The sequence below is a fragment of the Hoplias malabaricus genome, chromosome 1, assembly GCF_029633855.1.
Source record: "Hoplias malabaricus isolate fHopMal1 chromosome 1, fHopMal1.hap1, whole genome shotgun sequence".
In the NCBI taxonomy this organism is placed as follows: domain Eukaryota; kingdom Metazoa; phylum Chordata; class Actinopteri; order Characiformes; family Erythrinidae; genus Hoplias; species Hoplias malabaricus.
In genome coordinates this window covers 18035877-18324234 of record NC_089800.1, presented here as the reverse complement: position 1 = coordinate 18324234, position 288358 = coordinate 18035877, and the positions used below count along the sequence as shown (strand labels likewise).

At 41.6% G+C, this 288358-nt stretch overlaps 2 protein-coding genes and 1 long non-coding RNA gene across 5 annotated transcripts; 2 read left to right on the top strand and 1 right to left on the bottom strand.

The window, feature by feature from the left end:
* The first annotated feature begins 90860 nt into the window (after positions 1–90860).
* Positions 90861–103171, top strand: LOC136710837 (uncharacterized). 3 transcript variants are annotated; one of them, XR_010804667.1, is made up of 6 exons: positions 90861–91633; positions 92717–94268; positions 94645–94746; positions 96380–96481; positions 98277–98371; positions 98476–98571. It is a non-coding gene; the product is annotated as an uncharacterized lncRNA (long non-coding RNA). The 3 variants fall into 3 exon arrangements; XR_010804668.1 differs by lacking the exons at positions 98277–98371; positions 98476–98571 and adding an exon at positions 102205–103171; XR_010804670.1 differs by lacking the exon at positions 98277–98371 and having other exon boundaries at positions 98476–98570.
* Positions 103172–140949: 37778 nt separating this feature from the next.
* Positions 140950–258179, bottom strand: LOC136708758 (golgin subfamily A member 6-like protein 22). Its single transcript, XM_066683533.1, has 26 exons — positions 257739–258179; positions 256350–256499; positions 254201–254296; positions 247660–247733; positions 240064–240199; positions 237840–237965; positions 237482–237556; positions 223701–223841; positions 220428–220619; positions 202524–202667; positions 200733–200912; positions 194829–194912; positions 194075–194242; positions 191818–191901; positions 191274–191441; positions 189757–189978; positions 187402–187632; positions 186907–187137; positions 185306–185428; positions 183234–183450; positions 174476–174593; positions 170019–170130; positions 163087–163200; positions 148955–149101; positions 144472–144581; positions 140950–141028 (listed from the first exon to the last, which is right to left on the bottom strand). The coding sequence occupies exons 1-26, from the start codon at positions 257883–257885 to the stop codon at positions 140950–140952; spliced, it is 3669 nt and encodes a 1222-aa protein (XP_066539630.1). The 5' UTR covers positions 257886–258179.
* Positions 258180–258942: 763 nt separating this feature from the next.
* Positions 258943–268269, top strand: pex2 (peroxisomal biogenesis factor 2). The gene is made up of 2 exons (XM_066685323.1): positions 258943–259019; positions 264561–268269. Exons 1-2 carry the CDS (start codon positions 259016–259018, stop codon positions 265499–265501), a joined length of 945 nt encoding a protein of 314 aa, XP_066541420.1. The 5' UTR covers positions 258943–259015; the 3' UTR covers positions 265502–268269.
* The last annotated feature ends 20089 nt before the right edge of the window (positions 268270–288358 follow it).

The window sequence follows — 288358 nt, the reverse complement described above, 5'->3', positions numbered from 1 at the left end:
AAGAACTCACAAGAACTCGTACAGCTGTTGAAACCCTCCTGCATTTTGTCTCACATCTGAAGAGCGCTGGTATTCTAGCAGTAGCGGTGAAAAAATAGGAGTTTCACGTGTAAAAATTCGAGGACACAAACCCAATGTGACTATGGCTGTGTTGGTGGCGGGCCAAAGGTTTCGCTCTTGCGGGGAACTATTGGGTTCTATTGGGGAACCCAGATGGTTTGTGATTTACTAAACAGGAGCTAATCTGGACACTCATCTGTGTAAGCAAGCAAGTAGGTCACTATTTTCTACCTCATTCTTATTGTGCTAAAATGCTAATTGTTATTCCTCCAACCCCCATCCCTCCCCCTCCTCGAGCCCCTCTCACCTTCAGCCCCTTTCACCTCTCATTGGCCCACAACAGTCCAAAATTGCAGTGTCCTACTAATCTGATGAGCCGTTAACAGGCTCTTTGAAAATATAGTTATTAAAGGTTATTATATTAAATTTAAATGTACTAAATACAATGTAATACAATATTATACATTATTACATTATTTAGAATATACAATGCAATTACTAAGTAATTTGAACTAGAGACTGATGTCATTTCCAGGTGTTGCTGGATTGTCCACTAGGGGGCAGAAAGAGGTTAAGTTTTTTTTTTTTAAATGCTAAAATGCTCCTGCTGGACTTTAGTGGACAGTCACGCTCTAGAGGGTGGAGTTCAAGCAGCGAGTGAAGGCTGAGCTGTTATTCAGGAGGAATGTGTGTGTACTGTGTATTGTGTGTGTGTGTGTGTGCAGGAAGGAGGGCTGAGGAGAGTGAAATGGAGTGAAATTGAGCTCCACTAAGACTCTACTCCACCTCCTCTCTGACACTGATGGATTCTGCCCTGATGGGACAGTGTCGTGCCATCATTTCTAATCTCTCTCTCTCTCTCTCTCTGTCTCGTCTTCCATATGCAGGCACACACTTGCACACCATATCATCATTTCTAATTTCTTTGTCCCTCACTCATTCTCTCTTTCTCTCTCTCTTCCCTCTCTCTCTCTCTCTCTCTCTCTCTCTCTCTCTCTCTCTAGCTATGACTAAGTTAACCATATTATTCCAAGAAAATTCTCAATTATAATTGTATTATAATTCAAATATTGGGCCATTTTCTTGCTACAAGAAATATATACAGTCTATATGGGCCCCTGACCTGCAACTTTGAAAGCCCCCTTTCCCCCGATTATTCAGTTATCCGGACCCCCACGGAGCTGGTTAGATTTTGTGGATCAGTCTCTGAGCTGCAGTGACACTGATGTGGTGGTGATGTGTTGGGCTGGTATGAGTGAGTGGACACAGATTTTAAAAACTCCAACTGCAACTGCTGTGTCTGATCCCTTCATACCAATGTAACACATCCCAACACACCACCACACCGTCAGTCACTGCAGCACTGAGAATGATCCACCACTCAAATCATACCTGCTCTGTGGGGTGTCCGGACCATTGAAGATACTGTTTTGATCTGAAAGCACTTATGTTGGATTTACATAGTCACTTATTTTCTATCATATTCACCTCAGAGTGGCTGCGATCCATGAGTGTGCACCGGTAAAACTCATAGAATAAACGGGGTCTGGGTCTCAATGTCAAAGTCAAAATCCTGTCACCAAGACAACCCTGTTTGTGAGTGCATTCCGGGTCCAGCTTGTACCTTTCCACTTGTTCTACCTCCGTCACATCCACCTCTCCGTCAGTCAGAAGGAAATGGTATTGGCTCTCCTGCCGCTGCTCATTAGCAGGTGGATAAATAATGACCTGGAGTGTGGTCAGTGGCGCTGGAGCTGGAGGTGTGAGCTTCCTCCTGGACCTGAGGCTGTAAACCCTCAACTGCAGAGCAGAGCCCCAGATGAAGCACAGCGGTGATTAGACTCTGACATCACACGATGATGAGGAGCCTGTAATGAAGAGCTGCAGGAGGTCCTGCTCACTGAGAGGGAGACTGAAGAGCACATATAATATCATACAGCTCTACTGGATTACACACACACACACACATACACACACACTCAATAGGAGTAAGGAGAACAGCACAAACTGAAGGAGAGAGGGACAGAGATGAGAAAAGTGTAGAGATAAGAAAGAGGAAGAAAAAGGGAGAGGAAAACAGAGAAAGAGTGTTGACAGAGAAATGCAGGGAAAGAGAAACAGAGAGGAGGAGCACATCACTCTCTTACTGTTGTGAGTGTGTCTGAAGATTTCGAAGGGGATAATGCTTTTGTCTGTGCAGGGATTTATTAAAAATGTAATATTTTTACTATTATTCAGGCAGTATTTCCAGCAGGTGTGTCCCTTAAGACAAAAAAACACACCTTAAATATACAAATGTATGTTGTTGAGCAGGTATGTTTGTGTGTGTATATATGTGTGTGTGTGTGTGTGAGTGAGAGCAGGTGCACGGCTGGGCTGAAACGGCCAGGCTTTCATCAACAGCTCCTTCAAAACCCTACGCACTCCACTCTCCTTCCTGAAATACAGCCATTCAGTCCGCCACCTCACAGATTACAATATTATTTCCCCGCAGATTGCAAAATAATTCATATTTATTACTGCTTAATACCACGCTTTTTCTTATTTATCTGTCAGCCCGAGCAAACATACATAAATCAAAAACATGTGGATGCAGACTGTAACAATATGTAATTACCATAGTGTCTGGCTCCACTCACAATAAATGCAATTACCATGAAGCATATTGCTCATATTAGGTCACAGTTTAGAAGAGCAGGAGGGTTTCACCATTTTCACACCCACTGTGTGTCCAGATAAGGGCCCGAAGCCCTTTAAAAATGCTACGCTTGGCTGCTTAGCCCTTTAGCACGGTAGCAACTGCAGGAAGCTTTCCAAATGCCCAGTGGTAGACAGTATTTTACATTATTATACACCTAATAAATCTATTTTTTAGTCAAACTAGTAAACAAGTGAAGCATTCCAGGTTCTACGCTAAAGCCATGCAAATCAAGTGATGTGTAGCACAACCTGCTGTAACCTCCTGCCTTTTCACACATTCTCAGTCTCTCTGCAGCACTCACCGTTACAAAAATATTTTATATCAGGGATTTACGCACCCATTGATTTTAGAATTCACTGGGAGATCCTGGAACCATTCCCTGTGAATACAGAAGGACCGCTGTATATTTACCCTTCTTTATAAACTGCACTGTGTAACTTTTAGGGATTTTGAGACCTGATGGAAATGTATAATTGTGGAAGTATATTTTGTAAGGTGAGAAAAGTATGAAAAATATCCCTGTTACTGTAATGATACTGTAATGAATACTGATTCTGAGACTCTTGTCAATTACTTAATTACTCCTGGTACGCCTACCTAATGTAATTCATTTTTTACAGCACTGTACTGAAATTAATGGGTGGGTGTTGTTACTTACCCTCCTCCAAAAGTTACACAGTGCAGTTTCTGCAGTGCTGAGCCCAAAGTATTAATGACAGTGGCTCTTTTCTAGAGGCCAGTGAAGTATCGTAATGATATGATATCACAGCTATAATTTAAGTTAAAAGAATTATGATGCAGCGTTCCTTTAAGCTCTGGTTAATTTAGTGTCTTTTAGAAACTTGATATTTTTTTTAATTTACACTAGATTTATTGAATACAAAACACAATCTAGAACAATAACAAAATATATAATATAAATATAAAAAAGGGACCTAAGACTATGACTGAGAACAGAGAGAGAACAAACGAGAAACTGAACTTCAAAGAAAATCAGAACAAGAGACAGGTAAAAGACTAAACACAACTGGAGACAAAGGGGGGGGGAACAAACTTGAAAACTTACGAGAAATATCACAAGGTAAACCAAAGATTAATAACCACAGACTACAACTGAACACAAAAGACTAGAAAAGATTAAAGATTAATGATCAGAGAGACAGATGACAGCATTAAAATACTGAAAGACAAAAGAGACAAACGGAGAACAAGGTAGATAATGAGGGACTGAGGACCAAAAGGGAAACAGACTACAGTAAACTAAGGAGAATGTATACAAAAAAAAACAAAAAAAACTAGACACTGAGGACTAAGAAATAGAGGTTTAGCAAGACAAAAGAAGTTACTAACCACCAAAGGCACATACGGAATACATACAGGAAAAAGGAGCTAAGCTATGAAAGATCCAAAGACTCATAAGACCTCAAACAAAAAAAAATGAAGGAATGCTAGATAGAACAAGTTCACACATTAAAGAGAGCAAAGCTCGGCACAGACTCAAGATAAACACGAGACTAACTCAAATGGCAGGTAAACAGGAAGCTAACACACAGGTTATATAAAGATCGTAAGACACACCTGGAGACTAATCAATGAAAAGAGGGCAGAATTATCACATGACAAGGGAAACACGGAAACATGCAGGAAACAAAACAAACCAGAACACAGGGAATATTACTGAGCACATGTTACCACTAGACACATTTTAAATTTACGAGGGGCATTCAATAAATTCTCTGTGTGTATATATGAAATAAAACACATATGAAATTTATTACAATTATATTTTTCTAATTAATCACATGGGTTATATATTTGACAGATCTGGGTTTTCAATTTCCTAAAAGATTACATTTCATATTTATTTGATATAGTATCATATGTCACTATCATCAGAATATATTTGGGAAAATCTTAGTCCGTGCTGTAGGGTGAAGGACTAACGTCTTGGAATCCACAGTCACAGAGATACTGAGAACTTTGTAAATGTCCCTTGTATTTTGTACGCATGTAATTTGAAGGCAAAGTAGATATTCAGAGAGGAGTACTCATTAGCAAGCTAACATTGCTAAAAGACTGAGGTAAATGCTAAAGCCTACAACACGTTTCAGTCAAAAACAAGTAGCTTCATAGCCTAGCGATCCACTCATGAATTGCAGAGTAGGCAGATGTAAAGCATATGCATTTTAAGTAGAGCACAGAACAAAAAGGTTGAACTAGCATGTCATTACAAGTTTAACTTAACCTGAAACATCATTAATCTTCCTGTAGCTTCCACCTAGCAAGCTAGTCCTGCTGTGTTGCTTTTAGCACAACTTGCTGGATATTTCTTTTAGATGTGTGCCTTTTAGCTTTGTTTTTGTAACTAACACTCCAAATGCTACTATTCTTTCATTACAGCCTAGTTTTTTTCACCAGTCGCATCTTTAGTGTAGGGTTTTGTTTGTGTTTATGGCAGCGTTTAATCTGGGAGGCCACAGCATGTTTGGACTAGTGTCATAAAAACTTAGCGCAGATTTCAGAGACTTATCATTACAAACATGTCACGCTCCACTACATTATCTTCACACACTGTGACTAATAACACGTCCACTTACAAAACGAGAGAGAGAACAATGAAAAAGATGTCCATCTCCACAGAAAAATATACAGAGAAACAGCAGGTCCTGCCGCTGCATTCTAACCAATACATTCCCATACTGAATTATGAGCAGCCTGCTCGGATAATATAAGGCAGCTGGTGACTTATGAAACAGATATATTGCCATAGTGGCGGCGCTCTCTTTCAGGAGTCTGAAGGGCATTTCATGCTATTAACCTCTGCTCTGGGAGAAAATGCAGCTCAGAGCGTGATTGAAATGCTTCTCATGGCGAAGGACCTCGTAGCAAGGTCCCCGCTTGTTTGCCTTGATCATTTCTGTAATTCTCTTCATCGCTGGGCTTATAGGGAACCTATTAAAAGCACATGGCTATACGTAGAAAAGGTTACGCTCACTTTTTTCAGTTCGCCAATCAAGCCACATGAACTCCAGATGAATAACAGCTCAGAGATTAACTTCTCGGTGATGTTGTTTCAAGGCATGGGGGGAAAAAAATGGGCAGAGGCTACTTAAGCTTAAGGTACATTTTCACATGGGCTACTTTTTCGTTTGGCAAATGTTTACTTTTCTTGGGGGGATGGAGAGGGGGCCATTTTTGAGCTCAGTTTTCTTCTCATGCTAAGGATTTGTAAGCACAGGGGTGAAACATGTTGCCGTTATTTAGAATTGTGATATTGACAAATGCATTATAATAGAAAAGCTTCAGTACATAATCTGTCCACTAGGTTGCGATGTTGCACAACAAAACCCTTCCTCTACAGGCATTGATGAAGCCTGGAAACTAACAGAGGTGAATATTTTACAGTATTTAGTCCCCATCAATTCTATAGACAGCTGGCAATGTAAATACAGTAAAACCAATCCCACTATTGATCTATTGATTAACTGATGTATTGATCTGTGTCTGATACAGCACCCTTCTATGTATATTGAATATTTACATACCGCGCTAAAATCACAACAAAGAGGTACAAAAATATGTTTAATGTATCAATTTCTGCATTAAAATGATGTAATGAGAGTTATCTTTATATGAATTAGGGCTGTAAAGAGAATCATGAAATATAGATATTTAAACAAAATATGAATATATACAAAGCAGAATACACTTGTGTAACTGAGGAGACATTGCTTTGTTTGCTTTGAAATATAAGCACTAAAAACAACATGAATGTGTACACCCTTCATGTTTGAGCTTGAGCTTGAATGTATTCTAGAACATCTGTGACATGATCTGGAGCTTTACTATGTTTTTCACATTCACACAGGTTGTTTGCAGAAACGGACCAACTGCTTCAATGTGCTGTAAAAGGGGACCTTCTTTGACAGGGATTCCAAGAATATGGGTCACTTGATTTACACATGGGGCAGGACAGTGTTTCCAGGTTGAGAGTAAGATGTGCGCGTTTGGCTGCTGCTTCTTGCCAGTGTGTATGTTGATTGAGTGTTGAATAGACTGCACTGTTGTTTTTCAAGTGCTTTTGGGCGTCTAGAAAGGCGATATATAAGTGTAAAAATAAATTTAAAATAAAATGTGACTGAGATGCTAACTGACATTGTGCAAGTCGTGCTCTCCTCCAAACGTACTGAGGTGTATGATCTAATTTTGACCTAATTTTTTATTAGTTTATTGCCAAATTTATGCGGAATATTCTCCACAGTTTTTAATTTTTTAAACGATTTCAACACTCCCAGCACATGCTCAGTGTCCCTGACAACATGCTGCATCTATCTCAGGGGCATGTGCATACTCTGAGACAAACAAAGCCAGACCAATGCTTCTTAAACTGCTGATAACACAATGCCACTGAACATCTTAACGTGTCGGAGGAGAAGGCAAACCTTCCAGATCTTCCACATCAACAAACAGATGCATGTTCCAGCTAACTACTTGAGCAGAAAGATATGGAGAGAGGGTGGGCCTCCTACACACAGAGAGCGATGCCAGTTGTGCTGTCTAGGACTCTTATTCTCGCATGGTTTAGCCATTAGCGGTGATTGAATTTGAGATGGCCTGATGATAGGGCCAGTGCTGTGCCACTGACGAGCCCATAATGTTGTGTTAGTGACACTTTGAAAAGCTGAATTCACGTCTTAGAGGAACGTACGTGCTAACATTCGGACCAGCTTGGCTATCATAGTGTCTGGAGACTAAAGCTGAGGAGTGATGGGAGGAGAGGGAGGAGCATCCAAAGAATACAAAGACAAACTAATTATTGCAGATGTTGCTATAATATCACTATGTATCCCAACTAATGTGTTCTGTTCTGTCTTTAAACGTTCAGTTCTGGGACGTCACTGGGTCAGTATTAACATTTAATTAATGACAAAATAACCGCTGCTCAGAATAACATGAGTTACTGCTGAACATTCTGTGGTCAGATGTTTGAGTGTCATATCTTCAAGAGATTCTGGTAAAAACAGGAATAAAATTTTTACAGTGTCTAATTTTGAACATTTAAACACACATATATTACATTACTCAATTAAAGCCTTGACATGTCTATAATTCTAATATTTTTACGTGGCCAAAGCTGACTGGGATTTCAATAATACCCTGGACGTGAGTTTGGACGGCCCCTGGTTAAAGTGTTTGTGTTTAGAAGGAAAATCCATCTCTTCTGGGGATTTTGTTTTCCACCGCACGCATTATGATAATTGGTTGCTTTTTAAAGCGAAACTCGATCCACTGTGTGGAGATAATTACACAGAGTTCGGTTTCCAAGAAGAATTTCCTCTCTTTTTTCCCCCTCTTTTTCATTTCTTCTGTCCTCTCAGCTTCTTTTTTAGCATGTGTATCTATACATAGAGAGAGATGGAGAGAGAGAGAGAGAGAGAGAAGTAAAATATAAATTAAGTGGGTGAAATAAATAGCAAGAAAAAAAGAAGACAGAATAAAAAAACAAGAACGAAAGGGAGTAGGGTGAGAGTGACAGACAAAAAAGAAAAGCAAGACAAAGAGAGAGAGAGAGGAAGAGATACAAACTTATTAAGCTATGAAATAGAAGAGAGAGAGAGAGAGAGAGAGAGAGCTGAGTTAACCTCTGTAAATTGATTGGTTTAGAGACACACATTAAGAGCCCAACTCCAACACACTGGAGCATGTTTTATTGGCCGACAGTGTTTAGCTTGTTTGGATAGTTACAGTGTGGGCTAACCGCTGCTAATTAGTTCCCATAAAGCTGCGGAGCTGCGAGCAGGCCTCAGAAGCAGAGCCTTGAATTAGTGCTCGCCGCGTGCTGAGGAGAACGTAAATTACATTTTAATTGCTCCTCTAATTCCAGGAGATGCATGTTTGCGGAGATCAAAACTATCATAATTAAAAATGTTCCATTTCATTTCACTTTTTCCTCTCTCTCTCTCTCTCTCTCTCTCTCTCTCTCTCTCTCTCTCTCTCTCTCTCTCTCTCTCTCTTCTCTCATGTGGAGTAAATGAGGAGAAACCTGAAATGTCCCCCTATTTATCCCTCTGCTCTTTTACACACCCTTATTAAGTGGAAGCTGTGATTAAATTGCTTTGTAGAATAAAATATATAAACAATTGTGTCCTGAGTTAATTTAGTCCTGGGCTCATTTACCCATATCGATATTAAACAGACTGTTTTTGTCACTGAGCCTATTTAATACTGTTAGACATCTCTCTGTTCTGATTGGCTGACGTGAAACACTCCTTATAGCATCAGTGTGAGTGGGTGGGGCTTCATTAATGTATGTTAAATAGATTCATTAGGAATAAGAAATACAATTATACCATTTTGAGAATGAGAATTTGATATAATTATTAGTCACTTATAAAATATTATTTTTAATAATGAACTAATCACTTATTACTAAGAACAGTGTAATTAACATGTTATCACTACAGTTATGAGAACTGCGAAAGAGAACCTGAATTTTGATCCTGTAGGTTTTAAAGGGTTCCAGTGTGGAAATGGTGTGAAAAGAGCAGGGGTAGAGAGATGTGCACATGCTTTGTTTGGACGGTGAAAGGCATGCTGGGAGGACAGAAGCTTGGGGTTGGAAACTCTGATAAACAGATGAGGTATTCCAGAAACGCTGAGTATCTGAGACAGAGAGAGAGGCAATTACAGAGCGGAGCCTCAAACCACAGGCAACCGCCAGCAGCAGGCTGGAGCCAGTTGAGTCTGAGCTCCCAGAGTCAAGCCCAGGGTCCGTGAACCACCCTCTGAGCCTTCAGTTGTGAGCAGAAGTTTGGGCACTCCTGCTCAAGTTCTAAAGTTTGGTTCATTTTTGGATCCCAACCCAGTCACAAACTTCTAGGCCCACCCAACACCACCCCCTACGCCACAGGAACATGATGCCTCCATATAGGGCGAGTGAAGACCAGCACGTGCTTCCAGACTTGTGAAACCAGCAACTCTCTGAAAAATGGTCACTGCTGTGGTACGTTTTACTGTCACTGGACGGACTGCAACATAAACATCTACCATTTAAAGTCCAGGCTCTGATTTGGTGTCTTCGTAAAGCAGAATGAAAACTGAAAATGTAACTTGAGGAAACATATTTACATTGTTTGTACCTGTAGTTTTCAATGATGTACATAAGCAGGCCGTGTTTATCTGGCAGTGTGTCACGTGATGTCTCCCTGTCTCTGTGCTGTTTTCCTGTTGTTCCTTGTGCTCTGGCTATTTTCCCCTTTGTGCTTCTTTCCTCGTGTCCATATTTCCCTAGCCACGCCCCTTCCTCTCATGTGACTAACCCTGGTTTTCCTGTCTAATCAGGAAAGGAACTTGTTATCAGCTTTATATGCCCTGTTCCTACTCTGTTTTTGTCAGTCATTTGTGGTTTGCTGGGCTTCTCGTGTGGTGCTCTGAGTACTATTATCTTAGGTGTTAACGTTGTGGTGTGTACTCTTCATGGTGTTTCTCTCCTGTCCTGTGTTTTAGCGTATTGTCTTTTGTTTTTGATCTGTGCTTTCTTCTGTGTGTTATTTTTAATGTTTGGCCTTATCCATCTTGGTTAGTGGGTCTAGGGTTTTGTTATATTTTTATATGATAATGGCTCATATATGTGGTCCTGAGTAAGATTATTATTTTTTATGTTTCTGTGTCTACTTGTTTCTAGTTCTTCTTTTCCTTTGCCCTGGGTTTTGCTTTATAGGTACATGTATTATTTCATTTAGCTGTTCTCTTTGTTTTTCCAGTATATTCTTTTGTTATTATTATTATAATTTTTTTTTTGCCCTTTGTTTGTCATACAAACTTGCTTCTCTGTATTTATTTTCTTCCTCACACTGCACAGTGTACCTCTTTTCAAACTGCTGCTAACACAACATCACTGGAACTCAACATGCTTGGAGGAGAACACTACACGCCCCGCCCTACCATGTCATTACATATACACGCAGTATCTAACACTGCTTTCTTATTAAAGAGTTTTGCTTTGACCTGCAGGGTATAGCATATCTGTAAGAGTTTTTGAGAGCTATACTGGAGCATTTGTGTTCAGCGAATGACACAGATGTGCAAAAGCAAAGCCAAGAATCAAGAGGTATTGGGAGGGGAGAGGGAGAGAGATGAAGAGGGGCTCAGCTGTGCGAGCTCAGTTCAGATGATGTTAAATTGAAGATAGCTGAATACCAGAATAAAGGCTCTTGCGCGACTTGGCTGTGTGCCTGTGAAGCCTATGCACTTCTACATTTCTCCTGACCATCACCGTGTATCATGATCATCGGCATCTGTTGCTGTACAGTTACATTCGTGACATTGGGAGATGCTCTTATCTGGAGTGGTTTACAAGTCGTAATCATGATACAGTTATAGGCTAATGTTGGGAATCCTGCCCAAACAGTTTTATCGGTATAACACTGGGTTTGTGTCAGAGCGGGGAACTGAACTCTAGTTATCCATTATGCTACACCAAACAGATCTGTCCTAATGCCTAAACTATTGACATTTCTCAATGTGTAAAACGCGTATTAATATTTAAATATAACTGCACACATTTTAAAGACCATTAACATACTTTCATAGTTTGTCCCTCTGAACCATCCATAGTTGTACGCTAAGAGGTACACAGATACATGTGCTTTTTCTCACCGTACTGCACCACATGTCATCGCTCTGCATGCTGCATTGGCCGTTTCTGTTATTATGGAAAAGTTGTGAACTGAAAATCTGGTGCACACAAACCAGGACCAGACAAGGTGCGGTTTGCTCTCTCCTGATTGGTTAAATTCAATACGGACATCACACCTTGTCTGGTTCTGGTTTGTGTGCACCAGATTGTTTGCGTAGCTTAGCGTTCACCAAGCAGCTGGATGCATAAAAAAAATTTAGCATGGAAATTTAGCAAGAAAACTGCCTTTTTAACTCTGTTAAGTGACCACCCACTTCATCCAGTGTTCTGTTGCTGTGTCTCTACAGAACAGCGCATTGGACAAGGCTTTTGCCAAATGCAGAAAAATAGAAGGGGGCTTCAAACACTGTGCGCCAAAATGTACAGAACCAGCAGCGAGATGCAAAGGGACAAAAGCAGGAGACACTGAGACAAGATGGAAATTAAATTTGGAAACGGGGAAGTGTGTCCTAAATGACCTAACGATGTTACTCACAGGACTCCATGTGTTGGAGCAATTCTGCCCCTTCAAACATGACACAAGCCAAAAATAAAGCTCCTGAATAACTCAATGTAATGCATCTATTACTTGCATAACATTCTGACTTGTAGTGAATAGCTACTTGGACTGTTATTAATAACTTTAATCATAATTGCTTGACAATCAATTATCAGAGGCCCTGCCCCTGCTCTCAGCCCCCACTTTGAAAGCTGCACTCTGCCCCAGAAAATACAGTACGACTACATTATTTGTCAAATACAGTGCAAGTAACTATCCCTACCCAGGGGATGGGTCAGTGACTGGCCTTGTGATATCTTCACACATCACGTCTAATGGTGCTGCATGCACTTAGCAACTTGTAAAATGTCTAAAGAAATGGGTTTTCATTTGGGTCGAACACTCCAGGAGAGCATTTACACACAGTTAATTAATGCAGAATGCAGATGCTGTTAATAGACTGTACTAGAAAGGAGAGGAGAAAAAAAAAAGTTCAAGTTTGGGGCTTGCGTTTCACTAATTCCCTCCTGACAGCAGCACCACACTCATCCCTAGAAACTTGGAGAAGATTATGTGCTTGCTCTTAATTATGGCAGCTGCTTTGCATATCTTTACAAATCATAATATATGGTAATGTGCATTTCCATAGCATTGTGAGAACCCGGGCTGCTAATGTGGCCTCAAAACGTCGGCAAATATTAGTTTTTCTGTCACGTCGTGAGAGGACCACCCTTAAAATGCTTCTAAATAGCAGCGTCTTTCATTATTTATTTACATTCGATGCGTTCTCAGTGCGGCGCAATTAGGGGAGGCGCTAATTAGGCGAGAGCGTAAATTCAAAGCAATGCTAATGCATTTCCATACGGTTATGGTCTAAAATTAAACATTCTTAGAAGTGAACTTTAGCATGACTCTGGGTTTGAAATGAGTGGGCGACCAGCTCCAGGTACGAGAGCAGGACCGTAATGATGAACGACTGATTGTCTCATCAGCTGGCTGAGTGCTCCATACTGGAGAGAAAAAAAAAACAAAAAAAACAAAAAACAAAGGAGAATCAGACAAAAAAGAAGAAGCTAGGGGCTTTCATCAGCTGGTTCCTCCCTTTTTGCATGAGTGAAAGTCTTCCAGTGTGGCCACTACAAGTCTCCATCACTTTCAAAGTGGAGCGGCAAGACGAACAAAAAAACACTCTTAAGCTAAACAGCGGTCTCAAGCCGATCTGAAAATATGGGTCGGATATTGACATTACTTTAGCCTTCCCATTGACAGAACCCAGTTAGCCCCAGCGCTCTCTTCAGGCCTTTGATCCTTCCCACTCGCACTGCATTATAGAACATATTCATGTCCTCATAAATGATTTCGTTCTGTAAAGGGTCTCAGAGTGGAAAGAGCTTCAGATGAAAACACGTTAAAAGGAGTGTGTGGCCCTCCGGAAGGCCCTCCTCATTATGCATATGGAGTGTGTCGGGCTCAGAAAAGGTGCTCTTCAGACGGCAGATGGCGGAGAGAAGACGCTCTGATGCCGAGGCCTACGCACCGAGACGACTCCCAAACAAAGGCAGTGATCAGACCAGGCCACTCACTCCGAGATGCCGCACCAGCCTCGAGTAAGTCTGAGAGAGGGTGGGGAGGGGGTAACCATCAAGAGGCCTTTGCGGAGAGAAAGAAACAAAAAAAACACAGAAGAAATTCTACAAATCAAACAAAGGTGTAAATGTAAGTAGTTTGGAAGTACATGGATCCTAGCACTGGAACATTAGAACAATCCCGAACATTGGAAGTATGTAAGTGTTCCTGCGTATGTCTTTAAAAATACACATTTTTTTGAAAAGAGTGATAGGGTGGCACGGTGGCACAGCAGGTAACAGCTCCAGGGACCTGGAGGTTGTGAGTTCAAGTCCCGCTTCAGGTGACTGTCTGTGAGGAGTGTGGTGTGTTCTCTCTGTGTCTGCGTGGGTTTCCTCCGGGTGACTGTCTGTGAGGAGTGTGGTGTGTTCTCCCTGTGCCTACGTGGGTTTCCTCCAGGTGACTGTCTGTGAGGAGTGTGGTGTGTTCTCCCTGTGTCTGCGTAGGTTTCCTCCGGGTGACTGTCTTTGAGGAGTGTGGTGTGTTCTCTCTGTGTCTACGTGGGTTTCCTCCGGGTGACTGTCTGTGAGGAGTGTGGTATGTTCTCCCTGTGTCTGTGTGGGTTTCCACCGGGTGGCTGTCTGTGAGGAGTGTGGTGTGTTCTCCCTGTGTCTGCGTGGGTTTCCACCGGGTGGCTGTCTGTGAGGAGTGTGCTCCAAGGTGTGTTCCTGCCTTGCGCCCAATGCTTCCGGATAGGCTTCAGACCCACTGTGACCCTGAACTGGATAAGCGCTTACAGATAATGAAGGAATTAATGAATGACAGGAATGGTAATAAAAAAAGAGACAGGGAATATGTGTGTGTGTGTGTGTGTGTGTGTGTGTGTGTGTGTGTGTGTGAGAGAGAGAGAGAGAGAGAGAGAGAGAGAGAGAGAGAGAGAGAAAACCTGAGGCAGAGAGAGGTAAAGATAAAACAGATATGAAGAGAGCAATAGAGAGAAACATTAAGCAGAAAGAGACAGAGGGCAGGAAAAAAAGGAAAAATTAAGGCAGAGAGAAAGAAAGCTGATGGAGAGAGAGAGAGAAATGAAAAAAGAGTGTGTGTGAGAGAGAGACTTTAAAAGATAAGGCAGAGAGAAAGTAAAAGATGAAACCGATGGAGAGAGCAGGAGAGAAAATGAGGCAGAGAGAGAGAAGAAGCAAACAAAAATATATAGAGAGAGAGAGATGGAGAGATGAAGAAGCAGTGTTTAATTTTCTCAGAGCATGGGCGAAGTGGGAGCACAGGGCAGAATGTGATTTTGCACTCAAGTACACACACACACACACACCACTCTTTTGTGTGTGTGTGTGTGTGTGTTACAGACCCTCTTGTTGTTTCCAGTGTGGTCTATCTGCTCTGTTTTGTAAGTAAATGCAAGGCAGGGACTGGAGTGGCCTGGTTTATTTTCTCCGTCATCAACAAAAAGCCGTGCTTAAAAACAAAGCCACTAATAAGGGTGGGCCGCATATTGCCAAGGACCCCCTCAAGTGGAGCATAAGTGGGTCCCCACATAGATGTGCAGAACCTGAAAGGATATGTTCTTTTACTTATCATTCCTTGCTTTTATCATCTGCAAAGCTCAGAGCACCTTGGCTTTAATGATCGCAGCGACCAGGCCTTCTGCATACACTCCATAAGCGCTCCCTTTTCAGCTGTTGCCTTGAGAATGTTTCCATAGTTTAACATGTAGCACATGCTGCGGACACAGGTTCTCAGTTGTTGACTCTCCATTCAGAAGCACACAACCTAAGCGGCATGCTCCGGAGCAGCTGCATATGAGCCCAAGGTCGCCATTTCCGATACCAGTCGTGGGTGAGAGGTTGTGGAACAGTGGAACGGCATTCTCTGGAGAACAATCCACTTTGTTTGCGATGTTTTGCCGATGTTCCCGTGGCTCAATGCCATCAAATACTCACTGCAACATTCCTGCAGCTAGTGTAAAGCCCATACAGACCTCTAAAACCTTATAATGCTTCATTCAAAAAGCCATGTTCGATAAGCAGAGAGAGAGAGAGAAACAGACAGAGAGTCACAGTGTCCTCCTGCCTCCCTCAGCCCTCCAGGGGCCAGTAGTCCAGTTCTGGACATTGCTGCCGGAGCTATCGATCGCACTGTCAGGGCAAAGCACACACTTCCAGCAGCGGCTGCACTGATAAAGCCAGAGGAGACAGGAGCGTTATCTGTGGCTCGGTCAGTGGCCTGGAGCAGGCCTGGACACTGCCGGACAGCTCCCTGAAAATGGCCAAACACACAGAGCACAGAGAGCAGGCCGAGCACACTGTGCTGCATGGGCTTAGAACAGTGAGCTGGTGATTTATCATATCGTCGCTGTCAGAAAAAAAAAAAAACAAACTCATATCTCCAACATTCCAGGACACTGGGTAACATATGTAGCATATTATAAAAGCTAATGTAAAAGCATTTTGTTCCGAGCATGGAGCAAGTACGGACCACTGGAGAGAGAGAGAGCGAGAGACAGAGAGAGAGAGAGAGAGAGAGAGAGAGAGAGAGAGAAAGAGAGAGAGAGAGAAATACTGTGCATGTGAACATTGTGTTTTGCTATATGTGTGAATAAGTATAGTGAGATTATATGAGAGTGCGAGAAACAGATATATATATATATATATATATATATATATAGGGAGAGAGAGAGAGAGAGAGAGAGAGAGAGAGAGAGAGAGAGAGAGAGAGAGAGAGATGGCCTGGCTCATTAGTGGTCTGCGGCGGTGTGTGTTCTGAGCAGTAAGTCACAGTTGGGCCGTGGTGGCAGTGCTGATTATCCACACACAGGGCCGCGGGGTGGACAGCACGGTTTTAAAGCGCCTCTCTTAATAAGCCGAACGCCTCATCAGCCCAGCCAAGGGTCTAATGGCGTCCCAGCACCACTGCGCTTTCATAGCGCCTTTTCATCACACGCGCTTTTCTTCATCTTCCTCTCGTCCTCCTCCTCCCACTCCTTCTTTTTCCATTCCAAACGGCACGGATAAACAAATCGCGAGACCTTTCTGGCGGACGCTCCGCTTCGCTACCGGCATCATTATAAAGCTTCTGAAAGCTCGCTTTCTGCTTACCTCGGCCTCCGGCTGAACAACAGCCAAATTCTTAACTGACCACGGGGTTAATTGCATGTCCGCCGAAAGCGCTTTTCACACACAGACTAAATGGAATATTTTTCCTTAACTGAATACAAATTCAAGCCTACTGGCTGCGGATGAAAGGCACGTCTGGACGGACACCTGAATGGACTGGAGTGCATGAAGAACCGAGATGGTTTTCTCTCAATTTTTGGGGTCAACCTCGCACCTAGTGCATGAGTACAATCACCATTCCCTCCTAAATATAACCCCCACGTACTCCTCACATGCTCCCTACCCCTGCCTTCTTCCTCAAAGGGCCACCAGCAGTGCCACCCGAACCTAATGGGAGCAACGCCAAGACCTGACCATATTGTGTTCCCATAATTGCAGTGGTTATTCCTTCCCCCACCCCCCAAAAAAATTGTAAAAACCAAAAAAAAATAAAAACAAACCCAAAACCAAACTCCAACAAGCCACCAAAGGCGCTGTCATGCTCACAGATTTCCAAAAGGCTTTTTCTCCCCCCTGCAATTAAGGTGACAAAGCAGAAATGCCACCACGTGTCAGGCACAGAGCGCTGAGCGGAGTCGTCCTTGTCCCGAAACGCCACAACAAAACACCAAGCAATTAAGTGTTAAGAAAAACCGCTCCTCGCCTCTTTATTCCCGCAGCAAAATTATGATGAAAGCACGGACAGAGAGGAGCAACTACCAAGAGCTTAACAGACAACTGTAAATGGATTCAAGGATCAACACTGTGCAAGTCAGCAAGTAGTGGTCCTGACCCTAAGGTGTGGGCAATCCCAGCAGGTGATGTATTAACTATAAATGAGAAAAATTCATTGTTATCATTAATATCATTGTCAAAGCAATATTGAAACCAACAGCAATAATTACCACCACTACCTCTCAGTAAAACAGATAGCATAGTGGATAAGGCGAGGTCAGATTCCCACTGCTGCTAAATTCACTGTATTCACTAAAACAATGATTCTCTTTAAGCCAAATGTAGTTGATCACATGTTTAGTGCCCTGTGCCTTTTCTTTCATGTGGTACTTGAGATTTAAGGTGACCACAACAAACAACGGAAGCTTCTTCCAAACCATTTGGCACTCAGTGACCTTGGCAGAGAAGAAGCATCTCGGTTTGTAAATTACAGCATGTCCACTTCGAGTCTAACAGTTTGATGACAAGTGCTACTTTAGGATGCACCCATTGAGTACACACTCTTGTATAATCTGCATTGAAACTGAAAAGCATGCAACCTGGCGCAAAGCCAAGTGTGGGCAAGAAGTTTCCTGAAGCCCTCCAGCATCAGGCTGCACAGCACGGCAGCTGCGAAGATCTGCACTGTGAAGCGGCATTTAGTATTTTTGGGATGAGCCGGAGTGGCGTGTGTGGCCCAGTACGTACAATGAAATGTGTTTTTTTCGAATTTAACCCATCCATGACACTGAACACACACACACAGTAGTGCACTAGGGACTAAGAACACACACAGAGCGGCAGGTAGCCATCCCAAGTACCTGTGGAACTGTTGGGGGTTAGGTGCCTTTCACAAGGGCACCACAGCTGTGGACTGAATGAGGAGGAAAGCACTATTCCTTCACTCCCTCCCCTAATTTTCCTTCCAGTTGTGGGGATCAAACTAGCAACCTTTCAGTCCCAAACACGCTTCTAAACATTAGGCTACAGCTGCCTTGAAACAATGTAGTTGCATAAAAATTGTCAACATTCCCTTCCATGAAAACGTTGAAAGGCTTGTAAGTGAATGAAAGTGATACACTTGGCGTTGCTACACATCTGCAGCTCAAGGCATGGCAGATAAATGGGAAAGACCAGATAAGAGAAGTGAAGCCACATTAGAGGTAGGAAAAGAAGCAGATGTGTGTTTGGAACATTATTCTGGCTACGACTGCGATTGGCAACGAGCGGCAATAAACAACATGGGCTACGCACGTGTACAGACAGGCCGTAATTAAGGCATAATTTGAACCTCCTCCACTGTGCTGAATGTTTTGAGTGGGATTGTAAAGAGTGATGATAATGTGTACTCTGGACAAGGCTTCTGCGCTCCCTACACACCACGATGCATAAATCAATGCTGCGTATTTTTTTTAATTCACAATTATGTATGCAATTATGGCCTGTCATCGCTGCACCCTTATCGAACCCAAGTCTGCTGCCTCGCTGCTAAATGGCAGTAAAACATTAACACAAGATGACTCTTTTCTTATTACATTCATCTTCGCTGTTTTAGAGAGTGGCTTTTGATGATTGGCTACAGTGAGCGGAGTGGGCCAAAAGAGTCAAATTCATGTCCACCAGTAATTAGCCTGTGTAATTAAGTCTAATTCATACTTTCCATTAAAAAGGCAATGGAGTTGTTCTAGCTAATTAACATGTGTCTGCGTGCGTGCTACTCAGTCATTCCATCCTTAGGAAAGCATCCAACAGCAATAACACCGACCTCCATGGTTTAGAGGCCTGTCTGTGTGGCCACGTTGAGCCAAATGGCACATGACAACAGTAACCAAGTTTTGTCTAATGTCACTCGGATGCACAAGCACGCCGTCCTGTTATCCAGGCCCCAGCATTAATTATTCTGACACACTCCTACAGTGTGTAATAACAGAGCCGGTGGGCCAGAAGGCTTCTAGGCCCCTTATCACTCTCTGCATCGACTTAATCATTTAAAAATGCCATATAAGTACAACAATTAAAATAATGTGGGCTCTAAACTGCCTGGTCGGGCTGGCAGACATAATGAAAGCCTCATTGCACAGAGGAGGAGTGGTGAGGGGGTTGGTGCGGGGGGTGTGGGGGGTGGTATTAGAATGGATGGCCAAATGCTATTCAAGGAGACAAGAGAATCCTCTAATGAAAAAGTGAATTGCTAAAGCTCATTAATTGCGCCTCGCTATTCTATCTAATTGAGAACAAGGCAGGCTCAGGCCCAAATGGCATGATGAAGATTTTATGAACTGGGAGAATTATTGAAATCTACAACATCGCTCTGACACTTCATTTCTGAAGTCTGTGTGGCCAAAACAAAGGACAAGAAGTCTTCTCTCTTTTTTCAGAGTGATTAATGTAGCTTTAAATTAATATTGCAGTATGTTGAACTACACAGAGAGCACATTCATACTTCACGTTGTGAAGAAGCGACAGCTCTATGCTATCAGGGTTGAACATGGGGCACAGGCACATGAAAGTGAAAGTAAAATGTCTAAAGGGACTGTTCCATGAAAAAAACCCATTTAGGGACAAATTTTGGTTCCTTAATTAGCACGGGGCTATGTTGGTAACTTAGTTTTGTGGAAGTAGTTATGGAAAGTTTGTAGCCTTAGCAGTAAACTGTGATCAACTAACATATGTAGAAAATCACATATACCTTAGATATTTCCTCCAACTACTCCTGTAACCCATTACATTCCCTACAGTGGCCTGAGTGAATGTAATTTCTGTAGAATATCTGTAAAAAAAAATAGATAATGTTTTCCCTTAAAATTACAACTTCAAAATCACAATAGAATAGAGCCTCTGTCTTTTCTACTCTGAACTCAGCACTATGCTATTATGCACTATGTAACTTTTGGAGGAGGATAGATTCCATATATGATTACTGCTGAATTAAAAAAACCTGAACTTACTGTAGTCACTGTATTTATAAAATTATTCCATCACTTTGTTAAAGATAGGATTATATTAGTGGCACCAGTAGATATTACTGTGGTAAAATCACTGTAACTCACTGCAACACTGTCACCAAATAAATAATTAGAATACTGTAGAATACTATATTATAGTATACTGAACTGTACAGTATACTGAAAAGTAGAATGCTAATATAATGTCATCAAAAAAATAAATCATTCATTCAGTTTCATTCAAATTAAAACATAGCAGGCCCCCTTTTGCTAATAACTTAGCATGTTGTTAATATTGCTATGCTGCCACATCACTACTCTTACAAAGTTATGAGGGAATGAGGAGTCTCTTCTGAAATTAGCAGAACTGCAAGACTCTCGTCAGTCTTCTGTTTGGGATGACATTATTCAACAGTCCCCATTTTGCGACAGATTAATGCACTTAGCTTACCGATTAGCAAGAAGCTGTGCTAACTCCCCCCTCTCCCTCCTTTCAAAAAATGCTGAAGCTTTGCATTCTGTTTCAGATGGAGAAGAGGGATTTAAAACTGTCTCACTTGAAGAAAATCAAGATCAAGGACTTTATAGTGAAGGAGCTTAGAGGAAAAACCCCTGAGTGCTTTATAAGCCACAGACAACTTCTGCCTGTACAGAAGGCTCTGTTAAGCCTGAATTTAAGAGCAATATTAAGAGGCAAAAGCAGATTTCTTCTTGTTAGAGGGCACCTGCCTGGTCTAAGCATATTGAAAGCTCAGTATCAGAATGTGGCAGGCTGAGTCAAATTAAATACTAAGATAGAGGATGGTTTTATTGTTGGGATTTTGAGATAAAAACAGTTCTTATCTTAAGTAGATTTGTTGGAGAATAACACAATGAAAGAAGCAATTAAGCAACAGCCAAGAGTTGCTTGTATTTCAGTGTAAGCAAAATGACTAACTAGCTTTGCATTACCTAGTTTTGTCCTTACATTTTTGTCCCTTTAGGCAACGATAACACTTGCTTGACCTAGCTTATAAATTTAACAATTGAATAAATGCTTATCAGGCAGTGATACACTGGAACACATCACACAGAAAAAAGCAGCAGCCAAGAATTCTGTTAGTATTTTTTACTCTGTTAGCTAAATGACTAGCCTAACTAGCCTTGCCTCTGTTTATCCTGAGTCCATTAAACAAGTAATCAAATTTGCGTGACCTAGCTTATTCAAAGGAACACAAATGAGACATTTCAAGGTGTTCTCCTGCCACTTGCAACAGGAAACCCTTCACATGGGTCTGTCTGTGCAAACTAATTCATTCATTAGCATGGTATGTAAAGGCCCAAAAATAATGGATTTGTTATTGAGCTAATAGGTGTAGAAGAAGCGTGAGGTCAGTGGGAGTTTAAGTGTGTCGTGCTCTCCTGAGAGCTAACGCTAGCCTCTGAGAGTCGTGAGTAAGCCTGGCATCGACTGAGGGAGCTCCCGAGGGGGAGGACTGGGGTCAGCTGTAAGCACCGGCACATGGCTACCTGCTCTAAGCCAATAACAGCCACAGTTAAGAAGCTCTGAGAGCCAGTTTCATTACAGCTTGACTCGGCCCTGTGTTTAAACGCCTCCTGCTCTTTGTCAGGTATTATTGGAGAAGGCAGGCCACAGTGCGCAGGAGACACTCAATGAATAGATCATTATTGATTTCACCTAAAAGGCGTGTTGAGTAAAATCATCCTCTCTCCAGCACCCCCCCGAGCCCACCCCAGCCCACGACCCAAGAACCAGCCGGTCTCTTCTCACACCAGCCTGTGAACATGCCAAATACCCTCGTATTGATCAGCTGCAAAGGTCAACTATTGACCGTCAGCCATGAAAGCTCCCACAATCCAGTTAGCCTTGCAATCCCTCTGTTCTTCAGCCTGGGCCGGTGAAAGGGGGGCCATTTTGTTCAAGTGTGGTCACAAATGTAGAGAGGGTGGGATACACTCAAACAAAAAATATCAACGTGGCATAAAGACTTTTCTAGAGCACTGCCATAGAAGAGCCCATTTTTTATTCCTGAGGATATTTCAATGGATGACTTTTAAGGTAGTGGTTCTCAAACCATTCCTCAGGGACCTTCAGATGGTCAACATTTTTGCTCAGGTACAAAGCTCAACACACAAGCAAACAGTTTCTGAGAATCTCTGAGGACCTGTTTGAGATTAGTTACTATTAAAAGTTACATTTATGGTTCAGAAAGAAGGTTTGTACCGGAGTCTAGTTAACCCTCTGGGGTCCACAAATGCATCTAATTCAGTGTTTAAAAACAATGTTTTTATGAATATCTTGGTGAAAATACAGCACAGAAATACAGTTCAAACATTTCCTGAATCTGTGGTGTCTGTCTTGACACTTCTGAGGTTATGAGATCACAAATAAGTGACGCCAGAAGTTATGGAGTGTGGTTGAGATAAATCTACTACACATTACTGTGATGTAATAAATAAAAATATGCACAGTTTAAAGAGTATAAAAATCTTTTCACAAGGCATAACACACTTACACATTTATGATTACACTTAAGACATTTTGCATTACTAACGTGTTTTTGGATGGCAACCCATGCAGACTCAGAGAAAACACACCAAGCTCCTTAGAGTCACCCGAGGCAGGGCTCAAACATTTAGAAACACTATATTTTCACCACTATGGCATACATAGCTAAAATTAAAAATAAATAAAATAAAATAACGTATATGGCTTGCAAGAATTTAATTATTGAATAAAAGCTTAATGTTAGAAATCAAACACTGAAGGTTGTAGGTTTTCTTATAAGCATCATGTTTTTGGTCATGGATTTGGTCTATCACTGGTATTTCTTTTGGTCCTGAGAATGCATAAAAACAAACCCGCACATACACAGACAAAGGCGCAAACACATATGCACTCAGTAAATGGTCGAACGTGGAAGGTTGGATGTCCCTCTCATTTCTCCTGACTCTCTTTTTTCGATGTGTCCATCTTTGTCCTCTCTCCGAGGGGCCTGCTTTTGCTATATTCCATGTTGCTGCGCACTTTTTCCAGACTACAAAGAGTGAATTTTGATGGGGCGGCACAGCTGGAGAATAGCAATCTAAAAATCACAGTACGCTCACAGCAGGGGGGCGCCCATCCCTGCATCCCTCGTATATTTACAGTATGCTGGTGGGTAAAAGGGACCAGAGATTCGGCCCCACGCTCTGAGGAACACGAGGCAGCCTGTGTTTGGAGGCAAAAAAAAAAGTAATGAGCTTCCCTCGTGCAAATGTAAACAAACTCAGACTGCACACACTGGCCAAAAACACACGAGGGGGACATTGTCAGTTCAGTGAGGGCTTTTCTTTGTCTATTTACATGGACATGACTGAAATCATCAAAGCAATAAAGGTGACCACATGTCTTGGGTATTGTTCTGCTGAGACGGTGACAGGGATGCGAAAAGGAAGTGGCACTTCAAGAAAAAAAAATAGAAGGAAACCCATCTGATTCTGTTCTTTTATCAAATTCTCTTGGTCTGTCAGGATGTTTGTTAAGATTTGTGTCCACTGGTGCTATCCTGCTGCTTTTGCTTGCTAGCAAGTGGCTAGGCGGGCCTAGCATTTCTCTTTGTAGCACTAGCCCACACTCTTTAAATAAACTGGCCATGTAATTTGTCATCGTTTTTCCCAGCCCAGCCTTTCTCTCTCTCTCTTTCTCTCTTCTCTCTCTCTCTCTCTCTCTCTCTCTCTCTCTCTCTCTCTCTCTTTCTCTCTTCTCTCTCTCTCTCTCTCTCTCTCTCTCTCTCTCTCTTTCTCTCTCTGCATCATGCTGTGGTTTGAAGGGAAAAAAAAAACAAGAAAACAAGCAGTCTAATTTATGCTAATACGCCGCATATATAAGCGGTAGTGGCTGGCAGCCGAAGCAGACGATGGAGAGAGCGCTTTGACTGCAGTTTAATGTGATCAAAGCCTGGATGGGGCCAGCCGCAACTCAGCCACAACCACATGGAGCGCCGCGCTGTTTGTGCCACTGTTGAGGCAGCACTGCTGTGTGGTCCTGCTTGTGTAACAGCCCTGGAGCTCCGCCTGCTTCAAGCTGTTGTCTACATTGGAGAACATGCTGGGTAAATAAAGTACAGCATGCCCTGCATAACCTTCTATGCAAATTTCTAGACCAGTGCAAACTCCTGGTCTTGAAAATAACCTCGGCCTGTGTACACTCCTAAAAATCCCTCAGCACTTTTAGGCCTGGATATACAGTTCAAGAGGAATGGTTCATGGGGCTGCATATTTTACACTGTTAAAGGAATTATTACATTTACAAAAGTAGTTCTGCCACGTATGGGTTTTCTATGGGAACCCAAAGTGATCTAACATGGCATTGATCAATACAAATGTCTATTTATAACACTTGTGACGCTTTCCTGCCTTGGCTCGTTTGGAATGGAACCACAAGCAAGCAGGTTCTCAACAAGTACCCGGATCCAGGTGTCAGGTACCAAACTGCCAAATGGAAAAGTAAAAAAAAGGAGAACCCTATAGTGTAGTGTAGGTACGATGCAATGGAAAAGCACCATTTGACATGTACTTGGGACAAAACATCAGCAAAGGTGCCGACTAAAATAGAGCCTGAAATTAGGTGTCACTTATAGCACTGAGGTCAAACTGCCATCTATTGATGGGTCTAATATCTGCTGAACGTGACATTCCAGACGTCCGCCTCACATTTATCTGGAGTCTGGCCGTTTTCTCGGAGCCAGACTCTACATATGAGAATGGCAGGCAATCAGGCCAATATTTGTTTTAAGCCTTGCGCTGAGCCACGTGGAATCACAGGCTCTAAATATGAAGGCAATATGAAGAAGGAAGCATATGCTCCCACCCCCCACTGACATTTCTCGAAGAGATCACACTGGGGCAGAATCTTCTTTATAGGCCTCTACATGGTCAGAAGCGCCCAGCGCCCACTTGCCGAGGGCCCGCTGACATTTCCTTGCAACCCCTGCCATTTGAAAACTGGATGATGTTTGGCCTTATTTCATTCTACTGCTAAAAAAAAGAAAAAGAAAAAAAAGAAAAAGAGAGAACACAAATGTATGGAGGCTTTCTCCAGCTTTCCCACCAACCGGAAAACAAAAACCTTCACGCACCTAGATGACCCCTCCACACTCCACAGACACAGGAAGTGCAATGCGGGTGGGGGAATTTTTTGGAGTCAGCAGAAATCCATCCCGTCACCTCGGCGGGGATTTTCCAGGGTTAGCGCTGTAAAACCACATCTTAGGCATTGTATTAGTGCGCTTCTCTGTGAAAGGGCACATTCTCGCGAGGCTCTAGATCCAAGACGGCTGGAGCAAGTCCATTAAATAAGGAGCCACTTTCTCAGACGCGTTTTGGCGTCCAGTCACTTGGCCGCATGCTTTTAAGCCTTGTACACACACACATTCAGCAGCAGGTCAGGTCAGAGCCCAGTCTGTAAGCGAGAGTGTATTGATTCTCCATTCTTCCAGAGCTTCGCGAATAGCATTAGTCTGGTTCTGCTTGACTGTGTCTGGGAGAAGGGGGCCAGGAACTCCTGCTCTCCTTCCCAGCCAGAGGTGGGCTCCAGCAGGGGGAGGAGGTGCTAATGAGGGCAGAGTCTGACACTATCCATGCCATAGCTCAACTCTGCCACCTTGACTTTAAGGGAATACTTGAATGTTTTTTTTTCAGCACTGCATCTTTATCACATAGCGGATTATCATGGACAATAATGAAGACAAACATCCCTGAAACCCATTGGCTTCTATTTTGTATGTGTGTGTGTGGAGAGGGGCGTGGAGTCAGCAAAACAGAGTTTTAATCTATGGCAACGGAATGTGTGTTAAAAATACAGTATGTGTTCCCTTTAACACTGCTCTGAACTCAAAATACTGCTCAGCTGATATGCAAGAGGTTTTACATCAGGTGTTAGATCACAGATCTCCAAACAGACCGTCAGATTGACCACTCTTTTCAGAACTTGGCCGTTCCCAGTTCTAAGCCAAGGCTCTGACCTCAGTGAAGTACGAACTGCAAACTCTACTGATCACAACCCTGCAAGTCACAAACAGACAAGAGAGACAATTTTCTGAGCCCAGAGCAAACATATCAAAGAAGACGGACACTTCTTTGGCAGTGGAACAAAGTGTGCAGTGTGTGACCGGTATTACTCCACACGTCACACATTTGGGTGCCACCCTGCTTAATTGCATGTCTCCACAATGGCAACACATAGTTTCCAGTGACAGCTCATGACGTTATTAACGAGCAGGGGTTATACTAAACCTTCAGGGTGTGGCTTTACCCACTTTAAACCAGGCCGCAGAAAACAGGCCCAAACAAACCTGCCAATCAACAAGGAACCTGGAGGAACACCATCATTTCACACACTCTTAATCCACTCAGTGCCACACTGGTTAGAAGAAGCAGACGGCTATAATTAATCACAACAACTCCCAGACGTCACCAGAGGTCTTCATGGAAATCTCAGCTCATATTAAAGAAGTGCTAACCACCAAAACAAATATTTCCTCAGAGGGAGTCAAGTTAAACTGATCTAAGCCCTGTATGGATAAGATTAACATTTTATTTCCGTCCAGATCTGCCAGGTCTTCAAGTATGATTACCTACTGTTTCACAAAACGCACTGGTTGTCTGATCCAAGATAAAAAATCTCTGTGATTTTCCAGGCAGAAGTCATCTTGCATTTGTGAGGAAAAAAAAAAAGAAAAAGATTTTTGACCACTGCTACTTGCCAAATGTAGTCTCCCAGCACACGGATCCATCTGAGACCATTCATTCATTCATTATCTGTAACCGCTTATCCAATTCAGGGTCACGGTGGGTCCAGAGCCTACCTGGAATCATTGGGCACAAGGCAGGAATACACCCTGGAGGGGGCACCAGTCCTTCACAGGGCAACACAGACACACACACACCTACGGGCACTTTTGAGTCGCCAATCCACCTACCAACATGTGTTTTTGGACTGTGGGAGGAAACCCACGCGGACACAGGGAGAACACACCAACTCCTCACAGACAGTCACCCGGAGCAGGAATCGAACCCACAACCTCCAGGCCCCTGGAACTGTGTGTCTGTGACACTACCTGCTGCGCCACTGTGCCGCCCACCCATCTGAGACCATTCCAATTAAAAACAAGGATGCCTCTGAAGAGTCGCTCAGTGATGTTCTTGGTCTACATGGTAAATGCGCCCCTCCATAAGCCGCCTGGAAGAGCTTTATGAAGGGGAAATTGAAACTACTTATTTTTTATTTGCCAATTTGGACAGCATACTGTGAATCATATGATCACATGAAACACAACACACTACAAAAGTTACAAATATCCCTGTAGTGATTTTAATTCCATCCAGAGCTTCATCACTGAGGAGACATGTAAAATATTTCATTACCAATGTCAGCCTGATAAACTAATCCACCAATCCCAACAGGGCTTTAGCTTCAGCAGCAAGACAGCGATTAAATCTACAGGTAATAAAAAAGAAGAGCCCTTTTCCTTAATGTTCTGATGTCAGTGCAAGTGTAATCCATGTCACGCCATGAAAAGCAATCTCTTTATCACAAGCTGGCAAACAAAACTCCAGTGCTCACAACATACAATATACCAACACATCAACACTGGAGTTTATCTTTTCACGAAACAAGCCTTAAACGAACATTTACAGATCTGTGGCCCATTCTGCCGATTGACTTATTAATTCAAATCTGACTCTGAATGCCTGCATGTAGCCGGGATAATTATTAGCAGAGGGAGATCAAAGGCTCCACATTATGGTCCCATTCCATTTTCTGCTGATGTGTGTGTGATCTGCCTCCTCTTTGATGTTGTAAGCTTTTTCAGTTAATGTACAGAGGATAAAAATACTACACCATGTAATCTGGCATTTATCCCACGGGAGCAGAATTCCAAAATGTGACACATGTCAAGAGAGAGAGAGAGAGAGAGAGAGAGAGAGAGAGAGAGAGAGAGAGAGAGCTGGGGGTGGAGGGTGTGGGGGGGGACTTGAAAGAAAGGCAGTGTTTCTTTCCTGAGCTGGCGCTCCCCCATCACGTCGCACATCATCAAAAAAAAAAAAAAAAAAAACCCAGAGGTTTTAAATGTTGGGGAAATTCAGGCTTTTCATTAAAAATGATAAATACAACCATGCTCCTGGAGAGGAGATGATAATTAGAGCACCGTGATGAGCTCACACACACACACACAGCTACCTGAGGCCTGTATCACTCTATATCACTCATACACTTTTACACAATTTACACTTTTGGACCCTAAACAGTGCCCTGCTTTTCCACAGCAATGGCAACTCCTGCATAAATGAGAGAGAGAGGGGAGAGAGAGAGAGAGAGAGAGAGAGAGAGAGAGAGAGAGAGAGAGAGAGAGAGAGAGAGAGAGAAAGAGGGGAGAGGAGAGAGAGAAAGGGGAGGAAGAGGGGAGAGAGAGAGAGAAATGTAATGTATGAAAATGAGGGCAAAAGACATTTTATGTGTGTGTATATTACATATATTTTTAAATATATGTAAAAGGTGTGTTTGTGTGTGTGTGTGTGTTTGTGGGTAGGTCTGCTTTCAATATGGACATAGAGAGAGAGAGAGAGAGAGAGAGAGAGAGAGAGAGAGAGAGAGAGAGAGAGAGAGAGAGAGTGTTAATGATATATCTTCCAACATTGGGCCTGTGATTCCAATTTGGAAGCTGTCAGTGGAGGCTGATGGAGTGTCGGAGCTGGAGGCTTGATGTGTGGATGTGTGTGTGTGTGTGTGTGTGTGTGTGTAAAGGGCAGTTTCTATAGGAGCTCAGCAATACCTCTGTCATCACACATACACACACACACACATACACACGAAATGTCACAAACATGCACTGAAGCCCCGCCACACACATATCAGACCCTCATAGCATACACAGGCCACACACAAACACACAAGCCCCAGCATCACTCCCTTTTACTCATTCATCCAACCAGAGAAATATATACATGTGTGTGTGTGTGTGTGTGTGTGTGTGTGTGTGTGTGTGTGTGCGCACAGAGGGAGAAAGAACGTCATGCATGTCCAAGTGGAGAAATGAAGAAAAAAACTATGCCCTACTCCCCTCACCTCCCCCCATCCCCTAATCCCACAAAAAACAACAACAAAAAAAAACATAAAGAGAAAAACATGCTGCTCCAAACATTACACTCTGAAAAATCTAAGGAGGCCGTGGTAAAGCTATGAAAAGAAGCTGAATTCACGAAGTGCTCCAAACGTTCATTCAGCCATCTTCCGTATTCAGCACGGACGGCATGAATTAATTCCAGTGAAGAGATGAGCCCAGCTGTCAGTGAGGATGGGGGCTTTAATTGCACTTGTCTGGGCTTTTATGTTGCTGGGGGGTACTGGGAGGTTAGTGAAATGCAGGGACTCTGGCATTGACTAATTGAAAGATTCCTCCTCACATCGCAAGTTCCGTGCCTCAGGAGACATAGAGGAGGTGGCGCTCCATTGTGAAGGCGTATAAAACCCAGAGACCTTGGCCTTCTCCAGCAACTCATCATACGGTGGCTTACATCAGGACACACAGCAGATCATTCGTACGGGTCAAACAAAATACACTTATTTTAACCAGAGAAAACACACACACACACACACACACACACACTGGCACATGATCCAAGAGCTTCAAATGCCATAGGAGATCAGTATCATATTACAACGGCTATATAATGCATTATGTACACTATAACTGTGAGCTAAATCAAAAGATAGTGAGGAAAATTGGAATGGACCACTCCGGGTAACTGTCTGTGAGGAGTGTGGTGTGTTCTCCCTGTGTCCGTGTGGGTTTCCTCCGGGTGAATGTCTGTGAGGAGTGGGGTGTGTTCTCCCTGTGTCTGTGTGGGTTTCCTCCGGGTGACTGTCTATGAGGAGCATGGTGTGTTCTCCCAGTGTCCACGTGGGTTTCCTCCAGGTGACTGTCTGTGAGCTGTGAGGAGGGTGGTGTGTTCTCCCTGTGTTTGCGTGGGTTTCCTCCGGGTGACTGTCTGTGAGGAGTGTGGTGTGTTCTCCCAGTGTCTGCATGGGTTTCCTCCGGGTGACAGTCTGTGAGGAGTGTGGTGTGTTCTCCCAGTGTCTGCATGGGTTTCCTCCGGGTGACAGTCTGTGAGGAGTGTGGTGTGTTCTCCCTGTGTCTGCGTGGGTTTCCTCCGGGTGACTGTCTGTGAGAAGTGTGGTGTGTTCTCCCAGCGTCCGCGTGGGTTTCCTCCGGGTCACTGTCTGTGAGCTGTGAGGAGTGTGGTGTGTTCTCCCTGTGTCTGTGTGGGTTTCATCCGGGTGACTGTCTGTGAGGAATTTGGTGTTTTCTCCCAGTGTCTTCATGGGTTTCCTCCAGGTGACTGTCTGTGAGGAGTGTGGTGTGTTCTCCCAGTGTCCGCGTGGGTTTCCTCCGGGTCACTGTCTGTGAGGAGTGTGGTGAGTTCTCCCTGTGTCTGCGTGGGTTTCCTCCGGGTAACTGTCTGTGAGGAGTGTGGTGTGTTCTCCCAGTGTCTGCATGGGTTTCCTCCGGGTGACAGTCTGTGAAGAGTGTGGTGTGTTCTCCCTGTGTCTGCGTGGGTTTCCTCCGGGTCACCGTCTGTGAGGAGTGTGGTGTGTTCTCCCAGTGTCCACGTGGGTTTCCTCCGGGTCACTGTCTGTGAGCTGTGAGGAGTGTGGTGTGTTCTCCCTGTGTCTGTGTGGGTTTCCTCCGGGTGACTGTCTGTGAGGAATTTGCTGTGTTCTCCCAATGTCTGCGTGGGTTTCCTCCAGGTGACTGTCTGTGAGGAGTGTGGTGTGTTCTCCCAGTGTCCTCGTGGGTTTCCTCTGGGTCACTGTCTGTGAGGAGTGTGGTGTGTTCTCCCTGTGTCTGCGTGGGTTTCCTCCGGGTCACTGTCTTTGAGGGGTGTGGTGTGTTCTCCCACTGTCTGTGTGGGTTTCCTCCAGGTGACTGTCTGTGAGGAGTGTGGTGCGTTCTCCCTGTGTCTGCGTGGGTTTCCTCTGGGTGACTGTCTGTGAGGAGTGTGGTGTGTTCTCCCAGTGTACGCGTGGGTATCCTCCGGGTCACTGTCTGTGAGGAGTGTGGTGTGTTCTCCCTGTGTCTGCGTGGATTTCCTCCGGATGACTGTCTGTGAGGAGTGTGGTGTGTTCTCCCTGTGTCTGCGTGGATTTCCTTCGGGTGACTGTCTGTGAGGAGTGTGGTGTGTTCTCCCTGTGTCTGTGTGGGTTTCCTCCGGGTGACTGTCTGTGAGGAGTGTGGTGTGTTCTCCCTGTGTCTGCGTGGATTTCCTCGGGGTGACTGTCTGTGAGGAGTGTGGTGTGTTCTCCCTGTGTCTCCGTGGATTTGCTTCGGGTGACTGTCTGTGAGGAGTGTGATGTGTTCTCCCTCTGTCTGCGTGGGTTTCCTCCAGGTGACTGTCTGTGAGGAGTGTGGTGTGTTCTCCCTGTGTCCACGTGGGTTTCCTCCAGGTGACTGTCTGTGAGGAGTGTGGTGTGCTCTCCGTGTCCGCGTGGGTTTCCTCCGGGTCACTGTCTGTGGGAAGTGTGGTGTGTTCTCCCTGTGTCCACGTGGGTTTCCTCCAGGTGACTGTCTGTGAGGAGTGTGTTCTCCCTGTGTCTGTGTGGGTTTCCTCCGGGTCACTGTCTGTGAGGAGTGTGGTGTGTTCTCCCTGTGTCCGCGTGGGTTTCCTCCGGGTGACTGTCTGTGAGGAGTTGCTCTGTTCTCCCTTTGTCTGCGTGGGTTTCCTCCGGGTGACTTTCTGTGAAGAGTGTGGTGTGTTCTCTCTGTGTCTGCGTGGGTTTCCTCCGGGTCACTGTCTGTGAGGAGTGTGGTGTGTTCTCCCTGTGTCCGCGTGGGTTTCCTCCGGGTGACTGTCTGTGAGGAGTGTGGTGTGTTCGCTCTGTGTGTGCGTGGGTTTCCTCCCAGTGACTGTCTGTGAGGAGTGTGGTGTGTTCTCCCTGTGTCTGCGTGGGTTTCCTCCGGGTGACTGTCTGTGAGGAGTGTGGTGTGTTCTCTCTGTGTCTGCGTGGATTTGCTCCGGGTGCTCCGGTTTCCTCCCATGGTCCAAAAAACACATCTTGTTAGGTGGATTGCCGACTTAAAAGTATCCGTAGGTTTGAGTGTGTGAGCCACCGCGACTCTGAACTGGATAAGAGGTCACAGATAATGAATGAATGAATGAATGTGTCTCCTTTACCTTAAATGTAGCCAGTTGATCAAGACAGTGGAGCTGCAAGTAAAATTTCTAGATATCGGACGTATATAGCAGGACAAAAAAAAAGTTTTGTTTGTAGGTGCAGTGTAACATATGAACATTAATCTGTACCAGGCTCTCCATCTCTCTTCCCTGTTTTGGATAGAAACCGTTGATTCATTCATTCATTTATCTTCTGTAAGTGCTTCATCATGTTCAGGGTCGTGGTAGATCCAGGGCCTGGTCTGAATTGTTGGAGGCAACGCAGGAACACACCCTAGACAGGGCGCCAGTCTATCACAGGACATAAACCATGCCTTGGCTAATCTAAGTTTATTTAGGTTGATAATGAGAAGGTATTTACAAATAATTTCTGCTTTCCTCCTTGCTAGCCTTTTTAGAGAAAACGGTGGCTTATGATAAAATACATTTCTCTTAAAAAAGAATGAGGCTCTATTAGTGCAAGTGCTTCCTATGGAGCCCGAGGCCAGAAACTGAAAAAAAAAACCTAAAATAAATAAATAAATAAAATTCCATTCCATCCCTTTGAACAAAGCTAATGCTAACGTTCAAGGGACAGGACTCATGCTAACAATGCTAACTTGTGTTTTGTAAAGGTCAGGGATTTCAAAGCTACCCGTAATGAGAGAAAATGAGCGTCATGATCTTCAATGAACATTAACATCATCTGAAGACTCTGTATAACACACACAAGCCTCTTGTCTGGTAATTAGCTTGAGGTAGTTAATTAGCTTGTAAAGTTTGTGGGGGATATGGGGTGAAGGGTTGAGGGATGAGGGTGGGTGGGAGGAACAGATTAGGATGAGGAAAAAGAAAGGAAGGGGAAGAGAAGGAGAGGAAACAGAGGAAGAAGGAGGTGAGATGGAGAAGGGGAAGGGAGGCTGGAGCTGGACTTGCTGCCTGTTGGGCTTGGCGGTGCCCCGAGGCAGTGGAGACAATAACTGACACATTTTCTAACCTGGCGTAGTGATGCCCCATCCCACTCTGGAGCCAGGGCCGGGCTTCCTTCTCCAGAGCCTAACACAGTCCTTTTATCCCCTATCCATCAGAAAAAGCTGACAGCCTGGCCCAGAGGGGCCTAGGACTCTTTCTCTCTCTCTCTCTCTCTCTCTCTCTCTCTCTCTCTCTCTCTCACACACACACACACACGCACACACCAATCCACCAACTCACCAGCCAACACACAAACACTTCCCTGCATATCCCTGAGCACGCAACCCAAACACCTCCATGGCTCCCTCACTAGGTGCCCCTGACATCTTTATGATAAACACAATATGCAGAAAACCATAATAAAGCATACAAATGATTATTATGTCCAGGGGGCAATGGTACAACACTAACCAATATGATAGATGATGTGCACTGTGAGGTTTTATGGGTGCCTGCTTGGGAAAAAAAAAACAAGAAACAAAAGAAGATGAAATTGCAAAGCTAGGATAATACCGGGGGGTGCGGGGGGAGGAGAAATCACTTTTGGGTTATGAAAATCATTTGGCGCTCGGCAGAGAGAGCAGAGGAAAGGAAATAAGAATGGTAATAGCATTTGCCCAGAATTATTTAATTGAAACACGTGGGACAAACCTGATAAATTCACACCCATCGTCCATATATCAAATAACTGTAATGTGCCACAATGCTGCAGACATTCCTAGCTTTTTTTTTTTTTTCTTCCTTTTGAGGGTTGGAGTATAATGGTGCTTTTCCACCACATGGGATGGGACCGGCTCTACACGGCTCGGCACGCTTAAATCTTGTTGCTTTTCCACTGGCAGGGCTCCCCTCATGAAAAGAAGCCGGTGACATTGCAAAACCCAGTCTCACCTGCTTTGAAAACCACAACAATGGCGGCTGTAAGTTAAGCTCTGTTTATTCATCATGTATTTGCATGTTGTTTTAGTTTTTTGGACTGAACGCGGCTCTACAGTTCTCCCAGATCAGTTTTATTTGTTGCACGTTCGGCTTTCACTGGAAATTTTCACCCGCCATTGGCCCAAAGAGCATATAAACCTCGAGATAAAGCTATGAGGTGTCGTTGTGATAAAAATAAAAGTGAAATCTGCTGTAATTTAAGAGATTTAACAATCTCTCTGGCCAATCAGCGCTCTGCATCTCCATTTAGTACCTACTCAGCACGGCTGGGACCCAGAGCGAACTGGGACTGAAAACCTACTCGGTTCCAGGGACCAGGCACCAGATTTGGGCAGTGGAAAAGCAAAAGTGCTGTGCTAAGTTGAGTAGAGTCATGGAAAATAACCACACTAATGGTAGCAAAGTGCTGTGAAGAAGTCACCTCTTCATTACAGCCAGGTGCTGAGGGATAAGCATTCCATGTAAACACTATGCTACATCTAAAGGAACAATTCTGAGAGAAATATTAAAAGTCACTTCTAGAAAAGCAGCAGTTCTGATATCTGTCAGCCAGTGGAGGGTACCAGATATCAACAAAAGGGCTCTAATGTTCTAATGTTCTAGAGTGTTCCAGGGGTCTAATGCTGTTGAACAGTAGAAGCTTATGTACCCTAGCAATGTTTAAAACAAATATCTTTTCAAGGAAATGTATTACACGATGTTGTAATATAAAACACATAATGGGGATATTAGATGATAAACAGATGTGAGATTATTTATTAATTGACTGTAACCGCTTATTGTATTCAGGGTCGCGGAGGGCCTGGACTGTACCTGGAATCAACAGGTGCAAGGCAGGAACACACGCTGGAGGTGGCGCCAGTCCTTCACAGGGCGACAATCACTCACACATTCACACCTAGGGACAGTCTTGAGTAGCCAATCAACCTATCAACGTGTTTTTTTTGTACCCAAGCACCTGGAGGAAATTCATGCAGACAAGCAGGTGAGAACACACCAAACTTCTCACCCAAAGTCACCTAAAGCAGGGTTCGAACCCACAATCTCAGGTCCCTGAAGATATGTGACAGCGACACTACCTGTTACGCCACTATGCCACACAGATGTAAGATTAGGTCCTGATAAATAGATAAATGATACATTTTCTAATGGTTCTGTTATGTTTTCCTATTCCAGCATCCAGTGTTATTCACATTTTTTTTTAGGATTTCTGTTATTGACTTGATTTTACAGCTATTCATGGCTAGCATTTGTTAGCTTTGTTAGCAGTAGAAAATAGGAAAGCCTGAATATATTCATTGAATATAATAAACACATTCTTCCTATTCAGTACACTATTAAAAAATATGCAAACATTAAGTACAGGACAATCGACAATAAGTATAGAGTAATAGACTTTAGATGGAGCAGTAAAATGTAGAGGGAGCTTGAGCTTGTCATTGGATCAAATGTCAGTGAATGTGGGCCAGCAGTGTCACCTTTAACAGCATTAATATCTCTCCCCTGACAGGTGCCTTTTCTTTAAAACCCCTTTACAGCCGTCACTGCTGTAGCCAGGAGGACATCGGGAAAAAAGAGCCAGGGAGCATTAACTGGGACAATTTACTAACAAAGCCATAAATTCTGTACATTCAGCTCTTGCTTATTGCCAGGCTTAACAATGTCAGCGGGGTCAGAGCTGGAGCACAGTGAAGCATCCAAAGACCTTATTTACCGCCCAGCATTGGGCTAGTGCATCGTTAGCTTGAATATTTAGACGGCCGCAGCTCTCCAGCAGACCCCCACCCCCCATTAATGATCTTAATGATGAGGAAGGTGAACATCCTCACAAAGTCAGGCCTTCGAGGCCTGCGCCGCCACACTTTATGATGATGTTCTGTGCAATTAATCAAAGTGGCATTTATTGCTTATGCCAGACATATTAAATTGTTCCCTTGTCCTTTGGACTCGGAGGCTGCCGGGTGTCATTACAGCCCCACAATCGCCAAAACTCATTTCCTGTTTGCGCTACAGGTCACAAATAATCTACAAAGGTGCGTGGGTCCCTCGCTCTGATTAAAACATAAAGGTATACATGGAAGCAAGAGGCAGTTATTGAAATCCAAGGCCTACAGTGCGTTTTTTTCCTTTTGCAATCATAACATATACAGGACCCCGCCCCCATTCCCTTCCTCAAAACACACACACTGATTGTAGATAGATGATGCCGGGATAATATGGACATGTGGAGAGCATGAAAGCGAGAGCAGTGTATTATGTTTGTTTCACGCTTGCTGGAGAACTCGGCATCTCCACTTCTGTATAAAAACAAGTGGTATTTGTATTCTTTTTTTCCAGAAGCTCCTAAGCTGGAGACATCTCTGCCATACCCACAACATGCGCCTCATTACAGGGAGGAAGCCTACTCCAGTGTGGCGTTTGGTGAAAGAAGCTGTTAGCATATAAACACCAGTGTAATATAGAGTGCTAGTACATGTGTAGACAAATGCAGCAAGTGTTAGTGTATCTGAACCTAGTGTATCTGATCAGCTGAGATATTAGTGCCTATAGTTTACTTAGAGCTACACACGGCTACAAGGCTAATGTAGCTAACAAGCACCTTAAATATTAAACAGTGCGCTTAAACCTTTACTTGATTCAGGCTCTGATGAGTTTTTACAAATTCTAAAAGAGACTTGCTTAGGTGCTTTCTGACATTGTATGACATTTTCAGCTGTTATTAGAGTAATTTAACCAGAGTTAGCTCACTAAACATGCTTGCTAACATCTAAATGATCATACAGTTAAACTCATATTCTCTCCATGAAGTGCATCTAAAGTGGGGGCAGAAGCTAATGTTTCAAGAGTCCTTGTCATTCATTACATAAATCACAGTATGCTGTATATGTAATTAAGGTTGGTGGCAGCAGGGGTGTGGAAGAGCGCTGTCTGTGAGGTGGAGATTGGTCCCAGTGAACCAGCCAACTGATTAGTGATGGCCTTCACCTGTCAATGTTTTCCTACAGCCTGCTAATACGCCAGAGAGGGGGACATGGAGATGTAGAGTCAACCTGAAAAGTCAGAGTGAGAGAGGAAAAATATTTATTTGAATTAAAGCTCTGAGTAAAGAGCTTGTGGACTCTGTTCATTCTTAAATAAAAAAGCTCCATGTCTCCCACTTCTGATTCCCATGTTCTAAACAACCAGGGTGTTACATTTATATTTTGATGCATCTCCTTTCCTATGACTTTTGATTTGGAAGCAAGAACTGGTCAAATGTTTCCAGTGGACACTTGGACAACGGACATTGAGTCCCATCACTCCAAGAAGATGTTTCCAGAAGATGTTTGGCATTTTATTGTAGCTAATTAAGGAAATTTCATCAGCTACATCTGGGATATAGGGAAGATTGTGCAGTTATGTATATTAATAAATGTGCAAATTAAAAAATTGCTTTATGGATTACCTGCTTTACCTCGTTTGTGAAGAAACCCGAGTATTTCTACAATCAACCACATTTGCAATAAGGGAAATATTATGTGCTATATGATGTGTGTTTGAGCAGGAGTGTCAACCCCAGACGGTGTCTCTCCTGATTCGTAGAGATTGGGGTGACTCTGTGGCTTCTTCAGGAGTGTAACTCTGAGCGGTCACTATGAGATAACATGCAGCTGCAGGGTTTTGGGGGATGGTGGTGGTGGATGCGGTGGTGGTGGGGTGGGGCAAGACAATTATTTCAGCGGGACAGGCAGTTAGTTAGCCCCGCCATCAGGGTGGCATCTGCCATCCTGCCGCGCGGCCGATTGTGTCTTATGATGGATGTCACAATCTGGACCATCAAAACGGGGACCCCTGCTGCTTTTAATTGCCAAAGCCGAGCACCAGCCCATTTGTTATTACGCTGAGGTTATTACCTCACACCAAGTGTATTAACAGGTGAAGATAATTGATGAGACGCAGGGCCCCCGGCCCCGTGGAGCCTTCAAAGGGGCCGGCGTAATTATGACATAATAAATGTTCTGTAAGGCAGCAGTGGGGGGCAGCATTAGACAAGCAAAAAAGCTCCGGCGTCAGCCCTCCTTGATAAATGCACCACTGCCAGGAATAATACGCTCTCATCAGTGGTCTGATAGGGGCCCCGCGTAATTAGAACTACAATGCGTGTAATTAAAAAAATGCATTTCATTTCTCTTTCTTTCTTTCTTTCTTTTTTTTTTGAGATTCATATATATTCTATGTTGCTTTAATTAAGATAATTTTAACACTGGTGTCGGTTGAGGGGTCCTGAGGGCTGCAGTGAGCTGTGGGTCACTTCGACTTAGACATTACATGGGGAGATCCCTCTGATAAGCCTGGGCTACTGCATAATCATGTGCATAATTTTGGGTATCCTTGGTCAAATGACATTTGCATCCTCAGTGCAAACACAACTCCACACATTTGCATATGTTATGATTCCATGGCTCCTGTATGGTTTTATTTTAATTCAATATGTTAAAAGGAGATTGTGTAATGAATTTGGCACAAACTTCTGGGTATGTGTCATCAGACCAGAGGTACATGAGTCTATAAAGATGGATAAATAGATGGAAGGGTGGACATATACGCAACACTTTTGGTTTTGCTCCCATTTTTATGAGCGGACCTCAAAGATCTAAGGAGGTCAGAGGGGTCAGAAAGCCAGTCAGTATCTGATGTGACCACCATTTGTCTCACGCAGTGCAGCACATCTCCTTCGCATAGAGTTGATCAGGTTGTTGATTGTGGCCTGTGGAATACTGGCGACATGATGTGATGGTCGTGGATGAATGGCACAACAATGGGCCTCAGGATCTCGTCACGGTATCTCTGTGCACTGGTGTTCGTTGTCCATAGCGTATACACAAATCATAACCCAGCCTCCACCATGGGCCACTCGATTCCCAATGCGGACATCAGGAAACGTCTCACCGACACGACACCATACACTCAGTCTGCCATCTCCCCTGTACAGTGAAAACACGGACTCATCCCTGAAGAGAACACCTCACCAACGTGCCATACGCCATTAAGTGTGAGCCTTTGCTCACTCAAGTCAGTTATGAGGACAAACCGCAGTCAGCTGGAGACCCCGATGAGGATGACGAGCATGCAGATGAGCTCCCCTTGACGTTTTTGATAGTTTGTGCAGAAATTCTTTGGTAATGGAAATTTGTTGCACACAGCTGTTTGGGTGCCCGGTCTCAGACGATCTCGGAGGTGAAGGTACTGGATGTGGAGGTCCTGTTCTGGTGTAGTTACACATGGAGCAAATACAAAAGTGTTACACTTCTATATTTGTTCATGGATACATATGAAATACAAGGCATGACACAACAAATCGTGACAATACAAAAATAAACAGGCATCAGTTGCACATTTAAACCTGAATATCAATAGATGGCTTTAATTATTGATAGAAACTTCTACGACTTCTTAGGGCCAAGCTCAACTCTGGCACTATGTTTCTGCCCAGACAGACAACATATGGGCCTTAAAACAGACAGAGAGAGACAGAAATACATTTAACCCACAAAATTCCAGGAGTCAAGGCCCATGGGCAAATATAAATAAGCTAAAAAGGGTCTAAAGCAAACAGAAAGGATTTCAAAAGATTTTAGTGAGCCGGGATAATAATTACTAGTGGTGAGGAGCAAGGGGCTGGAAGGTGCCCAAGCTCAACACAGTTCTCAGAGGATGTGGCTGAGAGTCCACTGCCGCCTCCTCCGCACAAAAAAGCTCATAATTACCAGCAAACATCTCTCTCTCTCTCACTCTCCTTCGCTTTTCACCTTTCATTCTGCAGTCATTTAGGGGAGCCAAGGTGAGGCAGGGAGCTAATTGGCTGTGTACCGTGTCGCCTTTCAGCACTCCTGAAGTGTAATAATGCATTAAAGCTGATGCGTCCGGCATGGTCACTCAGCACAGTGGAATAAATACAGTCATTAGCCCTTAGCAGAGCGGCTAACACAGGGTAGCCTTTGTATGTGTCCTTCTTTCATTCTCTATCATCCGACACGGCTCAAGTGAATAACTCGCTGTGTCTCCTGGATGAATGCTGAAGCCTCCTGCCACACAAGCACATGCCTGGCTGTCAGAACACCAAGGGGCATGTGTTTATCCACACATTACATGCTAATGAAAGAACACCTTTGGCAAAAGAGCAGCAGTTGGCAGGAAGGCCATGCTGGTCGGCACAGCCCTGTGTAATGGACTGGAAAGCATGGACATCATTTCTATCATTCGGTCTGTTCCAAAAATTGCTATTTCCTACATGCTAACAAAGTAAGACTTTCTTCAAAGGTTCTCTAGTATAAAAGCAATGGTCATTTCACCTTCGTTTGAACCTTGTATTGAAAAGCTAACTTTTTGAACCTTGTATTGAAATCTAACTTTACAACAGAAGTCCAAGCTAAAAAAAAAAAGTAGAAAGAAAGAAAGAAAGAAATACCAAAAGAAGTCGTAACTTTAAAAACATACAAAAGAAACATGATTTTCTTCAAAGGTTCTTCAGCCAATGGTTCATTCAAGATTTTTCTGAAACTTGAAGTGACTAGGTGAGTGTGTGAAAGTGTACACAGGTGTGAGTGTGTGAGTGACTGGGTGAGTTTGTGATGGACCAGTGCTTTTTCTAAACTAAATAATTTCAGGCTGATGATTTTGATATTACAGAAAATAAATCACTGTTTGTGAGGAGTGTGGTGTGTTCTCCCTGTGTCCGCGTGGGTTTCCTCTGGGTGACTGACTGTGAGGAGTGTGGTGTGTTCTCCCTGTGTCCGCGTGGGTTTCCTCTGGGTGACTGACTGTGAGGAGTGTGGTGTGTTCTCCCTGTGTCCGTGTGGGTTTCCTCCGGGTGACTGTCTGTGAGGAATTTGGTGTGTTCTCCCCGTGTCTGTGTGGGTTTCCTCCGGGTGACTGTCTGTGAGGAGTTGGTGTGTTCTCCCTGTGTCTGCGTGGGTTTCCTCCGGGTGACTGTCTGTGAGGAGTTGGTGTGTTCTCCCTGTATCTGTGTGGGTTTCCTCCGGGTGCTCCGGTTTCCTCCCACAGTCCAAATACACACGTTGGTAGGTGGATTGGCGACTCAAAAGTGTCCGTAGGTGTGAGTGTGTGTGTGTCTGTGTTGCCCTGTAAAGCGCCCAATGATTCCAGGTAGGCTCTGGACCCACCGCGACCCTGAACTGGATAAGCGGTTACAGATAATGAATGAATAATAGCACCCCCTTTGGGGGATTTAACAGTTGCTAAATTAGAGTGAGTAAGTGACAAATAGCACCCCTTGAAGTGCAATTCTTAACTGTGAGTGTGTAAGTATGTGAGTGAGTTACGTGAGGCGTTTTGCATCTAAAATAGTTCCTAAACGGTTCTTGTCCTGCATGATGGGTCTAGTGACAACTCACAGTTGATACAGAACCTTTACATTATGTGAGCTTTAGACCCTTTCACTCATTGTTCTCTAATGAACAAGGATCCATACAAAGATTCTTATGGGAAACTCTGTATTGTACCTGTATTTCTAACAGTGTAGCTACACATCAAGTCTACTTCAAGACAATGCTGGAATTAATATGCATTCCACTGAAGCAGCCCTACAGATGCTCTACTGCACATCCATGTGTAAAGTTAGTCAGACATGTATGAAAAATAGCTCAGTGTGCTGAGCCTAATCCAATGCTATTCTATACCATTTCACAATAGATGGACTTTGAAATGAAATTCCAGTTTCTGGGCCTTCCTACCATGAACTTCATTGCCCTGAAGTGAGATTGTGACACATGCAATGTCACCGGCCCCATGGCACAGATAATCACCATTCATCTGCCACGTGAATATTTAAATATTTGGGATATATCTCAACAGGACGGAGCCTCCAGGAAGAATGGCTTTAATAAGAATCCCTGTGAATACGGTTCACTAAGAGTTTCAGCGTTTACAAATTCATGATCCGGCTTTGTTTTGTGACAAGGCACATGTAATTATGAGCCATATGCGCATTTGCATATTCACACAAATGACAGGTTACATCTTATTTGAGGTGAGCAGATGTGCCTCACAGTGCTATCCTGAGAGGAATCCATGAATATGTCCTGCTAATTACACCAATCTTGCAAATGATCTGCTTAAATATTAATCCACATCACTTTACATGGATTGCTGCGAGTCATTCTGTCATAGAGAACAATGCATTTGCATTTGGGCTCGTTATGTAAGCTACAGGAGGATGGTCTCCTCCTCTTTAACAAAGCTGAGCTTGTAGGAGCTTAACAAGTGGACACAATGCTATTAGCGTGTGTTTATTCATACTAACAATAATAATAAGAAGGTATCAAAGAGACTAAACATGTTTTCTCTATGTTTCGAAAGTTGAACAATGCCCAAAACTGCCTTTTGATTCTCTCAAGCGGCAACACATTTACAGGTATCCATCTGTTCAGCCTATATCTCTACAGCTCCGCCCACTCATGATGAAGTTGTAAAGTGTGTTTCACTCCAGAATGCTTATTGTAAAAAAGGCTCAGTTTAGAGCAACTGATCAACACAGATGTCATTCGCACCTACACAGATCTGCCATTACATTAAAATGATCTCTTTTCTACACTCATTATCAAATTACAAACATTTGTCAATCTGTTGCTGTGCATACTTTGTTAACCCTCGTTCATACTGTTCTTTTATGTGCAGACCCACATGGGACAACCAGAGGTCTTATTTGGATTTGGATGGTGGGTCTTTATCAGTACTGCAGTGTCAATGACGTCCAATAGAAAGTGCATATGGTCAGTGGAGCTGATCAAATGAACAGTGATTTGAACAATAAATAGGTGGAAAACGGGAAAAGTATCATATGTTGTGCTATGACGGTGTTTGGGGCACAAACCCACACAGCTGTTGTAAATGGATGCAAAAATTTGGGCCTTTTAAAGTAAACTACTGTTTTATTTTCTAGAAACGTATGTCCAAACCAATGGCCACTGAGGACACGGTATGTTAAGCCTTTCAGTTCTGACATCAGATTCAAATCCATGGCAGTGAATGAGGTAGTGTTATGAATACTGGGTTTTGAAAGGAGATTTTTTTATGTATTCAAACATAGCAAGAGGCTGAATGGAAATGGTTCTGCTTGTCATCCTGCTCATGACTGGTAAACTCTGCGGTGCAATGAATAGAGACAATTCCAAAAGGTTTCTTTATGCTTCTATGGACACAGAGTGGACATGAAACTGGCGTCGTCTTTCTTATACTCTTAGCAAAAAAGAGTTCTATAATATAGGTGACATTAGAAGTTTTTTGGTTTTAAAGTCAATATGGTGCTCAGTAAATGAAATTTAATTTCCAGTCCAAGCAAACATTAAGTGCAGGTTATTCATTTTCTATCATCAGAACAAAGTAAGATGACACATATTTAACAGAACAGACGAAAAATAAATATCAGCTCATAACAGTGTGCTCTTTGTTTTTTTTAATTACAGCCGTTCCTTTGAGGCTGAAATGCAGTGGTCATGTGTAACTGCACACGGCTATTGCCTTTGTTTAACTCTTTCAATTGCCTTATATTTGAATAAATATTTTTATGCGTGTAGAATGTATTTATGCATTACCATAATGGGCACATGCCTTACTTGCATGCGTTTAACAATCAAAATATGCCACGAGTAATGGTTTTATCATAATTAGCTTCTATTCTGCATTTAAATAAAGTCATTTACAACATGGCGATATGCACAAGTTGTAAGGAGCCCTACTGTGTGTGTGTGTGTGTGTGTGTGTGTGTGTGGGTGGAGAGTATTGAGTGTTCATGGCAGATCATATTTGCGGTTAGTCCCTTTCACGCTTACTGGACAATGCATAAAGAAATTAAAATATTCCACATCAAACAAAAAGGCAACAAGTTCACGGCAGATGACTTTCCTCCATCTTAAGTGTCCAATATTTTTGATGTCGGGCAATTACAGGGCCTTCAAAGTGATCTGGATTGATTTGTTTCATCAGTGGTGAAGTGTGTATATGTGTGTGTGTGTGTGTGCTGGTGGCGTTCTTATTGAAACGAGGCTGTCTTAGTTGCCTTAGCTGCTTTTCAGAATCAAAAGAGAGATGCAAATGCGGTCATACATGAGTGGCTGAGACATCATCGGGTTAATGGAGGTCTGAATATGGCTGTCCAGAGTGATGTTATCCCTGAAAGACGAAATCAATCACAAACAACAAGCGAAAGGCAAAGCGCTGCCTTTAGAGCCAATTAAAACACGGGGTGACATAACACACGCACAAAAAAGTACTTCTCGCCATAAATTAAGTGGCCCGCCATTATTGTTTTCTTGTTTACTACGTGGGGGAAGGCGGTGTTTGATGTATGCGCGGGGCACAGTGGGCGATGTTTTATGATCATTATTATTCAAATGAGCTTTGGTGTTTTTGAAGGTCTCAAATCACTGCACATGAACGGCCAAGTCCAGAATTACAAATGGCTTTCCATGCAAATGAAGCGCGCTGCTCACTTGACTGCCTTCATTTGGCAACAGCAGCGTGAACACACAGTCAGCGTACCACTGTTTGGAATAACATTAATGAGACAAAAGTTTGGCTGTTTACGCCCAAAATGTTTCTGGAAACTAGACTTTGCTCTGGTCTTGTGGTCTACAGTGCGAGGAAACGATGATGACTTGTTGCTGAACGCGCCGCCGTAATGAGGCCTGCTTGTGAACCCCTGCAATGCCACAGCAGAACACACTGCAAACAAACAAGAGGTGGGCGGAGAAGCCAGAACTCCTACACAAGCAAAGTGTTGACTTAATTGGAGTAATGACTGTAGTACAAAAGGAAAATTAGCCTAGCAACATCAGCCAAGTCCAAAACTGCAATTAAACGTCTTAAACACATAGCGTTTCTCATCGCAGGAATTTTTGTTTTGTTCATGGAAAGTTCTGGTCTGAAATAAAATGTTGAAATACTAAACCTCAAAAGTCAGAGGTGCTGGCAACAGTCCAGGAGCTGAACCAAGAAAATTCAGTATTACACTTTGTCGACGTGAATACGCAGATCTAGCCTCCTGCCATTTCACAGATTCTCAGTCTCTTTCCAATTCTCGATGTTTGCACTGCACCTTACTTGTGCACTACTTGCTTCAGTAATAAACATGTACTCTTTATTTTCCTGTTATTAATCCCTAAAAAATACAGTATAAACACTATTTACATTGTCTTCGATATGAAAAGTAATTATGAGAGATGACTGGAGAATTACTAGAGATAACTTACAATATACACAAGGATGTGCGTAGGTTATATGGAAATACTATGCCATTTTATGGAAGGGATTTGATCATCTGCAGATTTTGTTATCCGCAGGGGTCCTAGATTCAGTCCCCTGTGGATAACAAAGAATAACTATATTTGCATCTTAACTGCTTAATTATGCAGTTTTTTTAATATGGTGATATTTCCTTTTAAATAAACACACATTAATCAAATTACTTAGCACTAGTTTCCACCCACTTCTGCATTTCACATTCCGTTTTACTGTAGCAGAGTTACCCGCAGTAGCCAAAAGGCCCAATGACAGCGGCAGTAAACCTCTGCTCCTGAGAGCCACCCTGAACATCACAGTGGCTCGAAAGCACCATGCACTTCAGTATAAATAGCACGTTGCAGTGGTGTTTCCATGAGTGAGAGCGGCTCCCATCAACTCCTGAAGCCCTGAGCTCTTAGAATCACTGCTGAGAGACAAAGACACTTCAGAGTACAGTACACGCTGCGATAAAAGAGCTCCACTTTAATTGAACAATAATCACTTAAAAATCAAGTAGTGAAAAAATAGTGGGGGGAAAAGCTCTTGACATTAGCCGCGGTGAGAAGGAGTGGATTAAACAGCTCGACTCGTCTGGTGCTTCAATCCAGAGAGAAGCTCCACGTTCTTTCAGTGAGTGACTTTTCATTTCTAGTGTGTTCCTGGTAGAGCAGCAACCAGCCATTATTTCTATAATCAGATCCTCTATTGGCTATTACTGATTAGTCACACGTTATTATTTTTTATTATTATTATTATCGTTACACTTATATAGCGCCTTTCTAGACACCCAAGGACGCTTTACAATCTACACTGCTCAGAACGCTCAATTCACACACACTGGCGAGAAGCAGCAGCCAAACGCGCACAGCGTACTCTCAACCAGAAACGACCGTCCACCTGGAGGACTGCATCGGGCACTAGGGTTTAACCCAGGACAGAGCGCCAATCCATATCTGGGCTCACACATACAGACATTCATTCACACACCAGGACAGTTATTAGAGAAGCCAATTCACCTACCCTCCATGTTTTTGGACTGTGGGAGGAAACCGGAGCCCCCGGAGGAAACCCACGCAGACACGGGGAGAACATGGAAACTCCACCCAGATGGGACTTGAACCCAAGATCCCAGCGCTGGGAGGCGAACGTGCTAACCACCAAGCCACCGTGCCGCCCAGCACGTTACACCTTTCTGTGTCATGCTGTCCCATCAGGGTGTTTCCATCATTGAAAACTCTACTGTGACAAACACAACAACTAATATTGGAAAGAAGCAATAGGCATCTCACCCCCCTGCGCTTCTTGTTGTGTAATGCAACTCGTCAGACTGAATCAAATGAACGTTAGACAGTTCTATACAGCTCTCTTTTACTGAACAAGCAGCTTTTGCATTAACAACATCATCAACAGTGGATCAGATGGGCCCAAGCACATCACTCATTCATTCATTCATTCATTTATTCATTCATTCATTGTCAGTCCAGTTCAGGGCGCCTGGAATCATTGGGCGCAAGGCAGAAACACACCCTGGAGCGGGTGCCAGTCCTTCACAGGCAGCATGCATTCATTCACACCTATGGACAATTTTGAGTGGCTAATCTCACACCACTCATACAAAACATAATCCTCAATAATTCATGTGTCATTCGTTAGTCCTGCAAAGGACTGGAGCCCTGATCAGTGTGTGTTCTTGTTTTGTGCCCAGTGATTATGGGTAGGATATAGACACCCCCCTCCCAACCTCGAATGAATGAATGTCCCTCTGGGATCAATAAAGTAAGTTAGTATGTATGTATCTGTCATTTTGTATCTACTGTTCTTATGTCTGAAACAAGTTTGAGGTTAAAAGGCTTCTGCTTTGTGTAGAGTTGACGGAAGCAGACTGGTGAGAGATATTATTAATTCTGAGTTATGGGTGTGCCTTTGTATCAGTATCACTATATGACAGGCCCAATAAAAATTTTAGTGCCCAATTGTGACTATATATACGATGGCATTGGCTAAAACTCTGCAGTTGATGGTCCCTTCCGGAATTTTCATTCTTTCTACTCATAGCTCCGTTGCTAGCTCTGCAATCAGTGGGAAGGGGATGAGCAATAGTCTGGGATGTCCTTGTGTTTGCATATGTAAAGTAGTAATTACAGAGCTGCTCGGATTTCCGCCGTCCAGGTAAACGAGAAATCGCTCTCACGCCGGGAGATTTACCCAGTGGACATCTCATTCCATCACATATATGTGCTCGTGTGCTGGGCATACACACACGGAGCTAATTCAGGACGTTTCTTGATTGGTTTCTCGTTGTGTGTCCTGGAAATCCTCTTTGTACGGCAGCGCTTTAATTGAGTCAGACGGCATCTGCCTCCGAATACTATGGCTATGTTAAATGGCCAATTTACATCTTAATTTAAAATTCTACAAGGATAAAAAGAAATTAATTACATTATGCAGGGGAATGAAATCCAAGCTGTTTTTTTGTCCCTCACTCGTCCTGATTTTAATTTTAACTGGAGGGCATACAACAAAGAACGGTGTTTATCAGCGCACAGGGGAAGCGTCCAGTGCATTAACTACTACAGACCACACACGCAAGCCTGGCTCCTTATTATAATCTGGAGATCACGCCACATTTGTGCTGCTTATTGCTGAAAATAGGCAAAAGAGTGCTTTCACAAGGAAAACTCCTGAGACAGCTGTGAAGGAATCAAAGACAGTGATAAAAATACATATTTAACATTAATTTTGTTGGATGTAATAAGCGACAAGTAATTCTGCACATCCACCGTGACAACACAAAACTCAGGGTCTGGAAGGATGTGTATAAGAAAAAAAATGAAGAGAAAAAACCATTTGGAAATCCAACAAATAAACTGCTGATGTTCTCAAAACAATAGACCAACTGCCCAATCAAAGAATGCATTTGGGATTAGTTGGTGGTGTAATTTAGTGGGTAATACTTCAATATAACAGATGATGGGCCAGTTCCGCACCTGGCTAAGCACACCATGCTTATACCTAGAAGAGTGCTTGGGCAAGACTTATGTTAACAGTTGTACGTGGCTCTGTTTAAGAGCATTTGCCAAATGCTGTAAATGTAAATTAATTGGAAGAAATGCAACCAACTTCTGAGACTGAAATTTGAAGCATTTTCTTTAAAGTAGAATATTTCCCCGGCAGCTGCAGTTTGGTGTAATACCATTCAAAGTACCCAAGGGAGCAAATGTGAAGAGAAAATAATTCAAAGGATTAGTCGAGAAATACATGTTCAGAAATACATTTCCATCCTTGCCTTATTTTTCGTTTGCTGTATTACGTTTTTGGACTAAGCATTTTATTAAAGATGTATCGCAGTGGCTTCAAAGTGTGTTTTAGCTATAGCTCGGCACCCACAAACAAAAGAGTATCAGTCAACATGCATCCCAGCTTTGACACGTGAACAAACAATGCGCTGTTTTTCCTTGAGATTAAAGCGATCACAGACAACAGTGACCATAAAAATGCATCGCGGTATGAACTTTACAGAGTAAAAGCAGAAAGGAGATGAGGGAGGGGGGAAAAAACCTTCAAAATATAAAGAAAAAAAATGAACGCTATCTTCGGAGATGGTGGAAAAATACAATATCATGTGATAAAAAAGTAAGAGGGAACTAGTGCGTCGTAGACTGCTCTTTCAATGAGAAATCTAAAAGGTAATTTCACGGATAAAAGGGACTCTAATGCATGGTAGTAATGTAGCGGGGGATGGAACAAAGGCAAACTTTCATCTCTTTAAGCTTGGATGGAGAAAACCTTTGATGCTTTGAAAATGATAATAAAAATCTCAGCCTCCGCCACTGAACACAATGCGGCCCCCCAGCACTTAATACAGCCGCACGGGCCATCTGAGGGGGAGAAAAAAGCCCACAAATTGTGACACTTAGGGTGCCCAAATTATACCCCGAACAAACACAAAAGTGCGGGGCATAAAGAATCTCATTATATCTGAGATTAACTGAAATCTAGGCGCACTAAGAGACTGATTTTTTTTTTATGTCCAAATGACACGCGGTGTTTCATATATATGCCATATTAAAATATAACCGCAGTGTAATGTATATAAAAATGAGAAGGAAAGTAAAGATTTAAAGATCGCTCTAAGTGCAATAAGGGAAAATGGATCAAGGTATGACTGATTCGACTGCACATGTGTGTCATTTCCTGTCACTGTGCCTTTGGGCAGCTTTTTTTTACAACAGAAAATTAGCCGTAATCATAGTGCTAGGTGGTGAATTGTCTGTATTAAAGGCCCCATAACCTACATTTATCACATGTTCTACTTCTTCCCTGAGGTCCACTTACAGCATCTGTGGGTTTATGCACCAAATAAAACCCATCAATATTCATTTGTACATGACCATTTTCCAGCCTGTCTTATACCTTAGAATAAACTGGTTTTGATGCCATGCCTCTAAGACAAATATGAAAATGACCTCTTTTGTGACTAGCCTGCCTTGTTCAAAAAGCAGTCCAGGCTCAAACACTCCTCATAAGTTCAGGGACTTCTGTAGCTTAGCTTCAAGACTGCAACATGAAAGTAACAGCACAGATAATGATAACTAGCTACTGTATGCAGACAAATAATGATCTGTAGTAAATTTACAATTGTTATCAAGCAAAAGTGTGTTAACAGTTGAGTACTGGAAGAAGAATAAAGTATTTTGTAAAGTCTTGTGTGGAAATATTATTTTAGCTCTGCTGGGGAAAGAAACTTCTGCAGCTACTGACCACTTGGAGCTTATTAGATGTTTAGGTATAGGGTAGGAGTGATTTTTCATGCTAGACACACAGGCAGAATTAGTGCTGTATATCCATAAAGTGTGTAACTATATTTTGTACACACTGTACAGATCCTGGTAGTAGTCTTTAACACCAGGCTGTCTAGTAAATGTAATCCATGATCACCAAAAAGAAAGTCAGGCTTTGATTGATCCAGGTTTAGACAGAAGTACATTAAAAAAAGAAAAAAAACCTAACATCTGAAAACATTAGTTTTAAGATGTTACTGTTTGTTCAGAACAACACCCCCCTACACCACCACATAAGGGCAGTCTTTAGGGGCTCCCTGCCTGGATGTGCCTGATTCTGACAGGACAGATGGTCTGGAAAGTCTAAGTGCATTCCCCCGTGAACCCTTGACCCATGTGTTGCATTGAAATAACCCATTAGCTGCGTAATGTGTTTAGCCAGTGTGGCAACCCAGTGACTCCTTTTTTTCTCTTCAAAATCCACCTCCTCCTTCTCAGAAACACAATCTAACTCCCCATTTCCAATTATTCAAAACATTTCCTCCAACTGCCCATGTCCCTCTGGTGCTGGATCTTCATCATCAGAGATAGAGGCTCAGGCTACAGTTGTTAGCACTTGTAGCTAACAAGAGAAACACTAAAAAGAAGAGAGAGGATCAGGTAACGACCAATCAGCACTAGTCTGATATACAGTTAAAGGTTTGACCAAAGGAAATGAGCAAGTCTAGTCGTATATGAAGAACAAAAAAGTGCTCTGAGTGCTAATAAAATGGAGCATGACACTAGTGTTCCACAGCTAGCGCTGGTATTCAGGCTGAAACTAATTGTTAACGGTTGACTTTGGAATTCGAGTGAGACAGCAGGTCCTTATCAAGAAGATAAATGAATTAATATTCCCACATTTCCGCTGAAATTGCTGGAGGAGATTTGCAGTTAAAAAGTCAGGCAAAAAGAAAAAAGCTATGTGCTTTTTAATGTTATTCAAATGTAGTGACCCATGTGGAAAAAAGAATGGATCTCCAGTCAAGGACATTATCGTGTCCTGTATTTATATATTCAGTGTAATTCTGAGGTCGAGTGATACTTTGCAGGGCTGTTGTGGACACACTTGGGAAAGACATTACAGTAAGTGCTAATGGAGTCAGACTGACAGAGAATGGTCCAAGTAGAGCAACGTGCTACAGCAGACCAGCTTACTCCAAAATACTCAGTGCTTTCTTCCTAATACCCTGAAGAACAAACCTGATTTCAGGCTGAGGTGCATGTTTACTGTGATTTAAAAACTACACAGGGTTCAGAAGCAGGTCTGTGGTGTTGATGAAGACTTTCGTTTTTCAGTTTTCCTACAGATTTTCAAAGAAAACTGCATTTTCTGCTTCTCGCCATCCAAACCACACCAAACATGTTCAGTGATGTTCAGGTCTGAGCTCTGAGGTGCCAGTCCATGTTTATGAAAACCCCAGCAGCTGCTTTGTAATCCTATAACACATTACATTTCCTTTTCTCAGTAATGATTTTTTAACGGCTACATATCCTTTCTTGTTCCAAAGTGTACACTCTGAACATGTTTAAAAGGAGCATGTTCTACCCTTTTTTACAAATGAACAGAGTTCCTAATGAAAATCCTGTGACATGCTTTGGTCAAAAGACCATAAGGATCAAACAACACAGCCCCGAACTACCCCTGTGTAAATAGCCCTGTTCAGAACAAATGGATGCAGTGCCTGTTCCTTTAAATGATGAGCCAAACACACCTCAGCTCCGAGCACACAGCAGCAACACACGAGACACGAGACACAGAATCTTTAACTTCTCCCATTTTTGCTTGTCCTCTTTTTCCTTCACTCATTTCTACATTAAAAATAAAAATACAAATAATATTTAATTACAATTACAGTTAAGCCCCCACCAGGGTGTGTTCCTGCCTTGCGCCTAATGATTCCAGGTAAGCTCCGGACCCACCGCGACCCTGAACTGGATAAGGGTTACAGACAATGAATGAATGAATGAATTACAGTTAAAACATCATAACAAGGCTTAAAAATAATATAAAGCATCATCTATAAAGGATCCCTATCCACTAAAAAATAAAAATAAACTAACATACTATACATGACAGTAGCGGCAGTGAGGGTCTGTAATATACAGGAATCAGACTCGAGAAACAAAATTAATATGGATAAAAGATAAACCTGTGAATAAATGATTATATACGCATTATTTTCTTTTAGTGATCATAGATCTCTCACAGCTGTACTTGATTAGCTTGAGCTAGCATGCCTCTAAAACCGGAGAACTGTCAACACTGAAACATGACAGGGAATTAAAATAGGCCATTTTCTCCTAATGAAAGCTGGTGTCTTTTGAAAGAAGAAAAAAGTAAGTTACTCAGCAGACTTCAGCACGTTCTGAAAGAGAAGAGAGTGGGGAAATGTTATTGCTCATCTTTTGGTTTTGGTTGAGGATATGAAACTCTCCAGACGTGTGAGCGGCCCCCTTGATAACCAGGTACCCGTCCTACACTTCACAGAGTAATTGCAGCTTTGAGGAAGAGTGTGTGTGTGTGTGAGTGTGAGAATGTGCTGCACTAACTTTGTGTGCCTTTCCTCAACTTTTTCCTGCACTATGAGCTCTGTTGCTCTCTTTTGGGGGAAGAGCTAAGCTTTAATTATTGAGGAGCTCAGCTTCAGGTTCTAACTCCTCTTTAGTCAACAGTGTTTTTACTGATACGCGACTGCGCCAAGAACAGACACATTTTATTTCGTTAAAAAGAAGCTGATTTTTTCTTTTTCCTCCTTTTGAATCCAGGATCTGAGGCTGTTTTGAAGCAGACAAAATACAAAGTTAAAGTACATCATTAACTAAAACCGAGAGGTGTTGAAATGCAGATGAAAAACACATAATATATTCATCTCTTCATTACAATCCCTCAAATTATTAAGAAGCCATCTTGTCCTAGCATGGGGTTCCTTTTGTGTGGAACAAACACTTCTTATTAAAGATCTTCAAAAATCTGTCAGTAATGGTGGCATGCAATTGAGTTTCAGCTGTGTATTAGTGCAGGTCTGAAGCTACTCTCTGATTAGCCGTTAGCATGACTAGCCTAGCTGGCAAATTCTGAAATATAATCCTGAATGATTTTATACAGTGGCACAACTGGTAGTGTCGCTGCTACACAGCTCAAGAGTCTTGGCGTGCTCGTTTGAGCACTGCCTTGGGTCACTGCCTGTGAGGGGTTTGGTGTGTTGTCCCTGTGTCTGCGTACGTTTCTTCCAGGTAAACAAATGTTGGTAAGCACACAGGCTACATAATTCTCTTTCTTCTGCTTCCTCACAGATCAGTAAGGCAGTCTCTACCATGCAGCTACTTTTCATGGCATGGTGGGGGCTTTCAAACAGAGCAACTCCATCCCCCCCGCACCACACACACACACAGGATAAACAAGTCTTTAGGCCTGCTCCGTGGCAGCGGGAGCATGCCTCTTCTTCTGTTATTAATAAGGTCTTAGTGAAGTTAAGAAAGATCACTATCACACACACACATCCTCCACTCACCCCAGATGCTCACCTGACACGTCCAAAGCCTTTTAATTGCTCCAGAGGTGCTCTAGCTACAGAGGGCCCGGCCCTGGGAAAATAATGCATTATTTATTCCAATCTGCTCGGTCCACTCCAAGTCTGCTGCCCGGGCTAATAGATTAATGAGGTCATATTAACATTCTCCTCACAGCCCGGAACAGGCCGACTGTTGATCAAAATTAGATTAGCCCTTCCTAGATTAAGCACATTTACTCCGATCCTTGCTCAGGTACTTTCCTCCTAGCACTGGTGCAAATGGCAGTGCACAATGCATAATGCATCTCCCATTACAAGCTGCATTTAAAAAATCAAATAAAACCCATGTAATTTTTGTACCAAAAAGTAAGAAACACTCACCAAATGCATTATTATGGCCCCGAACGTCCGCCGTTTAAGGCATTAAGGTAATTTAACAACGTCAAGTGGAAAGTGTAATGGCTCTGATGGATTTTCGTTGCTCTCGTGCTCCATGGCTGATAATATTTTTATAGTCTTTTTCTTGTGTACTTAAGCCATTAAAGAGTTGAAATGTAAGAAAATTGTCTGTCAATTTGTCAGTTATTTGCTCTCTAAATGTTGTAGCACTTACTGTCATTTGTGGTGATCAATGCTTAATAAATTAGGATTTTCACCTCCGTTTAAGGCACTGGACATTCACCACCTTCCCCCTGCTCCCAGAGGAGCTCGGCCTGATGGAGGCGCGCCTCTAATTCAGCTAAAGTGAGGAGCTGAGGAGCTGTGGAACTGAATCCTAGCCCCGAAAGTCCACCAGAGCCGCCTTTCCACAAATTGCTTTTTGTAAATTCACTTGGGCTGAAAGAGAACTCAGCGCCAACTTTCATTAAAAAGCCTGAGCTTTGCGTCTAAGAGGCCAAGGGAAAAGCTGAAAGAAAAAAGGGGGTGGGGCTTGGGCTGTGGGCATTGTTTACGCGTCCCCGCCGAGCATCGTAATGCAGCGATGACTGCACTGTGTCTAAAACGATCCCATTTACAATATTGAATTATCAGGCATAACGTCAATGCGCCCTGCCATCTCCTCCTCAACTGAGGAACACTGGGGCTCTGTGTCCAATCCAATTAAATACATTAGTTAAACAATTTAATGATTGCTTAACCATACTTTCACTCAGAATCCATTCATTACGAACACTAAAAATGCCATTGTACAGTACTTGGGGAAAAGGTTATGTAGATTGATGGAATTAATTGTCCTGCCGGAGAAAAATGTCACGAGAACAATTAGATTTCCATGATGACTTTTTCCCTCCCTGCTCTGTTAGTGCTATAGCATTTTAATTTGTAACCAGACATGATAATATGCTGGAAGTGGACAAAGAGCAGCAAATACATTCCACATTGATTAAATGATCTGCGCCAACTTTCCTCTATGACACAGGGGCTCTTTATGTCGCTGTACAGTACACTGCTGCTTCAGTTTAATTATTCTCAGCTCTTGCTCTGAGAAAGCATGACCACTCCAGAAGGCCAGGGAAGCTTGCGTTAATGGGGACAGTGTGGTTTTACAGAACAAAAATCTGGAGGGCTTTAAGAGCAACGAAGAACAAGGAAGAATCAAAAATGTATCGGTGCATGCTATCAGTGCTTAGCCCAAACAAGAGGTTCACCATGACTTTTGCCTGATCATTAAAATTTCACTAAATATTGGAGGTCAGATGTCACTGCCTAAGAGAAAATCAGTAACTCAAAAAACTAATGCAGTTAGATAGAATGTGAATAAAAAAGCATTCGATTCCTAAAGCTGTTTGCTAATATTTTGCTCATTGTTTATGTTTATTTACAGCTAAGGGCAAGGGTGAAATATTATAGGTCACTAAAAATGGCACTCAGTGGAAATTTTTCACAGAGAATCTGGGAAATATACACTTTAAAAGTTCAGGTGGGTGATACAGCCTAGCACATAGCAACATTGCTATTGTAACTAGCCAGTCATTGTAGATGTTTCCCTACAAACATTTATCTGGTGGTGAGAGTTGGGCATGGTTGTTAGGAGTCACATTTTTTCTGTGCGTTTTTTACTTATTTATCTTCAAATTTCTCCTTTCCCATGCAACTGATTTATACACTTTAATTAGGGTGACCAGACGTCCTCTTTTTTAGACTTAAAAAATGTCCGGGTGGAATTTCACAAATATCCGGGATTTGTTTTTCTAGAGCTTACATAGAACTTCGAGAAGCGTTTCGTTCACAAACTACTCCCGCCCTCCCCTACTCCAATTGGTTCGCTTGAGTGAGAAGGGGGCGTGGTGAAGTAGCCTAAAATCTTCGGATTGGACGGTCTGACTGTAGAGCTACCGTTATTGGTCGATAACCTTCTCTGTAAACATTTAATTGGGCAGTCTGCACGTCAGTACTGTAATAAGATGCCACCAATGCAACAAGCGTGTTTGTGAAATTTCTTCCCTCCTATATATTGCACAAGTAGTTGTGAGAGGTATTATTGAAAGGTGGAAGCATTTTGGAACCACAGCAACTCAGCAACAAAGTGGCAGTAGTGTAAAGCACACTGCCACCAGACTCTGGAGCAGTGAAAACATATTCTATGTAGTAATGAATCATGGTTTTCTATCTGGCAGTCAGATGGAATGGTCTGGGTTTGGTAAATACCAGGGGAACACGATCTGCCTGTTTGCACTGTGCCAAAACCATATTAATGCCTGTGGATTAAAAATGGGGTGTCATGTAGGTTTAAAGTGTAGTTGTCCCAATACATTTCTTTATATAGTGTATTTATATGTAAGGTCAATGTTGGTGTATACTGTTTAATTACACTAGACTAGCGTTTACTCTTGGGGTTTATTTAACACAGGTGGTTTTAACAGAACGCTGAGAGACATTCGTCTGGAGCACTAGTTCCAACAAGTCCCAGCTATGATGGCTGTGCAATGACATCTGGACAGTATCAGTGTGGAAGTGAGGAGTCAGTTTGATTGGCTGCTAGAGCCCAGACACTGTCGCCTGGAAACTGAAGCTACCAGATGTTACCCATCAGCCAGTTCAGTGGTGGCAGAGGAGGGGGGCTTACCTTTGGTGTTCTGAATGACAGAGTGCAATGCATGTTGTCAATATGCACGTGGAGGACTGAATAACAAAGTCAATTCATGTACGTACATCTCAGGTACAGTGGCACATGTGCAAAATGACTTTTATGGCTCTCCATCACAGGTTGACCAGGTCCATGCAAATAAAAATAAAAGACTTTCAGTGGACTCTGCTGCATAGTTTTTCTGTAATGGTCTGCTATGAACATATGACACCATAGTGTCCTATTTTGGCTATCACCATAGTCAGCCACAAAGTAATCAACAGGGTAGCACCATTCATTTTCAGTGTTAACACCTTCAGACAGTAAAAAAACAAAATGACAAGTGTATTCACACACAGGAAATTGGCTGCCACATCAGAATAATTAGCCTAAAGTGGATGGCCATATGTCGCAGTCTGTCAGTCCCCAGAGGTGCGAACTGTCAGTTGACAATTAAATCCCCATTAGTAAAATGTGTCCCAACACACAGCTAATCATCTGCTTATTCCTTTCATTTCTCCACACTCCCAAAATGGAACTTCATTTGCATTCCTACCACCCAGACTCATTTCTAGATGCTTTTCTTCAAGAACACAGGATTGTGTCGAATTCAAATGAGAAAATTGAAATTAAATCAGATGATAGTGGAGTGATGAGACAGGCCTAGTGACAAAAGAGGGAGTTTGAGAGTGTTATATAAAAAAAAGAATTAACAAGCCAGTCAATCATAACTTCTAGGACAGGTCAAAGGCCAAGATTTTCAGCGTAACACCATTTGGAAGTAATCAGAAAGCGATGGTGAAGCAGGGCTTGTGCAAATAACACGTCGGTGAGAGTCCTATCATGAAAAAAAAGAAGGGCTAAAAAAGTGTTGGGATTACAAAAGGAGAGGAGGGAGAAATAACTGCAATTTACACTCATTTTCACCTTTTTGTTGCGAGTGTTGCTGTGTCCTGGGATTGGTGTGGTCGAGGGGGGGTGGGGGACGGGACGGGACTATTCTCAGAGGAAGGGGCACGTGCTGCAGGACAATGGCTCAGAGCCTTGCGCCAGGGCCCTGCGCATCACACCTGCTGAGAGAACAAATGACACACTTCATTTTGCTCGGCTGTCTGCCTGGCATTTCACACACGCTCCAAATTCATCACCTTTGTCTCCAAAACAAAGGCGCGAGAGGGGAGAGAGAGGGAGAGAGAATTTTCCCGCGTCTGAGATGGACAATAACCTTTTGTGAGTCCTGTGCTATGTACACAGACTAAGAGCACAACACACACTCTCCCTTACTTTCACTTTGTACAGTAGAGAGACAGAGAGAGAGAGAGAGAGAGAGAGAGAGAGAGAGAGAGAGAGGTAAATAAAAAGCTGAAATCATACAAAAAATAGAGAGAACAGAAGGGAGAAGAGAGATAAAGAGAAGGAAAAACCAAAATAAAAAAATGAAAAACTATAGAAGAAAATGAGAGAGAACGCCTAACTGTAGGACAGAAGGAGAGATGAGAGGAAGGCAGAATGGAGAGCAGAATGTAGAATGTAGAATGCAAAGAGTTACAATGAGAGAGGAAGGAAAAACAGACAGAAGTCAAAAAAGAGAGAAACAGGTAGGAAGAAAAATACAGTAAAACTGACAGTGAATAAGAGAAAATCTAACAGCAGGGGAACGAGAGATGAAGGAAGATAGTGTGTGTGTGTGTATGAGAGAGAGAGAGAGAGAGAAGAGAGCCCACTCAGTTGTAAACCTGTTTTGCGGTTGCATTAGAAGCATTTTTTTTTCTTCTGTGAAATCATGGCAACGGCACACTTCCTGCTGATATGTCCATAAATGTGCTTTAAAGTTGTGATTGAAAATTAAGTCCGCGCGGCGCTTCCCAGAGGTCTTGTAGGCTGATTGAAAGCGCAGATAGGATCTCATGAATTCATGTAGGAATCCATCAGCTGCAATAATCAGAGAGTGGAGGAGTGGGGATTTTATGTGTGGGAGACAGTCAATTAAAACGTGAAGCCGGGCTAAAGAGGAGCGATTATGGCCTGACCTTTCGCAGCACATTGAAAAAAAAAAAAAAAAAAGAATCAAGCTGCTCTAAGCTTCTCCTCCTCTCCTCAGAGCCGTGAGATTCCGCTGATACGTCCCGGCCGCTGAATGAAATTCCCCAACAATCAGGCGTTAATATTCAAATACATACAGCCACCTGGATGTTTGTACAACAAGCTAAATGACTAACCCCAGGCAAAAGAGCGAAGCAAATGTCAGTGTTAAACCAAGCCTACGTTTATAGCATGTTGTGAATCATACATACATTAATACAGTGGGTGGGTGAGGGCTCTTGTGAATTATACCAGCACATTAAAATCAGTAGGAAAAACTCAGGGCCTTCTAAACCTTCAGAGAATGACAATCAATATTTGAATATCTGAATATTTTTCAGAATAAAAAGTGTATTTAAAATCTAAAGTTATCACAAGAATACTCCTATTACACACTCAAGATCAGGTTGGAAACAAAGATCCAATCCAATCAGGATTTCTTTCTGTGTGGTAGATACAGGTAGGTACAGGTAAATACAGTTAAGCACACTCTCACATTGGTTAGGACTTCAGGAGCTAAACTGGAGGCCTAAACAGACAGATTAACCTGGGGTAAATTTTCAGTGTATCACTTTCTATAAACTGCATTATGTTCCTGCTGAAACAACCGCCTGAATTCCATGATGGTCTCAACAGTAGGGTGACCAGGTCTGAGATGGTGAGGGGGGAGGGTAGGTAGACGACTACTGACGTGCAGACTGACCAATTAAATGTTTACAGAGAAGGTTATCGACCAATAACTCTAGCTCTACAATCAGACCGTCCAATCAGAAGATTTTAGGCTACTTCACCACGCCCCCTTCTCACTCAAGCGAACCAATCGGAGTAGGGGAGGGCGGGACTAGTTTGTGAACCAAAATTTCTCCAAATTCTATGTAAGCTCTAGAAAAACATAATCCCGGATGTTTGTGAAATTCTGCCCGGACATTTTTTAAGTCTAAAAAAGAGGACATGTCCGGGTAAAAGAGGACGTCTGGTCACCCTAGTCAACAGCTCTAAGCTGTTTATACTGGTCAGGTGGTGGTGACTTAATAACGGTCATGCTTTTTGACCAGAATGTTGATCAAAACACTAGCATGTTGGTTTAGCATGTCTGGCAAAATGGTATTTTTGAACTGGTATTACAAAGCTAATTTAGCAAATAAGCAGTGGCAGCTACCAGTAATTAGCATTGTGCAAACTAAATGCTAACACAGTGTTGACGTCTAACTGTGCTGAGTTGCAGAGAAAAACAACAGGCATCAACACAGGCTTATTTTACTGTTTTTAAGCCAGTACATATGGTGTTTGAGGCATGGCTAGGCAATCATTATTTCTTAGATACATTGGCATTGTAGCTTCAGTGCCAAACTGAAGTAGATCTGATACCACACATGTCTGGTTCACTTAATTCTTTAAATTGTTTTGCAGAAGTGGTGTGAATGTTCCAAACTTTTGCTTTAATAATTGTACAACTACATTGTTCTCCGTCACTCTCTAGGCTGGGATACCCTCCCCATGTCTGGAGCGTTCAAACCCACCATCTCCTTAAGGGGCCAGTTTAACATTAGCCCTTTGCAAATCCCCCCCAAATGGTGCTCTAATTTCATAATCCTCTCCTTTAAACGGAGAAGCAATTTAGACACGTTGCACCCTTGTTTAAGGACTGAAAAGGAATATTCAAACATAAAGATGTGGAATTAAATCTCCATATGAAGAGTATTTTTTTTCTTTCTTTCGTTATTTCTTTTTTTTTTTTTTTGGTGGGGAAATGAAGTTGCAGCAAAAAGCCTCATCAACCTCATGGGACATCCTACTCTACTCTGTAAAAGAGCTGATTAGCACAATATTGTTATGCAGATAACGACTGACTCCCATCTCCAGTAAGGTATTAAGCTGAGTGGGAGAACACTTGTCTGCGAATGTCCCTGGTGTACTGAGATGCTCAAGATCAGAGAACATGTGGAGAAATGGTGCTTAGGTTTTCCACTTTGTGAGCAGCTATTAACAGTGGTCTTTATAAGGAGGGGTGTGGCTACAAAAATATGGATATTGTCGCTGTTGAGGGAAAAACCCTTGTATCTCCGCTTTCGTTTTCCACTTTTTGACTAATTCAGCTGCCCTTTACACTGTGTTAAAATGTCATGACCAATAGAACAAAACAATATAACTGTCCAAAGTGACTTGAGAACAAAAAAATCATATTCCATTTACTCCCAGACAAGTAACTCCCATTCTCTGGAAAAGTGTTCATTTTTGGATTTACAAGGTTTGGCCTAAAAGCCTACAATGTCCAGGAGTTGGCTTTCATTTCATGATGACATTTTCTTTCTACAGTTACTGTGCGTCTGATTTTGCATCTGTTTCTTGCCATTGAGCACACCACAACTGGCCCTACATGCAGCCAATGGTCAGACTGCTTATTAGTGTGAATGTAGCTGCTTCTCAATTGGATATGACCAAAGGAGGAATTTTATCTTTTAGATTACTGTAGTGATTCTCTCAGGGTTGGACCTGGTTGTTCATAATGTCCATGGTGTCTATACTCAGGGTAGATGTGAGAAAATAGTCTGACGTATATCGGTCTGCATATACAGTACCATGTAAAAATACGACTACACTTTATTGGTTTATAAATGTTTTGCAATTTGTTTATTAATGGTTATGGATTAGAGTGTCAAAATATTAAAAATAATTTATAAATTAATAATCATTTATAAAACATAGACAGAAAGGGTAAAAGTGACCTGTTGTTTGCCAGATAGTGAACCCACATTGATCTACATTGTTAAACCGCAGATCTTGTTGAATACTGACCTCAGTCCATATCTTCTCCATCAGTCCATGTTTTCATTAAACAGGGTTCGCTGTAACAGCATACGAATACGAAAGTAAGAAAAACGACTTCTTAACTGCCAAGGTAAAGTAAAAGAGTTAAATCCAAATTAAAATCGCATTAGTTTCTTGGGCTTTGTCTTCAGATTCGCTTAAATGTTCCTAGGTTCGGACAACATGATCCCAAAATACATTCACTCAAATCTATTGTCACCACTGTGACAGCAGTGTTAACCAGCGCTAAGGTCATCTGTAAAACCATGCTAGCTCATTAGCCTCTTCGCTCCCTTAAGTCTACTTAAAGGCTTATCTGGACTTTAGTGGTAAGTATTAAAGATCATAGTCTTGAGTCCATTACAGTGCGTAGAGAGTGAAAATAAATGGTGGACATTTAGGTGAGAAAGTCTTAATTAAACAGGTCTTATCTGCTAAGTTGACTGCAGCTAAGACTATTTCTTTAGCGTAGCCTTTAAACCTATTGCATCAACCAAAGTTAGTTACCAAAGTTGGTTTTTAACCATGTTAAAAAAAAAATAAACGGGCACGTCATTAAATCACCTAAAGCAACAGAGGCTATTTTGCTAGCTTATCCTACCTGTATGCCATTAACAACTTTAGTTATTTACAACACTGTTTGTATGTGCTTTCCTGTTCTAATTTTCCAGTTTTATGGATTCAAAAAATAAATAAATAAATATTTGAACAGTACATGTGGTTACAATGCTAATCCAGTGGAATGGAGTCTCTGGAGCAGAAAACCAGGGCAGTAGGTCAATCCCTGGACTTTCATTTTCACTGTGGCTGACCACTTAAAAAAAAAAAAACACAGCAAGACACCACTGATGAGGAGCAAAAATGGAGGTGCTAGTCTCTAGAATGAAGTCTGTTCTCATTGTGCGCTAGCCAAAGGAAGGGGGGAAAAAAACCCAGAAACCTAGAAGACCTCACCGTTTTGACAAATTTCTCCCCACTTCACTGTCATTTCCAATGACAGGTAATTCATTACTCGGCTCTTCACTGCTAGTATGGGCGGGCCCTTGTCCTCCAGGCCTCCTTGTCTTTGGGTGGTGCTGTCTGGCTAACGTGTTTTGGAGCTGTCCTTGTCTGTACAGAGGTATGGAGGATATAATCAGAGGCGTAGTCGGTGGGCTTATTACCGGCTGAGCACATAATGGGCCTAAACGTCTATATTAACACATCATATCGCTCCCACCATCACGCCGGTAAATGATATATAAAAACCATGCATAATTATCCTCCCTGCAATGAACTGTCATCAGTACGTTTCAGATGGAGAAGAAATCTCATTTTCCCTCAAATCACATTCATAGGCTGGGACCGGCAGGTACCTGAAGAGCGCCTCCACAGCCAGGGGACAGGGCTGAGGTCCGGGAGACCTGGCGCTAGCAGAAGATAGCAGAAAAATATTATGCTAATGCTACCGTCCTTCCACTGTGGGCTAATCAGCATGACCCTGAATTAAAGTGAGCAGATAATTAATTCCGGAGTACTAGGTTATCGACTTTGGCTATTGTCTCCACCAGAGAAAAGAGAGAAAAGGATTCGTCCCTTTGTCGGTGTTTAACAAGACAGATAAGACAGGCCTCGGCTTGCCTGCCAAGGGCAGCTGGAAATTAGAGCACTGATGTGCAAAAAAGAACTCGCAAAGGTGAAAAAAGGCTAGCACACTGGAAAGTGTGTCCTTACACTGTCCTTCCATTTCCACACATGGAACTGTGGCTGACTTGTTTGGGCAAGCGGAGATAGAGAAGATTCTTTTGCTGGACTTGAGAAATTCATTATGTGTCTTTATGATTTGGAGGAAATGAAACTGGACAGAAACATAGGAGACTGCGAGGCAGGAGCTTTTTCGGGGAAACTGACAGTGTACTGGATTTTACAGGAAGTTGCCTAGTAAGTCTAGTCAGGAAAGTTTACCACCAAGCTGTATTTCACTGCCCTTTCTTTGGTGTTTCATGACCAGAACATTCACTGGCATATTCAAGTCATGAGCACAAAATACAAAATGGCTACCTGCCGTAAGTCCTATGTGAAAACCTTAGCGCTTCTAATGTCATCACATTCTGCATATTGCCACCCTTGATTTTTGAAAAGATCTAAAAATACCAGATTTGAAAAACTTCATGATGATTGGACCCAAACAGCTAAAAACTGCTTGAAATAAAATACTTTAATATTAAAGCTGGGCGGCAGGTAGTGTCGCTGTCACACAGCTCCAGGGACCTGGAGGTTGTGGGTTCAAGTCCCGCTCCGGGCCTTGAGGAGTTGGTGTGTTCTCCCTGTGTCTGTGTGGGTTTCCTCCGGGTGCTCCAGTTTCCTCCCACAGTCCAAAAACACACGTTGGTAGGTGGATTGGCGACTAAAAAGTGTCCGTGAGTGAATGTGTGGGGGTGTGTCACCCTGTGATTGACTGCCCCCCCCAAGGTATGTTTCTGCCTTGCGCCCAGTGATTCCCACCGAGACCCTGAACTGGATAAGCAGTTACATTCATTCATTCATTATCTGTAACCGCTTATTCAATTCAGGGTGGCGGTGGGTCCAGAGCCTACCTGGAATCATTGGGCGCAAGGCGGGAATACACCCTGGAGGGGGCGCCAGTCCTTCACAGGGCTACACAGACACACACACACACACACACACACACACACACATTCACCCACACACTCACTAAGCAGTTACAGACAATGAATAAATGAATGAATTAATTTTAAAGCTCCCTTATTTTTAGTGCATTATTTAGCACATTAATTTGTGTATCATCAGTATTTACCACCCCGTAAACCATGAAATAAAACCACCAAGTCTGTTTTTGGTGGCTGCCTATTCAGAAAACATTGGATAAACTGTTAAACCAAAATACACACAATAAGAGTGGAAAAATAGGAGAACGTCCTAAAAATGGAGAAAACTAGAGCAGATAAATAAGAGAATTGAGCAAAAACACTACAATCCGGAAGTTCATAGCCACACTTCTAGTTGCTTGGAGTAAGCCGTGTGTTCCTTATTATCATTTACTGGCCGTCCTGAACAGGGCTGTTTAGGCAGCGGGAGAATGGGGCTGTGGGGCTTGATCCTTGTGGTACCTTGACTAAAGCAGGTCAGAGATGTGTCATTAAGGCCTCAGAAGTGTTCACTTGAGAGACAGAGGTAGAATGTTACCTATAATTTGTCCTCCATTTTGGAGGTATGAGGTTTGGTCTCAGAGTAATATTATGAGGAATATTTGACCAAATCAAGTCCATAAGCTACATAGTTATTACTGTTTAGTTCATAACAAATGTCTTTGATTTGTGCCTGTAACTGGGAAATTAGTAAATATATAAATTGATCAGTTTAGTCCCGGTAGGTTAAATGGGGGCTGTGTCTGAGCTCGGTATTGTTTGTCCAACCTAGCAACAGTGACTACAAAAATGTATTTGTGGGCGGAGCCTAGGGAAGTCATTGCAAAGCAAAGCAACTGAGTTGCATCACCATAACAGCGTGCCTCCCTGGATCTGAAATTGTCTGTCTGGCTGGAATTACCTTAGCTAGACGTGCATTTCCGTATGAAAAGAGTCTGATGTTATGAATTTTCGGCAGACACGCTACGTTTGGTGCACTTTGATTGGACGCCTGTTTGCCAGACGAGTGTAAAGGCAGTAGGCATAGACCTGGAGCATTGTGTGCGTCTGCCATGGAGCTTCAAAAGGCTCATCACAGTTTTGATGTCTCCCCTTGCTCTCACTCTCTCTCCCTCTCTCACTCTGCGATGAGGTGGGAGGAGAGCACCTCCACGCAATCCCATAATCCACTGTCCACGCTCTGTCAAATGCAAAGAGCCTGCCCGCGCCCCCTTCCCCAGCTGAGAGGCCGGCGCCACGCCTGAATTATTCATCTGTGCCACGGGGTGAGGAGTCAAATAAGCCCGTTTTGTCAGCAGTGGGCAGCAGGGGCTGCTGGGAAGTGGGCCGACCGCCGCTGCCTGAGCTGTCGCTAGTTGGACAGGAGAGAAGGGGAGAGAGAGTGAGAGAGAGGGAGAGAGAGAGAGAGAGAGAGAGAGAGAGAGAGAGAGAGGTTGGATAGAGTGAAAGCAAGGAAGAAAGGATGAAACAACAATAGAACGGGAGGGGAGAAAGAAAAAAGACAGACAACTAGGGTAGAATGAGGGAATGAAGGAGAATGAGAATAAAAGTAAGAAATGAAAGAGAAGTGTGGTAGAAAGTGAGGGAACATAGAGAGTGGAAAGGAGAGAATAGAGAAGGCAAAAGAAAGGGGATAAACAAGACCAAGAATGAAAGAGAGGAAGGAACAAGATTGAGAGAGAGAGAGAGAGAGAGAGAGAGAGAGAGAGAGAGAGAGAGGGGGGGGGGGGAATGTAATGAGTGCAGCTCTCATGCATTATTCAGGCGGGGGAGGACATCTCACAAAGAAATATAGAAACACTGGGCAGATTTTTGACAAGCCAGGCCTGCAATCATGCACACCGCTCTCCCTGAGGAGCGCTGGAGAATTCTGGAGAAGGAAGGAGGAAGAGGGAAAGAAAAAAAAAAGAAAAAGAGAAGAGACAGGGATACGGATGCCGGCCCCCGAAACTAAAGCTGATGGCTTCTCAGACGGAACGAAATTTACCTGAGTGCTCGCGCCCAGCTTAGCCACAGCAAACTCTCTGTTTACACCTGTTAATGTTGCTTAGCGAGGTATTTACTTTGAAGTATGAGGGCGGTTGCGTGGCAGCCGGAGAATATCCCAGGCTCAGAGTGTTTTTAACAGCTATAGAGGAGCGCATTACGCCCGGGAAGATGTGTATTACCTGGGAAATTTACATATGTTAAGTGCGCGCCAACGTAGGCCCGCTACATCTGACCAAAACTAAAGAGGATTAGAGGCTGATGCGTTTGGCACCATAAACGCTTGCCTAAATGCAATTTGAGCGGAAGAAAGAAAAAAGCCATAATGTGCTCATTGTAAAGGTTGATTGACTTAGAGTGGGACGATGCAGGAAACCATAAGGGAGAAGGCAAAAGAAATGACACCTGAAAAAAGAGAGCAGAGGCAGACAGAAATAACACAAGAACCAAACGCAGAAGGAAAGATGAAAGGAATGCGTCGCAGGGCCTTGATAGCGTATAAATAGAAGTTTCTACAACATTAAACAAAACAGACTCAGACACACATCACATTGTCTGTAATTCACTACGAATTATGTTTAGACCTCAGTTTAAATGCCCAGTGACTAGCTATCATAGAGACACATGTATAAAGTACATCAAGCACTCGTTTAGAAACATGTTTAATTTCTCCAATCTCTCTCTCTCTCTCATACAGACCTGTTGTATTTAACCCCATGCTAAAAACAGCATCTACAGTTCCTAGATATGAAAGATAGTTCCTTATGTGGATGAAGGTGTGTGGTTTTAATGAAAACATGCAACATTTTACACATTTCTGCTCCACTCCATGGGGTAAAAAATAACCCCAGAAGAACAGGAATGCATCATAATGCAATTAGGGTGTTGAGTCTGTCTGGGTGGGCTATTTAATGCAGGCAGCAGTGTGTATATCACTCACCTTTACTGTTGTAGAGAACACAGCTATTGTGTGTTAGAATGACTGCTTATATATCTGCTTTACTTACTGCACTGATTAAACCTCTCTCTCTCTCTCTCTCTCTAGTGAAGTAAGTATAGAGATGGATCTACACAGTGACACACACTTTTTAATAAGACATAAATATAAGTAACTATTTAGAAACTATTACAAATGTTTATATTCATCACATGGAATTATTAAATACAGATATTAATTCTTCATTTACCCCTTTACCAGTCAAAGCTGCCATTCTGAGTAAGTATATCATTCTTCAGGATATACTCCCAGTGAGATTATATGTTGTCCATGATTGAGAGAGAGCCTGAAGGAGCGTGTGTGGCAGGGGGCAAACTCCACTCTCGCTTCAGGTCCGAACACATCCACAGCTGTTCCCATCCTTCCATTGTGAGAAGACACGTCTGTGTTGGGGGTCTGAAAGGATGTGGAGTTGTTATGAGAAAAGGGAATAGACACAAAAGAAGAAAACCTGCAAACCCATCTGCGAAGAACCCAGGTCTCAACACTAACCCAGGCAGACGGTGCGTGATTTCAGAAATCTAATGCTTGGATGACAACCCCGGGTGCACGTTTGAATCTTCCATTGCGTGAGACCAATGCTTCCTAAGCATCCGCCGACACTGCAGGAAAGTAAACCGTCCGAATGACATGACGTGAACCAAGTGTACTTTGCATGAAACACAACCCCATAAAAACATCTCGATTCAACAGGGGGCTCTCCGTTCAGAGCAGTATGGTGCCATGTGTTTCAGAATGCTGAGAAAGCCCTTGTTTGTATTTAAATGTACACTGCAGCAGTGTCTGAAATCGCATACTTGAACAGTACGTACTGAATTGGATCCAGTTCGCACTGCCCGACTGTTAAAACTGTACACTCTTTCAGTATGCGAGTGTGCAGCATCCACACAACCTCTTACCAATGCCCTTTGACCTATGATGTCACACCACCAACGACAATACTCCCTCTAGTCATTTTTAATTTAGCATTTTTTGCTAAACTTACTGGGGCTTTTTCCCACATGGATTCTAACTCCACACTGAAACACCATCTTGGAGAGCTTGGTAGCTTGGAAAAGACACGCTATAAGAAATGTATTGATTCTTTACCTCAGGAGAAGTGTAAGTATCACTAGCCTTCACTTAGAACAGCTTAAAAATTCGCAAGTTACATTAATACCACTTTAAACAACAAGCAAAATGGGTTTGTTGTTTTCCTCTGAGTTACTCAAAACGTTACTTAATTTTGTTCTATAATAATAATATATTTGTTTTATTTTTATTTTTGTATCATACACATGTAAAAAGCCGGCTCCCCCTTTCCGCCATTTTTCTTTCTAAGCGCTGCAGATCCAGTGGAGTCATGGGCTAGGACACTGTGCTGGGGTTGCATACTTCAAACTTACTCCAGATGAAGTACATCATATGGGGACTTCCGCATACTGTTCAATGAATACTATGTATTCCGACACCCTAGTCATTCTCGCGTACTCTTCAGTATGAAATTATGCGATTTCAGACGCAACCTGCATTTTCACTTCACTTGTCATTGACAAAACCATGTTCAGCTCTCATTGTGTGCTTGTTTTTGTGCATTTCATGGTACACAGACAGCTGTGTGTGAGACAGTGAGGTCAGTTGTCAGATGAACTTGCGTGGGTTTCCTCCGGGTGACTGTCTGTGAGGAGTGTGGTGTGTTCTCCCTGTGTCTGCGTGGGTTTCCTCCGGGTGACAGTATGTGAGGAATGTGGTGTGTTCTCCCTGTGTCTGCGTGGGTTTCCTCCGGGTGACTGTCTGTGAGGAGTGTGGTGTGTTCTCCCTGTGTCTGCGTGGGTTTCCTCCGGGTGACTGTCTGTGAGGAGTGTGGTGTGTTCTCCCTGTGTCTGCGTGGGTTTCCTCCGGGTGACAGTATGTGAGGAATGTGGTGTGTTCTCCCTGTGTCTGCGTGGGTTTCCTCCGGGTGACTGTCTGTGAGGAGTGTGGTGTGTTCTCCCTGTGTCTGCGTGGGTTTCCTCCGGGTGACTGTCTGTGAGGAGTGTGGTGTGTTCTCCCTGTGTCTGCGTGGGTTTCCTCCGGGTGACTGTCTGTGAGGAGTGTGGTGTGTTCTCCCCGTGTCCACATGGGTTTCCTCCGGGTGCTCCGGTTTCCTCCCACAGTCCAAAAACACGTTGGTAGGTGGATTGGCGACTCAAAAGTTTCCGTAGGTGTAAGTGTGGGGTGATTCCGGGTAGGCTCCGGACCCACTGCAACCCTGAACTAGATAAGCGGTTACAGATAATGAATGACTGAATGAATATTACACTGAGGCTTACTTGAGTTGTTGAGGTTTCTGTATCATTTTCATTTTCCTACATATTAAAGTCTTTATATGTAGTAAGGAAACTGTGATGCCAAACCTTAAACGTAAACCAAGCCTTAAGTTCAGTAAGTTTCAAACTGTTTTTCAGTTGAAAAAAGAATAAGCTTCTGTAAAAAGCAATTCATGCAGCGGTATGACATAGTCTCAGGAAACACACACACACACACACACCTATAGGCAAGACCTGAATAAAAGGAGGAAAAGTAAACATCAATGCAATTATAACCAGCAAATGTCCTATAGTCATATAGGCCGCTCTAATCTTCTCAGTATTAAATTCCATTTTAACATCAGGAAATTAGAATGGTAATGTAATGAAACGTATGAGACTCCACAGTGTCCTCAGGCTCTTTATCTCCTATCGTCCTTCACCTAAAGCTTCTCAAGACACATCTTTTAATCATAAGTAGAAGAACACACCCTGAACTAGTGTAACATTACAGAAAGAAAGTTCTCTACTCAGTATCACAGCTGAGAGTAGAGCTACATACAATTAGTTACAAGAGAAAAAAACATTCAGAAATATAAAATAATGCACATAAGATTATACATCACCTCTATAAGCCCTGTATGATATGGAGTGAATTCTGTGACAGAAATATATGAAATGACTACTTTATTACTCTACAGTTGATACTTGATGTTCCTTTGCATTTCGCCAGTTTTTGCTTCATATTTTTTTCGTTTTGTTGATATCCTGATTAATTCTTTTGCTTCTAGAATCTGAGAGGGTCTTAGAAATGCGTTCAGCTTGAATCTCCATTGGTCGATTGAGTTTGGCCAGACAGGTGCCCTCACACCTCAAAATCGAATCAAATCAAATTTATTTGTATAGCGCTTTTTACAACGGATGATGTCCCAAAGCAGCTTCATAGAAATCCAGTAAAGACAGAAGTGTTAACATGAAACGTAACCCCCACCCCCCCAGGTGAGCAAGCCTGTGGCAAGCACAAACTCACTTAGAGCGTGGGTAGCTGGTCTGAAGCGGGAATCAGGAGAGCACGACACTCAGTCATCCATCAGTGTCGGGCCAGACAGATAGGCAGTCATTTACTCAGAAAAAAGTAAAGTAGATGGATTTATTTCTGTCTAGTTATAACTCATCTTACTAATGTGCTCTAGTCCACTGGATTTGGTGGAATGTGAAATGAGTATCCACAATATCTGCCAACCATTCAGCATTTATTCATTCATTAATAGTCTGTAGCGCTTAGCCAGTTCAGGGTCACGGTTGTTCCTGGACTCACTGAGCGCAAGGCCACACCCTGGAGGAGGCTCCAGTCCTTCGCAGGGCAACACACAATCACACATTCACTCACACTCACACCTATGGACATTTTGGAGTAGTCAGTCCACATACCAACGTGTGCTTTTGGATCGTTGGAGGAAACCCACGCAGACACAGGGAGAACCCACCAGACTCTTCACAGACAGTCAACTGGAGCAGGGCTTGAACCCACAACCCTAGGACACTGTAGCTGTGTAACAGTGACACTACCTGCCCCACCAACAATTCAGCAATTAATAATATTATTTGTATACATTTTTCGCTGCTGTGAACCACTTCTCGCCGCCATGTCGGGGAACGCTTCAGCATTGGCGAGGGAGGGCGTGGCTCGGTTTCAGAGCACCTATCAGTCCAAATGAATATTCAAGGTGAGCGCCTTGAACTCAGGTGAACTGCCAAGACTCAGAAAAACTGTGAAGCTGCAAAGGAAAGTTAAACAGAAGCAAATGGCTTTATCAGCTAAAGCCACAAAAGAAAAAAGTAAATGAAAGCAAGGACTGGGAAAATGCAATGGAAAATATGTATCAAACAACTGCAAAGAGTAATAACTGCAACATTTATGGTTTCCTTTTGAATCTTAGAATGCTGTTTGCAGATTCTGCTTGTTTTGGCTCAAAACATACTCCATATTATGAAAGCAGATATAACACTGCATGATATACATCTAAGAAAGATATTGTCCAACAAGCCTCAGTTGTCTTAGGAGCCGCATTTGAGACACCCCTTGATATCCACAGAAGATTGGATACAGAACCCGCTGTTGATGCTGAAGTCCTGTATTTAAAGTGGCATAGTATTTGCATGTAGACTACACTTTTTCTTACATATACTTTAAAACACCTCTAGCTTACCTATATCCCCTGATACAATCGATAATAATATAAATAACTATAATACTGTAGTGTTTAGAGAATGACAAGAAACAGAGTCTGTACAGGTTCAGTACAGACACAACCATCATAGGCCTAACTACACAGAACACTTCCAACGAACCAACAAATGAGACGCAAGGCAAACACTGCTCAAACAGCGAGTGCTGGAGAGAGACTGAGGATGTGTGAAATGATGAGAGGCTCCAGATGCAGAACCCATGAATACAGAGGGCTGACCACATTAGGTTTTGTTCCGACAGCATGGAGTGAAGTAGCTAAAGTGGCATATTTATGTTTCATAAAAAAGCATAATTCCTCTACAGGATAGTCAAGGTTTCTTATCATTATGAAGACACATGGTCCTCACAAAGTGCTTTAAACAATCACATTTCAACAACGAGGAGCACGGGTGAGAGGCGGGCGAGAGATGTATTTATAGAGAAAGACAGAGATAGAGAGAGAGAGCGTTTCTCATAGATAGCAGAGATGATATGGCTAACATGAAACAGATTCCTGCTGGATCTCATTTAGCCGCTCCAGAAATCAGACGGAAGAATGTCTACTTTTCACAAATATTATCGAAAGCGCAGAAAAACTGGGGCAGGACAAAAGCCAGAAAGGAAAGGGCCCTGCTCGAAGAACCTCTTTCAGTTCATAATTAGCAATCATAACACTGTACATGAGATAGTGCTTCCAGCCCAGAGGGTCAGCAGTGCTCCACCAGTTCGGTTCCAGGACGCTACTTAGTAGCGAGAGTAAGAAGCTAAAAAAGCTAATTAGTCCGGATTGAATAAATGATGAGTTAAAAGTGGGTCAAGTAAACCCTCAACAAACACCAAACTTCAGTGAAGTTTTACATGTAGAAGTGCTTGGGCCCTGTATACAATTTATGTCCAAAAATTTGTGGCAAAATGAGTTAAGATATATCAAGATACATTAAGACCTGTAAACTTCCTCCGGTATACTCCCACAGTCCTTGGTAGGTGGATTGGTGACTCAAACATGTCCATGGGTTTGAGTGTGTGTCGCCCTGCGAAGGACAGGCGCCCCCTTCGGGGTGTGTTCCCGCCTTGCACCCAGTGATTCTGGGTATTCACATCACGACCCTGAACTGGATAAGCGGCTACAGACAATGAATGAATGAATGAAGACCTGTGCACACATCTTCAACAATCTCCATAGAAAACCATTAGTACAGTAGTACAGGGTCCTCTAGAGCAGCTAATAATATCCATTCATTCATTCATTATTTGTAACCGCTTATCGAGTTCAGGGTCGCGGTGGATCCAGAGCCTGGAGGCTACACCCTGGCACCAGTCCTTCACAGGGCAACACACACACTCACACACATTCACTCACACCTACGGACACTTTTGAGTCGCCAATCCACCTACCTACGTGTGTTTTTGGACTGTGGGAGGAAACCGGAGCACCCAGAGGAAACCCACGCGGACACGGGGAGAACACACCCCGTCACAGACAGTCACCCGGAGCGGGACTCGAACCCACAACCTCCAGGCCCCTGGAGCTGTGTGACTGCGACACTACCTGCTGCACCACTGTGCCGCCTAGTCAATAATATAATAAGGATAATAATTTTATGTATAAGCACCGTGAAACTACAATCTCTGCCACAGTTTTTGAAGCAGTGTTTGTGATCCAGAACTGATCATCCAAAACCAGCACCTGACCTCACTGAAGTCCTTGTAAGTGAATGGCTTCAAAAGCTCAGACAGGTCGAGGCTGTTCCTGCAGCGAAGCATAGGTGTCCACAAACTTTCGGCCACACAGAAGAAGAAGGCCCCTGAGGAGATGAAATCACAGGCAGGTCAGGCTGTGTACATGTTTACTGAGGAGATGACAAAAGACGCAGCCACAACACAAGGCGGCTTTCAAAGAGGCCTAGCTTTGCCTGGTGAGAGCGACAACTCCACGAGAAAGAGAAACAATTAAATATTAAAAAAAAAGTTCACCACTTAAAACTTTCTTCTCCCTCTTCTTCTCTGAGTTCTCTCTTTCTCTCGTGCTTTTGAGTGAAGGCAGTGTAGTCTTAATGAAATGACCCTTTAAAGTGAAAGCGTGCCCTCACCTGATAAGTTATTCTTGACTCGCTTTAAGGCTGCTGTCAAACAATTTCCCTTGAAACCGTGCTTTGTTTTCTGGGAGGGGGGGGGGTGGGTGGAGGGATTGAGTTGAGTGTAGGGGGGGGGGGGGTTTGGGTTGAGGGGGAATTTTTGAGTGAACTCCCACCGGGGGAGGAGAGGAGCATGCCTGCGAAGGAACAGGAGGTGCAGGAGACGTCAGAAAAGCTGACAGTGCTCTAATTGAAATGACAGATTATTTTAATGTGCGGGAAAGTCATTAAAACTCAGCGCGCCGCCGCAGCATCTATTATCCGTGCTGAAAATAGCTCGGCGTCTCAAACGGATATGCTAAAAGACACCGTTCCCTCACTCACATGCTCCTTTCCCTCATTCTCAGGTGTCTCTGAGAAACCTGGGAGGAAGAGGGAGGGGTCCAGGGTGGTCAGAACGCAGTAAAGCCGGACCCCTCGGAAGATTAGACTCATGACATCACCTTTGTTTTTTTATAAGTGGGTCCAGTTGTCAAAACCTCACTCTTTACATAGTGGGTGTATATTATATCATATTCAAAGCACTATTCTACCATTTAACGAGAAATTACTTGTGAACTTAATACGACATCTAGTTCTTTGAAAAGTGGGTTTAGGAATGATTCTATGTCCACGAATACTATTTTGGCTTTACAGAGCTTTTCATTCAGCCTAAAATATGAAGTTCTTCTGCTCCACAGCACAATGCTAGGGAGCTTTATGATCCTCTCGCCAACTCTGGGCATTGGGCATGGTGATTCTGTTGGCTGTGCTTCACTACGGAGATTGTACAAACTGCTGTATACACACCTGTGTCAGCAGAGGGTGCAACATAAAATTGCTGAAATGACTCTTTAGAAAAGGTGTCATCAAACTGTATAGTGCATATAATCAGTCTTCAGGATCCAGGTTCCAGGCCAGGATTTTAAAATGGCTGGCTGATATGGCCATCTACTATAACAGGAAAAGAAATATGACTGACCCACAGAAGACCAATCACAAGTCTGCTATTTGGGCAAGACACAGTCTTTATGATTCATGTCAAAAGGATACACGGAAGTGCATATACGCGGATATAGAGATAACCAATCAGAGGGCAACTGGCAGAATCCTAACAGTGAGGCCAGATTAACTCACTAAATCTATCAGACTCTCCCTCTACTTGTAGGCGGAGCATCTGTGGCTGAGACTACAGCTGTAGTGTCATTCCGGCCAGCCATTTTAAAATCCCATCCTGGAACCTGGATCGCATCTGGATTTGAAGAGCTCTGGTGTACAGAGTTTCTCTAACCTAGCAACAGTTGCTATAAAATGAGACAGCTGTGGGCGGAGCATGGCTAAGTCAATTCCAATAAATAGACTGGAAATGTGTTGAGTATCTGAGGAGAGCCCTAGTCTCTAACAGTGCAGAATGGGGGAGCTGTTAAACACCATATGTTCCTGTGCAACTGAGGGGGGGAAAACCCCAATGGAAAGCAGACCTCTGCTAGCCACGGAATCATATTTGTCTGCTCGCCATGTGAAAAGTGCTCCTGAAAGATGTCCAAATAATGCATTTAGAGATCTTTCAAATGTGAACTGACTGCTCTTGATTGCTTTAATATGGAGCTAATCACGGCAAGCATACACCAAGCACAACTTTGGAAGTGCCATCGGTGGCCATTAGACGAGCAGCGGATAGTGAGCCATGTATTTACCACAAAACACTCTGATAAATGAAGGCTGCATTAGAATTCAGAGGAGGCCTCCAAATCCTTGGTGCATTTAAATGACCTACTGGGACACATTAAGCACCATGATTGGGACAACAATGGATCTAACGAGCAAGGAAATGTGTTCGATTCATTTCGGTCATTAGTCCATTATAAGGCCTGGAGCTATCATTTTTGTTTATTTGTTCCGCATGCGTCTTGTGCGAGCTGTGTGCTTGGTGAGGAGTTGTTGGTTTTGTCTTCCGTTATCTGACCCCTGCCACACAAAAACCTCTCGCTATAACAGTTGACCCACCATGACCAGCTGGTTGCTCCTGGCTTGATTTCTGATGGCAGAATTCTTTTTCTAAACCGCCTCTCCGCCTCTTAATTTGAGCTCCCTTAAACAATCCCATTGTGTGGTCGAGGAATTACGGACACCGGCATGTCTGCATTCTGACGGCAGCCGATAGGAAATTCCATTTTCGGTCTGGAGAGCCGCTAAGCTCGCCACACACGCGGCTGGAAGCGGTGGCAGGGAATCAGGAGTTTGGACTTATTCTCCACAGCTCTTATTGTCATTCAGCTGAGGTAAATATTTAAAGATGGTATTGAGCGGCACACTCTCCAGGACATGGCAGAAATGTATATGGAGGAAGGCAGTTTATTAAGAGCAGCAGCAGCCGTATTAAAGCAAAGTAGCCCCCGCATCTGACATGGCCAGGAAATTGCAAGTATATGACACAATCCCTCAATATATATGGCCGTCAAGTGTACTGTAATTTTCCAGGACGGATGACAGTGGGAGAAAGATCTATCTAAAACACGGCTGATTATAGCCTGCTAGCACATTCGCCTTCGTAATTACGCCCCAGCTTGCGGGACTCCAGGGAGAGGAATATCCGTTTGGCTTCCCAAATTGCACAATATTTGCAGGGAAATTTACAGAAAACTGAGGAGAAAGGGCATCATTTGAAACTGACGTTGAAAGAGGGGCAGTTGCAAAAGCAGATGCTCTTATTAACTCTCAGAAGTCAGTTATCGCCAGTGATAAGCAAAGCATGGTGTGATCTTATGTTGTGTACTCATGGCTCAGTGGGTATTTTGAAATCTATGAATCCTCACTTTCAATCCCGCAATTTCTGTGAAGATTTGATGGCATTCAACCTTGGGAGCATTTTTGATCTTGGGCCATTAGTTCTGGACCACAAACACCACTCCAACGATTCCCAAAGGTACAGAATGGTGCTCCATCACACCAGAGAAAACAGCTGCACTGCACCATAGTATAATGCTGGTAAGGGGCTTTAGTACCCCTTTTTCAGACACATGGAATTGAGGATGGTGACCTTAGGGCAAGTGAAAATCTTACAAACCTGTTGAATATGAAACAATATAACTGTGATTATTTATATTAAAATAACATCACTAATTACTGAACATTTACACTACAGTATTCAAACCACACTGAACAGACAGTTCAGTGTCAGCAGACAGCCTTGTGTCAGCCTTGTTTGTGAAGTGTATATGAAGCCGCAGTCCAATCAACACGTCACTTTTTTCCCTCTACCTCGGTGGAGGCAGCGCTACTGGTGCTATGAGTCACATCTTTGCAAGATAGATCATTACTGCTAAGCTCTTCTACTCTTCCTCCGCTCCCTCCCTCGTTCTCTTGCTCTCACTCACCCGCCGCTGCTCTTTGACTTCTCTGACAGAGCCGCTGACAGAGCTACCATTAATACCTCATCCCATCACTGCGGCTAAACTACACTGTTTCTGCTAATGAACACACTGCAACTTTTACCTTTCGCTTATTCTCAGCTCCACACACAGAGGCTGGGATCACTACCAGATAAGAGTTAAGGCATAGAACCCACACTGACCCTGGTCATGATTTCCACTGTGGTCTGCTTCCCTTTCCCTTTTTAGCCGTAGTATTTCTAATATTTGGCTTACTATCTCAAACTAATTATAAAACTGACTTATGTGCGGATACTAACTTATTTTCCTGGAATTTTGACGGTACCTCAAGTATAAATAAGTTTAACCAATGGGATTAAGAGTGATTTCAACATGTTGACAATAACACTATACACATTATACATGACAATAACACATTATAATTCATTATTTTGAGAAACTAAGCCAAAATGATAAGACAATGAAAGGTTATGATAATATAATTTGTTATTTTAAAGAAGTAATTAGTCATTTTGAGACCAAAACAGTAACATCAAAAGCTTGGCCAAAAAAGATAAAACTGTTTGGAACAGACCAGAAAACAGAAGAAAACAAACTCATGATTTTCTCCCCCGTAACTGACGTGAATGGCCTATCTCATTAATGCGCCGACTGTGTTGAAAGAATTCTGAAAATGCGGTTCACATTGCTATTGTTTCTCGGTGTTACTTCTGTTCTGGAACTGATCCAGGGGAGAGATTACAGCTCCACTTTGTTCGTGCAATACTTTCTGCGGAGCACTCAAACTTCACTGAGGACATTTCCCACAGTTCCACACTCGGGCCCCAGTTTGACAAAATGAAAGCCCGATAAAAATGTGTAATTGAAGAATAAGTTATTTTCTGGTGTAAATGAATGAAGTGATGAGGCCCAGCATGTGCTGCGATAAAAAGCAGCAGAATGCAGAGTCTTTAATTAATGTAAGTGCTGAGATAAACACATGGCTATGAAGTCTTAATGACCAGAACCGTAATGTTCTCTGAAACAGAGATACAATTACCAGCACTTATGACACTTCACTTAGGCTCCTCAACTTGAAGGCCCCTGAATGAAGCCTGATGAATATCCCAGCTTTGTACGGACGCTGTGATTGGGTTTGATTGATGACGGAACACTAAATACCGGTATGCATTAGATTTCATGAATAAACCATGTCAGTTTGGAAAGGCAACGCCAAATTGTTTGAGTGAATATTGGTTAAAGGTGTGTACTTCTAACAGAGAGAGAGAGGGAAAGAGAGAGGGAGGGAGAGGCCCATGCTGAACATTGGCTCTTATTATCCTCCATTATCCGCCTCTAATATGACGGCTGTCAAAGCTTTCATCAAGATCTGCCGCATAGGCGCCGTCCCTCAGCACATAATCCATTTACAGTAATGTGCTTTTTATCTGCATGTTTAATGTTTACCATTTCTCTGCCTCCATTTGATCTGGAAAGTAATGAAGAAAAAAACAAAGCTTTCAATCAAAGAGATGAGATGTGCTTAATTCAGACACTGGAGGCTCCTGGGTTCATTGGAGCAAAAGGCCACAGAGTTTAAAGGAGCAGAAGCCCTCCTTAGTGACCAACAGAGGGCAGCAGATGAATGAGAGTGAGGGAAGGGACGAGGGACTAGGGTGAGTGAGTGGGGGGGAGAGAGAGAGAGAGAGAGAGAGAGAGAGGGAGAGGGGTGATGCACTCTGACAGCTGACAGAGAAATGTGTTCTTCACATTTGGGGCCTGACACAAAACGAGCCATTGTTAGAATGAGATTATACGTCCCAACATGCAAATCCTTTATATTAAACAGCAATAAAAAATGTCAGATTGGGATATTTTTTGCAGCAAATCTGCAGCGCCTCTCCCTCTCTCCATGTCTTTACCTCCACAAAGCTGTCACCCTGTTTATCTTCACTGGAGCCAGTAGCCAAAGAAAAGCATCATCTCTCTTTCTGAGTGTGTGACTCAGGTTGGGGGCTGGCGGGACGTCAGGGGCAAATATGAATTAAAATAATATGTAAATGTAAATGTAGTGGATTTTAAATCTGAAAAAGAGGTCAAAGAGAGTTCTTTGGAGTCCATAAAAGAACTACCTTTTGCTCTGTACACTTTCAGAAAAAAGGTATTCTACAGGTACATTATTGTCATTAAAGATACAAACGTGATTAGAATGTTATGATTATGTATATATATATATATATATATATATATATATATATATATATATATATATATATATATATATGTATACACACACAATCAATAAAGAATATCACAGTGATAGCAATGATGCCTACTTAACCCCTACATAACCCTGTCATAAATGCTACATAAACATTTATAAACCCATATTTCAACAACTGTCAGAACCTATTTTGGGTAAATCGAACAAAAGCAGCTTTTGACAACTGGCATGAAGCCATGAACATACATGGCTTCCTACAACGCATACCTTTGCGTTCCTGTTTCTTTAAAGAAGTATTGTTGTGAAGTGCTGAGGTCCATCATCTAAATTTGTCTTGCATTTTTTATTTTTATGATCTTAGGTTCAAAAATAGGCCTAATTCAATTTACACTGCCATTTCTAAACCTCTGTTTCTCCTTAGAATGTGATACTGAATCTTTCAGATTGATATGGAAGTCAGCGCAGCTATAGTTCAATACACTGATCAGTCATACTATTAAAGCCAGCTCCTTATTTCTACACTCACTATCCATTTTATCAGCTCCACTGACTATATAGGCATACATTATTAAGCCTCTTTCATGCTGTCCTTCAATAGTAAGGACACCCGCAGGACCACTAACAAGCAGGTATTCGGTGGTGGATTATTCTCAGTGCTGCGATGACACAGACCTGGTGGAGACGGTGGTGTGTTAGCATGTTTTGCCTTGGTATTTGTGGATCACACACATGCAACTCACTGTCCAATCCATTAGACACACCTACCTCATTGGTCCACCATGTAGATGTAAAGTCAGAGACAGTGGGTCGTCTGTTGCCGCACACTTTGTTTTGATCATTTCTAGCCCTTCATCAAGTGTCATACCAGATGCTGCCCACAGAATGCTGTTGGCTGGATATTTTTAAATCTTGGACTACTGCGAGGATTGCAGTGTCTGATCCATTTGAACCAGCACAACACACACTACACATTACACATTACAACCATGTTAGTGTCTTTGCAGAGCTGAGAATGATCCGCCACCCAAACCATACCTGCTCCGTAGTGGCCCTATGGGGGTCTTGACTCTAGAACAGGGCGAAAGGGGCAAGCAAAGTGTACAGAGTAACAGATGGACTGCAGTCTGTATTTGTTAGCACTGATTAACTTTCTGGAGTGGCCATAAGTGTGAGTGGATGTGTGAGTGTGTGTCGCCTTGTGAAGGACTGGCTCCCCATCCAGGGTGTATTCCCGCCTTGCGCCCAGTGATTCCGTGTAGTCTCTGGACCCACCGCGACCCTGAACTGGATAAGTGGTTACAGATAATGAATGAATGAATGAATGATTAAGTTTCATTTCTGTCATTCACTTGTCATTTCTGTCCAAGCAGATAACTAAATTTTGGAGGTTTTGATCCTCTCTGGGTCCATTCAGTATGATATTTTCAAAAATGGGAAATTGTTGCATTCAAAAACATCGAAAAAAAAAAAAAATGGATAAAAACAGCTCATGCTGCCATTTGTCAAAAGGTAGTGCAGTGTCCATTCTGGATTGATGTGAAGCACACAGACTACTCCAGCGTTAAGATTCCAACTTAATCTTTAATCTGCAGCTTGGAGAGAAATGATAAAGTAAGCAAACAGGAAATTACATGCTGTGACTATTTTAGCTGAAGAGCAGAATCACAAGCTGATAGCCATCACACATACAACGGTAAAGCAGCCCCTTCTCCATCACAAAACATCTACAAGTTCAAGAATGAAGAAAATGGTTAATTGGCTACTCCATTTTACACTCATAACTGACACTATATTAATGTCGATAGGAAATCACAGAATTGTATGATCTGGAGCAGTTCATGAGGTCACTATGCAATCAAATCTTCACAGTAATGTTCCACCATCTCCCTCGTGTCTCCCTTTTGAAGAGGGTAGATTTTATTCATCCAAGTCTATGCGGCTTCGATTTGAAAACTGGCAATCCTTCAGAAAAGCCAGCAGACAAGTATAGCTGGAAGTCTTTTTCCACCACATTTGCATAATTTCATGCATATTTTATACCCGTGCATTACATCTTTTAGTGGTGGTCACATTTAATTTGAGGACTTTGTAAAAATGTAGCATTTGTTTTAATAAATTATTCTGTTGCTACACAACTGCAGAGAGGATTTCGGAGTGCATATTAAACAAATGCTACATCCAAGAATTATTACCAGTAAAAAAAAAAGTCAGCACATCATGTTCCTGATTAAAAATTCAATATTACATGCATGTGTTGCCATTATCATAATTACTATTTCATAAAGCGCAGTAATTAAAAGGAGTCTATCAGGCTGAGGCTTGAGGAGATAGAGCTGCTGCTGCTTGGTTAGCTTTACCTGCAGTTGCTCAGGGGTAAAGCTGTGTACCTGCTGCTGGGATCTACAGAACACACACACACACACACCTTTTGCATACTTCACTCACACTACAAAGCCCCCATCGCTAATCCCCAATGGGAAATGAAAACGCCTCCTGCAGAGCCAATCAAAATTAGCACAACGCCACGTGTGTCACAAAAATTAGCCGAAGCGGCAGGCGCACTTTCCACAAGTTTTTGGAAAGAAAAAGAAAGAGAGAGAGAGAAACATTTGAAAATGATATTAAAAAAAGAAGATGAAGTCGAGGCCTGGGGCTAGCAAACTTTTCGTTAGCCCCCCTCTTTTCATTGCTCTTATGTTCTGCTTTGTTTAAAAGGAAGCATCACTCTTTCCCAGGCATTCAGTATTTTAACTTTAGGAATACCACAGGTTTTTGACTAAATCTCTAGCTTTCTATTTGCTGCACTATTGGTATACAACTGATTAACTCAGACAATAGCTAAGCATCTTCCTGTACCTAGTAAACGTGCAGACAATATAATATATAATGCCTTTATAATAGAAGGAAAAGGGCAGATGCAGGAGAGCTGATTACAGTAGCATCATCAACAGTCCAAACACACATGGGTAAGTCAACTGGCTGTGTGAAATTGCACACAGGTGTGACTGAATGTGTGACTGGATGAATGTGTGATATTGTCCACAGGTGTGAGTATATGTGTGACTGGGTGAATGTGTGGATATGCACACAGGTGTGACTGAATGTGTGACTGGATGAATGTGTGATATTGTCCACAGGTATAAATGTATGTGTGAATGGGTGAATGTGTGAAATTGCCCACAGGTGTGAATGTATGTGTGACTGGGTGAATGTGTGATATTGTCCACAGGTATGAGTGTATGTGTGAATGGGTGAATGTGTGATATTGTCCACAGGTGTGAATGTATGTGTGACTAGGTGAATGTGTGATATTGTCCACAGGTGTGAATGTGTGTGTGACTGGGTGAATGTGTGATATTGTCCACAGGTATTAGTGTATGTGTGAATGGGTGAATGTGTGAAATTGTCCACAGGTGTGAATGTATGTGTGACTAGGTGAATGTGTGATATTGTCCACAGGTGTGAGTGTATGTGTGACTGGGCGTGTGAGTGAAATTGCGCACAGGTGTGAGTGTATGTGTGACTAGGTGAATGTGTGATATTGTCCACAGGTGTGAGTCTATGTGTGACTGGGTGAATGTGTGATATTGTCCACAGGTGTGAGTCTATGTGTGATTGGGTGAATGTGTGATATTGTCCACAGGTGTGAGTCTATGTGTGATATTGTCCACAGGTGTGAGTGTGTGACTGGGCGTGTGAGTGAAATTGCGCACAGGTGTGAGTGTATGTGTGACTAGGTGAATGTGTGATATTGTCCACAGGTGTGAGTGTACGTGTTACTGGGTGAATGTGTGAAATTGCGCGTATGTGTGACTGGGTGAATGTGTGAAATTGCGCGTATATGTGACTGGGTGAATGTGTGATAATGTCCACAGGTGTGAGTCTATGTGTGATTGGGTGAATGTGTGATATTGTCCACAGGTGTGAGTGCATGTGTGACTGGGTGAATGTGTGATATTGTCCACAGGTGTGAGTCTATGTGTGATTGGGTGAATGTGTGATATTGTTCACAGGTGTGAGTGTATGTGTGATTGGGTGAATGTGTGATATTGTCCACAGGTGTGAGTGTATGTGTGACTAGGTGAATGTGTGATATTGTCCACAGGTGTGAGTGTATGTGTGACTAGGTGAATGTGTGATATTGTCCACAGGTGTGAGTGTATGTGTGACTAGGTGAATGTGTGAAATTGCGCGTATGTGTGACTGGGTGAATGTGTGATATTGTCCACAGGTGTGAGTGTATGTGTGATTGGGTGAATGTGTGATATTGTCCACAGGTGTGAGTGTATGTGTGACTGGGTGAATGTGTGATATTGTCCACAGGTGTGAATCTATGTGTGATTGGGTGAATGTGTGATATTGTCCACAGGTGTGAATGTATGTGTGACTGGGTGAATGTGTGATATTGTCCACAGGTATGAGTGTATGTGTGAATGGGTGAATGTGTGAAATTGTCCACAGGTGTGAATGTATGTGTGACTAGGTGAATGTGTGATATTGTCCACAGGTGTGAATGTGTGTGTGACTGGGTGAATGTGTGATATTGTCCACAGGTATTAGTGTATGTGTGAATGGGTGAATGTGTGAAATTGTCCACAGGTGTGAATGTATGTGTGACTAGGTGAATGTGTGATATTGTCCACAGGTGTGAGTGTATGTGTGACTGGGTGAATGTGTTATATTGTCCACAGGTGTGAGTCTATGTGTGATTGGGTGAATGTGTGATAATGTCCACAGGTGTGAGTGTATGTGTGACTGGGCGTGTGAGTGAAATTGCGCACAGGTGTGAGTGTATGTGTGACTAGGTGAATGTGTGATATTGTCCACAGGTGTGAGTCTATGTGTGACTGGGTGAATGTGTGATATTGTCCACAGGTGTGAGTCTATGTGTGATTGGGTGAATGTGTGATATTGTCCACAGGTGTGAGTCTATGTGTGATATTGTCCACAGGTGTGAGTGTGTGACTGGGCGTGTGAGTGAAATTGCGCAGAGGTGTGAGTGTATGTGTGACTAGGTGAATGTGTGATATTGTCCACAGGTGTGAGTGTACGTGTTACTGGGTGAATGTGTGAAATTGCGCGTATGTGTGACTGGGTGAATGTGTGAAATTGCGCGTATATGTGACTGGGTGAATGTGTGATAATGTCCACAGGTGTGAGTCTATGTGTGATTGGGTGAATGTGTGATATTGTCCACAGGTGTGAGTGCATGTGTGACTGGGTGAATGTGTGATATTGTCCACAGGTGTGAGTCTATGTGTGATTGGGTGAGTGTGTGATATTGTTCACAGGTGTGAGTGTATGTGTGATTGGGTGAATGTGTGATATTGTCCACAGGTGTGAGTCTATGTGTGATTGGGTGAATGTGTGATATTGTCCACAGGTGTGAGTGTATGTGTGACTGGGCGTGTGAGTGAAATTGCGCACAGGTGTGAGTGTATGTGTGACTAGGTGAATGTGTGATATTGTCCACAGGTGTGAGTCTATGTGTGACTGGGTGAATGTGTGATATTGTCCACAGGTGTGAGTCTATGTGTGATTGGGTGAATGTGTGATATTGTCCACAGGTGTGAGTCTATGTGTGATATTGTCCACAGGTGTGAGTGTGTGACTGGGCGTGTGAGTGAAATTGCGCACAGGTGTGAGTGTATGTGTGACTAGGTGAATGTGTGATATTGTCCACAGGTGTGAGTGTACGTGTTACTGGGTGAATGTGTGAAATTGCGCGTATGTGTGACTGGGTGAATGTGTGAAATTGCGCGTATATGTGACTGGGTGATTGTGTGATAATGTCCACAGGTGTGAGTCTATGTGTGATTGGGTGAATGTGTGATATTGTCCACAGGTGTGAGTGTATGTGTGATTGGGTGAATGTGTGATATTGTCCACAGGTGTGAGTGTATGTGTGACTAGGTGAATGTGTGATATTGTCCACAGGTGTGAGTGTATGTGTGACTAGGTGAATGTGTGATATTGTCCACAGGTGTGAGTGTATGTGTGACTAGGTGAATGTGTGAAATTGCGCGTATGTGTGACTGGGTGAATGTGTGATATTGTCTACAGGTGTGAGTGCATGTGTGACTGGGTGAATGTGTGATATTGTCCACAGGTGTGAGTCTATGTGTGAATGGGTGAATGTGTGATATTGTCCACAGGTGTGAGTGTATGTGTGACTGGGTGAATGTGTGATATTTTCCACAGGTGTGAGTGTATGTGTGACTGGGTGAATGTGTGATATTGTCCACAGGTGTGAGTGTATGTGTGACTGGGTGAATGTGTGATATTGTCCACAGGTGTGAGTGTATGTGTGACTGGGTGAATGTGTGAAATTGTCCACAGGTGTGAGTGTATGTGTGATTGGGTGAATGTGTGATATTGTCCACAGGTGTGAGTGTATGTGTGACTGGGTGAATGTGTGATATTGTCCACAGGTGTGAGTGCATGTGTGACTGGGTGAAAGTGTGATATTGTCCACAGGTGTGAGTGTATGTGTGATTGGGTGAATGTGTGATATTGTCCACAGGTGTGAGTGTATGTGTGACTGGGTGAATGTGTGATATTGTCCACAGGTGTGAATCTATGTGTGATTGGGTGAATGTGTGATATTGTCCACAGGTGTGAGTGTATGTGTGACTGGGTGAATGTGTGATATTGTCCACAGGTGTGAGTGTATGTGTGACTGGGTGAATGTGTGATATTTTCCACAGGTGTGAGTGTATGTGTGACTGGGTGAATGTGTGATATTGTCCACAGGTGTGAGTGTATGTGTGACTGGGTGAATGTGTGATATTGTCCACAGGTGTGAGTGTATGTGTGACTGGGTGAATGTGTGATATTGTCCACAGGTGTGAGTGTATGTGTGATTGGGTGAATGTGTGATATTGTCCACAGGTGTGAGTGTATGTGTGACTGGGTGAATGTGTGATATTGTCCACAGGTGTGAGTGTATGTGTGACTGGGTGAATGTGTGATATTGTCCACAGGTGTGAGTCTATGTGTGATTGGGTGAATGTGTGATATTGTCCACAGGTGTGAGTGTATGTGTGACTGGGCGTGTGAGTGAAATTGCGCACAGGTGTGAGTGTATGTGTGACTAGGTGAATGTGTGATATTGTCCACAGGTGTGAGTCTATGTGTGACTGGGTGAATGTGTGATATTGTCCACAGGTGTGAGTCTATGTGTGATTGGGTGAATGTGTGATATTGTCCACAGGTGTGAGTCTATGTGTGATATTGTCCACAGGTGTGAGTGTGTGACTGGGCGTGTGAGTGAAATTGCGCACAGGTGTGAGTGTATGTGTGACTAGGTGAATGTGTGATATTGTCCACAGGTGTGAGTGTACGTGTTACTGGGTGAATGTGTGAAATTGCGCGTATGTGTGACTGGGTGAATGTGTGAAATTGCGCGTATATGTGACTGGGTGATTGTGTGATAATGTCCACAGGTGTGAGTCTATGTGTGATTGGGTGAATGTGTGATATTGTCCACAGGTGTGAGTGTATGTGTGATTGGGTGAATGTGTGATATTGTCCACAGGTGTGAGTGTATGTGTGACTAGGTGAATGTGTGATATTGTCCACAGGTGTGAGTGTATGTGTGACTAGGTGAATGTGTGATATTGTCCACAGGTGTGAGTGTATGTGTGACTAGGTGAATGTGTGAAATTGCGCGTATGTGTGACTGGGTGAATGTGTGATATTGTCCACAGGTGTGAGTGCATGTGTGACTGGGTGAATGTGTGATATTGTCCACAGGTGTGAGTGTATGTGTGATTGGGTGAATGTGTGATATTGTCCACAGGTGTGAGTGTATGTGTGACTGGGTGAATGTGTGATATTGTCCACAGGTGTGAGTGTATGTGTGACTGGGTGAATGTGTGATATTTTCCACAGGTGTGAGTGTATGTGTGACTGGGTGAATGTGTGATATTGTCCACAGGTGTGAGTGTATGTGTGACTGGGTGAATGTGTGATATTGTCCACAGGTGTGAGTGTATGTGTGACTGGGTGAATGTGTGATATTGTCCACAGGTGTGAGTGTATGTGTGATTGGGTGAATGTGTGATATTGTCCACAGGTGTGAGTGTATGTGTGACTGGGTGAATGTGTGATATTGTCCACAGGTGTGAGTGTATGTGTGATTGGGTGAATGTGTGATATTGTCCACAGGTGTGAGTCTATGTATGATTGGGTGAATGTGTGATATTGTCCACAGGTGTGAGTGTATGTGTGACTGGGTGAATGTGTGATATTGTCCACAGGTGTGAGTGTATGTGTGACTGGATGAATGTGTGATATTGTCCACAGGTGTGAGTGTATGTGTGATTGGGTGAATGTGTGATATTGTCCACAGGTGTGAGTGTATGTGTGACTGGGTGTGTGAGTAACAGGGTCTATTGGTGTGAGTATATGTGTGAAATTGCTCACAGGTGTTAATGAATGTGTGACTGGGTGAGTGTGTGAAATTTCCAACAGGTGTGAGTGTATGAAATTGTGCACAGGTGGGAATATATGTGTGACTGGATGAGTGTATGAAATTGTGCACAGGTGTGAGTGTGAGAATTATCGTGTGAGAGCAAAACTGTAAAATTACCCACTGCTGTGAATGTGAAAGTGACACCTTGTGAGTGGCGCCCTCTCTGGTTCTGGGCCCACTTCAACCTTGATCAGGATGAAGCAGTAGCAGAAAATGAGACGGTGAAAGGCAGATGCTGGTCATTAATACTGATGTCATAAGGGGTGCTTAAACAGAACGTTTACATATAATCAACCTCACATGAAATGCATTAACACATTGCAACAAAACACACTTTTAATTCTAACCCTAGCCTCATACAAACAGTCATACAGAGAGGGCTAGACAAGAGTATCTGTTTGTGGGGTGGTGTTGGAGGGGGCCTGGCAGTCAGGAGGGGGAGACAATCGCAGCGTCTGTGGTCAGGGCATCCTGCCAGCGCTGACCACGGGTCCCCCCACTACCCGCTCTCCTGGCGGCGCAAGTGCACCTTATTCATAACCTACATATCCCTGGCTATTAAGGCCTGGGCCCCTGCCAAGCCAAACTCCTCAAGCGTGCCAGAATCTAATGCCCTTTTTGATATGTGGTGAAGAAACCACCGAGGGCTTTGCAGGGTCCACTAAACTCCTATCATTCACCCAGCTATCTGCGGCCCTGTGCCCCTCCTGGCCTCATTCATATGGAGATGTCTACACCACTGCACCCACGCTATACCTCCACCAAGCCTTAAACATGCACAGAGATACAGCATGAAAAAAAAGGGAAAAAAAAGCAGGCCAAAGTAGCACAAGGGGAAACAGGCAGAGCGGCGTGGCGAGGCCGAAAAATTGGGAATGGTTGAGGGATCAGATTGGGACGCTGATAACTTTCTCTGGGCCCCTGATGGAGTTCTCTGTTAGGGTCTGTCATTTCTCCGCCTGAGAGCGATGGTCAAAAACGCCTGTGCGCTGTTTTGATGGAGCTGTCCAAATGAACTTGCGATCATTTATTTTTTCTGCTCCACGCCGCCGAGGAGCCTTCGGAGAGGTCATAGTCAATTTGGCCCGTAGACCGCTCTAATAGCCCGTACCGCTGAAGTTAACCATCTTTAAAGGTGGGGCTTTCTGTGCATGTGAGCACGCTGGGGGAAAAGTCCATTTGCTATTCGCTCGGGCTCAGGCCGAGAAAGGGCTCACAGCGCCCCGGCTATCATCGCTCGAGAGCACCAGATACAGAGATGGTCCAGATGAGATAGTTATCGCTCCCGTTTTTTTCCTACCCGCTTCTCTTTCCGAGCCAAACGCTGCTGGTTGGCGGCCAATTCTGGACGAGATTAGCTGAGACAGGATATAGAGAAACTGCTTCAGCAGCATCGCGAGCAAACGGTGAATTAATTTGTTTAATACTAAAGTACTTTTACTAAATGCATGCATAATTAATGAGGATGTTTATGAATAATGAAATCGTGCTGGGATCATGGACGCAGCACTTCTGCAAAATATGATAAAGAGGGCCCTGCCAGGTAGCATGAATTGATATAAGGCTATTTTGCTGTTGTTTCTGTTGTTGTTTTTGTTTTGAGACAATACGAAAGTGGCAGCAAAATGAAAAGAGGTGGAGAGTCTTAGGGAAAGGATTTGTGGACATGGTTAGTTTCTTTTCATAATCTTCCTATTAGCACTAAACTACTTGCAATTCACAAACCCATGACAGGGACACTATTAGTGGCAAACTCACAGAGCTGTGGCTTACTTCCCTGGAGACTTCTTTGCTCTCTTTCTCCCTCTCTCACTATAAATCCATTTGAACACCCCCAGGCACATCACAAAGACAGAGGGACTGTAAGCAGAGATACAGCGTTAATAGGTGTGAAATTCTCATCGTGAGGCAAGAGACGGCTTTATTGGTGCAAACTTTCAAAGATGCACATTTCATTTGAATTCTGCACACTGTCAAACCGGATTGCTTTGATTGTCACTTAATGAAGTGGAGACGTCGGGCCGTAATTGCATTTGTAAATACACGGCACCTTTTCAGAACAGAGACAGCTTTTTTTTTTCTTTTTTTACCGATATTTTACCATTCTGATTTGGACTGGGCTTTATTTTTAGACCCTCATCTCTCACTGTCATCAGAACCAACAGAGCGAGTTTGGGTTTAACACAATCAAAAGAAGGGTTTCCAGATGATGGAACAAGCCTCAGACCCCATTGGTGTATCAAAGAGTACTCCTTCTCTTATTAACTGCAATAATGCTCTCTAAATGGCTCTGGGTTTGAACTGGGAAAAGACCCTGACATCCTGTGGAGGTTTAAAAAGGGTTCTTCATTCTCACATATGACTATAATATATAATATATATAATATAATATATGAACTATATTGTTCTTCAGAGAAAATAAATAAACCTCGTATTAATGATTGGTCTGATTTTATAATTATAACTAGAAGCATAAGGTGCAGCCAACTTCTAAAACCAAACTTTAGATTGTGTGTGTGTGTGTGTGTGTGTGTTTGTTTATATTACATGGTGGGGTCCGCAACCTGTTAGCACACTCACGGTGTGGGGACCAAAAACATGGTGGGGACCGGTTTGCTGGTCCCCACAATGTTTTCAGCCAAAATGGGTCAGCTGACTCAGGAGGCCATGCTGATATGGGTGGTGCAGTTTTTTTTTTGGCCCCCATGCTTCACACAAACCTGACAGCCGTGTGTCTCATCTGTGTGTGACTCTGCTCACCACGCCCCCGGTGGCACTCGGTGGTATTGCATGAACACACAGATCGTGGGGGTCCGTACACACTTCACTACTGCGTCTACGCAACACTGATAGTGACTCATATTAAATGAACTAGGGTCCTTTAAACACTGCATTAATGGCTCCTTCTCCAAGGTAAACACAAATAAAACACCGTACACAACTAGTTAGTCTTTTAAACATAGAAAATAATCTTAACAAGAAATGTACATGGACATACATTTAGTTACAAAATATTAATCCTGGTGTAGTATATTGTAAGTTAGTGAGGAGGCGAATTAAATTGTTTAAATTAAAACTTTTAGTTCAAACATCAGCGTTATAAAGTCTTTAATGGTGACACGTTCAAGAGTAAAATTCATATACGTGTAAATATAGTCCACTCTTTATGTATTAAAATAGCTCAGCCGAACATTTGGTTGAAGATAATGGCTCTGTGTAATGGAAGCGAATATAAAATGGCGGTTTGTAGTTTTCACCGTTCTACATTGAATGAAGGAAAAGCAACTCGGAACTACAAAGGAACTACACTTCCCATAATCCCTCTGTTCCACGAAGAGTCTGCGGGGTCGTGCACAGGACGAGCTGAAAGGTAATAAACAACGGCTTAAATATATGGCTTTACTCGGTAATGTAACGCTTATTTTAGTCGTATTTATGTGTGTATATAGAGAGAATGGGAGTTATTAAGCTGTTTTAAATGTTTTAAAGGGCTATATTTCCGTGCGAGAGTAGTGCAGAGAGAAAGAGGCCCGTGAAATGTGACGTTAACAAGAGCTTTCGTGCTTTAGCTAACGCTATACTGGATATAGAGAGAATATTCGGCTGGTTTTGTAAAATTAAGTTTTTAAAGGACTCTGTTTCCATGAATGCGTGTTGGAGACGGAGAGAAAGTTAGAGAGTTTTATTAAAACTGTATTTTCAGTGCATTCACTTGAGAGAGAAAGACAGACGGGAAAGTTAAATTAAAGTGCCAATATGTGGGTTTTTGTAATGACTTTAAATCACGTAAAATTGCTTAAATATATGGCTTTACTCGGTAATGTGACGCTTATTTTAGTCGTATTTATGTGTGTATATAGAGAGAATGGGAGTTATTAATCTGTTTCAAATGGTTTAAAGGGCTATATTTCCGTGTGTGAGTAGTGCAGAGAGAAAGAGGCTCTTAACTGTGATGTTAACAACAGCTTTCGTGCTTTAGCTAACGTTATACTGGTTATAGAGAGAATATTCGGCTGGTTTTGTAAAATTAAGTTTTTAAAGGACTCTGTTTCCATGAATGCGTGTTGGAGACAGAGAGACAGTTACTTCAGCTGTTTACATTATAGAGGCCAGTTAGAGGCAAGTGTTTAAGGCGACGCTTCATTTGTAAATGTTTAATATTGAGAGTAAACGTGATATTTTATTAGAATCATATAATCAGAGTTTTATTAAAACTGTATTTTCAGTGCATTCACTTGAGAAAGTGCCAATATGTGGGTTTTTGTAATTAGTTTAAATCACGTAAAATTGCTTTGAGATGTTAAAAATCTGCAAATCTAAAACAATGTGTTTGACATTGTAGCCTATGATTATATTTGCAACTCCTTCATTTGAAAATCAGTGAGCATTTGGTGTGTACTATAAGCCTGACTTGCTTGTAACATTTGGTTGGTTTGTATTCGTTTACTTTTAGGGAGAGAGAGATTTTGGAGAGGGAGACAGCAGAAGCCGTTCCTGGGCAGGTGGAAAGAGGAAAAGGGAAAGATCTGGGAGGAGAAAAAGGAGAGTAATGCACTGACCCCTCGACTGATCTGCATCTAAGCTCAGAATACGAGAACTGTTTATTCACATTTAGATGTGTACTTACAGTAAGTGAGTGAATGAATTACTGTGTTCCTCCATAACTCCAGACTAACCTTAACATGCTCCCTATTCTCCTCACAAACATTCATCAGTTCCTCAAAGTACTCCTTCCACCCTTCAAATATCATCTCTTCATTAGTCTGCACAATACCTTCTGCATTCATTATCATCCTAACATGCTGTACATCCTCACATCCTGTTCCTCTCTCATCTCGCCAGTCGATACATGTCTTTTATTCTAACCTCACTATCCATATTCTCATACAACTTTTCACGTGCATTTTCCCTAGCCTTTGTCACTTCTCCGTTTGCTTGATGCTGCATTTTTTTGTATTTCTTTAGACATCTCTCTTGAGATTCCAATTCTATTTTGTCGACCACTTCCTTCTTAAGATTTCCTGCATGATCTCCTCATTCCAGCACAAAGTCTCCTCCCTTCCTTCCTCTGTCCATACGACAAACACAGTACCTGTAGCCGATTCCCTCACTGCTTTTGCAGTCTCTGCCCATCTGTCCATCACCTCGTCCACCCCACCTAGCATCTGCCTCACCTCCTCCCTGAATCACACACCGTACTGTTCTTACTTTAACGTCCACCATCTGATCTGTGATTTAGCCCTCACCCACTTCCTTTTCTTCACCTCCAAATACATCCTACCTACCACCACCGTCTGATGCTGCCTTGCTATACTTCACCCCTGCCACCGCCTTACAGTCACTAAATTACTTCAGGTTGCTTCGCCTGCATAAAACATAGTCCACATGTGTAGACCTTCCTCCACTCTTAAATGTCACCCTATGCTCTTCCTTCTTCTGAAAATAAGTATTTACTACTGCCATTTGCATTTTTTGGGGCAAATTCTACCACCATATCAGCTACCTCTCTCCTTTTACCAGTCATAGTGCTAACGTTCAGTGTTTCCACTCTCACCTCCACCTTCCTCACCCTCTTCTTTATTTTGTCTCTCAACTCTTGTTCCCCCTCTCCTTCTCCTCCTGTGACCAACAGTATCCCAATTTCCACTGGTACACTGGCAGGAAACAATCCCAATGGTGGACGTTGTTAACCCGAGCCTTCTCTGATCCGATATGGAACTCTTGTTAGTGATCTGCATTGTTAATTTCACATAGTTTATACAAAAGATAATCTTTCTGACACAACCCTCCCTATGTATACACGCTTGGGACCAGCATTACAATGCAATGTATTTCAGTGGCTAGGTTATGATTTGTCTGCCTACATTTACGCATATTGTGAGTTCCAGGAGGACAGTACAATTGAGACGGAGGAGAGTGAAAGCACTTGATGAAGCAGCACAGAATGTCATCAGTGCCACTATCAACACCAATGTATTGGAAGGTATCTCTAAACTCCTATAAAGGTAAATCTAGTATAATCTTTTCTTCAAGATTAAATTGTGCATTATGTTTTTTTTTTTTTTTTTTTTGCCTGTATAGTTCACTTAATGTTTTAAATTAGCAGCCTTTAAGCAGTTGTAGAGTAGTTATTTGTAATATAAGGAGTACTGGTAAAATTCAGCTTTTTATTTTTATTTTCTGCTAAATGCTAATGTGTTTTTAAAACTTTTCAATTTTTGAACTGAAGCTAGGTTATGCATAATATGTAGATTAAAATAAAAGATTGTGTATTCATTAAATTACACTGATGGTCTCATTTGTGGTTACCAAATGTTTAATATTAAATTGTGATATTTTATTAACTGTAGGCTGTTTTACTGTTGTTTGAAATCTCTGTAGAAGGCATGAGAGGACACCGCTGACATGATGGACATGGTAGAACAAACCCACTGAGCTTCCGGTCCTGTGCTCAGCGCTGGAGCGCCGTCCTCTGACTTGGAGGTATTTAAAAAGGTTTTATGTCCATATAGTCACTGAAATAGGTTTTAGTGAGGCAGGTCACTGTGGTCAGTTGAAGTTAATTTCTCTGGTACAAAATTATGATAGTTCATTGCTTTTGGGTGAGGCCTTAGGGATGGTACTGGTTACACATACTCTCAGGTCGTACGTTGTGGGGACCCTCTCAGGACGGAACTATTGAAAAGGTTTTGGTCAAATGTGCACACACACACTGTCAGGTCTTGCATAGTGGGGTCCCCGTTTAGGGAGAAACACCTACTAAAGCAGTACACGCACAGGTCAATATACAGACAGTTTATCTGAACTACAGTGTACATTACCCCATGACTGATGTCACTGAGGGTCTAGTTTGAATTTGTTATTATTTTCTTTTCTGACACGGCTCTTTAAGCTTATATTAGTTACACACACTGTCAGGTCTTGCATAGTGGGGTCTCCGTTTAGGGAGACACACCTACTAAAGCAGTACACTCACAGGTCAATATACAGACAGTTTATCTGAACTACAGTGTACATTACCCCATGACTGATGTCACTGAGGGTCTAGTTTGAATTTGTTATTATTTTCTTTTCTGACACAGCTCTTTAAGCTTATATTAATGACACACACTGTCAGGTCTAGCATAGAGGGGTCCCCTTCTAGGGAGACACTCCTACTATAGCAGTACACGCACAGGTCAATATACAGACAGCGTTTCTGAACTACACTGTACATTACCTCATGACTGATGTCACTGAGAGTTTAGTTTGAATTTTTTATTATTTTCTTTTCTGACACAGCGCTTTAAGCTTATATTAGTGACACACACTGTCAGGTCTAGCCTAGTGGGGTCCCCGTTTAGGGAGACACACCTACTAAAGCAGTACACTCACAGGTCAATATACAGACAGTTTATCTGAACTACAGTGTACATTACCTCATGACTGATGTCACTGAGGGTCTAGTTTGAATTTGTTATTATTTTCTTTTCTGACATAGCTCTTTAAGCTTATATTAATGACACACACTGTCAGGTCTGGCATAGAGGGGTCCCTTTCTAGGGAGAAACTCCTACTATAGCAGTACACTCACATCTCAATATACAGACAGCTTTTCCGAACTACAGTGTACGTTACCTCATGACTGATGTCACTGAGGGTCTAGTTTGAATTTGTTATTATTTTCTTTTCTGACACAGCTCTTTCAGGTTATATTAGTGACACACACTGTCAGGTCTAGCATAGAGGGGTCCCCTTCTAGGGAGACACTCCTACTATAGCAGTACACTCACAGGTCAATATACAGGCAGCGTTTCTGAACTACAGTGTACGTTACCTTATGACTGATGTCACTGAGGGTCTAGTTTAAATTGGTTATTTACTTTTCTGATTCAGCTCTTTCAGGTTGTATTGGCGGTTGTATTGGTGGTATAATCTGAAATTGTTACTTGTGTCAGGACAAATGTGTCTTAAGTTTTTTAATACCATGGTGTATCCATGTCAAGTCAATTTGACTCAGCAATTGTTTAACTGATGAGAGATTAAACATGTTGTAACATGTATTGCACTTTAAATACTAATGTATTTGTGTGTGGTGTTCGCCGAAATGTTTTACTGTTGTTTGAAATCTCTGTAGAAGGCATGAGAGGACACCGCTGACACGATGGACATGGTAGAACAAACCCACTGAGCTTCCGGTCCTGTGCTCAGCGCTGGAGCGCCGTCCTCTGACTTGGAGGTATTTAAAAAGGTTTCATGTCCATATAGTCACTGAAATAGGTTTTAGTGAGGCAGGTCACTGTGGTCAGTTGAAGTTAATTTCTCTGGTACAAAATTGTGATAGTTCATTGCTTTTGGGTGAGGCCTTAGGGATGGTACTGGTTACACACACTCTCAGGCCTTACGTTGTGGGGACCCTCTCAGGACGGAACTATTGAAAAGGTTTTGGTCAAATGTGCACACACACACACTGTCAGGTCTAGCATAGTGGGGTCCCCGTTTAGGGAGAAACACCTACTAAAGCAGTACACTCACAGGTCAATATACAGACAGCGTTTCTGAACTACAGTGTACATTACCCCATGACTGATGTCACTGAGGGTCTAGTTTGAATTTGTTATTATTTTCTTTTCTGACACAGCTCTTTAAGCTTATATTAATGACACACACTGTCAGGTCTAGCATAGAGGGGTCCCATTCTAGGGAGACACTCCTACTATAGCAGTACACTCACAGGTCAATATAAAGACAGCGTTTCTGAACTACAGTGTACATTACCTCATGATTGATGTCACTGAGGGTCTAGTTTGAATTTGGTATTATTTTCTTTTCTGACACAGCGCTTTAAGCTTATATTAGTGACACACACTGTCAGGTCTAGCATAGTGGGGTCCCCGTTTAGGTAGAAACACCTACTAAAGCAGTACACTCACAGGTCAATATACAGACAGTTTATCTGAACTACAGTGTACATTACCCCATGACTGATGTCACTGAGGGTCTAGTTTGAATTTGTTATTATTTTCTTTTCTGACACAGCTCTTTAAGCTTATATTAGTGACACACACTGTCAGGTCTAGCATAGTGGGGTCCCCTTCTAGGGAGACACTCCTACTAAAGCAGTACACTCACATGTAAATATACAGACAGTTTATCTGAATTACAGTGTTCATTACCTCATGACTGATGTCACTGAGGTTCTAGTTTGAATTTGTTATTATTTTCTTTTCTGACACAGCTCTTTAAGCTTATATTAATTACACACACTGTCAGGTCTAGCATAGTGGGGTCCCCTTCTAGGGAGACACTCCTACTAAAGCAGTACACTCACAGGTCAATATAAAGACAGTTTATCTGAACTACAGTGTACATTACCTCATGACTGATGTCACTGAGGTTCTAGTTTGAATTTGTTATTATTTTCTTTTCTGATAAAGCTCTTTAAGATTATATTAGTTACACACACTGTCAGGTCTAGCATAGTGGGGTCCCCTTCTAGGGAGACACTCCTACTAAAGCAGTACACTCACAGGTCAATATACAGACAGTTTATCTGAACTACAGTGTACATTACCTCATGACTGATGTCACTGAGGTTCTAATTTGAATTTGTTATTATTTTCTTTTCTGATACAGCTCTTTAAGGTTGTATTGGTGACACACACTGTCAGGTCTAGCATAGAAGGGTCCCCTTCTAGGGAGACACTCCTACTATAGCAGTACACTCACAGGTCAATATATAGACAGCGTTTCTGAACTACACTGTACATTACCTTATGACTGATGTCACTGAGGGTCTAGTTTGAATTCGTTATTATTTTCTTTTCTGACACAGCGCTTTAAGGTTGTATTGGTGACACACACTGTCAGGTCTAGCGTCGTAGGGACCACTTCTAGGAAGACACTCCTACTATAGCAGTACACTCACAGGTCAATATACAGACAGCTTTCCTGAACTACAGTGTATGTTACCTCATGACTGGTGTCACTGAGGGTCTAGTTTGAATTTGTTATTATTTTCTTTTCTGATACAGCTCTTTAAGGTTTTATTGGTGACACACACTGTCAGGTCTTGCGTCGTAGGGACCACTTCTAGGAAGACACTCCTACTACAGCAGCACACTCACAGGTCAATATACAGACAGCTTTTCTGAACTACAGTGTATGTTACCTCATGACTGGTGTCACTGAGGGTCTAGTTTGAATTTGTTATTATTTTCTTTTCTGACACAGCTCTTTCAGTTTGTATTGGTGACACACACTGTCAGGTCTAGCATCGTAGGGACCACTTCTAGGGAGACACTCCTACTATAGCAGTACACTCACAGGTCAGTATACAGACAACATTTTCTGAACTACAGTTTACGTTACAGTGTATTTCTCTAAGTAATATGCATTTTCCCCAAGTATTTTTTTTCTTTTCCACAACTGCTGACTAGATTTTCAGCTGGTTCTGATAACTCCTCCACATATCGAAGATATCGAAGTTCACATGCATGGATGCAGCAAACTTGGCTACAAATCCCATAACACCTATCTCTACTGGTCTTGCCTGTGCCTGCCACCCACGTTCTGTACAGTTCCCAAACTTTGTTCGATATTTGGACACTGAAAGCCGTGTTTGGTATTGAACCAACACAGGACACCATTTATTATATTGTTTTGAGGTTAGACTGTAAAAACTTATAGTTTGAAACAGACAGAAGCTCTGCAGGTCTCCCTTAGCCAGAGGGAGGGGCAGGTACTCCACAGAACATGCTTCTCATTGGTCCTCACTTGTATTAACTGTCCATGATTTATTTATATAAATTGTAATTAGTGAAGTATTTAAAATAGTAAAGCTATAAATGTGTCCCTAAATTTGGTTTCAGAAAGTTGGCAGCCTACAATTTCATAAATCACACTGCTTATTATTATAGAAAGAATAATTGTGCCCACACAATTTTACACAGGCCCACCCAAAGATCAATTTGTGGCTATGCCACTGATGTAGTTAACGTTTAGTCATAGTTCCTAGTTTGAATAAATGTAATAATATAAACTGGACTTGCTGCCACATCAGGCCATTGGTCTCGTTACACATACAAGGCTGGGGTTTGCATTCTTGCAATTTGCTGCTGATACAATTTAAATACAAAAATTCAGGTATCTCGTTTCTACCTGCCACTATCACTTCTCTCATTGAAGTGTTTGTAAAATAAAATAACTGTAGTTAGTAAGGCCTACCGATTTACATAGACTTAATATATTAACCGAAATAATAAATCTTGTAAAGTACTGTATGAAAAAATATGAGAATGACACCCTGCCTTTACGATGTTTGTTTGATGTGGCCCTTGAATTAAAGTAATTGGGGACCCCTACTCTATTGTATCTCTGATAGTGCATTTCCTCCAAAAAGGAACCAGAACGGTTCCAGTTCACAAGGTGAATTTGGAACCGTTTGGTATGTTTCCATCTACACAAACTGGTTCGCGACCTAGAAAAATTTGTTCCCAGCTGAGTTTCAAATGCAGCGTTATTGCACTGCGGAGCTTGACAGGGTAATTTACAACGTTTCAAATAAATAAATAAAAAGAAATAAAACAGGAACACGCCCTGTTTTTTTGTTTCTGGTGCTGTTTGTGTACGATTCCATTTGTGTTGGTCAGAGCCACAGCTCTCGGTTACGTTTCTCTGCTGTTCACAAGCTCAGCAGGACGGCTCTGAACTCGGCAACATTTACACAGTACTATATCTGACTCGGGTCTGACTTCATGGTAAACAAAGAATAAACAATGACTCTAACAATGAGTCTAACGGTCTTTGGTGCTGGCGCTGTATTCAGGCACAGCGACTCCCCCGCTAATGACGTATATGACGTTTCCCCTTTAAACGTGTAGAAACGCAGCAGTTCATTGGAAAGAACCAAGGTTCCAAGAATCAGGAATGGAACCGGTTTAGGAGCCAGAGTTCTTTTGGTGAAATAGCGCTGTGATTGACAGCAACAAATCAATGTTCTGATCGGTTAAATAAACCTCACTATATGATTGGTACAGCTAAAGCTTTCCTATTGGTACATCAGTTGGCCAATCAGGGTCAAAAATTCACAACTGTGAAAAGAGATTTACACAAGCAGCAGAGAAGGTGAATGTGTGCATTTTTTGTCACATTTGGAACATAAAGGTTTGCTCTGGTGCATTTTAAAACAATACTCACAAATGTAATGGACTTTGTAACTGCTTTTGAGCAATTAAATTAAATTCACAAATGTGCAAAAAAGATTTGCATTTGTAAATGAAATGTTGTGAATGTGTGAATCAGTAACTTCTCAACGGTTTAAAATGTGCAAGAGCAAACCGCCGCGTTTCTACGGACAGCAGAGAAACGTAAACAAGAGCCGCGGCTTTGATCAACGCACATGCAATTGCGCCTAACTTCACCAGAAACGCATAAAAATGGGGCATGTTCCTGTTTTTTCCTATTATTTATTTATATGAAATGTTGTGAATGACCCTGTCAAGCTCCACTGGGCGATGATGCTGTATTTGACGCTGTATTTGTTCACAAGGTCAGCAGGATGCCTCTGAACTCAGCCATAGTGTCTCCGTTCATGACGTATTCCTGGTTCCCCTCAAAATGTGTAGAAATGCGGTGGTTCACTGGAAAGAACCAATGTTCCTAGAATCAGGAACAGAACTGGTTCAAGAACCAGAGTTCTTTTGGTGGAAAAGCGCTATGGTTGACAGCAACAAATCCGATTGGTTAAACAAACCTTGCGATCTGATTGGTCCAGCTAAAGCTTTCCTATTGGTCCATCAATTGGCCGTCAAAACAGGGTCTTTAATTCGCAACTGCAAAAAGAGATTCGAATGAAGGCGAATGTGTGTTTTTTTCCATCTCATTCAAAAACTCCCACTGTCACATTTGGAACCTTTAAAAAAGGTTTGCTCTTGCACATTTTAAGTATTTTACTAATTCACACATTCACAACATTTCATTTACAAATGCAAATCTTTTTTACACATCTGTGAATTTAAGTTATTATTATTGTAGTTGTTGTTTTAAATTTGACGTATACATTTGTGGATTTTAACGTGTATGTAGTTGCTCAAACACAGTTACAAAGTCTGTTACATTTGTGAGTATTGTTTTACAAACTCAAAATTTTTTACCCTTTTTTGACTCCGTATTTGACTCCAGAACATTAGTGCAGAGAGTACAATGCAGTAATACAAAGATCTTAAAATACATACAGAACAGGACCAGTAGACACAACACAGACAACAGTGTAGTTCTTCTTCTCATCAGCCTATGCCTCAAATTCTCATTGATGGGAGCTTGTCTCTTCGCTCACTGTCAGTCACAAGTCTCATACTACTGGATATTTATTGGATATCGAGATCGAGATAGTGTTGATTTGCCTCTGACCTAAGGGTTGTTCCCGTGATCCCCTAAAACAGTCTTTGACAAGAAAATCGGGGCTACAATCGTGCAGTGTGATCATATATCAGGAATCCATCAAGAAACATGTAATTGAATGATATTTATGAACGTACTTGTTTTATGAATGAGATGGATTCACTCAAGTATAAAGAAATGGTAAAAAGGTACTCTACTAAGTATTAATTACACCTGTCACAAAGGGTTTTAAAAGGTGTTTAATAATTCTGAGGCAGTAGTTATTTTGGGCATTTTTGTTGGATTGGGAGAAAACAATTTTATCTATTTAAATTGTTATTTTAATCACTTTTTGCCAAAAAAAAAATAGCTAATAATCCTAATTTGGGGCTTGATACCATTTTGAGTGCCAATGTAGGTCTGTTTTCTCTTTTGCATGTTGTAAGAAAAACAGCCTTATTAAATCATGCAATTTGTGCCAAAAAAGCTGTTGGTAAAAGAGAAATTTTTATTAAAATTTAGGCATAGGAAAATTTCCTTTGAGAGATATATATATATATATATTTTTTTTTTGTTCCCTAGGTCCAGTGAATTCCATGGAGTGGAGAAGCTCATGTTGATAGAAAGTTCCTGGAAAGCTGTTTGTTCACTGTATACATCTGAACAGTGGGCTCTTAAACCTGTCTCTGCAATGTTGTGATGTGATTTATATTGTTTTAAAGTTTCTGCTTTCAGACTTGATGAAAGCACTCTCGAACCAGGCACTTTTTTTACGAACACCTTGTGTCTATACTCACTGTTCATTTCATCAGCTCCATTTACAATGTAGGAGCATTTTGTAGTTCAGCATTTACAGAATAGTGTCCATTTCTTGCGCTGCATGCTTTGTTTACCAGATTTCACCCTGTTCTTCAATGGACAGTACTCCTAGAGGACCCCCACCTAGCGCGATTTGTTTTGATTCCAGATACATTTCTTGGGGTGAGGTTGTGGTAGTGAAAAGCCAACCAGGGACCAAACAGTCCAGTAGTGTAGGTCCCATGCATTGCACAAGCACACTGAATGTGTTGCTCTGGTATGAGTGGATCAGACATGGCAGTGCTCCTACATGGTAAGAGTAACTAATATAATGGACAGCGAGTGTAAGTACAGTGTTCGTAATGGAGTTCTTGGTTAATATCATAGATGGACTGTCTCATGTCAATTATTCTGAGTTTATATTGTGTGTGTTCATATTGATTTTTAATTTTCTTTAGCCTAGCTAAGCTCATCAGTTATTCAAGGTATTATTTATTTATATTGTGTTTATTCTCTCAGTTTTTGGCTAACTTCATTGCTTCTACAGTATGTACACATCTGTGCCTATCTTTTTCAGAGTTTAATAAAAGAACAAATTAGTTCAAATAACGTTAAAGGTTAATAAATTAATCTTTAAACGAATGCATCGGCCTGGATTAGTTGTTTTTCTGCATTAATTATAGATTACACATTGTTCTCTCTCAAAATGAAATTGGTCCCCACAAAGAATGAGAACAGGTGATTTGTGTAATATTTGGTCCCCAAATATACTCCAAACCTGAAATGTCCCCACAAGTCATGAGGACGTCTGGTCAGAATCAATTTTGGTGAGATATTTGTAATTTGAAGTGATATTAAGATTCACAAGTGCATTTTGACAAAGCATGATTTTTTTCAAGTCTCTAGCACCTTGGGAAAGGGTGGACCCCACAATGTGAGTATTCCTCCAGGTGACCCCCACAATGCACAGAAACATGTGTGTGTGTGTGTGTAAAAACTGAAACCGCACCTCTTAAAAAGCATTGCAGCTGTAATAAAAGCAAAGGGTGAACACAGTCAATGCTGAAAATGTTCAAAGCATTTTCGTTGTGGAAGCTTCAGTTTAACTGTTTGCTAAATACATTGTTTCCTGCTTTTTGTCTGACACCGAAAAATGAATAACATGTTTTTTTTCCAGAGTGGTCTCTCATTTGCAGAGTGTATGGAATATAAATGCTATTTTTATACAATTACTACCAGCAGCAGCAATCATAAATAATTTTGCCCCTATCCAGAAGAATAGCCAATTCTAAGGTAATCGAAATATAATATTATCGCAGACAAATAACCTATACATTTAGGATCTGTAGAGTCTGAAATGAGTTGCGACACCTGCCAAGCTCCTTTTACATTTGAGCGTCTTGTTGTTATTGTGAGGCTGTCAGATGGCGTTTTAGTGTTTTGCTTGGATGTGTCATCCCCGATTACAAATCTGCTGCATTCACTCTATGCCAAATACTCCAAATACGCCTATATGCCAAAGCTCTTCTCAGCATTGTCAAATCCTGACATCAGAGGCATCAGGCAGCCATCAGCAGCTCCTGACCTCGCGTGACACCTTTATTTTGTCATCCGCCGCAGGGAGATTACATCGGCGGCGATTTTCGCACACTATGTATGCTAATGAAGGCGGTGCTTTCACTGAGAGAATGGCTGAAACAATGACTCTCAATAGCTACATGTGCAGTGGTATGAAAAGTGAGGCGTGGAAAAGAGGGAGGTGATGGGAAAGCCATTTTAAGGGAGACCTGCAGTGTTTTACATTTCAAATCAGGGCCCAACACACTCGTGAAAACAGTCAGGGCCAAATATACAGAGCCTTCTGCGTCAGGTTTCACGCGTAAATGGGACGTATTTTCCATTAAAAAAAAAAAAAAGTATGCGTTATATATGGGTTGGTCATAGAAGCAGCAACATGGAGGTACATAGAAAAAAAACACACACACACACAAAAAATTATTCTGTTCCTCATGTGTACTGAGGTTGTAAAAGGACCCAGGGAGAGTCATTAGCTATAGCGCTATTCATTTCAATGGGATTTGCTCAGTGGTGTATCTACTCTAAGATACACACATCACAGACCCCCACAATCTTTATTTCTAGAGCCTTTTTTTCCCTGATATTTGACTATGCTGGAAATGAATAGAAATAACAACGCTGCTAACAATATAACTGGCTGTTTTGGTAGTCATGACAACAAAGAAACTTGGGTCCAAGAGCATGTGCCAGAGACAAGGACAAAATAAACAGTCGTGATTCAAACATAAAACACTTAACAATAAATAAATAAAGAAACAGAAACATCATTTGGAAAATCAGTTCATCACAATGTAAAAGAGGTCTTTTTTAATGGAAGTCTATGGAGACGTCTGCTTTTGGCACATGGCAGTGTTTATATCATTTGTCCACTAGGGCTAGCAGGGCACCCTCTGTGTGTTAAACACAGCTAGAATCTTGCACAGGCCTAAACATGATTTAAAAGCGGCACCCAGTGACTCTAATGGCTTTCCATATTCTAAATTCAGCTTGAGATTAGAAACAGATCTACGTCCCAAGCTTGTTGACGGCGCCACTATTTCACTTTAGAGTTATTAAGCAGTCAAACGAACGGATTGCATGAGAGTAAATTCCAGACGCAGCAACATACTTAGCACATCTGGCCCACAGTGTCCTTATCATGCACAACTGCAATCAGGCCAACGGGCCACGGTGAGCAAGCAGACACGAGGCCTAGATAAATTTCTCCATCATCGATAACGAACCAATCCTGATCCAAGCCGTCATTAGTGCAGAAATTGAATTTTATGATTTTGCTCTAATGCGGAGAAGGGAGCGCTGCGTTTGGGCCATCCGCTCTGAATGGACTCGCGGGAGATTTCCTTATTCAGAGCCAATCTTTCAAGGTTGAATAAAAGAAATGGCGGTGTGGTCCCCGAGCGGAGGGAAGTGATCATCGCGTTCACCTTCAACTCCTCTTTGATGTGGCAGAGTCAATTTTTAATCAGCCGCCATCAGGCCGGGGCTTCATTTCTCCTTACAAAGTCCTATTACTCGGCCACTTTCTGCAAGGAGGTGATAAGGACAATGCGCTCCTTTCCCTGTTCATAGAGCCCCACGTATGATGAGTCCCTTTGGAGAGGCTTGATAAAAAAAGGAGAAAAAAAAAAAAAAAAAGGAGGTGGGTGTGAGCAGGGAGGAAGAAAGGTCACCTCTCCTTCAGGATTAACCCCTTCTGTCCAGTTCAGACTGCCATTCTTATGGGAGTCCTCACTCAAAGTCAAGCCTGGAAAGGGTTAACTCAGGCTTAATGGCTATCACCTGCTTTTGTTTCGGGGTGTGTTGATCAAACATGCTGATTTCCATCTCCGCTCTCTGAATGAACTTGATCTTTGCACGTGATCGCCACAAAGGCTCAAGTTCAACAGCAAAGGGGAGGGGGCACACATTTCTCCACTTCGGAAAAGGGCAACACTGACCCGGACTGGCCTCTGCGGGGGCTACTCATCGTTCCTCCAGTCTCGCCTTCCACTGATCACACCCAGCCAATCTTGCCTTGCTTGAGCTTTTGATTTAACCTTATATTGGACTCATAGTGAAAAAATGGACTTCAGTTGAAAGTGGAGATATTAATGAGCTATGATTAAAGTGTATTGCCAGTTTTTAAAGATTTATTATATAACCTGAAATATACACAATTAAATCTTAAACATACAAAATAATAATAATAATAATAATAATAATAATGACAAGTCTGTCAAAATACCACAAGGATCAAACACCACAGCAACCTTCTCCCTCTGTCCTGTATAGAACAACTGGTATCAGCGCCTGTTCCTTTAGATGAAAATGAGCCACAGCTCAGTTCCGTGTGAGAACTCATGAGTGAGGAACAAGGAGCAGAAGCTAACATCTGAGCATCTCTTAGTGAAAGCACTGTGAAACATCAAAACTAGCAATCTGGGTGCATCCTGGAAAAGGGGCGTGGCTTATGATATGAAAGCACCCCACTTCAGTGACAGTGCTATTTTTCTTAGTGGAATATAAGATCAACATAAGGGCACAAAACCACACAACAGATATGATAAAAAATTGGGTTGCATTGGGGCCATAGTCACAGAAGCAGGACACTGAAGACTTCTTCAGCACACAGAAGCATGTTGGAACAACTGTGCTGCTCATGGAGACGTGGAGTATGTCCCTTAAAACAATCTGGCACTTGGTGGGCACATATCCTGAGCAGGTATACTGCCGGGTCCACAGCCATGCAGGGGGTTCACTGTGTGTGGGATTCTCCTCACATCAGCTGAGGCCGAGTAGCTAGTGATTGGGAGGAGAAGTGGTCATCCTCAATGTCCCATTGTTCCAAGCTTCAAACTGTGAGTACACTCAATGTGGTGGACTCCTCAAGTGTACATTTCTGCACCTTCAGTCAGGGAACATAACTATACCTTATTCTATTATAACTGTAGATTTACATATTGTGTTGAATTCATGCGCCCCACTTCATCTCCAGGACTTATATTATGTTCTTGTATTTTACACAGTTCCATAATGAAAGACTGCAAATATTCACCTCTCCTTCTGGAGAAGGAAATGTAATGTACACCTTTAGGAAACACAACTGCATTTTATCAGCACTGTTGTACCTTTAAAGGTACTTTTACACTCTTTGTGCCTTTAGTGACCAATAATGTACCTCCACTGTACCTTTTTTTCTGACAGTGCAGAAGTCATTGTGGACATCTATGAGGGAGGAATCACTATCACAGCTAGAGGATGATGGCCTGTAGTTTGTAATGGCCTCGATGCTCTGCCATATGCTCTTTGTCTGTGTCCTGGAAGTGGCCAGGGGTCTGAAGTGCTAGAGGTTGTGATGTTTGAGGGCTCTTTGTTCATTTGTTTGTTTATTCAGAGGGCAGCATGGTTCATTTTCATTCTGTATTTTTACAGAAATACAGAAAACATCATCTTGTTCCTAGAATCTAAGATCATAAAAGAACAGAAAATATATCATAATATCTCTAATAAAAACGTACTGAGATACCAAAAAATCAAAGAGAACTCAGCCCTTACCTCTCTGCCATGCTTCAACTGACTCATCTCTCAGTCCTTGGAGCATGGAGAACAGAAGAGGTTAACATGAGGTCATGCTTTATACTCAGAATAAAGAATCCTAAATGGGTTTTAAGATTTTTGGTTTGTTCTAAGAAAAAACCTTGGAAAGGCCCACCTTCTGCAGTTTTCCTTTTTCTGTTGTTCTCTGAGATCCAGCATATGAACTCAAAAACAGCCGTGATTCATTTTCCTTATATTTTTTAAGGGGCATACTATGAAAAATATCACTTGAATAAATGAATTGGTCTTATTTTCTGGTCTAAGTCTGAAAACACTGGATAAAATGTGTCATTTTGATGGTCTTTGTTGCTGATTCTTACATAGAGCTCAGGCATCTAAGTCTCTCTACTCACAGCGCTGGATCAGTGTTCAAGAGTTCATGTGAAGGAAATAAATGGACTAATTACATATGGAAAAAACAAGAATGGAGAATAAAAAGAGAGAAAAAAAGACCATAAAACACAATCTGCTCCTCACTTCTCACTGCTGTGTGCTCAGTTAGAGGGTGAACCACGGCTCATTCTCATTTAAAGGAACAGGCGCTGAAACAGGGCTGTGTAGACAGGGCGAGACTGCTGCTGTTGTGTTTGATCCTAGTGGTATTTTGACCAAAGTTTGTCACAAACATTTCATTAGGACCCCAGAACTGTGTTCACTTCTGAAAAAGGGGACTGAATATGTTCACTTTAAAATTAAACAGGCTTTTTCAGTTCCTGTATTTCAAGTCAAATCGATGGTTAAGCAGGGCATTAAAGAGTTAAGAATGAGTGGAGCCCATGACCCTGCCCACAGAGGTCACCTCAAAAAAAAAAAAAAAAAGCTGCAGGGATGTGGGCAGTAATCATGACGAGGGGTAGAGGGCGGTTAGGCATCCCCCAGTCCTCATTTACAGTCCAATCAGGTGCATATGCTTCCCATCTATACCCCTCCACTCCCCACAAACCCCCTCAAAACCCCCCTTTTCCAATCTTAAAAAGCCAATTTAAGAAGTGTACTGATGGATTACGAGAAATGCGTTGCGGCTGCGACTCGCCAGTGGCTAATGCTCATAATGTTCCTTTAAAAAAAGGACAGGACTTTTATTAACATTCATTTTCGTTTCTCTGACAATTTAACACAAGATATTATGTATTCAAATAACGAGAAATATCTGCAATGAGGCTTATTGCCTCCAGTTCTTCCACTATAATATTTAAATGCATGCCATGAAGTAGAAATTTACATTTCCTTTCTCCAAAAGAGCCTCAGAAACTTGAAAGCGCTGCAAGGCACACCACTGCAAAAATAAGCCCAAAGTACTGCTTTATTATATATATATATATATATAAAATTGTTATATAAATATAAATACATATATATAATTTGTTTATATATATGTCTATATATAAACAAAGACCAATTACAGATTGTATTCAAGTTAACAGCATTGTGGAACTGCATGTGAGAGAGAGAGAGAGAGAGAGAGAGAGAGAGAGATTTACTAGCAGTGTCCTCAAACAGTACTTTTACTTTATACCCTTAAAAACAAAACCCAAGGTGCTCAATGTCAAGCGTTGGCTGGAGGTGTATGAAGCTTCCCAGCTCTGGACTGTGGAGCAGGGGAAGAATAAGATGTGTTACTTTTTAATCCGCTTGGGGAACTCTCCATCCACTACCTTTGGGAAGAGTTGGAATGGTGTTTATGATCCTGAACTAATCCTCCAACATCCGTACCTGACCTCACTAATGTTTATGTGGCTGAGTGCCATCAAATCCTCAGAGAAATGTTCAAACATTTAGTGTAAAGCCTTCCTAGAAGAGTAAAAGCTCTTACTGCAGCACAGGGGCACCAGCTACCGATTAATAACATTGATTTGAAATAATTAATGGCCAATTATTTGGATAATTAATTGTGCTGGTGAAAAGACTATTAAACAAATGATAACAGATCATACGCGGGCTTCCACTGGAGAAATATATGTAAGAAGCCTTTAAAAAGATTGAAATACACTCAATTAAGGGACAAAGTTAACACTTCAGCAGCGGGACATTGTGCAGTCATTAATAATGCTTTCTTCATCTGTTACTACTTTGTAAAGCAGTAGCTTGGGATTAAGTATATTGCTGAGTAGATATATGTGTGTATAATATATCTAAATCTTTGCACATCATCTACTGATATAAAGACCCAGTTAGTGCTTTGCAAATACAATCAGATGAGATTCCAACCATTACAACAGTAATGATGTAAGTTCATAAAAATCCTTATGCTCAAATCAGGTTTACACACCTGAAATTCACACTATTTTAGCACATGCAGAGGGCCAAACAGTCTCTATTTAGAGCTAACTGCTGATTACTGATGCTTTGGTAAAGGTTGTGAATAAAACTGTGCTGTATAATACCTAATACAATCTATTTGGAAAGGGTTAGTACAATCTAGTTATGCTTAAGAAGGCCGTGATGAGCAGCCAGTAAATTAGCAGCTAAAAAGTTAGTTAACTGAGAACAAGTCCACAACACAAAGTTACCAACTGGTCGCTGATTAATAGTAATATAAAACCCCCAGCAGTAAAATGTTACTAATACATTAAAACATTGTCTATCTGTAACCGCTTATCCAGTTCAGGGTCGCAGTGGGTCCGGAGCCTACCCGGAATCACAGGGAGCAAGTCAGGAACACACCCTGGAGGGGGCGCCAGTCCATCACAGGGTGTGACACCTGCGGACACTTTTGAGTTGCCAATCCACCTATCAACATGTGTTTTTGGACTGTGGGAGGAAACCCACACAGACACAGGGAGAACACACCACACTCCTCACAGACAATCACCCGGAGGAAACCCACGCAGACACAGAGAGAACACACCACACTCCTCACAGACAGCCACCCGGAGGAAACCCACGCAGACACAGGGAGAACACACCACACTCCTCACAGACAGTCACCCGGAGGAAACCCACACAGACACAGGGAGAACACACCACACTCCTCACAGACAGCCACCCGGAGGAAACCCACGCAGACACAGGGAGAACACACCACACTCCTCACAGACAGTCATCCGGAGGAAACCCACGCAGACACAGGAAGAACACACCACACTCCTCACAGACAGTCACCTGGAGCGGGACTTGAACCCACAACCTCCGGGTTCCTGGAGCTGTGTGACTGTGTGCGCTAAATTAATACATGAAAAAAATAATAAAAAAACCTCTATGACCATCCGGAGACCATAAGGATGACATAAAATACTGCTAAAACCAACAGAACTGAAAGGAACGGTTGGGCCAAACGGTGGCAACCCGTCTGTGCACTGTTCCTGTCTTAATCTCGTTAGGAAAGCAGCTCAGTCAAGGTGAGAAAAGCAGCAGACGTAATGGGTTTTGTTCCAGAGCACATGCCTTGCAGTTATTTTCATTTCTCAACATGGAAATAAACTAATGCGGCATAATCACTGGGGTAATTGTGAAGCCTGGCTGGTGAAGGCCCGAGCTCATTTTGGAAGAAGGGATTCGCAATATTTCGAGGGTAGCATCATTTTTTCTGGGAGAAGACCACACACACGCCCCAAAACCACATGTTCATTAACTCGAATTATGGCAGGAAGTCGGGCAGGAGAACAGTCGCAGTCTGGGTTTCTTTTTTGTATGAACAGTGCTCACCGCGTCGAAAATTAGAATCTTTGCTCAAGAAGAGGGGTGGAGTGGAGGGGGAGGGAAAGGGGGTCTCGAATTAATCCCTGTACCGAGCTAAAAATGAGTTAAAAACACATCAAAAGCCAGCTTAACCTTCCCCAAACCTCCACCAGGGTTTTCAACAACAACAAATGGTGATGATTCCTCATCATTGTTTCCAAGGGGAGCCTTTCTTTCTTCGCGGTGCTTCTGGCTTTGGGCTCGGAGTATTAAAAGCCTGTGGTTTTATTTTTAATGACTGCACCGCGGATGTGAGGGGCTAAGATGTGTGCGTGCGCACGTGCGCGCATTAAAAAGGGAGTATTTTTAACTGTGACAGTGCAAATGACTAATACCACTAACAAGCCCTGCCTTCCCTCATTAAAATGTATAATCCCGGGATGAAGAAAAAAGCGTCAGTTGCTTCATGTCGCTGGGTGTATTGCGGATAAGAGAACGCTGTGCTTTTCTGACTCGCCGCATCTACTAACAGTCTCTCATTAACACACCCAAACAGGGGCTCTTTCTTCAGAGAAGAGCCGTTTCAAAGAGCGGCCTTAGAGGTCTCCTTGTTTAGCCAACACTGCCTGGTCTTTCTGTTTTTAACTTAAAGAAACCCACAGCCACACACACACACACACACACACACACACATTCATCTGCACTATGTAAAATATGTGTTGGGGGGAGAAGTTCATTGAGAGATCAAATGGCAGCAAGAGCAATCACTTGTTTTCATGAGGCAGAAAAAGCTCATTATGTCAGCGGCCTGCCGTGTTCGATTATTCACGCCTGCTGTAAACCCTGCACATTCCTAAACAATTCCACACTCATCTAGCTCTGTTTATTCATCCCTCTTTCACTCTCATAATAAAACAAAAGGTACAGGAGAAAAGAGAAGACACTTTCAAAACACAGACGTCCAAGGACACAGCAAACAGAGAGTGTGTGTCTGTGTGTGTGAGAGAGACAGAGAGAGAGAGAGAGAGAGAGAGAGGAGAGATAGAAAGGGTGAACTTCACCTGTCTGAGTTCTATTGCAGACTGAATTCGCTTTCCAAATAGGACACAGGTGACTAAAAATACAGCGCGTGGATTTGAGATGCACAAGGAAAAATGATCACATCCGCAAACATCGACAAGTCCCATCAGAGGCTTCATTAGAGAAAAGAGAGAGCGCTTTAGTGAAGGCTGAGGGATGGAGTGCTGTGGCAGCTCCGTACAAATGGAGCCAAAATAACAATGTATTATCAACATGCACCGCACAGACAGCAGGTGATTCATCCCCTCACTTATTTATGAGCACAATCACTGGGCACAGATGAGAGCTCATTTTCTGTGTAAAATATATGGCCCCAGGCCTCTCACTGTGCTCCCTGTGTCTTACACACACACACACACACACACACACACACACACAAACACATCTGGAAAGCACACTTTGCAGACCACTAACAACTAATAAATTAAAATTGCTTTTGTGTCTGTGCTCAGGGTTTTCCCAGCAAAACACTATTTGGCACGTGCACAAACAACAGGGATAAACAACATGAGTTTAAAAATCAATAACAGTATAATTACTGTGATAATAATAATAATAATAATAATAATCTGCAGTTATATGCTTTTTAAGCATGTTACAGATAGCATTAGATACTGTAACATTGAGAGACCTGCCCAAGGATTATTAACACAGTGTTGTTTTCCTGCCCGAGCTGAGACTCAAACCCTCGTCTGCCACAACGAAGGTGCCAGTGTTATCAACTACACCACAACAACATCTTCATGGACCAGGTGATTTGACAGCAGAGATACAGATATTATTTACACTTCTTCACAATGCAAGGTGGGGGCCTTTTGATATGTTGTTTTCGTCCATTCGTTCGTCCATCTATCCAATCCATTCATTCATTCGTCATTTGTAAAAACACCCGGAACAGAGCAGGGACACACCCTGGTCAGGGCACCAGTCAATCACTACCTGAATATCCCTCCTATTCCATTAACAATTTAATAATCTCGTCTCCTTCAAATCTGTGAACTTCATTTATAGAACATTGGCATTTCTTACACTGACTGCTCTCCAGGACACAACGGGCCAGCCAAGTAGAGGTAACATTCAATAGCTCGAAGTAAACCCAATTAGACCGCTGTTTATTTGATTGCCCTCATTATAAAGTGCTGTGTTTATTTACACTGTACCTGCTGATCTCATATGGCTCCAAAAGTATAAAAGTGATGAGGAGTTGACTCTTTTTTGACTCTGACGTGTCTGGAGTCGGGGTCAACTCTAGACAAAACGACTCTGGGAGTTCATTCATTCATTATCAGTAACCGCTTATCCAGTTCAGGGTCGCGGTGGGTCCGGAGCCTACCCAGAATCACAGGGCGCAAGGCAGGAATACAACCTGGATGGAAGGGGCGCCAGTCCTTCACAGGGCGACACACACTCACACATTCACTCACACCTACAGGCACTTATGAGAACACCACACTCCTCACAGACAGTCACCCAGAAGATACCCACGCAGACACAGGGAGAACACACCACACTCCTCACAGACAGTCACCCGGAGGAAACCCATGCAGACACAGGGAGAACACACCACACTCCTCACAGACAGTCACCCGGAGGAAACCCACACAGACACAGGGAGAACACACCACACTCCTCACAGACAGTCACCCGGAGGAAACCCACGCAGACACAGGGAGAACACACCACACTCCTCACAGACAGTCACCCGGAGGAAACCCACGCAGACACAGGGAGAACACACCACACTCCTCACAGACAGTCACCCGGAGGAAATCCACACAGACACAGGGAGAACACACCACACACCTCACAGACAGTCACCCGGAGCGGACCGTCTACTGGACCGTCATGTGGTGTGGTGAGCCCACTCTTATTAACGTAGGGCCCTGTTAATAACAAACTTGAATAATTATAAGCTATTTTATTTTATGATATATAGTGTATATCCAAGTAAACTTTTCAGTGAAATTGTTTTTCCTTTTGACATAAATACCATATTTTACTCATGCCTTTTGAAGATCACGATGTTACCCTTTTGCTTCATTGCCCAAACTTAGTCTGAGGGCTAGAGAGGGAGTGGTCCAGCAGCAGTTTCAGCTTTTGTTGCACTTTCTGCTTGTTCCCAATCAGCTTCCTGTTCCTTTCACTCACTTCACTCATGCGGTTCAGCTCTGGGAGCACACACACACACACACACACACACACACACACACACACACACACACACACACACACAAAGACTCCTCATTAATAACACCCTCTGCACAATTAAGCCACATTTGGCCTAATTAAGCAGGCTGTGTTTGCGTATGTTGAGCCAGCCGAGGTCCTCCGAGGGGAAACAAAGCAATATTTACCCAGGCCTGGGTCCACATGGAGTACAGTACCTCCGCCTGTGGACATACAGGGCACATGTGGATCATGTTACACTGAGTTGCGTGGGGTCTTTAATGAAGATTGCAGCAGTGTTGCTGTGCCTCATCGGTTTGTTGATCAACGCCTGACAACATTCTCCATCCACAACGCCTTCCGCACCAGGGGGTGTGGTGATGTGTGTGCTGGGGTTTTGGGGACCTACTCCAAACATGTCTAAGTAAACACGCATGACATTTAAAAAGCATTAATCGCCAGCTCTGCACTGCGGAAGCCTTTCTTACACATGGGTTCACGCATATGTCTTGGAAATGCAAATGTGCCACAAATTCTCTTTCCTACAAAGTTAAAAACAAAAGGTCTGGGGGCTCCCAAGTGGTGCAACTATCTAAACATCAGCCTTGTTGTTGGGAGATTGTGAGTTAGAGTCCCTTGGCAATGCCACAGCCATCAGTAGCCAGAACTTCATTAAAGGCATAATTGGCCTCGGTTACTCAGGGGTGGGTAAGATGGCTCTCCCTCCTCTGTGAAGATTACAGATGGTTAGTGCTCTCCTCTAAGGGTGCTGACAGTTTGAAAATATGCAGCAGCTTTTAACCTGTGAAAGTGAGCAGCATTTAACCTGTGAAAGTCTGTGAAAGCACTTATAAGGAAAGGGCTGATGAAAATGTTAATCATGTGCTTTATAAACAAACAAAAAGAATAATAATAATAATAATAATAATATAATAATTAAATTATCTGGAAAAACATGTCAAAAATGTCTTATACAGGCCTCAGATATTAAAATATTTTTGTAAAAGAAAGAATTCTACTTTATATGCAAACAAAAAACAAAACAAAACAAAAAACTATATTTTTATTTATTGTAAATTCATAAAATATTTACTCCCAATAATTTGCTCAGAACATTTCCACAAATACTGAGAATGTGCAAAAAATAAAACCCATAAGGCTAACATGCTCGCTAGCAGTTTTCCTTTTTGGCCTTCAGCCCACCACAAACATTACACTTTGGCCCCCCAAAGACACAAAGTCTGGGAACTGCTGTTCTATGGCATCTCTCCCAAGAACCCTTTCTTGACCCACATGTTTTGCAAAGATGTGGGATCTACACAAGCAATCATATAACAGCACAATTGGCACATGAAAACAACCAATTTGGAGGATTACAGCAGTTCATTTAGCATCAATTTCCACAGTAAACCATGAAACAAAGCAAAACAGCTTCAAAATGTGATTAGAAACTGAGGACAATCAGCTCAGAGAGCACCCTGATGAGGCTCTGACACGCTACTTTATGTATTATTACCATTGCAACAGAACAAGTAAACCGTTTCCAAAAACTAGGCAGTTTGTCGAGGTTTGTAACTGCTACAGAGAATGCCAATTTACTGCTTCGCTCTGTCTGAGGACTTTGGATTTAGGGTCAATGATGCAAGCTTTTAATGAGTAGCCAACACCATAAGCATTCAGGACATATTCTCACCAACAAGAAGACTTATAGAACCGAGTGTTGTAAGTGTGAATTAGTGAGTACAAAGCAAGAGTACACTGCATGCCCTAAGGTTTGAAAAAAAACTCTTTATATTTAGTGAATGACTCTCTTTTAAAGAATAGGTAACTGTGGGGCAGTGGCGATTGCTCTAAGACTGCAAGGGAAGCGCAGCTTCCCCTAAAATGTCAAAAAAGAAGTGATCAAATATATACTGTTGTGTGTACATGTCATTGAATAAATATGCACTACAACACACTCAACTTTTGTTCAGAATCAGCTTCTTATCACCGGTAAAGACGCGGCTTTCCTCTCAATCATTCGCGCAGCTTCACAGTGCTTTAAACAGTGTAGATGCTGAGCGTCCACAGAGTTCAATAGCGAAGCAGCGAAATGAGGCGAGTCATTGGATAAATGCTGGGCTTTGTCCCGCCCATCGGACGCTCAGCGTCTCTGGGGGTCTATGGGGCAGTGGGCTGGCCTCGGCTGGCCCGGACGCTCAGCTTCTGCATGATGATTGGATGAGCTGTCTGCGGCTGAATCCCTTTTTGATTGACAGCGAAATGAGCGAAACAGCGATATTTTGGTGTAAAGATCTGTGGGAGCACAGGCAGACACACTTCACATGGGCCAGGGCCGTTTAAGCAGCCTAGCTCTGCTGGCCATTGAGAGGACACTAGTCAAGTCCCTGGAAAAGACGCCTTGTTGGTACGACAGGGTCACAGATCATTTTCTTGAAAAGGAACGGAGGGTAGAATTTACGTATAAATAAACCGACACATTTTATGATGTAGGCCGAAATTGAGCTTCCCCTCTTTGAAAGACCAGCATCCGCCACTGCTGTGGGGTGCAGAGTAAAGTTGCAGAGTGCAGTTCATTTATACAGCACTGTCCTGAAAAGGAGGGGGGATTCCTACCCTCTTCCAAAAGTTTCTGCAGTGTTGAGCCCAGAGCAGCAACAACAGAGGCCTTATTCTCCTTATTACAAGTGAGTGAAGCCCCACAATGACTTTGATGCTGTCATTTTAAGGATATAACACAACCTGGTCTTGCTTTAAGGCGTACCGATTGTAGATTGTAGAATATTTATTGTATATAAAGAAATACATATGCGGTAAATTTGAGTAAAGAACAAAGCAAGCTGTTTTCCATTGCAACAGGGTAACTAGGCTTCGTTGAAAAAGTGTAGTGTATGTGTGAGACACTTTAGGGGACTCACCGACCACGGTGACCGTCTGCTCACACCGTGAGCTTCGTGAGAAGCACTCGCCAGCCAAAACCCTTTAAAAAAAACCCACCAACCACACCCTTCTCTGTGTGGAACCGAGGAAAACTCCCCACCACACATGTGCTCCTCATCCTTGTGGAAGCGACACTTCATACAGAGCCGAGTGTGGGAGAGGAAGATGAGGTTAGTGTAGTGTACAGCGCGGGGACATGTGGAACACACTGCAGGAGGAGTGAGGAGCAGCTGAGCCTTCTTCCAAACCAGGGTCACAGCAAGTTTACTGACAGCTAAACAGCCCCTGGCTCTCATCCACAGGTTCCTGGAGAATTACAGCACATTGTGTACAGCTGCATTAACCCTTTAAGGGTTCGGCGTGTGGCTGCTACATAAACGTAATTACATTTTAGGGACATAATTGATTATATTTACATAGTGTATTAGCAGGTCACTCCTTGTATTCATTCAGCAAAACAACCCCAGGCTCTCATCCACTGTTACTGAAGAATTACAGCACACTGAGCTGCAAAAGCCCTTTAAGAGTTAGAGGATGGCTGCTGTTTCTCTATAATATGTAAATGTAAATATGTCTTTTCTTTGGAATCAGCAGTGTACCTCACCAGCAGTGTGGTTAGATCTCCCCATACGGACCACAGTGGTGAGTACATGGTTACGTTTTAGATTTGCACAGAGTATCCCTTTAAGATGTAAAGGTAGACACTGACATGTACAACAGACAATAAACGGCAGGCTCTTTCTCATGTTTGTCATGCTTAATGTCTTATTTTAAAGGGGAAAAAAAGCTTCTTTACACATTTTCCCCTCCATATTCCTTCAAATATTTGCAATTTGCTTTAGGCCTACCCGTCTGAGATCTGCGCTGTTATACAAGGACTCCTGTCTCATGAAATTTCTAATTAACTTTGCATTCCGGAGGACAATTTAATGTTCTCCAGCTTAAGAGGGATCATGGCCATCATTTAATTATGAAGAGGCTAATGACATTCTCAAATATTAACCTGGCTCTTTAAAAAGCCTCTGACTAACTAACCTCAGTGAGTCTGCGTGAAGAGGAGAGGGTGTGGGAAAAATGAGAAGGATTTTTTTAAATGTAAGAAAAAAAAAAAAACACATCTAATCAAATCAAATCAAATAATGTGTTTAATCAAAAGAAAGAGCTTGAAGACTTCAGTGGCTTCACATTTACCTGCAAAAACACCACAGCGGTGTCGAAAGGTTTAAATATTTAAATACCTCTTTAGAATACCGAATAAAGTCAGTACTGTATCTGCCATAGAGTCCTGCCACAGCTCAAGTAGGGGTTCAAATCTGAATTCCAGCTCTAATAGAGGCAGAATCAACATATAATAACAAAAAAAAAAAAAAATGATCAATGGATCAAGGCAAAGAAACATTGTGGCACTGTTAGCGCTAAGTGCATTCAATCGAGCTCACTTCATTCATAAAAGGATGTGAATTATAGCCTTTTATGAATAGTGAGAGTAGAAATTAGAAATCAAATCCTGTCTGACTTTATTTGAGCCCGGCAATCTATGCAGATTAGACAGGGGCAATTTAGCCTCTGCTGCCATGCTCATTTTCTCACCATTACGCTGAAATGAAGTAAGACGTTCCATTATTATTTAGACCCGGGAATGATGGTGGGGGGAAGTTGCTGAAAATTACCTTGAGTATTTTTTTTAAACCCCCCTCCCCCTTCTTTTTTTTCCCTCATGCCTGTCTCGGTGCAGTCATTATTTCAAACATCTTAGTTTGAATCAATATCAGTAATGATTCATTCGTTTGATTAAGAGGGGACTCCATCTGTAGGTGTCAGGTAATTATTGTCATGGCCCATAATGAGAATATTTTGCAAGTCTCTGGCTGCTGCTTTCTCTCCCTCTCTCTCTCTCTCTCTAATCATGTCTGGCCACCTCCATCAGTCATGTATGGAGGTGCTGCACTCGTTTTCCCGTCGCAGGTCGAGTCCGCTCCGTCCCACATGACCCCGCTCCTCCTGACTCGCCCCATCAGCTCCCCTCAGGCCAAATCTCATTTCTACATCAAACCGACGGTCAGAGGCTGATTAAAGACATCTCACACTGGTTTTCAATCTTTCCTAACAATTTAGCCATGGCCTGATGACATACATATTCAGCAGCGTGAAACAGGGCCAATATGGACCAAACGCCATATGGCTTCTACACTGCTGCCTACTGCAATTGTGATGCAGTGCTGTGTAAAAGTCTGAAACCAGTCTTCGTCTTAAGCTTAAATTATTCATATTTCTGAAGGAGATGTGAAAAGAAAATGAAAACAGGAGTTTGAAAATGATTAAACGTTGTAGAATCGTCATAGAAAAAACAAAACGACTCCTAACAAACATGTAACATCCATGGAACATCTGCAACTTCACCAGGTTAATAAACTTAATCCCATGTCGTTGCAGTCACACAGCTCCAGGGACCTGGAGGTTGTGGGTTCAAGTCCGGCTCCGGGTGACTGTCTGTGAGGAGTGTGGTGTGTTCTCCCTGTGTCTGCGTGGGTTTCCTCCGGGTGACTGTCTGTGAGGAGTGTGGTGTGTTCTCCCTGTGTCTGCGTGGGTTTCCTCCGGGTGACTGTGAGGACTGTGGTGTGTTCTCCCCGTGTCTGCGTGGGTTTCCTCCGGGTGACTGTCTGTGAGGTGTTAGGTGTGTTCTCCCTGTGTCTGTGTGTGTTTCCTCCGGGTGACTGTCTGTGAGGAGTGTGGTGTGTTCTCCCTGTGTCTGCGTGGGTTTCCTCCGGGTGACTGTCTGTGAGGAGTTTGGTGTGTTCTCCCGGTGTCTGCATGGGTTTCCTCCGGGTGACTGTCTGTAAGGAGTTTGGTGTGTTCTCCTTGTGTCCGCGTGGGTTTGTGTCAGGGTGCTCCGGTTTCCCCCACGATCCGAAAAACAAACATTGGTAGGTCGATTGGCTACTCAAAAGTGTCTGTAGATCTGAGTGAATGTGTGTGTGTGTGTGTCGCCCTGTGAAGGACTTCCGCCCCCTCCAGGGTGTGTTCCTGACTTGCGCCCAGTGATTGTGGGTAGGTTCCTGACCCATTGTGACCCTGAACTGGTTAAGTGGTTACAGACAATGAATGAATGAATGTATAATCCCATGTCATTGCAACGTGTCAATTTGCACTGTTTTCTATTCATTGTAATATAGGCCTCGCCTGTAAATAAATAGATGGGCATTTTTTTTTATATATTAGATGTTTGAGCTTTCATTTTCTTGTAGTGTGCCATTTGTCTCGTACGCTGTCACAAACACTGAACATGCCACATATATGCTTATCAATTTTGCAAAAGAAAAAGAAGGTTGAATGCTAAAATATCACACTTTTTGTCTCTTCTGATAAGATTTGTTCTCATGTTTGCTTTCATCCAGGGAAGTGAACTGGTCTTTTTTTTTTTTTGAGGGATCTGTTTGAAGTGTGAAGATTTGAAGCCTTCAGTGGGCTTTTTGGAATCAGACAGTAGCCAGATCATCAGAGAGGGGGCTCTCTTAAGCTGGACAGGGAGATGGACTCATGGAGAGCAGGGTGGGTTTACCTGCTGCTGGAGACAGACGCATCTTGTGAGCGCTGTCAGGAACACAGAGGAAGCTTCTTTTAAAAGAGCGAAGAGTCTTTTCACTTTCTCTTTTGAAGCTTCCTGACTGGCATTGCAAGATTAAAGGGCGCATATCACGGAAACCAAACCGTTCACATTTTGTTGTGTATCTTAAAAATAAGGAGGAAAAAAATTGGATACGCATGTTGCCTGTTCTCTAAAATGAACTCAAAGAACAAAATTGTAGAATACTGCATTGTAATTACATGTATTTTAAATGTGCACTGATCCCATACAACACTGATTCGTTATTTAGTTCAGGAAAAGATGCAAATAAGCCTCTGTACACTGAAGAAAGCGTAATGTAGCTTTAAGAACCTTGGTAAAATAAAAAAGCACCCGTACTTTCTGACAGTATAGAGTGGCGATTCATACACATTTCCTTGTGTCTTACCTGATGATTTAACAGCTCGATGAGTTCCATGTTGGATCTCAACCTTGACTGGATGTCTTCCATTCTGCTGCAGTTATTGGTGAGCAGGTTCCTGTGTACATTCCTGCACATAAAAGACAGAAGGGACAAAGAAGGAGGACTGAGAGGAGAGAGACACAAGTCGCTTTGATGAGTGCTTTCAAATAGCAGAGCGGCGATTCATCGTCTTCTGAAAGGGACGCTGTGGCACATTATGCCGTGACCTTGTTTATGAAAAAGAAAAAAAAATTCATCGCAGTCAAATTGGCATTTTCTTCTTTTAATTCAAAGGGCAGCAAGGTTATTAACAAATGTGGATGAGGCAAAACTTCAATACCCCAAATAACATTAACACAGGAGCAGACAAGGACTAAGAAGAAAAATAACGAGGAGAAGACCAAGAACGTACTGTCTAGTTATTAAAAAGGCTTCATGAATGATGTCCTACTCCCCATAAGATCTCTTAAAAAGAGATGGCCATCTAATTAATGATCTATAGTCCACACCGCATAATGTAGGCTTTTCTTCCAGTTCTCCAAACAGCCCATTTTATGCCTAGATGAACTCGCCCAGTTAAAAGCTGCATTCTTGTGCAACTTTGGAAATACTTTTCGCTGTTTTATGAGCGACATCATCAGCTCTTGACTTTATCGCTTATTAAACTATTCAGAATGCTAATTTGCCTGTAAAGAAACCCCTAAGTCTTTTATAAAATGTATATAAAAAGCAATGGATGGGTAGAGGTCCATCATGCTTGAATTGCATATTCATCTTTAATGAATTGTACCCCCCCCCCCCTCACCGCATTCCAACTTTGTACCCTATTAGTGATGACAACTTACAAAAAAGAGAAGAAGAGGAAACTAAACTAAACCAAGACGCTATTGGCCATTATGAAGATTTACATATAAAAGATCTCATCTGACAATCCTAACAGTCCACTTCTGGGATAATAATAATGCTTGTTGGCTAATTTTCATCCCAAACCGCTTCTTATCAATCAGTATTAAAGAACGCAGTCCAGCGGAGCACATGGCCATAAACCAGATGCCAAGGAAAATAAATAAAACCCAATATCAGCGCAAGATCAACAAAAGCTTTTCTTAATAAAGAAAGCCAGACTAACCCAGGCCTATATAACCCAGTAATCCACAGCACACAGTAATGAGGCCTCATTTCCCAGCATACAAATGGTACATCCAGAGTACAAGAGCTCCGAATTAAAAGAAAAGAAAGGGGGGGACATGGAGGGTGGGTTTCAGTACTTGAGTTTCTGACGAGATTTAGAAGATCAGAAAGAGCGCGTTCCGTTCCAAGTCCTCATCAGCCAAATATTTAATATCTGCCGTGTTTCTGCCAGACGTCATTTTAAAATATGAACTTGCGCCATATACCCTATACTAATTGCACCTTCTCTGCTTTCCCTCTGTCTGGTTCTGGAGAAGAAAGAAGTCTTTGCTGATTCAAATATAACCTTCATCCATCTATTAGGACAGCAACACATCCCGCCAACCAGCATAATCATTTATCTCTGTTCTTTGTGTCCCAGGCATTAATAAACAAGGCCCGGCATAATAAATCCTTCATCGCTGAAAGTAGCCTTTTCATTCAAACTATTTTCCTCCATTTTGGAGAGAGTCTACAATTCTAGGATGGAAAAGGATCTGGAATAAACACAGATCATGTAAACTCATAACCAAATAAATAATATGGATTTATAACAGAAATGATACTATGGCCAAGTTTGTAGATACCCACTCATCCAGCATTGTTTCTGAGATGAACAGTATTAATGGTGGTTCATCCCCCCTTCGGGGTGGCAGTAAAAGTCCTAACTTCTCTGGAAACGCTTTACACAGCAGATTGGACAAATTGCTGTGAGGATTTGATCACATCCAGTCACAAGAACATTTATACTGACATTGGATGATTAGTTTTGCTTCACCAATGACATTCAGACTCATCCCAATGGTACTGGATTGAGCTCTGTCACTCTGGAGAACACAATTCCACACCTCCATAGCCCCATGCTGTTTTTGAAATAACCAGCACTGCTCTTTTTTTAGCACTCATAGACCCATGCAGAATCCTGTAGTTAACCATCTGAAAGTCAGGCAATAAGCTCCTATAAACACACAAAATTATTCACACAGTGCTGAACGAAGATGGAAAAAAAATGCTACCAATTGTTCAAAACCTCAAAACACACTCAACACAGTCGCAGCACCAGCAAAGCTGTGAGCTAGGGCAACTAATGTTCGTTGAAGATGTGATTTAGTGAAAATATACAGTGCGGCAGAGATCACTTACAAGACTCTGGAATGTGGCCACATGCCTCAGTCTCCAAATTCCAATCAGCAGCCCTGTAATTTCGCTAATTAGCTGGGGATTTGATGACAACTTGACTGGATTATGGGGTGGCTGATGCCTTCTGGTGTCTGAGCGCTTCTCGCCTCATGTTTACAGTAATCCGCAGTTGTAATCGCTTGCCGTTTGCTAATTAAGAGCAGATAATTGTGGCTTGATTTAACGACCTTATGGTGACTGCTGACAAATTGTTGCAGGCCGAGCAGCTGTTGAGAGAGAGAGAGAGAGAGAGAAGCACAGGGGTACTACTCTGAAGTGAAGAGATGAGCAGCAGACAGTTTGCTTTGCACATGGCCCTTTCCCCGTACTCACTTAGCGCCAGCTCTGCCAAATACACTTGCTGACATAAAAATAAACTCATATGCACTAGCATGTGTACCATAATAACATCTGTAAGGCAGATACAATAAACATTTGTGGTTGGCTTAAATCAGAGATGATAAATGCATAAATGCATACTCAAGTAAAAGCTCTACTGCTGCCATCATTCAATGACTCAAGCAGAGTTTAAAGCCAAAGTGAAGCTTAACTCTCACTTCTGATCGGAAAGATCCACAGCTGTTTCTGTCCATCCTTCCAACTCTACACTATGGGCCTGAAACAATGTGCTTCACTTGATGCACATTCATCATCTGAGATTTGGAGTGAAGTTTATGGATTGATCAGTTTAGTTTGTAATTTGGATTATTTACCACTAACATTTGGACTTTCAATGTTTGGTCTCATTTTATAGTATGTGTCACACCCTCGTCTTGTCATGCCTGTTTTCCTCGCCATGTGCTCTCTCTGCACATGGCTCTGTCTGTTGTTGTCCTTGTCTCCGCCCATGTCCCACCTTTGTTCCGCCTCCTCGTCTGTGTCTCATTTGTTACCCTGCACCCTCATTATCTGTCTCAGGTGCGTCTCGTCTGTGTTTTGTATTTAAGTCCCATTCTCTCAGTTCCTCTGGTTGGACATTTCACCTTTGTTTTGTGCTCTCTGGTCTGTCTGTCTTGCCTATTTCTCATGCCCTCCAAGTCAGTCTTTGTATCTCAGTTGTCTCTTTGTCTATTTGTGTGTTTACTCTGTTTATGTCTAGGTTCAAGTTTAGTCTGTTTAGCTTTCTTTGTCTGTTTAGTTCTAGCTGTTCAAGTGTCTATTTAGCTCTGTCTGAGATTAGTCTGTTTCTCTCTCTGTATGTTTAGCCCCCTCTACCTAGGTGTTTCTGTCCAGTTCCCTGTCAGTCCAGTTCCCTTTCTCTATCCAAGTCATTGTTTCCAAGTTTCTCTGTCTTGGTCTTTCTTTGTTTAAGTTTTCTCTCTTATTATCTTAGTCTGTCTTTGTATGGTTATCTTGTCTTGTAAATAAAAGTTACTGTGTTTTAGCAAGTGCGTCCGCCTCCGTCAGTCCGCCCCATGATACGTGACAGTATGTGTGTCTGTAATTACAGCTTAATAACGCAATTCACTGTTACAGATGGACTGCAGTAATACAGCTTATGTAAATACACAAGTGTACAAACTTTAGTTATTATTCCTGAAATGTCATGAATAAACACTGATGTGGGTGTATTACAGAGGCTGTACTACTGTAATTCATCTGTAAAAGTAGACATCACCAGTGGTCACACTGTTAATGCATGCATTGCTAACTACACGGTTATTAGAAACACAATAGGTAGTGGGACAAACTGATCTCTGTAAAACCGGGCTCCGTTATACATGCAGAAAGAAGATAATTTGTGGAAATGTTGATATCATAGTTTTGTTGCTGAGGTGTCTGTGTAATGCTTTATTTAAAAAAAAAATAAATGAAAGAACAGCTTCTGATTTTGCATAGCACTGTATAAATCAATCCAAAATCCATGTAATTGAATAAGTGTACCTTGTTACTACCAAGCAGAGTGAGGCGGAGATTTGGTTGACCACATAAATGACCAGGGCTGGATGCCCTCAAGTCTTTCATACATTATGCATTCGTTTCCAATAAGGGGCAGATTAGCAGCTAATTTTAGCAGCTAATTCAGGTTATACTCAAATTTAGCAACTCTCATCTGCATAGAAATCTAAAATATGAATGAACACCTGGATGTATAGCCTGACAACAGGCTCCTTATAGAAGCAGCTCATAAGGAACGTTTAATAAAGCTTTCTCATCGCGCTGATTGCCACCATATCACTCTCCTGGAAGGGACTGAATTGAGATTTTAAAATTGCATAATGATATTATGCTGATATATGAGCTCCAATCTGACAGCCGTGCAAATAATATAACTTATCTGCCTATATACAAACCACAGGGCAAAAAAAAAAAAAAAAAAAGCAGCTATGAAAATGAGACATAATTATAAAAGCAAAAGGATCATAAATTTCAAAATGGAAGTAGCAGCGGTGGAATAAACGCAGAAGGCTTCCTCTACCTTCCTTATCAACTCAATTTAGATGATTATATTCGCTTCTATCAGAATCTAATCGACAGATCTATATGAATAGCATTTTCTCAATTATTAAAATAGACAAAGGGAGCGATTCATCTTGCTGTCAGCCCTCTAATGCTATCATTAAAATGACTGACAGCCCGGGAGCAGCATTTGAAACCAATAGGAGTCAAAACAAATGAGCAGACTATGAACACAAACCCTGGTTGGTCATTAAGAATGCACAGAGGCCGACACACAGCACTTAATGAGGGTTAGGCCCTGGGAGGGTCAGCAGATAGAGGCAGGTACTCAGGCCAGTCCCATTCCCTTTTTAATCTTTTATTCCTCTAATGAAACTAATAGAGAACTCACCGCTGATGATTATCGTTTAGCAGTGACTGGGAAGTATTTGTTTGGAGTTTCATCATTTTTGCTGTAACGTGGCATTCATTATTTATAACTGTGATGTCACCCAGCGTAGACAGACGGATGGACGGGTGATCTGCTTTTTTTTTTTTAAATCTGTATTCATTAAAGTCACACCACTAGAAGGCGAGGGGAGAAAACTCCTCATTAAACTACACTCAGGGCCTACAAATGTACCTTCACATATATGCACTAATAATCAGATTATCACTTTCTGTAATATTTCTGTATCATTACAAACATAATATAAGACCTACAACAATAATATTGTAGTTTACACACTGAATTTGTTTATTAAATCCAACTCTATGTATTATATATGCAAAAAATAAAAGCCCATGGTGAGATATGTGTCACAAACGCTTTATACAGTGTGGAAAATTCCCTACACTGATTTATTCTATATTTTAAATCATGATGTCCCTAAGTGACACGTACTGAACATCCTAGAGGCAGTTTGTGAATTTGTGTACGTGTGACCTCGGGTATAGAACTTGAAACTGTGAGTTAGGGCTATGGGCAGGAAGAGCTCCCATCATGCATTGTGGGCCCACCATTTTCACTTTATTGAGGTTTTATTTTTAATTGTTGTGTGCTGTGAGGGTGGGAGTAATATATATGATGCTTTTAGGTTGTTTATTGGTGTTTGGACCTATTAGGTCTTTCTTTGTAGCGAGAACTGTGTTTTGTCAGAGCCCTCACCCTCAGAGTGAAACACTGCAGCTTTGGTGAAGTCCCGGCTCTATTTACAAGCCACGCCCATATGCTGCCAGTCGCTTTATTAAAACTCTTTTCATAGAGTTTTAATAAATCATTAAAAGTAACGATGGACGTTCTTCTTGACACCGGCCGTCACAAAGAGTTAAATTTAAGACCGTAACATCAATACTTCTTTTAAATTAAGTATGTAGTTACGTTGAAACAACAAGCCGTTTACAGACAAATCAACTTGTAGAAAGTAATTCAAAGCCAAACTTGACTTAAAGTCATGAGTTGAAATAAATAGGAATTCTAATTGGATTTAACTTCAAATTTTAAGGCAGCTTTTGAACTCACGTTTTTGAGTTACAGCTGGTGAAATGTTTTACATTGTACAAATAAAAAAAGTTTCAAAACTGTTGTTGTGAGGTTGATGTTACACTGGTGTTTTAACCAAATAATAATAATAGAATATGGCTAGAAATATGGAAAAAAGTGTTCTTCAGTCAGTTTTATTTTTCTCATTATTTAGCTTTATGGTGAACTGCATCTAGACTCGTATGGGTTAATTGTGCACCAACTTGTATAATTGGCAGCTGTCATAAATGGGCCTAAGGCCACCATGTCCATGGCCAATTGTCTGCTAGATGAAGACCACCACAGCTTTGTACTTTGTTGGGAAGCTGTGTTTTCCTTATAATGTAATTCAGATTGTGTATGGTGAAGTATATCATGATGTTTTACACTTTCAGTATCGCCCACGCCACCCGTAACTCAACACCTTTACGGATGTCTTACATAACAAACCAGACGTCATCTATCTTTATCACCATACCTCTCCCTCGACACATGTCCTTTTGGTTTGGCATATACTCACTCGTCCGGGTCCAGATGACCTTGCAGCTGATTAACAAGGGCTTGCTGATTAGCCGAGTGACTGTGGACAGCCTGAGATGTGTGGGGTGAGAGAGAGAGAGAGAGAGAGAGAGAGAGAGAGAGAGAGAGAAATAGAAAGAGAGAGAGAGAGAGAAAGGGAGAGAAGTTCATTAAGTCTCAGTGCATAAACAGTGATGAATTGCGATGCAAGCCTCAGTCATCAGGGTAAGAATGATGGTCTTATAGAGGTGAGGACATGCTCTTTAACGTTAACCCACACACTCACACACACACACACGCTCAGAGACACGTACACAACCTGTCTGCACCTTACAGCACTGGAAAGCATAATCATATCTTTGATCTATAAGGGAAGGATCGTCTGGCTTTGCACTCTCAAGTTCTGTGCTATCTCTGTGTTAACCTTTTCCATTCACTCACTAGTTATCGCCTGATGTTAGAAACTCACTTTCTTTATACAGTGACAGAGTGCTGTGTGGAAACACTTTTATATTAAAGAACTCGTATCAACTCCATCACTTCTTTGAAATAAAACAGTTTGATGGAGTGTGGCAGCTGTTAAAGTTTCACGTTTTATGCTGTAGATGGATGGATGGATGGACTGAGTACAGACACAGCATTCTGTTAAATTCTAAGGAATGAACATACAGCATCGTAATCTCCGCACTGGTATATTATCTTTGTCATGGAGTCAGAGACAGAGAAGATGTAAACTGCCAATTAGAGCAAAAACAAACCAAGCAAAGTTCAAATTCCCAGTATACATCATTAATGGGGATAAATGCAGCACTGCAGATGTGATCTCATTTGACCGATTCATCGCTTTACCTTCAGCTGCTGGAGCTCTCTCTCTCTCTCCTCCACCTGGATTCGCAACCTCTTCAGCTCCTCCTCTGAAGAGTCTCTACCCTCCAGGAGATGCCTGTTCACACACACACAGACATACACACAGTGTACTGCTTCACTGAACTGCAGCATGCTAACGATGTCATTTAAATGGCAAGACACTTCTTCATGATGTCTAATGAGAAGCTGAAGAATGACCCACTGCATCTGAGTCCTAGTAAACATCTCGTGTTGTAGAGCATATCGCGCAGAACTCGGCAAAATGGTCAATTCTGCTTCTTCCATTTTAAAACAAGTGCAAGAACTAGGGATGCACTGATTTTGAATTTTTTGGGCCGATATGATAACTGACAATTAGCACCTAAGAGTAGCCGATAACGATATTAATAACTGATAATTTTATCTTTTTGAAATTAAAGCAAATTCACATTCGATTAAAGCAAACAATTTATCTTTTTATCATAGGACATGACTTTTGTTATCTTTTATGTATATTAATTGTAGTTTATTTATATTTTTATCAAAGATTTACAGCTGGTTCCACGTAAATGGTTTCTAGAGGGTCGATAATTAGTGCAGTACCAGGTTTGTTTTAGAGAGTGAGGGTAAGAGAGAGTGTGTGTTTGAGTGAGTGTTTTTTTCATGTGTTTGATATAAGAAGGGCTCTTGCACTGTTGTGGTTGGGAGTATCTTTCTTTTAAACTGATGTGTGTGTGTGTGTGTGTGTGTGTGTGTGTATTTACACTGCTATCTGTGTGTGTGTGTGTGTGTGTGTGTGTGTGTGTGTGTGTGTATTTACACTGCTATCTGTGTGTGCGTGTACTGAGCGTCACTGATATTTTAAATTACATTTCACCACTGAGAAATTTAATCCCAGAAACTGTTCTCTGCAGAAACTGTGAAAAACATCCACAGAGAGATAGTTGTGTATTTACAGGTGTCAGTGCATATCTGCAAGCACAAAAAATTATCGATTGTATTATCAGCTAAAATTCCCGACATAATTGCAAATTTCAATAGTAATTACAGCATTATACAATCATACATTAGACATGTCAAATATCTTTCCACCTCCGGTTTCCTCCCATGGTCCAAAAACCACACGTTGGTAGGTGGATTGGCAACGCAGAATTGTCCATAGGCGTGAGTGTTTAAGTGAATGTGTGAGTGTGTGTCGGCCTGCGAAGGACTGGCAGAGTGTGTTCCCACCTTGTTCCCAGTGATTCCGGGTGGGCATTGGCCCCACCGCGACCTTGAACTCCAGTTCACCATACACTAAAGTTAATTAAGAAATAATACAAACACAAACTCTGGCTCTTTAACTTGCGCAATGTTAAACCCATCTAAGATTTTTGAACTTTGGTTCTCTCCAGCGAGCCGGTCTGTGTTCACACCAGATTTGTTGGGAAACAAGGCAGCATTATTCAAAGCTGCTCTCTGTCTAAATCAGGATAAAAGCAGAGATAAATGCATCAAGTCAATAAAATGTCATGGTTTAGTCAGTGGATTCAGATCGTAGTGATATATACACAGCACTATTAGTGTTAAATTAACACTGTTAGTGTAATAATTTAGCACTCGTCAACACTCGCAGTGTTAACTGTAATAGTGTTGATTTTACACGGGAGAATTTGCTGTGAATCATACACTAAACGAAACGTATTTCTTAAAGTTCTCTCTGTTTAAGTTAAAAGTGACTATTATGGAGTATCGCGCCAAAGCCATGCTGCAGAACTGGCGAACGAGAGCAGCGGAGAAAAAAGACGCACCTCGACTCAATCACAGAAACCACATAGATATAGCAATTTACAGTTTTTTTTACTTTTAATTTATATATGATTTTCTTTTGTTTACAAATCAGAAAGCAGATAACGGTCCACTGTACCATAACTCTTTACTCTATTCAAATTAAGGTGCTTGAATGGAAAATGAACTGGTTCCCCGTTGGCTGTTGCTACATGTACTTTACGGAGTGATACCTGAAGAGCTTCATTATTGTGTAACATAGGCACTCTGGGAGCGTCTCTCAGCCAATCACATTGCAGGGTCGGAACTAACTGTAGTATAATAGACAAGAATCCATAAATTAAAATTCAAAATGGCATGCTTTCATACAAAATGTTTTGAGGTTTATGATTTACAAACAGTTGAAATCCTGAAAATTGACTCAAATTTATTTGTTCATTCACATTTATTTATTTGTTCGTTCAGGTTCGGGCGGTGAATGAACGAGAGTATCATTCTAGTTGATCATTCGCTAAAGTTAGGTAAGCCATAATACACGAGAGGGAGTGCTATAATGTGAGATAGTGGCACTGGTGTGCAGAGTGCTGAAGATCAGTACACCAGTGCCAATAGCTCACGTTATAACATGAACCTCGAGTTTGTTATCGCAGTTTGTGGGCCAGAAACCGACAAAGACACGAGGAGAAAACATCAAAACCCTCACAGTCAGTGACCCGAGGCGGGACCTGAACCCACAACCCCAGAACCCAGCAACACTACCTGTTGCACCACTGTTCCAGTTTCAGAACACTCCTTAATCATTCACACTAGTGTTGTTATACAATGTTGAGTTTTGTAATAAAACGTGACACTACCTCCCAGGCCGAGCCTGTATTACATGATATTAGGCAGATTTTGAAACGTCAGTTTTCAGACTCAGGAGCTTGATCAGAGCCAACAAACGTCATGGATGATCTTTAGCCTTCCGATCTAGCCGAAGCAATCTGAAATCATCAGAGACTTGTGCATTTTCAAACATGTTTAGCATCTCCATATCCCATACCCCTTCAACATGAATGACCTTCAGTTGAATCCTGACACCGATGTGTTTCACAGTACACAGACTGAGAGTAGCGCTGAGTGAGTGTAAGGCTTTGTTGCAGGTGTTTTTCCTGATGATCTGAAGTGACAGCCTCATGTTTGCAGGAGCTGTTAATGGAAGGTGATTCCTCTCTGCAGTGAAGCCGGTTCCACTACTCCCCGATCCCGTCTCCCACCAACATGGCCCTCTGCGAGCCCCCGACTGCCACACTCAATAAAACATCACTGGCAGGAAGCATATTCCGTGACGGGCCGGTCGGGGGGCTCAGATGGAGCGCCGTGTGACTCCCAGGCTCCGAGACCCCACACCCGTCCCGCTGCAGAGGGTCCGAGACACCACATACTGACACGAATGCTTTGATCATGAGGAGAGACGAGCAGGACGAGCTGCAGCTGTGCGACGAGACACCACCGCTGTGTTACAGAAATGCAGATACACCAGAAAAACTTCTCCCTACCTCACTATGACACAAACAACTATATAAAAAAACTAGAGCACTGAACTCTCCACATGAATTCAGTATGTTTATCGTGATTTCAATTCGCCGTGCAATCAGTGGACATAATGCTGTCAGTACTTCTGTAAGTCAGGACTATTGAGTTATAAAACCGACATATTCAGCCCCTTTTCCTGAAGTGAACTCAGTTCTGGGGTCTTTATGAAATATCTGTGACCTGCTTTGGTCAAAATACCACAAGGATCAATCATCACAGCAGCGTTCTCCCCCTGTCTAAACAGCCCTGTTCAGAACAGTTCAGCGCGAGAGCCCAGGAGTGAGGAGTGAGGAGTGAGGAGCGAGGAGCAGGATCTCTGGATTTTAGCCGTTTTCACTCAGTTCTCTTTCTTCTCCATTCTTGATTTCTGCATATTCAATCAATACGAATTTATCTGCACTCTTTGTGTGTGTTTTGCTCCATTTAACCTTGTTAAACTATGGCATAAAAACCTGTTTATTACATGTTTACTTATTAGGTTGTAAACACTTTAAAAGTCATTAATAGTTGTTTGTAACACAGAGACAGAAAGGGCAACAGTGACTTCTTTTTTTATCTAATACTGAAAGAGTCATACAACTTACAGAAAATGTCAAGATAAAGAATAAGAATGTGACCTAAGAATGTGAATTTAGTCATTTCACGTGTTAAGGTAAACCACATTATCATTAATGTATAAAAAAAGGCACTCTATTGGTGGTTATTTTATTAAACTTTTTGAATGGTTAAACATGTTAAACAAAGCTAACAGGCTTAATGTTAACCGAGGGGAAGACAAATAAAGTCAGTATCTGGCAAGATCTGAGGTTCAACATTGTAGATGAATGTGGGTTCACTATTTGGCAAACTAACAGGTCACTGTTGCCCTTTCTCTCTATGTGTTTTAACTGGTTATTAATTATTTATTGTAAAGTGCTACTGCTGCGGTTTGAAAATAAATTCACTCAAAGATGAAGCAAATGTGTTTTTTCTATGACATTACATGAGAATTCTTTCTGGTGTTTTTGATCATTTTTATGTAGAACAAAATGTTTAAGCCAGAAAGCGATTTCACTTTTAGGCGTTGCTTTGTTTTGAGGCCTTAGGTGTGGCATAGCTGTTGTCAAAACGCACCACCATTGTCATGTGATGTCACCAGTATCCTCTTTCTAATACGCACTCACACTTTTCCAGGCACAAACTAATCTCCCTCAGAGTTGAGATGAAGATGAACGCACTCTCGCTGAGAGGAAGGTGACCTAGTTTGTAGTCGGTGGTATTAACGTAGCAGCGTTTTAGCACGGAGCAAGAACAAAGTAGCACTTTTAATAAATAAGTAGGCCATTCAGGGCCGTGTCAGCACTCCCGAGTTTGCATTCAAAGGCTCACATTTGCACCCTGAATCTTTCACTCCTCATCAGTGGTCGCCTGCTCCTAGAAATCTACTTTTCTGAGAGTTTAGCTCCAAGCCTTATCAACCACACAATCCAACAGATGGCTGACCTTGATTATCTGGATCATGTGTTAGAGGAGATTTAAAGGTGAAACCTACAGGAAGTTAGAGATTTTGGAAGTTGGATTGGAGTTTGAGATCCAGGACTAAATTTCCAACACCAGTGTGTGACCTTAGATCCCTGGATGAATGCAACTGTATGAACACACTCGTATATTCACACAATAATACATATCTACTGCTTAACACTGCTAGAAAAAGGGACAGAAATGCGGGATAAACTTTAACAGACCACTGTCCAGTTTATACAACCACCATGTCAACAGGCCAAAAAGCAAACCCCAATCACTTATAGCCAAATATCTTTGTTAGCACTAACCAGATGAAAACCAATCTGTAATAAAGGAAAATGGCTCTCCAAGGACATCCATGACAAAAACATTCTCTGACCTTTCAGGATAACTAATAGCTCTTAGAGCCTAGAGCCAGTCTTGGTAGCTGTTGACTGCAGACATTAGGGGGATTTCACCCAGAAACCAGAAACGACTAAATTACTTTGAGTGCTACATCTGCCTGTAAGCAGTGTTTGAGACCCATCTGCAAGCAATTAATGGCATTTGATGATGAAGGGAGACAAAAAAAAGGGAAAAAGTGCATCAAACACATCAGAGAGAAGATTGTCATTACTGCAGGCCAGAGTGCGTACTCCCCGAACCCTTTGAACTTCAATATGTACATTGTCTACCATGACAACACGCAAACTGCCATTTCTTCCAATGCTCTTAATGGAAAACAAGAGCTATTCATTTCCTTACAAACACATCCATTAGGGATGAGAGGGCTGGCTGGGCTCCGTGTTGGTGTGGAGCATTTGAAAGCTGAGGGAAGGAGCCCAGAGCCGCAGCGATTGACAGGCCATGAGCACACGCACACACACACATGCACGCACTCTACCTCCTGTCTCTTGGGTATAATTATCTTTTGGTGCTCTGCCAGAGATAGTTCTCCTTGCTGGAGTCGAGGAGAAAAGTGGACAAGTTCTTGTCTCAAATCAGCTCCAGATAAAGTGATTATGTTCTACATTGCGCCGCACTGGGATTTCTTCATCATGCAAAGTAACAGGCTTGACACTGCGATAGAGAGAGGCAAGGAAAGGATGATAGAACAGCACAGGCCCTGTCTCAGTGTAAGTTATAGCTTGAAATATTTGTCGGAACCTGCTCACATCAGGTTCAGACGCCATTTCTCAAATGCAGCCGTATGCAGTATTGACCTGGTTGTGAAGTGAAAAAAAGTTGACCACATGGTCTACAGGGAAATGGATGCTAATTTATCACCCAGTTTCTGTTTACTTGTTGCATTTAGCATATAGGAAAAATAAACCAAAGTTTTGTATCAAGTACAAAGCATGGTCGATGTGCAGTTAAAAACCAAGAGCAAAGAGAAACTAGGCAAGCCTAGTTTTGCTGCACTGCCATTAGCCATATAGCCACTGTCACAGAGGTGTTTCTGGCATTTCTAAAACAGGAAAGCCCAAAATACATACCCTTGTCATAAGCTCCGGAGAAGCTTTGTATAATGTCTGTATAATGGATACGCTTCATATCAATGTCTTTGTTTACATGTGTTTTTTATTATCTGATTGTGTTGTACAGAAAACATGGAGGGCAGTTTTGTCCATAATATATAAAACCGGCATCAGTGTTTTTCTTGTTAATTTTATTTAAAAATAAATACTAGATGTTCTACCACCAGTGAACAAAGAAGACCAAGAACATTTTGTTTATTTAAAGAATCACAATTACTTATTTATTCGATGTAACAAGTTAAAGCATGTGAAGTTTTAAGAGGCTGTGTGCAGCTATATGGAGTTTTATAAACACACTGACACCACAAAATGTCTCCCCACCACTTTCCTTTACAAGATTTCAGGCAAAGACACACAACTCATGCGAAATAAGACAAATTCAAAAGGTTTCCTCTCTCTGTGAGACATAATACGTGTCTAAATGTTGCAGAGTTCAGTTGCCATCCCGCTGAGCTTGTGAACTTACCAACGCCGAACCGAGGCTCTGGCCAACGTGCATGTTATCGCGCCAAACACAGCCCAAGAAACCTACACAAACGTTCCTGACTTATTTCCTATTATTCTGCCATGGTTTGGGCTGAGGAAACTGCTGTTTTTTGGTTCCAGCTGGCTCCAAATTTAGTTCACAAACTGGAATCTGAAATATGGCTGAAGTATCAACAGACGTTGTAGTAGTGCCACCTTAAGTTCTCTCTGTGAAATATGGCTGAATTAACAGTTCAACATTAGAAGTCAGTCAGTCAGTGAAAATGCCTCTTCTAGGCCGGCCCAGTAAGCGGTCCGGCAAACATTTATTTCCCAAAACAGTAACTTTACAGGAGATGGGTAAAACCTTCTCAACTTTCAAGGAAATTGAATGTAAAAAGATTTTATTCAAAGTAATTTTGAAGCACTTCTATTGATTGATTGATTCATTCATTCATTATTTGTAACCGCTTATCCAGTTCAGGGTCGCGGTGAGTCCAGAGCCTACCTGGAATCATTGGGCGCAAGGCAGGAATACACCCTGGAGGGGGCGCCAGTCCTTCACAGGGCAACGCACACACTCACACATTCACTCACACACTCACACCTACGGACACTTTTTGAGTCGCCAATCCACCTACCAACTTGTGTTTTTGGACTGTGGGAGGAAACCGGAGCACCCGGAGGAAACCCACGCGGACACAGGGAGAACACACCAACTCCTCACAGACAGTCACCTGGAACGGGAATCAAATCCACAACCTCCAGGTCCCTGGAGCTGTGTGACTGCGACACTACACATTATGTTGTAGTGTGCAAATTTTTGACTAAATTAAGTAAAAAAACTAAGTTTTTTATTGGACAGCTACAATATGTTAGCCTAAGACCATGTTATGTATATGTTATGTTTTTTTGGTTCCCGTATTTAACCCATATGTTTGTTTGTTTGTTTTTATAGATGTTTGTGGCCTAAGATCCTGGAACGCAGATGGAGGGATTTACTAAACCTTGGGGCTGGCCATGTCATGGAAATATTGATAAACTTGACCAGGGACATGGAGCACTATGGACTGAAGCAGGGCTTTTCCCACGACTCTCCTTGCATGGTTTTTTAAGTACAAACGGGTGTACTTTCAATGAGAAACCCCACGCAAAGGCATGCTAATGGGTATAATGGGTCAAAGAGAGTTGAAGAGAAGACACAAAAGAAAGTGAATTAGTTAGTTTATGAGTGTTATTTTCTTCAGTTTTAGTGTGAGAAAGATTGTATTCACAAAAGGCAATCCATTCAATGCTCACGTTTGACCCCCAAAATCCAGTTAATTTGACTTGGACTTTGATCGGATGATCGGATGATCATAGTTCCCAAGCACAGAACATGTGCATGATGTCAATGATGAGAATTCACTACCAAAAGTATTCACTCACTCATCCAAATCATTCAATTCAGGTGTTTCCATCACGGCCACAGGTATCTAGGAAAGAAACTGCTTCTACAAACATTAGTGTAAGAATGGGTTTGCTCTCAGGAGCTCAGTGAATTCCAGCATGGTACTGAGATAGGTTAGGACTGTGCAACATGTCCAGTTGTGAAATGTCCTCGCTACTAGATATTCCACAGTCAGCTGTCAGTGGTATTATAACAAAGTGGAAGTAATTGGGAACGACAGCGACTCAGCCACAAAGTGGTATTCCACATAAAATGACAGAGCGGGGTCAGCGAATGCTGAGGCACACAGTCCGCAAAGGTTGCCAACTTTCTGCAGAGTAAAATGCTACAGAACTCCAAACTTCATGTGACCTTCAGATTAGCTCAAGGACAGTATGTAGAGAGCTTCATGAAATGGGTTTCCATGGCCGAGCAGCTGTATCCAAGCCTTACATCACCAAGCACAATGCAAAGCGTCAGATGCAGTGGTGTAAAGCACGCTGCCACTGGACTCTAGAGCAGTGGAGACGTGTTCTCTGGAGTGAGGAATCACGCTTCTCCATCTTCCAGCCCAATGAATGAGTCTGGGTTTGGCGGTTGCTAGGAGAACAATACTCATCTGACTGTATTGTGCCAAGTGTAAAGTATGCTGTACGGATGTTTTTCAGGATTTGGGCTCAACCCCTCAGTTCCATTGAAAGATATTTTGGACAATTTCATGCTCCCAACTTTGCAGGAACAGTTTGGGGATGGCCCCTTCCTGTTCCAACATGACTGCGCACCAGTGCACAATGTAAGGTCTATAAAGACATGTACGAGTGAGTTTGGTGTTGCAGAACCTGCACTGGCCGGCACAGAGCCGTTGACCTCAACCCAATAGAATACTTCTGGGGTGAATTAAAGCGGAGACTGCGAAGGCCAGGCCTTCTCATCAACATAAGTGTCTGACCTCACAAATGCGTTTCTGGAAAGAATGGTCAAAAACTCCCATAAACACACACCTAAACCTTGTGAAATGCCTTCCAAGAAGATTTGAAGCTGTTATAGCTGCGAAGCATGGGCCGACATCATATTAAACCATATGGATTAAGAATGGGATGTCACTCAAGTTCGTATGGTACAGGCATGGGACAAAGCAACTGGACCAAGTGTCAGGACAAACACCTCCTGCCTCAAGGGTCCTCCTTCCATGAGGTGGAAGGTCTTGCCAAAACGCATTTGTACATTCTCTTACAAAATCAACAAAACGTGTTTTTAGACCAGTATCTGCATGTGCTCAGCTCTACATGCTTTGTCTTCTTTCGCTCTTTTTAAAACTACTCTTTATGTTATGTGAAAATTTCACAATATATAGACCAATACAAATGGTCCAAAATGACTGGAAAATAATCGTTTTGCATTCATTTGCATTCAAATTAAGAACATTGATGTTTTAAGTTGCAGAGTGATGTTCTAGTACAAAGGCCTGGTAGATGTGGCCCTCACTCTTTGCATTGCAGATAAGGCCGGATCAAAAGCTAATAATGGTTCCATTTCAGAGACCAAAACCCCTCAAGCAGACTCAGTGTGGGTAGTAAACGCTAACAGATCACTGTGAATAGGGCCAGAATGTTTCTGCTGCCATCACTGACACTCCACTTTGCTTTAGGAGGCCAATAATGACAGTACAGCACCTCACAACTAGCACATGGACATGGTCAAAACCTGATCATGTGGCAAAAGTATCAAGCTAAAATAAAAAAGAAGCCAATATCTGCTGCTAGCTACATAAGCACATCACTGTAGCACAGACGCAGTGTTAGCATTAGCACTGTCACTAATTTGATGAATCTATATCTTTTGCTTCGGGAGCTGCTGAACATGGTTCAGAAAGATCTATATGTCTAGCCTCCTAATGTGTACTTTTTTCACTTAGGGAAGCAAATAAAATGTACCATACGACATGGGGGTTCCAAAAATAAATCGGATGTGAAAAAAATGCTACATTACCAAAGGTTAAAAGACAAAAAATAATGGAAAACTGGAGCATTGTTTGTGCTAACTCGACTACTAACTCTAAAGACTAGCCTCTCTAATGTACGTCTCTTTCTGCCTCTCTCTTTGTCTCTCTCTCTCTCTCTCTCTCTCTCTCTCACTCATTCCCTAGCCCTTCAGTCTTCTAATGGGCCTTCTGCATCTCTCAATTTCTCAGCCAACAGCTCAGATCACAGGAGGGCCCTCCATTCATTTTGAGCCCTGCGAGGAGAGCTATGGGCGCGAGGAGCCTGACCGCTAAGCGCTAAGCAATAGGCGCTAACACAGGCCCTGCGTAAAGCTTTGTGTCAAATTCCTTGACCAGCTAAATGAGGAGCGCAGGGCAGCGGCATGGCTCCAAGATACGGCTAACAAACCACTCGCCCTTTCCAGGGCTTTTTGATTCCTTCTGAAAGCTGGAGACAATCCACTGCTAAATTGACAAGAGGATGCGAAGCCCTGAGAGAGGCATGTGAACAGCCTGCTGTACACGCCATTAGCCCACAGAGAGAGAGAGAGAGAGAGAGAGAGAGAGAGAGAGAGAGAGTAAAGCAGAGCTGAGATCTTTACTCACAGCTCTGCAGCTTGATTAAGAGCATGTTCTAAACCGAACGCAGAAACAAAATACTGCTGTCCAGCTCCAGACTAAAGGTGATGAAGCCCAGGAGATGAGAAGACCCGGAGAGATGAGATAAAGAGCTAGTAAGAGTAATGGGGCAAAACACAGAGCAGCAAATCGAACAGAGATCATTTACATATATCAAACTTAAAAGGCACAGTCTGTTTAAAGGAATGTAAGTTCCACGTTTTTTTGCTCCTGGGCTCCCCTACAGTTGCAGAGTGTAGGTCACGTTTACAGCATTGCCCTGGAATCAAGGGGAAGTGTGTAGGAAGGGGCAGGGAGGTTTCCTACCAGACTTTAAATATAGGTCAGTGAAGCATCACAACTGAAGCTGTCATTTTAAGGTACAATTATTACGTATTATTACTTTAATTCTAAGGAATAGAGTTCCAAAACAACTTTGGATATATATAGCTAGACATATTTCATAAGTGGACCTACAGGACACAGGACTTGACCCCTTACAAATCCTCAGAAGTAAGTGACGTCTCTAATACGGGAGTAGTGTGTCACTGATGTATCAAGGTCATTCTCACCAATATGTTTCAATGAGCAAAAGCGGAGCTGAGAATAATTGAGAAAGTGATTATTTAACATCTTGTACGTGTTTAACATTTCTGTTTATGTATTAATGTTTTGTAGAAACCAAAACTAGATGTCTTTGTAATCCTGAACCATTTTCTACTCCACAGTGCGGGTGTCCCACAACGGGGCAGCCCTGCTCAGGACCCCCACATGAATGAACATTATATAGAGCAGCAGAGGTGTTTTCTTTCACAGAAGCCTGGAGAGGTATGAGAACAGTTTGCGCTAAAGACCATTAGCCCTCAGAGCGATACTCACCGAGCTGAGCCAAAATCTCTCTACTCACGGCTTTGTGGCTTGATTAGCAGCACGTTCTCAACCGAGCGAAAGAACACAATGCTGCCGTCCGGCTCCAGCCTCAAGGTGATGAAGCCCAGGAGATGAGAAGAGTCAGAGAGATGAGAAGAAGAGCTGGAAAGCGGATGTAAAAGGCAGGAGACAGGTGATTAAACTTACTCTCTCTCGACGCTGATGGCAGCCAAAAGCCCGTTCTGTTCTTTGATCCGTCTGGCCAGTCCCTCACTTGCAGCCCTGATAAAAGAAAAGACCCCCATGAATTCTTCAGAGGGGACAAGTGTGTGGTCAAACACATAATACACTTGATGTAACAACTAGTGTGGACTGTTGAGGATTAAAGAGAGTGTGAATGCATACAGAGTTTCTAAGAAGCAGAGCAGATACCAGGCCTTAGGAGTACCAGGTATCACTGGCTCTATTCTTAACATTTGATGCCAGACAGAGGAGTAGATATTATTATTTGTTTAAAATGAATGATGGGTCTGTTCTGTGTAGAGTTTTGCACTGCAGAAAACAGAAAAAAAAGAATGGGTTTATTACAGAATTTCCAAGATATCCAAGCCATAAGCAGACGAATGATCACCTGAGAGTATTCCTTTAAATATTACACTGTGACACTGTTCTACACTGCTCTCTTACAATGCTACACTGCTGTTGAGACTCAACTCAGGTGTCCCGCTGTGTCAGATAAAGCTCAGTGAACATTATGTAGAGCAGCAGAGGTATTTTTTTTTATTCAGAACTGGAGCTCTATCATTATACTTTGAAGCACTGGGCACAAACAGGGCCAGATAAGTGCACGTAAATGTTGTCCAGGTCGGACTAGAGTCCCCGGAACAATAATGGGAGGTGATAAAGCATTACTAAAGAGCATGTAACAACAGTGATCACACACTCAATGGCTTTCATTAGAACTGATTGTGTCATGATTGGGCTTAAATTGCAAATCAAACGCTGCAACTGTAATCAGGCTCAGAGAGAAAAAGGGAAAGCAAAGCAAGCACGCAGCTCTGTGTGTGTTTAGAAGACCAGAAGACTAAAAGAATAAAAGAGAGTGGAGAGGAAAGAAAAAAAAGTCAGCCTCTAAAGATAGCTTTGCCTTTTTACGCAGAGGTTCACTGAGAGACTTGTGGTGGCTCGGACTACTTCTTTTGACATTTCTTAATTAACCAAAATTAATGTAATCTTTTATTATTCCACCAAACTGGAAGATGTGGGTGGCCTCGATCGTTTATGGAGCTGACTTGCAAATGGCTGGGAAATGTGCCTTCATTAAGTATTACCTCAGAGCTCACCATAAAAAAGAATATATATATATATACTTTCAGAAAAACAGATGAATTACAGACTGTTTTCATGAGAGCCATTTGCTGTGGGGGTCTTGATGATGTGCATGGTGGGCAGAAGTGTTTAATATCGATGGTAATAATAACCAGGAGGGGAGAGAAAGTGAGAGAAGAAGAAATATGAGAAAACTGTGTAGTAGACTTTACGTTAGATGAAAAGTCTGAGTGTATAGTGTTTAAAAGGGGGGCTGCATTTCATTAGTACACTGAGCGTAACCTTCCACTGAAACCCATGACAAACGCAGCACTACTAATATTAATTTTACAAGCTCATACACGCTGAGGTGGAGAAGTAAAGATGTTTTTGTTTCGGATAGTAAGGAATATAATTAGACAATAATAAAGCATATAACAGAGTAACAAATCTAGAAATAAATTAAAAAGTAAAAACATATTGGTCACTTAAATTAGGTTAGGTTTACATTCAGATACAAACTCATTATAAAGTCCTGTGGAGGTGTGGGATATTTCAGGCAGCAATCAGTAAGCTGTTGAAGTTGATGTTGGAAGCAGGAAAAGGAGCTGAGCCACTGGCACATACAGAATGTCTTGTGGGGTATTACTGGTATTTAGCGGCCAGTACCTACCAAAAGTAGTCCAAAGAACGACAAACACGGAACCAGAGACAGAATCATGGACAACCAAAGCCCATTATTTTCTTGCTTCCAGCAAATCAATGTCAAGAACTGACTGTTCACTTACTGCATAATATATGCCACTGTGATGAGATAATCTATGTTATGTACTCCACCTGTCAGTGTTTTTAATCTTGTGGCTAATCAATGTACATTTAATATACACTGGGACTTTATTTTTATAAACAGATATGCTTTAACACACTGTAAAAAGCAGTAGATGTTTTCAATTTAGATTTTATTATTCTATGATGGAGTTTTAGGGCCATGGCATATAAATAAATAAATAAATAAATAAATAAATAAATAAATAAATAAATAAATAAAAAATAAGATTCCAAGAATAAAGTCACAATTCTGAGAATAATCTCAGAATAATTTTGAGAATAATGTTGGAATAAATTATAATAATTTCGGAATAATTCTGAGATCATTTGCTGCTTTTATAAAGGCTCAGACACAACCACAGTGTAATTGAGGAATGCAGTGTGTTTCTGAAGTCATACTACGGCATAGATTTCAAAATTAAATATAGTGGAACCTCTACTAATGAACGCCTATACTAACAAACTTTCCTAGATACAAACCGGGCATTTGAATATTTTTTGCCTCCACCAACAAACCACGACTCTAGAAATGAACCCCAGACTCCGCTGAGCCGGCGGCTGGAAATGGGCTCTGACCCCAATAGGCGAGTCTCCCAGCGCACCCAGACTTGAGTGAGCTTTTAAGATTAGCAAATTGTAGTTTTAGCAATTTAGCATTAGTGTAAATAGCAGACATCAAAATTCATGCTAAGTTAAGCTGTATCTACGCTTCGTCTCCCCACATTCACCCACCTACTCTCCGTTATTCCTCCCCACCTCCCGTCATACAGCCAGTGCCTGTGTTACTCCTCCAGCCAGTCGTCACGTCTTCAAGGTAGCGATGTGTAACCACTTAAAACTTTTTTATTTCTTTTTTATTACTGTTACCACTGTATTTCTTTTTTTATTTTTAGTAACGCTACATTTATTTTTTTTTTTACTAATTTGAGAGTTTTGTAAACATATAGGAGTGCAAAAAGGGTGACTTTCGGGGTGGGCTGGAACACATCAATTGCTTTTCCATTATTTTAAAAGGGGAAAATTGAAGGGGGAAGAGGGCATGTAGTTTCAAAGCATAAAATAAATGATCACGAAAATGATCAATCTAGAGCGAGTGGAACTACGGCGTGCCCACGAGGCTCCATCGCTTTACAGTTCATGGACACGTACAATAAACTTAAGGCGTATGCATCGCAGTTGGGGCTGCACTGATGGGGTTTAGTTGACATGTCGTGTGGATGCATTTAATAAATAATTCTGTTCACTTCACTGACTGCTTCTTTCACAACTCACTCTATAGCGCAGAGACTGTGAGTCTGTTTGTGCACGTATTATAACAAATGATAAACCAAACAGTGTTTCTTTAAATATTCTGAGATTATTCTCAGAATTATTCCAACATTATTCTCTGAATTATTCAGAGATTATTCTCAGAATTCTGACTTTATACTCTGAATCTTTTTTGTTTGTTTGTTTGTTTGTTTTCAATGCCATTGCCCTGAAACTCCGTCGTACAAATCTTGTTGTTAACAGTGATGATATTTATATGTGTAACCCTGCACTGAACAGTGTCGAAATAAACACGTGGGTGTGTGAGTGTATTTATGCACCTGTGCTCTTTGATCCAGTGGCTGATGATTGTCACTAGTTTCTTCGTCTCCTGCTGGAGGTGTGTGTTATCAGTGAGGGCCTCCTCCAAGGTCTGACGTGACTGCTGCAGCTGTGTGTGAGAATGATTAATCAAAATAAGACCGCCAAAACTGATAATCAATACTACGCAGGTGTTTCTGTCCGTCCTTCCAGTGTGAGAAGATGGATATGCAGCGACACTAATTATGGGTCTGAAAGGACGTGAAGTTGTCAAGGAAGCATTACTCGGAAAAAAAAAACAGAGGTAAAGGATGGACACAATAAATATTTATAAATGTATAGAGTTTATGTTTTGCTGGGGTCAGAGATAGAAAAGTGAAGTGTGGTCTCTGATATAATGGGTTTTCGAGAAAATTAACAGTGTCAACGTTCATATTTTCCTGTCATTTCGTAGTACAAGTACACACACACACACACAAACACACACACACACTTGGCCACTAATAACAACCACCTCAGCCAGGACTTTAGTCTCGTCTTTCTCTCCCTTTGCTCCCCCTCACAATCAGCCTTTCCTTCTACATGCTATTAATTGATTCAATATGCTGTGAGGAATGCCTGCAGCTTTCCCAGGTCTTACATTCAGAAGTTTATTATGCTAACCATATACTCTTGTGGCAGCGCACTCCTAATCAGGTGAGTTCTATTAGAGCAGGCTTGGCGATCTTATTTGTCTGGATCCGAAAAGACAGGACATACGAAAGAAAAGGGAGAATACACACTTCAGTTCATTTTCTGTCTCTCTCTCTCTCTCTCTCTCTCTCTCTCTCTCTCTCTCTCTCTCTCTCTCACACACACACACACACACACACACACACACACACAGACCATGAAACAAAATATATGTATTTCCTTCCTTTTTTTTTTTTTTGGGGTAAAATGGCTCCAAGTCGAGGACTGGTTTGAATCAAAGTGAGGGAGACCCCACCTAAAACAAAAGCATAGTGGCCAGCCATGCTAATGCGTAACAAATGCGTGTGCTCTGGCTCCAGCACCGCAGCTAGTGTTTATTAGCGGCTGAGCAGCCGAAATAAATATAGGCATAAAAAGCAACATGAGCGCTGGATTTAGCATGCAGAGCAGCTGATGGATGAATGCAAACACCTCAGTGAGGGGGGTAAACTGTGAGAGAGTTCAGCAAGGAATACACATTTTTTACATTGTACCTATACTCACTGGTCATTTGATCAAATATGGTCATTATTTGTGGTATATGTTTACGGACTCTACCACATACATAACTGTACACATGGTCAAGCCTCCTTTACTACATCCTCCAATGGAACGGGAGCACCAAAAGACCACCACTGGCTATTGTAGTAAGAACTATGTAAAAACTAACCCCTGATCTCATACAGGACACTCGTCATATTGCTGTCTAAGCGCAGCACAGCGCCACCAGTGGAGGGTTAAGTATCTTCTCCAAAGACAAAACCCCGGGACACCTAGACAGTGATGGGATGCGAATACATTTCTTTCTCTACCAGGTACTACATTGTCGGAACGACTCTGTACAAAACGAGACCTCTGACATGGGTGGGCAGCCAAAGTTGCATTCATTAGTTCAGAACAGGTCTGGACCAATTAAAATCTAACATCCAGTGCATAAGGAGATGGAGGGGAAAGAGTGATGGAGTGATGGGAAGACAGAAGTGGCGAGTAAAAGAGAGAGAGAGAGAGTGAAAGAGAAAGAAGGCATGAAAATGGTGTCAGCGACAGTTCTCAGTCCTCGGGTTGGTTTCACTGAGGACCATCTGCTCTGCATATTAGCCCCGCTGTGTGCCGAGGTGATTCATTACTCCAATAGGCCGTCCTAATATTTCTCCAGCAGCCTCCAGAACAAAGTCCCAGCCCTCTATGTCTTGACACACAGGCACTGAACACTCTGTCTAGACACCACTTGTCAGAATTACCCTGTTCCAACACTAAAAGACAGACAGAGAGATAGCGATAGAGAGAGAGAGAGAGAGAGAGAGAGAGAGAGACTTCAGATGATGGCTCAATTCCACTGCCAATTCGTTCCTTTCCCTTTTCTTCCTTTCCCCCCCCCCCTTCTTCTACCCAGTTCTCATAATATGGTCGTTCTTGAGCTCCGTGTCCAATGTTTTCACATGATCTTCAGCCTAACGGCCACAGGCTGTCGGAACATTCTGGCCCTTTCACAAATGAAGCTAATGGGGATGGCTCTATGCATGGCTGCACTGGGGAAGGTTGACTATTGCTATAGCACTTTCAGGAGGGGGCGAGAAAGAAGAAAGAGAGCGAGAGAGAGCAAGCGAGAGAGCGAGAAAGAGAGAGAGAGAGAGAGAGAGAGATGCTGGCTCTGGCTGATCAAAATGGAGATTGAGTAATTTCAGCTATCAGTGTGTGCATACAGCACAGTCAGTTATCTCCTCTCCTCAAGACACATCTGCTCGGTCTCCACAGAAACCAGCTCCAGCTCTGATAGTGCGCACACACGCGCGCACACACACACACACACACACACACACACACACACACACACACAGGCACACAAAATGGTATGATCTGCCATTCGAATCTACAATAAGCACCGCAATACATTTGTTAACTCTTGGCCATCTCTGCCTGAACCCATTTGAATAAAATATAAAATATTTTAAAGTATAATATTGCATATTAAACCACATTATCCTGCTGAGTCTACGCTGAAACAATCCTCAAGTTTATCCTGTCCTGCCTGACACTGCTCAGCTTTCACACATTCAGTCGATTTTTCAAGCAGTGTGTGAAAAGGAATAGAATAACCATTTAATGGCCATGTGTGTTTTTCTTCTGCCCTCAGACTGTAATTCCCTAAGTCTGCCGTAATACAAATCAGAAGCAAGTTTTCAAATCAATCAAGCTGTATGGGTTACAACATAAGACACTGTGGCAGGTGTTGGGTGTAGGGCTGCACGACATTGGGAAAAATATTAAACAGAGATATTTTGTTTTTCTGCGATATATATTTAGATATTAAAGAAGTGCAGGACTTTTCCGCCGAAGTCCATGATGGAACATGCCATGTTATTAATGATGCATACTTTGTAGCCTAAGTAAGGGGCTAATCTGTGAATAATGAAGGTGGTGTCTAGAAGACATACAGGAGCTTCAGAATCACATTATAGAATTAAAAGTGTTGACATAATTGTTCATAGCACGGTGGCGCAGCAGGTAGTGTCGCAGTCACACAGCTCCAAGGACCTGGAGGTTGTGGATTTGAGTCCTGCTCCGGTTGACTGTCTGTGAGGAGTGTGGTGTGTTCTGCCTGTGTACGCGTGGGTTTCCTCCGGGTGACTGTATGTGAGGAGTGTGGTGTGTTCTCCCTGTGTCCGCGTGGGTTTCCTCTGGGTGACTGTCTGTGAGGAGTGTGGTGTGTTCTCCCAGTGTCCGCGCGGGGGTTCCTCCGGGTGACTGTCTGTGAGAAGTGTGGTGTGTTCTCCCTGTGTCTGTGTGGGTTTCCTCCAGGTGACTGTCTGTGAGGAGTGTGGTGTGTTCTCCCTGTGTCCGCGTGGGTTTCCTTCGGGTGACTGTCTGTGAGGAGTGTGGTGTGTTCTCCCTGTGTCTGTATGGGTTTCCTCCAGGTGACTGTCTGTGAGGAGTGTGGTGTGTTCTCCCTGTGTCTGTGTGGGTTTCCTCCAGGTGACTGTCTGTGAGGAGTGTGGTGTGTTCTCCCTGTGTCCGCGTGGGTTTCCTCCGGGTGACTGTCTGTGAGGAGTGTGGTGTGTTCTCCCTGTGTCCGCGTGGGTTTCCTCCGGGTGACTGTCTGTGAGGAGTGTGGTGTGTTCTCCCTGTGTCCGCGTGGGTTTCCTCCGGGTGACTGTCTGTGAGGAGTGTAGTGTGTTCTCCCTGTTTCCATGTGGGTTTCCTCCGGGTGACTGTCTGTGAGGAGTGTGGTGTGTTCTCCCTGTGTCCGTGTGGGTTTCCTCCTGGTGACTGTCTGTGAGGAGTGTGGTGTGTTCTCCCTGTGTCCGCATGGATTTTCTCCGGGTGCTCCAGTTTCCTCCCAAAGTCCAAAAACACACATTGGTAGGTGGATTGGCGACTCAAAAAGTGTCTGTAGTTGTGAATGTGTGAGTGAATGTGTGAGGGTGTGTGTCACCCTGTGGCATCCGTATTCACGGATGCAGTAAAATAAATGATACTGAGCAGATATAGTCTGCTCTTTCATGGAGAATGAGAACGGTGCAAATTTGCCTTTTGTGTCAGGCAGCAAAAAAGTTGTAAATTAAGCTGTATACAACTGTTTAATTAGAAAACATGTGTGGTCTTAGCTTTTTAACACTGCAGCTTCAGAACTGTGTGTTTACACAGTTAATCACGTGGTGTACCCTCTCTCTCTCTCTCCTTGCAATGTAACTATTGTGTAGGCGCACAATCGCAATGACAATGCAAAAACGAAAAATCGCACAGCCCTAGTTGGGTGTGTTGTGCTCAGACCTCATGTAGACTCTGGTCATATTTGTACTGCAGGGCTGCATGCTCCCTCTTCAGCAAGAGTAGATTGTCGTCTGGATTCTGCTGACCCTCTCTTTGGCCTTGTAGCTGCTGGTTCCGCTCTGAAACCCTCTCCTCATACCTTCTCACCTATGAAACAGCAAAAAAGAAGGCTTGACGTTCACATTTTGGAGAAAACAAGAATAATATACTTGTTTCTGTAAGCAATATAGTTCGGGTTTGATCACAGCGATGCAGAAAAAAAAAACCTGCCAAGCAGTTACACTCAGTTTAGCAAAGGAAAAACAAACTAACCTGGAAAAACAACTAGCATTTCTCACACTGCCACCACAATACACCACTTAGTGTGGGGCCTGCTCTGCTGTTTGCCTTTATACTGTATGTGTGTGCGTATGAGTGTGTGTCTCAGGTGTAACACAACAGCCACGCAACCCGGCCGCCTCTCAGAACTGTTAAGGACCTTCGTTTCGTCTAAGTAAGGCATTAATTCAGCATTAATTATAGAACACGTCAAACTGCATTTCAGTCAGCGCTCCCCTGGACCCTCTGGGGCGTTCTTAATGACAGTAATTACCAGTCATAAAAAGACTCATCTAAAATTAACATTTCTCCTTGGCCTTGATAGGGAAAATGTAAATAGGGGAGAAGTACAGATGTTATGATTAGGCCCAAATTGCACATCGTTCCTTTGTTTCCATGTACGTCAGGCCGAACAATGGGTGCTTGACAAAAGCACCGCGGGCCTAATTTCTCCAAGCAGTGGCACACGGGCCTCTTCAGGAGGCGGGAGACTGCTTAACATTTAGATAGTTTCTCCTAATGGGGGTGGAGTAACTTAGGTATGTGTATGTGGGCAATATGTGACAGTGTAAGGACTGATGTTAAGGTCAACAAAGTGGTATCAGGTGAGCGTCAGGCTGAACGTAGGGTGCAAAAAACCAGAATGCAAGGTAAATCAAACAAGCTGCTCCTGAGTGAGAACAGTAGCACATGGGCTATTAGGTTTCTACAACTCTGCAAATGCCAAAAGTGAAGTATATACAAAGTGAAGGCCAACACTCTGTTCTGAAATAGTGTTAAGATTATATGGGGTGTCTTGGTTTTGGACATCAGCATCAACATAGAGGTGTTTTTTAGGGTGGTTCCGAATACGATTTTTTAGGGATTCTGAACTTCGGCCATACTATTTGGCGAATGTTTGAACATACTCCCAGCACAGCTCCTCTCACTAACTCACTCGCTAACTCATGCATATATGGTGCCACTAAGGGCAGTAAAGCTTCAAGGAGGTGTTCTAATTTGAGATATAACTCTGACTAAATGAACTGTAGCTTTCGCCACGTCTTATTGTTGTAGCAGGCTAATTTAGGCTTTTTGTGATGAGAATATGGATGGAGTGGAGTGTTGCATTTATTGATAGCCACATGTATTAAAAAATAAACAAATAAAAAATCAAAATCAAAATCTGAATACCTACCTAACGAAGAAATAAAAGAATAGCTGAATATTCAGGGCCAGCCCTATGTTCCTATGTTTTTCCTTCATTTTCTGAATGAATTTCTGAAATTTTTTTGGCTCAAATTCTAAGCGTACTTTCAGAAACGAGGATTCGCCATTTGCTACTCATAGACGTTACGTTCTGATTTTATAGCAGTTGTACAAAGACTCGCTCACATTTGACGAAACCTTTGCATAAAGCAAAGATAACAGACCAAAAAATATAAAAGTCCAAACACAAAATGACAACTAAAATCACAGTTAATCCTGTAATGACCTGCCCTGCCCATGTAATACTAATCCTGACTGAGGAGAACTACAGAGAGACAATGACTCAGAGCCTGCTACTCAGTGCATGCCAAATTCCCTGGCATGATAACATAATAACAGACTTTTTTTTTTTTTTTTGTTAAGTGGGCTTTGTGCAGGGGGTGGGGAGTGGGGTGTTGTGTGTGTGTTAATAATGATGTGCATGCCCTCCTCTCACTGTGCTCTTTCCTCCATACAGAGATATTTAATAAAGGCAGGGTTAGTAATCTAGGCTGACTGCTCACGTCCTGCCAGCGTCCCTCATCATACACTCACCTGCACCAATGTCTGACAGCTTATTCTACTGCTGCAACAAAATGCCACCCCCCCCCAAACCCCCACACGGCTACAAGCCCCCCAAATCCATTCCTGTTAATAAACAAAAGCAATAACTGGACTTCTGTGGGCACCACTACAGAAACACACACACAGAACAACCAAACAGTGAGAGATTAAAGAGAGGCGATTATGAGGAAGAGATGCATCAACAAACACACACACACACACACACACACGGTTGGCTCCGATGTTTCAATTATAACCACATGCAGAGTGTATTACAGAAAGCTCTAGAGAAGCCTGTCTTCTACATGTCATAGATGTAGGGGGAGGAGGCCTTGGCGTTTTGTTTATACATGTCGTTTATTACAGAACGGCCATCATGTTAGACACACACACAACACACACACACACACACACACGCCATGTTTCCCTGACCCCCTGCTGAGATCTAGAGAGAGACACATGCCTCTGTGGCCACATTCTAATGAGATTTCCTCTCATTTCTCTTCCACACACACAGTAATCAATCGATCTGTTCATCGCTGTGTTTCTCCGCTCTGTAGTCACACTGTATAGAGTCTCCGAGGCACAATCAATCACACATATATCCACACAGGCATCATCACAAACTCCACTTGGAACGGCTGCCTAGGAAAACATGGCTTACACATAATGATTCTTGTGAAATCAAGGACTTAAACAAGCAGTTTGTCTCCCTTTGCCGCAGTAACAGCTCCGGCCCTTCTGAATTTTGCCCATTGCTGTGAGGATTTGATTGCAGTCCACCATATTCACATTAGCACCGTGGGGTGCTGATGCTGGATGTTTGGCTTTGCACCACAAATGCCAATCCAAATCATCTCGAGTGTATTGGATGGAGCTCCGGAGAACACCGTTTCACTGCTCCACTGCCCAGTGCTGGGGTCTTTATATCCCTCTAGCCCAAGCCCTTGATGTTGGGAATGGTGACCTGTGGCGCGGGTAGATAGGGAGAAAAATCAATACAGAGAAACAAGCACGATGAATTGTGAACATGAACTAACAGTGTTCAAAAATGTCCATTATAATTTCAGGTTGACTTCAACCACATGCCATTATTGTTTCCATTGTGCGTTTAAATGTTTTTAAAGGTGCATCTGTGCTGGGAAACTGGGGCGGAAGATAAGGTGGAGAGCCGCCACTCTGTTTGCTTGCATCTTAATGGTAGGACTATTAGAGCATCACTCAGAGGGAGGCTTACGCTTGCCCCACAAAGCAGACGGTGCTGGAAGATGACAGGCTCTTTTAACATGGCCTCTGCTAAGCACATTGGCATTGGCTCTGAGCTGAATGCTGCTGGAAAGCTCTGGAAAGTTAAGAACTTTGAGATGACTCTTTACTCTTAGCCTCAGAGTAATACACACGCACACATCATCGGTGCCTATCAGTGACTTTCTGTAGGCTAAAGCCTCGGGTGTGTTATGGGAATTGGATGTACAATACAGTGCTAGCTGTCATGTAATCTGGAAACCCCCTAAATACACACACACACGCACACACACACACATAAACACACGTTTATACAAACTTCTCAAAGCGATTTGTGTCTATTCCTTTAAATCAGATTACAATAAGGGCTGATGCAAATGGTAGAGAGGGGGATATATCATAGACAACCATGGAAATGCTGAAATAAAGCATGCCTCTTGTAGGATGTGTCATATTTCGGTACCCAGCGATCAAGGATTAGCCAGCAGGGATGGCAGGGTTACGGGGAAAAGAATGGGAGCTAACACACGCAAGGTGCTGGCTGTTGCAGTTTTATAATCCGAGTACAGCCGACAGACATTGGTGAGATCAGGGGAAAGAGACAGCAGATGGATATGAGGCAGAGCTGCACAATGTACTGTTTGTTAAAGGGCCCTTATCATGGAAAACCAACGTTTCCACATGTACCTTCACCTTCCAGTCCATGCAATTTACAGATCGGTCATAACATTAAAGCCACCTCCTTGTTCCTACACTCATTATCAGAGATGCTACACTCCTTACCTACACTCATTACCACAGAGATGCTCAAAACTCGAAACAAGCCTATAGAACAGCAACAAATTTATTTTGAGACTATATCTGACCTGGATGCAGCATTGGTCTCTGGCTCATTTTTGAAGGGCAAGCTATGAAAAGTTTAGTGCTGCGTCCAAAACTGTGCCCCAGCCAATACGAATAAATTTCCCTATAATGGTGCACTATATAGTGAGTAATGTAGGGAACAGTGAGTAGGGAGCCATTTGTGGGCAACACACTGTAGGTATTAACACAGAGACTCATTTCCTAATCATTTAAACTGAGACAATATAGGAGAGCCTAGGTCAAATGTAAACGCATGCCTCATCCAACAAGCTGCTTTAATCACTGTAATAACGGAAATGCAGACATATATTGCTAAAGATGCCATTAAATGTTCATTATTTTTGTTAATTAAATGCCTGCTGGATGATAAATAGGTCTATTTATCTCTGCAAGGCCTGGGATTAAATACATGGGTTTGACAGGTAGAAACTGATGGAGCCTTGGCCCATCCCACTGTGTGTATGAGTGTGTATTGGTCTCATCATAATAGTGGCACGGCCACATATTAAACTGCTGTCCACCGGTGCACACGTGATTCCTTATTAATAATACTAATGGACTCTTTAATTGCACCGGTAGCAGCAACAATTTTCCAAGCAGCCACAATGAGTCTTCTAATGCCTTAATAACGGCACTCTTCTGATGAATGATAGCTCGTGTGGCGACAGAGGATGGAGGGACGCCTCGGACCCGTGCTGGGGGGAAAGTAATTAAGTGGCCCCTACACAAAGTCCAGCTTGCCCTTCATAACCGGCCGCTGCCGAGTGCTCTCCATGGCGGAGGCAATCAGTCTAGCACACAGGCCCGGCCTCTTTGATATGTGTGGCCTTTTTCAATCAGACCAGATGAGTGTTTTCAATCAGGCCAGTGCGGTAAACAGACTATAGTAAAAGCTGATTTGTGATTGCTGAAGGATGCCCAGAGCACATATCACGCTCCATCCTGAGTCCTATCCTGTTTGTCCTGTTACACAGGGGTTGGTCAATGGCAGACACATAGTGCAGACTTTCATATCCAAATGATATGACTACGAGCATGGCCTCAAAGTCTGGAGACAGCTGTATAGGGATATATATGGGATGAATACGGAGTATAGAGCCATTAGGAAATAGAGTTTGAAATTTGTGAACGAATTCAAAGCCTCATGAGGGAAGAGCTAAGAGTAGGGGCTTTTCAACAATACCTGCTCACTTTAACAATGCCCAGACTGCTTTTAGTACCATGTATGAAAGCTAGCATGCACGGTCCCTTTATAATACCCCCAAATAAGCACATTCTGTTTGCGAAGTATTGTGTATACATAGACACGAGTCAAAGGTCATTGAGTCCCATGCCAAGTAGGAGCTGGAGGGGTATCGTGTCTCCCAGCACTGGGCTTATGGACCTATGTTCTCTGGAGAGATGGAGTACCATCCGGTACCTTTAGGATGAGTTGGAGTGGCACTTGTGAACCAGAACTAATCATCCAACATCATAACCTGACTTTGCAAATGAATGCTATCTCATCCTCACAGTAATATTCCAACAACTCATCTAAAGACTTCTCAGAAGAGTGGAGGCGTTTACGGCAGCACAGAGGGATAAACTCCGTATTAACTGCCCTGTGTTCACAAGAAACACTGGAATGGAAGATTACACCAGCTAATGGGTCTCTGTGCAAGTTTTAGCATCAGCCTTGTTTACTGAAAGTATTTCCTTGCGTGTAGTTCACTGGGTAGTGAAGAGCAAGGCTGCAACAAAAACAACAATGAAAAAATACATGTGGGCACACTTCAAAATTGGTAAAGACCATTCGAAGATGGAAGGTGAACTTTTTAAACCGTATTTTCTTTCCAGTACAATACAACTAAGAGTACCATTTAAAAGCAGTATAACTAATATGAGCACCATGTAAAATCAGGCCTTTTCACTGGCTAAAATACCCTTCAGTTTGGATCTGCTCTGCTAATAGCACACGCTGGCACAGACCAAACTGGCAGAGATTGATTTCTGTACACGAGTTTCACTGTGGTGCCGGATCCAGAGGCTCAAAATGTCGGAGGAAAAAAAAAAGCTGGAGAATATTTTATCGAGAACTTGACCCATAGACCTGGGCAGAGAAAAGGACAAGATGCTACGTTCACTTACTTGAGCCATGACCTTCGAGTTCAGAAAAAGTGTTGCAGACCTTTAAATGAAGCTGAGGAAGTGAGATTGAATGTGAGTGTGAACGTGTGTAGGAGTGTGTGGAGGTCAGGGGTGAAGAGGAGGAGACAGAGGAGGAGATAAAAGGTGTTCAGTCTTACGGCACCTTCATCAGAGGAATGAGCAGTTCCCTCAGCTCTGCTTCCAACCTCCTATCAACACACTCACAGAAGGCTTGGGCAATAAAGCAATAGCAGTAGTGACTAAAATTATGTGTTTTGGGTTTTTTTTCCCCTCCAAATAATGATAGCATGTGTCTTGGATCATTTTAATAACATATCAGTGCATATTTAATAATATTGTATGTGTTGATTTGGCAGGAAGGAAGGATGAACGTATGGCACTAATAATAATAGCTGTTACAGAACCCGACTCGTCAGGCATAGTCACACTGGCCGGCCATTTTAAAATCCTGGCCTTGAATCTGAATCCAAAGTCTGGATTTGAAAACTAGATTTTATTTATTTGTTTGTGACACAACCAATTCATTGGAATGTGAGCCTTTCTGAGTTGTCTGATGTGAAATATGGCACTATATTTAAATAAACCTAACAGGACAACTGGAGGTTTATTTAAAGGAACTGCATTCTCTGGAGTGATGGAGCACCACTGAATGCCACTGGGTGGGGTTGGAGTGGTGTATGTGACCCTGTGCTAAAGAGGTGTTCACAGACTTCTGGGCAGCATAGCTTTCAGAGGTGTACTTAAATGTCTGTATTCTATCACCATAGTTAATTTCTTAAAAACAAACAAACAAACAAACAAACAAACAAAAGTCTAATAAATGTAGCAAGATAGTAAGTTTTATATATTAATCCGGAAAAGAATAATGCAAAGTCTAAACAGGGAGAAACAAGTTCATGGGACAAATCCCAACCTAAAATTTGTGTTTAAGAGTTACACAAAAAGCATTATATTTCAGGTTTAAACTGGATCGTAGCATTGTCAGAGAGAGGAAAGACGGCGTTTAACGCATTACACTAAAGCCTGGGAAACAACTGCACTTTTTGGCAGGCATTGTGTAACTATGATAGAAAGAAAAGTACTACACAAGGTAGTAATAAAAGAAATCTTACAGACATCTGAATCCAATCACAGCAGTTAGTCATTTCTGTGTTGTCATGTTGAAATACAGTCAGGGGAGCCGGAATGGCTGTAGCAGACATTGTCTGACTTAGAAGGCATTTTTGAAGTGGAAGGTCATTCTGTGAGAAGTCTAGTCTAGCCACTGAGAGATGATTGTTTAAACCTGATGATTCAAAATCATCCCAATTAGAGTGATACCACGGGTGGAAACACGTCTCCGCTAGATGGTCATCAGACAATGATTAGCAATCATAGAGAACACAGCTAAATGAGGTTTGTGTGGAGTGATTACTGTAGAAGCACAGCTCTTGCTGGATGCTTGGCTGTAGTGTTAAACATGATTAAAAACATAGTTTTAAACATCAATGTCCTTTGTATTTGATCAGTTAAGAATATACGGTTTCTACAGTTTCTGAGTAGGAGCTATGGCACATACTCACTGACACGTACGAGAAGATTATACTTTCCTAATAAGCACCGTGTCAATGCCTGAAACCTCATCCACATGTATCTGGGTATTTTTAAAAACCATGTATTTCATCTGTTTCTGAAAAAATTCTGTACACCGACAGCGTTTTGAAAATCTCACCATCCACATGAGAAGAAAAAACAAACGCAGTAGGCTTTGACTTGCTGGCCGTCAGAGCTCTAATTCGATATTTCACATAGATTCAAAGTCCAATATCTAAGAGAAAAATAAAAGTTTGAAAAATGAAAGAAAGCCTACCACCTGCGGCTGTGGTGTTGTTTACATTGCCATGGCTACCCCCGCTGCCTTTAAAGTCTCTAAAAAATCTCGATCAGGCCGTTTTTAATGTGTCAATATGATTTTTATACCAAAGCCTTTAAGGTGAGCAACTAGCTCAGATATGGGTCTCTTCTGGCTTCAGCCTTAGACTACTACACTTTTCCTGAAGTGTGCGGACCACTCTGTCCACACACACACACACACACAAAAAAAAAAAAAAATAAAAAAAAAAATAAACCCACAAAGTCTAAGAAGCCTTTCCCCTTAGCTTCTCTCGCCTGGACACCTCATTCAGAGCCCTGGAGGGGGGATAATGAGCTCTGTGTGTGTGTGTGTGTGTGTGGCAGGACTGCTCAGTGTTGTAGAAACAGCAGGGGGCCACTGTAGGACAAAACAAGGCAAAGATGATGGAGCTGGGGCCTATTTTATCCTCCTTTAAAGCAGGTATGAACAAAGCAATCTCGCATGCAACTGCGCCTCTTTTTCATCCGCCATTTTCCACTGAGCGAGACACAAAAGCCAAAGTTTGCTTCCTGAATGAGTGGCAACGTTTTTATCCCATACTGAATCTGGAATTGATATTGATTTGATGTCTAGAGCAACACCTTGATATAATTAACTCAACGAATCAGAAACTGAATATTAATGTCCCCAGTAACAAGGACAACATGTATGAGTTTTAATAACGCATAAAACTTTTAGCAAACACATTATCCAAGAGCGCTGCTTGCAGAATGAGTAAGAGACAAAATGTTTCAAAAAGGCTTCTGTTTGTTTACAAATTTGCATTCGTTCCATAATTCATTAATTCCAAGGCCACAAAGTTCTCCCTGTCAAACTGAACTCCTTTTTTGGTGTTTGTTTAGGTACAGATCCCTGTGCTCTGTGTACAGAGGAAAAGGCATTTATTTCATTCTAAGCACACCTGCTTTAAAGGGCTCGTACCAGAGAAAAACATGTTTTCTTTAATGAAATAGTTTGATACAGAGTGTAAACACTGCTAGATTTGCAAAACAAATCCAGCCTATACTGTCCATATATCAAACAGGGCAGCAAAAAGAGTGTGTTTTCAATTCTTTAATTTTGTAAACAGCTATTCAGCCTACAGCAGTTTAGTACACTCGGTCACAGTCTGAGTTTTTAGCCTTGCACTGTGAAAATAAAGAAAGCTCTACACACTAAAGAACATTTTACAGAGTCGTTGACAGTCGTGTGGAACTGCTATACTCTCGTTTGTTTATGTTCAGTATCTCCACGTCTTTCAAGGTGGAACGCTATGTTTGAGGAAAAAACGGCTATAGCTTTGTAAGTGGTGGAAGTTAAACTTGTCTGTAAGTTTTAATTCGCTGTTTGAATTACCACAGAAACTGGTTTGTAACTCAAGTTTATTTGGTCTGAGTTTACATTCATGCAGTTAGTGATGTCCCAAATATAGAGTCACTCCCACCTTAAGAATTCTGAAAGCAAAAATAAGCCAATGTTACCCAGGAACAGAGCAATCCTCATTGTTTTCATGATTATCAATGTTTGAGGTCTCTTAGCCGTCTAAACAACTCCAGATGCTTTTTCTCTGCCATGAGCACAAAGAGAGAAAGCCTAGCACATCAGACTGAGAGCCTTTGTTTTTTTTTATTATTTATTATTATTATTTTTTAACGTTTTCTGACACTTGGCCTTTGTAAACACATCAGACCTGTTTTCAGCACACAAACCTATTGGAGAGCAGCAAATAGTGAGGAATTATTATTATTTTATTATTATAAAATGTATTTATTTATTTTTTTAAATCATGAACATTACCTTTTAAACACCATGATTATTTCTGGAATTTAACACAGTGGACAAAAAATGTAATTTGTCCTTTACAAGATAGAAAATACTGATTTTAAAGCATATGCTAAAATGTGCAGCAGCACCAACAGCCTGTTTAATTCCAAGATCCATTATAAACCAAAATCTCTGCTTTGCCATAAGCAGTCCTCAAGAAAACAAAGATATTGATACTTTCAACTATGCAGACAAAACACAATGTGTTACCACCACCAAATGCATGCTAATGCATCCTGATAATTAAAATATCACTGCTACAATTACTGAGAAATGGCTTTCATTTTGATTCTGCCTCACAATAGACAGGCGGCCAAATGTCTATCCAGCAGAGGTAATTCTAAAATAATTTAGCCACACTCAAAATCCACTTATAAGATATATCAAGTAATGGCTTTGACCTGAGCAGATGAGGCCATTTCAAAGCCAATTTCCTTTGGATTCATCAAGCTTGACCATTTCTGCAGCTATAATAATCCATCGGCAGGTCAGTACCATCTTCACTGGCTGAAGTAGAAAGAGAAGAGCTAATGTCCCATAGAAACACCCACCCCGAAGAACAAAGAGAGCAGCCATTACTGTTGCGGCCATCTCACACTCACTGCCATTAAAAATAATTCAGCAGTAAGATCTATGCACAGGGCTGTACGATACAATGTTGATTAAGTGATATTTCTAATACAGTGTAATGCTAATGTAATTATCTTCACACTACCCATAATGTATGTTTAAAAATGTGAATAATTTGACCAATAAACTGCAACTGACTGACCAACAAACTACGTTTATGTGCTGAGAGCATATTCATTATGTACATAACAATGGCTACAAAATACTTCTGGTATTTTCAAAGACTATACAATAGGTATTATAATATGCATTAAATAAATACATGACTTTAATTACAAAAGGAGATGTTAGATGGATAATAATTTGCTTTCAGAGCACTAAAATGTATAAAATACTTTTTGGGATGTATATGGAATACCGAACCTCTATTTCTGCTAGTGTGAAACTTTCTCAATTTGCCTTAATAATATCAATATATAATCAGAGAAAACAGACTAGTTGGGGAAATGCACTGTAGAGATGCTGTTGTGGTGGTTGGTGATGTAGCATGTAAAAATCACACGGAACTGGTGGCATTGAGCATGCATTAACGGTGCCAGTGTGGCTAGGTACAGCTTAAGTCACCAGGGAGGCCAGTGTGGATTTACAGTTGTTGATACTTAAGGGTAAGGTAGGACTGTAAAAGATAGCTTGGAGGGGGGTGGGTCTGGGACGCCAGACTTCACAGTTAAGCCTTCTAGAGGTGTCGTGGGCTTAATTCAGCAACGCACTGACAAGGGGAGCTGCCTACCTGATGACCCCTGTGAAGAGCTAGTGATGCAGTGGGTGGTTTGAGTACTCGTGATGGACCGTAGATGTTAAGGGTAGCTGGTTAGGGTGTAGCTGTAGGATTGGAACAACAGAAATGATGTGACTGATGTGGAAGAAAGTGGGGTGGGCCCTATGTGAAGCTCTAATGGATTGGCATAGGATATGTTACATCTTGTCTTGTGTATGATTATAATTAGAGGGCGGCACAGTGGCGCAACAGGCAGTGGCGCTGTCACACAGCTCTTGGGTCCTGGGGTTGTGAGTTTGAGCCTCACTCTGGGTGACTGTTTGTGAGGAGTTCTCCCTGTGTCTATATGGGTTTCCTACTACTGTCGAAATACACATGTTGGTAGGTGAACTGGCTACTCAAAAGTGTCCATAGGTGTGATTGCGTGAATGTGTGTCGCCCTGTGAAAAGCTGGCGCCCCCTCTAGGGTATGTTCCCACGTTGTGCCCAATCATTCCGGATAGGCTCCGGATGCATTTCAATCCTGATCTGGATAAGCGTCACAGACAATGAAGGAATTAATTAATATATAATCAGAGACAGAAAAACATAAAGCCTTATGTACATTCCACCAGTCTGTTGTTGCTAGTGCTAGTATTGTCCTGGGGCAACGGTATCAGCAAAAGTGCTCTGAACAAAACGGACTGATCAGGAAAGCTGGCTCTGTCTTAAAAGTCAAGCTAGACTCTCTGGGGTTTATCACAGTATGACAGACTCTTAATACGTTTCTTGCCATTATGGACAAAACATTACATTTCCTGCAAAAAGCAGTGGAAAAACAGACAAGCTCAATCAGCAGCTTCTACAGACTACTACAGCTGGGCTGTGCTAAACACTGCCCTCCTTATTTCAGACTAAAACATGCTCTTTCAATATGCATGCTATGGTTATGCTGTGATTTCCTTTCTTATATTATCATGTATCTACCTATACACACAATACCCTTAAACTAAGATACACTAGATAAAGGAGTAAGTGCTGATACCTAGAAGGTTAGGAATATAAAATAAACATATAATAAGTGCAACACCAAAAAGTCTAAGGGCAGATACCTGGATAAAGAAAAGTAGAAATTTCAAGACCCATCACAATATTTCAGTAATGAGAATGCACCTTAGCATTCAGGTGCATTATTACAATTTTACTCTAGGATTTGTGTGAGCTCACTGGCTTCTGTCAGGCAACAGCAAAAACTAGTCTCGTCAATACAACACAAACATGTGCCCAGTAACAGGCAAAGTCCATCAATAAAACTAGCACTGGTCAAAATCATCAAACTCTAATCCTGATGGGCAGTGAGCAAACAAACGTGTGTGTGTGTGTGTGTGTGTGTGTGTGTGTGTGCTCTCCGCGGCATGTGTAATCATTCTGTTTCTCAGCTGCTGGCGAAGAGGGGTCCGGCTCAGCGTTTAGCAGAGGTCTGGAGTTTGACTGGAGCGGCCCTCATGCAGCGCACTAGAGGGGTCCGAGGAATCCCCTAACACTTCTGCTCCAGCGCACATAAACAAACAAACCTCGAATCCTCCACAGCCAGGCGAGCGCTCGACCATCCTCACACACCAGCCGCAGAGTATGGACTGAATAAACGATGAAGCCAAGGCCTGTTTTTCTGTCTGATTGGCTTGACCTCTGCTGACCCGCTCGGACCTCTGTGGGGGATTTGGAGCTGTGTGACACATCACTAACAGCATTCCCTATGGATATTTTTTTATGGATGAGGAAAAACAGGCTGTAAGTCATCAGCAAGTTTGACAGTGGCTTGTATGTTGGCCTGACTGTTACTGCCACATTTACGAAAGTCTAGTTAGTATAAAACCAATGTCAGCCTCCATTTTAGCTGTTGCTCCATCACCACTATGACCGAACAGCACATGTAACGTCAGTTTAACTAATTTGTCCGTTTATTTTGTGTCAGTATCCGCTACAAGTAACTGTAAATATTAGAAGCTGCAGTGTTAAATATGATGCTACTTGGCAACCTGTGTCAGGTGGTTTCCTGCCCACCTCCAGAAGTTACAGAGTGCAGTTTCTGCAGTGATGAGCCTGGATTAGCAACGAGGCTCTGTTCTCACTAATAGAGGACAGTGAAGCATCACAATAATTCTGAAGCTGCAATTTTAAGGTAACAATACTACCTAGCATTGCTTTAACCCTTTGGAGTCTTGAGTAATTTTGGCAACTTCTGTATACTTCTGGTTTTGCCATGACCTATGTTCACTATGGATTAGCGCATAATTTCTTTCAGCCATCTCTCTCCTTTACGCTCGTTCTCTCTCTCGTTACCGTCTGCAGAGTATGTAGATTCCCAATTTATCTTTATAAGGCATACGTCATTAAGAAAAAAAGATTTTAACATGAATCCAGTGCCTGTCCCATTCGATTTTGCACTTTTTTACTCATGTGAGAGCATGATTAGACTAATAACATTTCAAATATGATAACTCCGTTTCTACTTTGTCTATCCACATAAAACAAAAATGAACACTAAGCACACAGCCTGTGCTTTCAACTGAAATTGACAGCAGTGCTCAGCGTGACTTTGCTTTGTCATGTCTCGTCTTGAAACAGTCACAAGATTTGATCACACTGGGGTGATCGGCGACACCTCGGGGTTACGCAAACAATGTGTTTGTCAACAACTCCATCTACTAATCAATGCAGTCCTGGTGTCAAGGTACTCACCAGCACAGTCTCACTGTTAGGTTGGTTTCTAATATGCAGCTGATCTTCATAGTGGCCACGTTCTTGCTCCAGCTCCTCTCTCAGCTTATACACCAAGACGTCCTGCTGGCTCATCTGAAGATATATGGACACACAGACATGAGAGTAAGACCACAGGAGGTCAGCCCAGCAAGAAGCAACAAATAAAGGTCTTTCATATCCTCGCAGCTCTCTTCAGGGGCACCAGGCTCAACATAAGCCATCCCCCTCCCAAAAAAAAAAAGAGCAGCATGTATGTGATGTATTTTGTGCCATCTAGAAGGATATGATGCTGAAGGGCAAACGGCTTCACCCTCAAAACACGGCTAAGCCATGAAAACCCAATAGATTTCATCAATTGGGCCACATCTGTGCTATAGAAACACTTTAATTTTCTGTCTTTTTTGTCCAAATGATGGAAAGTGCACTGTGACCCAAGAGCTAACATTCCTTGACTCAGACCCAGGCTTCAAGGCCCATATCAGAACAGATAAAGGAGTGACATAAAAAAGTCGCACTGTAGATATTTCCTGTTTTATTTAATCTCAAATTGAAACACGGCTGAAAACATTTATTTAAAATTGTCCTGAAGTCTGAAATACACATGTAGCTTTAAAGTCTAAGGGGTGACATACTAGACAAACAAATAACAACTACCAGCATGGCAATAACTTCCATCACAAGCAATATAGTTACAAGCATACATGTGGTATTTAAAGTTTAGAATGATTGTTTTCTCTGCTTGTATATGTATTTTGAGTGCAAACACATTACACAATTACACTCGTTTTATTATTACTGGCGTTAACTACAATTTTAAGTGTTAAACAATGCATGTTGACTGAAAGGAATGAAGAAGCTTTTGTTGTGATCGTTTCTTTACTCCAACCCCGGAACTCATGCTTGAATTAAAGAAAGAATATACAGGTTATATCTCATAAATTTGCACAAATGTGACACTTACTCATGCTAACGGCACATTATAACAGCTAGTCGAGCAGTAAAGGTGGTGTAAGAGCGGGCGAGCGAATGAGTGAGCAGCTAAGTGTCATCCTCAGCAGCCAGAATAGGGCCTGTGGTGCTAATGAAAGCAATTAGATAAAGCTGTAGTAGAGGGAGAGGTAGTGTAATATTAACACCTAATAAAAGAGTGTTATAAAATTTTATTACAGTGAAGTCAAGCTAAATTAAAACATCAGTCCCAGGGGTGCAGGGGGTGGGTGGGCGACACCTCCCCTCATTCGGGGAGAGATTTGTGAAATTAATATAAATGAAGATGGAAACACACGGAAAGGGGGAGAAAAGGCTGTGTAAAAAGCTAGAATGTGGTGAAACACAGTGTAAAGCCTTGCTCTTCGCTGCTCGAGATTACAAACTAACCTCCAAAGCACATTCCTCCGTTGCTCATTTTTAAGCCTTTTATTTTTTGTCTGAAAAACTAATTTCCTATGATGAGAAAAATGCAATCACTGAGCACAGCAGACAAGTATTACCTTTAATATAAGTGGCTAATTAAATGAACTCAAAGAGGGAAAGTAGAGAAATATGCCCCATTCACGTTGCTATTTGCTGATTATTAAGGAGCACTCATGGCTACAGTGCATTAAAAACATGTGGCGACGTTACACTGTGTTGCACTTAAGCACGTTGTAAAACCACATGCCTTTTAATGATCACCCCAACTATAATATTACCATATGCAAAAATAATGCAAATGTGATGACCTGAGGGGAAATCTCAGGAAACTGAATAAAATGGGAAAGCATTCCATTAACAAAGTAGTAAGGAGTCAAGAAGCACCTTAGGTGCATTAATTGATCAAACCTTGCTCCGCCCACAAGCACATTCTTTCAAAACAACTCTTTGTTGCAAGCACAACACTGTTAAAATAGTAGAAATAAATTGTTGAATGAAACTAGTTCAGTTGCTAAAACTGACAACCTTGACTGATTCAGACCTGCAGCTTGCAAACAATTAATAGCCCTCCACTCAAACATGTTTTACCCACAAGATGTCACCAAGATTTTTATTGGCTGTATGGTTTTCTTTCTGCAATAGACAGTAGTTGTTACGCAAATAAAATAAATGCTTGGAATGAATTGAATGATCCAGTGAACTGCAAGAACGATGAATCCAGTTTCATACAATAACTGTGTATCTTGCATTCATAAAATGTAGTTTGCAAAAGGTGTCTAGGCGATGGAAAGTCCATGATGAGTGTCATTTCTTTCAAGCAAAAACAGACAACAGAGTTCTTTTCTTGAAAAGGAAAGCTAGCAGGCTTCATTTGTGGAGAAGCCCCCGCTATTCTTAAGAAATATAATATTGAAAGACATCACACAGACTTGTAGAATTATGCCACTCTACAAGGAGCGATATGAGGAGAGGAAATGAAGGCACTCAAGAAGAAGTTGGCTGCACGGCAAGCTACCGTTCAGTGACTTAAGGAGGAGCTAGGCAGTGTCACAGAGGAGAGTCTGTGGTGAGTGTGGGGTAAACATTTGGACTGTGGGAGGAAACCAAAGCACCTGCAAGAAACCCATGCAGACACAGGGAGAACACATCAAACTCTGCACAGACAGTGATGTGAGGCGTGAATTGTGCCCACAACCCCAGGACCCCGGAGATATAACAGCCACACTAGCTTTTGTCCCATTGGGCTGCACCCATTTTGTGATTGCTCTCGGATATTAAAAGCAGTTAATGTTTGTCTCTGTTTGATTTCACTGTGCTGTTCGCAGTCAGAGATAACTAGAAGAACAGTGACATTAACCGTTTTATTGGTCAAATGCTTTCTGATTGGACTTACTGCTGCAGCATTTCCCTGTCCTCATCCTGCACCTGCCCTTTCTTTGGCCAGAAAAAAGATAAATACTTAGTACACTCACATTAGGTATATGTATGTGCGTGTAATCATTGTGAAGGAGTAGTTGATAATAGCCTTGCTGGTGCATGGTAATTTTGCTGGTGTACGGCGGTTTTAGGATGCCCCTGAGTCATTCTAGCAACATTCTAACTAGGAAACGGTTAAAAATGTATATGTTTTGCCCATAGGCCTTTAACTCTTTTTCTTCTTCTTTCTCTCACTCACAGTCTAGGCCTCAAGCCCGCTGTGCGTTTCCAAAGGATTTTCCAAAGGCTGCCATTCCGGTGAGTGGGACCAATCAGGGTAAATGAAGATCAATAATGAGCCAATGGGCACGGTTTATTTGGCAGATGAGGTGGATCATTAAAAACACAGCATGCTAATTTGACGGCCGATGCGGTGTGTGGAGTAATGATGCCATCACAGAGACGATGAGAGAGCGAGCGAGAGAGAGAGAGAGAGAGAGAGAGAGAGAGAGAGAGAGAGAGAGAGAGAGAGGAAGAGAAAGGGAAAGAGAAGCGAGAGAATGAGAAAGAGAAGATCAGTCCACACATTCTGTCCACACTTCCTTTCAGATGGCAGGACTGAATAAGGAAAAAAAAAACACATCAAGGAATATTCCACTGAAATTATTTAATGTACATCCGATTCAGTCATTGTGTGTAATGAGGCTGCGCTAAAAAACACAATCAAACATACATCACAGCTAATGTTGATGATTCTATAGAAAATTGTACATGATGAACCAATCTATACAAACACAGAAATACAGAAATATAGCATTGTGCAAAACTCAGAGACCACCCTTCAATTATTTCCAATGAAATCAACTATTAAAAACTTGTTATTTAGGAAATATTTCCAAGGACATGAGCTATAGGATAATGTTAAGTTTTCCAAAAGTGTGCAGATTATAAAATAGCATAAAAAATGAAACAATATGGAGTTTTTACAGAAGAATGGATGTAGAAAAATATTCAGGGTTTGGACAATGAAACTGAAACACCTGGTTTTAGACCACAATAATTTATTAGTATGGTGTAGGGCCTTCTTTTGTGGCCAATACAGCGTCAGTTCATCTTGGGAATGACATATACAAGTCCTGCACAGTGGTCAGAGGGATTTTAAGCCATTCTTCTTGCAGGATAGTGGCCAGGTCACTACGTGATGCTGGTGGAAGGAAACGTTTCCTGACTCGCTCCTCCTCCAAAACACCCCAAAGTGGAAAACAGTAAAGGTGGACTCATCAGAGAACAATACATGTTTCACATTGTCCACAGCCCAACATTTGCGCTCCTTGCACCATTGAAACCGAGGTTTGGCATTGGCATGAGTGACCAAAGGTTTGGCTATAGCAGCCCGGCCGTGTATATTGACCCTGTGGAGCTCCTGACGGACAGTTCTGGTGGAAATTCTGCCGTGATTTGGGCAGCCGTGGTTTTATGTTTTTTGGATACAATCTGCGTTAGCACCCGAACATCCCTCACAGACAGCTTCCTCTTGCGTCCACAGTTAATCCTGTTGGATGTGTTTCGTCCTTCTTGGTGGTATGCTGACATTACCCTGGATACCGTGGCTCTTGATACATCACAAAGACTTGCTGTCTTGGTCACAGATGCGCCAGCAAGACATGCCCAACAATTTGCCCTCTTTTGAACTCTGGTATGTCACCCATAATGTTGTGTGCATTGCAATATTTTGAGCAAAACTGTGCTCTTACCCTCTGCTAATTGAACTTTCACACTCTGCTCTTACTGGTGCAATGTGCAGTTAATGAAGACTGGCCACCAGGCTGCTCCAATTTAACCATGAAACCTCCCACACTAAAATGACAGGTGTTTCAGTTTCATTGTCCAACCCCTATGTAAACCTGCAAATCCAATAAGGTCTGGTGTTATCAGAACCTAGACCTCGTCATCACAGAGTAGGTTCGGCATTAGATGAAATGTAAGCATAAAACGCAGTCAACTTTTAAAACTGACCTTTGAAGGTATGGGGAAAAAAATCCTGCAGAAATTCTTGGAAATTCTTAATGGAGTCTCTTGAACGGAATGGAAGCTGTAATCAAGGTAAAGTGTGGGCACACTTAAGGCAGAAATATTTGATCTTATCTTTAGTTCTTGAGGCTTCTGGGTAATTTTCAATTAAATATGAAACATACATCTGCTGCATTTTTTCATGATGCTGGAAAATTAATAACTTGTACTTAATGGTTGTTTTGACAGCACATTGAATAAGTGAAGGGTGCTCTGACTTCAGCATAGAGCTGTGTAAAGTAATAAAGGAATGACCAGAGAGGCCAAATAGCTGCACATAGAGATGCCTAGTACTCCAGCTGCCCCCTGATCCTTACAGTATGTTCAAGGTCTTCCTGTGGATATGTGTGTCTGTGGGTGTGCGTGTGGGTCTTTTTCCCTTCATAAAGCTGTAGAGCAGAGAGAGAGAGAGAGAGAGAGAGAGAGAGAGAGAGAGAGAGAGCGCTCCATGGAGTCCAGGCTCATATTGATCCTTTAGAGGATCAGTATCCTTTCCCCACTGTGGCCACTGAATGGGACGAAAGTTCAATACTAAAAAATCGGCTGCTCATCCAGATCTCACAAAAGCAATTTGTAATATGGATTTATCTTCGCTGCCTACAAAGCCTGTCGCTGTTTTTACTATTTAAAAGCTTTGATCGGCTAGCCGGAGACGCTCCATCTTTTTTAAGGCCCCGATAGTGCAATTCATTTGCAATGCAGGTGGCAATTTTGCCTAAAATAAGCACAGCTATGGATAGTGTTCCGAATAAATGAGGAGCAAATGGACGGAATACGTCTGAATCAACCATTTACTGTAGTCAAGGCTGGTGCTCTGCTGTGATGACATACTGATGTGGCTCAATCTATGAAGGTTTGACAATGCCTAAGGCTGGTGGTGGGGGGGGGGATTCTTTCAGGTGTGCAGAGAAAAGCAAATCAGTAAATATATATATATATATATATATATATATAAGCATATATATGCTTTATCCAAACTAGAATAAGTGGCAGTGTGAGGTGAAGGTGTGAGGAAGTTGATTAGCCCTCTCTCTCTGTCTCTTACTCTCTCTGGTTCTCTCTTTTCCGAGGTGACGGGGGGTTGAGGTAGATCAGAGCACTGGGTGGTCGATATGACACCGGCTCGGCCTGCTGTAATTAGCGGGCGTCAGCGAGGTCCATCACAGAGCAAACGGCACATGAAAATGATCCCAATCTCTCCCATCAGTCGTGCTTAAGCTCCCCCCAGCTTTACCTCAGTGAGGCGTACGGCATATTTAACCACCTTACAGAGCAAAGAGAGAGAGAGGGAAAGACAAGTCTGAATTATTCAGGTTCCTAACCCTTGGAAAAAAAAAAAGAGAGAGAGAGAGAGTGAGAGAGAGAGAGAGAGAGAGAGAGAGAGAGAGAGAGAGAGAGAGAGAGAGAGAGAAGTTGAGGGGAATTTAAATGATTTCAAAGAAACTTGCAGAGACCTGGATTAATTAAGTCTCAAGGCTTTGTGAAGGCCCTACCTGACAACACTTATCCAATCTGATTCCCACATGTAAGACATTATGAAATATTACAAGTTGGAATTAGGACTCCAAAGTACCTTTCCACAGTTAGTCCTCCCATATTAGAACAAGATAATCCCCGTGCTGCCACATGACGTTCTCCGCTAATCAGACGCCTGCAACCCTCCAAATCCGCCACCGCGCTTCATCCTGGAGAGATGACGGCCGCAGACAAGCGGCTCGAGGTGCACGCATAAATCGTATAAATAAATAAACAAACACGGCCAGAGTTGTGGGCCCGAGCTGAGAGCCGTTGTGTGTGTGTGTGTGTGTGTTTGTGTGTGAGCGCTGGAGTCTCGCATGTTGGGCCTTGGACAATGCTGACCTTTACAGCTGGGAGTGAAAAGCGTGAGGACAGACCCTGCCGGCCCTTATGTATGTTCGGAGAGTGAAGCGCGGTGTGAGAGGCCAGAGGGCTGCACGAGCGTGAGCGTGACTGTGTGAGGATGTGTGTATATGTGTGTTTCTGTTGGTTACCTGCTCTCTGGCCTTCTGTCTTTCTGTCGAGTTCTTGCAGCTGTGCCTCTGCTGCTCCGCTGTGCCTTCTACAGATTCGCATGAAGACTTCTGAGAACTCTGTAGAATATTCCTGTAAATACAAATGCAGATTTCACACAAACATTAACCACTTTTTCTCTGTTCTCGATCATTCTTTTGATTAAAGGAACACTGTGATATTTTCACTTTAAGATTACAGCTTCAGAATCATTGTGATGCTGCACTGGTCTGTAATAGAGAGTACAGAACCTCTGTCATTGCTTCTCCACGCTCAGCACTGCAGAAACTGCACTATGTAACTTTTGGAGGTGGGTAGGAAAGCACTCTTTCTCCTTTCCCACTGATTTCAGTACAGTGCTGTAAAAATGAATTACACTAAGGGAACCCCAGGGGCAAAAATTATATTAAATCTTACCTAGTTTTCCTTTAACCCCTCAATAATTATTACAAATATACAAACCCGTTTGTTACATATGACTCCTGACTAAGTGCTGAATTTTCTAATGACTTTCTTTGGTTCATCTCTTATTACTGCGTCCTCTGTCTTTCAAGGTGTATCTCCACAGAAGTCATATCACCAGACTATACTTCCTGTAGTGCACTGCAGGCTCTCGGTGTGACCATGTGTGTTATTTGAGCATTACAAACATTACAGGGTGTCTCTTTTTTTAAAGTAAACCATCTCTGAGCAAAAAGAAAATCACGTCGACATTTTGCGACGATCAACACTGTCAACTTCGCTTCACGGCCAACAAAAGAAAAGCAACACTACGGCTGGTTTAACGTACACAACGATGTGAGACCCACACTGAAAAATGGGTAACTGGCATATTCTTTCAGAACACTCTCGGCTTTTATATCGGTCATCGCGGCTCTGATCAATCAAAAATTACATCCGGAGTGGTAGCTGATTGTTAAACTCGATAATTCACATTCAGTGCAGGGTTTGAGTGAAAAATTCTCCAGCAGCCCAATCACTGGCATTCACACTGCATCCGCTGCACTTGGACTGTAACTCAAGAACACTAAATCAAGCATAATGACCCTCAGCACACCAGCCCGGTCAGGAAACAGGCTCTAATCCGAAAGCAGAGGGAGCAGTGACTGGGCCTGGCATCGATGCCCCTCAGGATTAAAGTGCTGTTTCATTTCTCCCTCTTTTTCAAAAGGAGGCTGTTAGTTTTTGGGGGGAATGTATTCTTCATGTTTTTTATTTTTTTTTATTCTGTCAGAGGTCATTGAAGTCTCCAGGCGTGGGAGACAATGGGCCCTGGAGCAGCAGGAAGCCCCATTCCCAGGCCTGGAAGTACGGCAGTAAAGAGGCAATCGATGAAGTGTCTATTTCTGCTTCGCCACAATGGGAACCGGCTGCCGTGGCGAAAAGATCAATACGACAAATTATTACAATTTCCACAACCTCCACTGGACATTCCGTGGGGTGCAAACACGCGCGCCTCTGCCTCTCGCCTGCATTAGTGCAGTCAAATGGAGCAAGGGGTGGGGTTTGGGGTGGGGGGGGGGTTAAGAGGAAAAAAGAGAGTTAAATACACACGTCACAAATGCCTATTCAGACACAATCAGTCAGAGCATATGATGGGGCTGGAAAGGTTGCGGCTGTTTGAATGATGGCGTATGAATAATTGCAGCCTGTGGTGGATAAGAAGCAGAAATGGCTCTAATAGAAGGTTCAGACGTTAGTCCGGTCAGCACACGTAAAAGCCAGGGAGGGGAGGGCTGAGAATATTAAGTCGTATGCCATGACATTTCCAGCAACTTCTTGAAACACTTTCATGACACGCGGTACGTGGCCTGATATTTGGTTTTGTTGAAAGCGTAAGAAAATTACTTTAAATAATAATTAAAGAATTATAATACTGTGCATAAACTGCATGATTAATACAAGTTATGGACAGCATGGTTGCGCAACAGGTCAACACAGCTCCGCCAACAACTGTGACACAGCTCAGCCGTCCTGGCATTGTGGATTCAACCATTGCCTTGGGTCACTGTGTGTGTGGTGTGTCCTCCCTGTGTCCGTGTGGGTTTCCTCCCACAAACCAAAAGCACATGCTGATAGGTGAATCTGCCATGCAAGTGTGTTCACAGGTGTGTGTGTGTGTGTCTGAGGAACTCAATGTGGGTGTGACATTTTCCACAGGTGTGAGTGTGCAAGTGACTTGGGAAACAGTGTGAGAAACAGTCCACACTGATGTTCATTCTGTTGGTGTGAATCACATTAACTGTCAGTATAATCACATTGAAGCTGACCATTTAAGGATATAACAAAGTAGGAATAAGTAAATGAGTATTTTAATGAGTATTTTTTTGTAGCACTAATAACATAACTGCAGCAGAACTTCTGCATTCTTTTGGGATTGATTTCTATAATATTATAAACCTATTTAATGTTGCAATTATATATTATATATTTTTTGGTAAATACATTTTGGTACCTTAATAACACCGTATTTTTACCCATCTATTACCAATCTGTAAAAAGCTTCTTCACATAAAATTACACAGATGCCTCAACACTTAAATAAAAATTTCATTTCATTTAATTTTTTTATTTTTTGTCCAGGACACTTGATTTCTGTTTTTCAAAGGAACTCTGAGGAATTGGTTGCATTTTCTGCTTCTCAGAATCCAAACAAAACAAACTGAATGATTTTACACATTTCTCAAACCTCTGAAAACATTAACACACAGTTAAAACCTCTGACTAAATGATGACTAAGTAATACATCCTGACAATAAACAGATTAATTTAGTTTTTTTTTAAAATGAATATTAAATAAATGAACAGTGTCTTCTGACTTAAACATGTTTGCTGTTGTTACAATAAACGTTGTGTAATCCTAGAACAGAAAGAGTACTGTGACATGAAATCACAATGAGGATAACTTTTCATTAAATTGCCCACCCCTGGCTTACGCACTAACCGGCCAGTCTGGTTTGAATTTGAGCTCAGACTTTTGCTAATGCTAACAGATTGGACTACATAAGACTGCCTTCACAGCATGCACTGTGCCAGAAAAACAGGGCCTTGTAATTGCAGTGTGGGGGAAATGGAAAGGCAGTTTGCATGAGATGACAGAGGAGGAGGGAGGGGAAAGAGAGAAAGGGGGAAACAGGGGGGTTCCCAGACACAGCTGAAAGACATTTTGCATCATGCTTAGCCTAATAATCGACATTTGTGTGCTGTGGGGAAGAATGTGGGATCCAGTCGAGCCACCTGTGGGTGCGCATGTTAACAACTTCCAAAAAAAGAAAGGGAGAGGGGGGGATAAAAAAAAGGCAATGAAATCCTAAATAAGACTGATTAAGTCAGCCGGCAAGCAAAGATCAAACTAAATACTCCAAAGGGCAAAACACTAGTTACATGAGCGCATGCTGGTTTGGAACTGACGAACACTGTACACAGATTACACACAGATGCTGTTTAAACACGCTGCCTCTCCGTACACAAGGCAAGGCAGACACACTTCTCCTGCCAGGCTACAGCCAGCGAGAGAATAACGGGAGCTTACTGTAACTGAGCAGCTGATCCTCTATAGCTAAGCATTGTTGAGACTGGCGTATTAGGGCTGTGTGGAGTTGAGAGACAGAAAGAGAGTGTGTGTAAAGGTAATGCTTCAGTACAGTTTGGGTGAGACACAGTATCTTACCTTCATGTCAGATGGCCATATGTGTTACTGTAACACACTGCGGTTGTGTGTGTATGGGGCTGGTGAATGGTGTATTGATCTGTCAGTAGCTGAGTGATGGTGGTCAATGATGTTGCTATATCTTAATATAACTGTGAGTGTTGGTGGTCAATGGTGTTACTGTATCTCACTGTAGCTGACTGCGCTGAGGGTCAAAAGTGTTTAAGTGGTCAATGGTGTTACTGTATCTTCGTAGGTTGGTGGTTTCGCTGAGCTTTAGATGATCAGGATTGATTATTACTATGTATATACCCGTAAAAATACCTTATTAATATGTATAGCAAGCCTAAATAAACAAGCTGAGGGAATACTTGATGGTACAACTGTATTCACAGTAGTTTTATGGACTGGTACTATTTCTTACTCTACCGCATTGTATTGGGGCAAATGGTGTAACTGTATCTTTTATGAATCATACGTTGTTATATGGTGTTACTGTATCTTATTGCAGCTGAGTGGTCTGTGGCGTTACTGTACTGTACGGTAGCCGGGTGAGTTGGTGGTCAGCTGGGTTACTGTATTTTACTGTTGCTGGGTAAGATAGTGCTGTCCCTGTGTGTTTTGCTTGTAAGGAGTGGTTTTATTATCTTTTACAAAATCTTTGAACTATTGTCACCTTCCACGTAATATTTTTTGGAATATTTTTAAAGCCAGGTGAGCTGGCACCAGTGATGTAGCTGTAACTTTTATATGATACATGGTGTAGTGTATTAATATGCTGTAACTTACTGTAACTGGGCAGGTTCATATTTGTCCTGCTTCTCTCTGTACTCCAGATTCTGACTCAGCTGCTCCTCTGTGCTCCTCCAGCTGGACCAAAACAACACTGCCTTCTCCTCCTGTCCTGCTACATACACACACACACACACACACACACACACAAACAAGTGAGAGAGTTAGATATATGGAGTGAGACAGACAGCACAAATTAGATTTTCTCATATAATTACTACTTAGATATATATATTTAATTTATTATTATTATTATTTTAATAACATATTTTTTCGATTATTATTAGAAAACCCAATTAAGTCCAAATCCTAATAAATCATTTGAGATTTGTGTTTTTAATGTAAAAATAAGCACAGCGCCAGAGCGCTAAATATATTATTTATACTTCACAGAAAACAAACTTGGGAAATGCTGCTGTTTTGCAATAAAATTTATATTTAAACACTGTATTTGTCCATGCCACTGCACAGTGGAGGATGAGTCTTTTGTTGTGTTTACAGGAGAGAGAGGAATATTTCCAGTCTCCAATAGATGGCACTCTTTACTTTGAACCCAAACACAAACAGTGAAGAACACAAGCCTGGCTTTTTCTTTCTTTGGGAAATCTAATATTAAAGGGAAAAAAGAACCTTGTTCTGGTCTTATGGCTAATGTATTGAGTGTGCATGCAAAACACCTACTGATTGCCGCCATGTCGCGCTGACATGGCGCCTTTAGATGTGGGCTGTAGTGAGGGACAATTTGTGGAATTGAACACAGCCTGGAGTGGAGTAAACCTCAGAGAGAACAGTGCCATTCAGTGTACAGAGGGGTGTGTTATTTTAGTACGCAGCAGCTTTAGGAAGTAGTGGATACACAAAGAGAGAATGCTAGAAGGGCTTACCTGCTGGACTGGTCTATTTTTCTTTTCTTGTGTGTGTGTGTGTGCGTGTGTGTGTGTGTTGGGCTGGCTTGAAGGAGTGAGATGAGGGCTAAAAAAAAAAGTGAATACTAAAATCTATTGCCAGGCATGATTAATTTATGGCATTGCATGGCCCAAACTGTTTAAATTGGGAGCCGCAGGAAATTGAGGAGCCATTGGAAGGAAAAAAAAAAATCGCTAAATATTTAACAATGTACAAACACAAAGCCTGTACAGCCAGCCTCAGCTAGATTACAGAACCTCAAGGTAAAATGTTTTATAATCTAAATAATCAATAGGAGAAGGTGGAGAGGAAAGTGCTTAGAAATTCAGATTTGGACACAAAAATAAAGTAAAAAAAATTAAAAAGCAGAAAAATAAATACAAAAATAAATAAATAAAGAGAACTGTGGCGCTGATTCAATATCGCCCCGTTGACATTGCCCATCCTGGGAGAGAGTGGTGGAGAGCAATTAATTGTTGATAGGGCCCGTGCTCCTGCTTGGAGAACGTAGTGCACGCAGGTAGAGGTTAGAGTGCTGGAAGTAATAGAATAATGTTTTTTTTCGCTGCAGTCCGAGCCTGAAATCTAAAAGCCAGGGGTTTTCGCCGCGAGGGGAGGGAGAGGTGGAAGGAGCATGTTTAATTCTGACAGGCTTTAGTGGAGAATAAAGCCGGAGTATGAGCATGTATGCTGCTTTCCTTTCCCATGTTTTTAATACTCAACATCTGTGGGTTTTGTACGGGTGTGTGGCGTTTCCTACAGGAAAACTGGACTACAGAAAACGGTCATCAGTGGGTCGTCCCAAGCTTCCGAGGGTGGGGGTTTAAATTTAAACACCATAGGTACCAGGCATATGCAAGCAAATGGGGTTAAAAATTGCATCAAAAAAAAGTTTACCTTTGCCTTGGGTTCGAGCTGGAGTTGATTCGAAGCCAGAGGCACTCACAGCTGCTGCCTTATTTACAATCCCTTTGGCAGACTTACAACTGCCCCAGGCTATAACACAGTGTACCTAATGTTCAAACTGGCAGGTAATCCTATGTCAAACATACGCCTTTGATATAAAGTGATCAATAGATTCTTGTAAAGAAGTAATTTCTCTGAGGTTTCTACCCAAGATTTTCTTTTATTACAATACATATATAATTCATATTTTTTTGTTCATCAGTAGAGGTGCTTCTCCAAAAAGGCAAAAGGGGGTCCACTGCAGGATAGAGAGCAATAAAGAGAGCACAGAAATTGTGTGTTTAGATGTTTCCGGAGTACAACAATTTTTCGATCGATGCTCTGTGTAACACAATTATCTGCAGTAATCTAGTTGTATTGGGAAAGAGTTTGCTCCGGCCCACTCCCCGGGTTTCAGGCCTGAGAAAGCTCGCTGATAATTCCATCATCTTTTAAAATTTATACCTCTCAGTGAAAGGGATAGAATATCCCTGCTAGCGCACAAACAGCATCGTTTAGAAACAAAGAGAGAATGAAAATATATAGCCTCCTGTAACAGACCGCATCATTACTACCAGAAGCCATTTTTTTTATCTTAATTTCTTCAAATGAGGCCGATTTTTAAAAATGGGACAAAGGCTTCCTCAAACATTCCCCTCAACTTTCAGGATCCAAAAATATGATAAATAAATAAATAAGTCTTGGCTCTCCGTGTCCGCAGCGTACGGACTGGGCTCTGAAGCATACATCACACTCACTCGGCTCGCAACAGCTCGCCTGAGCCTTCATCGCTCACACGCTGCAAAAGCGCAGATTTTTCACCTTTTCCCTCGTATTAGCAGCATTTGCATTTAAACGTTTTTACTGTAGGAAGGATGCGGCTAAGGATTCTTCAATTAGAAAGAGATGTATCATTTCCAAGAGGCTCTCGCCATGGCAACCCCCGCACCGCTGATGCGCACAACAGCCTCGTAAATCATGTCACCGCCAGCCAATCAGAGGCCGGCTTTTCTGCAGGGATAGGCGCGGGCTACTACATTAAGTTATATTCCAGCACATAATGCATTATTCCTCATCTTATTCTAGCAGAGAGTCGGCTTAATGGTACAAAATAAACACCTCCAGGAGCCGCGGTGTGGGCCACTGAGGCCAAACTGCATATGTAGACTAACAATGAGGAAAGGGGAAAAAAAAATGACAGGGCAGGAATCCTGTAAATCATATCGTTCAAGTCGGTTTAATGCAAAAAAACTATATGCATTTACAAAAAAAAAAAACAATGAAGCAAATCACAGAAATAACAAGGTGAGCTTCATTTATACAACCATCTGCAGAACCTAACAAGAATGTCCTTCATTGATTAGCTGTAGAACAGTGGTGTCGCGAAAAAGGAAAGTGTGTAAAGGGGGCAAGACAAAGCACGGCAAGGGGCTCCATTTGCTTGAGCACTCCATTCATCCATGCCAAGGGCTTGTGGCATTCTTCTAGAGTGGTTGAAGGGCAAGCCAGTCTCTTAACCCCCCGTTGTTGAAGTCTGTGAGGGTTCCTTGACAGTCCGCTCTCGTTTTATAGTTTGATTCAGTCCGGTTGCCGTCATATGGTTCAATCACCCACTTGAACCCTTATGGTTCCTGGCACATCTTCCCTTTTTCTCCCTTGGATTTTTCCCCTCGTTTCGGGGGGAAAAAGGGGAAGCAGATTTTTCAAATGCAATCCATCACTTATGGCTGGTCAACACCAATTCCAATCAAACAGCACCAATATCTTTACATTTTACATTCGAAATGGCCCTGGAAATCAATATGCCGCGCACTGTCGAGCAGCCTTTAAAGTTCCGGGCGGAGGCGAGAAAAAAATAAAGGTGGAGGAGGGGGAGGGATCTGTGGGAATCTCATCAACTGAAACTGTTGCCTTGACACCCAGGAGTGAAGACGCGGGCGAGCAGATAAAACGGCAGACTGATGCTGGGCACGGGTGACATGGTGCCGTCCTTAGCAACCTGATGAGACCCACACTGCAGCGGACACCAAAAAAAAAAAAATAAATAAATAAATAAATAATTAAAATTCTTTAGAATTAACAGACAAAGTTGAAGTTTAGTTTATGTAGCTTATGAAAAGAAACACTATTGCTCCACAGTGTCTACTGGTGTAGAGCAGAGTGGATGCCTGAGGTTGCCACACTACACACGAATAAGACGTGATAATGCTTGTACAGTTTTGTTTTACCAGTAAAATGAAATCTGAAATCACTGTGACAGCAAATATGGTTGAAATAATGGTATGATTAGTTGACCGTGATTATTTAAAATGGTCCCCGTTATTATTATAGCTACTATAAGTGCTTAGCAACCGCAGAAAACCCGATGGATTTATTTATCAATTGATCAAATATTTATCAAAGCTTGTGGCTCACAGTGTAGATTACAGAGGAACTGATTACAGAAACTATCTATAGTTCCTGCTCCAAAATGTAACAGTCCTGAAAGTATTCTGAAGTTGTGTAAGCTGGAGAAAGCATGCAGGTGTTTAGCAGGGCGGAAGCTGGAGTGTAATGAGGAGGTGAGGGTGCCAGGTGAGGCTGAGAAGCCGCCAGACAGCCGAGCTCCACATGCTTCAGAATCAGATCATAACCAGCACGCTGCGGACAAAGGGGGATAGATAACTCCTGATAATTAAAGCGCTCGGGCTGGAGGGCCGTTTGCCTGGGAGTGGGGGGAGTGGTGCGTGTGTGTGTGTGTGTGAGTGTCTGTGTGTGTCGGAGGGTGATCTCTCCCTGTCGCCACTAAGGATGCCCACGTTAATTCTTAATGAGACATTCCAGGGTGCGTAACAACACGGCCTGCGCCAAACAACAAAGGCCTCCCAGACTGCAAATGAGGAGTTCTCCACAGACAGCCCAGCCAGCCAGCGCCGCAGCGCATCATTACCCTTCACATACACACACATTCACTCACACACCCACACACACACATACACACAAAGCCATCACACAGCCATCATTAAGGTGAGATGCAGTTCCTGTGCGTGAGTACTGAACATGTACAGCCAAGCGGGGGCATGTCAGCTTTAGCTAAACCAGACACACACACACACACACACACACACAAGCAACAGTTCTGAGTTCTAATACAGGCCATAAAAGCAGAGGTAGGGCTAAATAAATAAATAATAAATAAATAAATAAATATATGTTTAAAAATCAAATCAAACGCACATCACCAAAACTGACATGAGGATTCACTCAGTTCAGTCCAAAAGGCTTTCTGTGTCACCAACGTGTAGCTACACTCGACCGCCAACCCTGTGCCCACCTGCTCTTCCGAAATCACGAGTATTAATATGGAATTTGTCCTTCATAAATACCGCACATGCTTCCAGAAAACATTTCTAATAGAAGTCAATGGGCAGGTGTTAATGCTCAAGGTCAAGGAAAGGCGAGAGGGAAATGACTGGCCATGTTAATCCTTATTCCACACACAAATCATACAGAAATTGGGCAGAAAACTGTATTACCATACCTTTAAAATGTTTTAAAAAGAGACTCAGACATTCATTCACGTAAAATGACATTTGAGAGGAATCTGAAACTACGCGATTCACTGTAATGGTCCAAATCTCATAAAGATGGCCTATTGTTCCCAACCAGCCTGTGTGTGTGTGTGTGGGTGTGTGTGTGTGTGTGTGTGTGTGTGTGAGTGTGTGTATGTGTTTATGTGTTTTGCATGTGGTGTGTCAGAGCTGGCAGCTCTTTTGTGGCTTGACTTCACAACAGGAGGCCATCACATCAGACGCAACTGTGTTACTTTATTAGCAGGCTGCTAATGAGGCATGGCTATCAGCCACATAAAGAGCCTGAGGTAGCGATCACACACCCCAGTGTCTTAATGCCAGTGTAACTCACTCATTCCCACAAACAGACACACATACACACACACACACACAGTCAGAAAATCCAGGAAACCTACAAACCTTCGTATAAAACCACAAGACAATGACCTTTACTAGTTACTAGGTTGTGGATTTAAAAGGATACTACATTTTCTCTATGTATTGGATTATAATATGTGTGCACTTAGAAAGATCAGAAAACCCATCGAATGAAAACATGCTCATAACAAGAGCCAAGATGACGAGCAGAACAACAATTGATTCAAGCCAATGGGAAGGTGTTTCGGCACCAAACTATTGACCTCTATTATAAGTGTGCTATATTCTAAGTGTGTTTTACTGTAAGAGATTCTAAAAGACTGAAAAACCTATTGACTCTTAACACACTTAAAGTAGAAGCCAGTGGGTAAATGCTGAAACACCATCCCATTGACTTCTACCATCAAGTATGTTTTGCCACAATGGGTTTTCTATTTATTTATTTATTTATGTATTTATTTATTTATTTATATGCACTGTGGCGAAGCAGGTAGTGTCGCAGTCACACAGCTCCAAGGACCTGAAGGTTGTGGGTTCAAGTCCCGCTCTGGGTGACTGTATATGAGGGGTTGGTGTGTTCTCCTTGTGTCTGCGTGGGTTTCCTCCGGGTGACTGTCTGTGAGGAGTGTGGTGTGTTCTCCCTGTGTCTGTGTGCGTTTCCTCTGGGTGACTGTCTGTGAGGAGTGTGGTGTGTTCTCCTCTAGGTATGAGTGTGTGAGCGAATGTGTGTGTGTGCTGCCCCGTGAAGGACAACAGGGTTTCCTTCCTGCCTTGCGCCCAATGATTCCAGGTGGGCTCCAGACACACCACGACCCTGAACTGGATAAGCGCTTACAGATAATGAATGAATGAAAAAGTATATGCTTCAAACTTACTATCCATGGTAATATACCGTATGCTACAAATGTAAAGCAGGTAATCTTTTTTTCTCTTACTAAATCATATTTCTTTATTACACTGTTCACACTGGACAAATGTTCACACCGACAACCACTGAACCAGCGACAGGGCAATGAGCACCCAGGGCCCACTGATGGGTAAGAGACACAGAGGCCAGCATGTCTGGTCTGACCCCACAAAAGTGGCACTGTAACACACTGCTATAAAAGGACAATGCTGGCTCTGATAGAAGAGTGTCAGAACAAACACTGCATCGCAGCTTGCTGAATATTTAACTCCATCTCCTGAATTTGGAGACATTTCCACCTTAAGCAAAATATATCAATATCACCCACCTATGGAGCAGTCATGAGCAATAACCTCATTTCGGTTCATACTTTTCAACATCTGGAGTTCTCTTCGTTGTCTGAAAACACCTCTGATGCCTCTGTCATGAGCAGAGATAGAGAGAGGGAGAGAGAGAGACTCTCAAACTGGACTGAGCCAGTCTGTTTTTTAACTCATGTACAGACACTAGGGATTCGTAAACACATCACACTGGTTCCCAGCATGCAAACAAACTGGAGAGCTAGCACATGGTGAGGAAACATCTTCTGAATTTTATTAAAAGTGTTTTTGCCGGACCACCTACCGGGCCGGCATAGAAGAGGCATTTTCGCTTACTGACTGACTTACTGACTCCTAATGTTGAAACGTGCATTTCACAGAGAGAGAACTTAGGGTGGCGCTACTACTCTGTCTGTTCTTAGTTCAGCCATATTTCAGATTCCAGTTTGTGAACTAAAATTGGAAGCATTCGACGGATTTCCACCAACATAAACTAGTTTTGCGAACCAGAAGAATTTATTCCCAGGTGGAACCAAAGAAGAATAGGTTCTTCATCACGAACTGTGGCTCAATAATAGGAAATAAGACAGGAACATACTCCATTTGTGTGTGTTTCTGGGGCTGTGTTTGGCACAACACCATCGTCGGAAGAGCCTCGGCTCTGCATTGGTTAGTTCACAAGCGGGATGGCTCGGAACGCTGCAACATTCACACACGTATTATATCTCAGAGAGAGAGGAGGACTGCCGAATTTGTGCTATTTCATGTGAGTGTGTGTCTTTGCCTGAAATATTAGTATAGTACAGGAAAGTGGTGGTGAGACATTTTGTGGCATTTGTGTGTTTATAAAACTCCATATAGCTGCACACAGCCTCCTTAAACTTCACGTGCTTTAACCTGTTACATTGAATAAATAAGTAAGTGTGATTCTTAAAATCAACAAAATGTTATTGGTCTTTTTGTTCTTTGGTGGTAGATCATCTAGTATTTATTTTTAAATAAAATGAACAAGAAAAACACTAATGTGGGTGTACAACACCATCACATATTAAAAACCACATGTAAACAAAGACGTTGATATAAAGCACTAAAGCTTCTCCAGAATAGTATTTATTTCAGGCTTTCCTGTTTTTGGAAATACCAGAATCACCTCTGCATAGACCATGGCTATATGGCTAATGGCGGTCTGGCAAACTAGGCGTGCCTAGTTTCTCTTGGCTCTTGTTGTTTTGATCACAGTCATGAACTATGCCTTTAAAGGAATGAAAGCAAGATCTATAACTTTTGCACAGTAATGTAGACTGAAGGAGAGTTATCCTTACGTTACTGTAATAAATAAAGCAACAACAAGCTTATCACAGTATTACACAACTGTATAATTGTGGTAAGTGGTAGAATGGGGGCAATCTATTAATTTAGCAAATTTAGCTTCAGAAGCACAAATATATAGCAGACCCCACCATCTACAACACATCAGCATCTGTAGAGAGCACTAATGCAAAGCATTATGGACATTTATGTGCACTTATAATGCCAATCCTCCTAGTGTAAAGCTAATGGGTTCCTATCATCCCCAGTCCTACACAAACACATCTAAACGCTCAATTTAAGGTCACAATGAGCATTTGGAGGTTAGAAATCATCAGGGAACACGAGATGCATGAAATTAAGACATAGCAGTCTAACAGCATTGCATCTCCTCTATAGCTTGTTCACTGATGGCCAGCGAAAAAAGTGGTTAGTCCTACCCTTATCTGTGTAGAGTTTGAGGAGCTGCTGAAGCTGTTGGTCCAGCAGTGTGAGCTGATCCCTCACAGCCTTGTTCTCCTCCTCATTCTGCTTTTTCTCTTCCAGAATGTTCTGCTTTTCCTCACAAATCTCCTGTGCTTCTTTACTCTTGCTGTGGAGAGCCAGGAGCGTGGCCTGCAGTTTGGCCTTTACCTGCTCCACCTCCTCCTCTTTCTGCTGTAATGCAAATGGACAACAGTAACCGGCCTTAGATACCTCCAAAACAGCAATTAAGTCCAAGTTATTCGGAAGATGTGTCTAAGAAGATGAGCAATGGGAACATTGTTATTTTCAGAACAACAGACTGAATGCCCCAGAGCCCAACACAAAAACAGCAAACAATTTTGGAATTTAAACATTTGATTAAATTTGACCTAGATTCAACTCCAAACGTAAGTCTGTGAAGACATGATGTGGTGGGTAACCACACCATGACGTGCTGCAGCACATATAATCAAGAGATCACAACTTTAGTCCTTGGTGATGCCTCAGCCTTCCCAGGATGGGAGGTCTAGAGAACACACAGCCTGGCCCTCTAGGTTTTTAAGATAGACTACTTCTGTCCCCACAGTCTTTCTTCTCACAGAATGTCTGTTGGCTAATGTGACAGATCTGGGCAGTTTGTGTTTCATTCCAGTGTGTTAAGTTGTTTCAGTGGTGTTTCATAAGCAACAGCGTGAAAGGATAAACGAAAATATAAATACCAGATTAGTTATTAAGTGAACTTCTGTGACAGAATTTCTAGTTTGAATGGGACGGAGATTTAATTAAACAAGATGTGAAAAGGAACATTTCAAGGCATAAGGGTTTGCAGGAAACCAGCAGGGTTAAGTACTTTTTATTCTGCATGTTAGTGGCTAGAAGCTCCATCTTTATATCTTTGTCCTTCACGGTGCAGTCATTGGTTTTCTGTGTTTTCCACAACTGAAATGTAAGAACTGCCTCTATGTTTTGAAATGGCCTAACAAATAGGCCCTAGAGTGTGCGCCCAGCACTATCAATCTGGAATTTTCATTTGTGTCCATTATTATTTAATTAGCCTAATTACACTCATGTATGTGGGCATCCGGCCCATTATGGAACGTGTGTATGCGTAAACCTGAACGCACTTAGCATGTATAATGTATAATGCATGTTAATTTAAGCGACTTAATGTGGCCCCGTTATTCAAAAGAGTCGAGAACGTGCCAGGGGGCATTGATGCGACCTGACAACAAAACACCAAGCCACTTGGGGCATGTTCTCGAGCTGGAACACATGTCTAGCGCTCGCAGCTATGCTACTGTGAATGAGAGGCTATTATTTCCCGTCAGGTGCCCGTGAATGGCTGGCGTTCTCCGCTGGCACCGCTCCACACCTCCATTCTGTGTCCGTCTGCCAATCATCCCCTCAGCTCATTTGAATATTTAGTGTCCTTTCATGCTGTAATTGGAGTCAATTGCATTGACTTTTTTTTTTTTCCACAGGAAATTAATCCCAGCTCTAATTTGTTTCTGTCGAGCAATCAAAGCTTGACTGAATAATGGTAAATGTTATCGTGGATCCTGCCGACTTCAAATGCTATATATTTAACTAAAGCCTTTAATTATTTGTGCAGTGCAGCAGGTGAGTAAAAGTCAAGCAAGAACTATGGCTTTAGAAAAGTGGCCAGGAGAGATAGCTGGCAGTGGTAAGATAATCTAAACACTTGAGAAGAGAACTCGCTCTTTGTTTGATAAGAACAAAGGTCCAGAACGGAGTATAATAGTGTAGAATTGCTTTAGTACTGCAGATTACACATTGGTTTTGAGAGTTACTAGTTATATATACTTACATACATATAAAATACTGATAGACTTTTCATGAGTATTTTCAAATAATAGGTTTTCGGCTTTTTTGTGGGGTTTTCTTTAATTTGTTTATTTATATATTTTGCTGGCAAAAACTGCTCTGATTGGTCAAACCTCTGACATTGAAGCTTTTAATGAATCCACTACTAAGAAAAGCAGATAAATTGCTTACATTTTTTAAAGAGGCAAAAGACACAAAGTACCTTCTTGGAGAGTTCAAGCTGTGTCTGTAGGGCTTCATATTGCTCGTTGGAATAACTGTGGACCTCCTGGTAAGATGTGAGGTCCGTCTGCAGCTGAAGACACTTCCCCTCATAATCAGACATCTGTTTCAATGGTACATCATTAGCACACATGTTAACAGGATACATAATTCACATTTAGTTAAAATAGTGAGCTTTTATCTGATCACGACTGATATCACCAGCACAAAATGGTAACTGTCAGGAAGCAACAAGATCCCATAAATACACTTAGAACCGGACAACAAAAAATAAAACATAATAAAAGGCCAATTAGTGTTCTCCCTGTGTCTGCGTGGGTTTCCTCCGGGTGCTCCGGTTTCCTCCCACAGTCCAAAAACACACGTTGGTGACTCAAAAAGTGTCCGTAGGTGTGAGTGTGTGAGTGAATGTGTGTGGGTGTCTGTGTTGCCCTGTGAAGGAGTGGCGCCCCCTCCAGGGTGTGTTCCTGCCTTGTGCCCAATGATTCCAGGTAGGCTCTGGACCCACTGTGACCCTGAACTGGATAAGCGGTTACAGATAATGAATGAATGAAAAGGCCAATTATCAGACACCTACCTGTCTTTTGTACTCGACAATAAAATGACAAATTTTCACACTACATGGGAATAAAGCTCCATAAGGCTTTATAGCAAATAACCATCACTTTATTTGAAAGGTTCCTAAAATTTTTGAAAAAGTATTTACTTCTCATTCTTACTTACTCTCCTGGCACAAGCTTTTTATAAATACAGCTGCATAAATACAATATTCAGTGCTTAGACATATGGCATACGATACTTTTTATGACTCCTTCAAATAAAGTGCTAACAAACTCTGAAAGAAAAACTGAGATGAACCCAGGTCCTTCAGTGAAAAAGGCAAACAAAAAAGGCAAAAATCTGTGGGCTGAGACCCTCTGAGGCTTCCAGTCGCTCAGATACCTATCCCTCAGTAGCAGCAAGAGAATCAAACTCATTATGGAATGTAATAAAGAACAAAATACTGCCATTCTTCAAATCGGTAACTCTTTTATAACACACAAATAAAATTTTATTTGATTAAAATTACATTCCGCCGGTCTGACCTTGTAGGCAGCAGTTAAGTTCATACAAATTAAATTTCTCTGCAATAAAAATGATTCATTTGTTGCCAGACATGGTAAATATCTTCAAAAAGATGCAAAACAAAAGTGACATCGTTGGTTCTTCATTCATTTCTTTCCTCTTTTCTTGTTTTTTTAACCTCAGGATGTCTTGTGCAGAACTGCACTGGCTAACTTATATTAATGAATCTTGATATAGACACTAAATTGCCTAGCCATCAAATGGTGTGAGTAATGCTTGCGGATATTTTCGGTACTGTTCTGAGTAGCCTTGCCTTTTCTCTTTCCCCAGGAAGATTTCAAGTGTTTACTGGACTACAAATCTAATCAAAATGGGATGTTTATGAAAAATTCCTCCCTTTTATAATCTGCCAAAAGAGGATGGTAATAAAGAAATAAAAAATAGCAAAACAGAGGTTAGACTACACCGACAAGCCCTAAGCTCAAGGTAATGCTTTCAGGTGTCAGAGAAATTGACCTGCTTTTGCTGACCAGCCACTTCTCCTTTTAATCTCTCCATCTCCTCCACACACCGAAGGTTTGTCTCTTCTCTGGTCCTTTGGTGGTCCAAGGCATTCAGAAGCTCCTCTGTTAGCTGCTCCATTGCTTCTTCCCAGCGCTCCATTTGTCCAGCTTTCGTCTCGTAGCGGCATTCCAGACTGGACACTTCATCTCTCAAACTGCTGACCTCTGCTTGGGACTCTTCTACCTGATAAACACCAGTGATAAACACAAGTATATGAAGTGTTCAAAGAAATACTTGCACCAGTGAAATGCCCAGTGTGTACATTATTTGGCCAAATGTTTGTGGACGCCTGCTCCTCGGATCACCAGAACAACTCATCTCAAACGTACATGCAGTTTCACCCCTAAGGTGGAGTCTAAGCATTGGGCACCGTAACCATATGCTCATGTGCTGTAATTTCAACAATAATCTACTAAATTTCGATCTATCATTAATTAAAAAAAACACCTGTTTCTTAAAGAGCTGTGCATCTTCCTCCAGTCTCTGGTTGTGGGCCTGCAGTTGTTGAACCTTCTCCATGGCTGCCATGTACTTCAGTTTAAAGATGTCTGCTGAGGATTGGTGGTTCTCGACTGAGGTCTTGCACTCACTCAGCTCTTTCTGAACCTCCTCCAAATGCTGCTTCATCAGCTTTATCTCACCGTCACACTTCTTCAGTAAAGTCTCATACTCTGCAACCTTAGCAAAGCAGCTCATTTAAGTGGTTCATCAGTACATTTTGTATTTACATTCATTCAAGTTAAAGACACACTAGGTAAGATTTTATATTTTTGCATCTGGGCTACTGTTGCAGAGTGAAATTCGCTTTTACAGCACTGTCCTACTCTCCTCCCGAATTTACATAGTGCTGTTTCTGAAGTGCTGAACCCAGAGTAGCAATGACAGAGGCCCTACTCTCCCGTATACAGGCCAATGGAGAATCACAATGCTTTTGAAGCTGTAATTTTAAGGTAAAAAAATGACATAGTGTGGCTTTAAACAGGTTTGTGTATTCTTTATATAACCATATTTGTTAAGATTTGTCTTTGATGCATCACCAGAAGAGAGTGTTCCTCCCTCTCAAACTGCTGACCTCTTTGGACTTTCTACATGATATACACCGGTAAAAGACACAAGAATATGAACTATTCAAAGAAACACTTGCACCTGTGAAATGTCCAGTGTGTACATTATTTGGCCAAATGTTTGTGGACGCCTGCTCCTCAGATCACCAGAACAACTCATCTCAAACGTACATGCAGTTTCACTTCTCTGCAACACAATACTGGGAGTCTTGATGCCCCTACGTGGGGAGTCTAGGCATTAGGCATAGACTCCTTGTCTTAAACAGGAAATTCACACAATTGTAGCAGTACTGTAGGAGGAAAGCAAGTATACAACCCATGCAGTAATTCTTAAATTTTTCTTATTAAGGCCAGCACGTCCCTTTAACAAAGGCATTCAATTATAAAGTTCTGAGCCATGGCTTGAGAGATTCTGATGTATTGCTTTGCAGTCACTCATCTGAAAGCAAATCAATGTTGAAAAGCCAGAGTACACAAATAAACACAACTAAAGCATATTTGAGTCAAACACAATCATCGTTATAAACATTCAACTTTTTTTTTTTTACTTATTTCATTGCGACAATTTCACATTCGAGCCAGCTTCAGTGAAAGCCCTGTTTTCATGACCTCACGAGCTGATGCCATTATAGCATTATCAGTGAAATGTTTTCATGGCTTTAAAAAGCCTTTTCTCCTTTCCACCCTTTTGATAAATGACTTAGAAAGTGCATAATGACTTTGATATGCTCCTCTTGTGACTGTAATAAAGAAGCTGTGATTAAAATGGCATTTCCATTGGCTTATTAACAGAGGGCCGACTGGCTGACCTTGGGGCTGCTATGTCAAATTTGCCGGCCTTTTTTATCTTTCTGCTGTTTGTGCCCATCACATGGTGCTGCTTTGCGCAGAATAATGAGGGTCTCGCTGCGTGCCAACGTCCCACCCTGAGCAGCAGTGATCTGCAGACAGGCAAAGCCTTCCATCCCTGAAAATGAATTATGCACTTCTCCTCTGCCAGGATCGTCTATTTAAGCCAAAGAGGTTACCCAAAGTGCCCTAAATACAGCTTCAAGGTTGTGTCCTGAACAAACTGCAGCACACTTGTTCCCAAAACAAAGTAGGTTAAAAGCATCCAGCTGTATGCCGCCTGCACTTAAACCTGAAGTTATAGTGAAGCTGAAAAATGTCAAAAAGTCGCCCAGCAGCATCCAGCACCTGCGAAATGCTCACAGCTAAGCAGTGAGGGGAAAATAAATAATGCTCAACAAACTGATCACTACCAATTAATTACAGCCATGGGCTAAAGCTTAGAGATTTTTGGCTTGGACAGAAATGTTGAACGTTTGTTTTAAGTCCAGCAGAAAAAATGGGGGCAGAGGAAGTGAAGTAACTGCGATTTATCCTCCCTCGACATCCACAGCTGAAGTACCTTTGAGCAAGGCACATAACAATAACAACAACTCCTGGGTTAAATGCAGAATCCAAATTTTGTCATACCGCTGTGCAATGACAATAAAAGCCTGTTTTTTTTGTTGTTGTTGTTGTTGTTGCATTCTGTTAGTTTTTTTTTTCATATGTCCCCCTTATTTCGTGCATCGGTAAATATTTTGCCTACATAGAGTATTCATATTAAGCATTCAATAACCTGTTTAAAAAGTAATATCTCAGTATTTTTGAACTGCTATTTTTTAAAGAGGTTAACAGAGTTGAAGTGTTTTCATGTTACGTCAAGGTACAATAAGTGAGCGTACCCTACCTTCTCTTGGCTGAGCTGCAGTGCATGCTGGGACTGGTTGAGCTTGTCTCTAAGCTCTGGGAGGATGTGGTTGTGCTGTGTGTTTTCCTGCTGGAGCTGCTGGAGCTGTTTATGAAGCAGCAGGTTCCTCTGGTTCCAGCGCTCTGTATCAGCAGCATGCCCCTGCCGTGAGGCGGTCAGTTCTCCCTCTTTTCGCTCCAGACGCTCTGCTTCACACTTTAGCTGGAATCAGGTTTGTTAAGAATCTGATTAATAACTGAGAAAAGCAAAACTACAACCCACTTTTAAGACTTCTAAAACTTTGGAGGGGTGGAAATGTATTGCTGGAGATTCTATTGAAATATTTACATTGTAAATATTGATACTATACTGATAAAATACAGAGATTTCCTCCGACAACCCAAAAGCACATCCTGATGTGGACTGACTATGCAAATATGTTAATTGGTGTGAGTGATGCCACGTGATGAATTGGCTCACTGTCCAGAGTGTGTTCCTGCTTTGTGACCAATGATTCCAGATAGACTCCAGGCCCACCGTGACCCTTAACCTCATAAAGCCGTTACAGAGAATGAATGAGTAAATACTGAAATATGGTTAAAATATTATATTTTGTTGCTGAGTTTTAAAATATATTTGTTTGGTGTCTGGGTTTTTTTCCCAAATGATTGAGAGAGAAATGTTGTTTGACTTAAAGAGTACATTCATTCATTCATTCATTATCTGTAAGCGCATATCCATCAGGGTCATGGTTGGTCCAGAGCCTACCTGGAATCATTGGGCGCAAGGCGGGAATACACCCTGGAGAGGGAGCCAGTCCTTCACAGGGCAAAACACACACACACTCACGGGCACTTTTGAGTCGCCAATCCACCTACTAACGTGTGTTTTTGGTGCGTGGGGGGAAACCAGAGCACCCGGAGGAAACCCACGCGGACACAGGGAGAACACACCACACTCCTCACAGACAGTCACCCAGAGGAAACCCACGCGGACACAGGGAGAACACACCACACTCCTCACAGAAAGTCACCCGAAGGAAACCCACGCAGACACAGGGAGAACACACCACACTCCTCACAGAAAGTCACCCGAAGGAAACCCACGCAGACACAGGGAGAACACACCACACTCCTCACAGACAGTCACCCGGAGGAAACCCACACAGACACAGGGAGAACACACCACACTCCTCACAGACAGTCACCCGGAGCGGGACTTGAACCCACAACCTCCAGGTCCCTGGAGCTATGTGACTGCGACACCACCTGCTGCGCCACCGTGCCGCCCAAAGAGTACATTATTTTCTGTAAATATATTTAATACATTCTTGAAAAGTATTATAAAGTTTGAATAGCAGTGTATATCAGAGAGTAAATATTACTATTTTACTATGCTAAAAATAAAAATTAAAGCATTAAACCAAATTTTAGAGTGCTTCAGCTAGCAGGGAGTAGAGTTGTGTGTGTGTGTGTGTGCATGTGTGTGTGTGTGTGTGACAGACAGATGCTGTAAACCTGTTGCTGTGTGAGCTGTAGTTGACTCTGTAGCTGCTGTTTGTCCTGCTCTTTTTGCTCCAGCTGGGCTTCTCCTCTGCGACACATCTCTCTCAGCTCCTGTAACTGGCCCTGCTGCCTCCTGACCCTCTCATTAAGCCTGCTGACCTCAGCCTCCTGCAGCACCAGCTTCTCAGACACACACACACACACAAACACATATAGTGCCGCAATACACCAAAGTTCAACATCATCTATATTCATAGCCTGACTAAATATTGAAAATTATTCTGCTGCTTCCAAACACACACTCATGCATTTTTCATGAGTCAGTAAACAGATGGGTGGCAATGGCTGCAGGAGGGTCAGGGAGGACACCAACCTCCTTCTCTAAACACCACCTTAGACCTACTCAGCACCTCATATGAACATATACAAGTAGTCAAAACAGTGCAGACACTGCACACTCAACCAAAAAGAGAGCCAGAAAAGCTCTGAAACTCCACACCAAATGCTTGCCATAACGTATATAGAATATACGTCTAATGAAGCAGCTCTCTCTCACCTCCTTCTGTGCCCCCTCATGCTTCTCCTCCAACACTCTGAGCTCCATCCTCAGCTGGAGAATCACCTGATCCCGACCAGCCACCTGGACATCAACAACAGCTAATGTCAAAACAACATAGATAGTAAATAGTTCTTCTAGGAAAACCTGTGATTCAAAGTGGTTGGATGATATCAGAGATTTGACAAGGAAACTTAACTACTAAATAGAAATGGGCTGATAATTGTTTTCTGAGCTGACACATGATTCATATCAGTTTTCAGTTCTGATTTAGACTGTGAGTGAATCTGATTGTTGTCCACGACTGTAGTTAAAGGCAGGTCTAAGCTCCATGTCTTTTAATGTTACAAATATAAACTGAATTACCACAATAACTCATTTGTAACTCGAGTCGTTTAGTTTTGTAGCACACTTTTGGTAGTACAGTTAACCGTACCCCGAGTTTGGAGGCATTTCCAACTTAAGTGATACACCGAATCCGAATCCACCGCTCCAGGCATGTGTGCTCACTGCCCCCTAGTGTTCACCAGTGTGTGTGTGTGTGTAAATGTGTGTTTCACTGCACGGATTTGGTGTGCAAGCACAGTGGCCAATAAAGTAATTCTAAAAAAAAGAAAAGATTCTAACAGCAAAAATAAGTCAATATTACCCACCATTAATAGAGTAATCCTCATTTTGGTTCATGCGTTTCAATTTTTGGAGTCCTCTCTGTTGTCTACAACAACTCCAGATGCCTCTGCCACAAGCAGAGAGAGAGAAAGACTAGCATACTGGACGGAGCCTGTCTGTCTTTTCATTCATTTACAGACACTGGGGGTTCGTTAATATATTAGACCGGTTCCCAGCACGCAAACAGACCGGAGAGCTAGCACATGGTGAGGAAACATCTTCTGAATTTTTAAAAAAAGTGTTATTTGTTTGTTGTTGCTGTTGGGCTTTTTGTCTGTTTTTTTTTTCTACAATCATAAACTACGCCTTTAAATAATAACAGCGATGCGCTACCAGGTGGGCAAAATTCAACATCATATCTTAATTAAATTTTCTGTTCCGACTTTAATTGAGAAATATTCGTACTATTTCTTCTACACTATTTATTTTAAATCTATTTGAAACGTACTGATCTATGATTGGCGCAGCAAGTAGTGCTGCAGTCACACAGGTCCAGGGACCTGGAGGTTGTGTGTTCAATTCCCTCTCCGGGTGACTGTCTGTGAGGACTGTGGTGTGTTCTCCCTGTGTCTGTGTGGGTTTCCTCCGGGTGACTGTCTGTGAGGAGTGTGGTGTATTCTCCCTGTGTCTGCGTGGGTTTCCTCCGGGTGACTGTCTGTGAGGACTGTGGTGTGTTCTCCCTGTGTCTGTGTGGGTATCCTCCGGGTGACTGTCTGTGAGGAGTGTGGTGTATTCTCCCTGTGTCTGCGTGGGTTTCCTCCGGGTGACTGTCTGTGAGGCGTGTGGTGTGTTCTCCCTGTGTCTGCGTGGGTTTCCTCCGGGTGACTGTCTGTGAGGCGTGTGGTGTGTTCTCCTTGTGTCTGCGTGGGTTTCCTCCGGGTGACTGTCTGTGAGGCGTGTGGTGTGTTCTCCCTGTGTCTGCGTGGGTTTCCTCCAGGTGACTGTCTGTGAGGAGTGTGGTGTGTTCTCTCTGTGTCTGCGTGGGTTTCCTCCAGGTGACTGTCTGTGAGGCGTGTGGTGTGTTCTCCCTGTGTCTGCGTGGGTTTCCTCCGGGTGCTCCGGTTTTCTCCCACGGTCCAAAAACACACGTTGGTAGGTGGATTGGCAATTCAAAAGTGTCCATAGGTGTGAGTGTGTCAGTGAATGTGTGAGTGTGTTTCACTCTGCGAAGGACAGGCGCCCCCTCCAGGGTGTGTACCCGCCTTGCGTCCAGTGATTCCGGGTAGACTCCGGGAACCCACCGTGACCCTGAACTGAATAAGCACTTACAGACAATGAATGAATTAATGATATATGATTCTTGGGTGGATACGTTGAACTGAAGCATCCACAAAATCCAATGAACAAACCTTATTTTGTTCAAAATAATGCAGTAAAATACACAACTGGATCACCGGCGGTCTTTTTTCTGTTTTTTTTTTTTTGTTTTGTTTTTTTTTTTTTGTTTGTTTTTTTTGTTGTCTTTCTTGCATAAGTGATGTGAGGTAATTTCAATCTCAGTACGTAGCTATTGAAATCCAACACACTGTTTTGATCACATGATCAACCTCATCAGATAAATATTGTCTCAGTAAACATGAATGCACACCTCCTGTTGCACGGCTCTGTGTTTTTCAGTGACTACACTAAGCTCCTGCTCCACCTTCCGCTTCTCAGTGGTCAGAGTTTGGCGATCCTGGGAATTCTCCTTCAGCTGAATGGCCAGCCCTGCATTCTCCACCTGCAGCTTCTCCAGGTCCTTCTGCATTTGCAAGCACTGGTATATTTCAGTACACATCATAAAAGTTAGCAGAGTGCAAAGTGTAGAAGCAGTTTTTTATTGCTTTTGAAGCTAAAGCAGAAACTTGTTCAATGTCAGATGTTGTTTAGTCCTCTTTACTTCAATGCTTAATTTCACTGAATGTACACATTACATTCAAATAACAGGATTATGGGAGTTTTACATAAAATATATTTTTTCAGCTCAAATAATAAAAAAATAAATATAAAAAAAATAAATGAATAAAAAAAGCTAATTGTAATCGTCATTTACTGCCAAGTTATACACAGTGATAGATTTCCTAAGTGTAATTTTTGGCACATTTAAATCAGTAAGGTGTAAAAAAAAAAGATTAAAGAGAGAAATCCAGACTATGATCAGAACATATTTTAAAAGAGTGTTTTTCGGATTAACTTTGATCAAGACAAATGTAAATGCAGATAATGCCCTTTCCATTAAATATCACTAATATTAACAAAAGAGAAAGGAGAGAGAGAGAGAGAGAGAGAGAGAGAGAGAGAGAGAGAGAGATGGGGGTGGTGTTTGAATGTATGACTGCTCAGACAATGTATACAGCACTTGCCTCTTTTTTACGGTCAGACAGTTGTTTGTTGGCCTCCTGTAATTGCTTGTGAGCCACGGACAGCTTGTTTTCCCTCTTGTGGATCTGTAAACAACAAAAGCCAAGGACAAGAGCCGCGTTTATAATTTTATGGAATCAGTCAATCCTAACAAAATAAGATTCTTTCAAATTAATATTACTTTCTGGATTTTTTTACATTCATGCATAATTCCCTTTTTTACAAATTAGGCCATTCATGTTCATTTAATGAGCACAATAAAATGTGATTACACTTTCCTTGGGAGGCTGCGGTGTGGCGTAGGAGGCATTCTGGGTTATGCGTTGTTACAAAAGGGATCTGCTATTGTTTGAGTTTCTTCGCTCGGATCTGTAATCAGGCTCTTTATATGCCGGGAGTTCATCTCTTCTCTCGGTAGCATCTTCAATCTCAGGCTTTTGGCCAAAATCGAGTCGCTTTCTTTAAATGAGATATTAGTTTTGTGCAGCACGCAGAGGGAACGGAGCATTTCCTGTGAATACGGTCCCGGTTTTCTGAGCATGACAGCTCTAAAATCGTCTGAAACACAGAAAAATGTGTCCCTCCCGTTCGGCGTACAGCGCGTCTTGTGGAAAGTGAAAGGTCATTTGTAACTGTCCGCAGGATTGATGGAGTTAAGATAGCTCCTTGCCCTTCACCCTGCACTCATGAAGAACAGTCTCAAATGACAGAGCATGGGGCAACTGCAACTTTATGCTGGACCATTCTCATCCACCCTCCCCCACTCCTGACCAGGGAGTGACCGTTCAGCCACACGAAAGCACGTCCAGATTTAATTACCTCGCTTTCTCCTTCATTAAAGGCTGACCTGTCATCCAATAGCCCTGCGCCCAGCGTCAGTGGATTGCTCTGTGTTTCTGGACGCCTGTTCGAAGCTATATTCAGAGAATAATTGCTTTTGTGGCCTATGCAAACATTGTCAGGATCAATCAGAACCAGGCTTAAATGTTTTTTGTATTGGCCATCTGTCCAGACTCGATGCCTTCAACACTGACCCTAAGCAACGGAGGCAGGGACTTCCATGCTCCATTCACAGTGGATTAGTCATTGCATATTTTTCACACACACACACACACACACACACACACACACACATATATATATATATATATATATATATATATATATATATATATATATATATATATATATATATATATATATATATATATATATATTATAATGTGCAATGGCTAATACATTGTGAATGGAGCATGGAATGATTTATATGTTATTATATCTATTATATATCATCGCTGTCCAATGAAAAACATGTATCTCCAAAAATAGCATCTTTACAGTTTAAAGAAAAAAAAAAATTTACTTTCAATGCATGTCAATGTTAAATGATTTTTCATTATGGGGCATTTCTATTGGTTCATTCATCATGGAATTTTCACACACTGTGACGGACAGTTGCTTAGTTCATATGGAGTAGTTCATTAAAAATGGACAATGGACAGCGAAGACATATACTTTATTAGTCCCCTGTTCACCAACGGTCAGGACCCTCACAGCTATTATCTGCGTGGTGGGTCATCCTCTGCACTGCAGTAACACTGATACTGTGGCATGTCACTGCGTGTTACACTGATACGTGTGGACAATTAACACCTTAAACTGAAATACCTTGGTTCATTTCTTTACAGTGTTTGTACACTTGGCGAAAAAAAGTCCACCTGTACTGTACTTGTTTTCAGACCAGGGGCAGTGTGTGTGTGTGTGTGTGTGTGTGTGTGTGTGTGTGTGGCAAATTCTGTATGTCTGTGAACACACCATCAGTGATAAAAAATAAATAAATAAATAAATAATAAAAAGAGGAGGGGGTGAATAAGCAAAACAGCATTTAAAATATTTCAGAAAGCATCAAAAAAAAGCTCTTGAGAGAAGTGTATGATATCAGCGGTGCATAATTCCATTGTGTTTGTACATTTCATGCATGCATAATACATCACGCTCCACACCTTCCAGAGTATATTTAACAGCTCACTGTGGCAGAGTCTCACAAACCTGACATCTGATGCATCGCACCATTGCACTGAGACTGACATTAACCGTGTCTGAAAACCAGATATTTGACTGAATGAGAAATTAACAGATAAATAAATCATCTTTTTATAGTGCAACTGACCAAAAAAAAATAAAAATACGATGAGCTCATCTGATGCCTCCAGGGCAGCCTCATGACAAATCAATAATAGCAAAGCAGTGTTTATAGGTCATTAGATATGCGAGCATGGTGGCATTATACTTTGGTTATACACCACATTTCCATCACAAATTTGTGATCACTTGAGCTCACGCTAAATGTCAAACCAGGGATCATTTAGACCCAGAGATAAATAGCACAAGTTCTGTGATTGATTTAGAAGTAAGCTTTTAAAAAGTAGCTATTTCTGCTTTGAATCTACTCTGCACAGTGATGTAATTAAATCTGAAAAGGCAGAAAAAGTCACCATAATTATTTCATAGTCCTTCCAACAATAAATGCATTGTGCAGCACACATATGGTGTGGAAAATCTGGTGTATTCCATCTGTAACCAAAAAAAAAAAGAAAAAAAAAAAGCCTTTAAGCCCTGTGATTTCAAAAACCCCTAAAAACACCCCCGTACTGATCTGATGTCCTACACAGCACAGCAAGTGTGGGGGAGGTTTTAAGAAGGCAAAGGCTACAAAGTCCATCTCTGAATGTAACTCCAAAAGGGGCATTAAGTAAAAATAAAATGAGAGAGAGAAGGAAACTAGGAAGAAATTATGTGAGGATGCTCGGGCTGCTGTTGTTTGGTCAGACCAACGCTGCAAAGCATTCACCTTCCATATAAAGGTCAATGATATCTGGAATCGCATTACTGTGCTTTAGTGCAGATGCATTAGGAGTATAATAGAGGGAATGTGGAATAGGTCTATAAACCGCACTCTTCATAAGCTGCGCGCCTGCCATTTTCTTCAGTGACAAGACTCCAGACTTTGTTGATTATTTACCTAAGGAATAAGGCATGAACGTCACACATAAGGAATGAATGTCACAAGCAGCACAGACACATCTCAACCACCCACCAACTGGGTCCATCACTCCCAACTTTTAGACAGGAACTCATGGGTAAAAAAAAAACGAAAGTGTGTGTGTGTGTGAGAGAGAGAGAGAGAAAGAGAGAGAGAGAGAGAGAGAGAGAGAGAGAGAGAAAAGAAAAAGACTCGCATTATGGACAGAAAGCCACTCAAATCAAGGAGGAGGAGGAGGTATTTTTAAATCAATCACTTGCGTATCTGTCTCCCTCCTCCCCTTCTCCTCCGTGTGCCCCCTCTCCCCCCACCCCTCCACACCCCACTTCAAATGCTGACAGAGAGAGAATCCCAACTGACGTGCAGTCGCTCCATAAAGAGAACAGAGAGAAAAAGATGGGGAATAAGTGTGATATGAAACCAACCAACAAACAAATCGAGCGACTGTCAAACACATTGAATATTTATGGCAAAAAAAAGAAAGAAAAAAAAAGAAGCACTCCTTTATCAAGACCTCATGGAGAGATATCAGGTGAAGCGACATTTAGTCTGAGGAGAATCTTCAGCGGCAGAGAGGGAGAGAGGGGCTGAAAAGGATCTGAGAATAAGTGCAAAGTCATTCTACAACACTCCCCCTGCCCCATCACTCTATCACTTCGGCCATGGTTCCTACAACAGTCCTAATACAAATTCAGTATCACAGTGTTTTCCAAATACAGTGATATTAAATAATGAATGAAATGATACTGTAAACGCAGTCAGATATCTGAGAAGTTACTTTAATACAGGTGATTTAATATCCATTTTCAGTGTTTCCTGTGTTCCACTGAATCACATATCTATCATTTTATTCATGACACAGCTTATATTTCTTCACGTTTTACAGTATTTTTCATATTAATTGGTAGAAAGCTAAAATATTTGGGCTATATGTTCTACACTGTAAAAAATGTCTGTGAATTTTACGGTGGAAAACTGTAAAACCATGACAGTAAATGACTGTAAATTCTAAAAAGGTTGAAAACAGTTTCTGTAACAGTCAAATACCGTAAATATATTTATCAGCCAAAATACATATTTTTATGTCTCTTTACTGTAAAAATACATTTTTATTAGTTTATTAGTTTTTTTAACAGAAACGTACTGTAAATACTTAAATGTAAAATTTATGATTGCCAAAAATGTGACCGTATATCTTTTTACAGTGTTCTCCCAGTGTCCGCGTGGGTTTCCTCCGGGTGCTCCGGTTTCCTCCCACGGTCTGAAAAAACACACGTTGGTAGGTGGATTGGTGACTCAAAAGCGTCCATAGGTGTGAGTGAATGTGTTTGTGTGTGTGTGTGAGTCACCCTGTGAAGGACTGGCGCCCCCTCCAGGGATTGTTCCTGCCTTGCGCCCAGTGATTCCAGGTAGGCTCCGGGCCCACCGCAACCCTGAACTGGATAAGCACTTACAGACAATGAATGAATGAATATGTTCAAGGTTTCATAAGCCTGGCACTCGTGATTCCAAAATTGTGTGAATATATATATGATATAATCCCCAGCTACAACGGTGGCCTTCTCTCAGCCAATGCTAACTTCAGAATAACAAATGTTTTCTACTTTTTTTTTTCCTCTGCTCTAATAGACGCCAAGGTCAAAGAAAGAAAACACTGGCTTTGGTCCACTTTGCTTTTCTTATTAATGTAGCAGCATTTCATCAGACAGCTTTTATGTAACGGTCTTCAATCAAGCAAAGAAGAAAACCATAAATAAAAGTAAAAAACTGTTATACTGGATTCTTGCATGGACAGGTTAATCCTTTCAAGTTGAATAATAAAAAAACAGTTTTCTTTGTGTGTGGAAATGAAAACTGTAGCTGTGGTCCAGCGCTGCTGAAGCAATAAATATCTGAGGGCTTGCTAAACACCAGCAAAAAGGGGTGGGGGGGGGTCTTTCAAAGCAAAGTGTTAAAGCTATTTGTTCAGCTGCACTAACGCAGGGACTTCTCTGGAACAAAAGCTATTATTGTTCACCCCTCTCTTCTTTTTTCCTTTTTCTTTTATTCCCCTCCTAACAGGAAATGGACAGTGGCAAAGTTACAGTAGTTCAACATATGAGATCAGAGAGAAGGTTTTCGCTGCAAAGCAGAAGCAGATGTGGAGCAGTAAGAGGACCCCGTCCAGAAATTAATGGCTGTGTTGTTTGCTCGGCAGATCTGAAGATAAGCAAGGGGGGATTAATTGAATGAGCTGATCCAGTACTTATGCTTGGTTTATATCCATTTATATGTTGAGTATATGTTTCTTTATACCTTTAAAGGTTAAAGAGATGGTTATTTTCATGGCGGCAGAATTAAGAGCCAAGCATGTGTGAGAAAATTAGGTTAACCCGTCTTAAGAGTCACACATGGAAATGTGCCCCCCCTCCCCCCATCTGAAATTCATTTCAAGTAAAAATAAGAGGACAGCTTTGCTCTGCAGAGAAAACACTTAAAATACCTTCCTCTTTTGCCAGTTTGGGTTTGACAGAGCCATGGCTGTTTTCTTTCTACACAAAAAGTTAGTCCTCTGTGATTTTACGGGCCTATACTGTAACGCGCTCGTCTCGGGGAATGCCAACACAAATATGCGCTGTCTCTGAATGGTGATATTTAGATAAGACACTGTGAAATTAGTGTAATAGACTCCACATTCCTCTAAACAACACGTCCTGGGAATTTGCCATCACAGGGGAGGAGAAAAGTTCAGAAACAAACGCACACTTTTCTCTTTTCCTTCCCCTTGCCAAAAAAAAAAAAAAAACGAAAAAGAAAAGAGAAGCAGGAACAAAAAAAAAAGGGTGAAAAAAAAGAAAACACCCAGGCACTCTGCTCCCTTTACCTTATTGCCAGCTGCTCTCCTGGTGTCTTTGAGACTTGCGCTTGCCCTACTTAAAGCCTCCTGCTGCTTGAGAATTTGATCTCGCAGCTGTTGAGATTGTTCCGTCTCTTCCTGTAATTTGGACTTGAGCAGGCCGACTTCTAAACCCAGACGATTAACTTTCTCCTTGCTGGTCTGCAACTGAGAAAGAGCAGAAGAAAAAAGAAGAAGCAGAAGAAGAAACACGAGTGAAAAACTGATGCTAAACACCCTTTCACATCAACAAGACAAAGCTTTCAAGTTCTCTGAAACATTTCTACTTTGTTTTAAAATGAAAAAAGAAGCGGGGCTAACAAAAAGAGAAAAAAAAACAGTCTACAGTGAAGTGCTGTGTTAAAAAAAAAAAAAACCCAGGCACCTCTCTTCATTCATTTATTAATTAATTAAATGCTCAAATTCAAATCCTTCGTATCAATTTCTCTGGAGGTAGTTGTAAGCTTGGTTACACATAAAGTAATCCATTTGTAAAAGGAAGGGGGAAGTCAGAGAAACACAAAATATATAATAATAAAAAAACAGAATCCTTAACAGTCATGAAAGACCAGTGCATGAGAAGACAACTCAATGGCATGGGTCTGAACTGATGTGCCGCTGTCAAGAAGCCGTTACTGAGAAAAGACAGGGAACAACAGTTTTCTTGAACCACGGGCTTTCCATGGAGCCCAGACCTTAAAATGTGTTTAGGGTTATTTGGAAACTGAAAGCAAAGAAGGAAGCACTAGCGAACTATTACTGAGGCTTTGATGTAAGGCTTCATCTTTGTGATGTTGATTATGAAATGGTCGTTATGACTGTAAATTAAAAACAAATTACATTCGCAGTGCTTTAAAACTACACGCAACACCCTTTACTCTGGTATCTCCCATCCGTATGTTCAAAATTGTCTGCTGGAATATATGGATTAGTACCGGAGCACATCTCTGTATCAATCAACATCATGTCCACAGAGTCCACAGAGCCTGTGTAAATAAAGATGCACCTGTACGGTGTGGGGTTTTACATGGGGAACGCACCATGAGAATAGAATAACAGAATTCGATACGGGAACAATACGGCAGTAACACACGTATCGATCCTTTCGCACTTCATCGTGGATAACTCAGCGTTCGTTCCGCTATTCATCTATTCCAACAGATATCAATTATTAAAACACGATATTATTCAATCCTGTCTGCCTGATTGTGGCTTCTATTCAGTCTTGCATTAGTGAGGCAATTAAAGCAAAGGGCTGACCACAATCTTAAGGCACTCGCAGAGGATGAAAAAAAAAAAGATATATAAACTATTCAGAACATAGCCACTGAGAAACAGAGCTTTAAAGGTTATTCTGTGATACACAATCACAGGCAGTTAGAATCAAGTGACTTTGTTTTGTCAAGGACAAAATGTTTGGCTTCTCTAAATGAGCTAGCCCTCGTCATCCCTGAGAAAAATGGCACCAAAAGGCAGGGGGTGGGGGGTGCTTAAAGGAAGAAAACCCAAACCCAATTATATTCATCATTAGTATGCTTCCTTAATGTTCGCATTTATTATTCAATGTGAGCCATAAAAAGTTAAATTCACTTTTCCACATCACGCTGCTAAATGATATTCAAATGAAGCAAAGTCCTTCATTTGCTCTGCACAAAGCCAGTCCTCTGTGGATTGCGGTGACGTTCCATCATTGAATATCGGCCCTGATAAACAGGAAGATTAAAACGAGCAGTTTTCACAATGTCTGCTATGAGGCAGGGCAGGTTCAGGGGGCTGTACCTGGCTTTGGAGAACATGGAGGGTGTGGCTGTGCTCCTCAGCCAACTGCTGCTCCTTCATGGTCAGTGTCCTTCTCCTGTCGTCCTGACCGACCCCCTCAGTAACCTGCTGCATCCACCGTACCCTCCCCTCTCGCTCCTGCAACTGGACACACAATGGTAATTTAGGTTCTGTGGAATGTCTCTACCGATGGCATTCAGTCACATTAACATTATTGTGATCAGGAGATCATGATGTGGGAAGGTTACTGAGCTTTTCCACTGCATGGTACCTCCTCTACTCTACTTGATTCTACTCATCTTTTTATCTGTGTTTCCGTTGGAAGTGGAACTGGGTACATTTTTAGCACTGAAATGGGATGTGTACAACTTGCAGAACACTGATTGACCAAAGAGACTTGTCAATCAGGACACAATGCAGACATCCATCACAAACTTGCTGTTTGTAAAATTCCCAAGCTACAGCAGAGATCACAGGTTCAAATGCTCTTTGGGTCACAAACACAGACCCAACTCATCTTTAGGATTTCGAATGGCACACCAACACTCAATAGAATGAATTTCCACCTTTTCCCCACCCTGGTGCTCGGCGATCTAAAGCTCAGCTGCTAGCAGCTTCCCATTATCCCAATGCTAGTGTAAATCCTTTGTGGTAGAGGCCATTTTGGCCTTGATATCAGAACACTTCTGGCCAAATGTAGTTCATCAAGCAAATCAAATGCTGCTCACAACTTCACGTAAAGGAGAAACAGTCAAACTTTCCGAGGCGCGAAGTCTGTGAGAGATTAAGAAAAGCTTCCGTCAGTTTATAAGACACATCAGGAAGCAAAGCTGCTCTGTATGGGGAGAGCTTGTTGACAAATAGCACGCTAGTAAATTCCACATCACTGTCAGGTCTGCAGCCCTCGTCGAAGAAACGCGAAGAAACAGCAGAACCTCTTTCAAAAGCTCGCAGGTAAACTGGGAATACTGAAGGGGGGTGAGGAGAGTGAAGAGTTTATGGAGGGGAGAGGGGGAAAAAAATCAGCTTTCAAACACCTCCCTAACTCCAAAAGCTGCTTCTTCTGATAGCTAAAGCACCAAAACATTTCTGACAACAATGGCTGATTTTGAACACCTGGCTCTTTTAAGTTGTGGAGTGCAGGCTGGCGCTGACTTAAGAGTCTGCTCCAATGACAACTGCATCTGTACCGAAGGAGAGATTAAAGTCTTCCAGCACATTCTGTCCATTAAAGCAATACTTATGGGAATGTGTTTAAGAAAAGGAGGGAGGGGGGAAAAAGAGGCGAAAGAAAAAGTCTATTACTAAAACATGGTGCAGGATTTGTCTTTGCAACACAAGCCGGCTTTAAAACCTGCGCACTGTCAGACGGCATGCAGCCATCATTCAGTCAAGACCAAGAGAGAGGGCAAAATGTCTGCTGTTTCATCAAAACTGAGAGGAGCAATTGGACGCGATGGCCATCAAACACGAGTGGGCCCACCAAACACCCTTTAGTGAGGGAAGGAGGCAGGGGGGTGTGGTAAAAAAAAAATCAAACAGAATACACACTAACCAATACGGCATGTCCTCGCTCAAAAAACACTGAGCGTTTGGGCCCATCTCAAATTTCATCAGAAAGAGAACAATAAGCTTGTGTTGCGAGCGCTGACTTATTGTAGCAGACAGATTTCGAGTAAGCACTCTCGCCCAAAAGAGAGAGAGAGAGAGAGAGAGAGAGAGAGAGAGAGAGAGTGAGAGAGAGAGAGAGAGACTAGTCGAAGGAGCAAGGTCTGAACGTTTGAGCCCCTAGAGGGAACCCAGCAAGCAGACAGAACAGTGACGCAGCGGCCACAGAGACAGTGTCTGTGAGCCTGATCTTTTAATGTCTCTGAACCCACACACACACACACACACAGTCTGAATGGGTCTAGTCAGACCAGATGGTACAGAGTGTGAGGGTCCGCTGGAACTTCAAGGCAGAATGACACACACAGAGAGAAAGAGAGAGAGAGAGAGAGAGAGAGAGAGATAGAGCAAAATTGTAATAAACCAGCATACTACTGTACCAGAGAGGCTGCCTTTGTGTGTGCACAACACACACACACACACACTTGCAGAGCCTGTATGAACTCCTGAACCCTGGGGTTCACCCCGTCCGACCCATCATCTGTCTGCCTCTGACGCTCTCTCCTAATCTAATACCAGCCAATTACAGCTGCTCTGGAGCGAGCTTCAAACACACTCTCTCCTCTACTCCACATTTCTGAGCCAGCTTCACACCAAGCCTGAAAGACACACACACACACAGTCTCAGCAGGGCTGACATCACCCCTGAATAGCACACTCCTCTGCCAGAGCAACCCTCTCCTCAGTACCTCCAGCGTCCAGTCAAATTCTGATCCTACTACTGCAACGATCAATCACTATATCCTCTGAAATAAAGAGTATCAATAGGGAGTGTGTGCCTCTTTTCCTGCAAAGTTTACATTCAAATCTGAACCATTGCTGTGAAGATCTGATTCCATTCAGACACAGGGGCAGGTACTGATGCTGAATGATTAGCTCTGGATCACAAGCACCACTCAGACTCACCCTGAAAGGTACTGGACGGAACTTCATCGCTCCAGAGACCACAGTTCCACTATTTTCCAGGTTTGTTTCCACAACTAGGCCAAGAGCTTTTCAAGATCTTTGTGGAGATTTGCAATAAAAGGCCACCCAACAGTCTCTGTTCTCATATTTGCATGCACAAAATAGCCATTTGTGACACGAGATAAGAACCTTTTCTTTTTATTAACACAGAGGAGTAGATTAAAGATCAAAAGTTGACAATGAATAACAAAGAACATGAGCAAAAAAAAAACAAAACACATCAATAAATTAAAAAACCCTGACTGTGACACCCTTACTATACAACAGACACCGCTCTCAATAGAGTACAGTGGCTCCATTATAAAGCTATAGAAAATCCCAAGCTTCCAACAACTGCGAGTGCTCTCAGCTGAAACTCTTTATACGGCAAGAAATGTGTAATTTCACACCTTTAAAAATCTGTTACATCATTAGGAAGGAAGTGATAATACCATTCAGGGTCCCACTTCCATGCGAGGCACAACTGCTGGGGCTCTAATCTTAAAAGCGATAAATCAGATGAGGGAGAACTCCACGTTATAATTTGGTGAGGTCTCAATCGACCCTGCTGAAAAGGGAGACCTCAAAATAGAATATCAAGATTGCTACATTTGAAATGGGGACTTAATCCCAAATATTATATTAGGCGGCTTCTGCTGGAGAAAGAATCTACCAGGGACATAATAGACTAATTATTTTGCCAATCAAAGTCTCCCTAGGGGTTTTTTGCTCAGGCTGTGTGGCCCACTCGCTCCTGGATTGAGTCCCTTGCTTGGGAGAGAGAGAGAAAGAGAGAGAGAGAGAGAGAGAGAGAGAGAGAGAGAGAGAGAGAGAGCTAAATGTATAAATCCACAACTGGGCAAAGCTCTCGCTCCATTCAAGTCCTCAATGCCAGGGAACAGGACAATGTGCAGGTAAGACTAGCCTTTAAAGTGACCGCCGAGGCCACAGACATGCGCATGCAAAAAATTAAACAGACTTATCAAGGACATTCCTATAAGTATGAGGTACTTTTAAAGTGAGGAGGAATGGGCCTGATTTTGAATTCCAATGAATAAGAGAGATTAAAGAAAAAAAAAAAAGAAAAATGGGGAGAGGAAAAAAAAAAAAAAAAAAAAAAAAAAACTTAGAAGGGACTTCTGAACAACCTTTACAGAATGCATTCAGGCCAGCGGCTTTTCATACAAAGTTCAAATCCGCATTATTGCCACTTACAATCATTCAGCTAGTCAAGTATATACACACTCGGAGGACGCAATCTAAAGGCAAACGCAGTTCAGCTTTGATAACGCCGGCCACTAATAACATGTCCAACCTGAGGGCAGACTGCGCTTCAGCCTTCAAAATAATTAAACCACTAAAACGTTTTCCATTCTCCCACTTCATGTGGTCACTGTGTGGGATAGAACACAGCGGCGTGGCAACAATGTCCACCACGAAGTGCAAAAATAATGCAGCTGACCCAAGGAGGCCATCAAGGACAAAACTTTCATTTCACATCTTCACTCTGAGACACTGCTGAGCTGTATAACGTCTTTACAGGTCCATCAGGGTTGATATTACACTACAATTCAGATTTGTTTCATGTTTTAGCAAGTATAAATGCATACACACATGGGTGATTAGTGCCCAGAGTGGCAGACCGTCACGTCAGCACCCAGTGAGAAGTTGAGGGAAGAGAATTCACTGTTCCTTCACTCCCTCGTCCCAAGCCCACTTCTGTAACCTTTAAAAGGCGACCACACTGTAGACAGAAAACAGCTTTATATTTCATTCATTCATTTATTATCTGTAACCCTTATCCAATTCAGGGTCGCGGTGGGTCCAGAGCCTACCTGGAATCATTGGGCGCAAGGCAGGAATACACCCTGTAGGTGGCGCCAGTCCTTCACAGGGCAACACAGACACAAACACACACACATTCACTCACACCTACGGACACTTTCGAGTCGCCAATCCACCTACCAACGTGTGTTTTTGGACTGTGGGAGGAAACTGGAGCACCCGGAGGAAACCCACGCGGACACGGAGAGAACACACCAACTCCTCACAGACAGTCACCCGGAGCAGGAATCAAACCCACAACCTCCAGGTCTCTGGAGCTGTGTGACTGCGACACCACCTGCTGCACCACCGTGCATGCTTTACAACAATGCACCAATTCTCAGATAACTCTCAGCTGCCAGTCCGATGACTATTCTGATGTTCATTGTGTTAAAGGAACACTACATAAATATTTTACCCTAAAATTACAGCTTTAAAATCATTGTGATTATTCACTGACCTGCAGTAGGGAGAACAGAGTAAATGGCATTGTTAATATGGGAACAGCACTGCAGAAACTGCACTATGGAACTTTTGAAGGAGAGTAGAATATCACCCCCCAGCACCACTAGGTGGAACCCTAGGAATAATAAAACCTAAATCATATCTAGTGCTCCTTTACCAAGGACACAGGGTCACTGATGCAAAGCACTGTTCTTATAAAGCAGTATACAACATATATTATCAATGTAGGATAAGGGTCTGTTAATATCAAGTGAGGACCATCACCAAGTCACTCGGAGAGTAGAAGAAGCTGGCTGCGAGTCCAGTAGGCGCTGACAGAGACAGAGCTATGGCAGGGGATTTTTCTAGAAAGTTTCATTGTACTGAGTGCAGTGTATTTATTACATGTTTGTGTCAAGGATGAGTAATCAGTCTCCCAGTGATACAGCGTTCCAGGCGGCCGAGGTGTACGTGGAGAGTGCGTGATTTGTCATGCTTTCTAAAGTGAACTCTGCTGCTGAGCTATGATTTATTGTGAGTGATGGGGGAGAGAGGCAGATATAAGGGAAGGAGAAAACAGTAATGGAAATTGCTCCATTGAAAACCTGCATCTGGCTTTTTTTATTTTTTATTTTTTTTGGGCATGTATGTATGTTGTTGTGTGTTCTCAGGTCTTGGGTTCCAAAAGAGGCCCTGGTTCCAACACATTCCACGTCTCCGTTGTCAATAGACAGGCCTCAATCCCCTGGCCAAAGCAACGATCACACTGAGTTTGATGATCCATTAGCTTCCCGTGTGGATGAGGATAAAAGGGGGATTATTTAGGCCAGGGCGAGTCTATAAATGACAAACTTAATGCTTTTTTCCCAGAAGCCGCGGCCAATGGCGTTGGGATGGGAGAAAAAAAAAAAAAAAAAGCTTTTTAGCTTTCAGCAGCACAAATGTAAGGTATCACTTGAATATATAACACAATCTGAGCTGACACTGGAACCGCAGCCCTCTGTATTAGACCCTATTTCTAGTTTTCCTGAACCAGGCCTAGCCCCGGACACACAGAAGCTCAATCAATTTCTATCCAATTGTCGTTCTCACTGTAACACGCCCCCACTTTTTCCCCCCTCGTCCTGTTTTTAGCAGCGGTACACAAAACAAGGCTCCTGTAGTAGTAAGTACAGTTAGCCAAATATCCTCAGGACAATAATACATCCAGCTCAATACTGTATGCTAATAACCTAAATGAGCACATAGCTGTGTATTCTCCACAGAGCAACAATGAAAAACTGTCCTCAAGCTAGAGAGCAATGCAAACAGATTAAGCATGTTAAAGTGTCCTCAGGTCCTGCATAGCACGGTTCATGAAAACAGGATATGGTTTAAATATGACATGTTTACTTGCACATTATGCTTCGCTATTCATACAAACAGGTCAAATACCAGGATGAAGACATTTTGAAACATTCTATGTTTTCTTCCAAAACATATTTGCATCTAGCTTCTGAAGCTACGTCGCTAATATACATAGCTTTCCAAAAGTCAGTGACCACCTTACATTTATTTTAGGTATTTTAAGCAGCAGACTGAAACTGGGAGGTTTGTAAGAACATCCCTGCAAGTGTCTTTGAAAAAGTGGAAGCATGTTATAGGAGCTACATTGTCTACCCACAGAAGCGAGTACAACACAGCACATTGTTAGACTGTTGTATGTGCTGCAGAGACATGGACACACCCACAGGCACAGCTTGTAAGGCAAATCTTTAATTATATGGAAAATGAAAGAGCTCTTTATTTCAGAGGAGAACATTGCTAAAAAAAAAGGCTAATTCACTCATTCTCATTGACAGACATTAATATACAGACTCTTCCTCTCTCTCTCTCACACACACACACACACATATATACTTGGTGATCTAGCAGCAGCAGGTGACTGTCTCAACAGGTAGTAGAGTGCAAACACGACCATATGGCTCCTCCATGTCGCTCATTACCCAAGCATGACTGGGAGGAATTATCACCAGCCCGAGACTTCATCAAACACGCTAAACTGCTGCCAAATGCCTGACATCAGATAATGAAGACACAGCTAAAATGGGATGCCGCCACAGACAATTAATAAAGTAATTAGGCTAATGACTTCTTTACTCAAGTCCTCATTCTTTTGGCTGAAGATATGAATTAATTAACGTGGGTAATTAAATTATGCAGGTTGTAATTCCCAGCTGCTCCAGCGCTCTTCCCGCCCCCTCCCTGCTCGGGGCTAATCATTGCAACTAGCAGGTGGGGGTGGTGGGGGGGGTGGTCTGATGCTTCTTTCATTGCAACTCTGGCACAGAACCAAAAAACACTGATATGCCATAAGGGTGTAAATCTCGAACAAAGATTTAATTCAATTACGCTTTTACAGGAAACAATTAAATGAAACCATGAATTCTTAAATCCCACCACAAATTGGTATAAATTTAAGTTAAATATGCATAACAAAATAGAAAAGAAAACTAGAATTATTATGAGCAAATAAAAATAAAAAATAAAAGCATTTCACCCTATTGTTAGCCTGAATATTTAATTTAATTTATATATTGTTTACACACAAAAAAAAAAAAAAAGTTAATCAGCCAATCCAAACTGGGATCAGCTAAAAATAAATAAATAAAAGTAATTTAAAATTTTGAAAAGAAATAAACTGTGTGTGTGTGTGTGTGTTTACTTTGCATGCCCGCTTGCATTTAGAAAAAATTAAAAATCCAGCAGAGCTTAGAGAGAGTCAGTCACTCAGAGGAAGACTTAGTACCCTTCGGTATGTTAGAAGTACCCTGTGCTCTTAAGCAAATACAGCTGATTGAGTAGATTAAATATATCATAAATCCAAATCATATCACGGAGTGTTGCATACACGCATTCGCAGCATCAGTCGGCGCATTTTCACGAACTAACTCAGCTCTCGTCCCTGGCCTGTAATAAGTATGTCTGACACTGGCATGAATGCTTATGTAGAACAAGAGGCCGTGATCAAAGGCCCTGCTTCTGGGAGGAGATGCATTTGCTCTCCTTTAGACTAAGAGAAGGATGGCTCTTCCTCCGTCTGCCCGCCACACGCTGCTCCTTTAAAGCAGCCCTGATTTCCTTCCTCTGTTTTCATCTTCCTCTGCTTTTCGCTCTCTCTCTCCCTCTCTCTCTCTCTCTCTAGCTGCAGCCTTAATGGCAGTGCCTAAAAAGTGATATGAATAGAGGTGTGCTCCAAAACCTGTGTAGAATTTCAGATAAAATACACACAGCTCACACAGACTGCATGGGCTCTTTAAAATATATCATAAAAAATAAATGACATATATGCTATATGATCCTATAAAAAAATGGGTGCCATACAGAAATGGAGAATGCTTTGTAGTCCCTGATTGAACGGGCTTATGCTCCGTAGACCTGTTCCCCGCATGGGGGGAATTACTGGAGAAAATATCTGGTTTCTCCTTTAAAGTTAAGAAAGTTTTTTTTTTTCACTGCTCTCAGATTACCATTTCTGACATACAAGGTTTTCTGACAACAGCAACAATGTACTGTACCTGAAACTCAATATTAATGTTTTACTTCTGCATGTCCATCCTGAGTAATATAATGCAAACACTATCTGTAATTGGATAGAAATCGGTGGCTGGAGGAGAAAAGGAAAATAAGACCTCCTAAAGTTTTTGGAGAAGAAAAAAAAAAAGCCAAGGTGGGAAGGTCTGGGAGCACATTAGACATACGCTGCACAGTGATCTGTACGACATCTGCTATTTATTTATCCAGGAAAGGCAGAGTCCATATCATATACAATGTTCCCAGACACATGAATGGTGATGCATGAAATTTAGGGGCTGAAGATTCTCCAGATTCTCTTTCCTGCTGCTTCCCCCTGAGAGAGAAGGCACATCTGGACTTCAGCAACTTCACAGAGCGGCAGCTTCCAAGATTTGAAAGAACAGAAAGCAGAGCCCACTGTTACCTGGCTGTTAAAGTGATAGTCTGGCGAGAAATCAAATTCACAGATTTCACTTGATTCCTTGTGCTGAAGGTAACAGGCAGAGGATGGGGGTTTGTGTCCCTGCTTGGGTAAGCACATTAATGCTACAACGATAAAAGAACTTGGGTGAGACTCGACGTTGCATTCACCAAATTCTGTAAAAGATACAAACTGTTATTTGGTTAAGAACATCTTCTAAATACTATGAATGTAAAGCAGTTAATGAGAGCAAAAAGGTTTACAGAACTTAACAGAGAGGTATATTCTGCAGTTAGCACTAAGCTAACAGCAAGCTTAAACTACCCCAGACAACCATCGTCCCACCGTTCCTACCACTGCTTGACGTAATGTTTTTTTTTAAGGTACATCCCAGAGCTAAAAGCTTTGTATCAGCCAGAATTTTACAGCATTTAATAACTATCCATTTTTATAATAAAACTCTCATTTCGATACGCACAAAGGGTTCAAAAACATTGCACAGTGATCAGCACTGTCCTCAGTAAGAGGCAGTGATGTTATAGCTTAAGCAGAGTTTCAGCGACGGGCTGAGAGAAAAGAAGAGAAGAACTGGACACAAAAGCACTTTCAGGGCACCCCACCTCCTCCTCCTCCTCCCTATCAGCTCCATCCCAGCATGCACCGGGGGCTTGGCGGGGGTCTGAGTAGGGGGAACGCATGGGCCAAATTTGGTGAAAATGAGAGAGATGAATGGAGCGGGATGGAGGGCGAGGGGGAGGGGGGGTAGTCTCTTGGCAGTGATGCAGATAGTAAATCAAGGCTAAAAAGAACCTGTATTTTTCATCAGTTTACCAGATGGAGACTGGCCTCATCTTTCATCTGATCGCACGAAAAGAGGAGCACTCCAGGAGTCAGGGCTTTTTTTTTTTAAAGCTCTCAAACCGTTAAATCTGTCAAAGGAGCAAGAAAGCTTCAAAATCTAGGTATGTGTTTGTCAGTATAAGCGCCGTCTCAGAAGTTGGTTGCACTTTTGGCTTTGTATGAATCAAATTATCCTAAAGTCACTGAGGGACCAGAAAAGTTCATCATATGTTTAAGTGCTTTCTGAAAATGCCTTATGCCTGTTGCATCCTGTGAATATTGTGGATATATTAAACTGAAAGGACCAATAGGACCAGCTAAAATTAGAAGTAATTCTGTGCATGAATTAGTGGTGTTGAAATCTACATGTCAGCAGTAAGTCATCATAGGACACATTTTCATAGTTTGTCCCTATAAGCCATCCACAGCTCTAGGCTACCAGCACATGTACATTCGCACTTCTTCTGGAGACCCTTCCCCTCCCAAGAACCTCTGCTTTTTCTTGTTACACTTCTCTGCTGTTATCTGCTCCACAGGAACCAGAACTGGACATGGTACGGTCTGCTTTCTCCTGACTGGCTAAAAGCAATACACAATTAACTCATTTAAGGTAAAAATAACATTTAAATCTTAATAATGAATGTTATTCTGGCAGCATTCTCGTGACGTGCCTCAGTTTTCTGTTTAAAACGCCAGTTAGTGTAGTAAGGCATTATCAAAAAAATGTGTGTGCTGTGTTTTCTTGACACCTGTTAGAAAAGACCCACACAGACATCCTCAGCAGTAAATCTAAAGGAAAATGTTGAGTGTTTCTAAATGGCCAGTCTATGCTGCTCTATAAGGAAAATGCTCCATGTCTTGGAGATATTCTGCTGCAACAAACACAAGACAGGTCGCATACATTTCTGAGCTACTGACAGTAACGGATTCATTCTGACGAAGCTCATTCTGTCCACTCATATCTATACAAGTGTGTCTATTTTAAACAGGAAACTCTAGACTTGTGTTATAAATGAAAAAAACAAAAATAAAAAACAATACAAATGAGATTAACTAAAGAGCTCTAGCAGATTTATTTTTTTTTTAGATTTTTAACAGATTTCTACAGATTTTTACCTTCACACATAATCACATAATTCATATTATCTCTTCATACATTTATATCGTATTTTATGCTTATTTTAAGATCTCTATTATGGATTGACACACTATATATATATATATATATATATATATATATATATATATATATATATATATATATATATATATATATATATATATATATATATATATAATATATATATAGTGTGTCAATCCATAATAGAGATCTTATATATATTTCTTTTTCATGTTAGGGGGAGTCGTCAAAGCATTTCACTGCCAGTTGTACTGTGTTTGACTGTGTATGTGACAAACTTTGATATTTGATTTTGTTTTTTTAAATGATGCAATATTAATGTTGCATACGATGAATTTAGAGAGGTATATTCACGTACTTGTTTAGAAAGCTGCTGTGCTTCCTGTATCAAAATATATAAAGGCTTTTCCTCAATACAATGACTAAAAAACATGTCTCTTCCCTTCAAACAAAAGAATAACAAGCTTGGAATAAACAAAAGCAAAGCATTTGGTTGGATGAACTAAACGGATCTTTTAAATCAATTCAAACCTCGGAAACACTTCAAATCAACATCTGCCTTATTTCATTTTATTTACAGTGTATGTGACAAGTAAATAAATTACTCTTCCAAAGTTGTTTGTAACACAAACTCTCAAACGTTCAGTGGCAACACCCACAGCTCTGTGAGTAACAGTTTTATGAATCTGACTAAAGGCCAAGCACACTAGTACTTTTGGAAAAGTAGTTTAGATACAACAGCAGCTATATCTAATGTTTACAAAAGATTTATGGTTATATATTAACAATTTATACTGAGGGTCTGCACAACGATCCTTTAATGTCTTACAGATGTGTATGAAACAAGGGCAGGCATCCCTCACAAACATGCGAGTTTAAATAAATATGGAACGGTTCAAGCCAAAAAGATTTCAGATGAATCCCTGACACAATGCATGTAATATTAATGCTGTTTCTTTTCCTCCTCCCCTCTCCACTCCTTACCCCCCTCCTCGACCAGCCATACTCCCTTCTCTCTCTCTCTCTCTCTCTCTCTCTCTCTCTCTCTCTCTCTCTCTCTCTCTCCTAAAATGTTGTTAATCAAGGTTCCGTTTCAAATGACAAAATGTGCAGAGTGGGGGAGTAAGTTGCTGTGATATGGTAATTCGCTGCAGATATATCATTTTCAGAATAAAATGCTGAAGCCCATGATTAACTGGGGGCTCGGCATAGATGGCACACTGATTAATTTTACCCTCTTCAGCCAATGCCAAGGTCTTCACTCTTCCCACCCTTTTTTTTGTGCTAAGGATGAAAATTAAATCAGTTCCTCTTTTTAATTTCTGAATAACCTTGTGCCATTTTTCCCCCTCTCCTGTCACACTGCTCTCCAGAGGAGCCAAACGGGGCTCTTAAGCTTCAATAGATTTCTTGCAGCACTCCAAAAGTGTTGAAACAGAAACAAAATACATCTTTGTTGCCTGTGGTGGTTTGTAAACTGGCTTTTTTTTTTTTTTTTTTGAGACAATTCAGTTGGTAAACTGTGAGCTCGGAGCTCATTCAAAAGAGCGCAGGGAAGAATCGCTCTATTGTTTAAACATTTCTCAACGTTTGCCTTTTCCTTCTGTTTATTCCTGAGCCATGCAATCTTGACAGACACGTAATCCTCCTAAACAAAGAATCAAAGGAAGTTTTCCAGTGTCTGCAACCCGCGCACTGTAATGATCAACAGCGAGGTAATTGGACGCTTTCGATTTGATATCTCCCATATCTCCCAGGTATACCTTTGTCAATAAACCTGCCAGTTACACCACAGCCGAGCTGAAACAAATCAAACAGACTGCCAACATTAAACAGTGCTGCTCCACTTTGCTCCAAACGCTGCGTTCGTTTGCTGCCCTATCAACAGCACTGCATTATTTCACTGTGTAGATGTGTATTATAGGCACAAAACTGTTAGCGTTCCTGCTAGAAACCAGAGAGAGACAGAGAGAGAGAGAGAGAGAGAAAGTGTGTAAGAAACAGAAAAATAAAGAGAGGTTGGAAATAGAGAAAGAGTGTGAGAAAAATATATGGAGTGTGTTAAAACTTAAATGTATTTAATAATGTAGTTCTCTTTATCCATATCTATTGTTCTGTTATTTATATTATATTTATTTATAATTACTTTGGCAATAAAACTCCATATTAACATTTAAATACAATTTGCACAATAAAACACTGCTGCACTGAACTGTGTGGATGAAATGAAGAGAGAGAGAGAGAGAGAGAGAGAGAGAGAGAGAGAGAGAGAGAGAGAGAGAGAGAGAGAGAGAGAGAGAGAGAGAGAGAGAGACGTGTCTTGGAAGTGTCGTTGCTAAATTTTACATTTGCAGGAAGATACAAAAGAATGTCCTAATAGAAAATAGGTCCCCTGCCACACACACGCACACACACAAATACACATTCTGTCTGATTTATCTCCAGTGCCTGACAAAGAATTGTGTTCCCCAGTGACATTGTGTAGAACCCTTACATGCACTCTAATCAGAAAACATGCGACCATGGCTGCATCTCTTTGCCAAAATTGGATTTTTGAGTGCTGCCCCCATTTACAAAATATCATCCATAATAAGGAAAGTGAAATAATAAGGAGAATATAACAACAAACACATAGATCATTAAGGTGGCATTTGTTTGCATGTGGAGAATAATCAGCATCTGAGCTTTATGACATTAGAGAGACATGAAAATCAAATTAGTGGCTGTGGTTAATGAAAAAAGGGGCAGGGACTACAAGCCCCTTTGGTGTATGGTGTGCTATGGTCACACACACACACATACACACACACCCACACCACATAAGCCCCCTCCTCACCACCACACACCAAGTCAAGAGGACAATAAGGGTGAGCAAATTACACATCCTCATGCAAAATCCTTGATCGCCCTTATTGATGGACAATGTCGTAAAAGCCCCTCGTCCTGTTTATAGACGTTTAATTGAAGACAGCATAAAACGATAAACTAAGAAACATGCATGGTTGACTCTGCCGATTCAGGCCATAAATCATACTGATGTTCAGACAAGTCGGCCAGACACAAATTCTGATGATAGATGACCCATTTAACTTTGATTTTTGAAAGCAATGAGCTCGCCTGCAATACCTCACTCTGACTAATACCGCGGACAGTCGCGCAAGGAAAGCGGCGAGAAAATCCCTTTCTCCTCACCGCCGAACGCTTAAAATAATCTCGCAAATAACCGTTATTACAAAGCGGGCCACGGAGATGGAGGAGAGAGCGGATTTACATTAGCAGCTCTGTAATGTGCGCATGATTTGTGATGTACAGCAGTCATCAACAAACTAATTCATCAGCCCCCTGTACGTCTAATGATACACACACACTATATCCTCTACTATAAATATTAGCCTAGGAAGACAGACAGGACTGGAGAGAGATAAATCAGAAAAGAGGGAAAGAGGGTGTGAGAGAGGGACAGAGAGAACAAGTAAATGAAATGCTGTACTGTAGGGCCTGACTGATATCTTGCTTGGCCATATCAATATCGATATCAATGATATACAGTTTAATTGGTATCGATGAGAGTTCCACAGATCCTCTACTTTTGCATTGTAACCATTAGGTTGTGTTCTAAACGGCTCCCTGCTCACTGTTCCCTACATTAATACACAATATAGTGCACTGTTATAGGTAGAGAACAGAATTCAGGAGGGTATTAAATATTTTGGACGCTACCTCATGCAGGTTTTTACCAAAGAACGCAGATTATTACGGGTACCCGCTATCTTCTATGGTACACTGGTTGTACACTATACTAATTGCAGTGCAATGTAGGATTTTCTGACTGATTGATACTCAACTACAAAATGGCAGAACCACAAAGTAGTGCACTATAGTGAACAATACATAGCCCTACATAGAAAGGTTATACCAATCCAGGCCCAACTAATCAAACACCATCAAGGCTCAAACAAAATCAGGTCTAGTGCAGTCATTCCAGTGTTTAAGGGGGATGAATATTCAATACACGTTTTGGTTAGCAATATTAGATTCACAGCTCTTGGGCTAAACTAAACATGTCTTGGCTGATATCTACCAAGAATAGGATTTTTTGAAAATATTTTTCATAAACAACAAACCATCATTAATCATTTTTTACCTTTTGACTATTTTAATAAATAATGCCTAATATCATCTAGTTCTCTTTCTTCAAATAATATCAGTATCCATCCCAAAATTGGTCCAGCCCTGTATTTAAACGCAATGCAAATTTAAACCAGAGTGGACGTTGTTAAGACAAAAGCAAGAGCCAGAGGAACAGTTTTTTTGCACAATTAGGAATATTAAAGGGTCCTAGTTAGTTTGAGCGTCATTATTTTTTCATGTCTCCTTTTCTGTCCTTTAAATGAGCAAGTGCCCTGTGTTCATTGGAGGTGGTGAATTATTCATTCTGGACATGCAAAAGCAGTTAGGGGGAAAACAGAAGAAACTGACAGTGTGCCAGTGTGCATGCGGGGAAAACTCCAGCTGGTGGCTCTCTTTGCCTGTGTGTGCAGCCGTGTGTGTGTGTGTGTGTGTGCGTGTGTGGCAACTGGGGGATTCACAGCTTAAGCATTCTAATGCAAGGCCATAGCAGAGAGAGAGAGAGCGAGAGAGAGGAAGAGAGAGAGGTTGCACTCCCCAGGGGACCTGTTTAGTCACGCGGTAATGCCAGACTTTCAGTCTTGTTAGTAAGCAGTGTGTCTGGATATGAGAGAAAAAAAAAAAGGAAGGGAGTGGAGGGTGTATCACTGGACGTTAAATTGGATTCATTAGCAAAGGCCACTGTGTGTGGATGAAGAGACCCTTCTTTCACCATAAACACCTCCACCTTTTCTAACACCTCAGTTTTCCTTTTCACCATCATGTTTGTGCTTGCAAATCCGGTTCATTGTCGAGCTGAGTGTACGCAGCCTAATTTGGCTCCTGTTGACTGGTGATCAAGGTGCTGCAGCTCCACTTAAGGGTCAACCAAGCGCTGGAGATTTAATTGTCTTGGACCCGGCTTGCCCTCCTGGTCGAGAGACCAAGCAAAAGGGAGTCTTGGGGCGGGTGGGGGGGTGGAGAACAAAAGAAGATTAGGGATAAAGCAGAAAGAAAGAGAGAGAGTGGGGGATAATCATAAAGAAAGAAGACAACAACAAAACAAATTTGTGTAGCAGTCTAGTGTTTGGTAGTTTACTTTCTATTATTTATACTATAGTGTGCTGACATTGAAGTGTAGCGTACATATATATCTTAAATACTTTGACTAAATAAAGTGTGACACTTTGCCAACTGTTTGCACTGGGACAGTGAACAATGCAAATTCTCTTGTGGTTTGGACTATGCCTGGCTCCACCCACATGGCCCAGTTTGGTACACCTGGTACACAAGTAGGACAGGTAATCAAATTCAGCAGGTACAGATCGGCTGGCACTGAGAATGATGACAAATTACATGATTTGTTTATATATATATATATATATATACATATATATAATTTTTTTCCACACTCATTGACAGTTCTACCTGCTATCTAGGTCTCACATGATGCTGCGAAGCTGGGCAGGTGCCATCATTGCTGGACAGCTCAACACACTTGAAGGAGAACACTAACTGCCAATGTTGTAATGTCAGCTACAGAAACCCCATGTTGAGTGATTCAGAGGTTACTCCAGCTCTACTCTTTTGGCTATCACTGGTAATCTCCCCACATAAGCAGCTGCAGCACTCTTGAGTGACATAAATGCACAGTATCAGCATTGCACTAACATACTGACCAAGTGTCCAGATTGAGGAAAAGGGTGAGAGAGGAGGAGACAGCAGTACAGGGAGGAGCTAATAGAGTCCCTCCAGAGTGATTTAAGGCTGGGGAGCCACACTCCATATCTGACTCTGCTCAGCCTGCTGCTGCTGCTGCTTCTGCCCCAGCTTGCGCTGAGCTCCATCCAGCCGGAAGGAAGGAAAAAGCAGTGATATTTGGATGGATGAGTCCAGTGGCAAGAAGAGAAAAGCACCAAACAGCGAGCTAAAGCGTTCCCCTGTCTTCACATGCTTGATTTCCCCCCTTAATTAGAGTCATTCATCAGCGCGTGTGAGAGATGAGGCGGCGCGCCGGCCTCTGCCACACCACACCTTGCCACCTGTCAAAATTACAGCTTTCACTTCATGCGCCATCCCTCAAATAGTTATTTTTTTACAAGCCTGGCTGCGTCTCACAATTCACTATTTACTATGGTCTTGCCCCTGCTGCAGTGCAACCTCCAGACAGGCACACACACACACACACACACAAACATGCAGACGCAGACATGCAGACACTCACCCCAGTGAGGGGGAGCGGTCGTAATGTCAGTGTCAGACAGTGCTAATGGTCATTAAGCCGCAGATCAATTCCAATTAAAGGCCATTAGCAGTGTTATTATAGAGATGATTATTGTTTTCATAATTCAGCCAAACAATCAGATGCTTGTCCTTGGCCTGTGTGTGTGGAAAAAGAGAGGAGAGCTTTAAAGCTTTACACACTGACCTGGAACATATTTACTGGGACTGGGTAAGCTAGTACAGACATTTCTAGACTATTGTTTTGAACAGAAGTGCCTATGTAAGACATATATGTTTTTGTTTTGTTTTGTTTTTTACTTTTCCCTCCTCACCAGGAACAATAAGAATTTATGAAAAATTATACACTTCATTCTCTGTCCAAGATAAGATCACCACGTTTGAAACACAAGTGGATATTAATTTATCGTAACATTTTATTGAAGTAATATCAGAAACAAAACCCAGTGTCAGACAATGTTCGAGAACAAATTCATGTAGTCTTCTGTAATGCAGATTGTAGAAGTGTCGCTGTAGATGTGTGCTCACTCACTGTAATTAGAATATAATAATAATTAGATAATAACCTGGAACTCCTATTTAAGGTTTTAAAAAGGTGAGTGCAGTTTAGTGTAGTGTTGTATTCGAGATCGAATATGGAAGTTTATAAACTGGGATAATACTGGGTTGGAAAACTTTTTTCCATCATAACCACGTGTTGAATTATGTGCTGCCTCACCTCAGGGCTGGCAGCTTTGGCCTTTTCTTCTCTCCCTTTCACCTGTTCTTGCTTCAAACCGAGCTGTTTGTGGCTCCATTGGAGGTGCTCCCGCCGCCGGCGGAAATTCCATTGACGGTCCAGCAGAACGGCCCGGTCCGCTTCACAAGGCCCGCTATTGTCCGGCCCACACGGCTTCTGTTCGCGGGGGTCCTTCATAGAAAGAGGAAGTATAACTGAGTTAACCTTTTAGTCCCTCTATCTAGCCAACAGCATTGTCTCATCCTTCCGCTGCCTGAGCTGGTATTTAACCTGCCGAGCAGCACCTCAATGCCTACGGGTTTCTAAAGAGAGGTGACTGTGGGCAAAAAAAAGGGACAGCTTTGCCTTATAATACTTCAGTGTCTTCTTTAGGCTGGGGTTCTGTGGAATTTTTGGCAGTGTGATAGTGCATTCATGTTTAGGCCAATCCAATACACATTCCAGAAATGAGCTTATTTACTGGAATAAACAGACTGCTCGTCCAGGAACGGGTCATTTCTGTGCAAGAAAAAGATCAGATGTAATCTATGATTAGCTAATCCGGGTCACACCTGCAAGCCCCCCTCAGTGACCACTATCTTATTAACTGTCTTTTGATCTTGTTCAAACTGTCCACTACATGTGAAAGCGAGGGCTACCTTCAATAAGCATTTCTGAAATGCCTGGGGTAAGTTATACACTTCAGCCAGTATTCCTGGAATCCAGGTGGCTTCCCCGGCATTGCCGCAGAATTTCACCAGCCGGTTTGTCTGTTTTACACTGCATGCCACTTTGAGAAGCCTCGGTCGGACACGAATAATGATGTACGTTTAAGCCGGCCAACTTAAGTGAGAGCCACCACCGTATTGATCATGACAGCCAACTCGTTCTCACTCTCGACTTCATCATCATTTCACATATACTTCAGCTCCCTGTCTTCCACCTTGTAGCCAGAGAGCAAATCCAGCAGTTAATGTACACAATAGTCTAGAGGTGGGGGGGAGGGCTCAATACCAGTCATAATTATAGGGGGATATTAATAACTCTACAAATATTAATCTTAAGGGTAAACATTAAGCGGCTTAAAAGAAAATTGCAAAGAAATCGGATTATCCTATAGGAAAATCCTCACAAAGGACCTGGCATGTAATAAGTAACATAGCCGTATTTTCTTTTTCCTATAGGTAGAAAATATCAGGCGATTCATAAAGCGTTTGGCTCTGGTGCGTACACATTTCACCTTCAAATTTATTTTTTCAGAACTCTCCCTGCCACAAAGGAGATTCAATTAGGTTTTCTGATTGGGGCGCTGGCATTCTGTGGGGTCATCCAAAGGTTAAAGAATTCAGTGCTACAAACACGATTATGCTACTGTAGCATTTGATCAGACCCTCTGTTTATCATGCAAGCCTGACCCCCATGTCGAGGTCTCAAAATAATGCCACTTGGAGAGATTCCCCGCAGGTAATTGCCGGAGCATTTTTAACATCCTCGATTGCTCGGCTACCACCGTTTCGCATTTAAGCACTTTCAGAAGAAGCAAAATGCAGGAGCACGGCAGGAGCGACATTACCGCTACTCAATGATGCCGAAAGCCGAGTGCACATTAAATCATTTTTATATAGTGAAGGTACAGGCAACATAATGTCATTTCCTTCCCTTCTTCTTTCTACTACACTCAATGAAAGAAAGAGAGAGAGAGAGAGAGAGAGAGAGAGAGAGAGAGAGAGAGAGAAATGAAGATAGAAATAATCAGATACTTAATTTAATATATCTAAGTTCAGGGTCCATCTGCTCCACTCTCCTTATACAAGTGACTTCATACATTACACTGTAAAGTCAAGTATTACCGAGCTCATGTAATTACTGGACATGCACAACATAACAACATAAAAGAAGAGCAAAACGTCAACTTCCACACAGCTACAGAGCATTGCTAGATATTGTCTATGTGATATACTCAGATGATAATGCTTCTGATATGTAATTTCCTAAAGTTTGCTCATTAAAATCAGCATTCTACAGAAGATTAAAATACATATGGAATTTACAGATGAGATGCTCACGTGCAATATATTCTTGCCACCTGAAATAGCTTACATGGCAGCTGAGAGAATATATATGAATATAATAAATACATATCCAAATGTAACATATTGTAATGGAGCATTCTCAAATTCTGTTGAGAAAAAAAGAAAATGAAATAAATAAACCAACGAATACGGTATACAATTATATATCTAAGTGTGTGTGTGTGTGTGTGTGTGTGTGTGTTTATTTATGGGCTCTGGTAGCACTGGAGAAATGGTGAGTGATAGGACAGTGGAATTTAGTCGTCTTCTCCTTCCAGAGAGAGCACTAGGGCCAATTTTACTTTCCTCGACTTTTGGCCACCGAAGACCTTGGCATCATCTGGAAGCGCGTTCAGGTCTCGGTGATAGGACTCAACCCCCTTAGCCACTGGAGGGCCCTTTGTTGTTATATACCATTGTTCCTATTTTCCTGTGTCTATTTTTCCCCTCTTTTCTTCCTATGCTAATATATCTCCATAAGCAATCCAGCTACCTGTCTCCTCTGTCTAATCACTGCTGGTCCCAAATGCTAGTCAGCGTTGTGTATGTCACATACACCTACGCTGGCACGACGACACACACACATACCCACAAAAAGAAACACTCCAACAACAGGGGACAGGTGAGTGTGTGAATAATGCATGGAGAGTTTTATATTGGGAGTGATGCTTGTCAATCATGTCTGCCTAAATCAAGACAGCACAGATCATTTCCATTTCAACTATCGGATATTCGGGATTTGGAGGCACAGCGCTGGTTTCTCGTGCAATCTGGCAACCGGACGTGAGGCTGTATCCCTAGCCGTGCTTTAATTAACGCTGGGGAAGCCTTAGCCTTGTCCACATGCCCATAATTCAAAGCAGTGCATTCAATATCTGTATTTACATGCCAGGATCTGAGCTGAGCAAACAAGCTCATTTAAAAGTTCATATGCTAATGTATGACATTTAAAGCAAACTTTACACGAGAAAAGGACATACAACAAAAAAGGCTCCGATTCTTTCTTTTTCTGCTTGGTGAACTTGTGGAGCTTCCATATTGATGACCTTAAAACTGTGGCACCTTTTTTTTTTTTTGAAAGACTTTTGGACAGCTTTTATTTTTCTCCTGCCTAAAATGATAGGGCCATAATCCATACAGATGAAGAGCTGTTTAGGTGTGTGTGCTTGTGTGTGGGCAGATGTGTAGGTGTGTTGATTACCTGGCTCGTGGAATGGGCGCTGGAGTTGCTGGCCTTGCCCTGATGAAGCTGGAGCCGTTCAAGTCCAGAGGTCAGTTTGAACACCTCCACCTCCTTCTGGCTCTCAGAGTTCAGGACTCTACCCATAATCCTCTCCTGCTCCTACACACATATACACATGCACACTGATAAATATACAAACGTTCAAAGGTCTGGAACCACTTTACAAATTAATAACTGTTATTTTATACAGCTTGATGCAATAAATTATATAATTCTATATTCAGAGTTTTGGAAAATAAGCCAAATAAGTTCATTCAGTTTAAATAATTCTCAATGGGACACAACTTTAATTAATAATTAATTATTATTAATTATTATTTTGTTTTTAGTTTTTTCTATAATTACATTTTTTATTTAGAAATTTCCACAGTTAATAGTATTCACAGTCATGTTTACTTCATCACAAAAAGAGTGTGTTTTATAGGTTGGTGGAAGGCACATGTGCATAAATAAAAAATTATATTATTATATTATATTATTTTATTTGGGGCACATCATGGACAAACACCATTTCTGGAAAAGCTAGTTTTTTGGGTTTTTGTAATTTAATTGTAAAATGCTATAAAAACAAGAATCTGTAATTCTCCAACATAAAAGTCTTTTGTATATAAACAAACTTAGAATTTAATGACTGCAATACACACCAAAAACATTGGGACACAGACGTATCTACCCCGTGTTACATCACCTTTCCTTTAATAGAAGTTTTTTAATCACTTGGGAAATATCTCAGCATACATCTCCAAAACAACACATCTCAATGTACACATCCACAACAATGATACTTTCACATACATGGACGTCACCCATGCTGTACCCCATATCATGACAAGTGGAGCATTTGCTGATAAAATAAAGTCTGGATGGTCCAGTTCAGCATTCGTCTTCAAAACAAATATGAAAAATACACAAGATTTTGATTAAAATTAGTTATATTTTTAAAAACCTGCTCAAATGTCAGTAATGTGAGCGACCTATTACAGAGACAGTCATTACAGTGTTATTTCAATGTGGGTGCATTGATGAATAACAGGCCCCAATAAATACATTTACGCTTTTGTATGCTCCACAAGGCTGTACATTAGTTGTGTCAGTTTTTATATGTAAGATAGCGCTGAGGCTAAGTTGGAGTGTTTGGACTTGCTCCTGCTGCCACTTTGACTCATCCTTGCTTTTGTGGAGCTGCGAGTTTTGACACAAAAGAAAACCACAATGTCAACCAATTGGACCTCACTTAAGCAACCTTGATGATCGATTGGCTGAGCAGTGGATGAACAGAAGGCCGTATCTGCAGTGTGCTGTTCAAACTACTCATTCATTAAAAGATGCTCTTCCTTATTGATTTTGGCTTAAGTAATGAGAAAGCTTATCCAAAAATCTTTAGCATTTGGGCTCAAGTTAAGGGAATCAATGCCACGATTTCCCATTCAGATGGCATATGCGAATTTCATGTACAAAAGACAAGATAAATCCAGTATCTGATAAATCCATACGCTTTGTCAATACAAAATAAAGCTGGGAAATGAAATTTTTACACAATTAATACCAGCAGTAAACAGCTTAAGGCCAATAAATTCAGCATTTTTATAATCAGTTTTACAACTCATTTGAAGCGTCCCACCTCCACCACTCAACTCTAAACGGCTGGAGGAGTCCATTATCTAGAGAAAATATTTTCATTACTCGACACAAAACAGAGTGACCAGTTTAGTCTCTTCCCTGTTGTAAAGCCATTGTTTAGCGCTGTGGTGTCAACCAGCTTTCATAACATTTTCACATGGATAATCCAAACTAAAACAAAGTCTTGGCTCATTCGCACTTCTGGGGCCTTTTTGCTTTGGTCAAAAGTTTTTAAAACAAGTCAGATGTTGAAGGTGAACTTGGATGCAGAGCTTCATTATATTCATTCCAGCATTAGTGTTAAAGGGAGCACGGTTAAAGCAGAGGGTCAAGAGGAATGAGAAAGACTGGCATGACCTCAGCAAGAAGAGCTATGAATTAAACCTTCAGTCACCTTTTCACAAAACCCTTCTCCTTCACAGAGCTCTCCTAAAGTTCACTGAGTGTAGCTCTGCTAATCTCTAGTGATGAGTAATGGAGAGTCTTAAAGCAACAGAAAGACAGCAGACTGCTAATACACTCTTAGTCAAAGACAAAAAAAATTATCTTCTATTATATTGTGTAGACAAATATTATCTGGACATTAGACGAAGAGAATGAATCTGCAGCTTAGATAACAACTGTAATTACCACAAAGTTGTTTATTTACTGCCCCCTCCAGGGTGTGTTCCCCTTGCATCCTGTGACTCCGGGTGGGCTCCGGACCCACCGTGACCAGGAACTGGATGAGCAGTTACAGACAATGAATAAATGAATGAATGAATGTTTATATACTGTTTTAAATGTGGTCCACACGTGATTCTGCAAGCCTTGTTGTAAACAATAAAAGCATCTTGTTTATTTCAAGAGCAAAAAAAAAAAAAAACATAAATTGGTTGTGGGAATCTGCTGTCAATAAACTAAACAGTTGTATTTGTTACATTTAAATTGAGGCACTATTCAAAACTTAGAATTTTGAATACAAATTCTGTATAAAGTTTGCATACAGAGAAATATAAAAGAGAAAGAAATGTTTAGCACCCATGGCCAATTATTATTTTTTTTAAATTAAGTTAAAGGAAGACTAGGTAGGTGTTCAAGTGCATTTTTAAAGGACTGTACTTAATCAGTGGGTAGGGGAAGAGTGGGTGGTTTCCTACCCTCCTCCAAAATTTACATAGCACATTTTCTGCAGTGCCTAGCATGGAGTAGCAATGACAGAGGCTTTATTTTCCCTATGACAGGACAATGGAGCATCACAACCACTTTGAAGCTGTAACTTTAAGGTGAAATATTACCTAGTGTTTCTTGCTATTGCAGCTATTAAATCATGATTTAACTATTTATCTTACATCTAACAAAGAGTAATGCAGAGAGCGAGCGAGAGAGAGAGAGAGAGAGAGAGAGAGAGAGAGAGAGAGAGGCCATTGTAGCTGAAAAGACATGGATGTGAAAACAGGATGTAGATGTTAAAGCTGAAGTTGCCTGCTGGGGATTCCTAGTGCAATGGCACTGTGGCAAAGGTGAGCTCCGTCTTTCAGATACAGACATCATTTTCCCAGGGGTCATTTCCCCGCTCATTAATATTCATTTCAACCTGATTTCCAGTACATGTGCGACACGCTGAGGCTTTGATGTGCCGTATCATGTGCCTTAACTCAACGTTCCTGGTGCACTCGTATGCAAAAGATCCGCTCTCACAAACGTCTTCAAAAGCCACACATTCTTACAAGAGCCCTGTTTGTTTGAGTTCATCTCTTCAGCACCATTTTTCCCTCGCCCCAGACCACCACACCAGTCCAATTTACCGGCGCCGTCTAATCACACGCAAGAAATAAGCGGCTCCTCTGTTGGCCAACCATGACATTTCAATTGTGCGGCCAATAAAAGTATTACATGAAGAGAGCCGGGGATGATGTACTCGCTGGAAAAACCTGGAGACCAGGGTTACCATGGTGAGCTCCTTTTTTCAATGCATACAAGGTCAAGAGTAAGTGACCTGGTGATGAAGAACGGTCTTTTCACATAATAATATGGACTCCAGCATCCAAGCTCTGGTTCTCACTGCAAAAGCCCAGAGAAGTGTATTCACTTAAATGTTTTATACACCTTTCATATACTGCTACCTTCTGCATTTTTTTTTATTTGTTTGTTTGTTGCTGTGTGTATGTGTTTGTGTGTGTCAGTGAGTGTGAGTGTATGTGTGAGAGAGAGAGAGAGAGAGAGAGAGAGAGAGAGAGAGAGAGATATTCATACACTGGATAATATACAAAAAGTTTTGAGGTGATGTCCCTTTATGCCTCTTTATGCATTATATGCAAAAATAAGGTTTTTAAATATTTAAAACAAAAGGAAATTTTCTAAATTGTATGTTAGACATTTGAATGAGCATGTTTCCCCCACAATATTTATTTCCCAATATCTACACAACAATAATCATGTAACTGGTAGATTTGGAAGAATTATACTGAGAATAAAATACTGAAAATGACATGATAAGAGTCTAGACAAGTAAATGATACGATTTACGAGTAAATTTTAAAAATGCATCCTCTCAGTACTGTCTATGAAAGTGTTTATTAAGTTCAACTGACTGAGCAATTTCCAAATGCATAACTACAAACCCCACTTCAAGAAAAGTTGGACATATTCTAAAAATGCTATAAAAACTGAAATATGTAATTTGTTTAATTTACTAAACCCTTATATAACAGAAACAACAACAACAACAAAAAAAAAACAAGAAATAGACTGATATATGGGGTTGTCCTTGAAAAATCGTTTCTAACTATGAACAAATTTAGTAATTCATGCCTGCAACACGGTCAAAACCATGGACTTGTCTGACTACAGAACACATTTCCACTGTCTTTCTGTCCATTTCAGATGACTTCAAGCCCTTAGCTCTGACCAATATCGCTGCACAAATATAATATATGGCTTCTTATATAATATATAGTCTTGGACCCCAAGACCCTTGAGCTGTATGGCACCACCCTGCTACCGGACATAAAGTATAATTTCTGCTTTTTTTCAAGTGTCTCTTTGTTGCATTCAGAAGGTGAATCTTATCCACAAAAGTTGAATTAAAAACTTTGAGAAGTCACGGTCTATTATGAATTTGGTATTAACGACCAATACCAACGACAAGATCAAGGGGCAGATCTTACCTGACTGATATATTAGCTATACCCCACGCACAAGAAGTAAAGCCATGATCAGTAAAGACTGGGCTGAAAATACACTGTGGCTCCTTTAAAAAAAAGCATTCTCCAAGGTTATTTCCATAACAAGCTAATCACTGGAACAACATCTTGCTCTCACCAAACATCAGATAAAGTTGTAATACTGTGTCACTTTCTTTGCATCTAGCATGGAAAATGTAGCATTTAACAGAACACACATCAAAATTTCTAGCATTGAATAAGCCGTTAAATGAAGAGTGTAAATAAAGATATATGTATGGATATATAAATATATTTGTGGGGTAATGACTAAAAAAATGGCTGCCTGAAAAATCATTTAATTTAAACTCACAACTCCTTCACCGTGACAGTACTGACCTTCAAGCCACTGATATCACTCATTACATTTATGGACCCAAGAGAAATGCATAAAACTGAATTTGTCTCCTCAAAATGTTTCTCTATTCAAAAGAGGCTATAAACCAATGCCAGTTTCTTCCCTGGGAGCTTTTATTCTTTGGTGACATTATTCAGTAGCAATACAAATTGCCTTGAAAAAAAAAATGTCTTAACTCTAAAGAAATGTATTTTGCTGCTGATCACATAAACACAGTTTATATTCAGAGATTAGGTTCATGTTCTGTGCCGTGTTTTTCTAGTATGTACTAACTCATGCAAAGCATGCTCTTTTACAGTCAAAGCCACACACCCTGACCAAGGAAAGTTTGCTATAAGACATTAGTAGCACTTGAACAGTAAATCATTTAGACTAATGCAAGCCCTGTAAACATTCATCATTTACCTTCATATGACACCACTCAAAAGGGCATCTGTTTTTCTCCTGCCTTTGGCCGGACACCTCCATTTGCAATGCTGATGGGATGGATTCTAATTAGAGGCCAAATCATTTTACACAATCAGACAAGGGCACAGGACTGGTGAATCAGCAAATCGGATGAATTATCATTTCATGCCAGTGTGGTCCCATTAGGCCATGTTGGTGTGCTTTTTAGAGTCTGATGCGAGGACCTGCAGCTCAATTCAAAGCACATGCTCCCATTAGCCAGGGTAATGGACACTTCTTATGCAAAGTGGCCAGGAGTGAAGATGGTGCTGGAGAAATAGGATTAAATATTGCTACCTCCTCAGGATTTGACTGAGAAGGCACAGCAGGACAAGTGGCACTGCACCCTCTCTCCCTCTCGCACTCTCTCTGCAGAGAACTGCCGGTGTTTGAAAGTAGTCACTTAATCATATTGTGTTTTAAAGCTGCCCTGGAAGCTTGCTTACCTCAACTAATAATGCCTAATGACTTTCGGCTAACTTTGGTTTCTGCTATGTGGCATTTTTACCGTCTTAATTTCTGAAAAATGCCAGATCGCTGGTGAATGCAGATTCTGAAGAGCAAGCTTATTTTATAGGTCACAACTGCACAGAGTTTACACACTGTTCTATTAATATAAAAAGTATGTGGTATTAGTAATCTGCAATTCTAATCTGGCTAAAGTGTTCTTTAGAGCGATCCCATAGAACAACTATTTTGGTTGCTGAAAGAATCTATCAATAATTTTTTTATACAGTCTATTTCTCTCTAATTGTTTTTTAAAAATTTTCTACTTTTTTTTTGAAGCATACAAATAAATAAATGGGTTCATCAGTATGTCAGAGGTCAGTGCAAGTGTGAATGCAAAACCATGCACTCAATTAAAACCCCTCACAATTACCTAAAAGCCACAGAGTGAGGAAGCACCACGATGAACAGCATGAGTTTATCCCTTTTGACCTGCAGCGATGCTGGGATAGAAACTCTGGGCGCGAGGCAGGATGAGTTACTGTAAAACATAAATCTGAGGCGAGGTTCTCCTCATAGCCAAAATCACTTTAAGCAAATGCCTGTGGTTCTGACACCGCACTTCATGTGTCATTGCCGCGGCGTATGGAAACCAAGATGAGTCAGCCACATCGAACAGCGCTCGTCCATCCTACCCCAACATGGGACGGGCCTTTTCTGTCTCTCTTAGCAACAAAGGCAACTTGTCTGGCCTTTTCTCTCGCTCCTCCATTCATAATAAATGTCAAATGCTGCGGTTAAGTTCAAATAGTCTCCACATTCTGCTTGTAGAGCGTTTCACCACCGCTCTGCGACGAACACTGTCTCTTTCACAAGCCGAAGCCCAAAAACCATCACTCTGCAAAACTGCAGGAAACAGATTGCACAATAAGGGCCCATTTGCCCCCAATGTTTAAATAAACGCAGCGCAGATCAGCCATATCAAATTTCTTCATCTTTACACCAGACTCAGTTCCTCTTTACCATGTACACTCAACTGTCTACAAACACTACAGAAGTCTACAACTGCAGATTTGCAGATTTACAGAGGGAAAAATATATCAAACTAAAGAAAGAAAACAAAAATGGAAAGTAATAATTGGCCATAATTTAGTACAACACTTAAAAAACAAGGCTCCTCCATGGTTCTTAACAAAAACCTATGATTCTCTGCATGGGGAATCAGCTATATATGGTCCTATATAGCACCTTTTTGAAATTGGGTGTATATAGTACCAAAAAAGGTTCTTCTATTGCTACAACAACCATCTTGTTACAAAAAAGATGTTCCATTTTTTGGTGCTATACATTCATTCATTATCTGTAAGTGCTTATCCAGTTCAGGGTCACGGTGGGTCCGGAGCCTACCCGAAATCATTGGGCGCCATATCATAGGAACACACCGTGGAGGGGGCGCCAGTCCTTCACAGGGCGACACCCACACACTCATACACTCACACCTACAGACATTTTTGTGTCGCCAATCCACCCACCTATGTGTGTTTTTGGATCGTGGCGGGGAAACCGGAGAACCCGGAGGAAACCCACATGGACACAGGGAGAACACACCAAACTCCTCACAGACAGTCACCCAGAGCAGGACTCGAACCCACATGCCCAGGACTCGGACCCTCCAGGTCCCTGGAGCTGTGTGACTGCAACACTACCTGCTGCATATCATATCTCTAGACAAAAATATCTGTATACAAATCAAGACTCTAAATATAACAATATATTTTACTAAACAACTCTCTGAGCATCTTCTTATTAGAGTGAAGCTTATGGCTTATAGTGTTTGATACTAAGCAATATGCTATGAGGTAATAACTAAACAACCTTAACAACCTTCATCTGTGTTAGTCCTAGAAAAAGAAGAGTAAGGAGTTTTGTGTTGTCATCACAAACAGCAGCTGGTGCACTTGCCTTTGAATGTCACTGTGACATCCTGCCACTTGTTAATGAGATAAATATATTAGTGAAATCTGTGCCACAGAGGCGTGCCCCTATAAAGAGACACAATGCTTGTTCAACCCAGCTCGTGCTTGATGAGAATTAAGGCCTCTATTTAGATGCAAATACAAATTAGCCCTCCCTGTTGCGCACATTAGAGCTCTCAGCAAACACAAGAGAGTCTCTTCTCATGGCTCTTGAGAGGGCATCTGCATCCCCCTCTCAGCATCCTGGCAGGAAATTGGTGTGCATGTGAGAGAGAGAGAGAGCAGCCGAGCGTATCAGAGCATGGGCTGGCAGTGCCAGCTGAGGTTGGCACTGTGACAGAAGCTGTGGGAAAACCCTCAGAGCGGCTGGAAGATTATCACAATATGCCACATTAAGGAGTAATTAGAGGCCAAGTGGTACCTCTTTGCTGCCACCCCGAGAGAGGCAGAGAAAACACATACACTCACACACACACACACACACACCACCTTGTTTTCATACAATAATAGGAACTGGGCTCATACAAATGTTCCATACATATTATGTATTTAAGAAGAATGCTATAAAACGTCATACTGAATTTTTTTTTTTATTATATTTAGTTGTTGAGGTTTTTTTTGTGATAAACTGTTAAATATGTTTGGATAGATTCTGAAAAAAAATGAATGTGGGGTGCCTACTGGCTTTGGCACAGTACAGTACACAGTATAACCCTCACGCTTAGAAATGGTTTTGAACAGAGATTTTTAAGTGCATATAAAAATGGTAGCTTTTGTATTAAGCACTTTGCAAAATAAGAACTATTTTGTAGGTACTGGCATTATAACCTAATTATATCTCTGCCAAATTGGAAGGAAATACACACACGCGTGCACTCACACACACACACACACACACTATTGCTTGATTCAAGAGGCTTGCAGATGATGAAGGTGATAAGAAACACATGGAAATGTATGCTAGCTGATAATATCTCATCCCTCTATTTCCAACTGTATTGATATATTTGGATACAACATGGATATTTACACTTTGTTGATTAGCTCCTAAACTCTGCATATAACAGAGAGTCATTTAAAAGCAGAAATGAAAAAGCAGACAGACGTGTGACATCTTGTTGGCAAATGCAGACAGCAGAAGCTCTTTGATCCTGACACTTGTACGCTCGACTCAAACGTGAACATATTCGAGAGTCCCTGAAGCACTGCCGAGGTTAATGATATTATTGCCGTTATTTGCATGTTTAATTATGCTCCTTGTTAAGGGTAAGTGCTGTTTATTCAATTTGCTCCATTTTGTAGCTGGCACGGTTTCAGTGAGGCTCAATGAGCCAGACTGGCAGGGTTTGGGGTGGCGGGGTGGGGATTAGCACGCATTCATCAATTCCATACAACAGATGCTAACAATCAGGTGCTTTCTCTGAACAAGATCTCTTCAATTTGTCATTATCATTATTCCATTTCTGGGTAATTATCCCAGTGCCAGGCAGCATGTGCCTGCTTGAGTCTTACACCACTGGGCCAACAGAGTGGATACATTTAATGTATCAACAGCAATGGCAACTGCAATTCTCATAACACAGCCTCATTCGCTGAAATTAAGCATTTTCTCATTAGCCAAAGGCTATTGGACTTATAAATTATTCATCCCCTCTTCACAAAGGAACATTAATCAATTATGAAGATATAAAGAAATTAAACATGGGGAGGACAAGACGAGGCTTTCATATTAATATGCAGACAGATAGCGCTTCCACCGTTTGCGAATCAATACTTTTGTGATTAATTTGAACAATTCGGCCGAGATGTAGGGGCATAATCAGACATGATCTCAGCTCAGGACTCAGACAAAGAACGCCGCAGCAGTTTGTTTGTTTTGGTTCTGCTTAATTTTTCATAGCCTGCACACAATAAGTGGGGAAATATCACCTTTTTCATAAGAGAAGACCACGCCGAGTGAAAGCCTGGCCATCATAAAACGCACAAGTACCACCAGGGACTGTTGCAGAGCAAGGCATGCAATTGGTTTGAACCCTGTGGCGCTCAAATTTGTTTTTAATGCATTTTTAAAGTTTTATTGGCATTCAAGGACACATGGGGAATAAAACTCATCCATTCAAAGTGTTGACCCTATTAGTATTAACAGATGAGGCAAATCTGGTGCACCATTCAGTTAAGAGTCAGGGCTCAATCTCTAGTGAAATAACGCAGGGCTGAAGTCCAAGAACCAAATGTTACATCTGACACAGTAACATTTTAAAAATACCACGCTTTAGAAGGACTCAAGAGCAGTGGGAGAAAACCTTGTGGATTTAGTTCGTTCTAATTATAAGGTTGACCACATCATGCCACAAAATCTGTATTGAAAGAAAAGGAAAATGTTCAGTGCTGAACTAACCCTTGTTTTCGTTCAGTTCAGGGCTTAATACAGGAATTAACATCCGTGTACAAAAGGCTACATCTATATGCAAAGTTTTGTAAGAAGCAGATGTGCCCATGTGAACTTTATACCACACAATGTTTACCGCTATTGCCTTTTTAACTTCTTACTATTCCATTTCCTTTGGGAGTTTAGACATGATTTTGAATTACATGTCTCACAATTGGTTGAGTTTACGAGAATCATTTAGGCTGCTTGAGTTCGGCTGTTTGCCCCTTAAATGTATATTTATTTGTATCAGAATTCGGGGCATTTGTGCTTTGTTGTTTTTGGGGAATATTATTGGGGTTGAGGCCACCTTATTGATTATATGGCCATTATCTCTAAATATTGAAAAAACAATAGCTACAACTTCTAAAACCAAACATTTGGAAAGGTCTTGAGGGTATCTTTTTGTGGTTGAGAGTTTTGGGACTATAATAGTATCTATAATACAGTAAAATCCCTATAACTGTACTCACTTTCACACCTCACCAGTATCAAGACTCATGAATGTATGAAGTTTGTCAGCACACCTACTGGCCATGCTCCAGTCTAATAGGAGAGAAAGACAGAGAGGGAGATAGAGAGAGAGAGAGAGAGACCCTGCCATCTTTCCTTCCTAATGAGAACGTGGTCAACTGCTTTCTCAAGCATTCCTGGTCCCTGTTGGCAAATGACAAAACTGCTATTGGAAAGTGAAGCTCAGCAGTTATGTTCACCTCTGCACTACTCAGCCGTGTACTTTACGGAAGCGTCTAATGTGCTTTAGCGTAAAGATTTAATACGAAGAAAAAAAATTGGGGTTGAGGTTGAACTGACTGAATGAGGAAACTGAGTGTCTGATATATTCGTTTCTATATTCATTCTCCACAAATCAATCCATTTTGTAAAGGGAACTTATTACACGATTCCTAAAGAAGACAGTCTGCATACAATGAATCTATTTAACTTAATGAAACTGTTGCAATTTTACACTGGCATTAGGGCACTGATGTGCTGAACTGCTGTAAGAGCATGTTGACTATTCTCTCAAATAGAACTATAATGAAAAAGATGAAAGACATCTTTGTAAGTAGTAGGGGAAATTGGCTTGATGTATTATCATCATCATGAAAAAAAATCAACAAATGAAGTCTGTTAATACAGAATTTAAATGAAATCTTATGTTAAATGTAATTTCTATGCCACTAGTGATACATTTGTAATTAATTGTGAAAATGTGGTATTAAATTTGAATGGTACAGCAAAATGACAATGATATGCCCAAAATAATGATTATAATTTATAGAAATTCTGAAAAAGCTGTATTCACTTGATCTGAATTAAATCCCTCAGAGAATCAGTCAAATGTAGAAGATGCTGTAAGACCTAATGAGCACTTATATCTGGCCCATGTGTATCCATTAAATACATATTACCTAAAGCCAAGAGCAATCCTAAGGATGAGGTCAGAGGAAGTTGCATAAAGGATGCGGTTCTTTTATTCACCTCCATTATTCCATTCTTTCTGCCCTCATTATCGGCCAGAGGCAACATTAAAATGTTTATCTGTTGGCCTTTGAAAATACAGAGATAAATCCAGCCTCAATTAAAGACTCTGCGTCAGAGGTAGAGCACTGAAATAGAATTAGAGCGAGAGGAGGCTCCTTAATATCCCGTTGATGCTCTGCAGGTGATGCTTGTATCATAAACCTGATCTCACTGCTTAGGCAGCCTACTGCTGAGCCGCGTCTGTAAAAGCTACTTACAACACAGCTTCACACAGGACTGACAATAACACCACCATGACGGCCCCATTAACGTCTCATCATACTGTTTTAATGAACGTTACACCATTTCAGTGCCTAGTGCCTTCTCCAAGGCTGATGAAGATGTTCCTTACAAAAAAAGTATACCGTGTAGGGTTGGGCGGTGTAACAATAATACTGTATACCACGGTATTTAAAAATGTTTAAAAGTCGGTTCAAATGTTCATGTGCATTTAAGAGAGCCACAGGGAGGAGGCGCCGTGGGAGCTCAATGACTGCTGATGTCAGTCTGAAAACGGGTGGAGAAAAACACAAGCCCAGTAGCCCACCACAGTTGTAAGTTTAGCGCTGAGTTTGGGTTAAAAGAGAGAGAAAGAAAGCTATAAACAGACAAAATTTTCAGATAATCCTTCATTCAACTTTGTGCTCAGACGTATATGGCTTTATCCTCTAAATATGTGTTTTGAGCCTCAGTTTCCTGAAAAATCTGCTGTGGTGTGCTAAACCACAAGTGCCTGTTAGCGCCAGCTGTGCTTCTAAACAGTGTACACCGTCTTATTTCGCTTATTTTCAAACTTTTCTTTTTATTCAGCACCAGTTGCCGAAATCTGCTCTCTCTCAGAAACGCATTTTTATCGTCAACACGTGTGTCAGTGTGCACTGTCGGGCTGTGTGATATAAGGCTCAGCGCAGCCTGACAGAGCACCCCCTCCCCACAGTAATACCATATACCGTGATAATATTTTGAGTACTCTGTATGACGGTGTGAAAAATTCGGATACAGCCCATCCCTAATACAGTGTATGACGATAGCAGAGAGACTATTGTATGTTTAAGTGTTTCAGCAACTCTTCTTTCTACTCAACTCTTATAACCCAAATAACTCTGCTTCCACAAACCGCTGCTTCTACTTTAACTCATGCAGACTCAGGAAAAGTAAAGTGCTAAATTCATTGACTACAAGTCTTTGTGCCACAATCCTTTTTATGTATATTTGGGAACAATATTCATAAATAATTTCTAAATTACAATTTTACCACTTCTCATTGCCCTTAAAAAAATGAATCTGTTTCTGTTACGGTGCCTTTAAGACTAAAATAATAGAATCAAAGCTCTGTTCTCATTGGCTGCTTAAGCACAATTTCCTCACTCACTATTTAGCAGTAAGCTAAGAAACTGGAGTGAAGTGTTTGTCTCCAAAATGTGCCCCACATCTTGGAAATCATCCCGTTAAGAAAAAGTATGATAGTTTTAACGTTAAATTATGTGTAAATGTGTTATGGTTTACATTTTAAAAAACATACAGTATCAGTCCATATACTACAAGGAACTCTGAGAAGGAGATTAATTGGTATCAGCCTTTCAGTACAACTTTGTCATTCTGTAAATCTACTAAAGCAATACTTGTCTGGACATGTATTTTAAATGTACGTTTAAATGAGCCCAGCAAATGCAGGGCTTTTTTATCAGCATAAACAAGAAGAGGGAAACAGAAATTCCTATCCACTTTTTTCTCACCTTTTCTCTGAATCTGAGTGCTGCCTCTTTATTTGGGTTTCCCAGATCAGCCAGCACCTTGATCGCTCTGCTACCCTGTTACACACACACACACACACACACACACACATTAAACAGAAATATTCACATCAGTCACGTAGGGGACATCCATCAGCGGGTCTCTGTGTTCAGGGCAGGGTGAGATCATAATGCCTGGCCATTTGCCTGATTACAAAAGGCCTTAAGAGAGGTGGACAACCCATGTGAATGCGTGGTGAGATTGAAGCTGACCCGATAATGATGGAAAGCTGCCAGATTCGAAGCTCCTGCTCCTGAGAAACCTACACGTCGATGTGGAAAACCTTGGTTCAGTACTCACCTCTCCATCAGAAGCTGCTTCTTCCTGGAGATCTACCCGAATCTTGGTGTGCTGTTCGTTGATGACGTCTCCGCTGGTGATCTGAGCCCTCTCCAGCTCCGGATTCTGCACAAGCAGCATGGCTTCCTTCTCCAGCAAATGCAAAGAACACACCCAGTAGGGCATATTTAACAAACTAACTGTCAGTGTGATTTCCTGTTGGTTTTTAACTGAGCAAAACCCAGGCATCCAGGGCATAAACTCGTAGATGCTTTTAAACAAGTTAACTTTAGATTACATACAGTTTTAGTTTGTTGCATCATGCTTTTCAAGTGGACTAAGCTGGAAGGTATTGACTGTCAACCAGCAAGTGCAAAAAAAAAAAAAAAAATGTAAGTGTTTCTCCATTTATTGTGCACAAGATCATCCAGGGATCATCAAATCCCAGCTAATCTCTATACGTACAAGTTGTTTGTTGCTTCATTCACAAATGCAAGTTATAGTGGATATAATGTCAGCAACAATCAGAAATGTAGCTCAGGGCTTCAGCTTATCTGAAATATACTGAGGCACAGTGGAAACCTGTATCACGGTCAGACAAATTAACCTTTTATTCTTTGGAACTGAACATACAGGGTTGTATAAGAGCAATGAATAAGTAAAAAAAATATTTGAAGGCATCATTAAAGTTTGTACACATTAAGGAGCAACGTATGCACTCTCTGGATAATGCCATGCTTATTTCTATATGAGGGTGACAAGCCAAATTCTGCATTACAACAGCATGGCTGTGTTTTCCCTAAGTAAGGGTGTAAGAGTTGCCTGTTTTCAGTCCAGACCTGTCTTCTATTGAAAACGCTTGGAGCTTTAGGAAATGAAAATATATGACAACAAAGGCCTGTGTGTTTGCACAGCTTAGAAATTGTATGAAAAACGAAAGGCCAAAAAAAAAAACAGCTTGATGTCAAATAAGTTACTGTCTCCAGTCCAGAAACCATCATTAAGGGTTGTTAAAAGAGATGTGATGTAATACAGAGGGAAACATGTTTCAACATGCTGTTAGCAAAACATTTACAACTTATACATTCATTCATTCATTCATCCATTGTGTGAAACTGCTTATCCAGTTCAGGGTCGCGATGGGGCCAGAGCCTGAGGCAGGAACACACCCTGGAGAGGGAGCCAGTCCTTCACAGGGCGACACACAATCACACATTCACTCACACACTCACACCTACGGACAGTTTTTCGAGCCGCCAATCCACCTACCAACGTGTGTTTTTGGAGCGTGGGAGGAAACCAGAGCACCCGGAGGAAACCCACGCAGACACAGGGAGAACACACCACACTCCTCACAGACAGTCACCCGGAGAAAACCCACGCAGACACCAGGAGAACACACCACACTCCTCACAGACAGTCACCCGGAGGAAACCCACACAGACACAGAGAGAACACACCACACTCCTCACAGACAGTCACCCGGAGGAAACCCACACAGACACAGAGAGAACACACCACACTCCTCACAGACAGTCTCGCGGAGTGGAACTTGAACCCACAACCTCCAGGTCCCTGGAGCTGTGTGAATGCGGCACTACCTGCTGCGCCACCATGCCACCTACAACTTAAACAAAATAATAAATTAAATAAAAAAATAATATATACCATGTTTGCTGCATTTTCACAAATTTAATGCACATCAACCTGAACATACTACATATTGATTCGTTTTTTTTTTTTTGTTTGTTTTTTTTAAGCTTTTCACCCACTTGTTTTGAATTTGATGTCTGCAGTATAATACAAATCACCTGACCTTGATTTCTGTATTGATATACTGAGAACATCATGCTTGGAAACAAGCTTGTGTTTTTACAAGCTCTTGCCACAAACATCAATTTGTATTTGCGCACGCCACAGACAATAAAACAGCAGTGGATTTTAATTTGGTGACACATCCTAAGGAGGTGTGGGAAGTAGTTAAAAGAAGGGGGGGAAAGCATTAGGGAACAAAAAAAAAACCCAAAAGCCTAAATACCATTTTAAACCTTCAGGGAACAAAATGTTTGCGATTCGTCACATGCAGGGAGCATGGTTTAATACACAACACATGCAAAGCTAAGGGCATACGCAGCAAGCAATATCGTGTCTGCTGCACCTAAAACCACGCTTCTATTTAGTCGGCAGTGGAGGGGAAGAGACAAGGGAGGGGTTTAAAAAAAAAGGCAGTCAGATGATGTTGTACCTCATTCTTCTTCTGGGCACTGTGGAACAAAAGCATCTTAATTTCCTCTTGCAGACTTTGAATAATCCCGTTCTTGGCCTTCAGCTGATTCCACAGATCCACCACCTGAGCCTTCATAAGGTCCCCTGGCTTGTGCCTGCAAGGGGAGACCACGGAGAATATTAAGCAAAACCTGCAGCCCCTGCGGATTTCAGACGCACGTTAATGCAAAAAAAATAAAAAAACACAGACTCCATAAGCACAGATTCCAGAAGCAAACATGTTCGGAGAAGATATGTGCTCACGATCAAAACAGTAAATAAAAATTGACCAAAACAAAACTCTGGAAAAAGACTGGCTTGAAGTGAATACAAACCAGTTGTGTATCAAACAAACAAAAAATGTATACATGGACCTCTGAAGAGCTGCGGTAAATTTGTCTGAGACCCCTTGTAAGAAACCATTAGTTGTCCTTGTGTGAGGCTGAGCAAAATTGCTCCAGACACTATTCTATTCCTAATGGAAGCTCTGTGGCTTTATTGAAGCCTCAGGAGTGATGGGCCTCTAATGAGAAAGTCTTAATGAACCTCCCTATCTGCATTGTATACTTTGTATAGTTTCATTCTTTCTTTCATTCTTTCTTTCTTTCCCTTTCTTTTCTTCTCAGAAACCACCCCCACCCCCCACCCGGTGAGTGGCACAATTACTATGCAGCGAGTGGAGCATTCTATATTCCTGCTAATTCTGTGTGGCCTGCGTGTGTCAGAGCTGCATCATTATTGTCGCTGTGTCCCTCTCAAGGGAAAGACGGTGTTCAGCCACACACCTGGAGCAGCTCTGACAGGTTCCACACAAACATATGGCGCATAGATAAATAAAGGCCATATGGCAGCTGATGCTCAGGCATGATGGAGCACACTCGCTCCCAGCCACCGCTACATTTACATCTATATTTAATAAAGGTGTGAGTGTCTGACCTCCATATGATTCCCTTTGATTAGGATTCTTCAGGAAACCACTCAATACATGATGAAATTTCTCAATTGCCCACAACTCAATTTAATCAATACAATATTTCATTTTTAAAAGAATACAAAATGTTGAGCAACTATTTAATACAGCAGTGGATAATAAGATACAGCAGAAACAATAAAACTAAAGATTCCTTTAAAAATAAAGACTATGTAATAGAATATATATAAAGCTATTATCAGTTTTACATTTTTTTTTGGTATTGTTTTGTTTTGTTATTGTTTTGGTTGGTGTTGTTTTTTTTTAGATGTCTTCAACCATGAACCTTCTGCACAAGGAAATGCAGTGTTACTCGTAGTTATCAGTCACTACTAGTTTGGTGAAGCCATGCTTTATTATATTAAATCAGGAGTGCTGTTGATGGAATGGAACAAATTCATGCAATGTGTAAGAGCACTGAAGGGAATCTGGAACTACATTTTATTCCTCCAACCAGCTCACACGACATGTACTCATGTCGTATGTATTTACTTCTTTTTTTTTTAAGAAAAGCTCTAGTAGCATTAACACTTACACATTTATTCTTTATCTTCTCGTGTTTCTATTTTTCATTTGAAACATTCATAAAAATGGTTGCCTTTTATTTAACTGTATCATAGATGAAGAGATTGTAATATATAGAAAATAGCCATTTATTAAAATTTGCAGAGTATATATATAATATTTAATAAATGATGTAATGTGCAATAAACATATTAGACATTAACATATCTAGAGTGTAATAGAATTATAATTATATTACAATCATATAATTATAAATAATCATTATAGCATCCTAAAATCTTCAGGGGGGTGGGTTTTGAAAGAGGATGGGGGTAACATAGGACCAAGTGTGTATAGATAACTAACTGAAGGAATAAATACTTACATTTCATTTAAAAAAAAAACAGAATATTATCTATATCATTGCTATCCAATGAAAAGCATGTATCTCTAAAATAGTAACTTTAAAGGAAAAGGAAAATCCTTATATTCCAATGAAAGTCAATGTAAAAAAAATTCCAAGTTATTCTGGAGCATTTCTATTAGTCCAGTCCTCATGGAATTTTCACAAAATATGAAGGACAGCTGCTGTGTTCAAAACGGAGATTTATGTTTTTTTTTTTTTTTTTGGGCAGCAATTGTATGAACATTTACATTTATATTAATTTAAAATGACTGAAAAATCCAATATCTTTGAATGGCAATCCGTATACGTGAGGGCAAGTGTGGCCTAATTGTGGAACTGATTCATTAGTGCATTTTCAACAAAGGGCAAAGAGCAGGGTGAAGCAGGCAGTGTTTTTCTGCAAAGGGCATGTTTTTCTACCTCACATGTGTGTCCTGTAGAGAGCATGTGGTCAGAACCAATAAAACAGGACAGATTCTCTCCCCCACGTGGGAAGCACACACGGAGCTTGGCGCTCATCAGCAGTGATAAGCAGGAGAGTGGCGGAAGCCGGAGCAGAGTTTTTTTTTTTTTTGGCAGGTTTTGGACAGCAGATCCAGTGGGGTAGGCCAAGGGAGAGCGGGGCCTTGAAGTGACAGAGTGTTAGTTGAAGGGTGAGGAAGCCCTGCACTCCACACACACACACACGCGGGCATGCACACACACACACACACACACACACAGTGCCCCAACTTGGCTCCCCCAGCAAAACACTAAACTTCTCTGACAGTGCAGGCAGGCATTGGCGGCTTCCTGACGAGCGCTGCCGAGCTGCTAGCGACAGCTGTCAAGCGCCATGCTATCAACCACTCCGCAAACTGATATCCCAGCCACAACCCATAAATACTGCCTGCTTAATGTTCAGCTGCAAAAAATAAATAAATAAATAAATAAATAAAAAAATAGTGGAAATAAATAAATAAATAAAATAAAACCTCCCTAATCTACAGTCCCTTATATTTAGATATGTAAATGTTAGCTTTATAGAAAACGCTAGCATGCGTGTGAACGCCTCTTTCTCCCCGGCTGTCGTCCTGAGCCATCAGAAGTGAAAAGAGATAAACTGACGTGTGAGGGAGGCAGAGAGATCAGATACCAAACACTGGGGGATACGGGAAACGACGCCCGGAACATCAGGAAGTGTGAGAGTGAAAGAAGGAGAAAGAAAGTGAGAGGGAGAAAGGAAGAGAGAAAGAGAGACAGAGAGAGAGAGAGAGAGAGAGAGAGAGAGAGAGAGAGAGAGAGAAAACACCTGAGGATTCACAGAAAGTACAAGCGCAATCTGTAGAATCTCTGTGATCCAGAGTTAAACAAAAGCACGGCCAGGGAGGAGACCTACTCCGAGTCTGAGCCTGGCTTTATGGAATACAAAAAGTTTGGAGCCTGGAAATGATGAGCATTACCGTAAAAAACTTTGTGGAATATTTTTTCTGCACCTGCATTTTCTCTGCCCAATTTTGTGAAAAGTGCTGATGTGTGTCAATTACGAGCAATTATGTGCGATATATGAGCACTTTGGTGCCCATCAACGAATATCTGTCATCTCACATTCGCTGGGGAAATAATAATAATAATAATAATATATATATAAAAAAAAACACTTCTGAAGCTGAGGTGTTGAAATTGAAAGCACAGTGAATAGAGGAGAGCTCTCTGAATGGTAACTAACTGCAGTCAATTTGAGCCCCATTTCCTCTCTGGGACATTTTCAAAAAGCATGCTGCTCTGCTGGCGGATTGTTGCGGGCTCTCCCATGCTGGGTAAAAGGCTCCTGTCTCTTTACTCCGGGGCCTGGATCCTTCTCTGTGCGGCCCTGACAGACAGTCAATGCGAAGTAAGGGCCAAGGGAGGCGTGCAAATTGACTCCCACACCCAGAGGGCATCCATTTAGCCCATCAGTACAGTGTGTGTGTCTGTGTGTGGGTGTGCATGCATGTGCACATACAATACACTACACAGACCCAGAGTGTCAGCACATGGGCCCTGGCGTCGCCTCTGATGCCAACATGATACTCAATTAATCATTCATCATGACATGCATATGCTTACATCTATCACATCACGAGCCCACGGCCCTAAAGATTATACAACAGCTCGCAGCGGCTTTGGACACTTTCTATTTTTCAGAGACAACCACAAGCCTTTCTGCCAAGATTATCCTCTGATACCGCGGCAATCAAACCACACACGTTTCTCTTTTTCCAGCCTTAAAAAAAAAAAAAGGCTGTTGTAACAAATGTGTCGTAATTATTGCTGCAAACGTTCATGTTAATGTTTAACACGTTGTCAAGACACAATTTCACAACATTTCCATTCTAACTGGTGTGAAAAAAAAAAGAATGGCTTTCATAGAGTGGGATAAAATTAGAGCACTTAATAAATTACATCACGTCAGGTTGACAGATGATACAACCTGTTATATTTAGCAAGTAAGTGTCTTAATGATCGCTCTTCGCCGGGTGTTGGAGAAGGTGGTGGTGTGCTTTGTTGGCTATAAAAATGGTTTCTCGATTTTTCATACTGTCATTCTGCTCTATTAGCAAAGCCTAACACAATTAGTTATGAATATGCAGTAATAACATGCAAATTGTTCCCTCCCAATTGCCCCTAGGCAGTGGTCTTTGCCTCTCCAAACCCAATTCCTTCTACATCATTACAGCAGCTTGGCATAATTCATCAGTGAGGGGTGGGGAAAGAATGAAAACACAGACACCTCGGCCTTACTGCTGAATAACCAATCGGCAACTGTTAACTGTGGTGTGATGGCGGTGGCAGGCGACATTAACCGGCACCTTGCCACCCTGCCACTTGTGTGCCTTCTCTCCTGGGTAATGTTAGACACTACATTTGAGCCTGCCAGAACAATTAACCCTTCTGTTAATTAGAAGGAAATGTCAGGCGCACAGATGGTACAAGCTGGCACACAGCCATCCCGCCAACTGCTGCTGAATGAGGCTTCCCCGATGCTGACAGCTGCTCTGCTGCCGCACAAACCAGCAGATGTCAAAACTTTCCAGCTGGGGAGGACTTGAGAGGCAGAGCAAGGGGGTTACAGGGGTGGGGAGGGTGGGGGGGGGTACTGGCTGAGGGAAGCGGAGAGGGCTGTGTGTTCACCGTTCACTCACTACAGCAGCAGAAGCACTTCCTTGCAACAAGATCTGTTGCTTTTGATCAAAACATAAGGACAGCTCGGCCTGGCGTGCGATGAAAACGACCCCAGAGACACCCGGGGCAAAAAAAACACAAACCAGATGTGACCGCATGGACACTTTTAAACAAACACACACTCATTAATGCATTTGACTCATCTTTCAGAAAGAAAAAATAAAGGAAAGTCATTTTAGAATTACTGCCCCGTGCAAAAATCACTGTTTAAATGTGCCGTCAGGACTAAAGCTGTATTTTAAAAAAATATAATAAAAGAAATAACTAACTAAATACAATATCTGATTCTTCAGTTTTTAGTGCATCAGACGCAAGAGCTTTATCAGAAGCAAGAGCTTGATTTTCTGCTGTCTCTCAGAACTGTAAAAGTATTTTTTTTTCTTTGACAGGTTTGGTCTTGTACAGTATATAGTCCTTATGCAAGTGGATTCCTATATTTCTAATCTCTTCAGATGTTTCTCAAAGTGAATACCTTGTACATAAGTGTCAAAAGAAATATGTTAAAGGTATTTCCTGACTTTTGCACAGTACTAGTTTTAAAACTTGTGCAATTTATACAGACATTACATTACTGTCTGTATAAACCAATTCGGAAACCAAACCATCTTGTTTTGCATTAAGTGATACTAGAACAGCACAGTTGCGGTGCCACTCGAGTTTGATTTATGTGACTAATGAGCAAAAAACAACTGTTGTGCAACTCACTTCACAGATCTGCAATGCAAATACAGATGGCCGGCGAGGACGAGCCGGAGGAGAGATGATTGGTGGAAGTGCTAGCGACAGTGGGCTGGAGCGTGTCTGTCTGCACTTTGGCCACAGTGTAGTATATTGATTTGTTTGCTTCCCTAATAACAGACGACCAGAACCTGGAAAAGTCAATAGAAAAAAAAAAAAAAAAAAAAGTTGCATCCGCCCACAAAGCACAGCCTCTTGAAAGTGAAATTTCTCACTTTCACCAGCAATGATACACATACATCTCACAAATAAAAGACAGATTATTTCTTTTGGTTCAACTTGTGCTACGTTTCCATCAGGCCAGCTTTAGCTCATCCTTATGAAGTGTCTCTGCGCTGGGAATTAAATTATAAGAATAACCTTGCAGGATTATTACAGTGAAAGGTCAAATAATGACACACAGGGAAGTTCGCCTTCCTTGTAAAATCTGTTTAATTCTACAGCTAGAAGATTAAAAAAAAAAGCAGTGCTAGTTTACATAACTGTATAAGCTTAGCTGGAGATTAAGAAAAGTGCAAAAAATAAAAAGTAAAAAAAAAAATAAATAAAAAATTAGAAGTCATCGGAGAGTAAAATAACGGAACTTGACATCAATAAATCACAGCTCCTTATTTTGACTTATTCCAGCTTGCCTAAATATATAAATAAATGTGCAGATAAACAAAGCAAATAGAAAAAAAATGAGAAAACAGATGAAGGAGTGAAATTCCATCACCTACCACGGTGATACTACCCCTGAGGATCATTTCAATCTGTTCCTTTTAATGTTGACGCTGGTGGCAGGATGCTGCCTACATTTCATATTTACATGATTTGATGCCAGTGTTATTATTATTATTTTTATTTATTTATTTCTGTTTTAAGAAAGCGCTGCATCTGTTCTCAGAGCCGGCTGTGAGAGTATAACCACAGGACACACAGGCACGGCAGCGTGGCGCTCGCTCTGGCACAGCCGCCCCCCTGGCACAACACCTTCCTCTTTGAACACACTTGCTTCCCCAGGAGCTCGTCTGTCCCTCGGGTGAACCGGGAGACATTTTATCCTCGCGCTTAAGCAGCGCTGTTGCTGCTGGAGAAGCCGCTTGGCTTGTGAGAAGGGGAATAAAAGTTCTGAAAAGTTTCCCTAAAAATGCTAATGAGAACTAAAGGTGAAATGTTACACAAGGAGAACTTCAAATGGAGTACAAATGAGAACAGGGGAAACTTTAACTTTCTGCAGGTGGGTGAGGAAGGGAAGACAATATGCTGCGAGAACCTGAAGTAGAGGAAAAAAGAGCTAAGCAAATAAAGCGGATTATAACGCATCACTGCCCCCTCACTTACCAAAGACTTACACAAAACATTCTCCCTGTTGGGAGCTGGGTGTAAACTGATGACAAGGAAACTGTACAGTGTAACTCATGGGAATCATTGCTGTACAAGGACATTTGATAATACATTTTAGCTTCTATGTAATATTTTATCATTTCTTTTAATAGTTATTTTTAAAGCAAACCTTTCTTCTACAATAAACAATCTCTTAAAGTTACTAAGGAACCAGAGTTTAGGTTCAGTACAGAATCAATATTATACAAAATAATATGTAGTTAAGAATAAACCTTGTGAAGGCACCTGTAGCATAACTAGAATAACACACACACACACACACAAAAATTCTACCTGTAAGTACTGCTTTCACAAATGACAGACTTTTGCAACTGAACATCAAAAAAAGCCTAAATTAACCATAATCCCATGCATAGCCCATTACTTACAATGACTGCGTACTGGGGGCTGAGTGGTCACTCATCTTCTCCAGTGGCTCTGACCGTAGGGTAAAGCTCTTGACCTGGGATAACCAGCAAAGAAAAGCATAACTGCTTTATTGTTCATTCACAATTACAAGCTGCTCTCAAAATGCCACTGTTGGCTATGATCAGCAGACTTAAATTACTCGTTCATAGCAAACACACAACAGACAAATCAAAACCACTTACGGGATTAATAAGAGATGATTTCATGAAATATAATTAGGATAATTACATTTGCTTATGCATCATTTTCATCTTTGGGATTTAATCAAAACTTTGACGCAACCCCTGACATGCTCCCTGGTGATGAATGGTGCCTTTTGAGACCGCCGCCTGAACTCATCTTCTTTTGTCTAAATTTGGTGTGTGCCAGTCTTTGATTTGTGGTTTACACAGAGTTCACTTTCTCATTTGATTAGGAATGTGCTCCCAGCCTGAGATCCTCTTCAAAGCGTGGGAAGAAACAAACATACAATATAAAACTGAGAGATGTTGTATTCAAAAAAACATAGAAATGCACTGGGGCCCGGGAATCGACATTGTACCATAGAAATTATCATCATAAAGTATTCTAATTCTATAAGAACAGCAAAATGTTCACAAGATGGTGCTTTTCCTTCAGGTTTAACCTCAGCACTCCAGTAAATAATATTAGATATTTGGAAAATATTAGTAGGCGATTTTTGTACCACAACTTATGTAGAGGTCAAAATATATGAATGAATATGTATTTGAACACGTAATTTTCAGTAAATAAATAATTGTTGTGTAATTGAATATGAAATGTATGTGTAATTATTTTTACTTGTCCAAACTCTTGTACCCATTTGAAATATATACATACACACACACACCCACATATTTTCTACTCATTGTCCATTTGACACTGACCAAATAGGTGTACTTCCACACTCAAGCAGTCTTGATGGCTTTGATCCACGCTTACTAATGCAACACCAACATATCCGTGTCACTTTAGTGCTGAGAATAATCCACTACCCAAACTATACCTGCTCTGTGGTGGTCCTGTGGGTGCCTAAAAATACATGCAGAGCGTAGACAGAACACAGTCTGTAATTGTAGACCTACAAAATGCAGCAACATGGCAAGTGAAGTAATAATCCAGTCACTGACCAAACACCCAAAGCTTTGAAAGATAGGAGAGCAAAGACAGACATCACTGTATAAATAAATTCACTGTATAAAACATATACCCCAGCTAACATGGTCGCTTCATGCTACATCTAATTAGTCTCCCCTTGCCTTGCCTGGTGTTGTCTTTGGAGAGTTGGGGATTTGAGGCTGGCTGTGTTGGTGAAATATGGGGAATGCGTGTGTAGGAGTGAAATATGGGGCTGTGTGTGCGTGTGTGGGTGTGTTTGTGGACTGAAATATATATGTGTGTGTGTGTGTTTGGAGGGGTACGGTGACAGAGGTCACTCGGGGGAAAAAGGAAATCAATGTGGATGTTAATTACTCACAGGTCAAGTCCCTGTGCCGTCAGGTCTATTTTTTTCTCCTGACCTGCTTCAGCAGGGCTTGAAATGGCCTGCTCTGGGTCTCGAACACCCAGCCAAAACTAGCTAAGAGAGCAGGCTTCTTTTAATAGCTGCCAGATCCGTAAACTACTTCAGCCATCACACGCATTAGGCAGCAAATATGGACATGGACTGGGGGCACAATTGAAAGGGGATAGGAACCAGGATGCATCCATTAAAGCCTGTGTAATATTTTATGCATGATCCAGAGATAAGGGGTCTCTTCGCTATTATTTTGCTCTTGCGCTCAACTGCTTTTTAGGTCAACAAACACAAGTCAGAGGAGACAGAAAAATACTGACGGATGCCTGCCCTACCTCTGTAACAACTCTGAAGGAAAAATACCATTCATGAGACAACCATAGGCTGAAAGCTCTCCGAGCCCTTTTTGATTTGTGTTTCTGCTTGTGATAAACCGAATGGACAAATAAAAAAGTCAACACTTATTACAATTTCAAACAAGTGGCTCAACTGAGAGTGGGCCTGGGCTGCAGGAGGTACTGCTCTGTGTAATTTTTGTGATTGTGTGTGTTTGTAAGGAGGAGGGAGAGAGAGAGAGAGAGAGAGAGAGAGAGAGAGAGAGAGAGAGAGAGAGAGAGACTAATTAAGCAGAGCGGCTAAGCTGCAGGAAAAGCTTGCTCACTGAAGGTGCACAATTGATATTAGTGTTGAGAGGAGTGAGCTGAGGTAGCCGGAGCAGCATGCACTGAAGGGAATTAAACTGTGAGAGAGAAACAATAAAAGGAGGCTGGGGGCCCGAGCCGTGAAACACTTGCTTAAAAGACTAAACGGAAGGGTGATCAGCAGCTCCGTGAGCCGCCCATTATGTGCTCAGATTGAAACAGAAAATCTTGTCGGCGACCATGGAGAGACAATAACCAAAATTAAATTCCATACAACCTCTGTTTGTGAACCTGCAGAGAAAATGCAGCATGTGCTTTAAAACCAGCATTTTGTCCCCTAATGTTCTTTTTGAATTATGTTTAACAGCATAATTAAAGTTAAAGTAAAAAAAAAACATGCTTTTCAAAGGCTATTGTTTGGCCGTGTTTGAGTCAAATTTACCTTTAATCTACTGCTAATATTTCCAAGGTAACTAAACTGAATTCCAATGGGGAACAAAAGGGCAGCTAAAGGCTTTTCAAAATCATGAACAAAAAAAAAAAAAAAAACTAACAAAACAAAACAAAAAAATGTATTTTGTTGGCCTTAAAATGTCTTAGAATACTTTTAAAAATCAACAGACCCAACTGATGATGCATACGTTTAGCATTTGTTTCATGTTGAAAGCTTTGTTAATAACCTCTCAATGCTATTGCCTACAGAGATATAAACTCCCCCAGTACTGTGTGGTGGAGTAGGGGTACTATGTTCATGAAGCACCATACAAAGTCTCTGGGACAAATTGCTGTGGTCTTTGTGATTTAGAACAAATGGTCCAAGATTACTCTCTGCTATGTTCTTAAATGCAATCAAATTCTTACAGCATTTTTAAATATCTAGTGTAAACTCTTGCCAGGTGTTTTTGCTTGAAAGTGTTTCAGACTATGATTAATGCCCTCAATTTCCAAGAAAAATCATTTTAAGACTCTGCAAACTTCTGGATATGTGGGTAATGCAGCTTCCAATAATACAACTGCTAGAAACAAGGGCAGTGTTGGCCACTGAAACAAAAAAGTTGCATATGGTATTTATGATTATTTCAATTAAAAACTAAACCCCATAGTCTCTCTAGTAAAGTTCAAAAAGCATAACAAATTGAAATTGGTTCCTATATTGGGTACAGAGGTAAAGGGGTATATCGGGTAAATACATTACAGATGCAATTTCATAAGCACCAACTCCTGTGACTTTTAAAGGCATGACAACACCTTTGCTAATAAGACTCCGTATGAAAATCATGTGAATTTAATAATTCATAGACATCGCATAATAGTGAAAATTAATAATGTGAATAAAAAAAACATTAGCTGATTAAGAAATGTGTACAAAATGGAGGTTCTGATTTACCAGCAGGTCTGAGTGTCCAGAGCAAGGTCCTGTTTGTGACCCGTCTACGCAGCTCTCAGCCTTTATGAAAAGCAACGCAATTTATGGTAATGAGCTTTTTGAAGGTTATGAACACAGTAAACTAATTTGTTAGAGGAATGGCAAAAGCTGGCACAAACAGTACTCAATCATTAAAGCCAGTGGAGAAAAGAAAATACTATTAAAGTAATGGTCAACTGCCCTACGGAGAAGAAAAGCTAACACTGCCAAGTAAGGTTGTACTGATATATAACAGGGCAAAACATAGATGTCGCATCACACAAATTACTTTTCAGGACCATTTCAAACATTAATATGGCTGCAATAGGGGAGGAATATAACGAGGAACGGGAAAGCCAACCCAGAGACCGACAGAAAAATAAGTCCGCTGTCTGAAAAGAAATGGCCATTCAAAGTTGACTGACCCTTCAGGGTAATGCAAAAATATAACTCAGACATGGCCCACTACTAATATTTCAGTAACAATAAATAGTTTTATATAAAAGTAGCTATTCATACAAGAGAGCTATGATATCAATAATATTAATTTGTTAAGTTTTGTTAACAAATTTAATTACAAGTTTTAAAAATGTAACAAACTGACAGGGGTGTTGGTAAATGACCCAACTCTCATAAACTGGCAGTTTGACACACTACATTCAGCATTTAAATAATGTGCTGGTCTTCTTGCTGAAGCTTATTTTTATACAAAATAATTACATGTAAATCACATTTGCAATACTGGCCAAAATTAGATATTATGCCCAGATCATTCAGCCCTTCATGTTTCACAAAATACGCATAATTATTTTTCACAATAATACACATTCTGTCTTAGAACTGGGAAGATCATAATCACAAAAGAAAGCACAAAAGGGATACTGTCCTAAAAATGATAACTAGCATAATGAATATCCCATGACAATCAAAGTGAAAAAATATCTTACGAAAGAGCAATTATTCATCCATTTATCTGAGTTGGTCTAAACATGTTGTTTGTGACCTTATTTCTGTGAAGACTTTAATAATCTGAAACATGCTTTTTCCAATAACATCAAAGGATCTTTGTAATTTGCTGTTATTTGAAACACCTGAAAATGCAGGCTATGGAGCGCCAAAATGGGCTTCCAGTGCAGCTAATCTCCTGCTATTATATTACTTTACATAACGCCGTTAACTTCTTAAGAAGCAAAAGGCCTTGCTTCTGCAAGTGTGTATTCAGAGATACTGTACATCTCCCACCGTTCTGACCTGATATATTAACAGGGGTTTACAAGGGCATTCAACTACATATGTAAGTTTGCCCTTATTGCTGACCTTACAATGCACTTAGTATCTTGCACTTGAATAATGCTGTCTTGGCTCCTACGAGCAATTTATTCCAACTAACGACCGTCAAGCGCCCATAAATCAGCATTAGGTTCTTTTACCACTGAGCTGGTGATTCCGGCCGAGCGCAGATAGAGACGGCGGGGCTGATGCCTAACCTTGTATTGGCACCTCTATTGATTTTAATTAGTCTAATTAGTTCATTATTTCAAAAATCAAACCCTGCATTAATTACCGCAGGGCCCTACTCTAGTGACATAGGATTACAGAGTTAATATGGTAATGAACCTGATCAATTATCACTCAAAGGGAAGTCATTAACAACAGTACTAGCGGAGCGTCCACTGGTGACCCCACGCAACCCCTCCCACACTGCCAGTCATCAGTCCTGCCAGTCATTAGTGCCTGCTGCTAGTTCAGCGTAGGGAAGCTGCTTCAGAATGTTCGTTTAGAACAGGCACCAGGCCATAGTTGTGCACTCTGCTGTGATTTCACCATGGTTCTTCTGGGCTTATGATAAAGTGTGGCAGATTACTGAAAATAAATCTGCCTTTCTAAAGCTGCTAACAGCACAGTGGCATCATGTGTGGCTCTAAGGACAGTGGGTACAGACCCTCATTACAAGCCATGCCACCTCACGAAGTCCTGCGGTGTTCTGGAAATCTGAGGGCAAAGAGTTTGTGCAATACATAGTCGAAACTCAACCAAAAGAACAATACAGAACTTACATGTAAATTATTGTTGTTTTTTTTTTACAACAAAATCACAGCTTGAAAGATGGCATTTTTCAAATTGCAATAGCAATGTACATTATAAATCATTTAAAAATTGGTCCCTAGAATTTGGACGCCAGTTTGTGTCAAACATATTGTGAAAATATTTTTAAGTATATGGCACAAATACATTTGGCGTTCATACAAAACAAAAACAAATACATGCAGAGCTTTATTTAAAGAAAATAATAAACAATCCCAATTGCAATATTTGTCAGAAAAAAACCACATTGACTTTTTTCCCCCTCTAATCGTCCAGCACTATGCACAACACCTCACGCCACATGGCTGCTTATCAAGACAGCTCAGGGCTTGCAGTAATCACTTGTTCTGCAGCATGAGAGAGCTTATGCTAACATGCTAACACATTCCATCTATGTCCAATGTTGATTGCAGGGAGGAGGAGCACTGTGGAGATCAAAGGAACAAGCCCTGATTGGAAAGAGGTTCTGGGGAGGTGTTCAGCGGTGGGGTTCAGGGAGTGGGATTTTTTTTTTTTATGGGTCTCGTCAGCTGATGCTGGAGGGCCTCTTTGGAGCGGGGAGGTCAAGTGGAGCCCACTGAGTCGCATCAGTGTGGCAGGGCTGGAAATGAGCCCCACGCCGGCTCACTGGATCAAAGCCCAGCACGGCTGATCCCTCATGCCCAAAGGCCACCAGTCAAGGTGAACCTGGAATTAAAAATCCTGAGCTCAAGGGCGGAAAATGAGTTTTGAAAAATGAATGAGCGGCCATCCCGTGACTTTGGAGTAAGGAGAAGGAGGGGTTAGTGAAAGAGTGAGAGAGTGTGTAAAAGGGAGAGAGAGGGGGGGAACAAACATATGACTGTCAGAATCACCTGCGAGAGGGTGAAAGTGTCAGCCTTCAGCTCATGGAGCTCAGCTCTCAGGTGCCTGTTGTCCTCCTCAAGGCACTTCCTCTTGTGGCCCAAATCCTGAAATAAATAAATAAACAAACAAATAAATATATAACGTCACATTCCATCCCTTCCACACCACTGCCAATCTAATCGGGCCAAACAGGCAGGTTAGCCTAAGCTTTTGATGCTGGGGCCTATGATTCAATGCTAGAAGCAGGAGCTCTCTGAAGCTTTAGAGTTGTTGTGGATGATTACCTAGAAATTGAGGTCTGACATTACAAGCAATTTTGAGTTCATCTGATTAAACTCTAAACTCAATTACTTGCTTTTTAAATGGCTACCATTTTGAATAATTCTCTTTGGTATATTTTAAGTGTAAAAATGATGGCAATAACTGCTATATTACTGAAAAGCCCACTGCTTTAAAACAATTATAACCTCACAAAATGGGTTAATAAATCTGAGATGTACTGCAGCCATTCAATCAGTGCATTTTGCTCCTCGTATTACCAAGTCTGATGCATTCTTTACATTTTTAGAGGCATATAAGTAGCATTTAATGCTCTGAATCTATTCAACTTCCAATTATGTACATTACATCAATGGTTACTGCAGTCATGGGACACCAGCGTAATATGCTTCTGGGACAACAGAGAAGCAGTCCTTACTTCAATCTAATTCAACTGATTATGGAAACCATAGCAGAATATGAATGCACTAAGCTGGCAATGCACTACTACATAAACAAAGAGGAGCACACTGCTCTACATCTGATATGCTGGATTTATTATTGTGAAAAACTCATCAAATATATATTGTTACTGTTCTAAATAACATGGCAAATTAGGAAAGGCAATGCAATGCCTAAATATCTGCAACGTACTACAAAAATACACTACACTCACCCACTGCAAACCCAATCCCTGTCGGTATTGAAAATGACTTTGAACTAGGTTAAGTACAACAGCATCAATAACCACAGAAAGATGAATAATTGATCTAATATGTCAATAAAATATTAAAATATCTATCAGCAAAGTACTTGCTGAAAAGCACAAATAGAAAACGCACCAAGAATTTAATAGAACATCGTGTCTACTATTTCTCTACTAATAGACCTTTGAAAAAATAGCTAGATCTGATCTTGAGGATCTGATGTGAATAGGAACAGTGTCCGGACAGATGGGTATGTTTTTCCCACCACACAAACTAAGAGAACCTTTGTTTCACCTAATAGCATCCTTTCATATTTGGGCACTGAAGGGAAAGGAGAAAGGAGCAATTTGGGGTTAAGTGCTTGGCTCAAATGCACAACGGTGCTGAGAGTGCTGAGAAGCCAGGGACCTAACCCACATGGGATCAAACCCCCAGCCATCCAGCTGATGGTCAGCAGCACTAACAACTTAGCCACGGGCCACAAACTGCTGGGTGATGTATTAAACATATTACCAACTTTCTTCTGCAAATGAGATTTGTATAATATATATATTTTCTAGACTCAAGAAATCAGGAAACGTCAAATGCACCTTTTATTTGACTATTAATATTAATAGTAATAAGATAATAGCAAAAATATTAACATATAAATTTTTACTGCATTGCCCAGCTCTACTGCCACTACGAAGTAAAAAAGGAAGTTATCTCTAGTATTTTAACTAATCTTTCTGTAAATTCTATCATTGTGTATTTCTGTTTTACTTTTAATTGAAGCATTTACTTCCCTTCTTATGTTAAGAGGTAAATGTAGGCGATTAAAAATTATTCATTCAGAGCTCAATGAGCCATCCAAACTAAAAAAAAGCAATTTAAGAAGGTATATTTTGATCTATGGACATGAGCATTAGTTTTATATCAAATCTGACAAACATATTTAATAATGAGTTAGTGAAAACTATAAACTTACTGTGAAACCTTTGCACAATGAAATGTAATCAGAAAGCCATTCATAGAAGTTTATTTAATTATATTTCATTTTTTACTTCTACTACTATGTCACTTAACTCAGGGATGGAATCTTTACAGCTATATAATACATGGCCTTCCTCTTTTGGACCCTATGCATGTAAGATGTGCATGTAGTATTATATAAAAGAACACTATAACACCATGCGATATATAAATTCCTCACATGAATGGCTTTATCTGAAGCCCGTAATTTCATTTCCAAGCCGGCGACCTTCTCATTTGCTTCTTTCTCTAGCTCCTCTACTGTCTGGACCAAGACTTGATTCTGGTCACTCAGGTCATTGACGTATGAGTGCAGGATACGCACCTTCATCTACAACAAGAGAAACAGTAACATTCACATGCTTGAGATCACACAGAGAGTATACAAAATAAGCCATGAGCCAACACATGAAATATTCACACTCATTGGCCACTTTAATAGAGGCAGTTACCATAGGGATATAGGTTTAGTCAAAGACTGCGGCTTGTACAATTTATCAACTCCCCTTGACACCATCTATCAGTCGACAAACACCACAATGGGAGCATTGATTGAAGATTATTTGGTCGGTGGACCATTCTTAGCATGTGCTAAACCTGTATGATAGACCAGCATGTGTAGGGGTAACAAAAAAATAAAAATCTGTGTACATTCAATACACTCAAGGTTTTTGACCACAAGACCACTGCTGATTGAACGTTGTAGGCTGACTATTCTCAGCTCAGCACTGACACTAGTGCACAACAAATACTACCATGCAATGGCCATGCTGGTGTCACAACAGTGCTGACAATAGTCTCCAATAACAGCAGGTCAGCAATTGTCCTAAAGCTCCACTGTAGCCTTGCGTAAAGGTTGGCTGCAAAAGTGGCTGTACACTACAGTCAGTTACATGAATATGATAAAATGGCCGTAAAGTTAGGGTTCCGTTATTTCTTACCCTTCCAGTATATATTCATTCATACATATTCATATACTATACATTCTCCTGTGATATTTTACATAAGAACATCCAAAGTCACCATTTTGGAAATTGTTAAAATGGTACAAATATACGTGTGGCCATATCTGGGGAAAGAGGTTTTTTAATGATTGACTTTCTACAGATTCCAATGTAAAAACGCGCCTGAAGAGAAACATTTTTGACAGAACAGTGCAAGGACAGGGTGTGGGACTTATTTTAGGAGGAAAAATATATTAAGTTAAATAAAAGTGTTCATCGTAGAGACCAGTTTACTGTTGTGTAATCATGGAGTAAAATGTATACTACAGTAAAAGCCAAACTTGTTTTCAAAAGTGAGCAGGAAAAAAAAGCTGTGTATTAGTTCAGTACAGGGCCCTGTTTTATATCACTTAAAAAAAATAAGGCGTGAGAACAACGTAATAATGTGTGCGTGGGAACGACTTAACGAGGCGTGATAACACTGTAATGATTAGAGATAACTCGTTCCCACGCATTATTTAGACTTTCGCACGCCTTCATTTATTTTCAAGGAATGTCAGTTGCAGAGTTTCATAATTAAGTGTGTGTGGATGTGTAGAAATGTCTGATTTTTGACGGTGACCTACCTGCAGATTCTCCTCTTGAGAACCACAGCGCTTTATTTTCTCCTCGTAGACACTTTTAAACTCATTTAGCAAACGTTTGACTGGTTTACTTACAGCACCACGGAGGTTGTTGTTGTTGTTTGTAATACCTATAAGGTCCTTGTCCATGATTTTAGGGCTTTGTTTGGTCGGACAAATCCATACGAATTAAATATATATATATATTAAGTTTACGAAAGTCACATGTTTTTTTCCGAAATATAAATGTAGTTTACAAAGCGAATGAATGGATAAAGAAAGTTGACGTATTTAACTAAAGGTTCCGAATTAAGTTCGAATTGATATAACAATATGTTGCTAAAAAGCTTACAAGAAAATATATAAATATTTGTTTAAAAGTCATCCCGAATCACGTTATCGAAGTCTGCTTTGTTTGTTTTTTCTGTATTGGTCGTTAGGCTTGTAAACGGTTTCTCCTCGGTGCTGTGGAACGCTGCTGGCTGCTAAACCCTGCTGATTGACCAGTGCTGCCTTCCATCAAAAAATCCTCGCTGCTGATTGGATGGCTTGTGAGCGAGAGGTTGGACTCAGTGTTTATACAGAGAGGAACGCGCTAAGCTGGCTGAATCCCGAATGAATGTCTCCCTAGCCACTATGTAGTGCACTACTTAAAGCTTGTACGGCTCATGCACAAAAGCAGTACATAATATAGATCATCTTGGACTGCCGATAAAGTGCACATTTACGCTCTAAACATGTAGTGCACCAATTTGAGCGAAGACGACAATTTTATTTAACCAAAATAGTGCACTATAAAGGGGACAAGGAGCTATTTGAGATTGAGCCTTATTGTATGTTTCGGATGGAGGTCACAAAGTGGAAAGTAAGCAGGAAGGCTGATTAAGAAAAATAATAATAAAGCTATCTTACTGTAGGAGATGATCTTTAGGCTATGCTGTACTCAGAAATAGGACACTGTAAAATTGGCTTCTTATTTTTCTTTTTCTTTATACTTTATATGGCGCAGAAGCTACACCATTGAAGCTGAAATGGAAATTTCCAATGAGAAGCTATCTCATGCAGTACTGTTGAAATATGCTGCTGTATTAATAACTCATTTTATGTTTGCCTCCCTGAATCAGATACAAAATGTGATTGGTTGAGCGTAATCAGTGACGTATATCAGGGACGCTTTGTGATTAGTGTATTTGCTACAAAGGGCGTGGCTAAAGCTGTGCAACACGGAACAGGGGAAGGTGCATGTAGCAGTGGCGCCTGTAGCATGAGCGCCGTCTGAAATGGGTAAATATTGACTTATTTATTGTTATTATACAAGAATAACAAGTGAGTCACTTTCAGATCCTTTAAAACCCATACACATCCTGATGTGGTTCTGTTAAGTAACCGGCTCTGTGTATGTTTACATCGTCTTTTAAATTCCAATCGCTTGTGCAGGGCTGTGACACATTATTTGTATTTCTCTGGTCATTTAAAAAGCTATAAATGACCAAAACCTTTGTTATTACGCTTTAATAACGTTACTGTTTTACAGGGTAAACAGCGTGTGTGGCCACTGCTAAATTAGTGCCTTAAAGATCTGTAGTCTCGACTGGATTGATTTTCTGCTGTTGCAGCCTGCTCTCTATCTTCCCTTTGCCCTCCTTTATTTTTATCCTGCAAGCAACTTTGTCTAGTCTATGCTTTAATCCTCCCTCTGATTATCGCTTAATGCTCCTGCGCCATTATAAAATTGGTGGGGTGGATTTGTCAGATGTATGGACTGTTCCATAAAAGGAAACAGGCTGAATTAGAATAGCTGGACAAGCTGAACACTTTGGGCTTGATTGAGCTCTAAGTGGTGTGTAAGTGGGCCACAGTACACTCAAACTAATGAGAGGATTTAGAAGAAAATGTGAAGTCAAAATGGAGTTATGATCTCTTTCTGGGTCACAAGGTATTGTAAACCAGTGTACAATGATTAAACATTAAAACAACCTCCATGTTTCTATATTCATCGCCAATGCATCAGCTCCAGGTACAATATAGGTGCACTATGTATTTCTACAATTAAAAACTGTAGGCTGCCTGTTGCACTGCATACTTTTAGCCCCCAGTTCTTCAATGCTCAGGAGCACTGCAGAGTGGTATTATTTGAGTGGTGGATCATTCTCATTTGCATGGCTACGAGTGGCACAGAGCCTGGTTTTAATTTAGAAAAGCAGTGCCTACTCACTGGCCATTCAGTGAGACACACATACCTAATTTGTCCTCCTTGTAGAGGCAAAGCCAAAGACAATAAATCATTTGAAGCTGGGTAATGTGTGTTGCTCATCCTCTAGTCATTAATCTGTGGTCACTGGGCACTTATGACTGGATAATTTTGTTTGACACATTTGTGTTTAAAAACTCCTTCACCAGTGCTGTTTCAGACCCAATGTTATCAGTGCAACATACACAACACCACCACTATGTCAGTGTCACTGCAGCTGAGAATGATCCACCACATAAATCATACCTGGTTCTTTGCAGGTCCTGATTCACTGAGGAATAGGGTGCAGAGGAATAGATCACCTACAGTCTGTAATCGGCAAAGAAAGAAGCAGGCCATGTTTTGGCTAATTACAACAAACGTCTATTGTATATATTTTTTAGAAAGAGTAACAATTATTTATTTATTTATTTATTTATTTATTTATGGCTATAAAACATTGCTATCTAAAGTATTTTGGAACACAAACTAAATAAAAAACTAAAAATAATTGAAAAGCTAAAAACACAGATAGCTTTGAGGTTAGCATGGCGCTAACTTAACTTGTTCCCTGAGCATTGCTGCTCTGTAAATTAATTATCTTACAACCCTAGTATTGCTCCCAGAGGGAGCACATTTCCAAAGAAAACAAAAAAAAAAAACATTTAATATAATTAAAAGAGGGCGGCACGGTGGCGCAGCAGGTAGTGTCGCAGTCACACAGCTCCAGGGACCTGGAGGTTGTGGGTTCGATTCCCGCTCCGGGTGACTGTCTGTGAGGAGTTGGTGTGTTCTCCCTGTGTCCGCGTGGGTTTCCTCCGGGTGCTCCAGTTTCCTCCCACAGTCCAAAAACACACGTTGCAGGTGGATTGGCGACTCGAAAGTGTCCGTAGGTGTGAATGTGTGTGTGTGTCTGTGTTGCCCTGTGAAGGACTGGCGTCCCCTCCAGGGTGTATTCCCGCCTTGCGCCCGATGATTCCAGGTAGGCTCTGGACCCCCCCGCGACCCTAAAATTGGATAAGCGGTTACAGATAATGGATGGATAATTAAAAGGGTATGGAACAAAGCTCTTGTATCCAAGTCTTTGTTTCAAATGTCTATAGCACTCATGTTAATCTCTGCTTACAAAAACATTTCTTATGTGATTCAGATAAGCCTTGGTAAGTAGAGAATTAGACTCTTTCAACTTTATAAAACTCCAATCCACATCTCAAGCGAGCACACTTTACACCATAAAGCGCCGCCTCGCAGCTTTCTCATTTATTAACTGTTCTCTCCAGTCATTCTTGCTGCCTCAGCCTTTAAATGTTTCATGAGTTTTTAAGTTGTTTTCCTGCGAACTTCTGTACTTATTACTCACACAGGCTTTGCATCTTCCACCTTTATACTCACGAAATCAATTAATTCTGTTAAATAATTTACGCTCTGCGCAAACTAGATTAAGCAAAGCCCCATATCTTTGTGTCAGACTTCCTCTAAAAGCTGTTTCTCCGACGTTAACTTTGCTCATGCCCCAGCTCTTACAATTCTTCAGTGATTAGGGAAATAGGGCCGTCTTGATAAAGCATTAAAGCTTAAGTGCGACAGCAAAGGCCTCAGCTCGGACCCCCAATACATTTGCAGACATTCATATTTTATGATATAGTCTTATCACAATTAGTATGGTCGCAGGGTGAGTAATTTTAGCAGCCCTTTAATCCTACTCTAGGATGACATCATCTCAGAAGTTTCAAACTGACCTCATCTGTTAATTAGGAAAGTGATATTTTAATGAGGAAGTAAATCCACGCAAAAAGAAAGACTTTAAAGTGGCGTTAAAAATAAGAGTTTATTAATATGACCTGTTTCAAGTGCAAAAGTTTACAACATGTCCTACTAGTACAGGCCATCCTACGAGTTTATTAGGTTGCACTACGCTGCCCTACTGTAATAATAATTATATAAAATACAGATTTTTCCACAGGTAAACAGTTCTGGGGTCTTAAGGAAACATCTATGACCTGCTTTGGTCAAAATACTACAAGGATCAAACACCACAGCAGTATCCATCTGCTGTCTAAATTTTCCTGTTAGTAGATACTCCAGATAACCACACTGATGTGCAAATTCACTGAAAAGAGTATATATTTTTCATAATGTCTCTTATTAAAAGAAAATGTTGCTTGTCTATTAAAAGTACAAAAGGCAAAAGAAGCCTTAAAATAGAAAGCCTAAAAAATCAAGCCTCGTGATGTCTTGAACATTTCTTTTTCACTGCATAACCCTACACAGAGGAATAAACTACTTCCTCAGATTAAAAGTCATTATATCACTGATTGGCAGTGCATCCACAACTTGAAAGACAGAGTGACACATAGCTGCTCATATTTCATTTCACACTTTTCAAACTCCAGTAAAATCACTCACGCTGACAGCACAGTGCCCGAGTCTGTGTGCAAGTATTTGAATACATTTCTCATCTTCTCGACCTTAGAGAAGGCAAATAAGCACTGTCACAAATGGCTGGAACAGACGGCTTTTCAGAAACCAGGCGATGTTGTGAGCTGAGATCCTCTCACCTTCCCCGGAGGTCCAGAGGCCGGAGGTGTGGTTAAAGCCAAGGTCGAGGAAACAGAGGCTCCTAAACCCGATGGATTCTAAACAGTGCTTTAGCTGCAGGAGCTGTGGAGCCGCATCGTGGCTCTGAGGCCCAAGGTCACACTGTTACCCGCCTTATCAGTTTCAGAATTACAGGCCTTAGCCTGCAGCCGGCCGCCTAGGGAGGGGATGCTTTATGGGCTGCGCCGGTGTCAGTCATTTGTCATTTAATACCAGTTGTCAGGGCCTTGACTCGGCTACTATAACCTAATATATGTGTTCCTGGTGCATTCTGTTGCCTGGAGATGGGCTCCATTTGCTCAAAATTCAGCATTTTCGTAGGCAATTTATTTGTCACGTTGGTGGACTCAATTCCGCATCATAAATGCTAAAGCGTGTGTACTCCATTTAAATGTACCATAAATATGCAGCATGAAAAATAGCTCATAAACAACCTTACAATTTATCTGTCAGTAGAGAAAATGCAGATTTGTTTAAAAAAACTGATTTCAGCTTTTGGGGATTGTTTTTTTTATTCTTATTGTCATATTATTATTTTTATTATGTTTATTTTAAACTTGCATATTTTCTCTTTGTCTATATTTTAGCTGTCAGGCGGTGCTTTCCTATGGCCATCTATATATACCCCCCCTCCCCCCTGTCCCAGAGTCAATGTCTCATGGTCAATGATTGTGTATGTATCACGCCTCTCTGTGTGTAGGGCAGCTCTGCTGATTACAATAGAGGTAAACACATCCATCGATTGCAAATTTTGATGATTACATAAGAATACATGGATTTTGCAGCTCTCCAGTTAAAGCCCTGTAAATTCACATGCTTAATTTTTATAGGCAGCCGACATTGACAAAAGTGTCTAGTTGTTATATATTTGGCAACTACTTTGAGTCTGAGGGAACCTGTCAATAGTAATCCTGGTATTGATAGCAGGCCTGTAGGAGATGTTACTTGCCCCAGCTAACATCTGTGTGATCCTCTAAATCATAATTACATTAATATTGACAGGCCCTTGACAATAGTCACATTACTATTGATAGGTTGCTGTCAATACTGTGTTCTCAAATATAACATATTCATTCATAACTTGTAAACTGCTCAATAAAAGCCCCTGAAAAGAATACGGAGACGCCGGATCCCCAGAGTGAACTGCTGCTGCTACAGTTTACCTTGTGTGGCAGAGCGGCGCAAAGCTCCTGAAAAGAGCAGTAAAGCGGCACATGTATAAAACATACCAAAACCTTATACTCCATGTTAAGGTTGAGTGTGGCCCGCTTCAAGAAAATCTAAGCCACTGCAGTGCTTAAGCTTGAACTCTTGACGCAACTGTTCACCTATTCACCTGCCTTATTGATATGCTGTACTTTTTCTTTTTTCTTTTTTCCTTTTCCTTTTTCCATTTCACTTTCTTACACTCCTTCATCTCCTCTGCTTGCCGTCTTGAATACATCACAGGCGCATGAATGTATTAGCACCAAAATGAACCTAAATGATTCTCTCATAAGAGACTCTGCTTTTTTTTCCATCCCCAAGATTTGGAGGCGTTTCCAAGACTTTTTATAAGCCAGTTTATTCCTGAGATTGCCCAAATCCCGTCCAGCCATACACAAAAGGGCTGAGAGGTGGCCACCGCCGGCACTGGCCCAGGCCCTCGTTTTTTAACCGTTGCATTCAAAGAGATAAACTCAGGCCGATACAAACGCGCCCCGTGAAAAATTGCCAAACGTAACAGTTCTTAGATCCCGTATAAAAAGCCGTCAAAGTAAAGTAGTTCCACATGGCGGATGTTTACCGCCTCGCCGAGCCTGTGCTGTCGGGATAATCTCCTGTGATGTGATTTGTCCTCAGCCTGAATCTCCAGAGGGGACAGTATAAGACCTCCTGTGCCTGCGCCCTGCACAGCTAAAAGGGAATTTAGGATGGGTTTTACATGTGAAAAGTGATTTTCAAGTGAAATGCAAAAAAAAAAAAAATGCATAACCGTTTGCTTCTTCTGATTCTAGCTGGAGCTGGAGGTGACAAGCCCCTCGCCGAGACTGGCCCGAGCCCTTTATCTCGCGTGCTGAGAATCAGTCAGCTGGATGCTTTTGAACTGGACGGCGCCCTGGAACAGCTCATTTGGTCACAGTTCTCGCAGTGTTTCCGCCATTTCAAGCCAGGCCTCTTGACCCCTGTGGAGCCGGAGCTCAAAGCCCTCCTCCAGCTTCTCCTGTGGAGGTTCACAGTCTACTCCAACAGCGCCACCGTGGGCCAGAGTCTGCTAAACGTCCGCTACCGCAATGCACTGATCCCAGGCCAGAGGTTCAGGCCCATGAGCCGGCAACAGAAACTGTGGTTTGCCTTGCTCACGGTGGGCAGCAAGTGGCTGAGTGAGCGCTCCTTCACCCTTTTCTTTCTAGGACGCCCTGTGGACGCCGGCGTCCAGAGAGCTCGGGGCACTTTGGCCTTGATCAGCAGTCTGGCCAAAGCAGCCAGCTTGCTCAACTTTCTACTCTTTCTCCAGAGCGGTACCTTCCCCACGCTGACGGAGAGGCTGCTGGGTGTGCAGCCTGTTTTCAAGGCTCCTCAAGGCCCTCGAGACATCAACTTCCAGTACATGAACCGTGAGCTGCTTTGGCACGGTTTTGCCGAGTTTCTCATCTTCTTGCTGCCGCTGGTCAACACCTGGAGACTGAAAGCTAGCATTTCCTCGCTCTTCTCCCTAACCGATAGAACAAAAGATGGCTCGGACGCAGAACTGTCCAGGCATATGGAGTGTGCCATTTGCGGCGAGTGGCCCACCATCCCACATTCCATAGGCTGCACCCACGTGTTCTGCTACTACTGCATCAAAAGCCACACCATGGCTGACATCTTTTTCACGTGTCCCAAATGCAGTGCAGAGCTGGTGATTGTAGAGCCTGTGAAGCTCCAGATCGAGCTGAGTGAAATGCGTTCGAGCTGACTTTCATAACATGCTCAATGCTACAAACAGAAGTAATTGATTTGGCTTTTCTGGAGCCTGTCAGCAGTACAAATGTGGATTTCTGTTTGAACACTGGGGTTTATCACAGAGATTGGCTGATGAAAGAATGTGGCTCATGCCTCTGCTGAAATGAGAGTATTTGTTGCCATGAAATATGCAAGATTTCGTACAAAGACCGACTAGAGACAAACTTAATGATGTTTAAATCTAAATCAACATTATTCCTGTCGCTAATTAATTCCTCCTCATGAAAGTTTGATAGAGAGCAGGGTATCAGAGGTCCACTTTTCTGCATTCTTGGATAGAGCGCCGTGCAAATGAATAAACATCAAAACAACCCACTGCTCAAACTGCCTGCACGTTCCAATTCCCCCATCCCTTATGAAGTGCGAAATTTGCACAAGATCAAGGAGAGGCCATGATAGCAGTGGGGGGAAGGCGGGTGAGTGGGTGCAGATTGACAGACATCCTCTCCTAATCTCCTTGGCCCTTTTTAAGACGGCAGTAAACTGTAACAAACCCTAGTAGGACCATGCAAGTTTTAGCCATATTATGCTCTAATCCTAATAATAACCACAAAGATGGTTATTTATTCTGGCGTTAACCTTCTCCAATGAGCCATGCCTCAGGCAAAATGCACCCAAGTGGGCTCCGGCCTTCTGGAAAGTCCCACCTTTTTTTTGATCGCATGGTCTTAATTGCTGATTGCAGAGGCAATCAATCTGAACTGCAGGCTGTGATGGGCCCCTCAGTTTGCTTTTTTTTTTTATTATTGTTGTTTTTTGTTTTGATTTGTTTTCTGCATTTTGTAATCAAGTCAACTTTTTTGGACAAAAGAACATGCAGCTGGGAGCTCGCGGGCCTGAACTGTCCTCATGTGGCTTCAGCCAGATGTGTCAATAGCCAGATGAGGGATTTGAAGCATTCTGAAACAGATATTCGAGTATCCTTAAGATTAACCATAGAGCACAAAAGGGTTTTTCACATTTTATTAATGTATCATAATGCACAAGCATTGGATACATGCACTGTTAATAGAAGGCTACAACTATTAGTAGTACACAAAACATTTAGCAGTTCTCATGTGTCTGCCTCATTCAGGAGCTGTCCTTCAAACAGTTCACATGTCTCTTTCTGAGCTTTGTAAATAGCTCTAGCTACTGGAACAGTGCTAAGCTTTTTATGTCTATTGCGACACCAGAGACAACAGTGATTGGCCAGTGAGTTCACATCACACTGGACAAAATGTATATCCATTCTTAAAGACATTGTTATTTAAATACTGGCATGTGGACTGTGTGATGATGCCTCGCAATATATTCTCAGAGTTCTTGTAAGCTGCCTTATCATCACTCTCTAATGAAAAAACATGTTTCTCCATTTTTGTCGATTTTTTTTGCTACATCACTTTAACACAGCAGCTGTCCTTCACACTCTGTGAAAATTTCATGAGGAATGAAGCAATAGAAATGCTCAAAAATTACTTGGAATTAAATCTTTTTAAATTGACCTTCATTCAATGTTAAGAAGGGTTTTTCCCCTTATCCTGTAAAGTTTCCTTTTTTGGAGATACATATTTTTCTTTGGACAACAACGATATATGCTACCATACATTCTCTCTTCATTGTCAAGATGACGCTCATTCAGCTTTAGAATAAAAAGACACCTACAACTCAAGCAGTAATATTCACATATGCAGCACGTAGGATATACTATTCAATCATTCATTGTCTGAATCCTCTTATCCAATTCAGGGTCACCGTAGCATATACTATATACTCCCAAATATCCGTTCTTATAGAAAGTTTACCACAGTAATGATCGTTCCCGTTAGGACGCTTTTTTTTTTTAAATGCACACAACGATTAGGATGTAATGCACTTGATGCTGCACACATTACTGTAATGTTTGTTTATGTAGCTGCAGCGTGAAGGGATTACTGTAATTCAGCGCTCATGAGATGAATCGCAAATATCTTTGACATTTCATTTTCTTTTGGGTGCAGGATGTACACATGAAGGTTAACTTGCATCTTTTCTCATAGAGTTATATAACGGCTGATTACACAATGCTGGGTCTTTTACATTAGGTAAGTGAGTGTGGGGTGTGTGGGATGGTGGGGATGCTGCAGATAATTATAGAAGCAGTGAGTGAGGTATGAGGATATTTTACCCTTTGTAAGAACATAAACCAGTCAGCCAAAACGTTAAAACGACCTCCTTTTGTCTACCTATTGTCCACTGTGTCAGCTCCACTGACCGTATAGGTGCCCTGCAGTCCAACTGTTTCTCTGCATACTTTGCTACAAAGGTCAGGACCCACACTGGGCCACCTCGGAGCAGGCATGATTTGGGTGGTTGATCATTCTCAGCGCTGCTGTGCCCCTGACATAGTGGTGGTGTGTTAGTGTTTGTTGCAATGCCATTGGAGTAGTGTGCATGTTTATTGTCCATTCTAATACAGTTAGTATTAGTACATTAATATGTACTAACTTTGTATTAACACAGTTAATACATTCAGTTCAGTGGTGACATCACCCAAATAATTCCTGCTCTAAAATGAATAATGATGTTATGAAACAAAAATGACGTTATGTTGTGATGGAGGACAAATATACATTTCCCATTTGCAGAAGTGAATGTAGTGTAACCTTTAGTGTACACAGTTGAAGCCTAAGGCCAGTGTTATAACTTTTGAATGTACATTCACACTGTTAGTAAGTTTTTTGTGCAAATAAAGTATCCATTTAAAGCAGACTTCTTATATGATAATGTATGCTAGCATCATTGTAAGATCTTCATTTTGCAAAACTCATTTCTGCACTCTGCTCCACCTCCTCTTTTTTTTTCTCAAAAATATCTAAACTCTGACACCATTTACTTTGCAAATTGCTCCCCTGCTTTTCCCTGCCACAGCACAGAGGCCGGTATTAAAGTATACACACTCCTGACGAGGTTCCCTCTTTGATGAGCAATTCTGCTCATTACAGCCTACATGTCTGATGCTTTGATGTTGGGCATTGATTTTTCTTATTAATGAGGCTAAAAGTAAAACGCTCTACTCTAGTCGCTGTAATACTGCCACTTAGCTTTTGTAGCCATTCAGGCTTTAATTGAATTGTGTCTTTTGGCGAACTTGAAAAGCACTCCCTCTGAATCTCACAGAAACTTGAAGGTCTTATGCATTTCTTACGCTCTTCTCAAGTGCATCAACGCACTCCTGATAAGTCAACGCACAGCCTTTGTTAAAGCAGATGTCCCCAACATAAAAAAAAAATTAAACAATGTTATTTAGATTTTTTTTGTGCATTTTACAATTATTAATATGTATACAGAGTCAGACGGGTTTGCTCTAAAATCCCGCTCACAGCATTGATAGGAACCAGACGTCTCAAAGCCTATTGCTAATTAAGTTCCATGGTTTGAGAACACCTACTCGTCCAGCATCTGAAATTCTTCTGAAATCTATTTATTTATTTAAAAGTTTTTTTTTTAATTCATTTATTATTTGTAACCACTTATCCAGTTCAGGGTCGCGGTGGGTCCAGAGCCTACCTGGAATCATTGGACGCAAGACAGGAACACACCCTGGAGGGGGCACCAGTCCTTCAAAGGATGACACACACTCACACATGCACTCCCGCACACACACTAGCAGACTTTGGGAGGAAACTGGAGCACCTGGAGGAAACTCACATGGACACAGGGAGAACACACCAAACTCCTTACAGTCACCCGGAGCAGGGCTCGAACACACAACCCCAGGAACCCGGAGCTGTATGACACTACCTGGAGCACCACCGTGCCACCCTTTTTAAATTTCAGATAATTATCAAAACATTTCCTAGATTACTTTATTACTAATATAAATGATACCGAACATTACCTCCAGTCAATCAGCAATGGAGATCATTTACATTTCAGTCAAGGCTAACGGTTTTAACTGTAATTCTGAAGAGAGGTGTTAAAATGATTGTGGTATAAAATATGACATTTTGATAAACAACTTGCCCCAAAATGTCACAAGAGGAGCTAAGGGGGAAACAGAATAGAAGAACAATGCTGAATATATGTCCCTTTAAAACCCAAGATGTCTTTGTTCATCTTACAAAATGAACAAGTGACACAAACAAAGTGAACTTGCAGAGTGAGCTGTTGTTCAAAAGTAATGAAAGACACTCAAGATGCTAATTTTGAGATTAATATATTAGAAACCCTATATATAGATCTAATACGTTAGTATAGTCTACATCAAAACAAGAAAGAGGCTGTGACCCAGTAAAGAAAGCTCTGAAAGGGAGTAGTTGGAATAGAATTATCTGTCTCCAACTTCTCGACATCAATAGCACTGTTTTTAATTTAATGCCCCATCAGGGAACGTGGAAATCAAAATATATTCTTTTAACTCGGCTTTGACTTAAAAGGATATATTTAGCTCAGAGGTTAATGCACAGCTAGTGCAGGTAGATGTCAACAGCAGATAAACATTTACGTTACGTTGCCTTGGCAAACCTGTTTTTATTATATGCCCCAAAAATCAAATCTGAAGTTGGAAGTAAGCCGTGTTTGACCTTGGATCTGATTCTTAAGAATAAATCCCTTGTTTAAAAAAGGGTCAAACTACTTTCTGCAAATCAAGCCAGGTATAAATAGAAAGGTATGGTATGTTTTGCATTCCATTTTTCATTGTGTCTTAAATATCTCTACCAATGATACTGTTAGTTAGACCCATACTGTAAGTATTTTCTCTCACCCGTCCCCAGCCCATATATTGTAGCTTAACTGCCACAAGGCCTTCTTTTAATATACGCTAGTGAATTGGTGTAGCACGCCCTGCAATAGCCTCCTGCCATTTCACACATCCTCAGTATATCTCCAGCGTTCTCTGTTTTAACAGTTTGCCTCACATCTCATTAGTTTCTTTCATTTTTCATATATTATATAGTTAGGCCTAACACAGTAGCGTCCTTACTGCTTTAGTCATTATTCCAAAAAGTATGCAGTAATACCACTATATAAAGTATTTATTCTCTTGTAGGGGTGTCTCAATACACATAGTAATATTCTTTTTTTCCAAACAATACGAGCTGTCAATTGTATACATTAAAATGTTCTTTTAAAAACATTCTTAGCTGTTTGTCTATGATGATGGCGGAGAAGTTTTTAGAGCTACTGGGGAAACAACGATATTGTTATTGATATTGGGTCATGATATTGTTTTGGTTAGCCTGTTGGACGATTAGCTGGATGAGAAAATGGCTAGCGGAGAGAGCAAGACTGGGCCGGAACTACTTTTGCCAGCTGTCTAAAAGAGGCATCCCGTTTTGAACCGGTACGTGATGCGTTTTGTGGTCCGTATTTTTGAGGTCACACTTTTATAGCGATGTTTTGAGACAGAAACAGGTAGCTCTCTCTCAGCCGGAATGAGGAGCAGATACCCTACAGCTCCTAAACAGAGAACGCGCTTCTCATTGGTCGTCACCTTTATTTAGCCAATCAGCAGCCAATGGAGTCACAGTCCCTCCTACAGGGGGTTGTTTTGCTGCGGCGCTGAGAGCAGCAGGTCAGAGCTGAAAAACAGGGAATTTAAAGCTCTACTTTTAGATAGAACTTATGTTAGCACCATGTCCCCATTTTTTAAAATATATTTTTATTTTTCTGTGAACATTTCTGGCACTAGTCATCCTTTCCAAATATACTGTTGTGTTTGTATTGGCCTATTTGACCTCTACATCAAAACATAAATGGGAAATTAAAAACATGTTCTTTCTCCATGTTGTATCGAAAATGTATCATATCATGGAGCAAAAATAGCAATATGTACTGTATTGTGAAATCTGTGTATCGTTGCGCCCCTATTGTCTTGGGTATTATAAGTAATCCAGAGAGGATTTAAAGAATACAGAAGGACATACACAGGTTATATACAAATACTACAGCAGTCCATGATTTGGGTAAACACACATGGTCCTTGAACCAATCCCCAATGAATGCCGTGGACTGACTCTTTCTGCCTAATTTTGGCTACAGTGTTATGCTCTGCCCACTCGTGTGAGTCCAATCGGATGGCTGTTTTAAAAGTTGCTAAAACTCTTTGCCAGATCAGAGTGTGTGCAGTAATTTAAAATCACAAATGATGCATCTGTTGTAGAATGTCGACAAGAATCTTTTCCTTCTGACTTTTAGCCTGCCTTGGGCTAAAAAAGCAAGTTCATAGCTAAATAGGAGATTTTCCTCAACCCCTGCGCGGACTTGTCAACAGTGGCCAATTATCTGTGTTTCTCCACTGTTTGAAGGGCATTTGTGATCTGAGCCGGCCCTGTGCTCAATCAATGAGGTGAAAATGTCCTGTTTCTTCACACTGCTCTTCCTCGGTCTGTGTTTATACTTCACTTCTCCAAATTCACTTTCATATCCAAATAATCTTACAGTACAGCATGACATATTCAACCCCCTCGTGGTCTTTCTCAGCTTATATGCAGTATATAGCTTTATTTTGCTTTATTATATTTTAGTTTCAGCTCGAATGTGAACAAACAAATGGAGCCTAAATAAATGCAGTATCTTTAAAACAAGGGTGGAGTCTCTCACAGAAGTGTTCTGCAGAAGTCTCTTTTTTTATATAGTATTTTTTTTTTTTTTTTGCTTTATGGCATTGCTGTGGTAATTATTTTTAAATCCTATATACGAACGAGCATAAACCTCAGACTTGAAATCCATTGTTTGAATGACTACAGGGGTAGGTTACATGTCAAGGTTCTGAAAACTGTGTAACGTAGTGTTTGTAGTGAACACAGCAGGTCTGGAGCAGGCATTTTCTGCCACGCTGCAGTCAACACTGGTCCCTGTGAGCGACTCACACACTTCTGAAAGTACAGAGACGATTGCATGCCACACCTGCGTGAACACACACACTCCTGCAGTCATTGGCTGAGCCTCAGCACGAGTGGCTTAGGGAGAGGGAGAACGAGGAGGGGGAATTACGGGGGGATTAGGGGCCAGTCTGCGCTGTAATGAGCCCGAGGTGAGGCGGGTTCCAGCCAGGGCCCAGGCAGCCCTCTCATTGATGTCTAATACACACAAAATTGCAAATAATCTGCAGACATCCTTCCAGATGTCCCCTTGAATTTCCTGCGGCTTAAGACGACTCTGAGCACTTTGAAAGTTTTGATAACTTTGGCAAATTTGATTGAAACCGTGCGAGTGGAAGAATGTGGCATGTTGGACTCTGAAGATGTTTAACTCGGGCTCTAGTGTCCTGGCATCTCACAGGAGCTTAAAGAAACTCGAGAGTTACCTAAAGTTCACTTAAAAATGATTTGGAATCATGTCTCCCATTAAATTGAGGTTGTACTGAATGCAGAGTAAGTTAGTAGAATCTGAGACATTACAGTTCTTGATGTTAAAATGATAAGATGGCAACGTTAAACTGGAATCCCATTGTTTTTAATATCATAATAAAACCTGTATTTTTTGTATCTTAGAACCTACATACTGCATGTTTCTTTTCAAATACTTCTTCCTGGTAAAGGCATATGATTTTTATACAAATACAATATTCTGCACAATATCTAATCAATTCATTGTGATATGTTTGCACTAAATAAAGAACAGCTGGAAAAAATATGGCAGTCTTTGATCTGACAAGTGACAACCGTTATGAAATCGTGAACAGATGATTAGAGTAATGATGTATTGTCTGATGTTGAAGTGATAGACATTGACTGTCCATAGCGGCCTTCTAAAATCAAACACTTAATTGCTGGAGCATCTGATTAGATTGGTTTCATATGAGGGGCTACTATAGCTGTACAGAATGTTTGTGTGTGTTTGAGTTTCATTGTTTATTGTCTTCTGTGTCTTTGTAAATGATATCAAGGAAGATTAATGATTGATTGTGGTGAAAAATTCATGAGTGCATACACAGAGCAGTAGATCACCAGAGACAATAGAGGTGATGATATTGGAGCTACGGCAGCATGGCGGCTCAGAGAGCGAGCTGGAAAAGCCTAGCGTATGCTTCACCTGAAACATAATGATAGCATACGGCTGGATGTTTTAACACCGAATCTTTCGACTCGAGGAGAGGTGAGGTGTGGGGTGGGGGGGGGGTGGGGGGTCGGATTCATTTTCCTGTTACCATGGCAACCATACTGCAAAAGGTGCCCGTTTGTGAACTCCTGCTGGAAATCAGTGAACCAGACGTGTCCGCAAAGATTAACCCGAGCAGCCGAATTTGTTCTGTTTGCAAATTCCATACCCAACCCCTTCCCCCCTCCCTCCAAGACCCACCATTTCAGCCGCCACCCCCCCAAAACACAGACATCCCACTCGCTTTTGAGGAGAAGGAAAATTGAATTTTATACACTTTCCCTTCCTCTACATTCTGGAGATGTGATTTTTTTTTCTCACCGTGAAGAAAGCAGGACCCAAGCAGCATCTGATGCTTCATACATCATGTGTTTCATCATCATTTACTGCTGACTGACCTCAGCAAGAAGCCAGCGTGGCGCATGAAAGCAAAGCAGACATCCCCCAGCCTCCAGAGCTAAAATTGTGTATCGTACAAAAACAAAGCCACATATGATCTGACAATAGGAACCAAAGCCTATTTTCATTTCCAATAGTCTTCAGGATGTGTCTGATGAGCTGAAAGATAAGCACAGCTCTCCCTGTTGTTTTAGCCGAAGCCGGTGTTACAGGAGGGCATTATGAACATGAAAGTCAAATCTAAGAATCTTTTAATCTCCCAGGCCGAGGCTTGTCCTTTAGCGAGTGGTGACATTGCACTTGCGTGAGGGGCTCTTGGCCTTTATATTCTGCGGCTGATTGCTTTACCTGCTGCACAGCTGAGCCTCCGCACTGAGCCCAGGCCCATCCCACACTCACTCACAGCAGCTCTGCGGAGAAATAACCATAACCTAAAAAAATGACTCATATACTAACAAGCAATTCAACTGCTTTTATTTATAACACCAAGAAATGCATTGAGTGAAACGTTGCTACTGGACCCATTTCACCTGCTTCTTACAATATTTATTTATTTATTTGCACCATTGTTTCATGGTTTCATGTTTAAGTGAACACAGCAAGTGTCCTAAACATTGTGTGAAAATTTCATGATGAATGGACCAATATAAATGCTCCAAAATTACGAAAATAAATCTTTTCACATTGACTGCCACTGTTTTTCGAAAGTTTTTTCCTTCTCCTGTGAAGTTACTCTTTTGGAGACACGGTATTCTTTGGGCTGCAACAATATGTAAACCAGACATATAGAAGATCCGATCCTAGCAAACATTGATGCATTTCATTAGCCAATAAATCACACACACACACACACCGATCAACCGTACCATCAAAGCCACAACCAGCAACCTTGTGTCCATCAAAGCCACAACCAGCAACCAGCCCTTCTGTGTCTGATCCACTTGTACCAATGCAACACAAACTAACACTAGAACACCATGTCAGTGTCATTGCAGTGCTGAGAATGATTCACTACCCAAACAATAACTGTTCTTTGGTGGTCCTGTGGGGGTCCTGACAATTGAAGACTAGTTTGAAAGAAGCTAATAGTACTGTAAGTGTACAACTGCAAAGTGCACCTTTATGTTCAGTGGAGCTGATAGAGATCTAGAATTTTAGATATAGAGCTAATGTAATTATACAGAGAATGTATGAATGTATTCCTTTTATTCAATCTACTAGACATTTGTGCTGAAAGAGAAGACTCCTAATCATGGGTATGTTATATTTTCCTTACAGTTAAAGGCTATGTGTACATGTATCTCAATGTATATACGTGTTCCATTTGGTGAGATACACACACAGACATAAATAAACATATACATACACATCACATTCGTAAGTGTGTATGTTCTATATGTATATCTGTGTATATGTCACATGCCTAGTGAGATATAAGCCTTGAATAAAGAAGACATGTACTATCAGTGCTGCATTGCTGTTTAATTATTAACTGAGGACCTGGGCAGAGTGTGTGTGTGTGTGTATGTGTGTGTTTGTGGGAGAGGGTTGTGCTGCATCTCTGCATGTATTTATGTATTTATCTATTGAGAAGCAGAGCGCGTGACCCGAAGCTTTAAGCGGAGCGGCTCGGGGGGCTGCTATTCCCCGGGGGGCTCTCATCTTTTACAGTGCCATGACAGAAAATGGAGGTTGCGAGCGCAGAGTGCTGCATTAAAAACCCTTTACCCATCAGTGATTTATAGTTGCTGGCCCGGCCGAGTCCACCCCGCCGCAGCATCTTTCCTGCAAGGAGCCATTTGTGAAGTTCAGCTCCACGGGGCCTGGTGCTTTATCAAAAAAGAGACCCAGACTTTGCTGCAAAATGGCCGCACATCTGGTCATTTTGCATTTTAATGGTTATTTTCACCCATTCAGATGCGATGCAGGCAGCAGCCAAGTGCTGCACCTCTCTGCACTGAGCAAAAACGACTGGAAGAAGAAGGGAGAGTGCCGCCTTCTGACCTCACTGGATTTTATTCGCAGTCTTATTGGTTGAGTCATATACATCAGAACCATCAGTCATTGCCTCTGGGTGGAACTAGATATGTATGGACTTAAAGGGTAGGCATCATTTTTCCACCAAAAGTAGTAAATAATATTTTAAAAAGTAATTATTTACTATTTTTCCATTTTTTTCAGAAAGTGCAGAAATGATGAAGCACATCACTATGTTATCCTTGAATGAATCACTTTATGGTCCACATAGTGGATCCCACACATAGGGCAGCCATGTTTAAACTAAATTAATAAAGAATCTCTGAATCATTCGTGTGAATTATTGTCAACATATTAACAGTTTCACAATGTGAAGAAAAACAATTTGAGAAAATACTTAAAAGGTGCTGCTCTAGCACACCACCACGATTACAGGATTTCCTCCAGCTCTCACCCGCCTGAGAATATTTGAATGTGACAGCGGACAGAGCCAGACTGGGATCCGCACATTATGCTCCCACTCTGGAGGTGTTTCAGAGGTAGAACAGTCTCCAGAGAAATGCCCAGCCTTTTGTCCTTGAGACAGACCAAGCCTTAATAGCAATATTCATTCATTCATCCAGCAGAATTAATCTGCTCTCTCCTGCTCATACTTCTGCGCGAATGGTAATCACACCTTTAAAGGCTGTCCAGCAACGAGGGGCCTTCTTCTCCAGTCATTCGTAATCAGTCATAGAAAAATCAGTCATATTTTTGATGAAAGTACTTTTTGGTATTCATGAAATACTATATTTAAATTGACAAGGTAACCTTCAAAATGCCATTGAGAACATTCCTCCCTGTTTTGAGTGTCCATTGTCTCCAGATGTCAGTAGTAACACTTATTCGAGTACATTTACCGAAGTATGCTATGGATGGGTTGGTGCTTTCCTGGACATTTTAAAGTCTTAATACTTTCCTCTACTCATGTATATTAATGCTTTGAAATGGATTTTAATAATTTGAGCCATTTATTTTTTTTGTCACAGACTATTTCTGTGTGTGTGTTTATGTTTAGTTCCCTCCTATGTTGATGTGCTGCATTGTGATTGGGTCACACCACTGACATTGGAGCTTTAGAAAATTTATTTTAAGTCAGGTAAATACAAGTATGGAACAAGGACTTAAACAAGGACACAAACTGTTTTTGAAGCAAAGAACTGAATAGCACCCCCTTGTGAAGTTCCTAAATGTGACTCTCTTTGTGAAAAATAGCCCCAATTATGGTGAAGTTCCTAAATGTGACTATGTGGGAAATACTGCCCCTTGTGCAGCATTTCTAAGTGAGTGAATGAGTGATTATATAAGAAACAGTGCCCCTTGTGGAGCAATTCTAAGTGAGTGAGTGAGTGAGTGATTATGTGAGAAACAGTGCCCCCTGTGGAGCAATTCTAAGTGAGTGAGTGAGTGAGTGAGTGATTATATGAGAAACAGTGCCCCTAGTGGAGCAATTCTAAGCGAGTGAGTGAGTGATGGAGTGATTATATGAGAATCAGTGCCCCTTGTGGTGTGAGTGAGTGAGTGAGTGATTATATGAGAAACAGTGCCCCCTGTGGAGCAATTCTAAGTGAGTGAGTGAGTGAGTGAGTGATTATATGAGAAACAGTGCCCCCTGTGGAGCAATTCTAAGTGAGTGAGTGAGTGAGGGAGTGATTATATGAGAAACAGTGCCCCTTGTGGAATGAGTGAGTGGCTGAGTGAGTGATTATATGAGAAACAGTGCCCCTAGTGGAGCAATTCAAAGCGAGTGAGTGAGTGAGTGATTATATGAGAAACGGTGCCCCTTGTGGAGCAATTCAAAGCGAGTGAGTGAGTGAGTGAGTGATTATATGAGAAACAGTGCCCCTTATGGAATGAGTGAGTGGGTGAGTGAGTGATTATATGAGAAACAGTGCCCCTAGTGGAGCAATTCAAAGCGAGTGAGTGAGTGAGTGAGTGAGTGAGTATATGAGAAACGGTGCCCCTTGTGGAGCATTTCACAGCGAGTGAGTGAGTGATTATATGAGAAACAGTGCTCCTTGTGGAGCAATTCAAAGTGAGTGATTACATGAGAAACGGGGCCTCTTGTGGAGCAATTCTAAGTGAGTGAGTGAGTGAGTGAGTATATGGGAAGCAACCCCCATTCCATTGCAGTTCTAAGGGAGTGAGTGAGTGATAATATGGGAAATTGTGCCCCTTGTGGAGCGGTTCCTAAGTCAGATTTAGGGTTTAATTATTATGCAATAGCAAGCCATACTTACGAGTTGCAGACCTTCGATGTATTAAAAAGTATAAGGTCCTCAATACATGTGTTGTATGGATTTAGGACACTGCACATGCCTCTGATTGTCTCACGTTTTCACTGAGCACTTTAGCTCAGTGATACAGAGAATATGGTGTTTGAAGGAATGCTGAGGATGGTTTAGGAAAACATCGACAAACAATCATCCTCAGGCTCCTTGTTGTTTTCAGAGCTGCTGTCTCCATGTATCAGCTTCAGAAACAGAGCAACACCCTGCAGGAGCACTGAGAGCAATGACAAAGTGTCGATATTCACCACGGGAGCAGCCTCTCTGGCATTCCACCACAACCCAGCTCCGTTTCCACCCTCTCCAACTGTACAAACACTTACTAAACACCCACATCCGCTTCACACTCTCATTTGCAAGTTGTTATCTGAAGAATCATTTATGTTAAGGTTCTTTAAGGAATCGATATCTGTTGTAATGCTCCAACCTTATAAAAATGTACCGAAAGCTTAATGTCACACCTCTCCAATAAGACACGGTGGACTGCCCTGACTGAGCTTCAGTTATCCCGCTTTATGAGAAATCTTGTCTTGTGTGTGCTTAAGTATAGAACACAAAATATGAAAGGCTTGGTTTCTCCAGGACCAGGAATGAGAATCTCTGTCCACACAGAGTCAGATCTCACTCAGACTTTATGAGAAAAACAACAGAATATTTCACCACGTGTTGGGTCAGTGTTGAGCTTCCTTTTCTGAGTAGAGCAGGTTGTAAATTTATCAGGACGGTGTGAAAGGAGGTCATGTGGAACGCTGTTCCTTTCGCCAAGAGAATCGCAGCAGCTGGCCAAGCCCTGGCTCACGATGTGTGAGGTTGCGGCCAAACGAATGAAGGGCTACGTACGTCCATAAATGTCTTTTGCAGCTGTCCAGGGGTTTAGTCTTCAAAAAATGCTCACTGTGTTTTGGGCAGCCATTGTAATGAAATAATAAAAGGCCTGATCCAATCAGAGGTTTCCATGATGATACCTGCAATCATATCCCAGATACAGTAGAGTGTTTTATCTACATTTATATAACAGGGTCTTCATGTTTCACCAAAATGTAAGGGTTAGCAGCTGATCCAGAATATCTCCAATAACCAAAGTGTTTACACAATGTATATAATGTACAGTATATGGCAAATAATTGAAGGCACACACTCACCTAATGTCCTCTGAAATGAATGGCATGAACAGGGAGTTTGTCAGTAACAGCCTAGTTACTGAAACATTGCTATGACATTGCTATGAGGATCTGATTGTATTCAGCCATCTATATGTTCTTTATGATACTATCCTGTCGTCCTCTCCTTTGACCACAAGTGTGGTTTTACAGTTTAGAGGACACTATCTGTGGGGGCAAATAATGCACAGCTCAGGATACTGAATTGTAGATTACATCTCTGGCTTGAAGTGTATTTTCCTATAACTAGCTCATAAAAATGCATCATAAAAAGCATGAAGAAGCTTCCTTCATCTCCATCAGGCCACACAGAGTCAACCATCAGCCAATTCCTCCTCCCACATTTAGAACTTTCTGAAACATTCTTCAATATAAAGATACCAAAAGGGTTGAGGAGCTATTTTTGTTTATCTTAAGATTGTTGAAAAAATTTTTTAAGAAACTTCTTGCATGTGTGAAGAACTTTTTGAAATTTGAAATAACCTACACACCATGTAAACGAGAGGGTTTGGCAAATTTTTCATGGGCACAACCCACACACTCAGCTCTACTGCTCATCCCACAAATGCATGTTCCGTACGAATGTGGCACCATTTAAAAGGGAAACGAACAGGCTTTCCAATGGTATACAAATTATTGCCAAGAAGCATTGTTACAACAAAGAAATAATCTACAACCACAAATTTCCTTACTTTTTGTGCTAAGTCTTCAGAAAAACATTAAAAAAAATAATAATTTGGAGCATTACCATTGGGTCATTCATTCCCACAACAAGAAGGAGAATGTTCAAATGATGTAGTAAACAAAACAAATATATATAAAATAATAAGATATTTATTTTTCTTTGAACGGTGATACCTAATTAATATTTATACTAGAAAATAACTTTCAAAAATTCATTTCATTTGCAAAAACAATCCAATATAGAGCCATCTAATTAAAGGTTATTTTACAACTTTAAAACCAACAGTGGTTGTAACATGTTATTAATTACACTGTGCTCGTCTGCAAGGTAAAACACTCCTTTCTTTCTTAGTCCCAGACACATGTAAATAAGAGTGCCATACACACACGGGAAAATTAAGATGTGCAGTAAACCTATGACTTTTGAGGATTGTTAGTGACTTTTCACAAAATATGTTACTATAACGTCTATATCATTAGACTTCATTTCTAATGTGTTTTTAATCCCAGTGCTGTATGTGAGACACAACACAGACAGGAGGACTCTGGATGAAGGAATAGTGCCCAATGCAGAACGCTGGTAGACCAACTCTGAAAAACTCTGAGAACCAAGCGTTTGGCTTGGCCTTTTGCACAATACTGTACTTTTAACCCTTTCTTGTAATTCCTTATGAGTGCCCTGAAGATGGTTAAATGACCCAGCTGGCTGTTAGTGGTCCTGGGAGAGTGAGAGGCTCATCAGAATGTGATATCCACAAACACTACTGTGCCATTCCACTGTTTCACTCCTCTCAGAGAGTTGTGTGAATGGTAAAAGGGTTAAGGTGGGGAAAAAGGCTGTAATCAAAGTCCCATGTTTAGAAATCAGAAGGCCTTTTATGTGATGCTCTGTACACCACGCCACCCCCCCCCCCCTCTAAATATTCAGAGTGGAATCAGGGAGAAAAAAAAAAGCCTTGGCTCCTTCCGATAAGCCCAGGCCCAGCTCTTTGTTCCTTCAGCGGACAATGCCGCTCAGGTTGTTCTACACCTTTCCAATGAATAAATGAATAACTTTTCCCCATCATGAGGCAAGCTACACGCACAAGGCCTCTGATATTTATTTCAAATGCTGAATATGCATAAAGCCAGGATGTTTGGGACTTGTGGGAGGATGGGAGATGCCTTTTCCTATGTCCTCTCCAATACAAGTATAAAATAGATTAAAAACATGCCCATAAATGTAGATTCATTTTCACAAACACTGATAAGATTGCAACACAGGTAAAAGTGGCTATATATGGTTCTATAAGGAGAAAGAGGAATTAAGGAGTTTCCAGCAGAAGATGCAGCTGAACACCAGCAGAGTTCAACCCCCCCCCCCCCCCCCCCCCAAATTTCTTGGCAGGAAATTGTTTGTCATTTGGAAGCAGAGGTATATGCTGAGATGTTTTATTTAGCAGAATAAACACTGAACATGCAGCACTGAGCATACTATTAAACAGAAAAGGAAGACGAAACATGAGAATCCAACATGCGTACTTGGGGAAGACACACAGGAGGTATACACGAAGACATAAAACAGAAACTAAACATGAAAACAAGGAACACTAAATGAGTAAACCGCAAAATAAACTAAGACAAACACTGAGAAGAGACTACAGCGACAAGCTAGAAACAGATAAGGACCATAAACATGAGAATAACAATATAACAATGAATGAGAGAGACAAGACAGAGAAAAAATATAGGAGAATGCTAGAAACGTTAGAACTACACAAACACTACCCAAAAAAAAAAAAAAAAGCTTTTAAACAGGCAGAAACAAGAGACACCTGTGATCACAAGTCACATGACACAAATGAGGCAATGAGAGGGTCACATGAGGGAAGAGGAACACATGGCTGAGTAAACAAAACAGAAAACACATGAAAATCTAAAAACAATAATAGATTAATGCATTATTTCTATGTACGATTAACAATAAGCAATACGTTTTTAAAAAATGTACAAGGTTTTATGTGATAGTTGTCTCATTTTATATTTACGTGTATGTGTCTCCATGAAAGAACATGACCCCAATGTATTTACAAGTATGTACAAGTAGTAATATGCTCTCCACCATTTATAAATATGTAGAATATAATATATATTCATAAGTATATATATTTTTATTTTTAAAAATATATTATTTATAGTATTGCATTTATGTTATTCATGTGTAAATAACCATAATTAATAATAATATCTCTCATATGTTTTTAATGTGTATGCACCCATAATCAGACATAAATTGTTTGGAGTTTAAATGGACAGCAGGTTGCAGGTTGAGTTCAGAATCCATGTCCACCTTTACCTTATTCACTCCTCTATTTCCCCAGTGGTCAAAAACTTGTAAAAATTCATGCCTCTGCTGGAACGCTCTTGCAATGTAAAGCAGCTTTATAAAAACTGACATGTTTACTGCTGTTGCCATGGCATTGTTTTCCAGAGTAAGAAACAATTAAATATAAATAGTGCGTTGTCGAGAGGCCAGGCCGAACGCACGGCCGTCCCAGAGGAGTACGCTTTCGGAGTAAATAAAATGCAAGATTTAAGACTTGGCTTCTGTAAAGAATTGAAGAAGCAAAGCAAATGCAAAACAGTGGTGTCAAACACATGGCTGGATGGTGTCAAGTGCACTGCACATACACACGCTGCTTCCTCAAAGTGCATTGTTATTTAGAGCTGTCCCCTTCCACCTGCCCCTACACCGTCCACACAAAGCATTTTTTTTCTATGCAATAGCTGCTAGTTTGACAAAGTACATGTGGAACAACAGAGAACTGCTACCACGCTGATTAAACTATAGACAGACGCTGTTGTGTTGTTGATCAATTTTTTTTCTTTATTTGTGTGTATTTGGCCGTATTTTGTTGTGTATGAGGACAGCAGTTTTGGCTGCTGTTGGTAATCCACTGTCCTTGTAGGTCTTTCTCTGATTTGTTACCGTCCCTGTGCTTGGTGTCTTGTTCAAGTGCAGGGCTGGAGGCTGTCCATTAGCCCTTGTGAAAACTGTGTCTGTTCTAATTAAAAGTGCATTCAGCATAAGAGGGCTTTGTTGTTCTCACCTTCTTCAATGACTACAATATTGCTACAATATTTATATTCTAGCACATGCCAAGACAGAAAATGACTGTAAGGTAATATTTGAACACAGTCATTGGATCAGATTTTGTTTTTTCTTTTTAAAAATGTTCCATTTTGCAAAAGAGTTAAAAAAAACTGAACATTTTATATTGTGTTTCATTGTGAATAACATCAAGGGAATGTAGTGTAATTTGTGATAACACACTCTCTGTCTTGTTCGCTGATTAATTACCAATTCTCTGATCTGATTTGCAGTATTCTTTTTATTTCTGAGTGTTGTAGCTAAGCTGGGTTCGCTCATCATCATGGAATTTCACTCAGCGTCACTGAGCTTTGAGCTTTTGTCCTATGTGCATTTTTGTAGCAAAGAATATTCCAAGCAAATCTATTTTCAGGAGTAGTGATTTGCTGCTCTGCCCTTTTTCAGTCTTTTTCACTCACGTCACGATATCATGCACAGCCTTTTAAGCACAATTCTCCATAAAGCTCATCTGCAGTGAAATACTGGAGGGTCACTGGATCCTCACATGAGTCTCTGTCCTCAGAGAGAATTCAGTGCAATTCAAACTTGTCTCACGTGGAGATGTTTTTGTAAAACCAACTGTATTTCAGCCTGAAAAAAAGGCATGTGCCACCCCAACCTCTGTGTTTAGTCATCATTAGGAGATACACACAGCCCTCATGCAAGTTTCTGCTCCATATATTCTGTGACATATAAATCTGGGCTCCTGCCTTTTTGACAGTGACACATCCTTTCAGACCCATAATATTGAGATGTCTTCTGCCATGGGTACCGCACATATGCTAAAAATACACAGCTATAAGTATAAATCATTGTAATACATTCTACAAAACAAAGCACTGAAGCAGCTGATGGTACAGGTGCAGAGAGGTTGGCTGTGTGCCTTTATCGCAGAGCCTCGGTTAAAATGCACTGAACATCAGCTCAGAAGCGTGTGTAAGGTTGGAGGATGGAAATGAGAGGTTTGTGCGAGAGCGATGGCATCACAGAACCGGTTCTATCTGCCTGAAACAATAGTATCTTCCAACCTTCATCCTGAGCCATTTGGGATGTGCGGTTTTCTGAACATATTGGAAAACACAACAGAACAATCTGACTGCCGAGTCCCAGTGGGGAGAAACGCATCCGTTTCTTTCCCTCTGCATTTGTTTCGGTGGTGTAGCACTGCGGCTTATTTTGATTTTCCCCCCGCTTTCATTCCTCAGATACTTGTGCTTGTTGACTATGTAGCCTACAGTGGATATTGGCAATATTATGAGGGTGTCTCGCTCACAGAATGCAATAATTCCTCAGGTATCAGGTGTGCGTGTGTGTCTGTGTGTGTGTGTGTATACACATTACACAAACAGAGAAAGTATATACACACTGATCAGATATAACATTATCTACAACCTTGTTTCTTCACTCGCTTTCCATTCTCTCAGCTTCACAGCTTCACTGACCAGACAGGAGCACTTTGTTGCTCTACAATTACAAACTGTAGTCCATCTCTGGCTCTGCATACTTTGTTAGCCATCCTTGTTCTGGTCAGTGCACCAGCTCAGAGCAGGTTAGTGTTGCACAGGTGTGAATGGTGTATGTACGTGTATATAAATATATATAATATTTCTCAAGACGATTTGGAATGAAATAAATAAAGTATTCTCTCAGACTATACATAAGGTAATATGCATTAAATAATGTCGTTAATTAACTACATCTCACTGAATTCTTAACTGGGGAATTATTAATTACTTATCAAAGAGCCTTAATTACTCTGACTAATAACCACATGCTCATATTGTTGCATAAGTGGCTCCAAATATTTTCTGCGGATCCACGTCCACAATCATCCTATAAATAAAACAATTTCTAAATAGACATGGTCATAAATAAAGGACAGTTATTTTGTGCTCAGGTGGATTGTGGTAAATGAAGCCCAGGTGTTTGGAACAGGGCAAGTTTATGAATCAAACACAAGAATCCAAAATAGCTCGTATGATTGGTAGTGAGACTGGAGCAAACACAAAGTGGTTTGGAAAGGCAGGGAGAAGAGATTAAAATGAGGTCAATGCACGTGTGAAGAAAATGTTTTCAGGTTTTGTTTTTTAAACACACTGCAGCAGTGGAGGGCTCACTAAGATTCTTAAGCATTTAGCATGATAGAGGCGGCGATGTCATATTCTGCACTGTACTGCAATATTCACATTTAGTGTCACTGCAATATACAGCTCCAGGATCAAGAGGATGTGGGTTCACCAAATGTTCCTTTAAGTTAGGGCTGGACAATTCATTGAAAAGTAATCAACATTCAGAACTTCTAATGAACATAATCTTGTCTGTATCGATTATATCAATAATTTTTGTTCTGTTCTGTCCCCACTGTGTGTTCATGTACTGTCCCTTTAAAACCTCGCTACCAAGCTGTAGTCACGTGATTCTGCCTCTATCTGCCACATGGAAGCCTCCTAAAGCAGAGGCCGAGCAAGCGACTCGAGCAGCTTGTACCAAAGATAAACATCAAGCGTCTGTGGTTTGTACGTGCTGTGTTTTGACTATAACTAAGACGACTGAACAAAAAGAAGTCAGACGTAAACGCTGAGAAAAAAAACAGTTACCAAAGCACAATCACACACCAAATGTAAACATTGCTCAAAAAACAAGAGAGGGACAAGCTCCTGGCAACATTCGAAAAAATATCCCGGCTTTAATACTGGAGCATATTTACAGTACAAGCCTCGTCACTGAACTGTGAGTCAAAAATACAAACACAAAATAATCGTTCATTAATCGTCAGTGGGGTAAATTGTAAAATTAATCGTGATGTTGATCTGCGCTCATATCGCCCAGCACTAGTTTAAGTGTATTAATGACTGGGTGAATGTGTGAAATTCTCCACAGGTGTGAGTGTGTGGTGTCCTGTGATGGACTGGTGCCCAGTGGTTCTGTGTTGGCTATGGACCTACAGTGACCCTGAATGGTATAAAATGGTTACAAATAATGAATAAATACATTTTGAGTGAGACAAATGCAAGCGACTACTAAGAGTGGGCAAGTAAGACTTAGGAGAGCTTTCCTTCAGTTAAAAAGTCTCCTGAAAAGAATGCAGTCTGCATTGATGGCAATAGGTGGAAACACTTAATTCTGAACATAATTTGAATTGAATGGATGCTTCGATATGGGTATAACTTTCAATTTTCCAGATATTACAATGTAGACAGGGTTGACTGATCACTGATTACACATTATTCAAATGAATATAAGTTATTAATGACAATTTAGCTTCTTATGTCAATAACGATCACATGATTTTAACACATTTGTTATTGTGTTTATCAATAATATCATGTCCTGAAATTAGTTTGAGAAAAGGATCATAACCGCTGCACCAGCGCTTCACGTGTTACATCCAGAACGATGCTGGGTGTCATTGTTTTATAGCTGGTGGCATGGAGAGTCACGCTAGGGCAGCCTTAGAGGACAAATCTGCTTTTACATAGCTGGCAGCTAATGGATTTTCTCTGGATAATACAATGTTTAGGACAGTGAATTAGGGATTAGGCAGGAATGATACATTCCCACGTGCAGAATTTAATTAGAGCAGGATCTGTTTAAATGAAAGGCCTGGGTTCAGGAGCTAAATGCAAGAATTAGTATTCCACACATGGGATTTCAAAGGCAAGAGAAAAAAAAACTGCCAATGCAATCACTTTTTATTTAGTTTACTACCTCAGACCTAACAAACACTGACGGAAAATATGAGTAACATATCAATAGACATTAACATACCTCTGACACACAGCCCTGGCCTTGTATCCCTTATGTTGACTCTGTGAGCTCTATCATTAGACTATGGTGAGCATTCGATACATACACAAGCTAATTATCTTCTTCTCTCTGAGAACATGTGCGGAGTGCCTTATTGATTACTTAATTTGCAGAAAAAAACATTGCTCAAAACATACTTTAAACAAAACCCTTTAAAACACTGAAGTGTGACATCACCTTTAATTGTGAAAGCAATATTCCAAAGCCCGTCTTTACACACTGATCGGAGTTAAGATTTTTATGAACAGAGAATGCAGTTCCACTGCTCCACAGCCCAGTGTCTTTGTGGGACCTCATGTTAGTTTGCTAAATGCTAAGCAATGGGGCATGGTGATCTTAAACTCATGTGCATGAGTACAATTTCATTTTGAGTATTTCTGTGGACAGTATACACAGTGTTTGTGCACAGTTGATCACTTGTGTGTACAATGGCTGCACCTGGAAGTAGATGAATCCACTAATTATACAAACCTTTGGACAGGTTGCGTATTCATAGCAGCCTCTGCAGCGCACAGTGGACTATCTGTAGACTGTCTGTTGACCTGTTTCGAGTTCCTTTTACCAGTACAGGTGTCCAAATATCTCTGGCTGTTCTGACAAACAGCCTGTGGCTGCAGAGCTGTCCTTGCCGCTGCTCTGGGGATTAACTTCACATGCTTTCTCTCACTCTGAGGCTAAACAACAGAACAATCAGCCAAGACACACTGCTCAGGATCCATGCCGAGCTTCTGGGATGGGACGCTGGGTGTAAAATGTCAGTAAACAACTGGAGAGAGACAGGAGCAGAGTTTGGAGGAGGCCACACTCATGGGCCTTCAGCTATTGTTCTCACAAAGGTCAAAGCCCATCCAGTTACAGAAAACCCCAGACCCCAGCACTGTGCACAGGAAATGGGAATAACAGGAACTATTCACCCAGGCCCCAATTTATACTTCTGCCTCTGGACAAGTGATCTTCTGGCGACCAGATACGTTGTAATTATGTAATTATTAGGATTATATAAATACATTATTTATATTATTAATCAATACATTATGAATAAATATATAATAATACAATGTAACTATCAGGACAAATCCCTGGCATTTTTGTTGTTTTCATTTGGTGACAATTTGAAAACACCAGCTTTTCTCCTCATTAAAATAATGCTCAAAGACAGAATTAACATTTGCTGCTTTTGTTGCCATTATAAATTAAGATTTACTTTTTCTTTCTCCTGCAAAGTTAGCATCTCGCAGATTCAATTGTTTGTTCCGACAGCC

Coding starts and splice junctions, on each gene's coding strand:
- LOC136708758 (XM_066683533.1), bottom strand. CDS start 257,885: ATGGACAAGGACCTTATAGGTATTACAAACAACAACAACAACCTCCGT. Junction 174,594..183,233: donor CAAACTCTACACAGATAAGG/GTAGGACTAACC, acceptor GTGTGTATGTAG/CAGGACAGGAGGAGAAGGCA. Junction 141,029..144,471: donor CACTGGATCAAAGAGCACAG/GTGCATAAATAC, acceptor TTCTTTTATCAG/GGCTGCAAGTGAGGGACTGG.